Consider the following 249602-nt stretch of genomic DNA (forward strand, 5'->3'; position numbering starts at 1 on the left):
CATTGAGAAGGCCCAGAATCACCACTTTCAGGCTGGATGATCAGCCAAGACTCAGGAGTCTGGAGCTATTATGCTTACCATTATGGTTCATTACAGTGAAAGATGTAGATTAAACGTAACATGGGGCACTATGCTTAAGAACTATGCTTAAGCTCATCTTCTCCCAGTGGCGTTGCCCAGATTCCCAGGGCAGAATCCTATATGCCAAACCCAACATGCTACTCCACAACACATTCCTTTGCAACGTGCTTGGTGTTTTATTCTCCCAAAACTGATGCTGACAACTTATACAAACTCCTGTCAACCAAAAAAGCTCCTGTGAGCTTTGGTGTCCAGAGATTTTTTTTTCTCCTTCCAAATTCCAATCCCATTCCCATCTCACTCCAAACAAAAACATTCACCATAGACCATATTGTCAGCTAACCTATGTCGTAAAAACATGGCCCAGGATTCAGTGTTCCAAGGACACAACACTTGGTTCCAGGAGCATCCAAGGGCTTTGCTCACACTACTGACCACATTTTCAACAAATATATCAACACCCAACAGTGTTTACTAGGAATAAAAACATAGTGGATTAGCCAGTCAAAGTGGTGCATGCCAGCACTTAGGAGGTGGAGGCAGCACTTAGGAGGTGGAGGCAGACAGTTCTCTGTGAGTTCAAGGCCAACCTAGTCTACACAGAAAGTTTCAGGACAGCCAGCACTACATAGAGACCCTGTCTCAAAAAACAAAGAAGGAAGGAAGGAAGGAAGGAAGGAAGGAATGAAGGAGAGAAAAAAGGAAGGTAGGTAGGTAAGTGGGCAGGTAGGTAGTGGATGGTAAATATTAATTGGTCTTGGGAAGATAATCAACTATTTGTTTTATCTTAAATAAACTTAGCATTATAGACTTATGGATGATATGGCTTGCCAGAAAATGATGGGAGTGGGTGATTATACAAACAGATAATCAATGAGGTGAGAATAAGAGATCCTCCAAAATTAAAAGTATTCTTTGAGAAATTTCTCTATATATTGCTTGTAAACTTGTGTAGTTGATATATCTATAACCAAAATTCATTCTGTTGCTTGAGAATAGAATCACTTAGGGATCCATGCTGAATGATCTCAGACTTCTCCAGGAAAATGTTTTGTTTGTACCTGGTATTTGCCTGATCCCTTATTCCTTAGTCAAGCTTGTTGGTGGTAAGGAGTTAAAAATCAAGAGGGTCTGGTTTGATAATTCAACCTGAGAGGTCCAGGCAAATATCATGACAAGCCCCTAATAACTCAGTTAAAATTAGGCCTCAGTTCACAAACAAAGAGTAATCAATCATCAACACCCCTGACAGTAAAGACAAGGAGAATTGCACATATGCCTGGGCCAACTCCCCTCCCCCTTCCCCAGGTACCTCAAGGCAATAACTATATAAGGACAAGAGCAGACTTGTCCAAGAACAGAAAAGCTATAGCCTTAGCCCACCCCTGCTAGCCCTAACCAATTAGAAATGTACTAATACGATTGCCCCTTGTGTAAGCCAATCCTGGGCAGAATGATCATACTGCTTTTAGAATTCCTTTAGTTGTGTATAAAAGAGCCTTTACTTGGGGGTCACCATTTCACCCTCATGTTGGATGTGTAGCCCCAGCATGCTGGCATTTTTGCTCTAGAGATAATAAACGCTCTTGTCAATTGCATACATGGACGGTGGTCTTTTGTGGGACTTCTCTCAGACCCTAACAAACCCATTAGGTTATTAAAAAAAACCAGGGGTAGATGAGACTAATCTTGGCCTTAAGACTTGATTTATTTTAAATATGTATCAAATGGCACAAAATCAAGATAATAAGAAAACCAGGAAGACGGCTTAGTCAGTAAGATCTTACCATGCGAGCATGAGGACCTGAGTTCAGAACACTAGCACCCATAAAAAAGCCAGGCAAGGCAACATGCATATGTAACCCCTGCACTGGCTGGAACCATGAAGTTTATTGACCTACCAGGTTAACTTAATCACTGAGCTAAAGGTCAATAAAATCTGTCCCCAAACACAAAGGTGGAGAACAACTAACCTGATGTCAACCTCTGGCCTCTACACACACACACATACACATACACACACACACACACACACACACACACACACACACACACATTGAACTAATTATTAATATAACAAATTTGGAGAAGAAAGAACTTTATTTGGATAGTTTTAATAGAACAATCTAATCACATTTCCAAAGACTATTAACATCCTCTATGTAGGTTGTAATTTGTCTCCATAAATAATAGAATAAATGTGTCTAAGAAGCAAAGTAAAAGCCTTAATGATAAGCATGTGAATCTTCTTTTCTCTCCTCCTGTCTTAATTCCTTATAACTCAACTAATTCATTCACTAACTCACCCAAACCATTGGAAATAATTGGACCACTGACAGTGGCTACCATAAAAGTCAAAACTTTTGTAACCAATGAACCTGAGCCCAGAATAGTGTGTACCTACTTTCCTGATATGAGGTATATTTAAATTCTACACCAAGGGCTACATCATATCTTTGGAGTGTTGTACCCATTTTGCGACCCCCAGAGACCACCAAGGAGCCAGTTTCCGATGCAAGCACATAAAGGTCCTTTTATTGTCATGTTCAACCTGGGCCACTGCATGGCAGATGGAAGGAAATGTGGCGGTGGCCTTGAGCCCAGGTGTAGAGAGTTTTTCTAGGGAAAACCACAAGCTGGGAATTGGCAACTTGGGATTGGGTAGAAGGAATATGGGACAAGATGATTTTTTGAAACCATTGGTCCAGACTTTGGGCACAAAATCACATTTGAAACCATTGGGTTAGACTTTGGGCGGGGAACCACAACCCACTAAACAGGATTATCTGGACTACTCAGCAGGATTATCTAGATATCTTCAAGGCCTATATTGCCTTCACAAGAGAGAGTTATAAGGGATGTTAACTGTGACATGGGCTCAATTGATACTCTTAAAATTTAAATAAATATTGCCATTTTACTAAGGATAATGGGGACATACCTGCTCTGTGACTTTTTATTCAAGGAGAAAAGAAACTAACTTTTTGTTTGGTTGCTTGTTTGGGGGGTTTTTTGTTGTTGTTTTGTTTTGTTTTGTTTGTGTTTGCTTGTGGGGTTTTTGTGTTTGTTTGTTTGTTTGTTTTGAGACAGTGTCTCACTATGTAGCTCTGGTTTCCTGGAACTCAGTATGTAGACGGAGCTGGCCTTGAACTCACAAAGACCCACCTGCCTCTGCCTCTTGAGTGCTGGGATTAAAGGTGTGTGCTGCTATACCCAGCCCAAATTCACATTTTTAATGGGATCCCTAAGATGGTGAACTTAGTCTTTGCATGGTTTGTGTGGCTTAAAGAATATTAAGAATTAAAAATCTAATTAATTCCTATGAGTTCATATTTTTTAGGCTGGGTGAATAAACTGCCTTTTTAATAATACATGAAATGCATCATTCCTCTTCATTTTACCTAAGTGTGGTGGTGTGTTTGAATGCAAGGCCCATAGGAGCACTATTAGGAGGTGTGGTCTTGTTGGAGTAAGTGTGTCCATGTGGAGGTGGGCTTTGAGGTCTAATATGCTGAAGCTAGGCCTAGTGTAGCAGTTTCCTTCTGCTGCCTACAGATCAAGATGTAGAACTCTCAGCTCCTTCTCCAGCACCATGTCTCCCTGCATGCCACCATGAAGATAATGGACTAAACCTCTGAAACTGTAAGCCAGCCCCAATTAAATGCTTTCCTATATAAGAGTTGCCATGGTCATGGTGTCTTTTCACAGCAATAGAAACCCTAACTAAAACAAACATTCTTTGATATGTGATATTTGGAGACCCAGAAAAATATGGATTCTCTGACATAGGTAATAATAATATCAAATTGTTCATTTTTTCCAACACATACCTATTGTGACAGATACTTGGCTAGGATGAAACAAAACAATAGTTAACAAAATATTTAGAGGCTGCTCGGTCAGTACATTTCAGCCTGCCACACGGCATAAAGACCTGAGTTCAGATCCCTATCAGCCATTTTAAAAGATTGTAACAGCATGCTTCTTTAATCTTAGCACTGGAGAGGGAGGGAGGCCAGTGACAGACGGATCCCTTGGACTACTAACTGGACAGCTAATGAAGACAAGGCCATGAGCTCCAGGTCCAGTGAAAGACTGTGTTTCAAAAAAATGAGATGGAGAATGATCAAGGGAGACACCCAATGTCCCCTCTGGCCTACACTCACACTCCTGCACACATACACACACCACAATTTTTAGGCAGTTGAAGAACCTTCCTTCAAGGACATTAAAATTTGCCTCATTAACGGCTTATGATAAAACATCTCATACTTGGTACACCGTGTAGAAGCTTAGCCATGATTCACTACTCTCCCTAGGGTATCACACATGGACTTAGCATGGGAGAGACATTATTTCAGAATGTGCACATTGATGAAAACCTTCCAACCAACACAAGCTAAATTCAATTTATAGGCTAGAAATTAAAATATGCATTTAATTATCAGTCCTCCAGCATTTCTATTATCTTTTGGCATTTTTGAAGATTAATAAAGTGCTATGTTTCTGCAAATATAACTGGCAGTAATCCACAATTGATCGAGTTAATTAAGCGTAACAATTGTCAAGAGCTAAAAATAATGAGAAGGGAGAATTTTAATGAAATGGTGCGTAACACCAGAGAGCTGTATCAAGAAGTATGGGTAATCTGGAGACAGTCTCCAAATAGACTTGTGTGTGTGTGTGTGTGTGTGTGTGTGTGTGTGTGTGTGTGTGCATGCACATGTGAGTTTGCTTTTAATGTATCATTCTGTGAGGTATGGCATACTTATAATGCTCTGAGGAATAGAAAACAAGCTGAGAGAAATTTAATTTTTTCCACTAACTCAAAGAATACTCTAATGCTTAAACTCAGATATAATAAATGTGTCCTCACAACAGGAACACACAATTACTATCCATCAGAATCTCTAAGTTCTGGAAAGGGAACAGAGATGTGAGTATCCCAGTCACTTTATTCAAGTCAGCACATTCATGAGAGGTTTAAATAATCTTCTATTGCTTCCTTATACATGTGTTGTGGTCCAAGCAGCCTATGAGGCATTTGTTGCTTACATTGGTAAGTTCTTAATGAGTATCACACACTGGATGAGCATTCTCTAACTAACTAGTTGCCAGTTAAAATTGCCTATGAAGAGACTGAACATGCACAGGGCCTGCATGGGTCTACACCAGATGGGGTCCTGGAGCTGAAAGGACACATGCCCCCACCCCAACCCAGAAGCTATCTCCAAATGATAACCTCTTGCAAATGAAAACTTGCTTTCCTCCAAGGGAGTCTCACTGAGTAAACAAACTACCCTTAAGAGTAGGCTGCATGCCCAGCAGTAGATAGCCAACAGCAAACAAACTCAACAGCATCTTTGGAGGTTCTTTGTCTCATAATGTTGTGTCAGGGCATTTTTTTTTTTTTTTACTTATTGGTCTTTTGCATATACATCTTCCAGTTTTATGTTTTTATGGGACTTCTGTGTGTGCAAACTTGTATGTCTCTACATCTATATGTGTTTCTTGTGCTTTTTCTTGGGCTCTTTTCCTTATGTTTGTTTGTTTTTATGTTTGTTATGTTCCTCTTCTGATGAGTTGTTTTTTTGGTTTATCATATTACATGTTATTGTATTTTATCTCTTAGATGCCTATTAGTTTTCTAAAGAGAGACAGAAAGGGGGTGGATCCAGAGTGAAGGGGAGATAGGGAGGATCTTTTAGGAATAGGGGGAGAGGAAATAGTAATTAGAATATATTGCATGAAAAAAATCTATTTTCAATTTAAAAAATAAAATAATAAAAATAAAAATAAAACTGCCTGTGAAGGTTCTGGGTGTAGCATATAATCAAATATCAAAAGAAATACAAATACTGGGAATTAGGCAATGAGCTGGTATATCTCGTGTTTTGATGGCTTGGCCAAGCACTCTGATAGATTTCCAATTTCTTATATTGGTTCCTACCTCAACATATATTTTCCACATCTTTTCAAAGAATATGAATCTATGAAGATGTATTTTATGCAAACAGACCATTTCAGGAGTTACAGTATACCTACACCAAAACAGAGTAGGTCAACAGAGAGGTAATGTTGACCTAGCAGGCTATCTCCAAGTCTTGATGGGTGGGATTCAGCAGTAGACACAATAGAAGAAATATCATTGTAACGCCTGAAGGATGACATGGTATACCACTTGAGATGAGACCTCTCTGGAATACGAGACTAACATAAATGGATAGTAGAGAATTAAACCACAGCTCATGCACTCCTAGCTCCAACCACATCACCATGGAAGCATGGTGTAGCCTGTCTCCATGAAAACATGGTGTAGCCTCTCTCCATGGAAGCATGGTGTAGCCTCTCTCTGTGGAAGCATGATGTAGCCTGTCTCCATGGAAGCATGGTGTAGTCTGTCTCCATGGAAGCATAGTGCAATATTAATAGACTGGACTGTTGCTGAATGGCAGAGTACTATACCCAAACTAAAGTTTTGTCTTGCTGCCAGGATCATCTGTGGTTCTGAAATAAGATACTTAACTCAAGATTACCCGTTTCCTGTTCTTTTTAAGGAAGAAAGGAAGAAGGAAACAGAAGGAAAAATTGAGAGTATGCCTGTATTAGAAGTTAGCCATAATAATGTAATCAGTGTTCCAGGTGAGTGTGATCATTACCCTTTAGGATGCATCACCTCAACAGAAGATTGCAACCTTGTGCAATCTGTAATATTGTGATTGGGTAATAAAAGTCAACCCAAGGAGATTCTGCTTCAATCACTTTCACAATGGACGGTGATCATCGGGTTGTGAGAACAGGCCACATATTAAGGGAAGGGTTCAATTTCCATGCAATTAAGAGGTTTTTCATTTCTCGGGTTGCAGGAATTTACAACTCGAAAATCACAGTAACAGATCAGTCGAATGCACAGTACAAAGTCCACGGAATGTCAGAAACGGGGAAAAGCAGATCATCTATGAGTGTGGCATTGTGAACGCGCTGCCTGCTGGGTGGATTGTTGTAATTGCCTTTGATGACGATGCCTGAATGTGCATCTGCCAATGCAGGCTGTTCACCTAGCACTTGGCACTACTGTGTTCAAGACATAAATTAGAGGTGCCCCAGAGTCTCCCTGGAGCTTATTTGCGAAATAAATTATTCATAGAAGGTGTTTTGAAAAGTCAAACTCAATATTGCCTATAAAACTGTTTTTTTTAAATGTGAAATGTTATCTCTGGAAACAAGCTATTTGGATGACTACGATGCCACAGAGCAATGAAGGGGAAAATACAAAAGTTTCTTTCAACACAGAGTACAATTGAAGTTTAAGTTTTTGCTATTAATAACCTCTCATATATAAAACAAATTCTTAAGACTTCAGACTTTAACTTCTATAAGTGAATGCATGTGTGTCCCCACAGAACTCACATTGAAGCCCTCATCCTCAGTGCTGTGGGCTTTGGAGGGTGAACTCTCTAGAGATAAGTAGGTCATAAAGCCCTCTCATATTGGGAATTGGTGCTTATGATAAAAAAAAAATGCTTGCTCACACTCAGCAAGCCCCGCCCCTCCCTTCTGCACTTCCTATGAGGATACAGCAAGAAAGCTGCAACTGTCAAGGCAGAAGGATGCAAAACGAAGACCAAGACCATAGTCTGCTACACTGACTGAGGACTGCCATGGTGTCCCTCTTAAGTCATCCAGTCTACGGTGTTTGCAATCACAGCTCAAAGTCACTCCTCCCCACCCCATGGCCTTGTACACACAATTACTGATGCACTGCAGTGGGCCAGAAGTGCTAAAAGTTTCACACGCACTTACTTCTTACTGACCTAGGTACAGTCTAGATGCACGTGGAACATAGATGTGATTATAGCAGCACACTGTAACCACATCAGTATTCCACCCGCAGCCACCCGCATCCCGTGTGGTGTATGAGTCTGTGTGTGTGTGTGCATGCGTGTGTTTCAATGTATCTATCACAACCCAAACGTGATGTGAGACCTATGTGCACATAGCAATTTGAGTTATCTGAGGGCATCTCAGGGCTTAACATGGCATCCACAACCCAGGCACCGTGACAAGCAAAAGTCAGACTCTGACTTCCTTTAGAATAAGAATGTTGGGTTGCTTTCTTAAGCAGATACAAGGAGCTAGTTACAAGTTTGATAATTCGAATATCTTCTGGAGTTTTTAGTGTCTATACAAAAATAGAAAAACAAAGAGCAGAAAGTAGTAATACACCTGCTTGCAATTATTATTCTCCAAGGGCCATCGAGATGGCTCAGTGAGTAACGGCACTTGCTACCCATCCTGAGGACCTAAGTTCCCGTCCCCAGCACCACACAATATAAGGAGAAAACTGACTCCCATAACTTGTCCTCTGACTGACACACTTGCAGATGTAACATGTGGTGGGTGCATGGACAAACACACATCAAATAAATAAATAGATAAACAAATGTATAAAAGTTTTTTTTTTTAACACCCCCAAATAACATGCTGAAGATGAATTCTCAGTTGTCTGTGTCTGAGTCAGGACAGAAGAGAGCAGTTTTTCCTACATGTCTCAGGTAGGCAGGACCTGTTCATTTAATAAAATATTTAGACGTTTTTCCTCAGCTGATGCACTAGTAATTTGGGCAGTAAGTTCTCTCAGGGTGTTCCAATCTTTTATTTCTCACCATTCAGAGGTCTGGTATCAACACACCAAATCTGAAAGCTTGATTGTATTGCAAACCCTAGGTTCTGCTAATGCATCTGACCCAGGAAATTGACTGATAATATTTGGCTGGAAATTAGAGAATAGAGGATAGAGAACTGGGTGGTGGCACTCACCTAAGAATCCTAACCCCCAGTGGAGGTAGGAGGATCAGGAGTCTAAGGCTAGTCTCTGGGCTACATGGACTAAGTCTCAGGAAACAAAAAACAACAGCAACTGAAAAAAAAAAAAAAACCAAAGACTACAGCTAAGAGCAGGCTGGCAACACCTCCCTCACTATGCCTTGCTCTGATCACCCAGAGTGTAGATCAACTTTCTCCAGAGTAACAGCAGCTCTTCATGCAGCCAGGGCCCTGAAAGGCCCCTTGTGCAGTGTGGACACATCAGAACACCTCAGAGCTTCTGTCACGGGCATCAAAAGCCAAGAAAGGTATGTTGCTCTTCCTTGATGAGTTTTAAAGTGTTAACTTGAGCGGCAAAGGGTTTTTTTGAACTTGCATTTCTTGGAAAGCTTTTCAAATGTGCTTATCAACCACTTTCACCAGCTGCTTTTTAAGCGACCTGCTCATATCTGTTAATCAATTTTTTTGTTGTTTTGTTTTGTTTTGTTTTTCGAGACAGGGTTTCTTTGTGCTGTTTTGGTGCCTGTCCTGGATCTCGCTCTGTAGACCAGGCTGGCCTCGAACTCACAGAGATCCACCTGCCTTTCCCTCTTGAGTGCTGGGATTAAAGGTGTGTGCCACCACCACCCTGCCAAATGGCCATTTTTTAAAATAATCACAGCATGGGTACTTCCTGAATTTTGGGACATGATTACTTGGAACAGGTCTTTTCAAGTATATTTGAAGAAAAGTACCAGGAGAAAGGAAAATCTGTGTCTTCACGTGGAGATGTACATGCATGTTTTACAGGAAGTGTGTGCAGGACAGCTAAAAGATAGGAAAGTGCATATCCTGAGTCCATATGAATAAGCACACTGGGTAGATTCAATAGAATGCAACAAAAAGCAAAACAAACCTGCATATGCACACGGCAACTCAGATGAAATGCTAATCAAAAGAAATCAAGTCTGCTGGGATTGGTGGTTCACTCTGTAATCGCAGCATTTGGGATACCAAAGCAGGAGGATTGCAAGTTCAAGGACAGCTTGGGCTACAGAATGAGACCCTATCTCCTTGGCTGTGTGCCTCTCCCCTGAATCTCTCTCTCTGTCTTAGTCGTGAGACAGAGATGTTGGACATACCTTTGTTTCACATTTGTACTCTTTAACAAATTCCTACCCAAGATCCAAGAGTCAACTGATATGTGCTCTATGGATAAGACTCCATTGCTACCACATTTTGGTTATACAACTTGAGTCCTGGTTTTCTTAAGATTCAATTAGTTGTTCGGTGTCCCATAAGTTGACCAAACTACACAACTGTAACATAAACGCAGAGTGCCTAGGTCAGTCTCATGCAGGCTCCTTGGTTGATGGTTCAGTCTCTGTGAGCCCCTATGAGCCCAAGTTAGTTGATTCTGTGGGCCTTCTGTGAGTCCTTGACCCCCACACTCCTTTATCCTCCTCCTTCGAAGCATTCCCAAACTCCTCCTAATGTTTGGCTGTGGGTCTCTGCATCTGCCTCCATCAGTTGCTAGATGACCTGAAGAGGGACTATCTCTCACTCTTTTACTGGCTTTTGGAACCCAACTTCTTATACTGGATCGCCTTGCCCAGTCTTAGTACATGGGGAGGTGCTTAGCTTACTGAAACTTGATGTGCCATGTTTTATTGATACTCATAGGAGACCTGCCCTTTCCTGGATGGAGATGGAAGAAGGGGGAATTTGGGGGGTTGGGAAAGGAGGGAAAATGGGGAAGAGGAACTGGGGGGCAGAGGATGGGAGGGAGAGGCTATGGGCGAGATATAAAATAAATAAATGAAAAATAAATAAGATTTAATTAGTTGGGTTTGGGCAAGAGGTTGTTTGTCGGATTTCGTTTTTCTGAAACATGATTTCTCTGTGTAGCCCCTGGCTGTACTGGAACTCATTCTGTAGACTAGGTTGGCCTCAGACTCAGAGAGATCCTCCTGCCTCTGACTCCTAAATGCTGGGATTAAAGGCATGCACAATTACACCCAGCCAAAATTCAATTAGTTGTAACCAGAATGATTACCCTCTGATTATATCACAGTCAACTGATTAGGATAAATCACTCAAAGGGAGGGAGGGCATTGACTGAAAAGGGATATGGGCCTTTGGGAGTCATCTTAGAACTCTACCTTCACAAAACATTCTTTATTTTTATTTTATATGCATTGGTATTTTGCCTGCATGTATGTCTGTGTGAGGGTGTCAGATCCACTGGAACTGGAGCTACAGACAGTTGTGAGCTGCCATGTTGGTGCTGGGAATTGAACCTGGATCCTCTGGAAGAGCAGCCAGTGTTCTTAACCTCTGAGCCATCTCTCCAGCCCCCACCAACTATTCTTAAAAAGGCTCCCGTCCCTATACTGTGCTTATGGATGTGGTAGTATATTGATTCATGAGTGTGATTTATTCAAAATTTAAGAGCAGAATATTTTTATTATAAAAATTTTTAGATCAATAAAAGTATATATTTTGCTGCTAACAATTATAAAAAGAGATCTCAGTTTCTGGCAAATGTTAAAAATGGAAGATAATGACCATATAGCAATACTTGTAAGGTTCAAATAGACTTTAATGTTCTCAGTAATTTTGGGTGGTAGACACTATTAACTGTACAGTACAGATGATGAGACCTGACACCACGGAGCTGGTATGTAGTAACAAAAGTTTTAAAATAGCATATGTGAATGGAAAGCATGGTAAATAGATTATTTGATATATACTACAGAGAACACAGGCTGTGTCTGAAGATTTGGGTTTCCTAAGTACATGAACATGAGTGATTTCCTACCTTGGTTTTCCTGAGTTGTACTACAGCTCAAGAACAAAAAGAAAAACCTTGTTTTTCTCCCCAAAATGAAGAACAATAAACACATGTTCATCAGACAAAGGTCGGAACCTGTATTGGTGATAGTCAATACTGGAGAAAGGAGCTTAGGCATACCAGCCAACCGTCCCCACTGGGTGAGTTTAGGCACTAGGTCAGACCTCACATGGGAAAGCTCGCTCTATAGATGATCCCAGCACCAGGTAAAAAGAACAGAAGACAAGTACACCTGTGTGCTTCCATCAGAGAGCCCCACCACTTAAGAACCATGATTTATGGCTGCACCTACCAATCCAGTAACTCACTACAGTTCTAAAGACAACAAAAGGGCTGAGAACATGGGAGCAAGAGGCTAGGGTGTATACAGTGTTTATTTGTTCAAGTAGAAAAGACAAAGATAATTCAGATAAGACTGTGTATGTATGATACCTGGAGAATCTACTGAGCTTATTTCCCAATAACATATGAAGTATTGCCCTCTAATATCATGAGAATAATTACCTGACTTACTGTTAGGGATTTTATAAAGTCCAAGATAAGAACACGGCATGCCTAAACATTGAATAACACTGCAAGCATCTTAGGAATGGAAAGCTTACATCATCATGGATCACATCTGCTGCTATGTATCTTCCTGAGACCTCCTTCAAACCATACATTCTCACGCTTAATGAGAACTTGTTAAGGAAAATGATATTTACCAGGAAGTTATTCTATACCAGAGAACTCTACACACAAACTCATTGAGCCATCATGGCCGTCCTGTTAAGAATGAGATATTCTCTGGTCACACAGCAGTATGAACAGAACTAGAAAATTTCAGTGGTGCCAGGAAATTGGATTGGGATGATTCCTTCAAACGTTGGAAACTGTGGCTCTAGTAGGCTTTGTATAAAATACTCCTTTCCATGTGTGGTAGTGTGAATGTAACTGGTCCCCATAATCTCACAGGGAGTGGCACTATTAGAAGGTGTGGCTTTGCTGGAGTGGGTATGGCCTTGTTGGAGGAAGTGTGTCACTGTAGGGGCAGGCTTTGAGGATTCCTGTGCTCAGGACACCACCCAGTGTATCAGTAAACTTCCTGTTGCCTGAAAGATGAGCATTCTCAGCCCCAGTAACACATCTGCCTGCATGCCGCCATGCTCCCTGCCATGATGATAATAGACTGAACCTCTGAAACTGTAAGCAAGCCCCCTCAATTAAATATTTTCTGTGTAAGAGTTGCTGTGATTATGGTGACTTTTCACATCAATAAAAACCTTAACTAAGATACACTGGGTCTCTGAGTGAAATTTAAGGTCCAGTTTTTTATTACTAAAATATAAATGTGTTCAACTTCATTGATCTACCACTTTGACAACAGTCAATGTAGCAAATATCTTCCTAAAAAGCAGAAAGAAATTATATTTTTATAGTTGCATTTATTGTCTACAAAAGAACAAAGGGTGAATTAACTGTTAAATACTCTACTTAATGCTGTGGAAAAATCCTTTTGTACACTGTGAAGATATGTCACTGTGATTGGTTTAATAAAGAACCTGACTGGCCAATAACTCAACAGGATAAAGTTAGGCAGGAGAGCCAAACTAGGAGAATGCTTGGAGGAAGAGAGGCAGAGTCTGGAGTCGCCAGCCAGATGCAGAGGAAGAAGGAGATGAACACGCCGTGCTAATAAAGGTACCACTGTATGACAGAGCATAAATAAGGAATAGGGGTTAACTTAAAATGTAAGAGATAGTTAGCAACAAGCCAGAGCTATTGGCTGAGCATTTACAATTAATACAAGCTTCTGTGCTGTAATTTGGAAGCAGCTGCTGGGACAGAGAAACTTCTGCCTACAACTTAGTCCAATAGTCTTTTAAAAAACTGTAAATCTCTGGCCCTGGACTGAGGAGATAGCTCAGTTGAGAAAGATCTTGCCATATAAGCAATAGGACCTAAGTTCAGTCTCCAGAACCCATGTAGAAGAAAGTCATGCATGGTCATAAGACATGGCCACAGTAGGTAAATCTGGGTAAGAATGAGGATCAAAATTTGGATCCTCAGAACACACATAAAGCCTGGTGTGGAAGCATGCATCTCAAATCCCAGTGTTCCTACAGAAGGATAGGAAAGAGAGACAGGAGAAGTTCACAGGCCAGCTGGTGTATGTAGCACATGAAGAAATAGTAAAAAGATCTTGCCTCAAACAAGGTGGAAGCAGAAGACAAACATTAAATGCTGGTCTCTGGCATTCTTTGGCATACATGCATCTGCATTCATCTATACTAATGTATACATAATTGCATATATGTCAAGCACACGCACACACACACCAGCATGTTAGTGTGCACTTACATTCCCCATGCTGGGGAAGAAGAAACATGTAGATCCCTGTGACTCACTGACCAGCTAGCCTAGCCTACTTGGAAAGTTCCAGGTCAGTGACACCCAGGTTGTCCTGGTGCTTCCATACACACCCAAATACACGTGTACTCACATAAACACACGTATACACAAAAATGTAAAGTAAAAATCTAAACCTCTTGCTGCCAATAGTGTAAATATGCATAGCTCTGATTCATTTTTTTGTTTTGTTTCGTTTTGGTTTTTCGAGACAGGGTTTCTCTGTGTAGTTTTGCGCCTTTCCTGGAACTCACTCTGTAGACCAGGCTGGCCTCGAACTCACAGAGATCCGCCTGCCTCTGCCTCCCAAGTGCTGGGATTAAAGGTGTGTACCACCACCACCCGGCGTGATTCACTTTTTTGCCCCAATATACATTTCAGCATGGAATATTAGTAACATAGGTTTACTTTCCTTGAAATAAAATATTTAAGTGTCCGTCCTGACGTCAAACACGGCAATCTGCTAGGGGCTTAGCAATGGTGGCACAAACTGCAGAGTCGTGCTTGGGAAACTGGTGTGCAAAGAACACACACATCACTGGTCATCTCTGGCACCTCACTACCTCTTCAGTTACCATGCATTCTGATACACTAGGCACTAGGCTGGTCAATGAATGTATAATGTCCCCAGTTCTCACAACCACCTTGAAAGGCAGCTTTTCTTATTCCCACATCTAACACAAGTACACTGAGGCTCTGTGAGGAAAGCAACTTGCCTAAGATGCAAGCCAGGTACAAGGTCTCCTCCTTCCCTACCGTCTTAGTCTACCAAAACTGCTACCAAAAAAAAAAAAACAAAAAAAAAAAACTAGATGGCTAGAATAATTTTATTTTTCCCAATTCTAGAGGGCTGGAAAGTACAAGATCAAATTGTAGGTAGACCTAGTATCTAGTGAGGTCTGCTTCCTGGCTCACAGTATCCTTACACGGAAGAAAGGGTAGAGAGCACTCTCCGGGATCCCTTTCATAAAGACACTAATGGCATTCATGAGTACTCTCTTATGACTTAGTTATCTTCTGAAGGACTTTCTTCCTAATGCCACCATCATGCCAAGGGTGAAGACTTGGACATAAGGATTTGGCACTGGGTGGAGGCTTCTGCTGAAGGCAGTAACTGTCGGTCCTTCTGTGGTCTTGAAAGAGCGTCTCACTAGTGGGATAGGAGAGAGAGCACATGACAAAAGAAGCTGGCAGAGAGACAAAATGGATGTGGCAGACAGAGCCCATAGAGCGGTGGTTCTCAACTGTCCCAAGGCTGTGACCCTTTAACACAGTTCATGCTGTGGGGACCCCCAACCGTAATAAATACTTTCATTGCTATTTCATAACTGTAATCTTGCTGCTGTTATAAATAAAAATCTGTGTTTCCAATGGTTTTAGGCAACTCCTATGAAAGGGTCATTTGATCCAAAAGGGTCAAGACCTACAGGTTGAGAATCAATACCAAAGAGGAAGATGACAGAAACATGTGTTCATTATTATGAGGTCAAGAAATAAAATGATGTGCTGTTGAGGGGATGCTAATTTAAACAGACAATTCATATGGGGTTGTTTTTCTTCTTTTATTACTTAATTGCCTGTGTGGGTTTTGGAGGAAGTCTAAAAACAATAGCTAAAGCTCTGCCTTCTCTTGGAAATCAACTTAGGTCTTTTAAATGCATTTCTGTTGATCCGTTCATGTGGTAATGGGATATTTCAAAGGGCAGGATTTCTAAAATGGAGAGACGCTTCAGTTGATCAAGTACTTACTACGCAAGCACAAGGACCTGAGTTCAAATCCCCAGCACCATGTGAAGAGTCAGGCACAGAAAGAACATGCCCGCAATCACAGTGCTGGTGAGGCAGACCGGAGAATCCCTGGGGCTTGTGGGCTGGAGAATTTAGCTGAATTGGGGAGCTCCAGGTTCAGTGACAGATGAAGACTGTTGGAGGAAACACCTGCCGTGAGCCTCTGGATTCTTCTACTCCCACACATGCACATACACAAGAAACACACAGAGAAACTAAATCAATACACTTTTGCTCACTATAGCTTTAAAAACAGGGCTATCTGATGAAAAGCACACATTTACTAGACCCTATTTTATTTACATGTACAAAACACATTAAAAATATAATGCAGGCATTTCCATTTAAATCGAGCACTATTCTAAATTAATATGGATAATAAAATTTTCTCTCAATGTTGCTTGGTTGGTTCCCTTTGTAGTACTTTTGAAAGTTTTATATCTTTTTTTTAAAAAAGATTTATTATGTATACAGTGTTCTGCCTGCATGTGTGCCTGCAGGCCAGAAGAGGGCACCAGATCTCATTACAGAAGGTGTGAGCCACCATGTGGTTGCTGGGAATTGAACTCAGGACCTCTGGAAGAGCAGCCAGTGCTCTTAACTCCCGTAAAGTTTTATATCTTTATGGTTTACATCTTTTAAAAAATTCCTAGGATAGGTGGAGAGATGGCTTATCAGTTAGAGCACTGGTTTGAAACACAAGTTTCAGGGGATTCAATTAACTCTTCTGGTCTCAGAGGCAGGCAAACACCTTATACATAAAATAAAGAATTTCAGCCAATATTATTTAACACTCTATTATCTTGACAAACTCAATCATTACTGCCTGAAAAACACTAAAGCAAAGGCTAAGCTGTAATGGGATGGTGAAATGCCATGCTGTGACATTACCCCCATGCAGTGGGGAATTACCCATGAAGCATTCATGTATTCCTTTCAGGATTATTAATGACTAATCAGCTTAATAACTATTTAGTCATTAATGACTAAAGCATTTTACACACTGTGGAGCAGACCATGCCTCAGATACATAATGGGCACTTATTATTTGGGGGCAGAGAGGGCCTGAAGCCTCTCTGGACTGGAGAATGAAACTCAACTCACTCATGAGAACACGTCATCAGGTATACCATAGAAGAAGTACCAGGCAGGCACATGAGCACCCAGCCACCACTCAGAAGAGGGCTCTCTCTCCCTTCATCAAACCAGCACTTTATAGCACTGATCAATGCTCCCTCTCAGTTTCTCTCTCTAGTCTAAGGTCTCAGCTCATATGCACACTGACTCCTTCTGTTTCTCTCTATGAAAATCACAACAACCAAGAAATTGACTAGATTCATAGACACTGTGGTGGTTTGAATGTAATTGCCCCCCCCCCGTAATCTCATAGGGAGTGGCGCTATTAGGAGGTGTGGCTTTGTTGGAGTGGGGGTGGCCTTGTTGGAGGAAGTGTGTCACTGCGGGAGCAGGCTTTGAGGTTTCCTATCCTCTGGCCAGTGTCACAGCTGACTTCCTGTGGCCTGCAACATGTAGCCAGCACCGTATCTGCCTGCACACCGCCATGTTCTCCACCATGATGATAATGGACTGAACCTCTGAAACTAAGTGAGCCACCCCAATTAAATGTTTTCTTTGTAAGAGTTGTCGTGGTCATGGTATCTCTCCACAGCAATAAAAACCCTAAGACAGACACCATCTAATATGAGACCTTTTTATTGGACCGTCCTCAAACCAGATGGCCTCTACTGCTGTACTCTAGTATAGCTTACCTATACTGAGTTACTTTGGGCATAAAGCAGAATTGTGTCCATCAGTAATGGTCATAACATTCAGGAGACTTAACCAAACAACATGGATGTTATAGAGAAAAATTGTTCGCTGGCATTTTAATTGAAAAAAAAAAGCAAGTACATCGAGAGACTAGAGGCTCATGGCTTTGTCTCCAGTTCAACAAGAGGTGAAAAGAAATGTTAGTACATACAAAACTGAGTCAGGAAAGGCCCCTGATTAATAGAATGAATGGAAAAAAATAAATAAAAATGAAGGACATGACTGCTCCCAGGGAGGATGGAGGGGAATGTTTATTGGAGATATAAGGGAGAGGACAGCCAGAGGCAGAAACATCTGGGAGAGTCTAGAGTAAACATGACCCTGAGCCAAGTGAAAAGGAGGAGGGGAAAGGAAGAGCCATGTAACCAAAATGGCTGGATTATACAGGGAAGGGCAGCTGGGGGAAGGGCAGCCCAGGTTCTGGGCTGGAGAAGTTTAGGGTAGGAGATGGGGTATGCCAGCCATCCCCAGTAACAGGTAGGGACTGAGAGATGCTGAGAAAACCTGGCTGCCAAGTCCACTTTGATATGTTAAATAGGTACCTCAGTTGGCCATTTATCCCAGATTTGAGACCTAACATAGAGCAGACAGGGTCAAGTTATTGATAAGGAGCCTTGGGTAGAAGTACAATGAGGTGTCTTCCCCAGGGACTTGGACTGTCCTTCTATCTTAGTTGGTGACATTCCTTCTCAGAAGACATACAAGTTCCATGGGAGACCCTTGGAATTAAGCATCCAAGGTAAACCTTCCTCTGCTTTAAGTTCACAGAGAGGGATTAACAGTGACAGATAAATTCATCAAGTTCATACAATAAAATCTTGTGTATTCAAATACGTCACAGATGTAAACAACGTGCACTGTAATGCTACTCTGAGGAGACACAAAGTTTCACCAAACATGGTATTTTGTCTCTGCCCTGAAAATAACAAAGCTCTTTGTTCATATATATGCACGTCTTTCTATAACAAAAGTAGGAACTGTCAATTCTCAACCTGTAATATCTAAAAGCAATGAATGTAGCAAATATAATTATCAGAATTAAAACTTGCAAATCTGATGTATAAAGACAGGCATAGAATTTTCAAAATCATCAACTTAACTCATATCACTACATAAATTAATAGTCTTGACCACAAACAGTTTTATGGTACGCAATTTAGGTGTTCTGTGGTTCACTCAACTTGAGTAGATGCAAAACACAGCCCCAAATAACGTATCTTAGAATCACAAATATGTGGATGTCTTCCCCAGTGAATTTGCCTATCCCTGCGAACATCAAGCATGGAAAATGTTGTGGAAACCCACCCAAAATGGAAATGAAAAACAACTTGAAACTAAAGTGGCATGAAGTAAAATCTTCACTGTTCGAAGGGGAAGTTCTGTTTAGTAACCTAACTTTTCTGATACTGCCAGACAGGAAAGAGCTGCTCACACAGCATCATGTAGAATACAAGCCATGTTAATGGAAAGTGGCAGACAAACCATGTCCTGTGGCACAGACAAGAATGTGTCACCCAGAAGCTGCCATGTCTGGGTTACATTTTGCCATAGAGCTTGGATTTCTCAGCAACATCTCACCCAGCTTCTTCAGTGTCCCTTGCAACTGCTCTTGCATCCAAGGGACAAGCAAAGAGCAGTCCTCTGAAATGTGGCTAACACTTGAGGTCCCCACGTACGGTGCTTGGAGATGAAGCATGGAAAAGGCACATCTGAGCTCCTAAATGTTAATGTGACCCATGCCGAGCAATACTGGTGGAAGAAGCATTTATGGAGTATTGGGGAGCTTTCTCTTCTGCATCTGGTGATGCCTTCCCAGGGAGCACCACCTCTCAATGGTATTCCTGAGGAGGTGACAACTGCAAGATTCTGCGGGACTGTAACTGTCAGGTGATTTCCCTGAGATGAAGTGGCAAGTCCATAGCAGAGAAACTAATCAAGTTCTATATGGAAAAACTCTAAATATACCTGCCAAGTCTTGCTGTCCATCAGCTAAAGGCCACCTGATTGTGTGTGGACATTCTTGGAAATGCAAATTCAATAGCACATTTTCTCTAATTATGTTATTGTCAATTCTGACTTGTTGCAGAAAATGGCACTTCAATTAGAAGAAACTGGATTCTTTAAAAATTGATTTTAAATAGTCATGAATAAAGAGCTATCACCTCACCAGAGAAAAAAATAAAACATTCAACACAACATTTAGATATAATCTTTATAAAATCCCATCTCCAAATGGGCATTTGCTTCTGCTCAAGACAGGAACCAGACTGATTCTTCCACCTCAAAACAACAGGAGACCCCAGAAAACCACATGAGTGAGCTTATACGACAGTGACTGTCACCCAGGAAAGGACAGGATCCTTGGAAGGTGGGAAGTGTAGTCATTTGTCCCCAGCTACACTTCAGAGAGGAAAGGAATTACAGAGGAACTCTTTGTACTTCCTGGGCACAGAGACAAAGCTGAGCAATCAGACAGCTCAAGTTCACAGGAGAGAGACCTAGAGTGATGGCCAGAGGTCTGCTGGGCACCTGACTTGGCTATTCAGAGCTCTGATCATATAAGAAGTGCCCAGCTTTAGATCGCTGTGACAATTATCTGAGAAAACGATTTTGAAAGAGGGAAGGTTTTATGCATTTGAGATCTGCAAACATTTCCTCATTCTCTAGATTGCCTCTGTACTCTTGTCCCCACTTTTTTCAGTGCCGGGGACCAAACCCACAAACCCAGGCTTTGCACACGGTAGGTAGGCAAGCATTCTGCCAGCGAGTCACATCCCCAGCCTGTTTAGAGATGTAACGGTTGATGGGGGGTCACTGCTTCCCAAGATCTGCTGGCTCCATTGCTTTGGGTCTTAGACAACAAGACAGACGCCTCATGGCAGCAAGAGTGTGGCAAATGCTTCCCATGTCATGCTGGCCAGGAAGCAGAATGCAACAGAGGAAGGGCCCAGGGACAAGAGACCCTTCAAAGGCATGCCCCAGGGAACTCCTTCCTCCAGCCAGGCCCTCCACCTCCAAAGTTCCCACCACCTCCCAAAACAGTGCCACCAGCAAGAGACCCACCTTTCAACACATGAACCTATAGGATCAATCTATATTCCAATCACAGGACTGAAGAAACTAGTCGAAAGCAGATTTTAAAAAATCTGAAATGGCAGCAGGTGCTTCATGTCTGCAGATTCCACATTTGAGTGTTCAACCCATTACAGATCACACATATTAAAATGTGTTTGTATTTGCACTAAATACATACAGGTTTTTTGTTTTGTTTTTTTTTCTGCCACTGTTTACTACAAGGAAACAACCAATTACCCCGCAGTCACTTTGCCTCATGCAGTGTTAGTCCTCTCCCAGTGAGCACCATGCCATTAAGGATTCGGCCCTGCAGGCTGCTACCTGTTGGGGGTAGAGGTCTTGGAAACAACCTCAGAGGTTACCAAGGGACAACTGTAGATGCTCCTTAAATTCACATGCCTTATTCTGGCTTCATACCAGTCAGCTCTATGAACTGGAGAGGGGGAGAGAGCATTTTAGTATGGTAACAGCAATGAAGGGCAATAAATGACCCTGCTGCCCACTAAATCTAATTGAAATCAACACCCTGAAGGTAGTGGAGCTACTCCCATCACAACACACTCCACTCATTTTCACAGCCTTGGATCTACTTTTTCAATGCTATAGAGACAGCAAATAGGTAAATTATGTAGTACTTCAGAGTGTAAAAAAAACTCAGGACCACTTTCTCGGAAAAGGCTACATTTTTTAAAACAACAGCTAAACTAGCATCTGGAGTTTACACCTCAACATGAAAACGGCAATTTGTGAGAACAAACTGTTAAAGAGTAAGGACTGGGCCCAAGTGCATATGGGGGACTGGGGAACAGGCTCTTTTTGCCTAGCCCCATGGTCTACTATGGTTTCCTTTGCTCTGAAACTCCAATGTGCAGATCCCAGAATCAAGTGTTTCAGTGCCCTCTAGTGGCCACTGTCCACCTCTGCAATCTCATTTTGTTCCAAATACCCTCATCCTCCAATCCTCCGAGCAGGGACAGCTTTTATAGCAACTCCCTATGTGTCATGTAAGAGCAGACAGAGTTCTAAAGGTATAGAAAAGGGCTTCCCTTCATTGAGTGCTCTATCAAGACAACTGAAAAGGAAGAATGGGAAGGCACATACGGCCATGCCCATTAGTGACTGAAGTGCAAAACTGAAATTCTCCCATTGGAAACAGAAGGGAAGAGAATAAAGAGAAAGAAGAAAAGTAGTAGCACAGGCAGGCAAGGACTTCCTCTCACTTTGTTAGCTTCTTCGGACAGATCCAAAACACAGTAGAGTAAGCAAATTCCAGTTTATTGTAGGTCCTCTTTATTTACAGTACAAGTCTCTAAAAGGCTAGGGTAGTTATCTTTAAATAACATGTCAATCATATAAAACAGCTGGAACAAAGTTAGAGAAATATATACATTTCAATACATTAAGTACTTTTAATATTGAGTTTTTCATATTAAATCAGGAGGCTACTGTGATTTACAATGTTATTTCTTCTAGATTAAAACCTGTTGAAAGACATTATGTACATTTTTTACAAAACTGACAAAGCAGCATTAACAAAACTGCTCGTGATTGTAATTTTCATTTTTTTCTATAATACACTGCACCCATTACAAAAAACAATCAAAAAAAAAAAAAGGCATTGTACTAGATGTTTTGAATACTGCAGAAGTCACATTGAGAGCATGAATGTCCTGGTCAGGCTTCCCTAGGCTCACCGGCAACGGTTTTCACACCAGAAACTTGGCTAACTTTCTGCAGGCTGATAACTCTCCCTGGCACTTCCAAGAAGCCCACTGCTAATGGCTAATGTGCCAGGAAACCCCAGCCACAACGCTGTCGCCCAAGCCGATGCCGGTATGAATGACCCTATTATTTAGACAGAAGCCAAAGCTAGAAAACCACTGCCCAGACACTCCGTACCCAGTAGACTACACAAGGGCTCCTCACCATGGCTGAGCTCTCCTTTCTCCCCTCAGGCAGAGAGGAAAATTAAGTCTCTTCTATTTTTTAAACAAAATTTTATGTCATCAAAAAGCTTCATATTTATAAATAAGATTCATATACAAAGCAACATGTTGACATAATTCTCTCATGTTACTATCAGTTACTTTGGAATTCATATTCTGAGCATGAGATTTCTTCCTTACTCACAATTTTTCAACATTAATATTCTTTAGGCCATGAAAGGGAGTTTAAGAGGACAAGAGCCATTCAATTCAAAGCACTGGAAATACTATATATACAAACATATACACGGTAGTGGTTAAAGGCAAGCAGCCAGGAGTCACACTTGGACCTTGTAAACAGTTCACTTGTGCGTTTCCCCTTCATTAACACCAGCTTGACATGAATTTTCAAAGGACAAGTCGAGCTTTCAAAGCAATAACTCTTGTTTCAGAAAGTTTAGTTACTAAAATACCAGAGGCAACAATACTTTAAAAAGCAAAATTGCTTTTCAAGTCAGGGGCAAGAGAGAATGGTCACACCATGTTATGTCAGGGGTTACTGCCCTGGAGCTCAGCTATGAGCACTGTTCTGACACCAACAAGGAAAACAGAAACAACCCACACACAGCAGGGAAAGGCATCACTCTAGTCCCACAGGAAGTGAGGAGGACATACAGCCCTAGCTAACCGGACAGAAAGAATGAACAGACACAAAACAGCTGGCATTCCCAAGCCGACTTGAAAGCCTTTGTTTCTGGATGCACAGAACGTAAGTGTTCATGCAATCTTCCCGTCTGCACCTTTCACGTCACAACTGGACTCTTCAGCGTTTGCTCCACCTTCACAAGGCACAGATGCAAGGCTGATGGGGAGGCTGAGGCTCAACATCAGGCAGATCTAAGCCTTTGGTCAACTGGCAATGAGTTCAAAACTAGTCACCTCTCACTAAGCAACAGATAGCTAGCTACTACCTCATTCTCCACAGCACACATGCCAAACTTGTGCCGAGTTTGGGTGCAGACTCTGCAACATAGCAGAACATATCCAGCCTCTTTTTTTCTGTGAATATCGATGCGCTATTAGAGGAAGTCTGAAAAAATGGAATCTTTACAACTGTATAAACATCCAAATATCCTTATTACATAAAAGCCAAGAGGAAATGTTCAGAGATTTTGGGGTAAAAGCATCTCCTCCAGTTCAGGACTTCTGGCCACTTTTTAGATGAGATTGCTGACTAGTAAACAAAGTCCTTAGGTGGAAATAACTTTACCGCTCAGCATTTCTCAGCAGCACTGGTCAGTGTGGTAGAAACTTAGGAACAGGAATATCCACACTGACTTTACAGATCCCATTAACCTGCTAGTAGTGTTGAAAGATACTTTACCACTATAAAAAAACAGAAAACAACTGTTCCTTCTCACTCAGTTTCTTGGATTGGGTCTAATCTATCTTTTACTGTTAAAAAGTCCTTCATTATTAATTATTCACTTAGGGATTCAATGACTACCGATTCATTTACTGCTCATTTTGTTTCACCAAAATGAGAGGAAAATCCAGAATACAAATGCACATGTAGGTTAAGTGCTGTTTGGCACATTACACAGAAGTTTTCAACAAGCTCCTTAAAATGTTCTAAGGAAGGCTTGAAAGCTCATGGTTGTAGGCTCCAATCACCCACAGAAGAGAGAATGGTAAAGTCTCAAACACAGTTAAAAACTGTAAGGTAAGCTGGAGGATACTGTATGACAGGATTCCCAGTTTAAGTCAAATTCCTAATAAAGCAAGCACGAATCTGTTTAACTGGCAATTAACAGAATAAATCAGAATTTTCCTAAATGCTTCAGAAATTATACGAACGAACATAAAGTTACTACATAGGAAACATAAAATGAGCTAAGCAAGTCTGTAAGTGCCTTCTCAGGGAAAAAGTGTCAAATGTGATGTCAGGCAGTCACAGTCTACCAGACAGTCACAATCTATTAGATAGTCACAATTTACCAGTCAGTCAGTCTACCAGTCACAGTCTACCTGACAGTCACCATCTATTAGACAGTCACAATCCATTAGACAGTCAGTCTACCAGACAGTCACAGTCTACCAGACAGTCACAGTCTACCAGACAGTCACAGTCTACCAGACAGCCACAGTCTACCAGACAGCCACAATTTACCAATCAGTCACAGTCTACCAGTCACAGTCTACCAGTCATAGTCTAGCAGACAGAGCTTTACTCTTCAAGCAACTGAGTTAGTAAATATGACAACTCAATTTCTTACCCTATATACTCATCTCTAACCACAGTCCCTTGGAAAGAAGCTGTATTTAACTTGTACAGTTTCCTGGCTTACAGGCAGCTAATTTCAAGTAACAGAAGCAAAGCACAATCCATGGAGCTTTTACCCTGCAGTTATAGATAGTCACAGAACCGAAAGGCCTTTGTGTTCAGTGGTATATCAACATATAGTTTGGGTCTCTTCCTCAGATATGCTTTCCTTCATGGTCTATTTCAAATCATATGCATGATTTCAGCAATTCAGATCCAACCCTGTCCAGTGGTCTGGCACCATCAGGAAATACTTGTCCATTGCTTCACAAAATCTAGTCCTATACAACTCTGGAGAGACCACAGTTGGCATTTTACCTGAGACAATGAAAGACAAAAAGGAGAAATAAAGCTGTTTAAGTGTGTATGCATATAAAAGAAAATCAATTGGACAACTGACGTAACCAGCCATATACTGCTATATGCCAAAGCACTCTGAGGGTAGAGGCAGGGCATATGTTATGATATCTGCCATGGGTGGAGTCTTTTTGAGACATGAATTCTTCTCTTGAGGTAAGAGATATCTAAACTCAGGAATGAACTAGAGAATCTAGAAGACAGCAAATGTTAATTAAAGACAATCTTTTATTCAGAATCACTGGCCTTTTAAAAAGTTACTTTGAAAAACTCTGGCATAAACCTATTTCTCTACTTACATACTTCTTCATATTAAAGTCATTTTCAAAAATTACAGACAACCACATTGTTTTTTGTTTTGTTTTGTGTGCAGAGAGTGGGGAGTCTTGTGTACCCAAAGCTAGCCTTGAACTCATGATGCTCCTACCTCAGACCCCTAAAAACTGGAATATCTCTACTTCTACACCACGATGCCTGGTTACCATGCTTTAGTGTCAAATATCCAAGGAATATATGAGAACAGTTTAAAAAGTAAACAAAGCGACATTTTTCTCACCTTGTCCTCCTAAAATTCCTGTTGACTTCACAACCATCTCCAGCTTTTTGTCCCACGTAAATGTTCGAATATAATCTAGGGATGGGAAGAGGGTGACATGAGCAGAGAAGCCACAACGGCAGCAACGCTACTACTGTTTCCTGACACCTTCCCAAGTGCTGTTCACTGGGCTGTCTCCACACTGCTCTGGTTGATTCTTACAGCCACCACACAGTGCCCCCTTTGAAAGAGATTCTTATTACCTCTTAATTTATATATTTTTAGAAATGAAGAAACTGAATAGAATAGACTAGAATGAAAACTTGTTTGTTAACTTGAAAATCATAAATAAAAGCTTCCAAAAATATTCAGTAATTATAATACTAAACCAGTTCAACAGACTCTCTGAAATTTTACTCTAGTCTTAATCGTGAGCTATAAACGGGGTACAATTATTGACTTACCTATGATTCCAACCACCAGCTCATTGCTAGTGTCATCTCGACCAACCAGCAAAGAATAGTCTATAATGAGGTGGCTCGAAAGGAAATGGGCGTCACTATGGATGGAGGTTCTCAGCACAGATTTGGAATGGGAACGAATATACAGAGGGTTGTCACGAACCATCTTTAGGAGGTTTTCATCCAGCAGAACTACATCACAACTCTCTTTTCCAGTGTCAGTTTTTACATTTCGATTCCTAAGTGAACCTTTTAAATCAAAAACCTAGCAAAACAAAAATTCTTTATTATCTATGTGCAAAAAAATGGTTAATTAGTGCAACTAAAAGGCAAAAAGATTCCTTGTAGTTACTATCATAATATACACTTCTAAATTTTATTTCAAAATTTAACTTTTCTAACTTAAATCATAAGTATACAGTAATGTAATTATGTAATACAAAAAGTACATGGTATATGATACATTAAATTTATGATGATACAATTATATCATATAAAACAATACACTAGTACACAATTATTAAGACAGTTCACAAATATGTCAATTTAACCAATTTTAAAATACATTAACAAGTTTCAGATCGTCCAACAGTATGAAAGAAGACACAAGCCATCTTAGGAAACTTGTGAAACATTAAAACTTTATACAATCATTTAAGGCAATGTACAAATGAGAGCATAAATTTCAGACTATCTGGAGGGTGGAATGTCAAAGAACTCGATGAATGGAACCAATCCATCCTAGACTGTGTTCCACAGACCAGTGCTAGCCAGTCAGTCCTGACTCATGAAGATGTTATAGCTAGTGCCAGAATGTAAAGGCATTAAGCACACAGTGCAGCTCAGCCTCTGTTCTCATACAAAGACGTTCTCGGTGAGAAACTATTACACTGAATTACATGTAAGCACAAGGTTTGTGTCTTCACACTACAAACGGGTCAAGGAGCCGCACTTCAGAAAGCACTGTGAAGTCTAGACTATGTGCCTGGCTAGCTGCAGCACGTAGCAGTGCCATTCCCACAACATCTAGACCAACAAGAAGTCTAAAAGCAGCCAAGCGACTGACAGGTGCTCACCCTCTCTAGGACTCAGCTAATTTGATTTTAAAGTTAAGAGGTGAGAGAATATTTGCTTTCTTAGTCCACCAGGTACCTAATTCTAAAATATCAGATATATTAAATTTTAGGATAAGTTACACACCAATTTTTCTTTCTTCAAAAAATAAGTTAAATGTGCACTATTGACTAACATGTCACTCAGATTTTCTATATTCAAGAACCAAAGTACAAAGGGTTGTCATAGTGGAAAGCTTCCCACAGTCCAGTGTCCTCACCTGCGCCATTTTTCTCCCATAGAAAAGATTTTCCATGACAAGGAGATCTAACTTCTTCTCAGTGTTGTTTTGAGAGTTCTTATAACCAATTCTGTAAACTCCAAGAATTTTGGCCAAAGCAGTGGGCCTCTAATAAAAAAGAGATCAAAATAAGATTACGTCTAAGTCATAGAATATCTAATTTGTCCATCACCAAGGATGACTTTCTACTGCTATACCAGGAATAGGTACTTGAAATTCTTCAATGTCAGAGTTGCAGTTGAATATAACACATGCCAGTAACAAACGCAGATCCTTAAATTGTACAACAGCATACATAGCCCATCACAGCTGTTGAAATTCAAAAACTTCAGCATCATATGGACATTAGTTCCCCCTAATAATCTGCAATCAATTATTACTTGACAACAACAACCAAAAAAACCCTCTGCAATTCCTTCATAAAACATTCACAATCACTGTTCAAGGACAAGTGGGCAAACATAAGCACCTGGTTTCCTTGCTAGCTAAGGGAAGCACTTCCTCACTTCAACATAATTGTTATTTTTGTCTCAACAAAAATATGTTATTAAATGGACACCTAATAGTCTCAATATTTTACATTAACTTATATATGTATGTAGGTACGTATACACCAATCAAAAGCTAATTGCTTAAGGCAACATGGTTCATCAATGGCAGAGGTAGGAAAAATATCTAAAAACTCTGCATTCCTTCACATCGCAATAGAATAAGAGATCCCAGGTATCTTACCACAGAGAAAGCGTCTATCGGGACCAACTGAGGATATAAAAAGCCCAATGACCTGTGACTACAAACCAAGACTTAGGATCTCTACCTTCTGTTGAACAGCATTTGTGATATAATTGAAGTAATGTGGTGCAAAGTCAAGGAACGACTGGACTTCCAGACGAGGCATTTGCTTCAAAATGAATCTATCATCTACAAGGAAGAAATTCCACATTTATTCATCACAATACATATTGTCTGCTATAAAAAGAAAGTCAAATCATTCCAGAGAACCCAAATCAACTGTTTATTTTCTGTTTCGAGGCATTTTTTTTTTTTTAACCACCATGAAAATTTTGATCAGAAAGCAATTCTCAAGTAATTAAAATGTTAGGAGACCTAAGGATTATCTGGACAAGAACACCTATTTCTCAAATCTAAATTCATAGCATAAATTCATTCATTTACTTTTCAGAGCTCCAAAAGAAAATGTTATTAATTCCACTGTTACTTCACTAACTCTTGCAAGTTATTCAAGTTTTTATCAAGCCACAAATGTACACTTTCTTAAATGATTTCATGTTCAGTGGGTATTATGCTATTAGGTAAGCCTGTGTAGGAAAGCACTTTGTATATTCTGGGCAAACATTTCTCCTGTTACTTTTCTATCCTCAGTTCTGCAGCACCCAACTGAGTTTCCGACAGTTGTTCTGCTATGGTTTGAATTTGAAACACTCCCCTTCAGGCCCGTGTTTTCAAGCTTGTTCAGTCTGGTGACACTACTGTGGGAAGGTGTGACACATTTAGGAAGTGGGTCCTAGTAGGTAAGAGAGAAAGATGAGTTTCACTCCACTCCAGCCTCACTTTCTGCTTCCTGTCTATGATGATGTGAATGGCTACGGGCCACCACATGCTCCCAACTGCCAACTACTCAGAAGCTGAAAAATGAGCCGAAATAAATCTATTAAGCTGTTTCTGTCAGGTAGTTTGATCATAGAGATATGGAAGTAACTAATATAATTTCTATATACATTTGGAAAACTCAGAACTAGAAAGAGTTCAGTAAGCATTTGATCCATGTCTGAGCCTATATGGTCTTTAAAGATTTTATTTTATTTTATTTAAACAAAGCTCATATGAACTCACGAACTTCAGACCAACAGCTGAAGAGCCTACATGGGACCAGACTAGGCCCTCTGCATACGGGAGACAGTTGTGTAGCTTGGTCTGTTTGAGGGGCCCCTGACAGTGGGATCAGGATCTGTCCCTGGTGCATGAACTGGCTTTCTGGAGCCCATTCCCTATGGTGAGATGCCTTGCTCATTCTTGATGCAGCGGAGAGGGGCTTGGTCCTGCCTCAACTGAATGTACCAGGCTTTGCTGACTCCCCATGGGAGCCCTTATTCTTCTGGAGGAGGGGATGGGGGGAGAGCAGGAGGAGGGATAAGAGGACGACCTGTGATTGGTATGTAAAATGAATTTTAAAAATTTGTCAAATAATAAAAGGAAAAAAAAATAAAAAGCCAGGTGTGGTGGTCCACACCTTTAATACCTGCACTTGGGAGGCAGAGGCAGGTGGATCTCTGTGAAATCAAGGCCAACCTGGTCTACAGAGTGAGTTCCAGGATAGCTCCAAAGCTACACAGAGAAACCCTGTCTCGAAAAACCAAATAAATAAATAAATAAATGGAAAAATAAATTAGTAAGATTTTATTACTCTTCTCAGGAGCAGAAAGAAACTAGAGCACTTTGTTTGCCAACAGCTAAACATAGTGCCCACGTCAAGTGCTCCATGAACTTCTCAAGGGAAAGAACAGCAAGCGTTCTGCACCAGTGAGTAGAAAGAATTACCTTCCGTGGCGTAGAAAGCAGCTCCTGACTTGCCTCCCCGGGCCTGCCAGGGTGACGAGTGGGAGAGAGAGCGGATGAAATCTTCTTCACTGCTGCCCAGAACCACTTCACGCATCTTATGGAACTCTCCCGCATAGTACAGCCGACAGTAAAACTTGGCATTTGCATCTGAAAATTCTACAACGAGAAGTTGCAAAGGGGGAAGAGGGAGGGGGAAATGGTATATAAACACAAAATCTCTTCCCTCTCCAAGTACCAAACGCAACAATTTAGGTTTCTCCGTGGTGGAATCTTTCATAATAAAGTAAAAATGTGGTCAATCACAGTTGTGCTACGGTGAGCTTCACAGTATCAGGGAACACCATCTGCCCACTCTCACTTACCTTCAAATAACTCAAATATAAGACTCTGCTCTACTTTTGCACTGGCTACTGTGTTTTCTTCACTGAACTTCTAAAGCAATTTTAAATATCATCTGTTATGAGCATATGGCCATCTGGCACTGAGGATTGAAGTCAGGGCCAAAAACACGCTGGGCGAGCATGTCATCCCCACCCCCAAATGAACACCTTCATGTTTGTCAAGATCTGTGCCTCTCAATTACACAGCAAGGAAATATTTAAATTTTTAAAGTTAAAGAATAATTTATAAATAAATTATAATTTAACTAAATCAGAAAATAAATAGTACAGATTTTATAAATTGAATTATAGGTTAAATAAAACTCATGCCAATACCTAACACTCATTAAAAAAAAAACAGCACTTTTATCTAAAATAAAGTTACACATCTTATGTAACTTAGAGAAAATGTTATTGCATACTTACGAAGTTCCACATGAGGATTTGTGAGTTGTTTCTTCTGAGTATCTCCTCCATCTACCTCATCTAAAAGGTTTAATATCATTAGTCAAAGCAAAGCATTAGTTAGTTCATTTTGTCCTTTTTCCCAATACAGCAACTAAAGTTAGCAAATTAATAATACAAATATCCTAATCAAATCACTATAAAGCATGCATTAGACAGACAAATTGTGTAAATGACTACAATAAAAATGCATGCTCTTTTCTGGGATTTCAATATTTCAGGTCAGATCACTTTTCTTACATGTAAGTGACTTCTGTGACAGCAATACAGTAAGAAGAGAATTCCCATGGCTTTTCTATCCATGCTTATGATACATTTTCTCTAGGTGCATCTATAAAAAAATGCTCCTTCAATATATTAAAGTCCTACTGGAGTTTTTTTTTTTTTTTTCTTTTGGCATTTGACTCATCTTTCTGGCCAGCTCCATTGGGTTCACTATAGATGAGGAACATATCCTAATATCTAGAAGAACAAACCATCCCCTAAGTTTCACATTTCAAAACCATTTGTTAAGTATCATATAACCTTCCAAGGAACACATTATAGACATCTACAGTTCAACAGTAACATACAGAATATTAAACAGATTTTTTTTTTTTTTTTTTTGGTTTTTCGAGACAGGGTTTCTCTGTGTAGCTTTGCGCCTTTCCTGGAACTCACTTGGTAGCCCAGGCTGGCCTCAAACTCACAGAGATCCGCCTGGCTCTGCCTCCCGAGTGCTGGGATTAAAGGTGTGCGCCACCACCGCCCGGCTCCAGATTTTTTATAGACGATTAAACAGTAAAAAAAATTTATTAGTTGCTATTTTTTTGTTTCGTTTTGCTTAGTCTTGAAGTAGGATGACCAAAACTGGCCATGAACTCACAATTCTCTTGCCTTAGCCTCCTGGGTGCTAGGATTATAGCTGTATACCACCAAGCCAATCTGCAGTTCTGATTGTTTTTCTTTTTTATATATAATATATGTTGATCATAGTCTTCCCCCTCCCAATTCCTCCAAGATTCTCCACTCTTCCCTTCCCACCCAACTTCATGCTCTCATGTTCTTCCCCTCTTTTTCAAAAAGAAAAAAAAAAAGACAAAAAACAAAAACTGAAAGTCAAAACAAAAATCTAGTAAGGCAAAAAGTACTAAAACAAAACATGCACATATACAAAAACAAAACAAAACAGAGTCTGTAATCTGCTTTGTTCTGGTCAATTGCTCCTGGGCATGGGGCCTGCCCTGCAATGTGGCTGATAAACCCAGTGACACTCCATTGGCAAGAACTGACTTTCCTTCCCCAGCAGGAATCAACTACTAGCAGTTTCTTGATTAGGAATAGGACTTTTCAAAGCAGAGAAGAATCCCTGTATTAAGGAACTTACAAGTCACCAGACAGTTTCTCTAAAGATTCAAACAGTAAATACTTCACTAAGTTACAACTATCCAACTCCCAATTAAATGTGAAGCAATGAGACAACAGGAAGCGGATGCATATGCCCCTGTTCCAGTAAAATGTTACTTTTAAGCAGGTAGCAGAGTCCATCAAATTTGCCATATTCAAACATAATTAGTTAAGAGAGTTTTTAAACTATCAAAATGAAGGTGCACACAAATAGCCACAATCTAACAGGGACTGGGAAAGAAAGCAAACAACTGGAGGGGTAAGAGGGTAATGAAAAGCTGAGTACACACTATGAAGTATGTTTACATGTGTATTGCCATTGAGCCCTTAAAAGATTTTGCTTTTGCTTCTTTATAGGTATGGACACTAAGGCTTTCTGGTTCTAATACATAAAAAATAACACTGCAGACATCTGAAGCCAGATGGACTCTTTAAGCATCACGCTGTTTCTGGTCTATTACATTAAAGAGTTAAAATAGAAAGAATGCCCTGGCTTCAGCAAAGAACTGTTTACTTAAACCTATTAAAAAAACATACAAAACTGAAGAAAGTAAATTAAAGCTTAAAGTAAGCACATGTGGTCCACTTAACAAACCTTGAGGTTCCAGGCCTTGGCCCTCCGTCCCCTCTTTCCCGGTCTGCCCGACCTGGTAGTAAGCACTGTCGGCCCCACGTAAGGTCTCCCTCTTCTGAGAAGAGAGATCAGGGCTCTTCCCTGACGTTCCTCTGAAGAAGGACAACATTCCTGAAGCTTTTTTAGCTTAAAAATAAAAGGTAACATATTAATTTAGGTGCAAACCACTAAAGCTGGAAAACAAGTTTCCAACCTTTGGTTGGCAATAATCATTGTATGAAGCTAATGGTGTGCATTATGCAGATATTCTCATTTACAGATTTAATTCTACATGCTGCTGCTGTTTGTAAGTCAGTGAGCATCCTCATCAGATACAAGACAAACTTCCAGCTAGCTGAAGGTCAAATGTGCAAAATTCTCCAGAAAACAGTGCAAAACTTTTAAAAGCAGTCATATTTTAAGCAGTAGAATGAATTACCACAGTATTCTTAAAATATTGCAGTAGAGTTAAAAAACTTAACATAAAACAATTTCATAAGCTAAAAGAATTCAGAGTTAAAGGTAACACTTTTGTATCTTTTGTGTTCTATACTGTGGGAGCCCGTTCTCGGGTTCCTCGTGGCTTTACCCAGCAGGTCCACATAGAGGATGATTAGGACCACGGGCCTGAGTGCAGGTGTCTGAGATGGTCTGCACTTGGCTGTGCTGGGGGAGGAGGTCTTTTGCTCCACCCCTTGGCGTCTCTATAAAAACCCTGGGGCAGAGACAGTCGGGGCCCGTTGGAATAGGTTCCAGGCCCTCTCGAGGCTATCCTTTATTTTCTATCTGTTTATCTCCGCGATACTCTCCACGATAAATCCTTCTATCTAATATTTCCTGCTGCTCGCACTCAAGAAAACTCTGGGGAACTGTGGGGGTGGTTGGGTAAACGCCCCACACTATACTGTTTTAAGATTTATTTATTCGTGTTTTATGCATATGGGCATTTCCCCAACCAAGTGCATGAACGCCTGCAGAAGCCAGAATCTCCTGGAACTGGAGCAACAGAAGGTCATTAACCATTATGTAGGTGCTGGAAATCAAACCCAGGTTCTCTGGAAGATCAGCCAGCACTCAACCCCTGGCCAGCTGCCCAGTCCCTGTACTCTGATTTTTAACATTTTGTTCACAGCATCTCTCAAAGAGAAAAAAAAAAGTACCATATACCACAGGGGACTGGAAAGACGGCAAAGCAGCTAAGAGCCTCCTACTGCTCTAGTGGAGGACCTCAGGTCTGTCCCCAACATCCACATCAGACAGCTCTAACGGCCCGTAACTACAGCTACAGATCTGACCCCTTCTTCTGACTCAGTGGCCACCTCTACTCAAATGCACACACACAATTTAAAAGAAAGCAGAGGCTGGAGAGATGACTCAGCACTGAAAAGCACACATGGCTCTTCTAGTAGACCTGTGTTTGGTCCTCAGCACCCATGTCGGGCAGCTATAAGCTGCCTATAACTAACTCCAGCTCCAGAGATCTGACAACCTCTTCTGTCCTCCAAGGAGACACACACCGCATACAGATCCACAGACATGTACAAGAAAGAAAGAAAAAAAAAGACAGAAATAAAATATTTTTATTTTATTTTATCTGCATTGGTGTTTTATCAGGTTCCCTCGAAGGGGAATAACAGACAGTTTTGAGCTGCCATGTGGGGGCTGAGAACTGAACCTAGGTCCACTGGAAGAGCATCCTCTGGAAGAACAATCAGTGCTCTCAACCACAGAGCCATTCCTCCAGCCCCGAAAAATAAAATCTTAAAAATACTAACATATATAAATTTTTTAAAAAGTATACTCTTGCTTTTTTGTTTATAGCTTTGAGTTTCATTCATCATATTAATATGTATAATTCTAATAATCTATCACTTACAAAATCCATAGAGCATGAATCATAAAAGTGTGGTGATATTTTGTATATGCTCTAACAAATAAAGCTTGTCTGAAGATCAGAGGGCAGAGCCAGCCACAGAGTTAGCCATAGAGGTTAGGCAGTGGTGGCATATACCTTTAATCCTAGCACTCAGGAGGCAGAGGCAGATGGATCTCTGTGAGTTCAAGGCCACCCTGGATTATACTGAATTACACACTGGATTAATCCAGTCTAAAAGAGAAACAGAGCCAGGCAGTGATGGCTCACATCTTTAACCCAGTATTGGGAATTACATGTCTTTAGTCCCAGCACTAGGAAGGTTGAGACAGGACGTGATATGGCTGAGCAGAGAAAGGAATATAAGGCAGGTGGAGACAGGACTCAGGGGCTTTCATTCTGAGGATCTATGGAGACAGGATCTTCCTCTTTCAGCTGAGGAGTTGGTGAGATGAGAAGTGGCTGTGGCTTGTTTCCTCTGATCTTTGCATTTACCCTGATATCTGTCTCCGGGTTTTTATTATAAGACCAATTAGGATTTGTGCTACATAAAAGTTCTTAATATCCACTGGTGCATGTCTTTGCTAACAGAACAGCAATTTTTGTGAGGATAGCCACGTATAGAGAGCCAAAAATGGACGATGACTTGTATAAACACACCAGGACACTGCTGCTCTTACTTCTTCAGTCTTCTGTAGAGTCAGAGATGGCTGGAACTAAGACTGGGTCCTGAGGAGTAAGACTGAAGGGCACAGACACACTTGTAATAAAGAGAACAGATACGCCCTACATCACTCTTCTCTCTGCCTCAACACAAATTTAGAATATCGTGTCCTTAAAGAAAATAGAGTTGGGGATTTAGCTCAGTGGTAGAGCGCTTGCCTAGCAAGCGCAAAGCTCTGGGTTCGGTCTTCAGCTCCAGAAAAAAAAAAGAAAACGAGAAAAGTAAAAAATTCCTCTATTGCCAAAATAATACTGAGCAGATCAACATCAGCAGCTGTCTGCTTCCAGGAATGTCAGTCATTTTTGTTAAGTCTTCATGGTCAGTTGAGTTTTCCAGTTCTACCAACCCAAAGCATCAGCAGACACTGAACAGAGCCACAGCCAAGTCCCAGCTCTACTTCCATCTAGCCCTAAGCAAGTGAATTAGTTTAAACCACAGCTTCCTTCCTAAAAATACGGGTGTACCAGATAATTCTTATGGGAGTATGGTTAAGTTTAAAGGAGACAATACCAAAAAAGTTGTCAGTATGACAATAGTAACATAAAATTTAAAAATGTTGCTATTAATTTGTAGGTTGTATATTTTACGCTTAAAGCTTAAGAAAGACAGATCCTGCTGCATAAAGGGCTTCTACAACTTTTAAATTCAGTAAATTGAATCTGCATTTCAAGTAAGACTCAAAGAAGCTGCAAAACATCTATAAAAGAGGATATTTTTAAAAATGTTTATTTCTCAAAGACCAATTCTTACTAGATGGCATTTCTTATCAATTTTGTTTTCTTCCACAAATCATATATAGAACAATTATAGAAATGTCTGCATTTGCGGCTAGTGAGATGGCTCAGTGGTAATGGCCTGAGAACCTGAGTAAGATGGCTGAGACTCACACAGTGGAAGGATCAGACTGACTCTCACAAATTGTCCTCTGGTTTCCACACTCATGCTAACACACATACAGTAATAATGATAATAATAATAAATATATAATAAAAACTTGAGTCTTACGTGGCTGAGGCTCTCCGTCCGCTGTGCGGTCCGTCTGTCCCCCACTGATCTCAGGTAATCTAACTGGGCTGCCACTCTTCGGTCTGTTATCTAAAGCTCTACCATGAAAACAAAGAAAACAATATTTGAAGATACTCAGCTAGAAAAAAGCAAGTATCCTAATTCCTAAATTAATATATTTCTTATCTAACACCACCCACAATACCAGAAATCTGATTTATAATTTTGATAAACACAGGTTACAAAAACTCTTGAAATATCTACTAGGTTTAAAAAAAAATAAAATACTAGAACTAGAAAAGTATATAAAAATGTGCAAAACAATAGACTTCTATAAAATTTTCCCAAACACTGTTAGGACTATAAATCAATTACAGAAAAACATCCATTTCATTTTTCTTACTTTAGTCACAAAGATAATTCAAACTAAATTTTATTAAGTCAGTAAAACAGGAGAATTTATTTCAGTAAGGATAAGCCTATGCCAATCTCCATCTAAAACACAGAACATGCTAAGTGGATTGATTTGAGTATTTATTTTCTAAATATTAGGTGCTTTAGTACTATGGAAACTTTACAAACACTTAAAATTATAAAGCCAAGCAGTAGCACAACTAACTTTACAGGTTACTGGTTTTGTTTTTAAATAAAACAGCTGCTTCTTTCTATCATTAAAACAATTGCAAGTTTTAATCTGTAGCACACAGTGACACATCACAGCAAATGTCAGAAACTACATCCTAAGGGCTATGTAAGGTCTTTACAGGACTTGAATTCTGTTGCTCCAACGTTAGCTGAAATGAATTATGTAAATCCTAGAAGAGTCTATGCTAATATCTGCTGTCATAGAACCAAAGTCCAAGGATATAGAAAATGATGACACAGCTCCATTTAAAAAGATTGTACTCGATCATTAGTCACCTATTTGTTGGAAGCCCTTCTTCAGCACTGTTCCACAGAGTTGCTTTGGACAATTCCTCTAAGGCATTTCGGTATTCTTTACAACTTGGGGCAGAAATAGGTTGAAAAATGTTAAACATCAAGCTCTTCTTTAACAATAAATCATAAGTTTTCAAATAAGTTTTGCATTATAAAAGCATAATCATGGTAAGTGTCCATAACTAAACAAATACACTAGGAATTAACAAAAGGGATCAAACTTTATGAAGAAGATTAATGTCTTCACAAAGAATTAACTCACCAACTCATCAACTCTATCCACTAATCTTAACAATGATCCAAAGCATTGTTAAGGGCTAGGATGTAGCACAGTGAGGGAGCTCTTGCTCTAAAGGCCCTGGGGTCAATGGCCATCAGCAATCCCCACACACCTCCCCCAAAAAGGCCTAGCTACAACTATCTGGATCAAATGAACAGAAGTTAAAAGAAGAAACACTCAGACTTTGTACAACAGAGAGTAACAGAATGTGAAGTGACTTTCTATCTAAAGGAGCTACATTTTTTTTATAAACAACTTTCCAAAAGTTTAAAAACCTGATTCTTGGATTAGTAGCCTGGTATGCATTACTGTTCTAAAAGATTAAAAAATGAACCCAGAATACTTGCTTCCTAATACTATGAAGAATGGTTATATTTTTGTGCCTTTGATATCTAGTGATAGACTGTGATTAATCAATAAGGTAAGAAGCAAGTATTATCTTCATAATGCTAAAGCACAAAGGAAAAAATCATTATACAGACTCGTATAAAGTGAAAAAATGCTCATTATTGAAAGTAAACTCTAAAGTCCATGAAGGTAGAAGCACATACAACTATACTGTTTACTCTGATATATCCAATATCTGTATACCACATTTTGTTTATAACCAAATATTTTTCAATAAATGGGACACTTTGTAATCAATACATAGAAAGAATTTTTTTTATTTTTATACTTTAAAAGGAAAACTTTAGTTAAGCACCTCAGATGCTATTTAAATTAAATTCACTCACTGCCAATATAATTTTATGAATGAGATTCTGAGGTTTTTAAGATATTAGATATAAGTATTTTAAAGGTGCAATGCTTCTTTAAGATAAACAGTAACTCCATAAGTTACACATCCAAACATGTCTTTGGAACAAGGAGCAGGAATAGCATTCTCTAGGCAGAAAAATTTCGGCCACTATGTGTGTGAAGTAGGACGGAAATAATATTCAGATATTGGAAAATGGGTATGTTTCACTGTTATGTTAACATCTAAACCACAGTAAGAGTTACCAGGGGTATAAATTAGACAGCGTGGTCAGAATATTCAAGGGTTAGGAAATACCATGCCAAGTCACATTAGTTACTAAGTACTTGCTTAAAAGCCATGCCATATCCCATTATTTGAGTAAAGGTTTTCAAATACAAAAACCCCACCATGACTAAAGAACATTTATTTTTGTTTGTATTTCATCATTTTTCTTTATTCTATTAGAAAGAGCCCCTAAATAGGGTAACTGATAGACAAGACTTAAAAACACAGAGCTGTAACTACAGGAAAAGCTTATAATACCTGAGTGCAAAAGCAATGATGGAGCTGGGTTCTTTCTCACAGACAGCAATGGGCACCCGCTCATGTTCATACATTAAATAGTGTTTATCTGGATCACTGCTCAATAAGGTAGAATATAATTACAAGTCAAATATAAAATCAATTAACATAGTACAATCAAATCTCAGGACAATTTTAAGGTAACTACAGATTGAGCAAACATAAACATAATTAAGAAAGCCAAAATGCATGGAAATGCTGAGAAACTGAATCAACTAAACAACAGAAATACAAAGACTAAGTATATAAACCAACTGGAAAGCTGTCAGAACTAGGTTTGGGGCTGGAGAGACGGCGCAGCAGTTAAGAGCACTAGGACCAGCATGGCAGCTTTGCAACTGTCTGTTCCTCCAGTCTTCCAGAGGGACTCCAACGACCTCTTCTGGCCTCTCCAGGCACCAGGCACACACATGATGCACAGACATACATGCAGGCAAAACACCCATACACAGCAAATAAAAAATAAAAATAAATAGGTTTCAAATAGGGTTCTAGAATAGTTACTCCAAAGCTTTACCTACTGCCGAGATCTTGGTCATACTAGTCTAAAAAAGAATATGCAATAAATAATCTAAATACAGTGTTCTATTCTACCCCTCAGAGAAGCCTCCTAAGAGTTATGTAGAAATGGTGCTTTTAGTTCCACAGCAACAACGTAACAAAGTCACTCTACTGTTACCACACGGAAACAAAGTGTTAACTCGACTTCAACCCACTGTTCTGCTCCCCTAACTTCTGCTCTAACTCCACTGGGAACCATTAGTTGGAGTGATTGACTTAGATGTCATTTACCGACTATCCACCGTAGAGGAAAACAACAGTGAGAAAAACTTCCCTGTAAGTATTTTCCGTGTGTGTACATGATTAACAATACACTGGTGAGGACACAGTGGGCAGGCACGTTCGTAGTGGGGGGAGGGTAAAGACACAATTCTGCAAATACATACAATCACTCTCTGTGGTAAGTGCAGTAAGAGAAGAATTGTTATGAGGAATGTTTAGCTCCTGTTCCCCAAATCCTAGGTTGAAATTCTAGCCCCAGTGTAGTGCTATTAGGAGATAGTGCCTTTAGATCAGGAGTGAAAACACCATATACATGGTTAGTGTCCTTGCCAAGAGGGACAAGAGAGCTCTCTCCACCATGAGAGGGAGGCCTGGACAAGAACCCTCATCAGAATCTACCCTGTAACACAAGTTTGATCCGCTAGCCTCCAGAACTGTAAGAAATACAATTGTATTGTATATAAGCACACCAAGATATGGCAATGCATTACAGCAGCCTACACGAAGTCAAGAATCCTGACACATGGAGGCCTCGTTTGGTTAGTACTCGGGCACAGAAGGGGCATCCAGTAAAACTGTCTTCAGAAGAGAACGTGACGTCCTGAAAGAGGGGGAGAACTCAAAGGCTCTAAGAGGCATAGGCCATTGTTCCAAACAGCACTGAAGAAACAGACATTCAGGCCTCAAGGTGACGACAAAATTAGCCTTTTATACAAGATGATCATGTGATGAATCCTACACTGTCTGAGCCTCTCTACTTGTCTCTTCCCCAAGACCATGAGCTCCTAAGAGCAATGCTCTCCACCTGGGGACAAGAGAACAGGCACCAAATAAAAATTCAGTTACTACTGAATAAAAGCCTAAGTAAATGCTCATATTTTGAATGAACGTGTACTAGCATATCAAAGGTGGCATTTGATGGCCATACAGATCAACCAGTAGAAAAACAAGCTTTTACAGCCATCATGCATTCCTTTCCAGACTGAGTGAGTACAGCATTTAAAAAAAAGAAAGAAAGAAAAGAAAACATACATGTTCATTTTGTTCCTTATCAGTATCCTGTTAAAATGAATCATAGGGGCAACAATGTATTCATATACACCCAGCAATATGTCTTTTAAAGATAAATGAATGTAGTTTGAGATGGCTCAAATCCCTAGCACCCATATAAAAAGCCAGATATGACCACACATGCCTGTGACCTCTACTGCTAAGGGACAGAGACAAGAGGATCACTGGAGGTGGCAGGCCATCAGCTAGCGCTGGGTTCAGTGAAAGACCCTGTATACACACACAGGTATTTACTTGCATATACATGCATATGCATACACACACACACACACACACACACACACACACACACACACACCACCTCACATACTGCACACATACACACATAAGCGAAAATTTAAAATGAATTCTTAAGAAGATCAATAGATGTAGCAGTGTATCTTTACATAAATGTATATATGCTGTGTGTCCATTTTTATAACTAGTGCCTTTACACACTAAGCAACATTAGTTAATGTTTCTTCTTCCATTGTCTACTATATAATGATAAAACATTATGAAAATTACATGCCAAAAGCCATCTCTTTTACTAGGATGATGTGAAATTTAGAATTAAGAAACACATTTGCAGATAAACTGATCTAAATACATAGGGAATAAGCAGAGAGAGCCAGTTGGTTTTGAAATACTTACAAAGGAAATGGAATGGGGTTATAGCTGTTTCCTGGAAGCAAATTAGCAAAGATGGCTTTCATGGTTGACTTTTCCTTCACCTGGCTGTCTGTGGATCCCAGCAAATGCCCGTCAAACACATCTAGGATGAAAAATATTCTACTTATACATTAACATTCAGGAAAAATAAGAAGTAGAAGTGTCTGTTTTACTTCTTTTTCTCTTGAGAATATAGACAGACATACTGAGCATCACAGATATAAACTATGGTTTTCATTTTCTAGCTTAAGAAAGCAGCTCTTAGAAAATGAAATGGCAACAGTGAAATGTACTCAGCATTGACTCCAAGAGACATGTTTGGTTCCTTACATTTGAAACTGAGATCCTCCTGTTGTCAGTGGTCTCTTACAGCCACAGGATCCATAAGAGAACTACTGTGTGACCATGCATAAGTTGTCACAGTGCTGTTACTCCAACTCAGGAGTACGTACTCTGGTTATTACACCTGAGCTTAGTAGCAATGGTAAAGGTGAGCCAAAGTTTAAAATTAAGCAAATACTGCTTAACAAAAAACAAGAAAAGAGAGATGCAAAGCATAGGTTTTGTTATAATGTAAATATTTGTTGAAAAAAATGGCAAAAATTTCCTTCACCTTTCAAAGCAGTATTTACACACCTCAAGAAAGACGCCCCCCAAAGGTAGATAACCATGAGTAATACTGTTTTACTAGGACATTTAAAAACACAAAGTGACACAAAGTGACACATGTCAAGAAGTACAGCTAATGGAAGGAAGGACATGATGAAAGGCTGTATTTAAAAAGGTACTTTAAAATAATTTATTTTTTATGTGCATGAGTGTTTTGCCTGCATGTGTATATGTGCACCATACATTTGACTGGTGTCCAAGGACGTGTCAGAAGAGGGTGTCAAATTCCCTGGAATTGGAATTACAAACAGTTGTGAGCTGCCATGTGGGTGCTGGGAATTGAACCCGGGGTCCTCTGGAAGAGCAGCAGGTACTCTTAATCACTGAGCCATCTCTCCAGCTCCTTAAAAAAGAACTTTAAACATACACAAAATAAAAAATTCTAAAGGATAGGAAAGCTTTATATCAAAGAATTAGCCTTGTTTTTCTCTTTCAGAGACACATAAAAGCAAGAAATCATCTCAGTCTTAGATTCAATGAAGTAGGGTAAAAAGTGGCCGGAACCTTACCTTCAGAGCCACTGGCTGTATCAAGGTCAGAGGGCCCTCCCATTGACTGCTCGGCCAGGGCCTCAGGAGGAGTGGGCAACTGGAGATGGGTAGAGCTTGTGGAGCTCTGGCTGGACAGGGTTGTCAAGAAGCGATCCTCTAAAGAAACACAGAATCTTCAATGAGTTATTTAAAATAAGAAGTCCATTTCACCTAATACTCAATAATACTTTTTAAATGCCACATCATGTTTCTACTTCTTAAAACATGGAATTTTACCTTTTCAAAAATTATCTAGGTCATGTAATTCATGTCATAAAAATTGACATAAAAATCCAGAAAGATCATATGATTTGACCACAATCAAATCTTGGTGACAAAACTATATCAATGAATTCTGACCTCTACCTGATACAATATCCTTTCCTTTATGCTACATTATCTACTTACATATTACTTGCTTAACAGAGAATGGAATTAGAATGCTGTGGGGAAAATTACATGCTTATTCTGAGAGAGAAAAAAAAAACACTTATAATTATTATAGAAAAAGGTAAAAAACAGTAAGTTCTATTCAACAGACAGCCTATGTAAATTTCCCTACAGTGCAAGATGACACTAAGTCACTGAAGAAAGAAAAATTTAGAAAACAATTTAAGGACATAAAATATAGGTTAACCATGCTAAGAGAAATCCTTGTACTAGAATAAGGAGGCTGAGCAACATAAGCATAAGAGAAACTCAATGTCAAATTTTATCCTTTTTCTTCTACTGGCAGCCCTCACTACATTGCAGCATACATTTCTACAACCTAATTTATGTATATAACACACTGTATGACACTCAGACCAGTAAGAATTATAAATGTTCTATAAGAAGGAGGAAAATTACTACGGACACGTATATTAGAAAATAATGCTCACATCATCAGTTAAAAGCAACTTAGAGAGTAAAATCTCTTTAAATGCAAGAGCAAGAGGTCACCACACTGAAGACCAACCTTTTTCTCCATTGTGAAGTCCTGGAGAAATATTCCTTGGAGATGTGTCCATTGCACTTATCTAAAGAGAAAAAAATATGCTACTCTTAACGGTGCATTAAAAAAAATTACAGCCGGGCGGTGGTGGCGCACGCCTTTAATCCCAGCACTCGGGAGGCAGAGCCAGGCGGATCTCTGTGAGTTCGAGGCCAGCCTGGGCTACCAAGTGAGTTCCAGGAAAGGCGCAAAGCTACACAGAGAAACCCTGTCTCGAAAAACCGGAAAAAAAAAAAAAATTACACTTTAAAAGTAGTCGAGCCCAGTAAATATTGAAAATTTTGAACTCACGATGTGTTTCCACTAAAATATTACCTCTTGAGAATTTAACTAGCTCTTGCCATTTTAATTAATTAAGCCTGAATATATTCCTAAATGTGCATTTATTGGTTCACTTAGAAATAACACTATGACAGTGGGCTGGCGGTGTTGCACACCTTTAATCCCAGCACTCAAGAAGCAGAGCCAGGCAGATCTCTGTGAGTTCGGGGCCAGCCTGGACAACATAGTAAGTTCTAGGACAGGCACCACATACTACACAGAGAAACCCTGTCTCGAAAAACCAAAAAAAAAAAAAAAGAAAGAAAGAAAGAAAGAACACTATTATATATAAATATAAAAACTCATTGAAGAATAAAGCTATTTTCCAAAATTAAAAAAAAAAAAAAACTACTAATGAAGAGTATCACTGCTTTACATTTTCGGAAATATCTTAGATGTATGACTAAAAAGAAGACAGCTAGATTCTATAGTTACTATACTGAGATGTATTGTTACAACGTCAGTCCCGGCTTTACACAGATTTGTGGTTTATAAAGGGAAAACCTGCAGGCATGGACCCATTACTTTGAGAATGTTGCTCTAAATAGTAGCTCACACCTTGGCATGGACACACCTAGGAACGCTTAGGTTTCTCCAGTAAGCCTACTCATTTCTTACTATCCATCCACTGAATTGTCTTATGTCCTATTACCCATGGACAACATTTAGTAGGACTACAAGCCCACAGGGAATTTAGTTAAAAGTCATTTCATATATCAGTTATGACTACCATATCAGAGAAATCTTTCTGTGTAATTTACATAAAATAACCCACCACTATTAACTACTCCATCACCAAACTCTATTTTCCTTAGGGTTTTCTACAACTAAATCCTTATGGGTTCATGTGTTTTCTATCAGTCTCTTTTTAATCAGGCAAATGTTTCATGAGATATTAACTATGGCCTTTGTTCACAAGTGAATGCCATACAACCTAGAAAAACATCTAAACAAAAATAAGTACTCAAAACTATTTATCAAAAGGCAGTACAACAAAATTTCAAGTCAATTTCCAACTTTCCAAAAGCTGATCACCTCCTGAGTGGTAGTGAATTTCTTTCTTTCTCTCTTTTTAAGATTTTTTTGTTGTTTGTTTGTTTGTTTTATTTTGTTTTTCAAGAAAGGGTTTCTCTGTATAACAGTTCCGGCTGTCCTGGAACTCTCTTTGTAGACCAAGCTGGCCTCGAACTCACTGAGATTCGCCTGTCTCTGACTCCCAAGTGCTGGGATTAAAGGCATGTACCATCACCACCACCCAGCTCTTTAAGATTTTTATGTGCATTGGTGTTTTTGCCTTCATATATGTCGGTGTGAGGATATCAGATCCTCTTGAACCAGAGTTACAGACAGCTATGAGCTGCCATGTGGGTGCTGGGAATTGAACTTGGGTCCTCTGGAAGAGCAGTCAGTACTCTTAACCACTGAGCCATATCTCCGCCACTGAGCCATATTTCCAGCCATTAAATATTAAGAGTAAATACAATTCCTAAACAGTTGTTTAACAGGTAAAAAGAAATAGCCGTTCTATTTTCTAAAATGATTTAAATCATGTGGATCCATCATTCCATGACAACACTCCTCTACAACAGTATGCATGATATGAAAAAGGACCCCCGACCCTAAGACCTTGTGATGTCAGGAAACAAGGCCATTACACTAGCATCGTTTCATGTGATATCTGAGCAACATGACAGGCAGAATTCTAAAGGGCCCAAAAATGTTCAGCCCCTGGTGTATACACCCTTATTCCAATTACTCCAACACACAAAAATCTGAGTACTGCTGTGAAGGGATTTTGCAAATATAATGGTGCCAAGTCAGGTGATCACAAAATGAAGAGAAATCCAGATTTAAGTCCATTAAGTACATAAATCTTAAAGCTGTAAGTCAGAGATAAAGGAAGTGGTCTGAAGCACAAGTGAAATTGGACCAGTGTTGAAGGCTTTGAAGATGGAGCAGACTGCAGGGCAGAGAATGCAAGCATCAAGAGCCACCAACAGAAGGTCGGTCAGTCACTATAGGAACTGAGTCCTGTCAACAACCTGAAGGAGCTTGGAAGAAGATGCTGATCCTCAAAAATAAGAGAAACTCTGGCCAAGCCCTTGATTTTAGCTCTGTGGCATTCTGAATAAAGAACCCAATCATACATGCCACTATAAAATAGTAAGTCCACATTTTTGAACACTAAGTTTGTGGTACTTTGTTTTCAGCAAAAGAAAGCAATCAGTTGGGAACAGAGTCATCCAGGGCAGACACCTTAAGAAGAGCTTCTCCTTCAAGCACAGAGATCAAACACCCAAAACTACCCAGTAAGAAAAGTGGGGCTTGAGAGAAGGTTCAGCAGTTAAGGGCACCTGCTGCTCTTCCAGAAGACCTAAGTTTGGTTAGCAGCACCCACATGGTAGCTCACAACCATCTATAACTCCAATTCCAGGGGATCCAATGCCCTCTTCCTGCTCTGTGGGCTCTAGGCACACATGAGGTGCATATACATACATGCAGGCAAAATACTCAGGCAAATAAAGTAAAAGTACACAAATATATTTTTTTTTAAAGGAAAGCAAATGAAAAATGAGAACTCTGTTATACACTCTGGGAACCTACAAGTGTCCTCTGTAATATTCTCAATGGTGTATTGGGGCAGTAGCCTTTTGACAAATACTTCAAACAAATTAATCCTAACACATGATTTTAATTGGGGTTAGAATATAAAAGTAATCCAGATCCTTTCTCCTGAAAACGTTATAAATTAAACTCCCTCTCCTCGTGTTATAAATGGAGCTAACCATAGCTTTATCAGTGAGACAGTAAAGACAGTGCTCTACTTGATTACCTTGCTTTCCTCTCCTTGTCTCAGTCTCCCAGGACTGGGAGGAACCGAAGGCCTCTTTCTACCTTTTTCCTGCTGGAAAAGGTCCTGCAACCTACAGTCATAGGCAAAAAGGACATGGTTTTGTTTCCAGTACCTTAAATTATACTTATACCTTTATTTTCTTGTAATAGACTGTAAAGCTGTATGTAGCCATTACTGAATTCTTATGATAGCCAATGATGTTTCATGGCACAATGATCCAATTCAATCTCACTCAGCAGCACACACATTTGAAACAGCAAACAGGGCTGTTTCCTCTTTAGTTTTTTGTTTGTTTATTTTTATCTTAACAAACTATGTAAAGTCTACAATATATTTTAAAGGATGAAGAGAACAAAAGCCACAAAAGTCTTTATAACTAAGGAAATGAACATCTATAGTTAATAAAGATCGTTAGATTTAAACTACTGTGCCTGGGAATTTAGCGAAGCGGGAAGGCCAGAGCCAGGGGACACAGTCTGAAATAGCACGGCAGAACAGACTTGGCAGCAGAGCCGAGGAAACCCGCCACGCCAAACCTGCTGTTCCACGCTTGCAGCACTTCACAGAGGCTCTGCTTCTTGGCAATGAGAGACTCAAAGACGGACTGCAGTTGCTGAGGGGTATCCACAGAGGAGGACATGAGCCTGGCTTGCATCTTCTCAGTCCAGTTCTTGAACTCACCCTCCTCCATCTGGAAGGCAGCAGGTCCAAGTTCAGTAAGCTGAGACAGACACCACAGAGACAAAGGGGTTTCTAGGGAGTCAGCAACTTCGGAGTCTCTATAACAGAAACAAATTACCTCTTTTTGTGCAAAGATATCTTCCATTTTTTCTTCTCTTGTTTTGCTAAATGTATCCGTTTTCAAGGATGCAAGTCTTTCATCAACAGCTAGGTATACCTGTGAAACTCTAAAAATGGGGAGAGTATCACCTTAGCGGCCCTGAAATCAAACCACCTCATAGAAATGAGGGGAGAGGGCATTTTATATAAAACTATAGCTAAAACGAGATATCTTATCAAAAATCACATGGAAATTTGCAAAGCAAAACAAGGCCTCAAAGAATTTACTTCAGAATTTTAAGTTGTTAGTTATGTTTTGGAGATATTTTCCTGTATTCTTTGAACTTTTCCTTCTCACAGTGAGCACACACTACATATAATTAGAAAGGCAAAGTTACTCATATTTCAAAAGAGAGTTAAATGAGTAAACCTGGTAACTAAACCAGCAGTAGGTTACAAACACAACAGTAAGCAAACATGGATGACCAAAGACACTGCACCTACTTCTGAAAAAAGTCCTTGAGGTCCTGGAGAAGGGACACTTTCAACGGGGCGTGGCGCTTAATGAATATTTTTGGTAGTGGAACACACACTTCAAGAAGCCGAATAGGAGAATAACTGAGGCAGTAACAGGAGACAATAAAACATATTTTAGTAATTTATATAGAGCATATACATAAATATTCACATGATCAATTAAATTCTAATGAGCATAAGAGAAAAATAAAGTTTTCTATAAGACCAAGTTTCATAAAGACAAAAAAATAATAACTTTCAACCACCAGAAATCTCTTCCCCAATATTGAGAGGATTTTGTTCTATCCTTACACTATAATGTCATTATTTATTCCCTCTGCTAGGCCATCTGCTCTAAAACCAGCAATGACTTTAACGTTAACTTTCTCTGTAGATCTGAAGAGACTTACTCAAGGTTTATCACCTTCTAGCTCTTAGGGTTCCTCATGAGTCTTCACTTCCTTTCTACCCAAGGCAGTGACTAGTAAATGCTACACCCAACCTATACCCTGTGTTTATGATTCAAAGCCCTTACTTTAAAAAGGAAATAAATTCTAATTAATAAATATTTCATGAATATACTGTGTCCGAGATGCTGTTACAAGTGCCAAGAAAATAGCACCAAAATTCTTGCCCTCTTAACTCTAGAATAATGAGATGTGGGTAATAAACAAAATGTAAATATGTAGGATATTTTTCTCAGAGCACTACAGAAAAAAATAATCAACTAAGAATGAAGGAGGGAGTACTTGGCAGGTCAAACGTGACTAGAGAGCTACGGGAAGTAAGGAAACACAGGGGAGTGTCTGAGGAACACAAGCTGAGAAGGAAGGGCAAGGACAAGGCTCCCAGGCAGGCACCTACGTGACACAGCAGAGGACAGCCCTGAGCCAGTGAGGCCTCAGCAGAGCGATGGGGAGCAGCAGGAGCGGAGAACACTTGCTCTGGGCAACCAGTGGATCTTGCCTTCTACTCGGCAAAGCACACCATTTGCAATGTTAGAGCAGAGCCCTGACCAGCTGATTTTCCTTTAATAGGGTCACTTTTGATGCTGACCTTAGCTGGGAGCAGGCCACAGGAGCAAGGCTGAGGGAATCTGCCCAGAACCACTGCAATAACCTCCTGCTAAAACAAAAGGGGCTCAGCCACGGTGGCAGTGGTGAGGGTGGCGAAGTGTTCAAGGTCTTAGTAAGTTCTGACGGCAGAGCCTAAGGGCATTCTCACATTTGATACTACAACTGTTTATTCCTTGAACTTTAGCTTTGCTGAATTTTAGCTTGGTCAGAAGTATCTTAGGATTTTTATGGTAAGTAGTATCTTGGTAAAAATTCTCAGACTTTCAGATGCCAAAACAATGGTCAAGAGTGAATCAGGAAACATAATATCAAGCAGTGTTTAAACTGTGATTCCTACCATTTGTCAGCTCTATGGGTAAAATATACAAGATTATTATCCTTGCTTATAATAGGATAACAACATTGCCTAGTTCTTAGGATAAAGGGTAACTAACACTAAAAGCTCTTAGAGTACAGCCCTTTCCATTTGCAGGGTTAGAGACAAGGCCAAATTCAATCCAATAGTGGAACTGTTCCATCTATAAGGAATGTGATAAGGTAAAGATCCCTCTGCCTTCTCACCTGAAAGATGCCACCATCTGGTTATAAGAGAAATACTGGTGATAATCATGGTGAATAGAGTGACCACACGGCTCAGCATTGGCTCTGCGTGTGTACTGGTGCCCATAAAACCGAAGTTCAAGGTACTTTGCAAATGACATAGACCAGGATTCATTTGAAAGAGCAACAACTGGTGTTACCTGTTCAGAAAAAAAAATATTATTATTATATAATTAATAATAATAATAAATTACATACTGAAAATCTCATTTTTGAAAGATGTATTTTCTATTTTCCAAGACAAACAACATATTCTAAATGAGCGAGGGGGGTGGGAAGCTGGGAAAAGAACAAAATATTCAAAATAGATTTGAGCTGGGAGGGTGAGGGAGGATAGCTCTAACAATCCCTCAATGGCCATGGGGTATGGCCACATACTTAACTAGCCCCACTGACAGACATTTGAGATAGAGAGGTCTTCCTTATTTGCATGATGCTCTGCTGAACACCCTTATAAACACACTCAGAAATAGACATAATTATTCCTTTAGAATAAATCAGTAAAGGTGGGTAATGACGGATCAAAGGGCAATGGTCTTTTTGCCAAACTTCCTTCCAAATCAGATGCATTCATTTACACACTTTGAACAACAGTACTGAGATACCAATTACCTCACTTTCCTGCCAATCCTACAAATTATTCATCTTCGAAACATCATTTCTTTTTTTTAAGAAGGCATTTTACTTATTTCATTTATATTTTGCTTCATTTATGCTTCAACTAAGTTAATGAATAAAATGTATTTGCATATTTACTGGTTATTTGTATTAAATTGCTTTGTCATGCTCTTTGCCCACTTTTTCTATTACTGTGGCTTACAAAATTTAACATTAAATTTTTCCTATACTAGAAGCTCTTTTCCTTTCTAGCATAACCCCATAAGACAAAAATAAAACAAAAAAAAAAAAAAAAAAAAAAAAACACCACAACAACAAAAACTTAGATGCATAAACCAAGGCATGGAAAACGGACCAAAATTTAGTTATTGACTTAATTCAACAGTCAATCTACAGCAGTGGTTCTCAACCCATGGACTGCAACCCCTTTGGGGGTCAAACGACCCTTTTACAAGGGTTGCCTAAAACCACCGGAAAATACAGATAGTTATATTACAATTTATAACAGTAGCAAACTGTTATGAAGTAGCAACGAAAGTAACTTTACGGAGGGAGGTCATCACAACATGAGGAACTGTATTAGAGGGTTGCAGCATTAGGAAGGTTAAGAACCACGAATCTACCCGCATTTTAGACCAGGACCTAAAGGTCTATGGGTTTGAGAATGAGGCTGGGACCTAGCTTAAAGGTAAAGCACTTGTCTAGCATGTATAGCCTGATCTCCACTAACATATGCAAGAAAGTATGGAAGCCTTGATCATTACTACCAATCACTGCAGGCCAGTAGGCTCCCAGCTCATAAAGGAAACAAATGTCACCATTCTCAAGTGCTATACTAACAGACACACTACTATTTTACCTACAGTTCTCATAAATGTTTTCTAAGCACACTCCAAAATACATCAAGCTAATAATGAAGGCAATTTGCATATATATTTGCTACAATTGCAATGAATAGTATATATTTAAAATGGTATAGGGCCTGAGGAGATGGCTCAGCAGTTAAGAGGACTGGCTGCTCTTCCAGAGGATCCAGGTTTGATCCCACACAGTGTCTCACAACCATTGTAACTACAGTTTCCCATCTTCTTGGGAACTATGCACATATATGATACACAAACATGCATGCAGGCAAACACGCATGCATATAAAATAAAAGTAAATTAAAACAACAAACATACACACACAAAAAAAAATTACAACTGGGGCTGGAGAGAACACTTGCAGCTCTTGGAGAGGATCCAGGTTCAACTCCCACATTAGCACATTAGGTGGCTAACAACCATCTGTAAGTCCACTTCTAGGGGATCTGAAGCTCTCATTTAGCCTAGTCAGGTACTTGCACACACAGTACACATACACATACATCAAGTTGTGCACACACATACACACATAAAATTAAAAATAAACCTTAAACCTAAACCTATGCCGCTTCTCCAAAATGGATTGAATCCATTTAATAAAAAACAAGCAAAAAAAAAAAAAAAATCACAATATTGACATCAAATAATTCCCCCAGAGTTTGAAAAGATAGTTCAAAGAAATTAAATACACATCCAAGTCATTTTCTAAGATTATGCATAAAGCCAGTATAGGCCATTGTCAACAAAGCCTCATCTACATTTTTTAGAAGAGTTGTTAATATAGGCTCAGATTTGCTAGGGAAATAGCCTAATACACTGTAGTTACTGCTTTGTAAGTCTGTCTCTTTCTCTACAAGTCATGCCTTATTCTCTTTCTATTCCTAAGGTGCAACAGTATCTAGAACACAGATGGAATTAAGTATATGCAGAATTAACAAACAACTGAAAATTATCAAAATATATTTACTGGAAAAGGCATACATATATCATTATTTAATGACATATATTCTTCTTTTTCTGATTGTTTTTGTTGGGGGGGGGGGTGTTTGTTTTTTGTTTTTTGTTTTTCCGAGACAGGGTTCTCTGTATAGCCCTGGCTATCCTGGAACTAGCTCTGTGGACCAGGCTGGCCTCGAACTCAAAGATCCATCTGCCTCTGTCCTCAAAGTGCTGGGATTAAAGGTGTGTGCCACTACCACCTGGCTAATGACATACATTCTTTAAGTGAAGTTTTATAAACTATTAGGTTAAACATACAGCACAAGAAGGGATATAAATAAGATCGTAACGACAAATAACGAAGTTCAAAATACTATTACTTATATATCCCCCAAAGCACTATACAAATGGAAGTGTCACATGAAATATTCCACTAGCAGCACATACTTGTTTGCAGATTCTGCACCAGGAATATGTGAGAATTGTATGCTGATATCCAGGCACTGGAGAATCCAACTCCTTCAGGATTATCTGCACACAGCCTTGGCCATGAACAAAGCGTCGAATGTGATGCACCATGGGGGTATCACAGAACATGCTAGGACACTGGTAAGACGACCTGCGATAAATGAGAGAATTCTTCACATACAGCAGGAAACAGAGGGCCACACATAGCAAGTACTGAACAATCAGTGCCTTGACCAAGGAAGTGACACACCACCTCTAAGTAATGATAAACAGTGGACAATCTGAACAGGACACATGGGGCTCTGACCTGCAGCTGAACATTATGTCTTAGACTGAAGCACGGTATGGTTTCTATTTGTCAAACACCTTCTAATGTCCAGTTTCTAACAACAGTCAAATCCAGACATTTCTAAGGACTATGCTCCCTGTGGATGAGGCTGGTAACATTAAATTACTTGAGCAGTGCTGTGTACCTTAACTAGTAATAGCAACGAAACTCAAACTGATGTTGAGCTGGTCCCAAGCCTTCTCTGCTTTTCACTAGAATCACTGTAGAAGTACACATACCAAAAAACTCTTGGCATGGCAGAGTAGCTGGACAGACAAAGATACAAAAACTACCTGAGACAAGAGCTCCCAGCTGGGTCACTGTAAGATATGCTCTGGCATGTGGAGTAAAAGTGAGAACCATCAACAACACTTGATTTCAACTCACACATGTTTTAGTTTGAAATTATGGGCTTCAAAAATGCATAATAATTAATCCCAGCACTTGGGAGGCAAAGGCAGGCAGAACTCAAGGTTTCAGGCCAGCCTAGTCTACACAGTGAGTTCCAGGACAACCAGGACTATAGAAACCTTGTCTCAATTAAACAAACAAATAAACATACAAACAAAAAAGCAAATCAAAGCATAATAAATCATAAGGAATAAATAAGCTTTTACCTGAAACAGTATCTTTCTAAAAATATTCCCAGTGTGAGATCATTCTTTCCATAAAATTCCATTGTTACAATCCTAAAAGAAGAGATCAGTTCTTAGAAGAAATATGTCAACATTACCACCAAGACCATATTCTAATTATTAAATATGCGTATAATGAAGTAACAAGGCAAATCACACATGTTGTTGCTATAGAACAGGTTTTACTTCATCCTGTCAAACAAGTGTAGACTAGCCACACTATAGCATCTTTTCCACTCCCAATCCATTAGTATCTTACGCAGTCATTTCATGAGAATGCATAAACTGCATTAGGAAGGCAAAATCACCTTTCAGTCATAATCCCCGTCAACAGGAGGGGATGACAGTGCCCACCTGCCCTCTAGTTCCTATCTTCACTAAACATGGAGAAGACCAGCTCTTAGTCTTGACAAGAAGCCAACTCCTAACTCACAACTGCCCCAAATTAGACTCTGCATGTATGCTTGTTGAAACCAGTATCCCATTCAAGGATTACCTAAGGAGTCCATTAAACTCTGAGAAAAAATCCTATGGGCTTTCAAAAAGTCAGGCTTAAAGCTGTCCTGGAACTATACAAGTTTCTAGAAAAATCTTTCCATTGGAAGTAAGTTTCATCATGAAAGCAGTGCTATCAAAACAAAAACAAAAACAAAAAGGCTGTGTGTGTGCACATACAGAGGAGTGGAGGACAGGCTCCTGGGACGCCTGTGACCATGTGAGTTGCTTTGGGAAGAAGACCCTCCCACTGTGCGGCACCATTCCCTGCCCGTACTGCACGAGAGAGGCAGTGAAGCAGAGCACTAACACTTCTCAGCCTTCTCTGCTCTCTTCTCCTGACTTAATGTGATCAGTTACTTCAAGCTGCAGCTGCTATGTCCTTCTCTGCCATGAAGGGCAGCAGCCTTATACTGTGCGCCAAATAAACCCTTTCTCCTTTAAGTTGCTTTTAACACAGAAACAACCACCACCAAAACAAACAAACAACCAGAAAAAAAAAAAAAAAAAAAAAAAACCAAGTACGTAAAGTTTTTGTGACTATCTGGAAACATTACAACATTATAAAATGTATTTGTCTCTATAAATTTACTTCCAAGAAGAGTGTACTAAAGAGACAAAAGGCTGGTATGCAGTATAGCTCAGTAACAAAACCACAAACAGTAAGATAAAAGGCTGACTGTTTTTATGAAATTTATGCAAAAAAGAAAACTTGCCTAAATTGCACATGGTATAATCAAAACGCAGCTTTTGGTTTTTATAAACCAGTTTGTGTGGGTCAACTATTTAACTTTTGTAATGTAAAAATTCCTCTTTTTCTCTTTCAGACTTTTTTCACTCTTACTTAAGGTACTATTATTTACCCATGAACAAAGAAATTTCAGTTACTTCTTAAGTTTAAACATTCTATTAATTCGTATGTGAGCACCAATGTATCTAAAAGCAGGCATTATTTTTACGCTGTTGGAATTGGGTTCCTGGGGCAACAGTGAGGGAGAAGTGTCCTACCAAGGGCTGACGCAGGCACTGGGGGCGTTGCTGGACTGGGCAGAGGAGCTGCTGAAGAGTACACAGAGCCTCTGGTGGTTCGCAGGGTTCAGACAGTCCACCTGCAGGACAAGGAACAGAGGAGCACGAGTCGGAACGCAGTGCCTACCAGTTCACTGACGCAGAACACATTCCACGGTTAGTAAAGCCTCCTGTCATCACTACGGGGTGCCTGTGAAGATTTAAAACTACAAAAGACTAAATACAGCAACAGCTGGGTTTTGACCGAAGACAATTTCAAAAAACTATGGTAAACGTAAAAGCGTAAAATAACTGGGCTGGGCTGGAATTTAACATCAGTGAGGCCTCGATCAATCCCAACACTGTGTTTGAAAGAGGAAGAGGACTAAAAAGCTTGCTTCTTAAACACTGCAGTTTTTTTCAAAATTGTATTGTATTTTAGAAGAACAAATTAACTAAAATATATTCCTATGGAACAATATGACCTCACAGATGGATATGGCATCAATCAAGGGTGCCTAGAACTCAAAATCCTAAGGTATGTTTTTACCTCTGCTTTTTCCTGTCTTTAAATACTGACCTGTTCCCTGTTAAAATTCAAGGAGTAGAGGCCCATAAGGTATAGTTCCTCCTTCTTAGACGCCACCTACCTATCAAACTAGGTAGCCTGTAAAGCTAAACAGCCACTCAGACCAGCATGGTGGCACATGGTAATCCCAGCACTTGGGAGGCAGAGTCAAGAGATCAGGAGTTTAACGTCTTCCTCAACTGGATCTGGGGTTTGAGGCCAGTCTAGGCAATGAGAAATCCTATTTCAAACAAACAAACACCAAAAGAAAAACCACTCTTTTTGTTTATACACATTGTTCACATTTACATACATGTGCAATCACACATGTACATACACACACATAAATACACACAGTGATTTGTTTCCATTAAAATGAGATATGTTATAAAAATATATTAATATAACTTGCTTTTCTTTGAGGACATGCTAAAATATAACCATAGTGCTTTATTCTAATACAGCAAAAGTTTAAAGTTGCATTAAAAAAAATCATTTGTTCAAAACCCATCTTTTGATATGGGTTGAATATGAATGATGCCCCTGCCCAAGAATCCTGTATTTAAGGTTTGTTCCTCAAGTGGAGAGCTATGCTGGACATGCTAGAAACTAGAACATAGGTCCTATATGGAGGAAATAGGTCACTGGAGTTGTGTCCTTGAAGGCTGTATATCATCCCAGGTCCTTCTATTTCTCTCTGCTTCCCGTCTGTTGTGAAGTGAATAACCTCTGCCATGTACTCTAGTGATATGAATAAAAGAGTCAAGGAGTATGGACCAAAACCTATGAAATCACAAGCTAAAATAAATCCCTCAAACTGTTTAATGCCAGGTATTTGTCACATCTGCAAAACATAATGCAATCCTTTTTACTACAAAAAAAAATGAATATATTTACATATATTACAACAAGCAAGCATCCTCACACAGACGTACTTAATTTGTTCTGTGGGAATAGAGAAGTTGGAATCCTGAGTCAAGAGTGACAAACATACATTTAAAGTAGGAGAGACCTCCTTATCACTTTCTATACATTTAGACAAAGCATTCAAAAGTTCTTAACTCTCATTAGCCATGGTTCTTTTTGTGAGTCTCAAAAACAATTGTTTAGCACCACCACTTAGCACTTCCTTGACTATCAGTGAAACCAAATATCTTTTTATTACGGAATTGCATTACGTCTAATGATAGCTTTCTTCATTAATTTCACTATTAGTAATGTATCTATCCACAAGTAAATCTTCTTTAAATAGCTTTAATTTCAATTTAAACAAAAAAGATCACTGTCATAGTTAAATGACAATATAAAATTTTTATACTGTTAAATACACAATATACACACACACACACACATACACACACACACTTTGTTAAAGCAGGTCTATTTTCAATAATAAATTTCCATCTATCACAATGACTATCAAACAAAACAATAGAGCTAGCTGTGGTGGTACAGAGCTATAATCATAGCACTAAAGAGGTACAGGCAAGAGGACTATGAACTCAAAGTCAGCCAGGACCACATAATGAGACCTGTGAAGATCAGCTTTAACTGCCACCTTGACACAATTTAAAATCAACTGGGAAGAGTCTCAAGGAAGGATTATATACACTGGGTTGGAATGAGGGCACATCTGAGTGATTGTCCTAAGTTAAAATGTGGGAAGACCCCATCCACTGTGGGTGGCACCATTCCCTAGCAAAAGATCCTGAACTGTTAAGAATGGAGTAATAGAACTGAGCACAAACAAGCAAGCAGCATATATGCATTTCTTTCTCTTTGTTCCTGACTGTGGTTGTGGTATCATATCATAAGTTGCTTCAAGTCCCTGCTGCCTTGACTTTACTTTACTTATGGGATGTAACCTGGAATTACAAGCCAAATAAACTCTTCCGTAAGCTGCCTTTTTTTCAGGTATTTGATCACAGCAACAACAACAAAAAATGAAACTAAAGACCTATCTTAGAACGCTGAAAAAAGTCAAGAGCTACACCATACCATAAGCAATACAGACAGAAACTTCAAGCAATTGCCTACTTTCCCTTAACTCAGGCCCTTCCTACTTTACTACAAGTGCATATTAAAATCCAAAGTCCCAGTCTCATTACCTTATGAATCTACTTTTGTACTTCATACATAAACGTCATCAGACTCAAGAAGAAAAAAATAAACAAAAGAGTAAATACTTAATAAACATATGCAATTTATTATACTGATTTTTCAAATCTTGCCTCAGTAATTTTTCAACACATAAAAAATTCTAAACTTACACAAATACTGCAGAGTGACATCTTACCTTTGTTGACCATAAGGCATCACTTAGAATCAACCCCCTCTCTTCATCACACTCTGTTTTGTTTCCCGATTTGCCACTTGAAGTACACAATGCATCTTTTGAATGGACAAAAGGGTCCAAATGTTTTGACTGAATTCTTCCTCCTCTAGCTCGATAATCAGCCAGCATTCTACCCAAGCTCTGGCTATCACCCAGATGTTCAGCAATCCGGGTGCTCACTAGCTCATGTGAGGGTAAGACTTGAATAGATTTGGCCTGAACACTGCCATTCATGCCCTGAAGTCCAGAGAGATCTCTGAGCAGCTGTTTCTTCCTCCTCATCTCCATTTCCTTCACCTCTTTGTTGAGGAGAGGAGACCAGTAAATCTGCTCTGGAAAATAATCCCGAGTTGAGCACCTCATCCCCTTTTCAGTTAAAAGGAAGGGTTCCCGGAACGTAATAACTGGAGAGATGCAGAGGATCACATCTTTTAATTCCTGTTTAAATGTCAGAGAGTAGGTCTTTCGTGTATCTTCCGAGGAGGTGACTTCCTCAGTAACATACATTCCAGTGTCGTCCTGTAGAGGGTCTCTGAAGGCTCTCATCTGGCTCTTGGGATCCTGCTGCTCCTCTGTTTGCTGCAATGGCTCTGGCTCTTCATTTCCTACAGCATCCTGTTGATCCATATGAACAGGCAACAACGATTCAGGTACCAATGCAAAGAGAGCACACGGAATACCTGCTGGGCATGTGGGTGTCGTATAATCTTGATGCTTCAAAGAGGCAACCGCCTGGGGAACACTTTTACTGTCCTGCTCACCCTTCTCAAGCACAGTCCTTGATTCCAACAAAGTGCTATCATCAGAAGACAGAGAATCAGGAGGGCACTCTGGGTCCTGGGGAAGGGAGCTGCCACTGAACTGCTCCTGAGGCCCTCCCTCGTCCCCTCGTCCCTCAGTCAGAGAATGGAATGAAGGGCTTTGCATTAATGTTGGAGGCATAGCGAACTCATCCATGAGAAAGGAGATTTCTAGTTGAGAATGATAAGCTACACAGATCATAAATATTAGGATCTCCTTAACTCGAGCCAGCTCATAATCGGAGCCTCCTCTGAGCTTGATTGTACACCCTAGGTGCTGTGGACAGCCTTCAAAAAACATCAGTGTTTTGGTTTGTTCTACAAATAAACAAACAAAATTCAGAGACTTAGGTGACAATCTAGAGGACCAGACAGAATTTACTACCAACAAAAAAGAAAATCCTTACAGGAATTAAGACCAATGCTAACAGATATTAATACTTGCTGAGTAAACAACACTATATTTAACTAGATATTTAACTAGGAGTTGATTCATTTCTCGAGATCCCCAAGTGAATGTATGCTTAAGATGACTCACCATTAGGTAACTGAAATATCTGCATATAAAATTTGTGGCAAGTGCCCAGGTGTGGTTTAGTGAGCAGCTGGTCCATGGACACCACTAAATCACCTTGGGTCATTCGACTGATTCGTTCTAAAACTTGCTACAACACAGAAAAACATTGTATTACAGAATTAGCTATGAGTAAAAATCTTAATAAATTTAACCTAAAAAAGTACATGAAGTATTAAAACAAAAAAATGTTGACAATCAATTTCCTTAATTTTAATAATTATATGACAATTTTTTTATTCTACATTAGGCCAAATTTACTTGCTAAATAATCAAAAACAAACCATGCTCATGGTAATACCACCAAAAGACAAGCATGGCATGGTGGTACACTTGTATAACCCCAGCCTTGGGAGGCAGAGGCAGGAGGACCAGTGTAAATTTGAGGTCATTCTGATTTAATTACTGAGTTCCAGACCTGCTAGAGGTACAACCTGAGACCTTATCTTCATTTGCATTCTTAATTTTATTATCTTTTTTTTAAAGAGCATTTGGACAGCCATGTCTTAGTATAAGATTCTATGAGCAAACAAGCAAATACAAAAATCAGCTTCCATAAAAGTGGCCTCCATTTTGCAGAAGGAAGTGAAGCACCAATAAGCACTTGCTGACGGGCTAGCGTCCATTCCACCTTTGGTCTCATAAAGACCCAAGAGATCAGTTATAGGGTCACTTTCTTCTAGTGTGAGTCCACAGTCTCAATAATGAAGGAGCTACCACATCTGCGTCCCACTTTCAATGTAAGTAGTATATCAAATAAAAGGATTGCTATATACCTACCATACATGCATATTAACTTAAAAGCCATGATTTTTTTGAGTGAATAAATATGGAAAACACTCACTGACTTTACATTAATGACCAGAGTAATGCCATGTTCCAGTAACATGTCCTGAGCAATCCGAGACACTGTTTTCTCAACTAGAACCAATGTGGGTCGAACGTCAACTATCCGTTGAACATAATTCTTCAAGAATTCTCTTTCCTAAGTGAGATAAAACAGAAATAAAAAGCCTGGTACAATTCAAGATTTAGACATACTAAAATATCATGATAATCTGACTGTTGATATCAATTTCCAATCTATAATTTCTGATTCACAAATAAGTGTGTAACAAATTCAAATACAACAAAGAATTTTAGTCATAATTCTAAACTATTCATTATACTTAAAAGTTTTAGGACAAGTTTCATCCTCTAATACATTTTATTTTGAAATAAATTTTGATAATCTATAATTTGCTGAAAATGTAGCTCTGTGGGACAGTACATGCCTAACACACTCAGGGTCCTGTGGTCCAACCCTAGCAACATGTGAAGCATATGTGTATTGTGTGAATAATAAGCACTAAGAACCCAGTAAGATAAATCTCCAAAGATTTTAAACTAGACTTTTAAGCAGCAAAAAGCCTATTCCTATACCTGTCATGATAAAAGCAATTTCTAAGTTGATATGATTATGGACGTTCCTCTCCAGTCTGTAACAGGCAAACGTCTCTTTTCTACATGTCAGAACTAATAACCCTCAGACAAATGCTACTTCACCTATTTCCTAACATCATAGTCTACTTCAAACAAGCACAACTCAAGTTCTAAAACATAATGCTTAATATAATACCACAACAACAGCTGGGTGAGGTAGTGCACACCTCTAATCCCAGCACTGGGGAGGCAGAGGCATGTGGATCTCTGAGTCTGAGGCAGCAAGGGCTGTTACACCGAGAAACCCTGTCTGAAAAACCAAAAAAGACAAAGAAATTGCACCATAATAAAAGCGTCATTTCAAAACAAATGAATACTGCAAACAGTCGGAGGTAATATTACAAATCCTTAACTGTTTCCTAAGCTTCTGGTCCCCACAGAGGAGACAACTGAAAGTGAGCGTGTTTCCACTTCTACTCCATGTGCCCAATCTGTATAACCATTCTCAGCCACCTCAGTATATGAGATTTCTATCAAAATAAACTCCCCTGTTATGAGGGGCATTTCTTCTATCTTTCTCTGTTCTACTTATAGAAAGTATACATTTTTGCCTAGCATGCTGGCATACACCTTCAAGCTTAGAACTCCAGACTCTAGAGTTTGAGATGACCCTAGGATATGCAGAAAGACTATTTCTAAACAAACAAAAAGATACTGCAATTGTACATTCTCAAATTCTTCCTTTATTAGTAAAATGTTTATTTCCTGAAATATATTAATTTCCCAACCTGCTTACTAAAATTTTTGGGTTTGTTTTTTGGTTTTTGGTTTTCGTTTGTTTGTTTGTTTTGGTTTTTGTTTTTTCGAGACAGGGTTTCTCTGTGTAGCCTTTGCACCTTTCCTGGAATTCACTCTGTAGCCCAGGCTGGCCTCGAACTCACAAAGATCCTCCTGCCTCTGCCTCCTGAGTGCTGGGATTAAAGGCATGTGCCACCACCACCCAGCTATGCTTACTAAAATTTAATTCAAGAACATTTGAAATAATTTTGTTTGTAAAACTCCAATAAAATTGATAGCATTAAGTGCCTATATAAAAAATTTGGAAAAATCTCATACTAGCAACTTAACAGCACACCTGAAAGCTCTAGAACAAAAAGAATTAATCACCACACCCAAGATAGATGGTAAGAAATAATCAAACTGAGAGCTGAAATCAATAAAAGAGAAACAAAGAGTTGGTTCTTTGAGAAAAATCAGTAAGATAGTTATTCAAACTAACTAAAAGAGAGAGAATATCCAAGTTAACAAAATCCAAACCACCCAGGCTGCTGCTAATTCAAAGGGTTGCTCTCCTCAAACTGACAACAGGGCCCCATTGCTGAGGATAACATCCACACAACTCATTGAACATGAAGAGGTCGAGCTGGTACCTACATGGATCCTTCACCCCTATGTTCTAGTCTCTGGTGCGAGAAGGTACTCTGTAGGCTACTGAAAGAGAAACATGGAGACCAACCCAGCCACAAAACCTCTGACCTCTAATCTGTCCTACCTACAAAATATGCTAGGACAATGGTGGCACCAAACTTGTGGGATTGGCAAGCAATGTCAATCCACAGACCCAGAGAGGTCAGTGTCAGGCATGGGTTCCCTCTCGTGGAATGGGCCTTAAGTTATCATTTACTTAATGGCCAGTATCCACTTATAAGTTTATAAGTGAATATATACCATATTTATCTTTTTGGGTCTGGGTTATCTCACAGGAGGACTGGGGAGGGTGGGGATGGGGAGAGAGAGTAAAGGGAGACAGCTGAAACTTGGGAGGCATGGGGTTGGGGGGGAAACTAATGATATTCTGCTATACTCATAGGTAAGTGTCATATCCAGTCATAATTAGAGAGGCTCCTCCAGCAGCCAATGGGAACAGATGCAGAGATCCACAGCCAGACATTATTTGGGGAGAGTCTAAATGAAAGGTCTCCATCAAATCCCTCCCCTCAGAACTCAGGGAACCCCTCGGAAGAAGAAGTAGAAAGACTGTAAGAGCCAGAGGGGATGGAGGACACCAGGAGAACAAGGCCCTCTGAATCAACTAAGCACGGCTCATATGAGCTCACAGAAACTGAAGCAGCAAGTACAGGGCCTGCACAGGTCTGCACCAGGTCCTCCGAGTATCTATTCCAGCTATTAGCTTAGTATTTTTATGGGACGCCTAAGTGTGAGAACAAATAGGTCTCTGACTCTTGTGCCTGCTCTTGGGATTCTTTTCCTCTTGTTGGGTTGCAATGTCCAACTTCGATACAATAGGTTTTGCTTCATTTTATTGTATTTTTTTATATTATATTCATGTTTGGTTGATATCTCTTAGAAGACTGTTCCTTTCTAATGAGAGACAGAAAGAGAGCAGATCTGAAGGGGAGGTAGAGAAGAACTGGGAAGAGTAGAGGTATATAATCAGGATACATTGTATGACAAAATAATTTATTTTCATTAAAAGGAAAAAAAAATGGTTTCTTAACAGAGAGCTTAGACACCCCAGGGAGATAGTACAGCATGTGCTCCTTAAACATTCTGGAACTTTGGAAACGAGTAAAGGAGATTTGGGTGAGCTACTTCCTAAAGTCTAACAAAAACCTGCCATGTACAACTAACTTTTGAAATGTAACAAGTTTTTTTAAATTAAGGGGTGGAAAGAAACATAGAAGGTAGGCATCCATCCCATCAAATGATTTCTTCCAGAAATTCTTACCTGAAGCACAATAGGATCAATGCAAGTAAACTTAGTTTCTTCTCTATAGAGATACTCAATGGAACACTTCAACAGAAGGATTTTGGGGTTTTTAATACAAGAATTCATCTAAAAAAAGAAAAAAAGTTTGTTAAAGATTTGCACTTTATAGACTATTAATCATAATTTTAAATTCATATTGCTCTTAAGTGCTACTATTTAGCATTATCAAACTCTAATTTATTACTTTTGGGTTATTTGCTTAATTTTTTCAAAGCAAGTTCTTCAAAATCAACTTTTTCTTATCTATTCCTCTTTTCTCTTATGTTTTTGTTTACTATATACTATGTACTAACACATATAATATTATGTTTTTGTTTTTTAATTTCTCATGCTGTAAGAAGAAATAACATGCCCTAGGTGGTGATAGGTATTATAAACAGACTATTCCACACACTCTAGATTAGCAACGTTGAAAGTGTATTTCAGTCTTTCTAAACTTCGAAAGTAGAATAGAATAGAAAGAAAAGAATTTAATGGCACGTGAACATTATTCTAACACAATAAATTCCTCAACAATCTGAAATTGGCAAGCTGACCTGATAATGTGAAGTTAAAAGAGAAAACATTAGATTATTTTCAAAGCAGAAATTCATGCCAACACTTCAACCACGCAACCAAAACCACAAGCAGAACAGCCTGGGTCCTGCTGTCAAGCCTTCAGTTTGACCAGACTCTACAGCCCACACTGGCAAACGGTTCTGAGGACAGTGACTAACTGGGCAAATAGAGGCAGGCTTTAAAATTAAAGACTGTGTCTGAATGTGATCGGTGAGGAAAATAATTCATGGGTATACTTCTACCTCTCCTACATGATTTTCTTCAACTCCTGAAAGACATCACATACTTAGTCTTTTCTTTCCCCCCTTTTGATTTTTCAAAACAGGGGTTCTCTGTGTAGTCTTGACGGTTTTGCAACTCGCTCTGTAGCCCAGGTTGGCCTCAAACGCAGAGATCCATCTACCCTTGCCTCCTGAGTGCTGGGATTAAAGGCATGTGCCACCACCACCCAGCTAACATGCTTACTCTTAACTCGATAAACATCACTTATTTTGGTTTGATATTCTATCTAAAAAGGGTAATATACTGATTTATAAGATTATATATGTATTTTTGTTTTTGTTTTGTTTTGTTTTTTGTTTTTGTTTTTCGAGACAGGGTTTCTCTGTGTAGCTTTGTGCCTTTCCTGGAACTCACTTGGTAGCCCAGACTGGCCTCAAATTCACAGAGATCCGCCTGGCTCTGCCTCCCAAGTGCTGGGATTAAAGGCATGCGCCACCACTGCCCAGCAAGATTATATATGTAAACACCCAGTGATTTTTGGACCATGTCTAAGAAATAATATTGAATATCAGCATATTATTTATAAGTGATCATTAACAATTTTCTAAAGACTAAATGTCTTCTAGTCAGCACTCCATACCAATAATTTCCACATCCTGGATTTGACCCTACTATGGATAGAAAATATGTGCAAGACTAGGGGGGGAAGCTGACTGTGTGTCCTAAGCATGCACAAAGTATCTTTTTCTATCATTATAATTTATTAGGGCCTAAACACTACAGCATAACAACTATTACACAATATTTACACTGTAGTAGCCATTGTAAGTCATCTAGAGATGATTTGAAGTCTATAGGAAAGTATTCACAGCTTATATAAAGAGCTCAAGCACCCCAGATTTCAGCATCCCCTTGAGAGCCTGCACCAACACCCTGCAACAACTCAGAGACAGCACATTAATCTGTCCTTAGAAAAGAGTAAACACTGGACTGCAGTTCGGCCATCTTCATTCTCAGCCTAGACGGTCGTCTCAACACTTCCAGAAGTACTCAATTTCTCCTATGATGAGGCCAAGGTAGCCTAGTTTTAGAACGTTTCCTTGACGACCGTGAAGCAGAGCAAGATCTGAGAATGCTGCTAATGTTCCTCAAATTGTAAAGACCAGCGCGGTGAAGACATGGCTCAGCAGTTAAGAGCACTTGGTGTACAATTCCCAGCACCCATGGCAGCTCACAACCACCTGAAATTTTAGTTCCAGGGGGTCCAACGCCCTCTTCTGACCTCCCTGGACACCAGGTACACACATGGTACAGGTATACACGCAGAGAAACACACAGAGAAAATGAATCGTAAAAACGCGCTTTAATGTGACGACCCGCAGATGACACTGAAATACCCACACGGCCCACTTGCAATGCAAGACCATCTTTCCCCTCACTCATCTACCGTTTCCAACTCCCTTAAACCTACTGAGTGAGAAAGTTTAAGGGTCTACACAGTTAGGGGGAGCCCAGAAAATCCTGATAGACACTGTACTTTGAGAATCAAAAACCCTCAGAAGCTGAAGCCCTTAGTGGAACACACAGACCCTGCCTGCTTCCTTTAGTATTGTCTGACACAGCAGCATTTTACACTCTTGAATCTCGAGATTCCCAAATATTCAATATCCAACCTAACCTTCCATCTTGTGCTAGTGCTCGAAAGATGCTTTGGAGCTGAGGGTAGAGGTATAATGGGTAAGAAGCATAAGAAAATAATAATGACAATTCTGCAGGAAGACCAGTTGTAGAAAACTAAACCATTTGAAGGAATGCAGTCTTTCAGAAAAACCCTATCTGGAGGCAGGGTCTAGGAAGACATGATACCAGTGTCCTGCCCTCTGTTGGTCTGGAACCTGACTTTCCCTCTGCCACCTTCTGTCTTGTGAATCCCCATATTCAAATTCCAACTCATCAGCTCTGGGAGATCTTCCTGAAACCTCCAAACTTCCACCTCTATGAAACATGTGGCTACGTACCCCTTCAACATCTCCTTTACTTCCATAATTAAGAAATCCCAACATATGAGCTTAACACATAGCCATGGTCTGCTGAGTTTCACTGTTGAACTGAAGTTCATTACCTTTTTATGTGCAATGTTCTTGGTACAAACAAAGCCATTGACAACCACGGAATCAAATTTCTTTCCACCTGGAATCTAATAAAACAAGAAAACAATAAAAACCAGTGGTGTATCCTCAGACTTCATCAGATGGCTATTATTTATTAAGTCTTTATATCATTGAACTGTTAACATAATGAGCATAATTAAGTATGGGCAGAAAGGTGCAGAATATAGTTCATCTCATGATTAGCTCATCATGACTGTTTGTTTTCCCACCCTCTACCCTCGAACATCATAGATGCTACTCTAAAGTACTCACTGACTAAATAAGCTGGTGTCTACGGCACTAATTTAACATTAAATGTTACAAATAAAACATATATTCAGAACTTAGTATTATCTAACTGAAGCAATTACCCACTGCTTTTCCTCATGACAGTGACAGTAGTCTATGAGAACAGACTTTCTCATAAATGACTTTCCAAGAAGAAGCATTAAGAAAGGAAGAAGCTATATTTATTTTGATCCTCACCACACACTCAACTCTCTTTCCATGCACCTCTCACTTCCTGTGAGTGGCTACCAAGAGCTCTACTTGTATTGTTAACAGAGCAGACAGCCTCATGGTAACGGCTCCTTTCAGATTACCATTAAGAGATAAATGACTATTAGGCCTGCACCATCAGTTCCTAGCATCAGCAAACATTAGCAGAGCATACCTTCTTGATGTGGACAAACTGGCGGATATCCATGTCATCGTCCTGGTGCTTGACGTCAGGTCGGACTGTCTGAACAACCTGGCAGACCAGTGACACAATGATGTCCCTCCAAGACGATGACAATGACTCGTTATGAAGCAACTGCTGGAGTAGTGCCATCATGTGGTTATGATTAGCTGAACTACAGAATGTTACAAAAACAAGTTTGCACAGTTAGTACTAAAGTACTAAAGACATAAGAAGCATTCTACAAAGAAATAGACATTCCAATTATGGCTCACAGGTAAGATCTTCCATGTCAATTTTATTCTTTCAATATATCTTCACCATATGATTCTGTACATAAATGAAATCTGTGAATATCTTCCAACTAACAAAGCACCTTCAAACTGCTGAATTAAAATTTTAACACATAAATTAAAATGGAAACAATCAGTTTAGGACTCTGTTTTATGAGCTACTTCTTCAAAAGTCAGAATACACTTTATATTAGTATTTTCCACTTTATAAGGAAGAGGAATGAAAAATAAAAATCTAGTGCCTTACAGCAGCCTTTCCATGGCTTGCTTCTCCTCATTCTCCTCTCGCAAGAGCTCCAGGTTGTTATGATGCCAGCCCAAAGGGGTGAAAGGCAACTCTTTGGATTTTTCCTCTACTCGTCGATTAAATAAGGATTCTAAACACAAAATAAGAAGTTAGTACTTCACTGTCATGTTTTACATCATCAACCCATACACTTAGAAAATAAAAGTATCTTAAGTTGGCCAATATAAATTATTGCTATAAAATGGCAAAGACCTGTAATCAACACCCACTTAAAATATTAATAAAATATGCAATACATACATACGTCAAAACACTAAAATGCAGAAACAAGGCTTGAAGTATAGCACTTCTCTAACACGTACAAGACCCTGCATGATGAGCGGAACCGAGACACAACTGGCATCAGCCAAAATCTGAGCACAGCTATGAAAAGCAACTTGAAGGAACAGGACTCTCAGCTAAGAGTATCAACATAAATTCTGAAAGACAAACAGAATGGTATTTTTCCATCCTGTTTGTTTTAGAGAGTCAATAAGAATGCAGATTTTGCACATAAAATCATAACCTGAAAACCACATTCAACTGAAATCTGAAGGTGACAATGACAGAGAAAAACTCTCATGGACCTCCCCACCCCAAATGACAGTATCCTCCACTGTACTTTACAATACAGGCTTTAAAACAAAATTTTAACAAAATTAACTAAAAAAAAAAAAAAAAAAAAAAAAAAATCATGAAGAAATTATACTAAATAAAACATAGTAAATAATTTATATAAGACTTTGAAAAGTCTTTGAATTTTTAAAGAGTGAAATGATTGGGGATGATAGTACACAACTTTAATCCCAGAACTCAGAAGGCAAACAAGGGCAGATCTCTATGATCTTGAGGCCAGCTTCGTCTACATTGCTTTGGGGGCTGGGAAGATGGTTCCTAAGTTAAGAGCATTTGCTGCTCTTCCAGAAGACTAGAGTTCAGTTCCCTGCATCCACATTAGGCAGCTCACAACCATCTGTAACTCCAGCTCTGGGGGTTCTAACACCCCACATTTCCACAGATGCTTGCACTCACATGTGTAGCATGAATCTTAGAAGGTCTTATTAATACAATCAAACCTGAGACCAGTTATTGGGGTGAATGCTGGAAGATCAGAGAGACAGAACAGGCCACAGCCACCTCACCTTGCCAGTTCCTCAGCTGGTCCTGTTTCCTCAGACTAGAAGCCTCTGAGTCATCCAGAATGAATCTCAGCTGAACTGCTGCTAGAAGCCTGAAAGCTTAACCAGCCAAATGCTTCTAGTTTCTGGTCTTCACGCCTTATGTTATCTTTCTGTTTTTGCCTTCTCATTGGTTGTAAACCCAACCACATGACCTCCAGATCTTCTATGGTTGGTATTGAGATTAAAGGTGTGTGTCTCCATGCTGGTGTATCCTTGAACACACACAGATCTGCCTAGCTCTGCCTCCCAAGTGCTGGGATTAAAGGCGTGCGCCACCATGCCTGGCTGTTTCCAATGTGGCCTTAAACTCACAGAGATCCAGAGGGATTTCTACCTCTGGAATGCTAGGATTAAAGGTGTGAGTGCCACCATTTTCTGGCCTTTGTATCTAGTGGCTGTTCTGTCTCTGACCCCAGATAAGTTTATTAGGGTGGACAATATTTTGGGGAACACAATACCACCACATTTCCCCTTACTTTGTCTAAAATTAAAAAAAGCTTATAACTAATACAAGAAAAACTATCCAATAAGTATATACAATATATACAGTCAAAAATTACAATAACAATGTCTAGTCCATTAACATTTGACAGATTCAGACAAAAAATTCCATTTTATATATATTAACAATGTCCAGTCCAGTAACATTTGATAAACTCAGACAAAAAATTTTCATTACTTATCTTATTTAAAACAAGTAGTTCCTTTTTAAAACTAGATTCAAAAATTGACCTTTTTATCTTATCATATTCATATTCTCTTTTTTCTTTTCATAATAGATTCAGTAATCTTCCTTTTTGTCATTTTTATATCTTCTTTTTCTTTTCAATGTAGGTTCATGTACGCTTTTTCAGTGTAGATAAATGATTTACCCATTTATCCTATTATTTCTTTATCTTTTTTCTCAGAGCAGATTCATATCTAGATTTTTTTCTTTTTCTTTTTTTTTAAACAAAACCTCTGAATCTAATCTCCTTGTTCAAGCTTTTTTTCTGACCATTAACAATTAACAACTTGTAACCAACCATTGTAAACAATGACAATATCCAAAACTCATTAAACAACCAAAACACACACACATTTATACGTGACTTTTTTTTTTTTTTGGTTTTTCGAGACAGGGTTTCTCTGTGTAGTTTTGGTGCCTGTCCTGGATCTCGCTCTGTAGACCAGGCTGGCCTCTCGAACTCACAGAGACTCACCTGGCTCTGCCTCCCAAGTGCTGGGATTAAAGGCATGAGCCACCACTGCCCAGCTTTTCAGGAACTTTTTTTTTTTTTTTTTTTTGGTTACATGACTTAAAAAAATAAAAATATTAACTTTTAAAATGATAAAATGGATTACAAAAAGTTTAAAAAAATGTTTTACAAAACATGTGTTCATTAAATAACCATTGAATAGTATGACTGAACAAATGGAAAGAAAGATAGGAAATTCTAATGCTTTCTCTTTTAAAGCAAACCAACTTCTATAAAGCATGTGTCATGGTACATGAGGCACAAGGCTGGCACTTTTCAATTACATACATGAAGAGCCAGTCTATAAACTTCTAGTTGAACCAGATGTGAGGAGGTGAATTTAGATAGACAGTCAAGCCCGATCAGCTGCCACCAGCCTCCCTTGTTCCAACTTGCCCGACTTCTCTCTTTTACTAAAACCCCAGGAACTAAGAAGACCAAGACCAGAGAAGAATCCTTTTCTTGCCCCACTTCTCTCTTTTTCTAAAACCCCAGGAACTGAGAAGACCAGAGAAGGATCCTTTTCTCCCTTTGTCTTTCTCCCACGGGAGTTTAAGGTAAAGGTAGGAGAGGTTTGTATTCATCTACTCGTCTTTAGTCCCAATGAAACCGATCAATAGATTTAGTGCTTTATTCTGTTTGCCTGCTTCTCTTCCCAACTCCACAGGGCAAACATCAAATTCAAGTGATAAGCTCACTTGTGAGCTCTTTGGCAAAGTGGCAATCCTTGACAATATGTATATCAATATTTACTCTTAGATAATGCCTTCAAAAATATGAAATGCAAACTCTATTCAAAAATTTAAACAATCGGGCTGGAGAGATGGCTCAGTGGTTAAGAGCACTGACTGTTCTTCCAGAGGACCCAGGTTCAATTCCAAGCACCCATACAGCAACTCACAACTGTCATAACTCCTGTTCCAGGGGATCTGATGCCCTCATACAGACATACCTGCAGGCAAAACACCAATGTATATAAAATACAAAAAAAAAGTTTCGATGCTTCCCTTCCTTTAAAAAAAAAAAAAAAATTAAACAATCATTTTTAAATTAAAGGTCCCCTTCTCAAACCAAGACCAAATTTATATTCTTGACTTCTAACATACTCAAAAGTCATTCTACACATTTAAAATCATGTTCCTATGATAGTAATTAAATATATTTTCAGCGCTTTCTGTCAATGTCCTAAATCCTCAAGCACATCATCATGAAACAGACATTGTTTGTAAAATTATAACAGACAGTTGTTTGTAAAATTACCTTTGATGAAGGCATCACTTATTGAGAGCTGTTGTCCTCCAGTGTCAGAAACCAAATACTCTGCAAACCAGGAAGAGAAGAGAGAAGAGGAAGGAAAGACGTATGACTTCAATATGCCAGCATAATTATGCAGCAAAACACCCACACACAAGTGTAAATTACTCCTACAAAACTCATCACTGCCCGGCAAATTTAAGAAATATTTTCACTAAAATGTCTCTTTATACATGTTCTATATATTTTATAGTAAACTATTTTCAGTAACTTAAATTGACAACAGAACCATTAAACCATTTGCCTTGGTTCAAATGTCAGATATTTTAACAGATTTTTTTTCCAAATGATTAGTTGCCAAAACAGAACTAATTTAGAAAACTGCTTCCTTGTTGAAACTTGTAAATTGGGGTAACCTAAATCTGTACTCCTGAGCCATGGTTACTCAAAAGAGCTCCAGAATGAACTCTCCTTCCTTTAGAAAACAAAAATAAAAAAGCAAAGATTTTTAGTGATTAGCATAAGCCTTAAAATGTTCTACCACTTTCCTCATGTATTACTGCATTATTTAACAAATAATGATGATCTACATACAGAATACTTTATAAGAAGAAGCCACCGAAGAAAACAGTACAAATTTTTTAAAATCAGGTTTTGTTTTTTTAATTTCTAGTTTACTACCAAATGTTTGCCAGAAGATAACTGATGAATACACTCTGACGCTTTCAAGCATTATAATTCTAGACACTTCACAAGTGAAACTCTGCAAGTGAACTGTCCTTTAAACACACTCAGAGTTCTTTCCACTATGCAAATTAAACCACAATGCTTAACTACTTTAATGTGAATATTCTCCACAAAATGTGTTCCGAGTTCATTTCCATGCTAATACATTCACCCTTTCAGACAGGAAGCAGAGAAAAATATTCTATTTAGAAAACTGAAGTGCAAGGGCTTCATCAGTTAAGAGCACTAGCTGTTCTTCCAGAGAACCCAGGTTCTATCCCCAGCACCCACATAGTGGTTCACAACTCTCTGTAACTTCCAATTTCCTGCTGACATACATGCAGGAAAAACACCAATGTACATAAAATAAATAATTTTTAAAAAAGAAAGAAAACTGAAGTGCATCATGCAATACAATCAGGTATGTAGATACGATTTGTTTCTATACTTTATTCCTGGCAGAAATAACCAATGCCAAATCCTGTTAGTTCAACTAATGCATTGTTCTTTAAAAGCCCTACTTCTCATACTAAAACTTAAAATATCAAATTCCAGAAACCATGGTTTACCCCTCACATTGTGGAAATTTTTAAATCCATAAAAAGTCCTGTATACTGTCCACCTAGATTTGGTAATTTTTAAGACTTGTCCTATCTGTTTTCTCTATATATCTGCACATGCTTTTAAAGTTACCCCGGGGCTAGAGAAATGGCTCAGGGGTTAAGAACATCTGCTGTTTTTCCAGAGAACCTGGGTTTGATTCCCAGCACCGACATGACAGCTCACAACTGTCTGTAATTCCAGTTTCACAGCACCCTACACCCACACTCACACATACACATACACATACATGTAAATAGAAAATTTTAAATGTAAGTTATCCCAATTAATTCAAGTAGCACACAACACTTTTCAAGTAGCTTATCAGTATGTCTCTCTTTAAACAAGGGCTCTCTTCTCTATAGCCACCACATCATTTACGTGCTTATGAAAACATACAATACTGTAACAATCACAGAACTGACCCATACTCAAATTTACCTATTTGCACAGTGTCTTTCATAGACATACCCTTGGAAATTGGATCCTATCAAGTTCATACATGGAATTTGCCTGCCATGCCTCCTCCTCCTCTTCTCATCTAGAACACATCTCCTACCTTCTTTGCACGATGAGAATGAATTTTGAAAGAACCAAGCAAATGTCCTATATGACGTCTCTCATTCTAGATCTGATCCAGTGTTTCTCCGTGGTATGTTTCACCTGCTCCTCAATCCCATGTTTTCTATGCATGGGAAGTCCACTCAAAGGGCTTACAGAGCCATAGCTTTGACCTGTGTCAAGCCTAGTTACTAACTTTCTAAGAACAATTCAGAATCCTGCTTGCAACACAAATATATTTCAATAAATATATAAATATATAAAAATAAAATATATTTCAATAATACAAATCTTAAAAAAAAAAAAAGGAAAAATTACTAAACCAGAAAGGACACTAAGTGTTGAAGGTTTTGAGGCTTTCTTACATGATATAAAATTCAAGAGCAATGTTTTTAAGTATGGATATTTCAGTAGTTTTAAAAATCCAAATTTCTTCAGCCATAAGAAATAAAGGGCTAGGCTGGAGAGATGGCTCAGTAGTTAAGAGCACTCACTGGCTATTCTTCCTGAGGTGCTGAGTTCAAATCCCCCAACCATACATTGGGTTATAATCATCTAAAATGGGATCTGATGCTCTCTTCTGGCTTGCAGACATACGTGCACATAGAGCACTCATATGAATAAAATACATAAATACATGAATGAATGAATGAATGAATGAATGAATGAATGAATGAAAGAAAGAAATAAAGGTTAATCCACAAGAAAAGAACTAGTAAGGACTGGCTTCCACCTCATGAAAAGATAAAGCCAGCCATCCCTGACCACACATGCAGAAGAATAGTTCATTCACAAAACTCTAAGTTACTCTGGCAATCTTTACTTGCTAGCAATCAGTGTTCAACTTAACTACCACAGAGCAAAATGTTTCCTCATATTTCAGCTTTGTAAGACAAACAGGAATTCTCACTAGTACAATAAAGGCTAGAGAGAGGGAACTGTGAAAGCAAGTACAGGTATTCGAAGCTCTTACGTCCTCAAACTGCAAACTAAGACTACCAAGGTTGCAAACAACCAATCAGATCCACCTAATAATTGTCCTCTTTCTGGTGGTAGACCCTCTTCTTTAATAGTCTCACTGAATGAGCTAAAGGATAACTCTCACAACTTTAAAATTCTACAGCTACACTTACATTTCAGATTTGGAGCTAAAAGAAAGCCTGAAGGACATTAAATCTACCTAATCTCTCACCAGATGTCAGTATCTGTCTATAACTCTGACAAGTGGACATCCAGACTCCACTTGAACACCTCCAAAGCCAAGCGGCAGAAGCTCACTACTCCTGACTACTGAACTTGACTCTTCCACATATAAAATTCTCATCCTTCCTCTCAAATAGGGACAATGGCATTAAGCCTTCATTTCTCCATTTTAAATAGCTCAACTCCCCTTAGTCTTAATACAACAAAGATTTCAACTACTCTAAGATCCTGCCAAGCCAGCTCTATTCATCCATCAGAACAGATCCCAAAACTTACACTGGACCACAACACCAGTCGTTTTATTGCTACTAATGAAATACATTGCATTAGGACAGGAAGGGAAAGAACTTTTGCTAATGAATGAATCTTCAGATAATTAAAGTTTATAATCATCTCTTCTCATGCCCATTTACTGAATAAACCAATCCTGGCCATGTGATGTACACTGTATAAAACCTTGGTCCTGATCACATGAATCACTAAAGTGGCTTCCTCCAGAGCATTCACAGTAAACACGTTATGTGTGACTACACTGTTTTATTTGGAATGTACTGAATTTCATCTTAAGGTCAGTCTGCCGCTTCACAAAACTCTACAATTCCAATTCTGCCATTTAGTGTCAGCCATGCCTCTAGATTTGTTTGTTTGTTTGTTTGTTTGTTTGTTTGTTTCCTCAAGACAGGGTTTCTCTATGTAATATTCTTGGCTGTCCTGGTACTCGCTTTGTAGCCCAGGCTGGCCTCGAACTCACTGAGATCCAGCTGCTTCTGCCTCCCAAGTGCTGGGATTAAAGGTATGTGCTACCACCATCTGGCTTCGTGCCTTCTAGATATAAAGAAATGTTTATTTTCTCAGGTGGCAGAGGCAGGCGGATCTCTTGTGAGTTCGAGGCCAGTCTGGGCTACAGAGTGAGTTCCAGGAAAGGCACAAAGCTACACAGAGAAACCCTGTCTTGAAAAAACAAACAAAATAAAATGTGGATTTGAAATACACAAAAAATGTAGACCCAAAAAAGCTGATCATACTCTGCCCCAATATAATGAATAATTCAATACTTTTACATTTTTGTATTATATTTGTGTGTGTGTGTGTGTGTGTGTGTGTGTGTGTGTGTGTGTGTACATATGTCACAGTGCATATCTAGAGATCAGAGGACAGTTTGAGGAAACTGATTGTCTCCATGCACCATGTGGGGCCCAGAGACTGAACTTGAGTCCTCAGGCGTGGCAGGAAATGCCTTTACTCACTGAGTTAGTTCACTGGCCCATAACCAACACTTTCTTAGAACTATTTTTAGAAAATACAATCAAAATATGTTATATGCATACATGAAAATATCACAATGAAACTCATTATTCTAGACAGTTACTACACAGTTATAATAACTACTGAACAGAGGCTGAAGAGCTGGCTCAGTGGTTAAGAAAGAGCACTGGCTGCTCTTTCAAAGAACCTGGGTTCAATTCCCAGCACCCACACAGTGGTTCACAAACATCTCTAGGTCTAGTTCCAGGAAATCCACTAGCTTCTTCTGGCTTCTGCGGGCACCAGGCACACACATGGTGCACATACACACATGCAGGCAAAACACCAATATACATAAAAAATGTAAATGAAAAACGTTTATAAAGTATTGAACAGAAACTGAAGAGATAACTCAGTCTGCAAAGTGCTAGCCACACAAGCATGAGAGTGTGACCAAGCTGAGTCTGGATCCTAAGCGCTCATGTAAAAGTTTGAATGCAGCAGCACATACCTGTAATGCCAGCACTGAGGAAGTAGAGGCAGGAGGATCCCTGGGGCCTATCGGCCAGGTAGTCTAACCAAATCAGTGAGTTCCAGGTTCACCTTGTCTCAGAAACTAAGGTGAAGAGCAATACTGAGGAAGACACCCAATGCTGACATCTGGCCTCCCCCATACATGCACATACACATACATACAAGACTCTTAAAAACATGTGCCCCAAGCCCTCACACACCAAGTGCTGAGCAAACTGACTACAGACGTGACAAGCCCTATAACAAAACCTAGGAGCATCTTCTTCCTGCTGCTATCAAATTGACAATGATCATTTCAATATTTTGTCCAATCATTCAAGCAAGCTACACAACTAGTGTCAGTATTAATAAGAGCACTACTGAACTCCTACACTTACCAAACACACTATGCTTTGCGTGTTTCCATACAAAAATAAAGGTCACAGTGGGCAGAACAGTAGGCGTCAGAGGCCACGGAGTAGAGAGAATAGGGAAGTATTGGTCTAGGGTAGGAAGTTTCAGTTAGGTAGGGGAACTGAAATCTACTTTATAGCAAGAAGCCTGCAATTTAATAATGTATAGTAGATATCTCAAAATTATTAAAGTAAATTTTGAAGGTCCTTGTCATCAAAAAAATGGTTGGTTACTGAGATGCCAGATGTTAACTGGTTTTATTGACTCATTCCTTCATATACATATGTCATTGCATCACTTTGTACCATCTAACTAACACAAATATAATTTATGAATATGTGAAAAATCACAATGAAACTTATTATTCTATACTAGTAATCTGCACTAGTGAGTGCTGAATAATCTTGACTATGAGTAAGCAAAGCCCTATAGGATAACTTAGGATATCCTCTTCCTACTGGTGTCAAATTGATAATGACTATTTTAGCATTTTAAACAAGCGACAGATTGTTATAAAGCTAATCCGGACTCCATTGCCTGAGCTGTCCTAAATTGGGGGCGGGGGGGGAGACACGCATGCCTATGCCGTAACAAACATGTGGAAGCCAGAAGGTGACTTGGTTCTTGTTTTCCATCATGTGGGTGCCAGGGATGGAACTCAGGTCATCAGGCTTGGTGACAAGCACCTTTACCTGCTGAGCCATCTCCCAGATCACCACAGCACAGCCTATGCTTTTAACAAATACATATGACCAATGACTTCAACTACCTCTTTTACATATTTCATTGTGGTCTAGGACAATCAAATGCTTTATCAACATAAAGAAAACATACTATACTCCTCTAACCTACCAACTTCTTATCACCACTAAGGTGAAGATAGCTAACCAGGGCAGGTATCGAGTCAACACAAATCCTTTTCAAATATCATAGTATACTTTACTTACTAAACTTCTTACAATTTGGTATCTTCCAAAGCCATATCAAGAAACCATTAAAAAAAAAAAAAAAAAGTCATGCCATCTCGCAATACAGTCAGCTAGACACTTACTCTGTCTTCAAAGGAGTCTTCAAAGACAGTAGACTCTAGCTCCATGACCAGAAACAACTAAACTGTTACTAAGCGGGCAGTCTGCCTACATCTGGTCAGGACTAACCATGCACGCTCAGTTTCTTTCTTCCCTTATCTATGTATCATTCCTGATAAGATTAATTTTGACAGAGAAATACAGCTACTTCTCTAATAACTGAGCTGATTTTTTTTCTTTCTATGACAACTGGACTCTGTTCTCAGATATCCTTGACATTTCCTCCAACTTTTGGTACAATGTGGATGTTTGCAATCCTGTCAATTTTCTTAACAAGTATGTAACCTTCTTTCAGATTTATCACCACAACAGCTGCTTCTCACAACTTTTACAAGTTTTTAAATGATTTAAAGCCAGACAGTTTTTTCAACTGCAGGTGTTTCTCTTTTTATTCTCCAGAGTTACACTGAGGTTGGCAAAAATGTCACTTTTGAAGCCTCTAATTCTGTTCCTCACCCTATATCCTGAGTTAGGTTTCCTAAAGTAAATGTGTGCTGGCTCAGCAGTACACCCTTTGCCAGTAGGAATCCTATGATGAGAGGTTACCTTTTCCAAAATTTTCAAGACATCCTTAAAATCATCAGCAAACAGAAAGTGTACTTTACACTCTGCTTTCAGCAAAACGGAACAGCTAACATGCATGTTCAGCGGGCAGATGTCTCGTCATGACATAGTCTACTGCTGACCCACATCTCTATTAAAAGCCTAAGCTCGTGTAACTGCAGTGTACACACAAGGGTCAGATCTACCACACTGCCCTTCACACTCATCCAAATGTTCTCCATCATGTTTGAAACTTCTATACTGAGGATCCCCATCACCATGTGGACTTTATATTCACCTACAGTCAAATCTCCTTTCTCTCACTCTCTCTCAGTACCTTATTTTTTAAATAAGAATCACTTTTTATTATCATCATTACCTTAATTGACATTTTATCACATCTTTACATTGACAATTATGGAGAAATTTGTTGAGGAAATGTGCATGTTTCAAAATGTGAAATAAACCTTTAGATTCTGTATGTTCTTTATGTTATTTTTAGGTTCAAAGTAAAGGAGTAGCAAAGAATTAGGCAAGCATTTCAGAAGCAATTCAGTATTAGAGAGTTAAATGTTTAAAATTCAAACGCTGGGTAAAACCATGGAATTAAATGCTTTATTTATAATAAAGATGTTTTGGTTATTAGTATAATGAACTCCCATAATTACTTATTTTATTTTCTTTGAAAAATAATGGTCCATTAGTCTTATACTTGAAGTAAGCTTCTAGTTGCATCTAATAATATACAGCTCACCCTTTATTTTTAAAAGGAGCAATCCATCCATGTTGCGATGATGTTACACATTAGAAATGGTTCACTGCATCTTTCCTTTAACACTATGTTTTTGTTTTTTGGATTTTTTTTAATGTGGCCATTAGTATTTTTGAGTTCACAAACTAAAGCATCAAGTAAGACAGCTAAAACTACAAAAGAATTCATTTTTTACTAGAGAAGAAACTTTAAAATAAATGTAATGGAAATGAAAGAGTAACTTCCCCATCTACGCTCAGGCATCTGAACAGTCTTAAGTAACCGTGGCTGTAGAATAGCACAAGCAAAGAGGCTCTGTGATGTTAAATGAAGAAAAGACAAAAGAATAGGGCAGAACGTCCATGTTATCAATGCAAAGAATTGCCACCTTGGAAGTTGCACATTACGGGAAGAGCAGCCAGATATAGTTCCTTTTAAAGACTATACACTTTAAACTGGGCATGGTAGTGCAAAGGGAGAAAATAAGAAATAAAAAGAATCAACCAAAAAAGGTGTGGGGAGGAGTATGGGGTGGGGGAATGGGAGGGTGGGATCAGCAACAGTGGAACAAAGCCCACTCCAGATCCCCTCAGTCCTAAGGGACAGAGGAAGGCAGAGGACAGGCTATAACGAGACCCTAGGGCCCAACTCTTTGGCCTGCTTGGAATCCAGGTGGTGACTACCTCCTACCTTTTTGGTCAGCAGGGTGAGGGGGCACATGTGGGTACTTGGAGGGCTTCTTGATATGGAAGTTCACGTTGTCCAGCTCCACGTTCAGGCTGATGGAAGCGGCTGAGTCACTGTCCACTGTGGACTGGAAACTGCTGACTGAGGTACGCTTGCTAGGACTGGCAGAATCTTTTAGTGTTGGGAAGGGAAAGAAATATAGGGAGAGGGGAGTAAAAATGGGTTTTATCAGGGCGTTGGAGGAAAGGAAAAAAGTTTTAATACACAAGCCCAATGTGCAATACCAAAATGGATACAGTATTTTCATGTACTTCTGGGTAGACTTAATAAAATTGAAGCACGTTAAATTTCAAATGAATTTTAAAAAAGGAAATAAATTGGAGGTTCTGCACAGAGGAAGTCTGATACCACAGTGAAGAGATAAGAAAGCTGCCTGCTGCGATATTAGCTCAGGAGTTATTTTCAAGCTGCTGCAACTAGAGACCGTGGCAACATCCAGAAATGTCAGCTGACTAACAGGCTGGCTTACGAAAATACTGTATCTAAGCGAGGGTCACTACCATCAAATGTTGACATCCAGTGGGAACCATAAATCATAAACAGGACAATCATTTCATCACACCAGCACGGCAATAAGCCATAGACACTGAACCATTAGAAAGTCACACTTACTAGCCAAATTATCGTCACCTTCTTCGGCAATCTGCTCTGTGTCACTATCATCAAACTTGATGTCTTTAAACCAGGATGGTTCAGAGTGTCCCTCCACAGAGTTCACTGAGTCGCTGTCTGGAGAAGGTGTTTCAGAAAATTCTGTACTCTGAAAGGACCAAAGCAAACCAAGCAGCTGACCCTGAGTGACACCACCAGCATACGGCAAAGAAGTTGTGGCCTATATTTCTATAACTTTAACAATTCAATAAGTTCACATAAAAACAGCTAAGTAATAACAAAGAGGTACAAAGCAGTATCATACTGATAATCACACTCTTAAATGATAATTTTCACTAACTGCAAAGCTTAAGTAGCATTTTACAAATGAATATTTCTTTGATATGTATTTGGCAGGGTTTCACTTCATCCTTTAGTTCTCAGCGAAGATAGCATAATTTAGTCTAACCCTGGCAACTCGAGAACCCCCTAGAAAAACAATCCAATTTTAACAAATTATACCATATCACTCTATGGGGCTATTGATCATTTCTAACTATGGGGCTTCTGGTTTCAGCTTACAAAGCTTAGTCTGTAAGCTTCTTATAGTTTTATCATATGGACATATGCTTGTGTGTGTCTAAGTATATGTATGTTCGTGTGTGTGTGTGTGTGTGTGTGTGTGTGTATTCTTTTGCACAAACCAAAAATTAAAGAATTATATCTTTTTTTAAAAAGTTTTCTATAGCCAGATGGTGGTGGCACAGGCCTCTGGTCCTAGCACTCAAGAGGCAGAGGCAGGCAAATCTCTGAGCTCGAGGCCTGCCTGGTCTAGAGTGAGTTCCAAGAAAGCCAGGGCTACACAGTAGCCTGTCTCAAAAAAAACAAACAAAGCAACCAAACAAAAAAATTATCTATAAATAATTTTCATTCTTGTAAAATAAATTTTAGCATTTGGTCATTAGTGTACAATTTGTATACAAAGAGTCAAAACCTTTGATATCAAATTTTCAAATCATATTACTATGTATACTTCATTCCCTCTTAGTTCTAAAAATACAGAGAGTAAAACTGAAAAACATTAAAGTTAACTGACAAGTCTAAGTAGCAGAAGCCAAGTCTGAGCAAAGCCACAGCACACTAACAGTGCTTGATCCTGGAAGGTGGCTACTCAGTGGTGAGCACCTCCCTAGCACTGAGTCTGACAAGCATTAGTAACAGAGTCTTTAGGCAATTCAATTTTTTATTCCTACTGATAAAAACACAACTTCAAAACGAGCTACTACATTCTTATCAGCAGTAGCACTACCAAATTACCTGCAGTGGTCTATACAGCGCATACTCATCCCTGAAAAGCTGGTCATGATGACTGACACAATCCAACCAACGTCCATCAACCATTGCTTGTCCAATTGCTATAGCTTGTGCCCTAAATCGAGACCAAGAAAACTGAAATTTTAAAAGGTCATACAGAGTAATGCATGTTGGGCACATGATAAAGCATCTCTTTTTTTTTCATTTTCATTTCTAATCAAAGAGAAACTGTCAAATGGTCTGTAGATAAGTAAGGGATAAGAAAGAACTACTTGAGACAAATGAAATTCCGCTAGGTACCAAAGCAAAGGAGAACCTACTGGTAAGGTAACCCTAAAAACAAGCTTAAGCATGCACTGAGTACACAATACACTCACACCTATCCTTAACAAAGTAAAAAAAGACTGAGAATGGCATGGTTCCTACACTCAATCAGCTTACAGTCTCTATGAAAAGACAACACAAATATCATAGATACGAAATTTATGAATGAAATGGATACAACACATTACAGTATATGACATTTCACACTTATAAAGCACTTAGCCAACACTCTCTTGTCAATACCCACAGCTTATTTACAACACTAAATCATTCCCCTACATTGGAATTAAGAGGTCCAAGTCTCAAAGAGACTGAAAAATCTGACTAAAGGCACAAGAGTTACAGCCAAATTAGGAAACAGAGGTTCCCTGTTTACAGCTACTTCTTTCTTGTTCCTTCTCAGTGAGAGGAGACTCATCTGAGCAAGTATCAAACACTAAGAGATAGCTTCACTTGAAAGATGTAGTGGTTTGAATCAGAATGTTCCTGTGGTGATTTGAATAGGTATGGCCCCCACAGACTCATGTGTTTGAATGTCTGGCCCATAGGGAGTGGCGCTATTAGGAGGTGTAGCCTTGTTGAGGAAGTGTGTCACTGTGGAGGCAGGCTTAGAGGTCTCATATGTTCAAGCTACGGTACACAATCTCCTCCGGCTGCCTGCCGATCAAGATGTAGAACTCTCAGCTCCTTCTCCCTGCATGCCACCACGCTTCTTGCCATGATAATGGACTACACCTTGGAAAGTGTAAGCCAGCACCAATTAAATGTTTTTCTTTATGAGTTGCCATGATCACGGTGTCTCTTCACAGAAACAGAACAATGACTGAGACAGTCCCATGTTACACTTGGTTCCCACTTGGTGGTGGTGTTTGGTGAGACTTAAGAGATGAAGCTTTGTTGGAGGAATTACATTAATGGAGGCCACCTTTCAGAGTGAAAATCTCTCGTCCTTCTACTGGGGTTCAAGATGTGACTCAGCATCCCATTCCGGTCACCATGCCTGCTGCCTGTTGGAATGCTGTCCCAGTTGGGGTTTTGTTTTGTTTTGTTTTTGTTTTTGTCAGCTGAAACAAGCTAGAGCCATTTGAAAAGAAAGAACCTTAATTGGGAAAATGTCCCCACTAGAGTGGCCTGTAGTCAAGCCTCTGGAGCACTTTCTTGATCAATGACTGATGTGGGAAAGACCCAGCACACTGCAGGCGGTCCCACCCCTTGGAGGTGGTAGTAGGTGTGTAATAAAGGAGGCTAGAAAGCCTCAGGAGGCAGGCCAGTAAGCAGCATTCCTCCAAGGCTTCTGCTTCAGTTCCTGCCTCTACACCCTTCCTTGAGTTCCTGCACTAACTTCCCTCAGTGATAGAGTGTGGCCTGAGAGTTGTAAGCTGGAAACACACCCTTTCCTCCCAATTGCTTTTGGTCATGGTGCTATGTTTTGTTTTTAATTATTTCTTTCATTTTCTTGAGATTATATCATTTCTCCCTCCTCTTTCCTCCTCCAAGCCCTCCCATATACCCTGCTTGCTCTCTTCCAAATTCAAGACCTCTTTTTAAATTAATGTTGTTACACACATGTATGGTGTTTTATCATAGCACTAGAAACCCTAACTAAAATACCATCATTATGTACTCTAACCCTCTGTAACCTTAAGCCAAAATAAATCCTTCCTTCTGTGAATTTCCTTGGACTAGTACCATATCACAGCAACAGCAAGGTAGCTAACACAAAAAGCAGCAGATCCTGTCTGCCATTTGTTTTATATGTGATCTGTGAGACATATTAGGTCCCTCCAGACATAAGTTATGGGCTCAATTCTCAACCCAGGATGCAATGTCTAGATTACAGAAGAGACTCTAGCTACATTCTCCCATCCGCATTGCTAGGGATCCATTTGAAGAATGACTGCATGCTCAGGGTGTTTGGTTCTATGCGTTTGTATGTACAGGGGTGCTCCCATGGTGAAGGGAGTACTTAGAAGACAGAGACCAGCATGGAGTCTCTGTCTCAACTGATCACCTATCTTTTGAGACAGGTCTCTCACTGAACTTGGACGTCATCAATTCCACTTAGACCAGCTCACCAGCTGAACCTCTGGCCTCTGCCTCCCCCCATGCACTGCTACACCCAGTTTTTCCCATGGGGCTTTTCACCATGTTAGTCCTCCTTTTATAGCATGCAGGTTCAGGAAATCCAACTCAGGTCTTCAGACTTGGGAACAAGTGCCTTTACCCACAGATTCATCTCACCAGCTGCCAGTCCTCGTTTTTAGTATGGTAAATTGTGACCCCAATCAGGTTCCCTGCAACATTCTCATCAGATGCAGGAAGTTGAAGAGCTTGTTTCTCACACCATCAGATCCCTAAAACAACACCCTAACTCACAAAAAGATACCCTTACATCTTCAAATATGCATCCTAATCACTAAAAATAAACTAATGAATAATTTCAAAACATTTTAAAATTATATTACCTCGTAGCGATGTGTCCATTTCTGATTAGCCAGTTGACTAATTCCTTTCCTACGATGCAGTTGGGATGTGTTCTCAACCAGTAACGGTGATCCTGAAATTCCATCCCGCTGCTGTGATGGCAGATTTTTTTCCACAGATCTTTTAACTGAACACTATCCTGGAATCACATCAAAAGCAATTAGTTACCCCCGAAAGGGATGCAGGATACCCATTTAGATGCTTTCCTATGGTTCTGAAATCTTAAAAGGAATCTCAGTTTGGATTTTTCACAGCAGCTAAGTGTGATAAGTTATTCAACATAAATGGCACATACATGGAAACAGCTTGAATTTGACTCATTAATTCCAAGAATAATTTGTTTCTCTTCAAAACGAAGTATCTCAAGTGTTCCTTCTTTTTCAGTCAGTGGCACATATTACATGTCTCTTAGTTAAGTGCAAATACATTCTTCTTTGGAGACAAGTCAAGGTAGACGAAGATGCTACTCAATTACACTAACTTCCACTCCATAGATTCTAGGAATCCTCCCATTATTCTCAACTGCACAGTAAATGTTTCTAAAGAAGTCTTTGTTGAATAATTTCCTACACAAGAAAACTTTGAACGAAGTTCATCAGCTACAAGTTCAAAGCTAAACTTGAAAGGACAGATGTTGGAACAAGGTCTAAAAATGGAGTTGGGTGAGAATTGAGTGCTTGTGGGAAAACATCAAGAAAACAAGAGTCTTGGGACCTTAGTTTCTTAAAACACAGAATTGTTCTTGGAATGTGCTTTCACACTTCTCCCAGGTGTAGCAGATAGAAGTGAGTTTACTTCTGACTATTCATTACAACTGGCTATTGTTATTTATTTATATTCCTCTACGGAAAACCATGTTTTTGCCACATGAGGCTTGTCCTCCACATGTGGCTTGCATTTGTGATTATACACTTTACTCATGTGACTACTCTTAACCCTCAGAGTATAAACTGTCTGATGCTCTGAATAAAGTTGGCTATTACATGAGACTTCAGTCTGCCTCATTTATCAGCTCTATTCTCCCAGGTCCACCGCCAACTTGAGGGGTAAAGAGGTGGCACTGGGAACAGGGACCTGAAGTTGGCTATGAGGTAAGAGGGCAGAGATCCTCACAGAAAGAGGTGAGTGAGAATAATGGGGCAGAAACCAGGAAGGCTTCTCTAGAAGGAAAGACGGCACTGAATAGTCCTTGCATATGATCTCGAGAGGCAAGAAAAGAACTACAGCTATTTGAATCCACACTAAAAACCATTTGTACATAATGTAGATCCTTCACCGTCTTTAAACTTACTTATTTTCCCCACTAAATTGTCTCCTACAGGCATTATAGCACAAGAGGCTAAACCTTTGGAATGGATTTATTTACACCACAAGAGCCATAAAATACTAACTGCTTACCTTACTCTTCTTCCTTTCAATAATAAATCAGGGGAGAACCCGATGTCAGCAATTATATGGATTTGATCCTTGCTGTATTCTACTACCCTTAACTAACAATCAGTTTTAAGAGCATTACAGAACTCCATGGGTTTTCAACTTTCACTTGCAGATTACTATGGAGGATAGGAAATCATTATCCAGATGGTAAGCTGTGGGATTTTCTTATATAAACTAAATGTGGTTACAAAATATGCCCAACATTCTCCCAGTCCAGAGGCAAATACTTATTTTATTGATGGCTCATCTAAAGGTATAGGAGAGATTCATGGTACAGATAGTCATTAATCTATTGATACTTTTTTACTTCTTTGACTTCAGCCCAACAGGTGGAACTGACTGCTCTGATTCACCTGGCATGGTTAATTCATAAACCTTAAATATCACTTCAGATTCCGTTTTTGTTGTAGGATTATTTCCAGCAATAGAAACTGCTTTAACTTCATGTTCACATTCTGTTATGCTTCCATTACAACAAGAACTTCAACTTCTGGATAATACCCATATACATCCACTGTTTACTTCTCATACTCACGCACATTCTAACCTCCCTGCTCTTGCTGCAGAAGGAAATAGGCAGGTGATGCATTAACCTGCCCTATTTTTACTTCTCCAGAAGAAAACTGGGAAGGGGTATACATCTGTCATTGCAGACGGATACACTGAAACTTTATGGATTCCTCTCCAGTTCCTCTGCCGGGCCATCAAGGATGCCAGTGGAAGGCAAGAAGCCAGTGGAAGTCACCAGAAAGATATAGCAAACTTCCAGCTAATGGGCAAAAAAAAAGATCTCGACCATATCATCAGAGGTCAAGTCTGCCCATGTGGGTCCAAATTAAGGCCCTATGCATCATGGGAAAAGAACATAGAGTCCTATGTCACTTGACAATCTCCTTCTGGTGAAGGCTTCTGCTTTGACCTGTGTGCATCTGCAGTGTCTCTGAACACGTTACGTTCCTCATCCTCCTTTGCCACAACTCACAGATGAAGTTGATGGATCCAGAGGGATTAGACAGATTCAGCTCCTGTTATCTTTACTAATGACTCCATGCTTATGCTTGGACCTTGGGACCATCATAGACTCCTTCATTCAACTGAAGACAGGATTGCATTTAATTTTTCTTTGGAATTTAAATCACTTCCTATTTGCATAGGACATCATAATATTTACGTTCCTATTAAAGGGCAAATAAGAACTTATGTTCTTCAAAGACCCAGAACTACTAATTATATGAGTCTCTTTTCAAGCTATTCTCTAGCTTTCTCTGATCAATATAATAATGTAACCAATAGTACTGTACATAGTTTGGATCCCTGTTCTTGGTGGCAGAGTATTACACACATGCTAGATTTATCTACAACATCTCAAATCAAAACCACTCTAAATATCCTACTATTGAAAATTAAAAAGAGGGCGATGTCAGAACATGGTCATGTGTCGGCTGCATTCTCCCAGGTCCTACCGCCTCTAGAGTGGTAAACAGATTGACTGAATGTATTGCCTCCCAGTGGGTAGACCCAACAACCTTCCATTCTGACCACAGAGTCCAACTTAAACTGTCTCAGCCAACAAATTCTACTGTCCATGGACAATGCTTTGATCCTAAATCTATACTTTGTCATATCTTTAAATAAGATTCACATTCTGCCTAACCAAAGTAACTTCAGCCTTTGACATCCAGTCCAAGCCCTTTGGAGACTTCCTGACTCTCTCACTGTTACCAATCTTCCTATTTTATTTCTCTATGACATATACATTTGGCACATTTTTATCATTAAAATAGTATTTCAAAGCTGGGCAGAGTGGTTCACACATTTTAATCCTAGCACTCGGGAGGCAGAGGCAGGCTGATCTCTGTGACTTCGAGGCCAGCCTGGGCTACACAGAAAGAACCAAGGCGACACAGAGGGGTCATGTCTCAAACACAATAAAATTATTAAATATTACTTCTTTCCCTAGTAAGGATCTTCACATTGATCTCATTTCTGCCTTTCGAATTATCACTTAAAGACAAAAGACTTATTTTTCATTCCTTTGAGTTGTTCTTAGAATTAGGCATATGTTTTCCATATATATAAACTGAAGAAAGAACCAATTATTATGTCATATAAAAACAGTTGAAATTAAGTTTCTACAAATTTTCCATGTATGTAAGAATGATGTTTCAAAGTTTAAGCAAACAACAATCTAACTTCAATTCTTATATTAGATAAATGAATTCTCATTTTACTGAATGAAACGGGGAAAGAAAATAGTAATACAATGAGTATGGAAAGAGTATTTACCCAGTTTCTCAGGTGATGTTAGTAAATAAAAGGTTAAGCTAATTATTTCCCCATTTAATTAATATACCTTTTTTTTTTTTTTTAAAGAACATCCCACTTAGCTCAAGTTGGCCTCAAATTCAAGATCCTCCTGCCTCAGCCTTCCCAATACAGGTTTACAGGCATGCATTCCAAGCCCAGATGATTGTATGTGTTTCTTTAAGGGATAAAAAGTCATAAATCTTTATGCTCAAAACTAGCAAACAACAGGTTAGATACTGGACTGGTACCAGAAGAATTTTGCGTTCATCCTCAGCCGTCTCTGTCCTCACATAGGTTCGGTTAGCCTGGGGACTGACAGATGTCTCATATGAGGGAACCATAGGAGAACCAGATCGATCCAGTGACAGATTAGTAATGCTGGCTGATCTGGAAATAAAACAAAAAGTAAAATCACAATTTTAAGTTCACCTGCAAACAGAGTTAAGTGCAGCTCATACTTACATGTTTAGGTGTCATTCCTAGAGGCACAATAAAAGTAGTCACAACGGCTATGCAGACTATCACTGAAGAAAAGTAGCAAAGGACACCAGAAACCATTGTTTGAATAAAACATTTTCAACGGTTTTTAAACACTATAGAAAAACAATTATACAGCTTGCATATTAGTATTTCAAAGGAAACACATACAAACTCTGCTTGTAAAAAATACTTCAAATTCATTTTTCTAACTGAGAAAAATAAGAAACAACTATATGCAATAACCTTGCATATCTGGGTTAAAAGAAGTATGGCCTGCATGTCAAATCCAGCCTGCCCCTGCTTTTATCTAGCCCAGGAATTAAGAAGAATTGGTTTCATAATTGAACATCCTGCAATGAATCTGATGATAGGAACACTGATTGTGAACCTGAATGGTATGCCTCAAGAAAGAATTATTTTCCTTCTCATTAGTAGGCCTGTATTTAAAATACTGTGTTCAAATAGTATTATATGAGCCAAGTAATGGTAGTGCATGCCTTTAACCCCAGCACTTGGGAGGAAAAGCAGGAGGATCTCTGACTTCAAGGTCAGCCTGGTCTACAAAGTGCATTCCATGACAGCCAGGACTTCTCAGAGAAATCTTGTCTTGAAACCAAAATATATATATTTATACACCTATTTCTTCAGAAAAAAAAAGTTATAGAAAATGTGTTTCCTCTTGTTATGTAAGTATTCTCATACATATCCTTAACTTTGCCTCTGTGCAGTTATCATATGACTTATAAGTAGACTATCAATAACACCAAGCTTTTATTTATTTTTAATTTAATTCAAAGTTTAGTTATCATCTACAAGAAAGAAAATGAACTCTAACCTCAGCTTCCACAGAAAGGATGAAAAGAAACTTGACTTGACACTACATAACTCATTTCTGGGGTAATCTAGACATTTCTTCACTTACCCCTCACACATTTTTGAAGTGGGTACTACTAGCTCCATTTTACAGGTTAGGAAGAAAAAAATTCAAGAATCAGGAGCCAGTGGGGTGGGTCAGTGGGTAGGGGTTTTTGCCACCAAACCTGATGACCCAAATTCAAGCGGTGGAACCCGTGGGGTAGAATGAGAATCTCCATGCATCCTGTGGTAGGTGCACACACACACACACACACACACACACACACACACACAAAGAATAATAAATATATACATGGTAACATTTGGAGGGGGGAGGGTTTTGTTTTGTTTGAGTTTTTCAAGACAGAGTTTCTCTGTTTGCCCTAGCTGTCCTGGAACTTGCTTTGTAAATCAGACTGGTCTCGAACTCAGAGATCTGCCTCCCAAGTGCTAGGATTAAAGGTATGCACCACCACTGCCCAGCTAAATGTAAAGCAATCTTTAATTCAAGAATGAGGTATAAAGAAACTTATCTAAAGTCCACTAATACTAAGAGGTGCCATTCAAATCATAGGTCTCAAAAGAAAATTCATCCTCTGTGCAGTATAAACACAAAAACATTTTAAAATAAGAAATCATTCACAGATTTAGCAGAGAGTCAGTTAATAATTATCAATTACTCACTTCTTGACATTTTCTTTCAGGAAAACTGTCACTATATCTTACTCAATTATTTCAGTCTACTCCTCAGTGTGTGCATTCATCACGCTGCCTGATTTCTCTAACGCTGCAATAATCCCTGAACGCACTCTAATAGAGTGGCATCAAGAACAAAAGAAAATCAGTTACTTTTGCTGTCAAAAGCGCTAGTAAATATGCTGTGGCAAAGATGCTGACTAACTTTATTATGACAGCATATACAGACTCAACTCTACCTGTCCTGAAGGCCTTCATCCATCTTCGCATCAACCCAGAGCCCAGGGAGACACACAAACCAGCAATGCTGTGACTGCACTGCCGACGAGGATACCGTGACATAGCTTACCTTTAAAACTGCCTCCGCTCTACATCCCTCGGCTGCATTTCCCATCCCCAGCTCTTCCTTTTCTCTCTCTGATGACAAACAACCCACTGTGATGGTCTATTCTGGTCCCCGGGGTTGTTCTCAGTCTGATGCTCAACTTTAACACATCCTACCTAACACACCTGCTGTAGCTCCTCCCTCGCTCAACACCTTTTTTCACTTGCTGGCTTGTCTCTCACTCACTAGCCTCTCCATCTCAGTCTCTCTTCCAGTCCCTCTTCACTTCCACAATCTCAGGACTTGGTTCCATTTCCCCTCCTCTCGCTGTCCTGATGAGCTACATCACTGCTTTGAACCATTCACACGATGACAACCCTAAGATTTCTATCTCTAGCCAGCACGTCTCCTCTGAACCCTTCTATCTGACATCTCTCTTGGATAGCTATATCTAGATGGCATATCAAATTCAACAGGTCTTAAAATCAAACTGTTAACATGCTCCCACCCTCCACTGAATTTCAATAAATGGCAATACCACACTTAAACTGCTCAGGTAAAAAAAAACCTTAGTCGTCTTCGATGTCCTTTCTGGTTTAGCCTACATTCTATTGACTAAAAACTCCTATTACACATACCACCAAAATACACCTAGAATTTGTCCTTTTCTCGATTGCTCATGTCCCCTCAGCCCACTTCTCCAGCTTGGACTGCTGATACTGTACCAGCTTCTACTCTTATGCCCTCCAATGTACTCACTAGAGAGGCCAGACTCCTTTTAAAAAATCAGAACATTAACAAGAGAAAAATTTTATAGACTAAAATGTCACCTAAAAATTATAGAAAGAGTGATTGAATTAGGAAAAAAATACCACCATTTTATAACCTCAGAGCGATAGTCAGAAAGCTAAAACTACTGACTGAAACGATACAACCTCAAGGTATCCCCACGGATCTCTTCTAAATGACAAAGGAAAACCAGTAACTTAAGACAGAATCTTAGCAAAAACGTAAGTCACTGAAACCAACGAGATAAATGAAACCATACCCATTCATTCTAGTAGGACAGAATGAAAGGACACAGGATTCCTTATAGGATTCCTATCAAGGAAGGAAGGAAGGAAAGGAGAGAGGGAGGGAAGGAGGAAGGGAGGAAGGGAGGGAGGAAGGAAGGATAAAAATTACACCCTAAATCCAACCCAAGAAGCATTTGGCAAGTACAGGTCAATGGACATTCCACTAAACAATTGGCTTTCTCTTTACAAATCTAATATCAGGAAAATAAAGGAATTATTACATAGTAAAGCAGACCAAAAGAAATGACAATTAAAAGTAATGAATGAATCTAGACTAGCTCCCATCTTCTTTAATTATATCATGATCTCATATAGGATCACGTAACTGAATGTTAGGGTCCTGAAAAATCTGGCAAACATGAAAGATTTCTGAATGTGCAACAACCAAAAATTAATTCAAAATAAAACCTATAATGAATAAATCTTTTTATTCATCTTTTTAAAAAGAGAGTTCTTTAAAACACATCCAGAGTCTGTGCAATCTTGATCAAGAGCAAAGCAAGTTATATTGCAGATGCTAACTCTAAAGACTGTAAAGGACAGCAAAACAATTTTTAAAAAAATAGCAGTGAATACACTGTTATATTAAAGAAGACAAAAAGTGGAGAATTGACACTACCTGAGCTCAAGGCTTCTTACTATAAAACTACAGTCATCAAGATCGTAAGACACTGGTAAACAAAAAGACAAACACGTCAATAAAACACAACCGAGTTCAAGAACAGACCCTCAAAATATAGTCAAATGACCTCTAACAAAGGAACAAAGGCAAAAAAAAAGCAAAGATGATTTTTTTCAATAGAAGATACTGGATCAAATGGATAAACACATACAAAAAGAAATATAAACAATATTATGCCAGTCACAAATAAATAAATAAGTAAATAAGTAAATAAATAAATAAATAAATAAATAAATAAATAAATAAATAAATAAATAAATAAAATGGATCACAAACCGAAATGTAAAATGCAAGACTACAAAACACCTAGAAGATAACACAGGAACAAAGCTAGTTGGCCTTGGATACAGTGATAGCTACTTATATATAACACCAAAGGCACACTAGAATTAAAATTAAGTACCTATGCTCCGTAACAACGTCAAAAAAATGAAAAGAGAAGCCACCATGAAAGAATATTTGCAAATGACACATTTTATAAAGAGTTTGTTTGTTTGTTTTCGTTTTTCGAGACAGGGTTTCTCTATGTCTGGCTGTCCTAGAACTCACTCTGTAGACCAGGCTGGCCTGGAACTCACAGAAACCTGCCTGCCTCTGCCTCCAGAGTACTGGTATTAAAAGCATGCACCACCACCACCACCACCTAACTAATAAAGAATTCTGATTCAAAATATATATAATATTAATTTTATATATAAACTTCTTTATATATATAAAATTCTATACATATAAACTCAACAGTGAAAGAAATGACCAATGTGATCATGAAATGGACTCCTCTACAAAGAAGATACACGCATGGTAAGTAAGCAAATGAAAAGATGTTCAATTCATATCAGGAAATGGCAGCTTTAAACAATGAGACACCACTACACACCTATTACAAAGCACTGGCAACATCAATGCTGAAAATGGTGTGGAACAAGAGGAACTCTCGTGCACTGTCTGTGGAAATGCAAAATGGCAATAACAGTTTTGGAAGACAATTGGTGATCCCTTACAAAATTAATCATCTTCTTTCTATATGAACCCACAATCATGCTTCTTGGTATTTACCCAAATCAACTTAAAACTACATAGAATTGAGTACGGTGGTGTACAACTTTAATCTCAGCACTCAGTATGCATGAACAGGTGGAAATCTGTAAGTCCCAGGATAGACAGAGAAACATAATGAGATTCATAAATAAATAAATAAATAAATAAATAAATAAATAAATAAATAAATAAAATGAATGAATGAATGAGTGAATGAATAAATAAATATATAAATATTGCGCACAGATGTTCACAGCCTTCTATATAACTGCCAAAACACAGAATCCACCAAGATGTCTTTCAGAAGGTGTAGTCATATAAACTACAGCACATCTAGGAACTGGAATATTGCTTAGCAACAAAGAAAACTATGTAGTAAGCCACGAAAAGTTATTGAGGAAACTTAAGCTGGGGGATGTCTTCTGTATGCTGTGAATATATATTGTTCCCATTGGTTAATAAATAAGCTGCTTTGGCCTATGGCAAGGTAGCTCAGAGGCAGGCAGGAAATTTAAGGAGAGAGACAGAAAAGAGAAAGGCAGAGTCTGGGGAGATGCCAACCTGCCACCCAAGGAGCAACATGCCAGCAGACTGGTAAAGCCACGGAACACATGGCAAAACACAGATTAATAGGAATAGGTTAATTTAAGATATAAGAGCTAGCTAGCAAGAGGCCTGCCACAGGCCATACAGTTTGTAAATAATATTAAGCCTCTGAATGATTATTTTATAAGCGGCTACGGGACTGTGGGGCTAGGCGGGACAGGAAAAAACTTTTGACTATATAAGTACGCATTACTAACTGAAAGAAATCATTATTTGTATATATACATGATGTATGATTCCAAGTTTCTGCTCAATTTTGCTATGAAGCTAGAACTGCTATTAAAAAAAACAAAAAAGAATTCTCAGCTGGGTATAAGCAGTTCATGCCTACAATTCCAGCACTCAAAGAGCTGAGCTAGAACTGTGATTAGAAACCAGCCTGGACTACACAGTGAGTCTAAGGCCAGCAAGATCCTGTCTCAAACATAAAAAACATTTTTCAAACCTATTAACTGAAAAATTAGAAAATGATGGCACTACCTCCTGAAAGTCTAATTCCAGACGGGTCCAATGACCTGGGGTGGATGTGTGAAGTCAGCACAGTGAAGAAAACTATGACCACCTGTTTCAAAACTACTTGATTCATAGCCCTAATGTGAGAAACATAAGCAGTGTTGCAAGCAACAAAGGAAGTTTTCTAATTAGGCACACCTACAGGTAGAACAGTGTGCCCAGTTGGAAGCTTTTGCAGCTACAGTGTCATGCAGAGTGAAAGAGAGTTTTGCCTCTAGCGGTTAATATTTACCTCTAGTCAAATTTACGTTCTCACAATTAACTGATCAGTCAAGGCTGAATCAATTCATTCTTCATTCTGTACTACTCTATCCCCTATGGGGATATACCAGGTTTTCTCCTATTATCCTGTAAACTATGCAACTTAAAAGCTTACCCTTAGTGGTTGGCACTGCTTATCTCCTTTTCTCATGTTCTTTTCCTGTCAATTTCCTACAGTACTGGCACAGCTATTAGAAGTGAAGGCACTGTGGATTTCTATGATACTGCTTCACTCCCTGTTCCTAGACTGTTACCATTAATTCCTGATATTATCTATTTATTAGCATTTCTCCTAGACTCTTCTGATTAAAATCATTCTCTCCAGAACAGTTATGCAAATCTGTAATATTATCTTAAACTACTTTAACTCTTTCAGGCTAGTCACAGGGTGCTGTGGGATGTCTTTATGTATATTGTGAATATGCATTGCTATGACTGGTTAATAAAGAAGCTGCTCTCGTCGGGTGGTGGTGGTGGCGGCGGCGGCGGCAGTGCACGCCTTTAATCCCAGCACTCAGGAGGCAGAGCCAGGTGAATCTCTGTGAGTTCGAGGCCAGCCTGGGCTACCAAGTGAGTTCCAGGAAAGGCGCAAAGCTACATAGAGAAACCCTGTCTTGAAAAACAAAAACCAAAAAAAAGAAGCTGCTCTAGCCTATGGCGAATCAGGTTGTAGCCAGGCAGGAAATCCAAGAGAGAGACAAGAAGAAGAAAAGAGAGGCAAGAGAGACCCCAGCCTGCTGCCAAGGAACAACATGCCAGCAGACCAGGAAGTCACAGAACACATGACAAAACACAGATTAATAGAAATGGGTTCATTTAAGATAGAAGAGCTGGCTAGCAAAAGGCCTGCCATAGCTCATATAGTTTGTAAATAATATTAGGACTCTGAATGATTATTTTATAAGCAGCTGCAGGACTGCAGGGCCGGGAGGGACCAGAGAAACCTTCCAACTACAACAGGGTGCATTGGAAAGGCAACATCCTGTTCTAAAAAGCCTGAATTATGGTCATACTTGAAACATCAAAGGCTTTACAGGCTGAATCAGACCCACTATATATTTTTAACAAAATCGCCTCTGGCTCACCCAGAGGAGAATCATCAGGGGGAAGTTTTCCTTTTGTAATAGCTATTTTATCCATAGCTCTGAGAAAGTGAAACTAGAAACAGCCATCAATATGATTTGTATAAAGAAAGCAAGGAGAGCAAGTAGCACATATGTTCCTGGGGTCATGCTGAGAATTATGCAGCGAACTATCCACCAGTCTTGCCAGTATGGGTCAGATTCTCCAGGGCCTTGCCACAAAGAGAATTTGTCCATGCTATTCTCAGGCCTTTTCACCCCAAAAAGTCACATGACTCCCAGCAATTACTTTTGGTTTCTTTAAAAGTGTGTATTATATAAAATGTATCAAAATAAATAAAATGTAAGTATGTCTTAATGAACATTTTAATGTCTTATGGACATTTGTTTCCCTATTCTTGAAAGTCTTTTACAATTTTCAAATTTTACAAAGCAATTAAAAATTGTTTTAATTCCCATAGCTCCTGATCTGAGACTAGATTAAAAGGCCCTGGCCAATCATCCATCCTGACACACTCTACTGCAGCACACAGGCCCTCCTACACTCCTACCAGCTGTGCTCCCTCTTGAGCATCTGTCACTCCGCTTTCTTGGTGCACCCTTGCACAGAATGTCTACATGCCTCACTTTCTCATCCTTCAGGCCATCGTAGTAAACGAGAAGACAGAAAACAGGTTCCACTATCTTAACTCACTAGAGAATAGCTGAAAGAGGAATTACCAAGCAAAGAAAGGGTCGCCTAACAGAGCTCTGACGCCATCTTTACGTTTGTTCTCATTACTAGGGACAGAAATAGAAACCAGAGTAGCTTTTATTGGCGATTTACCTGTTTCGAGCAGGAGATTTCCCTGCATCCTCTTGAACAGATACAAGTCTCGTTGAAAGAGCACTATTTGAGGAGTCTGGATGAATCAAACTATAAAGAAAATGAAAATACTGGGATCATTTGGGGCTGCAATCAGGTGCTCCAAAATTTTAAAGCAAATTAATTCTTTTTCCCTACAACAATGAGATTATATACAGTTCATTTTTGTCCTTACTTTATTTGAGGTAAAAAAAAGTGCAGTTTTGCTGGACAGTGGTGGCACACACCATTAACCCAGCACTCAGGATGCAGAGGAGGCCATTCTGGTCTACAGAGCGAGTTCCAGGAAAGCCAGGGCTACACAGAGAAGTCCTGTCTCAAAAAACAAACAAAAAAGTACAGTTTCACCTCTAGTATCAAAAATTGATGTTTTAAATGTACTGAATGTCAATAAAACCCCAAATCTGGTTGAACAGGGGATTTATAAAACTCATTTACACACCACACATAGAAGATGAAAGTGATTTGTATAAAAAATCTGTGTTCCAAAATTCTATTCTCAGTCCCCACAACTCCTAAGGACAGCAGCAAAGAGTCAGATGAGCCAAGGTCCAAGTAGAGAGCCTATCTTAACTAGGTGTGTGGGCTCAGATTCACTACTCAACCTTCCGGAACTTCAGCACCCATATCCGTCAAAAAAAGAAAATCTTTCCTACGATGTGATGACAAAAGGAGAAGGACATGAAACTGTTAACACAGAGCCGAAAACTCAAGTAGTACTCTATGTCTGAGATCCAACTTCTGTCTCTCTCGATGTGTTACTAAATCATACTTGCCAATTCTGAGATCACATAACTGGACCACACACAAATAATAAGTATTGCTAACCATAAACAATATAAAGAATACATAGCTTTTTATTGTTTTAATAAATATAATCAATTAAGTTTATAAAATGTATATAAGGTATAAGGTATAGTATGACCCATCAAACAACTTACAGAGAAGACTCAATTACCGCTATTTTGAAGAGTCTGTGTTCCCCTACCCAGTACCAACCTTTCCCTAATCTTAGTGAAACCATTATTAAAAATTATATGATTATCACTGTTATGATTAGTCTTAACTGTCACCATTGAAACGCTCCCCAGACATGTCTGGGAAGGATTATCTAGATTAGGTTAACTGAGGTGGAAAGACCCACTGTAAATGTGGGCAGTAGCACCTCATACACTGGGGTCCCTTTCTGAATCACAGGGGAAATGGAACTGAGCACAGGCATTCACAGCTGTCTCTTGACTGTGGACACGAGGTGACTAGCCACCTTCCCCTCTTGCTGCCAACCTCCTCTGCCATGGTGGACCGTATTCCTTGAAACTGTAAGCCAAAATAAGCCCTTTCTTCTAGAAGTTGCTTCTGTTAGGGATTTTGTTACAGTCATGAGACAAGTAACTAATAATTACAGCATTTGTATCCCTGGGAGTTTATCTTCATTTATGTATTTCTGAACAATATATAATTAGAATCTTAGTGCATATATGATTTGTGACTTTCTTTTCTACTTATGTCCCTGGCCAGGCTCACATATGCTGAATGTAGTTGTAATTCATTTCTTTTTAAATATGCAATAGACTAATTCTTCTCTTTGTTAAGAAGTAACTAAGAAAATTACTCATCAGAACAATGTTAATTAAACTGGGTGTGGTGGCACATGCCTTTAATTCCAGCACTTGGGAGACAGAGGCAGGTGTGCATCTCTGAGCTGGAGGCCAGCCTGGTCTATAGAGTGAGTTATGGGACAGCCAGGGCTACACAGAGAAACCCTGTCTTAGTCTCAAAAACCAGAACAAAACAAAAAAAGAAAAAAGTTAGTTAAAACTCTAAGCTAGTTGACATGGAAAATTTGGGACTCATGTAAAAAGATTATTCTCCTAAAGAAAGTAAGTGATGAACCTTGGATTCCAGTGTGAATAATTCTAGGTAACTTCCAAGGAAGTTTGTTTATCTACAATCAGCCAGCAAAGCATCTCCAGATATAAACACAGCAAATACTCCTTCAGAAGAGGGAGAAAAAAACTAGCTGAATTTGGAAACAAATTCAGATCTTAGGAGTGCTCTCCTTTCTCTAAGACTACATTAGGAATTATTAGTATCAATGACTTCTGTTGCCTAATCAACAAATATTGCAAAGATCATGCACATGTCATGCATTCTGTTCTTGGTTTTAAGAGTAGAACAGTAAATATGACCAGGTATAAAAACTCTCCTCTCATGCACTTATATTTGAATGTTAATATAATCACTATCCATAAGTAAACATCTATGATCCTTCTGTACATGAACTGGAAAAAATAGCAAATTTGTAGATAACAAAAAGAAATAAATGTTAATGAAAAATACAAAGGACTAAGCTTTTCTCAAGTTTAAATCAAATTATATTCAAGTGACAGTACCTTTGCCAGGCTAAATCATCCTCTAAAAATATGTTACGACTGGCTTTTCTACTCCCAACAGGTGTCCGAGGTTCACTTGGATCAAGTATAGACACAGAGCAAGTTGAATCTGAAAGAGCATTCAAGTCTTCCCCAATGGAATTACTGTCTGTAGAATGAGCATAACTTAAGGCTATTTTTCTACAGTATGTGCATGCTCGGAGGTCACCTAGGAGGAAAAGTAATAAGGAAAGGTAATATTTTAAATCTTTGTGTTAATAGGTACTTTAATAAAAGGAAGTGTTTTCAAGTAAAGACTACCAAAAAGACATTTCAAATAAGTGAAACACTTAGCTGGGTCTGCTGTACACGTTACATTTATTATTACAGTAAATTCATCCAAGCATCCCAATTACTTCAAGTATCTATAACAGGTAAGATATTTGACCCAATAATAATAACAGAAAATTACGGCTATTAGAATATTTTTTCAAAATTGTATTCATGTAATGAGGAATCTATCAGAGGTAGGACTTTCAAAGAGAAAAGATTTCATATAGTAAATAACCAGCACAACAGAAACAACTTATTGTCTCTAGGCAACAAGTAAGGAGGAAATAACATTAAGGTCACTCTCATGAAGCCCTGAAGACTAGTCTCCACAATAGAGCACATGTTTTTAACTAAAAAAACTCTTGAGACTCTCATAGGTGAGTACTGTATTTACATCATTTCCACTCTTCCCTCTCTTCACTTCAGCTCATCCTATTTCTCCCAACCCCCTCTCAAATTCACGAGCTCTTCTGTAATTATTGTTATACACACAGGCATACAAGCACACATCCACACAGACAAAAATACAGCCTAATGTATTCGTATGTGTTAAGGGTTGACTGCTTGGGGCTGGATAACCTATCAGGGGCCAGCCCCTGGAGAAGACTGATTGTCCCTCTCAGCAGCCATGTAGTTCTTCATCTAGGCATAGGGTCTTGGAAGATTTCCTCCATCTACTAGTGCACAGTTTTTAAAACTAATGGAAAATGGTCTTACATACAGTAATTTAGGATTTAGGATTTAATTTAGGATTAAAACTAGAAGAAATATTCATAGTGAAACAGAACTGAAATGTTCTAGCTAAGAGTATGGTTTGGTTATAAGAGTGCTTGCCTAGAATGCATGAGGCCCTGAGTTCAATGTACAGCACTACAGAAATAGTTCCTAGGAGGACAAACAGCATTTCTTAATACTTTTAAACCTTTTTAGGATATAGTCCTGTCCCAAAGTCCTTCATTTCTTCTGTTTTTATAAAACACTGTTTGGTGTGATCCCATAACAATTTGGTGTACTAAGAGGCAAAATACACCAAGTACCACATGACATTTCAGTTAACAACAGGCCACATCACACGACAGTGGTTTTGTATTATAAATTATACAAAGATTACAGTGGGAATGAAAAAGTCTTATTGCCTGGTCCAACACTGATTATAATGTCATAGGGTAGCACATTATTCAATTTCTGTGGAGGCTAACTTAAATAAACTTACTGATCTGTAAGTCATGATACTCTAAAGCACATAATCTAAACAGCACTTGATGATAAACAACCAGGTCACTGGTTTCTATCTTTACTATGTTATATTTTTGATCATTTTTTTCTACTTACCAAAGTAAGAGTTTACTGTTTTGAGGAGCCATGTTGGTGTTTGGAAGACTAAGTTGGGAGGACTACATAAGCAAGCCTGGCAACACGGTGGCACCATCTTAACCAAAAGGAAAGCTGCACAGAGTGGCACACACCTTGTGCCTGGAGGCAGGGTGATAAGGCCTTCTGGTAGGTAGAGACAAGAGGATAAGGCTTTCAGAACTACCCGGGGCTCTATGGTACTGGGGCTCCAACACCAGAAGGAAGGGGCATTATCTGGTGGACGTTCTTTAGTGAATGAAAGCATTTGTGGTCAGGCTTGGCTCTGTTTCTTGACTTGATAATTTTAGTTCTAATAATGAGGAGACCATTCCCTGCCATTACAGAATTTATAGTTCACTGGAGGCAACTTACTATCTAGCTAATCCTAAGTATACTCTACGATGTTCACACAAGAAGAAAAATTCCTAAGGATACATTTCTCAGAACTTAGCCTACCACTAAGTAGCAAGACAAACAGCTGTTCACTAAATAGCATGTTATTTAATAATTATACTTCAACCATATTTTATCATTAATATTAAAAATCTGAAGTGACACAAAAAATATTTCTAATAGTTCAATGTACTATGTTTTACCATAAACCGCTACCAAGTTTACTAAACTACTTTTATTGTCTCATTTTAAGATAACTATTATAATTCTATTTTATCAGTCAGGTGGTGGTGGCACAAGCCTTTAATCCCAGCACTCGGGAGGCAGAAGCAGGCGGATCTCTGTGAGTTTGAGGCCAGCCTGGGCTACAGAGTGAGTTCTGGGAAAGGCTCCAAAGCTACACAGAGAAACCCTGTCTCAAAAAATAAAAAGATAATAATAATAATTCTATTTTATCAAATTATGTATGTATAGTAATCAAAATAAAAAGTCACTAGTTGACTAATTTCTAAAATTACACTTTAGTGGATGAAATTTATATAAAACTCAATAAAGACAAATATACCCACTTCAAATAGGACTCAGTAAACAGTAACAAAATAAAGTGTACTTCAGTCTAGGATAAATAAGAGTGCTATGATAATCACTACTACTGAAACTTAACTGCATTAAGGAAGTGAAATTATTCTTTGCAGAAAGACCTTCAATTTTTACCACAGCAAAAACTAGGTTAGACTATAAATGATAAACTACCTTAGCCAGTCAACCATTGAAACTAAAATTATCAAATCAAGAACAGAGCCAAGCCTCAAGCCTAACCACAAAAGCTTTCACTCTGTGAAGAATGTTCATTCATCAACAAAGGATGAACACATGCCTAGAGTTGTTTAATGGCAAAGATTGATGAGACATATCCCTGCCATTACAGAATTTATAGTTCACTGAAGGCAACTGACATATATGTAATTTAAAAACTGCATGATAAATGCAGGTATTACTGCTATTGCCACCAACAATTGCAGCTTAATTCTCACTGATTCTGTATAAAATTCACTGATTTTCCTGTGGTGATATTTTGTTTTACTCGTTAACAAATCAATTTGCCTGAAGATCAGAGGACAGAGCCAGCCACTAGAAACATAGAAGCCAGGCAGTGGTGGCACACACCTTTAATCCTAGCACTTCAGAGGCCAAGGCAGAGATCCATCTGGATCTCTGTGAGTTCAAGGCCACACTGGGCTACATGAGATTGATCTAGGCTAGGAGAGAAACAGAACCAGGCAGTGGTGGCACACACCTTTATTCCCAGTATTTGAGAAGCACACATGCCATAAATCCCAGCACTAGAAAGGTTGAGATAAGAAATGAAATGGCTGAGTGGATAAAGGCATATAAGGCGTAAGGAGACGGGAATTAGGCCCTTTTCATCTGAGGACTCGGAGGCATTCAGTTTGAGGATTCGTGGAGAGACAATCTCACTCCTTTTGGCCTGAGGATTCGGTAGTGGTAAGAAGTTTCTCTAGAGGCTTGTTTCCTCTAATCTTTCAGCTTTCATCCTGATATATGGCTCTGTGTTTTTATTATAAGACCATTTAGGATTTGTGTAATATTTTCCTTCTATTTTTTTTGAGACAATGTCTCACTGTATAGACAGGTTGGCTTCAAACTCAGAGAGATCCACCTATCTCTGCCTCTTGAGTGCTGGGCTTAAAGGCATGGACCACCACCAGGCCAATTCATTGATTTTTCTATCAATATTCTAGGTATTTTACATTTATTCAGAGTCTTAGCCTGTAATTGTGTCCAACATATATTTTTCACTTATAAGGACTAATCTTAAGGTTCAATTTGACTAAACAAACTTTTGTTCAAACACTAGTAGCTCGTGTGGTTTTGTTGTTTTTCCGGTGTTACTGACACTTATGGTTGACTTTAATCTGACAGCAGACAACCATCCATAGTATGATTCTCATCCTAATCAACTGAGGCCTCCTCGAGTACAAAGACTGAAGTTTCCAACAGCAAAAGGAACTCTGTCTCAGCACTGAAAGATGGAAATCCTAGTTTCCACCCTGCTGACTAACCTGGTTAACTTCAGACTTACCAGCTGCACAAGGACTTGAGCCAATTCCTTGACAATAGGTAAACCTGTTACCACACCCATTGGTTCCACTTCTATAGAGAAACCTAACTATACTGATTCAGCGCAAGAATAGTTTTATAGACACAGGATCTTAGGGATAAGTTTTCTGAATTGGCTCTGAAGTTTCTGAAATTGGTTCTCTAATTAGATTCCATTTAAAAGCATTAGTAAAAGGGCTGGAGAGATGACTTGGTGGTTAAGAGCTTTTGTTGCTCTTGAGGAGGACCCAGGTTCAATTCCCAGCACCATTCATGACTCCAATTCCAGGAGATCCAATGCCCCCTTCTGACTTCTGTGAACATTAGGCATACCCATAGTGCACATATATCATACTTGCAGGCAAAACACTCATGCACATACATACATATATACATATATACATAAATAAATAAGCAAGCAAGCAAATAAATAAATCTTTAAAAATTAAAGAAAAATAAAAACATTAGTGAGTATTTCCAACAGTAAAACGAACACTGAGGGAAGTGTTAGGGCAATAAAGACTTGCAAGACAGTAACTCTAGATCTTAATTGAATACTGACAGTGCCCAGGTTAATACTCGACAAACCTCCTATTAAAATAACAAGTATAAGATTCACTGCTCCTAAACGTACAACACAAAGTAGGAAAAGGGGTGAGCCTAAGGATTCAAATTCCCAGCTCATGAACTGTACAAATTGGCAGTAAGAACAGAGTTAAGAGAAGAGAATTGCTTATGAAGACAGACAAAAAATAAGGAAGATTGGGCTGGACAGTGGTTAAAGAGTACTGACTGTTCCTCCAGAGGACCAGGGTTCGTTTCCTAGCACCCACATGGCAGCTCTCAACTGTCCGTGACTCCAGTTCCAGGAGATCCAACACCCTCACACAGACATACATGAAGGCAAAATACCAATCCATATAAACTTTTTAAAAACTAAGAAAAATAAGGAAGATCTTTACAGAAACTAGTATAACCTGAGAAACATGTTAAGAGTGTTCTTTTAAGTTGGGGATACAACTCAGTAGCACAGTGATTATTTAACATGCAAAAGACTCTGGGTTTGATACCCAGCACCATAAACAAACAAACAAATAAATAAATAAAATTTTAAACTGCCAGGGTGGCGATGCTTCTCTGTATACCCAGCACTTGAACAGCTAAGAAAGGAAGACTGTAAGGTTAAGACTAGTAAAACAGTCTTACCTTCCATCCCCAAATCACTGCATAAATCCACTCATCGTGGTTCAATGTCCTTGATCTTTCTCCATTACTACAATTTCACTACATTCCCAATTAAATAATATGAATAAAGATACAATTTGCCAAAGTACACTATGATGTAAGTGAAGGGCAACCTTTACTTTGTCAATAAAAACTCTACAGAAATATAAACTTAAAATCGACTTATCTAATAACCTCTAATGCTGCTATAGATTTTTACATATCTATGTTTTCACTCTAGTTATTTATGAATACTCTTACCTCCTCCACTATTCAAAGTTCTTAAAGTCAAAGCTCTGTCTCTCTTTCTCACTATTATACCCTGCTACCATAGATATAAAACCCAAAATTTAAAAATGGCTTAACATTGGCCTTCCACTTAACTATTTCATAATTGACTTTTAACTAGGCCACTGCTAAGGAAATACACTTACCGGTATAGCCCATAAACTTGCCAGGGATTTCCTGGTTACAACAACGGCTGCAGAAAATCTGCCCGCACAACCTGCAGTGGTGCCTGCGTCTGAAGGTCGTAAACTTCTCACTGCAGTCATAACACTCCTTACACTGGCTGTCTGGCATCCAGTACTGCTTCAGGTCACTGTCCTACAACAACAAGAGCGTGTGACAGCTCTTCAAAATAACGAGTATGAAGTTGGAGTGACAAATGAAATCTTAGAAGGTGTCTTTTGCGGATGACAAGCTAGTTCTAAAATTCAGATGGAATGCAAAAAGGTTAAAATGACCAAGACAATCTCGAAGAAAAAAAACTGACGTACTTCTATCACCCGCTATCAGAACTTATTCTAAAGCTACAATAACTCTAGACAGAGTATTAGTACAGGACATGAAAAAAAAATGGAACCATAGTACAGGGAAGAGTGGCATGCTTGCACAGTGTATGAATTATGATGAGTTATAATGTAACCACTGAAGGAAGGAAGGAAGGGCTTTCTAAAAACAATGTACTAGGTCCAACCAGACATCTATGGGGACAAAGGAAAACTTGAACCCTATTTTTGAACAAAAATAATAAAGCTTGCTGACAAAACCACAGGTGAGCATCTTGGTCTGAAAAGCAAACACTGAAAATATAAAAAGGACCAAAAAGAAGGAATAGACAACACTAAAAAAAATTAAGAATTCATGTGTATAACTCTGGTGTTCAGAATCAGAAGTAATGACCTTTCATTTAAGTGACATGATGCCATTGTCAGTGAGTATGGCATGATCTCCATGAGTGCTTAATACAACTCTCCCAAGGCCTCTACAATACCTGGCTTTTCCCTTCCATGATTTCTTTGAGGCGCTTCAATACTGTGCTGAGGCTTCGAAGCTGAACAGCTGTACGTGGGTCATGACCTCCAAAGGCTGGTTCTGCTTTCCTTCTTGAGTCTGATTCAGGTTTTTAAAAAAAAAAATAATGATTTTTTTAAGTTTCTAGTAACCATAGCAAACATTATGTCTGTGTATGTTTGTATGTGATATAATACAAATCATCCCCTATTGTTAGCAAACATGTGTTGTCCCAGCCACTAACACTGATTGAGAATTAAAACTGATCTTTATCAAAAGTAATAAGTTGTTTCAAGAATGTCTTATTAGACACAAACTACTATTTTACATGTAGTTAAGTACTAAGAACTATCTGAAATGATTAATGGTTTTGAAGGTTGAAATGGAAGCATCACATGCCCAGAATTCATTAATGATTTCTTGCACAATTTTTTCCCAACCAAATATGTAACAAACACCTGGCAGACATTGAACAGAAGGAAAAGTAATCCCAGAGAGTTAATTTAACTTGGTCTAAAAGTCAAATAGGTAAGCAACAGGACCAAACTGATCTGTTCCATAGCAGATCATCACAAAGTTTTATAGACCAGCCCTCCAAAGATCCCAGCAGGCTTTACAGGACAACAATATATGACCAATGTCCAAGCAAATTAAAACTGCCAAAGCTTCAACCCAACTCTCCCCCAACCCACACCAACATCTGCACCCACCACCTTCTCAACCCTGCGATTCCACACTCCAAGGGATCACTTACATTTGAAATAACAATATGAAACCAAATCTACTGATAATAAAAGAAGCCCACATTCTAGCTTTGTGACCAGAATGGAGTGTAATTACCATAGCTGCACCCATTATTTTCTTATTTTAGACAAAAATCACAAATGAAGTTTCTATCTATTCTACAAGAGTTTCAAACCCTCGGGAAAATGAAAGCGGCTTGACAAAAAATGATGAACTTCCTTATTAGCTTAAGCACATTAACCTAACAACCTGTGGAGTCCCCCGCAACTTACATAACTCCTCCCTATCTCAGTTTTATTTCCCAAGGTTTCAGCTACCCTCAGTCATAGTCTGAAAATATTAACATGTCTTAGCTCAGCAGAAACAGATCACATTCAGAAGACTTTACTATATTGTTACAATTGTGCTAGTTTAGCATTACTATTATTAATCTCTCGGTCTAATTTATAAATTAAACCTTATCATAGGTTTCAATAGTGAAAAAAAATCATATATTATGGCTTTGAAAGTGCCTATGGCTCTAAGCATCTACTTGGGGATCTAAAAGGTATGCCCTACAGGGAAGGTAAATTACTATAAAATGGAAAATATCCCACCCTGAATCTATCTTATCATTTGCTAGTTTTCTACTAGTTTTTTTTTTGGGGGGGGGGGGAACAGGAGACAGAGATAGGGACTGCAAAGAACAAGAGGTTGCTGTATAAATCCAAATTCATCAAGAATTTAAGGCAGTTTAATCATTAAAATAACACCTCATCTAAACTATCTATCTTAATTGCAGCATAGCTCTCAGATGTACTGTTTACAAACATGTATTACAACAACTAAATTTGTTTTGAGTCTCAAACAACAACTAAAAACCTCTCCATGATTATAAATTCTAAAAGGAGACACAAAGCTGTAAGAATCATAATGGTGGTGCTCCCTGGCACAGCCAGTAAGGGGTGAAGTCCTTTGCATTTAGCTGCTTGGAAGAAAAAAGAGTATCAATATCCTCATGTGGGAAAGAATAAGCAGGGAGACCCTGCTTGACCTCAGAGAAAGAAAAGATCCTTGCCCTTAGACAAACACCATCAGCTGCTGCCTCTGTAAAACGGATTCTAGCAAATCACGTAACTTCCCTAAGACAGGAGAACTACCAAACTGTAGAATTAGACACGGAGTGAGGGAAAAACAGTGGACTAAACAGTCCCAAGCTTCTGAAGTTCAAGGGCCTCCAAGTAAAATCCAAGAAGCAAGTGGACTTGATGGACACTAAGGAATGTGAAAACCACAGTGAAGGAGGCCATCCAAGCTCTGCCTATGGATAAACAGTTCAAATTTACCATAACAGAAGCAAATTTTGGTAAGCTACAACTCTACAACCCCTACAAGACTATAAGAATTCTAGTCCAACTCCTCAATTTCACAAGTGAAGAAATTCAGAGACTGCTCTTTGGCCCATTTTAGCTTGGCATTATGTGAAAACTAAATGCTGAGTTTAACAAGAAGGAAATAAATGAAAGCTTTCAGAAATAATGTTTTAATTCAGCATAGAATCTGATCAGAAAAGCGTCCTCAAATAGAGCACAGTGTTGCCAAGGGTCAGTCAGGTTTTGTTCCTGTAACTTGTTTCTGCTTCTTCCCCTAAGATAGAGTCTCACCATGGAACCTACGCTGGCTGGCTTTGAATTTTCGATCCTCCTGCCTCATCCTCCTAAGCCATGGGTCCGGTTTAAGGGGATTTTAATAAGGTTAAGGTTAAACTTGGGTGATCTGGAATGAAAAGAAAATCCTCTGCCCCCATCTCCCAACTCTTCCTTTCAAAACGATGTAAGCTGGGCAGAGGTGGCTGCCCTAGGAAACCTGTGGACGTGACACAGCCAGCTTTGTTCTAGCCCTTCAGCATAAGCTCCTCTTCTACTTCTGCTTCCTCCACCTTCCAGTCTCAACAAGCAATAAAACATCCTTCTGCCAACCACTACTACACAACTATTGTTTGCCCAAGCACCTTATGGAAGTCAGTGCCCGACAGGACCGACAGGAGTTTAGGGACACTTGATTCCCAATACTACAACCTCTGCTCTCCATGGAACCACTGCCACTGCCCTTCTTCCATCGCCTCCAGTTAAGCCAACTACTTCACTGAGCTTAACAATCTAACAGAAAGCAAAAACCACCGCTAGTCCCAACAGAGACACAGATTCCCAGCCCACACCCGCCAGAAGAGCATGAAAATGAATGAGGTGGAACATGGTGGAACAAGATGGAAAACAAGCAGGCAAGAGAAGCAGTGTATCCACATTGACAGTGTGCACCCCAACAAAGACAGGCCAAGAGCAATCGGCAGCCCACCAGTGGAGTTGGCAGTGTTCTGCAGCCAGTGGCATGCACGTCACACTTCATTAGCATCCCAAGAATAGGTGCACAATCCACCTGTAAAGTTGGAACTAACCTGTGCTCTCCTGGGGATGTGGCAAAGTGTTCTCCGCTGAAACCCAAGCAAGCAATTAATCAAAATTCAGTCAGGACATCAGTGCTTGCATAATCAAAGTTTAATGACATGATGAAGAATGTTTCAGGTTAAAAAATTCTTTTGTTACCTAAGTAAGTTTTAGTTATTCTAAAGAATACTTGACTACTCCAAGTAACAGGAAAACTGTCAGTATCTGACCTAGAAACACATGATGAAGATTCACACACAGAGGATAAGACAGCTAGCTGCCTTACCTAACACTGAAGAGCGCCGCTGAAGCTCCTCATTAAGCTGCTTTTTATAAGGGACAGGCGACCTCACAGACTGTGTCCTCGAAGGAATCTGAGGGCTGGACCAACCTGCATTCGGAGATTGCTGCTCTCCTTGGCCCCCTTCTCCTCTCTCTGTGACAAAGGAAATTTGGTATTACTTGAAAAGCTAAGGCTCAGAGTTCAACAAGAAGGTGACAGATAACTGAGGGCATAGTGCTCTTGAAGCCTTTGTTCAGTTCCCAACTCCCCTGTCAGGCAGCTCATAACCACAGCCCCCTTCTCACCTCCTCAGGCGCTCAGACATATAAACAAAACTCAAGTATACACATAAAAATAAAAATAAATCTTTTTAACTTTTAAGTAAAGGTAAAAAATCAGAATGAAATTACATTCCAATCATACCTTTTGTATACATGAACTATATGCTCTGCTTTATATTTGATATTTTGCAAACATACTAAAAAAAACAGAATACAAGCCTCACACAGAACCTTGGCCTTTTTGATGAGTTTACGGAAGAGATCATTCTGTATTGCTCAAACAGTGCCCAGCTTAGTAGCTATTTCTTAAACCTTCCTAAATAAATAAAGACTATTTATTGTCTTACAACAACTAAATGTAAAATGTTATCTTGGATGGAATCTATTACACAGAATCTAAAGAAATCTGAATACATACAGTAGCTAACAAAATATACCAACAGTGGTTCATTAATTATAACAAATTACCATGCTAATGTTAAGTATCAATACTAGAAGAAACAGTATGGGGCATATAGGAACACAAATATCTTCTCAATTTTTCCATAAATCTAAACCTATTCTTAAAAAGTAAAGCTTGCTTTTTAAAATAGAAACATCACTATCTTTAAAAATGTGTTAACAGCTTTTACAGCCCGTTAAACAAAACTGTTAATAAAATTCAGGTCGTACTATTAAAATTTCTACTGAAGGCCAGGTGTGGTGGCACATACCTTTACTCGGGAAGCAGAGGCAGGCAGATCTCTGTGAGTTTGAGGCCAGCCTGGTCTACAGACCTATCTCAAAAAAAAAAGGAAGTTAAGCGGAAAAAAAAAATTCTACTGAATGAAACTATCAAACCCCACCAAATTCCTTAAAATGGGGATTACCTTCAAACACAGTGGTCTTCAACATTCACAATGCTTAATACAGTTCCTCGTGTTGTGGTGACCACCTACCATAAAATTATTCTGTTGCTACTTCAGAACTGTGATTGTGCTACTGTCATGAATTATAACATAAATATCTGATATGTAGGATATATGATATGCGAACCCAAAAAGGGGTCGCAAACCCACTATTGAGAACTGCTGCCTAACACACTTAATAAAGACAAATGAATCAGGCATGGTAACTCAGACCTGTAATTCTAGCTCTCAGGACCAAGGCTAGCCAGAGCTACATAGTGAGTTTCAGCTAGCATGAGCTAAAAACTTGTTTCAACAGAAAAAAAGGGGGGGGGGCAAATTAAGGGCAATATATGGCTATTTTTTTTTTAATTCTTCATGGTAAAAAATAAATAATATACTATTCAAGAACTCATTTTTAAATTAATTGTTCATTTGCTATCATTTACAACTTAATCCAATGAGTGTTAAATCTCAACAGGCCTGCTGACAGCTTCTAATTTGTTAAACATATAAACCATGCACTGCTGCTTAATTTTATTTCCTTAATTAAAATCTTTTTGTTATTAACACCTTCCTCAAAATAAGTTTCATTTTGTAAACTTATAAAGTTGAAGCATATTAACAGAAAAAAAAGTGGAAAAACTGCTTTCTCTTTTAAAAGGACCTCCTTCAGCCGGGTGGTGGTGGCACATACCTTTAGTCCCAGCACTCTGGGAGGCAGAGGCAGGTGGACCTCTGTGAGTTTGAGGCCAGCCTGGTCTACAGAGCGAGTTCCAGGACAGGTTCCAAAGCTACACAGAGAAACTTTGTCTCGAAAAACCAAAAAGAAGCCTTCACCATTTTAAATTCTATTCACACAAATTAATCTGATTACAATGAAATGCCACCTTTTCCTTATGAAGATTTAGTGACCTGTGGTTAAAGCTACCACCTTGTTAATATTTCACTTCCTTGTAACAACACAGCACAACACTGAATGCAGAGAATCAAAACCGCATTTTCTGATTTGTAGAACTAAACCTTACCTTTGTTAAAACGGAAAAGATTTACAAAAGAACTATATGCTGACTTGAAGGGGGGCTCATCCTGGTCAGGAGTCAAAGGTTTAAAGTGAGTGAGATGAGAAGGACTAGTGGGGGAGCGAGGCAAATCATTAGCAGAGTCCAGTGTCGGGGACCTCTTATCATCTGTGGCCATTTCATGAGTCTAGAACGAAGGAGGAAAAAACATGAAAGAAGGTCCTTAGACACCGTCCGAAGAACAGGCAAATACCCACACAGCCCAACGGTGTGATAATTCATGTCAATAAACACCAAAGAGTAATGAAATCTATTTCCACATATCCAAATTCAGGCTGAAACACACTGTGGTCTAGATGAAAACAGCCTCCACACTTAAAACTATGGCTATACGGCCAACCTAATTTCAAAGATTACCATTCTAATTATTTTTACAATTAAAGTTAATTAAAACTTTGCAGGTAAGGCATAAATGTGAGCAGACAAAAAATTTTCCCATCATTTATAGTGTGTGTGTGTGTGTGTGTGTGTGTGTGTGTGTGGTTTCTTTGGGGAGAAAAAAAAATACTTAATCGCCTTTTAAAGTTATAGGGGAAACTGACTTTATATAACATAAACTATTCAGCCTTATTTTACTTACGTATCTCAAGAAAAGAAAATCAGTCACCTATTAGGACATCTCTACGAAATCTGAGCAATCAGCTCTGGCAGTGCATATGACAAGTATTCGATCAAAAAGCTGTCCATTCTGCCCTCATAGACACATGAACTTGGGATTCCCACATCTCCCCCACTTTAAGCCTAAACTCCAAAGATATTAAGGTAATAACCTTCTTAAAGGTATTTTTGTCTCTAAATAACCAAAAAAAACCATAATTGGTCAAAGCAGTTAAGTTTAATCACCAAATGAAAGTCACAGAAAGGCACTGAGGCTTTCCCCCGCTTTAGAGTGAAAATTTAAAGATAAGTATCCTCTGGTATGTTGGCCATTGGGATGCTACAGGTTGTAATCTATACAAAGACGGACATCACACACTTCTAAAAAGGTTTTCTCCTTCAAAATCCTATCAGTTCATTTTATTTCCTCAGTACTCTGGAAGTCACATAAGTTAGCCTTATTACTGCGTTCAACAGCTGCAGCAACTAAGGTACACCAAACCGAAAGCAATTTTCTTTGGGTGGATCAGAGCCGGTTAGTAACAGGCCTGTGACTATACGCCAAGTCCTGCCACAAAATTCTCAACAGTCTGCTACTGATCAAAATTATTTTTGTAGCTCTTCACACTTCCAGTTCTAGCTGTGTCCTCTTAACATTCAAGATTTCCCCAGATTATTAATATTACTGATTAGTAAATTAAAGCAGAAATGAAACCACTCGTTTGGCTGAGATTGTGGCAACAAGCACTTTTTGGAAGGGATGGGGGAGAAAAAAGTAGAGAACCGCAATGGAGTAGGGAAAAGAGGGAGGCCAGGGAAGGAGGACCTCCAACATCATGTTCCACAGGGGAGATGACACGAGGTACTGTCTTAGTTAGGGTTACTACTGCTATGATGACACCATGACCAAAGTAACTTGGGGCACAAAGGTTCCACACCATTGTTCATCACCATCAAAGGTGGTCAGCAGGGCAGGGACCTGGAGGCAGGAACTAATGCAGAGGCCATGAGGAAGAACTGTTTACTTGTAAGCTCACCAAGGCTTGCTCAGGCTGCATGCTTTCTTATAGAAATCAGGACCACCAGCCCAGGAATGGCACCACCCACAATGGGCTGGCCCTTCCCCATCAATCACTAAAAATGCCCTACAGGCTTGCCAAAGGCCCATCTTATGGAAGCATTTTCTCAACTGAGGTTCTCTCCTTTCAGAAGACTCTAGCCAGTGTCAAGTTGATATAAGAGCAGCCAATACAACTATCATAATAATTGATGCTCCACCATAAAGGGTTAAGATGGTGACTGATCAAATAAAAACTCAAGGTTTGGTTTGGTTTTGTCTTAAAGACCACCAGAGAGAAGGATGTGATGGCACTAAAAACCCTTGTTTCTAAACACAGCCTATTCCAATTCCACTAAAGTATACCAACAAAAGCACCTCGACACATCTGGTGAAGGAGTCTTAGAATTACTTCTAGAAGTTGTCTATAGCCACAACTTTCATTAAGCTTTGGAAATATGAAGGTAAAAATTAGCATGAAAGCACAGGACCAAGTGCCATCTCCAAAACATAAATACAATCACATAGAATTAATCTTAATAATTACACGCTACCAGCATCCAAAAAAATTACAACTCTGATTTTTAGCAGCATAATAACTGTTTATGCTGTAAAGCATGGCTCTTTCTGCATACATAATTAGAAATATTAACCTACTTATCCAACGACTTCTGCAGTGTCACCAACTACTTGTCTCTTTTTTTTACTGCAAGGAGAGCATGGTATATGCAGACTTGCTACACAGTATCTTGGTGAAGCAAATCAGTAAACGCATCCACTATTAAAGTGTAGAAAATAACTTGATGCATCAGCTCATATAAAAGCTTTAGGTGAAAATCCAAGTGTCAGCCTAGTCAAACGTTATCTATTAACGCAGGACAGCTGAATACGAATGATGGTCGCTCCCATCAAGAAAAGGTTTTTGTTCATTTTTGACCCGTGCACAACAGAACCACTAAAGGAAAACCACTGTGTGATCCCTGTAACTTTCCCAGAAAAAGGAAGAAAGAGGGAGAGAAAGGGGAAAAAAAAAAAAAAAACCCTCAGGAAATTAGTCTTGCTTCTCAAAAAAGGCCTGACCTTTGTCTTTGTCACAAGTCTGAACCTAAGAGAAAAAAAAAAAAAAAAAAAACTAAGAGTCTCTCCCTCCTCCCCTCCCTGTTCCTGGGGAGTGAGAGGGGAAGTAGGAGTACAGGAGAGGCAGAAAGATTCAAATAAATGGGAAACAAGACGGGGTGATTTGCTAGGCGCCTACCTCTTCTGTCAATACCGTACCAACACAAGATGCACCGAATGAATCAACCTTTATCATTCAACACATAACACACAAGAGACACAGCAATAACCTGCTTTGTACAGAATTTGCACCTGCCCTGGATGTCTTAAGAACCTGAATAGGACAGACGACCCTAAATTCCTAAGCGCATCCATCAAAAGTTTCATTTCCATCCTTTCTTGGGAAAGGGGGATCGACTGCTGGCTGGGAAACCAAGTCTCTTCCTCAAAAAAAAAAACACAAAGTTGAAGTGAAAGAACCTCAAAAGTCAGAAACGAGCGTTCAAGCTGATGGGCACACGCCAAGTTTGGAATGGTTTCTGTGGATCTGAACTTTCTTTTCCCAGCCTGGGGCTGCACCCCCCGAGGAAAAGAAGACGGTCCACCTCCGAAACAAGTTCGGGCACTAGGGGAACAGAGGAGCAAGAGAACTCCCGGTGTGCCAAGGAAGCCTCTGCAGGAGGTGGCCCGGCCAGCTCCCACCCTGTCCCACCACACAGGGCCAGCAGGCATTCAGGAGCCCCCTGGGCGAGCCTCGGCCGCGGAGCCTCGATCGGGCCCTCGCCATCCCTCCCGCCCTGCTCGGCGACCCACGCCGGCCTTCCTCCCACTGCGGGGCCCCGCCGGCCCACGCCACGCTGCCTCCCTTACCTTCGCCTCCCGCCCCGGCCCCGCTGGCCTCCCGCCACCCCGGGCTCCGGTTCACCCCGCTCGGCCGAAGCCGCCGCCAGGAGCAGCGCCGGCTTTCCCAGGCGGCGGGCGGTTGCTCCACGAAGCCAAAGGCTTTACGCGGTAGCTGCGGCTTCTCGCTTCCGCCCACCGCCGCCAGGCTCCGCCCGATCCCCCCTCCCAGCCAATCAGAAACCTGCTCTGAGGTCCGGCTCCGCCCACTCCTCCCCGCCCTCCGGCCCTTCCGATCAGATGTTCAGGCAGAAGGAATCCAACCCGGAGAGTATCGTCCCAGACCGCCCCCCAGCCTCGGTGGACTTAAGGCTGCTTCAGCCTTCCCGAAGGAAGCGGGAGGACGACGGTGCACGTGAGCATCACGCGTGCGGGTCACAGGGTGACGCGCGGGGCACCCGACGTCAGCCGGACCGCCGTTACCGTAAGTGTTCAACACTGTGAGCACTCACGATAAGAGACCGCTACCCCTTGGACCGGCGTTCACCTGAGTAGCCTAGAGCGAAGAGGTGGATGGATGGATGGATGTGAATTTCAGGATGCTTTTGCAGGACTCCGCTAAAAGCAACCCTGTGACTTCGGACAAATTGCTTATTTCTCTAGGCCTCAGACCTCTGGTGGGTAAAGGCCGATTCATTAAAGGCAGCATTCACTCCATGGTTTTTGTTTGTTTGTTTGTTTGTTGTTGTTCTTTTGAAAGTTAGGTAAAAACAGTGCATGTAAAGCAGTCGGCACAGAGCCTGACCCAAGTCATGTTGACTCTATAGTTTTTTGTTTTTTGTTTTTTTTTTTTTTAATTCGGGTTTGTGTGGCAGATAAAGTTATCAAGCCCCGACTTGCTCAGCTTGGTATGAACATGACCCGTTATTTTTGTCCTGCCCAAAAGGGCTGTGCAATTAAAAAGTAGAAAACAAGCTAAAACCTGCTCATGTTTTCAGTGAGGGATTAGCAGGGGAGCTTTGAAAGGACTCTGGAGGGTGGTGTCATTTGACTTTGATTCTGTGGATCCTGTTCCTCAAGAATTTTGGCATATCCCACCCAGCTTTCCCCAGTTGTTCTTTTCAGCGCTGGAAAGTACCACCAAACCCTGAAGCTAGGGGCTGCTGCAACTCCCGGTCCCTATCCTTCACTGGGCTCTTGATTCTTGTCCTCAGCGCCCTCTCGCCGCGTTTGACATTCATTACAGCTTTGCCTAGTCACTCCCGGGCTGTCGTTTTTCCCCTGAGAGTTTCAACTATACCATGAGCTACCATGGGTGCATCCCTTAACCTAATCAACTCCATCACACATCTACCTGCAACCACACCTGCCTGGGCCTGCCTCCCTCCTTCATAGATCATGTCTTTTTCTTTCTCAGCTTAATCTGTCCAGCCTTATATCCCTGGGGGCTTGCAGTGTCTCATCAACCAAATCTTTCCCAATAACTTCTTCCTTGACCGTGAACATGCTCACGCATTTTCCTTTAATAAAAAAATTTTTTTAAACTTTTTTAAATGAGTCCACCAGACGCTTATATCTCACAAACCTACAATAAATTATAAAATAGACCAAGAGAACACCATAGATAATCCAGCTGACAGGATAGCAAGATATAAAAGAAACTCCAAGTCTCCTAAACAAACACTGTTTCAAGTTCTCTGTGTGTGTGTGAGTGTGTGTGTGTGTTCTGTACAGGTGACAAGGAAGGCCAGAGGAGTCAGATTCCTCTGAAGTTGGAGTTATAGGAGGTAGTGAGCCCCCAAATGTGGGTGCTAGGAATCAAACTTGGGTCCTTTGTAAAAAGCAGTAACATCAAGCCATCTCTCCAGCTCATCAACATTTTCTGAGTCATTAATTGGACCAGCAATTCATATGCTGGGTAGGTACTCCACCAAGAATAAAGCTGTGACCATAATACAGTCTGTGTTCCCCCAGAAGTTTACACTCCCCTGTCTACATTAGCATGCACTTTAATTTCTGTGGAAATTTTGATTTCTCTTTTGGGAAAGAGTTCTTTTTGGGTTCTTGCCTCATACTAGACATCAAAAAAAATTTTTTGCTGAGCTGGAATATAGAATATACCCACATGCTTCTATATGTTGTAATTACTTACACTTTACTGAAAATTCCTAGCTTTTCCTTCTCTTTTTCTTCCAGTAGTACCCTAATTCAGCACTGTCACTGTTCTGTTTAATCAAGTTGCCCCTGATTTGGCCAGTGGGAGCCCCTCATGAAAACTCCTGGGTGTATTTGACATGACTCTGAGTATTTGCTTTCTATTTTGTATTTTCCCTCTTACCTCGGCTGCCCACCCCCAACAACCACCTTTCCACTCTCTTCTTCTTTCTAAGATTAACCTTTTTAAAACTCTATACATGAGATCTTGCGGGGGGGGGGGGGGGTTCTTTCTGATGTATTTCACTTAATATAGTGTCCTCCAGGTTAGGTATGCTGCCACAAGTGACATTTCCTTCTTTGTTAATTTGTATTTATTGTATGTTCAAAGTCATGTGGGCAGGGTGCACACACATATGCCAGTCATGGAGGCCACAGGTCAGTCTCAGATGTTGTTTCTCAGTTGCCATATGCCTTGTTTTTGAGACAGGTTCTCCCAATGGCCTGGAGCTCACCAGGTTGATGATGATAGCTGGCTAGAAAGCCTCAGGGACCTGCCTGTCTTCATTTCCCAGCACTGGGACTATGAGCATGCACTACCACACCTGTGTTTGGGGGGGGGGGGTGTTTGTTTGTTTGGTTGGTTGGTTTGGTTTGGTTTGGTTTTTTCGAGACAGAGTTTCTCTGTGTAGTTTTGGTATCTGTCCTGGAACTAGCTCTGTAGACCAGGCTGGCCTTGAACTCACAGAGATCCACCTGCCTCTGCCTTCCAAGTGCTGAGATTAAAGGCATGTGCCACCACCGCCCACCTACACACCTGTGTTTTTTATGTGTGTTCTGGGAATCAACTCAGGGCCTAAACTATCACTCCAACCTATTCTCTCCCTGTCTCTCTCTCTCTCTCTCTCTCTCTCTGTCTCTCCCCCCCCCTCTCTCTCTCTCTCTCTCTCTCTCTCTCTGGATGAATAGTAGTATGCTACGCCAATATGCCACATTTTTCTTTACCCATTCCTTCAGTGATGGGTACTTGGGTTAGTTATGCCTCTTGACTGCCATGGGTCATTTGACAATGTACCTGTCTCTCCAACACACTCATCTCATTTCTTTTGTATGTATACACTAAAATGAAATCACTGAATCCATGTGGAATTTCTATTTGTTGAGGAACTTGAATTTTGTTTTCCATAATGGCTGCCCCCAATGTCTATTCCCACCAACAATATGCACGAATGCCCTTTTCTCCATTCCCTTGTCAAAACTTGTTATAATAATAGCTGCTCAGATAGATGTTAGGCTATGATATCTCTGTGTGGTTTTAATTTACATTTTTCTGATTGCTAGTGATTTTTATCTTTTTTATATGTCTGTCTTAGTTACAATTCTTATTGCTGTGAAGAGACACCATGCCTACAATAACTCATAAATAAAAACATTTAATTGAGGTGGCTTGCTTACCGTTTCAGAGGTTCAGTTTATTATCATCAGGATGGGGAGCATGGCAGCATGCAGGCAGATGTGGTGCTGGAGCTGAGAGTCCTACATCTTGACTCAGAGCCAACGGGAAGTTGACTGGCTCACTGAGCAGTATTCCAAGCATAGGAAACCTCAAAGCCCACCGCCACAGTGACACACTTCCTCCAACAAGGCCACACCTCTTCATAGTGCCTCTGCCTTTGGGGGCCATTTTATTTCAAACCATCGCAATGTCTCAGGAGTGTTTGCTTTTTCCTGCCCTTTTTCCAGTTTATAACTTGGTTAGGGTTTTTCACTACTGAGTTCCTTGAACACATTGGGTAATGGCAGCTTACCAGATGTATGGTTTGTAAATATTCTCTTCCATTCCATAGGCTGTCTCTTCAGTGTTGTTTTTCTAGCTTTTCAGAGCATTTTATTTTTATATAATCCTATTTGTCTGTTTTGCTTTTCTTGCCTAAATTTCTGGGTTATACACAATAAAAGTAAAAACCACTGCCCAGGCCAATGTCATGAGGCTTTCTGCTTGAGTTTTCTTCTACTAATTTGCATTTTCAGGTCTTACATTTAGATATTGTCTTAGGGTTTGTTTGTTTGGTTGGTTGGTTGGTTGGTTGGTTGGTTGGGTTGGGTTTTTTGTTTTGTTTTGTTTTTGTTTTTTATTGCTGTGAGGAAATATAACCACAGCAACTCTTATAAAGAAAACGTTTAGTTGGGGTGGCTCACTTACAGTTTCAGAGGTTCAGTCCATTATCATCATGATGGGGAGAATGGTGGCGTGCAGGCAGATGTGGTGCTGGAGTAGTAGCTGAGAATCCTACGTCTTGCAGGCAACACTGAGCAAAGCTTAAGCAAAACACCTCGAAGCCTGCCTCCACTGTGACACACTTCCTCCAACAAGGCCATTCCTACTTTAACAAAGCCACACCTCCAATGGTGCCACTCTCTTTGGGGGCCGTTTTCTTTAAAACTACCACAGATATTTAATCCAGTTTGAGTTGATTTTTAATACAGTATGAGATATGGATTCATTCTTGTACAAGTGGGTATTCAGTTTTTCCCATAAGATTCATAGAACAGAATATCCTTTCCCTAGGGTTTTCCAAATAATAAGTTTATCACAAGTGGATTTATTTCTGCTCTCCTTGTTCCATGGGTCTACACGTCTGTTTTTAATACTGAGATCATGCTGTTTTGATTACCATAGCTTTGTACTATGCTTTGAAGTCAGTGGTACGTGATGTGTACAGCTTCTTTTCATTCAAAATTACTTTGGCAATTTAGGGTCTTTGGGGGTTTTATTTATTTATTTATTATTTTTGGTGTGTTTGGGTTTTTTGTTTTATTTGTTTGTTTTTTGGGTTTTTTGTTGTTTGTTTGTTTGTTTGTTGGAGACAGGGTTTCACTGTGTAGCATTGGCTGTTCTGGAACTCACTCTGTAGCCCGGGCTGGCTTGGAACTGACAGAGATCCTCCTGATTCTGCCTCCGGAGCACTGGAATTAAAGGTGTGTGCCACCACCACCCAGCAATAATTTTTCAAGAGACAGCATTGGATCTGCTGGTTGTTTTACATAATACATATTTACAGCATTACCTCTTCCAATGCACACACACAGAATGCCCTTCTAGATGAAGTCAAACACTGTCTCTGTTTATTTCTTTAGAGTTTTTTTTATCTGTTTTATAATTTACAGTATCACCTTTGTAAAGTTAATTTGTATCTAAGCATTTTAATTTTTTTTTCTTTTCGTTTTTTTGAGACGGAGTTTCTCTGTGTAGTCTTTGCTGTCCTGGAACTTGATTTGTAGACCAGGCTGGACTTGAATTCATGTAGATAGATCCTCCTGCCTTTGCCTCCAAGTGCTGAACTAAAGATGTGTGCCACCACACCGGGCTAGCATTTTAACTTTGTAGCTATTACATGTGAGATTGTTTTCTTGATCTCTTTTGAAGATTTTGTCATTGGTGAATAAAAATGCTATTGACTTTTGTGTGTTGGTTGTAGGCATCCAAGGCTACTGAATTTCACTGCTTCTAACAGGCTTTTGATCCCATCTTTAAGATTTTCCATATCTAAGATAATACTACCTACCGACAGGGCATTTTAATTTCTCTTTCCTTCATCTGGATACCTGTTTGCTTGTGCCTTTCCTGATTGCTGTACTGTAAGTGTGTTGAGAAGGGACAAGAGTGGCCAAGCCTTGTCTAATTGTGCACAAGGCTTTCAATTTCCACAGTTAATTGTGATGTTAGCCACTGACCTGTGGAATACATTCCTTCTTGACATGTTGAAGACACACATTTATTTTCTGGCTCCGCAGACTCATTTCCAACATTACCTGTCCAGTGCCTATGTTAATATTCTGATCCCACCCCTTGGCGCCACCCTGTGTCCTGACAAAAGGAAAAATTCTCTCTCTCTCTCTCTCTCTCTCTCTCTCTCTCTCTCTCTCTCTCTCTCTCCCCCCCCCCTCCACTTCCCTCCCACGAGGTGCGCACCCTTGAACCCCCCTCTCTCTCTTTCTCTCTCTCTTTCCTGTCTTTTCCTATCTTTCGCTATTATAATAAACTCGACATGGATGTGGTGTCTGGATTGCTAATGTCCACCCGCCGCCCTGGCACCATGCCCACATGAAGTGGGTCGCCCACCAGCCCGTCGCTGCATCTGCCCAGCATGCCAGCCTGGTTCCGTGCACACTCGGGATACCCTCCGGTCCCCCCTCCACCCCTTACATAATAAATCATAATACCTATAACCAATCATTTGTCTAAGAAGTTCTGCTTCCCTTTGGTAGATAATACAAAGACTATTTGGATTTTTGGTTTTGTTTGTTTGTTTTTGTTTTTGTCTTATTGTATGACTCACTTCTAGATAGAATATAATGAAATTACCACTCTTTCATACTGTATGTGAAAATATAAATAGGTATATGCTTCCAGCAAAATGATTTGGTGGATCTAACAAACACCTTAAAAATGTTTGTATTCTTTGATTCAATACTTCCAGTTCCACTAATCTAGCATAAAGAAATGATACAAGCATTTTTGACACGCAAGATAAAGATGTGCTTTACATGGTTATTGATACAATAAGGAAATTAAACAGAAACAACCCACACGAATGACTCCAAAGTAACAGAATCATCCACTCTGCTCGGGACAAATGACCTGCAAGTATGCCAAATGATGAGAAAGTGTGGAATCAAGAAAAGTGTGTTCTAGCCAGGTATAGTAGGTCACACCTGTACCCCAACACTTGAGGTGTGGAGACAAGAAGATCCGGAGTTCTAGGCCAGCCTCAGCTACATAGCAAATTCAATGTTAGCCTGGACTACATGAGACGATCTTTATTAAAAAGTGTTTTCTTCACAATCATCTTTCTTGTCTCCCTTCCGATATCTCTCATTCACAAGTCAGTCTCCTGCAGCACAGCTCCTATCATAATCAATTTAGAGTCATCCTACTAAAACTGCATCCATGAGGTCCTCCTAGTTGTCAAGTTATTTCCAGGCTCTGTCTTTTTCTTATCTTTCTCAGTACTTCTTCTTTTTTGAAAACTTTCTGGACTATTGGCTACCATCATATTTGACTCTGAGATTCTCCTACCCTAGTTCCTCTTCCTCTTTGTGGTGGGAGGCTCTTATCTTCCACCTGACCCTTAAAGATTTAAGTATGCCTCAGGGTTCTTTCTTGGAGGCTTTTCTTCTGACTATACTTCTGGATGAGCTCATACACTGTCTTCAGTGCTGGTAACACACACTAAAGAAACCCAGGTTCAGATCCCCTGCCCAGCCACCTCTTCTGAGTTCCAGATGGCATGTGGCTAGCTGCCTCCTGCACATCCCCATTTTTGTGTCCCACAGCCTTTCACACTAAACAATCCTGGAGCTTCACTCATTCTCTTGACTATCCAATCCATGACCATATCCCTTCCTTGTTGAAGTGTTCTGTCACCCAAACCCCAAATACAACAGTCACCTTTGCTGTTCTCTTGCCCATAACCTTCATGGATAAGTAGTTGTGGTCGTTTGAATGTCATTGGCCCCCCATAATCTCATACAGAGTGGCACTATTAGGAGGTGTGGCTTTGTTGTAGTGGGTATGGCCTTATTGGAGGAAGTGTGTCATGGTGGGGGCAGGCTTTGAGATTGCCTATGCTCAGGATACCGCCCAGTGTGTCAATCAATTTCCTGTTCCCTGCAAACCAAGTTGTAGCCAGCACACTGCTAAGCTCCCTGCGTGATGATAATGGACTGAACCTCTGAAACTCTAAGTGAGTCACCCCAATTAAATGTTTTCCTTATAAGAGTTGTCGTGGTCTCTTCACAGATGTAAAAACCCTAAGACAGAAGTGATCAAGTCCTGTTACTGTAAGGATTATGTCCTTAATTACATCACCAGCCTGCATCCCAGCCTAAAAAGCGGGCGTGCCTTCTCTATGTTCTCTCTTTCCACACTCTCTCCTTCCGTATTCCCTCCTCTGCGTTCTCTCTCTCTCTCTCTCTCTCTCTCTCTCTCTCTCTCTCTCTCTCTCTCTCTCTGTCTCTTTCTCTCTCTCTCTCTCTCTCTCTCTCTCTCTCTCTCTCTCTCTCTCTCTCTCTCCCAATAAAGCTCTAGAAAGGTAACTATGGCTCATGACTCTTCCGTCACCAATACATCCAGCACTCTCCTCCATCGCCATGAGCACCGCCGCTTAACCAACATTTGGTGCCGTTCAGACTCGGATAGACCACCGAGGACCTGCTGTGACTGCTGCCGCTTGCCGCCTCCTCCCCCATCCAGTGAGACCGAGAGACAGCGAGCATGCGCACGTCCCTCGCCTCCGCTGTACCCCCACACAGCTACCACTACTGCTACCACCATGATTCTTCACCACAGTGAGTCTGCTGTTCTCGCGGCTGTAGTCTGAGCTATCTTCTTTGGGACGGACACCCCGGGGGTTGTCCTCAGGCTGTGCTGGCAATGGCAGGCACATTTTCACTCCTGACGAGGGGGTAAATGCTGTCTCGGGTCCACCGTGGACCAACTGCAGCACAGCCGCTATAGCCCTCATCATCCCTTGACGAAAAGGATCGGTGACTTGAGCTGACTCATAGATCCTTCTTCACTCTCAGGGACGCCCGAGATTGGAGTCTGATCCTGGTTTGTTATTTTAATTTTTTATTTTTCTCTCGGCTACAGCCATGGGACAAAGAGGCGGATACATTTACCACCTACATTGACGGATGGGGCGGGTACCGATAAATCTGGCCACATAACAGTGTCCCGGGAACTTCTGCCAACAAATGGGCAAAAGCCATAGAACAAAGGGGCAGGTACTGGTAAATCTGACCGCATAACAGCTTCGTGGTACTGATAAATCTGGCTGCATAACAGCGTCATGGGAACTTCTGCCAGCTAATGGGCAATTAAAAGAGTTACTTTATCCCCAAGCTTTCTGCTAAAGCTCTAAACCCTTCTCCCTCCCCACTTCTGCGTCTGCCACATGCAACCTTTTCTGTCTGACTTCTGCCGGCAGTGAGTGGGCCCAAATGGGCAGGATTGGGCGGCTTCTACTGATGCTCATCCTAACTCACCTTAACTCCACCCACTCATTCTCAAATGCCTTGAGAAGCACAGAAGGGTCTGGTAGCAGCTAAGATCCATACAAATAAGTTTACAGTAGTCAGGATGGCTCTTAAGCCAAAAATCAGCTTATAGCCTCAGACAAGTCTTCCAAAAGGATCGGTTTATAGTCTGCCTCCTGGCAGATCTTCCAAAAGCTGTCTTTAAGCCAACAATCATCAGGAAAAAAAAAATTCAGGACATGGGGTAAAATCCGTCTCTTGTTCCCCAGACCTCCCCGACTAAAACTTGAGCATCTGGAGAGCAAGGCTCCTGACCCCACAGGCAAAAGAGTCATCTATGGCATTTAAGGTGTGCCAGGGAAGAGATAAAAGCCTGAAAACTAAATTGCCAAGTGCTGGCACTCGCTGACTCCCAAAAGCTGTTGGGTCCCTGTTTTAAGTGAAGAAAAAGGCCACGGGCTAGCGAATGCCCTGCCAGGCCATCACCAGCCTTGTTAAAAGTGCCACCTAGAAAGACAACCAGTCAGCTGACTGCCCCCAGGCGCCAAGACACATGGATACATCAAGCTAAGACCTCCAGCAGACCTAGGCTTGGCTACAGACATGGCAGGGAACCCAGAATGCAGCAGGGAAGCAATCCGTTTCTTTCCTTCTGGACACCAAAACCACTGACTCAGTCCTGGGAGTTTTGGGATGTCACTTCTCCTTTCTCTATTGTCGGGTACAGAGGACAGCCTTACCCACCTCACCAGATTTAATTGTACTTTCAGAGTTACTTAATGGAAAAAGATTTCCAGCTAAGATAAGAGCTCATTGTCTCACTCCAGATCCACTGCCTGTGTTTCTCACGTGTATACAGACAGGGCCCTGATCTTTGCCTTGTCCCTAATTCCAAAAAAATAAATTCTCATGCACCACAAGCTTTTCTCTTCCCAGTTCCCTGGTCTAACTCACTGTTCAGCTAATGATACAGGACCACCACAGAACTGGAGTCCAGAGATCATCAAGTAAGAAACTGTAACAGCTAAAAGGTATTTACACCTCCAGACCCAAAAGCATCTGGGTGCTACAAAAAGACTTTAATGTAAACATCTATTACTGTGAGATGCTTTTAACAATTGATCGCCTGTCTCCTGGATGCCGAACTAGTAAAGGAAACAGGTGCTTTAAATTAATCTATCTCTAAGAAAATTTAACATGTTTCAAAATCCATCTGGACAGGCCAGATCTACCTCAGATAAATGCCAACATAAAATAATAATGATTCTTTTCTCTCTAAGCTTTTTTCTGTGTCACCAACATCTTGTCAAACAGAAAGTTCCCAGCCACAGCCAAGAGGGATACATGTCTCCAGAGCAAATGGATGACAGACAGCATCCCACAATGTCTGTCTACCTCGGAAGACTCCTCTTCTCCGTTTCCCCATAGCCAACCGACATCCAAAAGTCAGCTGGAAGCAGCTTTTGAGAGGAAGGACGCCCCTATTCCCATCTACCTGCTTTTTTTTAAAAAAATAAGCGAAAGTCTGGCATGTAAGGATTCTGTCCTTAATCACCTTATGTCACCAGCCTGCAACTGTGTTCCAGCTTAAAAAGTGGGCGTGCCCTCTGTGCGTTCTCTCCTTTTCCACACTCTCTCCTTCCGTATTCCCCCCCCTCTCTCCCTCTCCCTCTCCCTCTCCCAATAAAGCTCTAAAAAGGTAACTGTGGCTCGTGACTCTTCCATCACCAATACATCGAGCACTCTCCTCCATCAGCATGGTCGCTGTGGGCGGAGGCCAGCCACGAGAGACACCGCTTAACCAACAGTTACTTCCCTTCATTTTGTTTATTTGCACTTGCTTATTTTGCATATATATGTATGAATATCTACTTTGGAAGGAAATACCTTCTGAACCATCTTGCCAGCCCAATACCTTGTTTTTGTTTGTTTGTTTTCAGATGGCCAAAATGAAAATACAATAGCCTTGGAATTTTATGGGAATTCCATCATCTGGATGAGTGTCTCATAGCCAAACAGATGCTAAGAGACATTTTTGACCCAGGTTTCTATTGATGTTTACAGCAGTGTTTTTGCACCAGACAGTATTTAAATAGTTAGATTTTTTTTTGTTTTTTTGGGTTTTTTTTTGTTTTTTCAAGACAGGGTTTCTCTGTGTAGCTTTGCGCCTTTCCTGGTACTCGCTTTGGAGACCAGGCTAGCCTCAAACTCACAGAGATCCACCTGCCTCTGCCTCCTGAGTGCTGGGATTAAAGGCATGTGCCACCACCGCCCGGCCTAAATAGTTAGATTTTTTTATTGAGTAAATGAAAACAAATGATAGCAAGTCATGCTAATGGAAATGCAGTGAGCTAAGTGAATATAAGCAGTGAACTTCATATTCACATTTTTAGCGGTAATGTAATTTCAGCCAAACATCAGTTGTTAAATCTAATTGTTACTGATAATGGTAAGGTCCTGTTTTGTGATGCCAGAGCAAGGCAGTAAGGTCAAGCACTTGTCCTGTGAGCCTTTTGACCTGTTCCATCTCCAGAACCTACAACTTTAAAAAAAATTGTCCTCTGACTTCCACATCCCTGTTGTGGCATGGACATTCCCACACTCACATATTACATACAAATAATTATCGTTAAAAATGTTTTGTAATTTTCTTCCAGTCGTTTTGCCCATAAGCTTATTATTTTATGATTCTATAAGAGCTTCAGCATAAGAATATGTATGGTTTTACCCATATATTTATTTGTGGGTAGGGTATTGTTTGTTCTTGATTTTGAAACGGGGTCTGACTGACTTGGACCTCATTAGGTAGACAAGGCTTGCCTGGACCTTGTGGCAATCCTGCTTCTGTTTCCTGAGTGTAGGGAATACAAATATGCACTACTAAATCTGGTTATTTTGTAATACTTTAATGGAAGTCCATTCTAGACATCTACAAACATTCTCCTTCAGTGATATATCAGTTCATGCACTGTAGCCCTTGGAAACATGCTTTCAGATGGTGACATGTTCATAAGTGCCATATTTCCTATCTCAGTGTCTTAGAGACAGACGTTCAGCCCATGCCTAGCAAATATTTAGAACTTGATGGAAGATGTTTATGTTTAAATTGACCTTCGCTCTGATATTCTATGCATTCTTTTTACCTTTTCCATCACATATAATCAATACTTCTTATTGTGTTATATTCTATGTTTCCTGAATTTATTCTAGAATGCTTTCTAGAACAAGAATGGATATGAATACTTATTTCTAGTAATAAACAAAAGAATAACCAATATGAGCCTGATACAGTAGGAAGTAACATTTACAATCTCATGTGATTTAGGATATGAGATTAGAGGTTAAAGTATAAATAAACACACCTTCTAATCATTTCATAAAAATAAATGGAAGTGGCCACTAGTATCCGGTTAATCCATTCAAACAGGATATTAAAATAATCCATGTACTTTATTCCTTTTCCACCTGGGGAAATACTAGTGCCCTCTAGCGTCCAAAATGCATCTTGCTAACTGTCCTGTACTCATAACTTTACAATGTTGGACGTTTTAAAAGGTGAATTTGTGAACGTTAACCTTGAGCAATCAAAGATCTTTTGTTCTACAAGTCTACAAATATTCTTGTTTTCAAGACTAAGGAACACAGACAGAAAAGAAATATCTGAAGAGATAGGAATATTTTTAATCCACTCTTAGAATTCTAAGATCCTGTATCCTGTATCTCCGGTGCAGCTTCATCGGAACCTAGAAAATAAACTTTATTGTCTTCCATGGCAATTGGTGAGTGGGGCTTATTTGTAAGTAGTAACAGTTGGGAATACAGATCTTTGGTAGTGGAGGGAATTACTGAGGTGGTATGGCGGCCTGTTCAGCCTTTGCATTCTAGCAGCGTCTATAGTCGCCCCACACACACACACCTTTGAGACCCCCAAATGCATCGTCTTCAAAAGGTCCTTTCCAGCTTTAAGAGGCATCCAGAAACGCCAGGAAGGGAACCCTGCCAAAATCCAGTCTAAGGAGCCCTCCGGGAGTGAGAACCAGGACACTGACTCCGGGAGGGAGCCTGCCAGTAGGTGGCACTCTCGTTCCTCGGCGGCAGGGTGTTCCCGAGGAATCCCGGCGGCGTGGCAGCCCCATCCCCCCTCCTGGAACACCCGGGAGGGAGGCTTGCATCCTAGCACGGCTCTCACCCTGCGGCCCCGCCCACCCCAGAAAGGCAGCGCGCGCGGCCAATGGCGTCGCAGAGGGGGCGGGGCGGCGGGAGGTGGGCTGAGGGGGTGGGGCCTGGGAGGAGACAAAGCCGGGAAGAGTTAAAAAGCCTTGACCCTGCCCCCCAGGTCGTCGGTGCGAAGGTGGTGGCGGATGCTGAGGCAGCAGCGGCTGGGTTGGGACAGTCTGTGTGTGCACGGGGTGAGAGCCGGTGAGTAGCTGGGGCGCCCCGGGCTGCCAGCGGGCGCTCCTTCTCCTCCCTGCTGGGGCTCCCAGGCTAGGAGCGGCAGCCGCCGCGCCCTCTCTGTTAGGCTATTCCGTAGTAGGCTTGGAGTGAGAAGAAAAGGAAGAAAACTCAGATCTTGGCTGTGCAGAGATGAACTCAAGTGGAAAGGCCCTGGTGCACCGAGGGACACTTCCAGAGTTTGGGTTTGGGGAAGGGAAGTGGGGGTAGCGGAGTTCTGCGTAGAAGGGCGCTCCCGAGGGTGGGTGGGATCGTAAGATCTGGGCGGCGAGGACGTTACGTGCATGCAGTGACAAGTGCCAAAGCAGATCTGCAGCCGCGGAGGAGAATCTTAACTGAGAGGAGGACGCACAGAACTCTGAGTCTTGGGTGTAAGAGGAAGAAAATACGCGACCGCAGGGAACCGGTTGCAGAAAGGGTGTGAGCCGGGAACTATAGGCGTGTGCTGAGCACTCCTTCAAGGTTGAGGGTGGGACCTGCCTTGAGGCCGGTGTAGTGAATTCGAGAGGGTAGGTGAGGGAGGGGGTGAGGGGGGGTGGGCGGGCCTCCAGCTTCAATCTGGAGCCACTTGGGGGCGCCGTGAGGACTGGGAGAAGGACCCTTCCCACCTTCTTGCCTGCTCCTTCTAGATTCGAGTTCTGGAGGAGTTTTTCTGCAGCCAGCTGGGTGGACCTGGTATTAAAGGTCCTGTCACCGCTGAGCGATGGGACCGGCGTGGGGATCTGGAAGGAGGAACAGAGTCAATTTCAGTTTTAGACCTCTTGCACAATGCCCACAAGGATATCTGCTGGCTCATAGTGTCACCCGAGATCGGTCGAGCAAAACAAGAGATCCGCAAAAAGCCAAGAGCAAGGCACTCGCCCTGGGACTCACCCTCCTTCGTGTGCACGCACGGATATTTGTAGTCTTTTGACCTTTATTTGGAAGGCTCCTGTGCAAATAAACTGCCCTTTGCCCCTCCAGATACACTCAGCACTGTACTTTAAACCAGATAAACTGGGCTGTCAGGCTGGTATTAAAACCAACTAAATCCTCCTGGCAGGGTGTTCGTATGTTAAGACTTTTCTATTCCCGGTTTTGTTTTGTTTTAGGAGATAAATTGAAACTACAGTTGTTTGAGTCAGCAAAATTGAGAGGCCTTGTTATAACTGGAAGTCCATTCACCATCAAGGTGAGAATTAGCAATTTAGCCGTTCATCCTGCTTTCTTCAGTGTGGCCACACTGTACAGTTAATTGGGCGTGGGTGCAAGTGTAAGTACTGCAAAAGAGGGAAGCAGGAATTTTCCAACAATATACTGCAACTGCTTCCTTAGTGTCCTCGAGTGTTTTGCAACTTGAACTGAGCTGGAAAAAAAAAAAAATTGGCTCAAGATAGAAGCTTGAGATTTATGGAAATAAAATTAGGTATGGCAAAGGGCTCCTGTTGCTTCAACTAGTCTGTTATTATTATGTTTATTTTTGGGGGAGTTGCACAAGCATGTCAAGAGACTGGAATTCATCTATCTATGTATATGTAATTCATCTATCAGACTATGTAAATGAGCTGGTGGCTGATGGGCTTTGGATCACACTCTCCTTCGAAAGTTGGGGTTGGGTGAATTCAGAAAATGTGAGACCCAAGGATGCAGGGAATCCAAGGATACCTAAAGCCCATGTCCCATGGAAAGCAAATCCCAAAGTGCAATAATAGTCATGGTACAGCTTCACTTTTTTAGTTAACAGGTGCAAAAATAAAAAAATGAACAAAGTGAGGGAAATCTGAAATATATCATTAGTGCATTCTGAGATACAGGAAGATTACGGCAGAGTGCATATTCACCAAGAAGGAAATAACAAACCAAAACAAAAATTACAGACATTCCAGGCATTGTGATCTTTTATTAGCTGTATTTGCCATCACAGGAAAATAGCCTGGTCATAACTGTTGTGTAATGCTGTGTTAGGAACATGGCCATGAAGATGTGGTATCAAAACTGAGATAAGTGTGCTATCTCATCTTGACTTTGGCTTTAAAGCATGATCATGGTGAAAATAGAGTTAATTATGGGCTTTACACTCTACTGTAAGTTAATCTTTATGTTATATCTGATGGGTAGTATTGGTTCTCCCACACCAGTTTGTTGATTGCTTCTAATTGCCTTCCAGACACTTTTCGGGTAATGGACTAAGGGTGCCATCTAATAGGATTCTAGAAATTGGATTCTAGAATTGCAAATCTAAGAAGTAAAAATGGGACTGGAGAATTGGGAAAATATTCCTTGTGAGGAGTTGAGACCCAGTGTCTAGTAATCATTACTTTTTTTTTTCTTAATCTTAAGGGTCCAATTAGTCTAGCTATACTTTTAAAGACAGTTTTAGGTTGTTATCTAGCAATTGCTTTAAAGTCTTCTGACTTTCCTGGTTCTTAGCTATAAATGAGGGAAATCTACAATTGTATTTCTGGAAAGAAAGATCCCATTATAGTGTCTGTTGTGTGACAACCCCTGAGGAGGTGCAACGCAGGTCTACACAGCCCAGATAGAGACCCCACGCAGACCGAGTAGGGATACCCCAAAGCCCAACTTGGTGAACCAGTGGGGTTACAGGAGTATGTGTGAGGGGTTATATACAGGACCAGAAATGACCCAAGGACAGCTGCATCACCAAAGCCCACCCCAGCATGGGTGACCGCTCACAACAGCTGGGAACCTGGAGCACACTGCACAGCCGGCAGGCAGCTCAACAGGTTGGAGAGTGAGTGTCCTTTCCAAGTGGCTCGGTTGGTCTAACCCTTTTCCTAGGAAACTGTTCTGATCTCTGAGAGTCTTCTTCAAAGCCTGGCTTCCCCAGTTTGAGAGTCTCAGCTTTTACTGAGAGACGGACGTAGTGAGTCTTGTCAGTTTCAGGGACATCTCGAAGCTCGTTTGAGTTGTTTACCTGCCTGTTTAAAGAGCTTGGTGCAGGATGGGATGTTTCAATCTCAGAGGAAACTGTTATACAACCGTGTTGTTACAAGGAACAGATACTTTCAGAGGGCTCGGGGACCCATTTGCCTCCTGAGCAGCAAGAGCAGTTTTCTCTAAAGCCTCGAAGTTTCTCTTTTTCCAAACAGTCCACTTTTGCCCTTTATTGGAATCAGATAATACTTTTTGAAGTGATCTGTCTTCTAAGAGCAATATGGTGTCCCATCCTACAGACAGCTGCTCTTCCCCTGAAGAGCCAGAGGAGCAGTACAGGATTTGAGATACTAAGGAACATGACTCAGATAAGCCTGAGCGCTAGGCAGGGATCTTTCTGTATCCTGATGTTTCTATGTGAGAAATCACTTTTGTAATATAGCCCCACATTGCCAATATCTGCAGTATCTATAGGAAAGCCCAATTCTACAAAGAATTCATCATTGTCCACTATTGGAGTTCCCCCTGAATATGGGTCCTAAGAACCATTGGATCGTCTGTACAATAACAGATCTGCTCTTGTGGGACAACCAATGGTTGAGAATAATGATTATATTATTAAGGGCATATTTCAGGGTCAGGTTCCCCCACACTCTAGCCAGATGGCCTTGGCAAAGCTATTTGTCCCTCAAGTTAGAAAATAATTTCTTAACAGTGTTGTCTTACAGTGCTCACTCAGAAACCACACATAAGCATTGTAGCGTGGTGTCCTACACAGAGAAGTTCTCAGTTCTACCAGTGCTAAATGTAATTGTTATCTGTAGAACTGTGCTATTATAAATCGTTCTTTTTAAATAGTCACCAAATCATTGATACTTCATTTCTACTTTATGACATGACAAGGCACATATCTTTTTTTTTTTTAAGAGTTATTGAAATAAAAATGTCCAAAAAAATCCGCGGCGGTTCTGTGGTGGAGATGCAAGGAGATGAAATGACACGGATCATTTGGGAGTTGATTAAAGAGAAACTCATTCTTCCCTATGTGGAACTGGACCTGCACAGGTAAACGAAGTGCTCTTCTGTGTAGCTAGCAAACTCAGAAACATAATTCTTTCAAAGTGTACCTGACATTTTTTTACATGCATAATAGCTGTGCTTTGTGATTAAAGCTTTTAAGATTTTTTTATTGTTGGTGGTTGGTTTGGATGTTTTGGTTTTCTTTAAGACATAGAGACTTGCTACAGAGCCCAGATTGAACTCAACAGCAGTCCTCCTGCCTCAGTTTGCCAAATGCTAGGGGAAAAGTCATATACCACAATACCTCGCCCATGCTTACATTTTAGCTTAAATATATAACAAGTGAATCTTACTTTGAGGGATCTTTGTTTACAATTTTTTGTGTGTATGTGTACGTGTCACAGCATGCATGTGTTACAGCATGCATGTGCACACAGCATGCATGTGGAGGTCAGGACAGAGTGGATTCTCTCCTACCGTGTGCGCTCCCAGTATCAAACTCAGATTGTCAGGCTTAGAAGCGAGAACCTTTACCAATGAGCCGTCTCTCGCCAGCCCTCGGGGAATCCTCTGTTTCAACATGCCGTTAGAAAAAGTGGGCTTGCCATGAGTTCACAGTTAAGAATGATAAAGGAAAAGTGGTGAGTTTTGAGGCATTTCTAACTCTTTTTCCTGTTGAAAGTCTTATTAAATCGGCAGTTTAGAGTAGCACAATGTATTATTTGTGAAAAGAAAAAAAAAGAGAGGACAATAAATAAGAAAGAGTGAACTAAATGTAGAGAACTCACTTTTGTCCTTTCCAGCTGGGTCTTCCGTCCGTCTACTGAGTCAGTGGCTGGGGCTTTCCTCTCCATGCAGGTACTCACCAGAGTGCCAACCCCCCTTCCAGAGCGTCCCTAAGTCTCAGTGACCGTCTGGCCCTGTGTTTGTTGTGTTGAGAGACAGATAGATTTAGAAATTAGGAAGCATGTTATTTATTCTCTCCTTTTTTTCCTGGTGTTTTCTCTCTCCCGCTCCCACTTTGGTTGGTTGGTTGGTTGGTTGCTTTGTGTTTGTTTTTGTTGAGACAGGGTTTCTCCGTGTAGCCCTGGCTGTCCTGGAGCTCGTTCTGTAGACCAGGCTGGCTTCCATCTCAGAGATCCACTTGCCTCTGCCTCAGAGTGCTGGGATTAAAGGCGTGTGCCACCACCTCCTGCTCCACTTGCTCTTTGCCCTTTTGTACATTTGAACTACATAGAGACCATTTTTTTAAAGGGTGAAGTGGTCAAAGGCTGGCGTGGTATAATGTTGAGCAATACTTCCAAAGCAAATCGTTGGTGTCTGTCTTCGCCTTGATCCAGAATCACTCAGTACATGTCCTGTTGCTCAGTTGGGTGCAGATGTTTAGTTCACATTATGTCATTAGCTACCTTTTGATTGTGTAAGCCAAAGCTGCAGGTACTGTCTCTATTGCAACCAAAATAAGATCAGCATTGCAGTTGCTGAAGTTCTCCAAACATATAAAAAAGGATACACACACACACACACACACACACACACACACACAGAGAGAGAGAGAGAGAGAGAGAGAGAGAGAGAGAGAGAGAGAGAGAGCGAGCGGCTTCCAAGTAAGTTAAAAGAAACATTTTAGGAACTTTCCCATTCAGAACTTTGCATGGCAATAGGTAAACTTATGTGTAGCTAGAGTTTTCCTGCCTGGCCCACAGTCAGGACAAATCTCTCTCACCCGCCAGTCCCACAGCCACTCAGACCCAACCAAATAAACACAGAGGCTTATATTGCTTACAAACTGTATGGCCGTGGCAGGCTTCTTGCTAACTGTTCTTATATCTTAAATTAATCCATTTCCATTAATCTATACCTTGCCACATGGCTCATGGCTTACCGGGATCTTCCCATGCGGCTTGTCATGGTGGCGGCTGGCAGTGTCTCCCTCCCCCAGCTTCCTGTTCTCTCAATTCTCCTCTCTGTTAGTCCCGCCTATACTTCCTGCCTGGCCACTGACCAATCAGTGATTTATTTATTGACCAAATCAACAACACATTTGACATACAGACCATCCCACAGCACTTATGGGCTTTTTTTTTCTTTTGTTTGTGTGAGTGGGGGGTTGTTGTTGTTGTTGTTTTCAAAGTTTAGGTGTATGACTATTTGGCCTGCATGTGTGTATGTGTACCATGTGCATGCCTGGTGCCTGCAGAGGCCAGAAGGCATCAGCTTGCCTGAACTGGAGTCCTGGGTTCTGACACCAAAGCCACTCAGGTCCTCTGGAAGAGCAGCAAGTGCTCTTAACTGTTGAGCCATCTCCCCAGACCTTCTTTTTGTTTTTGTTTTGTTTTGCTAGTTATTGTTGTTTTGAGACAGAGTCTTACCATGTAACCCTGGTTAGCTTAGAAATTACTATGTAGACCAAGTAGACCTGGAGCCCATGAGCCAACACACCCAGCTAAATGCTTAGAGACTTAGTCTGGGGCAAAATTTACTTATGCATCTCTGTCTCTTTCTGTGTGTGTGTGTGTGTGTGTGTGTGTGTGTGTACATGCACACACATATGCACATAGCTGTACGTATAGGCCAAAGGACAACCTTGGGTATCTTTTTCACGTAAACTCAAGTAAACTGGGCTGAGCAGCCAGCAAACCCCAGGGATACCCCTTGCTCTGAGATCACAAATGCATTATCGTGTCTTGACTTTTTTCATGCCTATCCCTTTTTTGTCTTTGAAGGTGGATTCCAGGGATTGAACCTGGGTCCCCATGCTTGCAAGACAAGCACTTTAGTGACTGAACTCTCCCCTAGCCTGCATCCGGCATGTTAAAGAGGAGTCCTTGTGGCTCAGGCCTGTAATCCCAGCTCCTGGAAGGCTGACACCGAAGGGCTGCCGTGAGTTCCAAGTTAGCCTAGGCTACAGTGTGAGAGCTTGTCTCAGGAAAAGTCGTGGGGAAGCAGGGCACTTGTGCCTATAAAGAAAGGAGTCCATGACTACAGGCTATTAAAGACTCCAACAGATTTTAAATAGTTCTCCAGTTATTATGATCAACTGGTAATTATGGTGGGAAAGGGGTATGGGGTAATTAGGGTTTTATTGTTGTTTTTCATTTTTTAATAGAGACAACACAGTGGTCTAGGCCATTTATTCTTTCTTTTCTCCTGGAAATATTAAAACAAGGCAGAAAAAGGAAAAAAAACCTACCCATTTGTGGATAGATTCTCCTGAGAAATGGCTCCTATAATATGAAAAATATTGTCCACATTTTCTGAGAGTTGGGGTTGGGTATTTGTAGATATTCAGCATTTCCTAGGTTGTGTTATGTGTATATGAATTGGCTAAGGCCTAAGCAGAAAATAGTTTTGTTTGGAAGCATATCTGTGTTTGCACCAGCAGTTGGACTAGCTTGAGAAAGGAAAATACAAGCACTGGGAAGAGAAAAGCAGCTTGCTTACTAGCTGGTTTTGAGAAACGAAACTTTTTCTGTAAGGCCATAGAAAACAAAATAAATCACTTAATGATTTTGTTTGTTTGCTTTTGTTTTGTTTTTTGGCTTTTTCAAGACAAGGGCTTTCTCCATGTAACAGCCCTGGCTGTCCTGGAACTGATTCTGTAGACCAGGCTGTCCTCAAACCCAGAGATTCCCCCAACTCTGCTTCCCGAGTGCTGGGATTAAAGGCGTGCGCCATCACTGCCCAGCTTGCATTACTTTCAATAAACCATTACATACTTAAGCTTTATGATTATTTTCTGTGCTCCGTGGACAGCCAGCCTTCATTCCTCTGTGAATGGTCTGCACTGTGGGAGCTAGTACTAAATACAGTGTAGACAAGCTGGTTGGTGGATTCCATTGCTTATCCAATAAACCCCAGGCTTGTTTCCAGAACAAAGAGACTTTCTCAAGAAGTAGGGGAAGGTTCACCTATGATTAACTGGCTTCAACAAAAAGAGTTCTCAGCTCTTTTGGCACTGATCCACAGAGCTAACCTTCTCACCACTTCGATGCCAAAAATACACACACACACACACACACACACACACACACACACAAATCCTTTTACCTCTCCACCTCTTTATTGATAAAGTGTAAAGCTTACTATGGGAAAATAAGGTTGTACTTGGGTTTAGCTTGTATAATAATTGTATGGAGAGAAACCAGGCCAAGGGTTGTCTGTGTGCTATTGCTGCCCTTAAATGGTGAAAAGCAGGAGGCAGAGTTTGTTGCTTTCCTGATAGACAACTTCCCATTGCAGTCCCGGGAAGCAGGGCCCAGCCTCTTCGTGTGTCTTCACCCCATTTTTTTGTAGCCAGGCACCCATCTTTTGTTTAGGCTGTATTGATGCTAAAATGTGACCTATGTAGATGTGTTTGGGGGCAGGGGGGTGTGTCTTCACTTTGGCCCAGCGAGCTCTGCAGGCAGGTTACAGCCTATCAGTTTTGCCTACGAAGCTAAGCTGACATCTCTCCCTCTCCAAGCTATGACCTAGGCATAGAGAATCGTGACGCCACCAATGACCAGGTCACCAAGGATGCTGCTGAAGCCATCAAGAAGTACAATGTTGGTGTCAAGTGTGCCACCATCACCCCTGATGAGAAGAGGGTTGAGGAGTTCAAGTTGAAACAAATGTGGAAATCGCCGAATGGCACCATCCGGAACATTCTTGGTGGCACTGTCTTCAGGGAAGCCATTATCTGCAAAAATATCCCCCGACTGGTGACAGGTTGGGTAAAACCCATCATCATTGGTCGTCATGCTTATGGAGACCAAGTAAGTCGTTTGAGCATAATTTGATTTTTTTTTTTTTCATGTTTATTTTTGGTGGATCTGTAGCTCCAATTTCTCTGTTTTGTGCTTTGGGTTTCTCTGCCCTTAGGAGGGGACGAACATATATTATGCATAAGCTGTATACACATATGCTTAGGAAAGGGTAAAAATACAGATAAACTTTCAAATAAGCACTCATCTTAACACTTTTTCCCCCAAACATATCTTTATCCTTTTGTTGCATTATTCCATATGATACTATCATTTTTGCATTGGTAATACCATGGGCTCAGATCAGTGTTTTTCAGTACTGGCTGCACAGTGGGATCCCTTCATGAGATTTTGCTGTTGATGGTGGTAGCTCCGATGGTTTTACTTCATTGCTTCTTTGTTTTGTTTGTTTCACTTCCAGTATCTGAGTCCCATCCTGGAGCAGTTGGAATCTGAATTTTGTGAGGATTGGGTTTTTTGTTTTTTTTTAAAACCCAGCCAATCCTAATGAGCAGCCACAGTAAGAACTACCAAACGGTGCTGGGTAGTGGTGTCTAGTACCTTTAATCCGGACTTGGGAGGCAGAGGCAGATAGATCTCCGTGTTCGAGGCCAGCCTGGTCTACATAGTGAGTTCCAGGACAGCCAGAGCTACACAGAGAAACCCTGTCTTGGAAAACCAAAGGCAAAAAAACAAACAAACAAATGAACAAAAAACAAAACAAACAAACAAAAAAAAAACTACCAAACATATTAAAACTGATCACTTTGTGGATAAAGGGAAAATCACCCAATAGTTGAAATCAGTCTTGTCAGGGCGTTCTGGACTGCTTGGAAAACAAATGTCATTTCTGTACTTGTATAAATAGTCCCATTGGTGAATTAAGCAGAAAAGTTGACAATGACACAAATTCCAAAGTCTGTTAAAATTGAAGTTTTGGGTCTGAATAGAAATATATATCAAAATGCACCTTAACAAATGGAAATCTGTAATGCCGGCATCTAGAGGCTTCCATGGAGTCAATCCTGAAAATAGTGTGGCCACAGCTGTCCCTGTGCTCCTGGGACAGGGTCACCAGCTTGGTCCTTGACATGTCATGTGGCTTTGGTTTCACACTGTGGCTCCTGATATTTCTTCATCCTGGCCAGCCCTTCACAGATGTCTCCCGGAGGCCTGAGGAAGGGAATCTAAATGGCAGAAGTACAGATTCCCTATCATGAACACTACCCTGTTTAGCATACTGCCTAGTCAGTATTTTTCTTTTGTTTGGTCTTTTGATTGCTTAGTATTTGTGGTATCCGGTCATTTTGAAGAATAGATTATTTTTTTTTTCTTTCTTCTTTTTTTTTTTTTTTTTGAAACAGCATGTTGACTCACTGTTAAATGTTCATAGATCTGAACAACGTATTTCAGGGCACATTAGTGCCTCGATTATCGTAGTAAAGTACTTTCTACGACAGAAGTGTTTAATCTTCTCTGTTATCTGACTGCTCTTTTACACACTGTGGCTAAGATTACTATAAAGCAGCAGGTGTGGCTGGCACCCACTGGTGCCCGATGCTAGTCACTGGATAAAACAGATCACTGAAAAAGACCCCACGCAGCAATGACTTGTGGGTGCCTGGTATGTGCTGGGTACCTGTCAGGGAAGTACCTGGCCTTTGAACAGCCTTAACCTGGGGCCGTCAGTCTGCCATGGCTGCTTCCAGAATGAATGCTTTTTGTGGCTGTAGGTCTGTTAGTAATAATGATCACCGTGGAGAGCGACAAGGCCCTGAAAATCTGACAGCGGGTCACCTGCTGGGCCATTTGACCTGGTGTTTTCTTTCCCCAGTCCCTTCTTGAAACACCGGTGTCAGAATGAGATTTGCTCAGCATTGGACTTCTAGCTTAGAATCAGGACACAGCACCAGAGCTGGTGATGTTGGCGTCTCCCTCCAGCCTTCCCTCCAGACCCTGGCCAAGATCATCTTCATTTCCCCGACTTGTGACACTCAAAACGTCTTCAGTTGCTCTCTCCTGTATTTGTCTTTATGTGGCTGTGAGCTCCGTGAACGAAAATGTCTGTGAGGGATAGTGTGATAGTCAGTTTAACACAGTCTAGAATCGCTTGAGAAAGGAGTTGCAGTAAGGAAATGTCTAGAGCTTGTCAGTGAGGGATTTTTTTCTTTCAACCCAGTTAGTTTAAGTGGGAAGGTCCTCCCTGAATGTGGGTGGCACCATTTTCCCACACTGAGCCTTGGACTGAATGAGAGAGCAAGTTGAGCATAAGCATGCATTCATTACTCTCCCTTCCTGATTATGTGTGATATGGCCGGCTTCTGTTGTGTGATTTCCCCACTGTGGGGGACTATACCCTGGGACTGAGCTGAAATAAACCCTTTCTCCCTAAATTGCTTTTATCGGGGTATTTGATCGCAGCAACAGACACAAAGCTAAGACAGAACTTTATGTTAGTCTCTGGCCTCTGAATTGATGCTCATAAAATCACCATATATGTGGTGGGCTCCTGGTGAAGATTTGCTGCTCTTCAACATGCACTATTACTAACTAGTGGGACTCCCTGGACCCCTCGTAACCCTTTCTCTTGAAACCAAAGAGCGTCAAGTTACACTGCTGTGTTTGACTATGTAATCTATTTTTCCAACTCCTTAACAATTCCTGATGGGGCACTTTTCCTAATATGCATTTCCCTCTTCACAGTACAGAGCAACTGATTTTGTTGTCCCCGGGCCTGGAAAAGTAGAGATAACCTACACACCAAAAGATGGAACTCAGAAGGTCACGTACATGGTGCACAACTTCGAAGGTATGTGCAGTCCCTCCAAGCTGCATTTCATCTTAACAGGGGCCTTCAGCAACCTGGTTACTGTTTTGCAAAAACTCCCTTAAAAGGCCACCCGAATCTACAGCATTTCTGAGGACCATCAGAGTCTAAAATAGAAAAGTGATTAGGTCCATATTTTCCCATGGCACAGCTAGACACAAGGGGGCGAGCCTGACCGAGTAGGTGAAAATGCAGGAAGCCAAGGGTATAAGTATGCATTTTCCTTGGAGGGAACAATGTCAGCCATCTGTTGTTTGGGAATTGTGGAAGTTGAGTGCTCAGATCTCCTGCCCTGTACCCTGTGCTTGCTCTGTCAGGCTTAGAATTCTACCTAGAATTGATTCCGTTATTTGCTAAATTATTTTCTTTTTGCCTTTTTGGGAATCCGTAATGACAACAAAAATAGCTTTGTAAATACTTCAAGTCTCTTTTGAAATTGAGAGCTGAGTGTAAAGCCCCCCCCCCAAAAAAAAATGTTCATTAAGGGACGGGAGGATGGTTTTGTGGGTAAAGCACCGGCCACACAAATGTTAGGACCTGAGCTTGAATCCCCAGAACGCACATCAAAGCCAAGGACAGTTATCAAAGCCAAGGACAGTTATATGTCTGTAACCCCAGGGCTCTGGGACAAGAAGTGAGACAGGGACAGGAGAAAGAACCCCTGGAAGTTCACAGGCTGCCTACCCGGGCTCTGCAGCAGTTAGCAACAAGAGACCCCGCCTTAAGCAAGGTGGAAGACCAACAACCCTGAGTTGTCCTGATCTCCACACATAGTGGTGTGCACAGACATGAACACACATGTGCACACAGTCACACACACACACACACACACACACACACACACACACACACACACATCTCAAAGGTTCATTGGGGAAACTGTCCACGAATGAAAGCATTCACATGGCGCTCCCATCCTTCTGTTTACCTTGCCTCCTCTAAGCAATACTGTTCTGAGAGAATCGAGTTCTGCGGGTTTTAGTGTTTTTCACAGTCTCAGCCAAGTCAGCCTGGGGTCTTGGCATGGATTCAGGTTCTGACTTTCAGTAATAACAGAGGCCAGTTAATAAGAGTCGTGAAGCTCCAGTGATGACACATAGCCTAAGTATTTCCATACACACACACACAAACATAGATATCATATATGCACAGTTAAAAAATAAAGTACATGTTGGAAATTGTTAAAATGTGTAAGGAGTTCCAATTTACTTGCCCTCTTCCCGCGCCCGCCCCCCCCCCCCCCCACGCCCTTTTTTTTGAGACAGAGTCTCACTGTGTAGCCCTGGCTGTCCTGGAATTCACTCTGTAGCCCACGCTGGCCTCAAACTCACAGAGATCCGCCTGCCTCTGACTCCCAGGAGCTGGGATTAAAGATGTGGGCCTCCATGCCTACCATCTTCAGGGTCTTAAAGACCATATGATTTTCTTACTGCTGTTGCCCTTCCCAAAAATGCCTTAGAACATCCTTATCCAGCACAAATGCTTCCCCTCTGTGCCTGTGCCATAGCCTGCCTGTTCAGGTTGGAAGTTCACCGGGAATTTCACAGTGCTGGCCCAGTCGCGGCTGCTGAGAAGTTGATCCTTGGGTATTGTGCGTCGTTTTAGCCCTGCTACAGATAGCACTACCCTTACCTTTCTTCTCTTTGTTCTTGGCGGTTTCCTCTCCACAGAAGGTGGCGGTGTTGCCATGGGCATGTACAACCAGGACAAGTCAATTGAAGACTTTGCACACAGTTCCTTCCAAATGGCTCTGTCCAAGGGCTGGCCTTTGTATCTGAGCACCAAAAACACTATTCTGAAGAAGTATGATGGACGTTTCAAAGACATCTTTCAGGAGATCTATGACAAGTAACTACAACTCTTCTGTTCCTTTTTCTGTTTTTCAAGTGGGCTGGCATCTAGGGTGTGGCCCCTGGAACAAACTGAGAGAGCGTCATCACCGATCCTTACCTTAGGCAAGGGCAAATCTGAGTTTAGCGGGACTGGAAGGAAACCCCTCTGAGGTGCCCTTAGGGGATAAATGTGCTCTTAAATCAGGGGTACACATTTCTTTTTTGGTAGGGGAAAGGTTGTTTAATGTTTAAACAAAGTAGCCCACTTATGTTATAAAGTACTGATGTTTCAAAAGTGTGAGTTTCTGAGGCAGACCCAGTTTGTTTCTTTTCTAAAGACCTTTGCTGACTGAAAGGTCTGCTTTAAGCTGTCATTGTCTTCAGATATAACAGTTTTCATCTCATCCACACAAAAGGCATGCATGTGTCAACTCATAACATGGCATAACTCCCTGTTAGAGCAAGTGTTGGGGGGGGGGGGGGCGCGTGTTTACTGCCTGTCTGTTCCAGGCCTGGGCACTATCCACAGTATGTCCTAGTCCTGAAATGTATCAAGCAGTGAAACAGTCTGTTCCCCCTTTATTATATTTTTAAAATAAGTTAAATCTCAGAATCTGATCATTATATTAAAAATGATAGGGCATAAAGAAGTACTTGGGAGAATCAGTTTTTCTCACCTAATTCTTAGACCGTTCATAAGACAGAGCGTTGTTCTTAGAGATGACCAGTTTGAGGCTTCACCATCAGAAGGTGATTGGTAGGAATCTAAGCACATGTCTGTCAGTCCCAAGTTTGTGTGTCTACACAAACAGTCCCAAGACTACAGTCCCGAGACTGTGTCTACTAAAATAACCCTTTGGGGAATTGCAAATGGCATCCCTAATAAAACTAGTTCTGTTTTATGTTTGCTTTCTTTCGTTTGTTTGTTTGTTTGTTTTAGGCAGTACAAATCCCAGTTTGAAGCTCAGAAGATCTGGTATGAGCATAGGCTCATTGATGATATGGTGGCCCAAGCTATGAAGTCAGAGGGAGGCTTCATCTGGGCCTGTAAGAACTATGACGGCGACGTGCAGTCGGACTCAGTAGCCCAAGGTAAACAGCCAGAGACTCAGGTAGAGGAAGCACATGGCTGCTGTCAGTGAGGTCATTCCACAGAGTTCTCAGGTGTGGTAAGGGAATTTCTTAATCCTCCACTGGCAAGTGATGAAGTGTTAGCACGTTGGGGTGCCTGGAGGCACTCTTCTCAGGTAAGGGAATCCAGCTCCTCCTGGGAAAGTGGCTTTGTGTAAGGTCACACAGGAAGTTCCAAAGTGGTTTGACATTCCTGGCTCCGGCCTTACACGGGTAACGCACTGCAGCCTTCTACCCTACTAGAAGTTTCGAAGCTTCCAGTCGGTCTGAGTTTCCCTACCTTCTCACGGTGAGAAAGTGAAAAGAGGCCAGGCGTGGTGGTGAACACCCCCTAATCTCAGGAGGCAGAGACAAGTGGATTTCTTTTGAGTTCCAAAGCCAGAATGGTCTACACGGCGAGTTCAAGGACGGCCAGGAATACAGAGAGAAGCTCTGTCTCAAAGAAACAACCAGAAGAATGTAGAGAGAAAACCAAGAAGGAGCAGTAAAGTGAGGGACCCCGGCACCGAGGAGTCTCCAAGAGCTTATTTGTCTGGCAGCGAGTCCTAAGCATGCCCCTGCTGCCAGCCTTGAAGGCTGTCCTGATGCTCTGTAAAACAGTTGTGTGGTGTTTAGCTTCTAACACAGAGGAAGTGAGCGAAGCCCATGCTGTTCACAGCAATTCCAAGAACCAGGGTGGTTGTGCCAAGTGTGAGGGCCAAATCAATCCACATCAATTCCCTGACTTCCTCCGGCACCAAATTTGCTCTTTGGTTTGAGGTTTGCACAAGAGAACTCCATGAACCTGAATCTCCCCAGAGGAATGTTTGTGTTCTCGTCAATTATGTTTGCTTTTCCTGGGGAGGTACTGCTTTTGCTCTTGTGAAAGCTGAGTCTCTTTCATCGGTTTGAAAACCAGTAGACCGGCCCAACGGAAGAGAGCCTTAGTATCAGATATGTGAGCTTTAGTATCAGATATGTGGGTTATACAACTTTCTGTACCCTCTTTCTGGCTGTCTAAAATCTCAAACATTTACGCTGAGTGAACAGAGGAAAGAGCAGTCTTTGCCGCGACTCCATGGTAGATAAGGGAAACCATTCCTTGTCCTCAGAGATCTGGGAAAGATGCACACAGTCATCCCAAGACCTTGTCTGTGTTAGGCAAGTACAGTACTGTGAGCTAAGTCCCTACATCCATTGTTTTGTCATAGGAAGAAGCATCTAGAGAAAGTGTGATTAGCCGTGATAACAAGACCCTGTGTTTGCCTAGAGCAGTAGTTTTCAGCACCCCAAAGGAGTCGCACATCAGATATTTACATTATGATCCATAACAGTAGCAAAATTACAGTTATGAAATATCAAAAAAAAAGAGATAATTTTATGTTTGGGGGTCAGCACAACATGAAGAACTGTATTCAAGTGTCAAGCTTTGGGAAGGTTGAGAACTACTGCCTCGAGCCTATAAATCAGGGGATCTCAGAGAGCCAGTCAGATTACAAGGCAACAGAGCTGGCTTCCCTTTTGTTCTTGAGAGGTACAGCTGCTGATGTGCTCGGTGTGACAGTGGCACCAGCTCGTGTCTGAGTAGACACACAGGGTAGGAGCCGTGAGGCCACAGTTGGGTGGAACACAGGTCAGTGAGTTCTGACCTCTCCAGTCCTGTGCATCTGAAGCCCCAGGGCAGCACAGTGACTGGAGACAGCTACTGATCCCACACAGAGGCATCTTTCTTTCCTTCTACCTTTGCTCGCCAATTTCAAAATAAAGATTTCTTATTAGATCAGCGTGAATAGATTTAGATTGGTACAGATAGGCAGTGGGAAGAGAAATTGCAATTCCTCAGGAGCATGCTTAGGACCTATTAACAGATAATGAGCTCTCGGGGATCCGTCCTTTAGTGGTTAGAGGTCCCTCACTTTACTCCTTGCTAGCACCTTGGTTCTCTTTTTACATTCTCACTGTGAGGTATGACAATAGAGAAATTGAGTGACTCTCAAATTTGGTTTGAGTTTTGGTTTGTTTTTTTTTTTAAAATCACCAAATGCATGAGATAACAAGTTAAAAAGAGAAAAGACTGATTTCACTGAAGTCAAAGATGACCACAACAATAGGGGCTGGTAACTGTGGCTCAGCTTGCAAAGGCATCTGCCACCAAGCCTGATGATGCACTTCAGTTCCCAGGATCCACACAGTAGAAGGCGACTCTAAAAAGTTGTCCTCTGACCTCCACATGTACATGTGTGAGCATGCATGCACAAACACACACCCCAAGTAAATAATTAAAAAAAATTAGTATGACCAAAGAGTAAAATAAAAAAAAGACATCTTCTTGGTGTCAGACCAAAAAAAAAGTGGCCTGCTTGCAACCTGTTTATTATGTTTGTATCATCAGCTTCATTAGGTGCTCATGAGAGAACAGAGAAAATGACAGAGGTACTTTGTAAGCAAGTAAAGAATGCATGAAAAGAAAAGGCAGTTGCATGGACTTAAACGTTGGAGTCAGGTTCTCTGAGTAGGACACTACAGAAATGTCAAGAGTATTGAACAGAGAAAGCAAGTGGGATGTCCCTGCATCCAACCCATCCTCCTCTTAATCTGCCTTTTCTTCCCCGGCCCAGCAAGGGTGAGCCATGTGGGGGCAGGAGATAACTCACTTTCATTCTCCAGAAAAGAACGTGTTCTACACATGAGAACAATAGAGTGAGCTCTTACTTGATAGGAAGTTCTGTTCTAAGGAGTATAGGTATGCAGCCACATAGTCATGATTATGTGTATATTCCTCTAATCCCACAACAGCTCAGTGAAGTAGGTGTTTTTATTCTCCAATTTTATAGGCAGAAAAAGCATGAAGCCACAGAAGTATAGGTGGTCCCCTATCACAGAGCAGATGCTCCTAAGAGAATAGAGTTGCCTTTCCAGACAGGTTGATTCAGACTTGAAGCTGGGATCCTGTTTTCTGAAGGGCAGAAGCATTCTTGATGGTTGTACATTCGCGTGCCAGGTTTATCATAATCTGTCATCGTCAAGCCCCTTACTCTAGATCAGTGCTGTTCATGCAGTTGGACCCAACACTTCATGCTCTACCACATACAGGTTATGGTTCCCTTGGCATGATGACCAGTGTGCTGATTTGCCCAGATGGTAAGACGGTAGAAGCCGAGGCTGCCCACGGCACCGTCACACGTCACTACCGCATGTACCAGAAGGGACAGGAGACGTCCACCAACCCCATTGGTAAGATGCTCTACTTGACTGATTTCCAGCCAGGGAAGACTTCAAAGGCAATCTCACATACCTTTGATACTTAGAGTCTCCTGTGTGAAATCATCACCAAGTTGCTGATTCATTAGTGTTAGGAGTTGTGGTTTGTTTCACTTTGTTTTATTTGGGTGGTGGGTGATGAGACAGGCTCTCACTGTGTACCCCAGGCTAGCCTAGAACTTCTCTATATAGCATAGGCTAGCCTTGAACTTTTAGCAATCCTCCTGCCTCTACTTCCCAAAGGCTGGGGATTATTGGTGTGTGCCACCATGGCCAGCTATTAGGAGCTGTTTTAATGTTCTTTAAAATGCATAAGGTCGATCTTCTGTTTTGTTGGAGAGTAGACATTACAGAGAGGAGTGTTTTCAAAAGCCTTTGCCTTTACCCCTGGAACAGTGAAGTGTCACTTAAGGTCAAAGGGATAAATCTCTCTAACGGGGCTTCAGATAAAATATTTCCAACTATCCTAAAACTCGTCTCTAATTCATAGTATCTAATGATGCCCATCACCTAGACAAAAACTTGCGCCGTCTCTGGAAAGAGTGAAATACTTCGAATCTCCATAACTGGAGTGAAAAAAATATAGACTTCTCCTTTTCTTTTTGTAGCTTCCATTTTTGCCTGGTCCCGGGGCTTAGCCCACAGAGCAAAACTTGACAACAACACCGAGCTCAGCTTCTTTGCAAAGGCTTTGGAAGAAGTCTGCATTGAGACCATCGAGGCCGGCTTTATGACCAAGGACTTGGCTGCTTGCATTAAAGGCTTACCCAAGTAAGTGTGAGATGCCCTGAACTCTGTGGTCAAATCACCCCTCTTTGGAATTATGTGAGTTGTCCCTCTTTTCTGGGGTCAGCACGATACCTGTGTGTTTTGCGGTAGCAGGTAGAGAACCTACTGAACTTTGCGAGATGTCCAGTCTTTCTACAGCCACTCACTTTCACATTTGTCCCTGTAGCAGGAGAGTAGTCATAGATCACAGAGAAAAACATAGGCACAGTGGCATGCCAGTCAAACTCCTGTGTATAAGACTAATTTTTTTAAAGAAAATGAGGCTGGAGTGATGGCTCAGTGCTTAAGAACACGTACTGCTCATGCAGAGAATGTGAGTCGGGTTCCCAGCACCCAGGTGAGGTGGCTCACAACTGCCTGTGAGTGCAACTCCAGGGATTCCAACATAGGCACCTACACTGACATGTGCATGTGTGCGCACGCACACACACACACACACACACACACACACACACACACACACACACACCTTAAAATTAACAGAAAGAAATCTTTAGGGAAAGGGTAGACAATGAAGGGAACTTGCTGACTAGGTTATTCCACTCTTTTGTTTTCTTTAACTTACCAATGAGTAAAGGAAACAGCATAAGTATAAAGATAAGCGATCCGGACAGCATAATCCCTTCTTGAAGTATCTGCAACCAATAGTCCAGTGTCCCTGTGGTGCCAGGGTTTTCCTGAGGACCTGTGAGCCAGTGTCCTAGCTAAATTAGCTGTTTTAGTCAGAATCTTCTCTCAAAGTCAAAGCTAGTTACTATATCTCATCTCAAATTCTGGAGTCAGCCCTAAAACCATATACACACAAACAACAAAAACAGACCTTAAAACCATATACCCACAAACAATAAAAATGGACCCTAGAACCATATACACACAAAGAACAACAGTGGACTCATCGGGTTGTATTTATATATTTGTGCATACATGTACATATAGGTAACAATAATAATTGGGGACTCTATCAATCAGAGAGTGAGGGGACTTGGGAGTGTCTGAAGGGAAGAAAGGGAAGGAGGAAAGTGATACAATTATATTTTACCTAAAAGTGTAAAAAAATAAAATTTTAAATAAAAAGGAAATTCTACTAAACTATAAACTAATACCACATCCTACCAGTGTAGCCTCAGAGATCTGTCACCATGAGTGTAGCCCAGGAAAGGGGTAGACTCCTTCAGTACATGTTCCTTAACTTAAATCTCAAAGATCCACTGGAAACGTTCTTACCAGTGTAGAGGTCTTATAACCTGTTCTTCAGGCATTTATTAGCCATCTTCTCCCAGACAATCCATTGCCTTCTGTTTTTATTAAGACACAGATGGAAATAAGAGCATTAAAGCTTGTGTATGGGAATGTAGGTAAACACATGGCTGTGCCCTGGATGGGCTTTGTGGTTCCTAAGAATAAAAAATAAGAAGTGGGATGCTTTCGGTCGCATTGACATTATCTGGAATTGAAGCCCTGTGGATGTATATACCTGTGGCTTGCTGCAGGCTGCCCTGAGCATGGTCAGCCCAGGAACCTCAATCATTGCCCACAGATTTGTAGCTGGTTAACATTAATCACTCTTCTTCTAGAAGTGTGAGTAGCGTGGCTAGGATTTGTTTTTAATTACCTCCTCGCATACCAGAGGAAAAAAAACTAAATGTCCTTCTTTTTTTGTTTCTCCCACCAGCGTACAACGTTCTGACTACTTGAATACATTTGAGTTCATGGACAAACTTGGAGAAAACTTGAAGGCCAAACTAGCCCAGGCCAAACTTTAAGGTCAAACCTGGGCTTAGCGGGGCTAGTCCTTATGGTAACTAAGTCCACAGGTTTACTTTTTTTTTTTTTTAAATAACACTCAAGGATAAAAACAAAAATCATTTTGTAATTTGTTTAGAAGACAGAGTTGAACTTTTCTATATGTTTACAGGCTTTTTCCTTTTCATACAGTTACTGCCGCCTCAATGGACATGGTGGGGACTTTTTTTTAAAAAACTGTGTTTTATTGGTTAGTAGCGGTCTAGGAATTACGTTAGTACCTTTCACCTCAAGTGTCACTTTTTCTCTTGCTCTAATGTAAATGACCAAAATCAGGAGTACTCCAAAAGGTGATCAATAGCTACAGTGTCCTTCCCTATAAAGGTGAGAAAAGAAACACACTCACTTCCGCTGTTGTCTGTGAGTGTGAGCTCTGGGGGCGTTTGTGTGCAAATGTTGCACTGTGTGTGGGAGAGCTGTACAGTGAGCTCACACAAGACTGGAACAAACAGAATGTATGTAGCCAAAATGCGTGGCAGCCACATTTATAAAGAGCATCTACATGTCCGATATACTAAATACATTTTAAGGCCACTGGGGAATTCCAACTCGAGAATAAATGCAGACTGGGGGTCTGCCCTCTTTGGTTTCTCCTCCTCCTCTGGCCTAGCCTAAGTATTATCCTACCCCAGGTAGCACATTTCATCCACGTGCAATAACGGAAGCCGCACCTTTTTTTTTTTTGGATTTCTGCTGGCCTGTCTCATTTCTTTTATATAAATGTGATTTTTCAGAAGTTGATGTTAAACACTATTCCAGTCCTTCTAAACTGTTAATTTTAATTAAAATTAAGTACTAATGACCCTTCTCCGTGTTCGTTCATTATGTGTACTTAGATGCCGCCTTCATTTCTTTCCCTATTACTGTAATACAATATCTTGACAAAGGCCACTTAGAGGAGCAAAGGTTAGTGCTGTGTCACTGTTCAGGGTACAGTCCCGTCATGGCAGGGAGGTTAAGGGAGCAGAAGCTTGAAGCAGCTGGTCGCGTGTCTATAGTCACAAAGCAGAGAGCATTTGAATGCCTGCTAGTGTTTAGCAAGCTTCCTGTGTTTCACATAGTCCAAGACCCCCTGCCCTGGAAGTGAAGCCATCTACAGCCAAGGTGTGTGTCTTCCTATACCATTTAACAGAAGTCAAGATAATCCCTTCCGTGCATGCCCAGAGGCCATATCCCAGTGAGTCTAGACTCTATCAAGTTGAAAAGTCACACTAACCGGTACAAACACTAGATTATATCCTCGCCCTAGGAGTTAGATTTGAAGATATTTTTTTCTCTTAAATAGTTTACCGTGGTGGGGGAAGGGTGTAAGTGAACAGACAATGAGAGAGGAATCTCCAGTGTGAGGAAAGAGGACTATTAAGGAACTATCAAGAGCAGACACTGCATTAACTGAAGATTATAGGCACTGCCTTGTAAGTTAATAGGGAAGAATCTTAAGAAGGAAGAGACACGATCATATTTTCAGTCTTAAAAATAGCACTCTTGTAAAGAATCTATGGTGGAGGGTAAGATGGCAGATGTTGAGGGAGGAAGAGCACTTTAGAGGCAACTGTAAAATCCATTAACTGGAAAGCATTGAAGGATGGCACTGAGAAGAGCCTGGGGTGGGATTCTGAGATCACGGAAGGGGGTGCGCAGGGCTGGAAAGATCGCTCATTAGCGAAGTGCTTTGAGGAAGGCCTGGAGTCAATCCCCACATACACCTAAAAATACAGAGTGAGTGCGCTGGTCCGTGTTTGTAACCCCAGCACTGGGGAGGTGAGAGCAGGTGCCAGGCCAGCCAGTCTAGCCTGCTTGGCAAGTTACAGGCCAGTGAGAGAACCTTTCTCAAAAAAATAAGGTGAATGGTGCCTGAGGAATAGCAGTCATTCAAGGTTACCATCTGGCCTAGCGCGCGCGCACACACACACACACACACACACACACACACACACACACACACACACAGAAATTAGATGAGTGGATTTTTCTATAACCAGATATGTGGGGATTAAGGGAAAAGTCAAAATCTCAACACCAAGGAAGGCTATGCACACCCCACTGTCTTTGGTTCAGGAGGCTCTGTGAATCGGCACTCTTCCCACCTCAGAAGTCCGTGAGGACCAATGAGATGACTCAACCAAAAGCATCTGCCACCAAGCTTGAGATTGCTCTCTGGTACCCACATGGTGGAAGGAGAGATCAAAATCATTAAAGTTGTCCTCTGTAACACATGCCTGTGTGCCCCCCGCCCCCTGCAACCCCCCAAAAAGGATTAAAATTGTAAAAAAAAAAAAAAAAAATCCATGAATAGGATGGCTATCTCTTGGTTATTTTCCAGTCTGCCCTCCTGGCAAAACTTGAGCTCAGGTTATAGACACTGCCTATACACGGGGCCTTTCAGAATACAAGTAGGTGGTGACGAAATACCCACATTTGGCCCTGTTCCCCAGTACCACCCTCATGGTGAACCCCAATCATTGACCCACTCTCTTGCGAGGAAAGCCTCACAAAGTGGAAGAGGCCCATGTGGCATCTCATCCCAGACAAAACAAGTTATAAACATGCCACATGAACTCTTCTGAAGAGTGGGAAGATTCTAGTATTCATCAGCTTTCCCAAATTTCAATCAGGTCTCTAGAGCAACAAGAAAAAAAAAATTGTTTCTAGCTAAAACTACTAGGAAAACATGGAGACAAAAGGAATAAATACTTTTATCTACATAAAAACTTAAGATATCTGGGGGTAGGGGGTAATGTTTCAAGACATGGTTTCAGACTGACCTCGAATTCACAGAGTTCCACCTGCCTCTGCCTCCCAAGTGCTGGAATCGAAGGTGTACACCACCACTGCCCAGCAAATTTAAGATACTTTCACCAAATATTATATAACTCATAACCTACACTTGAGGGTGGCTTCAAACTTGTTACCCCCCTGCCTCAGTCTCACATATAGCTAAGATTACAGATGCATATCACCATATCTGCTCTCAAATGTTTTAGAATTAAAATTTACATTCACAAAATATGTGTCATCTTGGGTGATAGTGGTCTTAGCTACTTGGAAATCTGAAGTTTGGAAGACTGCTTGAGACTCAAAGTTGAAGATCATTCTGGGCAACGTAAGTCGAACTCTTAACATACAATTGTTGAGGTGTTTGTATTCACCTTGCCTTATCTAAACTTACCTACTGCTCTTTAGACTTTGAACTGGTAATACTTCCATAATTATGGTAACACCCATTTCCCCCTTTATTGATTGACAAGGTGATAATTTGTGAAGCATTGCATCTAGGGTAGAACTCAGGTGGTAGAGTATTTGCCTAATAGGCACTAAGCCCAGTTCAGTACTCAGCACTGCATAAACTCACATACTGGGATAGCCTGTGCTCCCAGCACAGGGGGAGATGGAGGCAGGAGCATCCGAAGATTAAGGTTATCCTCTGCTACAGAGCAAGTTCAAGGCTAGGTGTTACATGAGAACCTGTTCTGAAGGGAGGACAGACCATGTGTCCACTCTCCATTAGTTTCATAGACCCTTCAGGGCAGGTGGTAATTATCACGATGTGTTGTTAGGAAGGGAATAAGAGAACCGGCGGGAGCTTTGGCTGAGATGACAGAAATATCAATGGCCATTTGCGACTGGACTTCAGGAGTCCTAAAACTGAGCAAGGCCTTGTTCTGCTGTACCTGAGCACTTCAGGTTTGGAAGTTTGGGAGGAAGAAAGCATGGCGTGGAACAGACAATGACTTTGGACTGGGTGATCTCTCGGGCCCTCCTGCTCTCAGAGATTCTGGGAGTTGCTCAAATAAGTGCCACTCCAATGCCCGGGCGCAGCATCCGGCCAAGAACCAGTTAATGTCTAACGCAACTAGCAGATGGGCAGCTGCTGACTAATGTGTCCACAGGCTAATGGTTGAGTTTGTAACCACTAGAGGGTCAGCGCTGCTGACCTGGAAAATGGCTCCTCAGCAAAACCTTGACAGCAGCAGGATTCAGGGACGCAGAAGGAGAATTCCAAACTTTGGAATTCTTACGTTTCCACAGATACTCTTTCCTAGGGGAATTTTAAACTGTTAAATTTTAACCTTAACAACTAGAATCATATTTCTCCTATTCTTAATATATAAAATCCATTAAGAAACGTTTATGTAATATAGATTTTCCCACAGATGAAGGCTCTTGCTCTCCCAGCGAATCAGGAGATGAGCTCAAAACCTAATATAACAACAACAACAACAAAACCCCACAGCAATGAAGTCTTGGAACACTTATGTCAACACTACCAAAAGTGTTCTACTACTTATATCTCATCCATGATCCCTTATTCTATATTGGGGGCATGGAATTTTCAAACTGCTAATCTACATAGCTGTAAATCAGGGGTGCACATAAGACAGTAAAACTGGGAGCCTCTGTGGCCAGGCAATGCTGTTTTATTGCAAAATGGTAAAAATTCTCTTTTAGGGGTGGAGAGGGTGATTGAGACAAGGTTTCCTTGTGTAGCCCTGGCTGTCCTAGAACTCACTATGTAGACCAGGCTGTCCATGAACCCAGAGATCCACCTGCCTATGCCTCCCAAGTGCTGGGATTAAAAGGGCTAAAAATTCTTACATGGGAAATTTCTTTTGAATATTGGTGCAGCATGATGGATAGAAAAAAAGTTTAGACAAGAGACTAACAACCTTGTGATATCTTAAGTCTGTGGACTTTCTAGATTGCTGGATTCCAAGGATAAAAGCAACTAACGTTCACATTTCCAAATTCCCAGTGTGGGGCAAAGGAATATTTCTCCTATACCCTCTGAAGAAGGGTCACAGCAATAAACTGACCAAGACTGACTAAACAAACAAAAAGCATAGGAATGTATTAGTGTGTAAAAGGAAAAAATCACAGCCCAGTGTGATTCAGAAACTCAACTGTCCCTCTCCTACAGCATAGGACAGAGTGTCGGATAGTGGACGATTTAAGGAGAACTTCATGGGTTTCCAAAACAAACACTAGCCCAGGGCAAAGTCCATAGAGCCCAACAGACAATGGATTGTGGGTGATTCTCTAGGAGACCTAAATAACAGACAACAGTGTGGGGCAGACCATAAAAAAAAATGATCCTTTGAGTTTGGTTTTCTTTGATTAAAGAAATTTTGGGCATAGGGGGAGACTAAAGGTAATTTATTGTGTTCCTTTCTTAGAGGATCAGGTCAGGTTGATAGAGGAAAAATTTGCAGGGTGTTTCTCTTCACTCTGGAGGGAGAGGAGCAAGAGGAGACTAGAGGGACCTCATTCTGGTATGTTCTGTGATCCCTCAGCATCGAAGAAACAGTATTTGAGATCCCACTTTCTGAGCCACAACACTAGTTATTTTATAGAAAGTTCCCAACTAGGGTTTGGCTGATGTTTCCTTGCAATCTAATTCAAATTAAACACTTCAGGCAAAACAAAATACTACAGAAGTGATATAGTACTCACCTAAGTAAGGCTTCCTCCGAGAGCTGCTTTCTACATGGGCTCCTTTTCCCACTAGCCAACATTTTGATCTTTACCCACCTTCTAGACTTCACGCCACCCTGTCCACATACTCCCACTAGCTCAACAGCAAGTATTCATGGAAGACTATGCTTTTCAAGACAGGACCTCTAGAGATCATAGACTGACTTAAAACCTGAATGCCACCACAAAAAGACAGATGTGGGCAAAAAGAAAAGGAGGAGTGTAGGACACCTGACCCATTGGAGACAAGTGGATACCTACATTTTTACATTTTAAATTATAAAGTTAATGGGGTGTGTATTCAGATGATAATCAGTGGGTGTAGTGGGTAACTGTTCCAGCTTTGACCTGGAAATACTACCCCTAGTGAGGCTTCTGGTAACTGCCATGCCTACCTATGACCTGCCCCTGGGTTGGGGCCAAGACAAGAGCCCTTAAGACTTGATATCTGGATGTGGCTGGTCTCTTGGTTCCTTGTGATCCTGGATGCTGGATGGCAGACCAAGTCAGAGTTCTCCAGAGAACCCTGCTGGACTGTACCTCACCTCTCACAGATTCCATAACCAACCCCTTTACTGGCTGTAAGTTACCCCAAAATTAGCCTCCTTTTTTAACTACATGAAGTTGCCTTGTTAAATCCCCACATTAAGTGAGGGTGAGAATTATTGGAAGAGGCAGTGGAGGACTTCAAGGAGGTTGACAGTGTTCAATCCCTTGAGAAGGGTCATGAGTAGAGTGCCTTGTAATAATTTGTTAAGCCATATCTTTGTTGTGCATGTTTGCTATATCTATTTTTTTTTTTTTTTTTTTTTTTTTTTTTTTTTTTTTTTGGTTTTTCAAGACAGGGTTTCTCTGTGTAGCTTTGCGCCTTTCCTGGAACTCACTTGGTAGCCCAGGCTGGCCTCGAACTCACAAAGATCCGCCTGCCTCTGCCTCCCGAGTGCTGGGATTAAAGGCGTGCGCCACCACCGCCTGGCCTATTTTTTTTTTAACAATAAAAGGTTCCTAAATGCACTGGGAAATGTGGAGCACTGTTTTCCCACCATGCTTGAAATTGGAGCATCTATGATAACCTGCATGAATCCTTCACAAGATCAGGGCTATTGATATTCCCTCATGGAAAGAGTGGGAAGAGGGTTGTCAGGCCCTCACCTGAGACTCCAGCCTCCCTTGTACCTTCTGCCTCTCTCCCAAAGCTACATGTGTACTCGGGAAGATGCTAGGATATATGGGTATATATCCTATATATAGTGTGGAGTGTTCACTGAAACAGTCTTAGTTAGGGTTCCTGTGAAGGGACACCATGACCATGGCAACTGTTATAAAGGAAAACATTTAATGGGCTGGCTTACGGTTTCAGAGGTTTAGATCATTATTGTGATGGTAGGAAACAAGGCAGCATGCAGGCAGCCATGATGCTGGAGCTGAGATTTCTTACATCTCGATCCTACAGACAACAGGAAGTGGTCTGAGACACTGGGCTGGCTTGAGCATATATGAGACCTCAAAACCTGTGAGACCAAAATGAGCCATGTTAGAAATAAGACCAAAATGCCTTCACCCAAAAACTAAGGCCTAAGATTTCTCCTTCTAGGAATAGGCCAATAGTTACTGAAACAAGTCAGTTCAGATTCCAGAAACCAGGAAGTGTAAAAGTACAGAGTCACAAGATAGTCACAAGGTAATGCCTGCCGGACTATGGAATGTCCTCTCCCTGGTTTCCAGGGTAACTGACCATAAAAATGAGGGCAGCCAATGAGAAATGGTGGCGGGCAACCACTCCCTTAGAAGTAAGATTAAGCCATGATTTCTAGAAAGCCCCTAGAAGCGAGCCAATCAGAATTGTACCCATACTAGCACCCCTAGCTTGTGATTTTTTCCCTTTAAAAACTGAGCTTGCGGACAGGCGGGCACTTCCTCCAGCCTCCACTGTGTTGGATGTATTAGGCGAAGTCCCTGCCTAGGCTTGTATATCCAGAATTAAACCTTGCTTTTGCATTCCGGCATGCTCGTCTTTGATGGTCTCTCTGGGGGTCACGATCTGGGCACAACAAACCCACCTCCAGAAAGACACACTTCCTCCATCAAGGCCACACCTTCTAATAGTGCCAGTCCCTGTGAGCTTATGGAGGCCAATTACATTCAGACTACCATACCATCTATTAACTTTTGGGAGGTCATCATCCATGCTGTGGTGAGACTTTGTGGTGGTGCAGATGTTTTGGGGTCATCCCTACTGCTGTAAGTAGGCCTTCTCTTACACTTCTATAACTAGGCCCAACAAACTCATATTGGTTCACCAAGCTATACTTGGGTGGAATCCTTTCTTTGGTCTGTCCTTGGTGCTCTGTCTAGAGTGAATAGACTATTGCTCACATTTCTCCAGAAAAAGTCACACAACAGGAAACCTCTCCCAAATCTCCCGGGGTAGACAGTACAGACCCACATTCTCCTGGTCCAAGAACTTTCTCTGCAGCATTGGTTTTGCTTTACCTTGCCTGATAGAATGACACAATTCCAGTCACATCATCTTTCACCTTTTCAAACATACACTAGAACGTTTCTCTTAGGAGATGTCTTTATCTGAAATCTGCCAGTAACTTCAGGGGGACAAGACAGTAAGTGTTATATGAAAGACTCAGGAATCCTTAGCTGGATTTTTGGAGTTCCAGTCTCTTGCCTTGATGAAGTCATGACACCTCCCTGTCACTAATATTTGGGGTTAAAGCTTTGCTTTGAGTTCTTTGTTGTGGTGGTTTGAAAGAAAATGGCCCCCCAAAAGGGAATGGCACTATTAAGGGGTGTGGCCTTGTTGGAAGAAATGTGTCACTGTGGGGGCGGGCTTTGAGGTTTCGTATGTTCAGGATACCACCCAGTGAGTCAGTCAACTTCCTGTTGCCTGCAAGATGTAGGACTCTCGGCTCCAGCACCACATCTACATGCACGTTGTCATGCTCCCCTTCATGATCATAATGGGCTGAACCTCTGAAACTGTAAGGGAGCCTCCTCAATTCAGTGTTTTCATTATAAGAGTCGCCATGGTCATGGTGTCACTTCACAGCAATGAAAACCCTAAGATAATGTGTGAGAATGATGTCCTACACATAGTTTAGCTCTTCAGGGAACTAAGCTTCAATATACACAACCAAATCACATTTTCCTATTTTGGGGGGGGGGTCACTAAATTTGGGTCAATTTCAAAATTTTCTCCTACATGTTTCCTGGTTCAAGAATTTTTTCATTTCTTAAATAATATTTGGGCACTATGAATTTTCCAGATAACCTCCCAAATCTTTAAATAACGCATTGGAGACCTGACTTTGACTCTGTGTTTTGATTCAAATATTTTAAAGCTAGCCTCACCTATTTAGAGGTTCACGGAGTCTCTATTTGCAGTTACTGTTTTGGCTGGGACTGCTCAGTGAGTTTCCACCCCTCCGATCCTGCTCTTAGTTCTAATTTTTGAGATAAGCCTGGATGTTGGTCACCTGTTTATTTGTGCAAAAGCTGCCACACCCTGTACTATTCCATGAAGACTCACAGCTTGGATCGCAGCCAGAACTGTGAGCCTGGTTTTCCCATCTTTGAAGAAGAGCGATTTTTTTTTTCCTCCCTTGCTTGTGTCTTTGAACCCAATTCGTGCAACAAGTAGATTTGAGCGTGTCCTTTACTCCTGATACACTCTGAAAAGCAGTGTTGCACAGAACCCCCAACCTTCTAGAAGGGACTTCTTCTGGGTCAGACTATTCCAATGACTCCATCTGCACAGCTGGGGTTTGAGTCACTGTTTGTTCCAGTGCTTTCTCGTGGCTTATTACGACAGGAATGCCTTTCAGATTTTATCTGGAGTTCACGTGGGCCTTGATTTTTTTAAAAGAACATATTATTTAATGTCCTAAAGCTGTGTCAAGATAAGCACCGTCCTTATCTGTGCAATGAGTAGCTTTGTGTTTAACCTTTCCCACAGTTGTGATGAATTCTTGGGATTTGGTGGCACCAACACCACATGGTTAATGCAATCCATTTCCTCAGATGGTTCCAGGGAAAGTATCAGGCTTTGCAGTGTCTGCCTCACAAACCCATAGTTCAGAGCCCAGGGTAAGGAGGTAAGGCCCACAGCATCTTTGGACTGATAGTATTATCAATGACCTCATTGTCTATTCTACAATCAGATTATGTTGTTTATAAATAAAAAGAAGAAAACATCCACCCCATGCAACCAGTATAGGCAGCCAGCTCTATGGTAACGCTGTGGCCAAAAGGCCATGAACAAAACTGCGAACATTTTGGAAGAGACACATCAGAGCGTGGTATAGCATTGGGGACATACATAGCAAAAATGTCCATGTCATTTCGACAAGAAGTTGGACAAGCAGAGCAGTCCACCTAGTCCTCCAGAAGTGATGCAACACCTACAACCAAGCACTCCATCTACCTCTACCTGGACTAATTGGTCATTTTTCTCAAATTTGGTTAAGAGCATGGACTGTGCTATATGTTGAGGCTACCAGAAACAAGGGCTGCAGCCTAAATTCCAAATGCCAGAGAAGGGCATCTTTAGAAACATCCAAAGAACACCTAAAATCTTTGGAATTTTAACATGTTTCATACAAGGTGTCTTAGTTAGAGTTTCTGTTTCTGGATGAAACACCATGACCCAAAGCAACCTGGGCAGGAAAGGGTTTATTTCTGCCTATGTCACAGTCTGTCACTGAGAGAAGTCAGGTCAGGAACTCAAACAGGGCAGAAACCTGGAGGAAGGAGCTGATGATGCAGAGGCCTGATGCAGAGGCCGTGGAGGGGTGCTGCTTACTCGCTTGCTCCTCATGGCTTGCTCAACCTGTTTTCTTACAGCACCAGGACTACCAGCCTAGGGATGGCACCCCCTACAATATGCTGGGCCTGGCTGCGTCAACATAAATCAAGGAACTGCAGCCCAGCCTACCCACCCACAGACTAATTTGGTGGGGGCATTTTCTCAATTTATGTTCTTCTTCTCATATAACTCTAACTTATGTCAAGTTGACCAAAAAAAAAAAAACAAAAACAAAAACAAACAAACAAGCCGGGCGGTGGTGGCGCACGCTTTTAATCCCAGCACTCGGGAGGCAGAGCCAGGCAGATCTCTGTGAGTTCGAGGCCAGCCTGGGCTACCAAGTGAGTCCCAGGAAAGGCGCAAAGCTACACAGAGAAACCCTGCCTCAAAAACAAAACAAAAAAAAAAACAAAACAAAAAAACAAAAAAAAACGAAAACCTAATCAAAACACAAAGCTTTTGTTTCTAACCACAACAAACCACTTTGTTGTGGTTAGAAAAATATTAGCCAGTTTGCAGAGCTTCTCCATTACCTTAACTGCAGAGGATTCATCCAAGACAGCCTGGAGATGTCTGAAAGCACATATGCATTAAACCTCATATAAATTATCTTTATTCCTATACACAAGTATTTCTATGAATGAAGTTAAATTTATAGATTAGACACACAAAGATGTTAACAATAACTAATAATAAGAAGGAAAAATTATGACAGCCTACTATAAAAAATTGCCATTTAAAACTCCTAGGTTGAAAAAAATAAAACCTTCCAAGTTGTTCATTTTTGGAATTCTCTATTTACTATTTTCAGATTGAAATTGGCCACAGATGACTGATGGACCTGTGGAAAAGAGGAACTACTGGGCAAGACATCTGCACTCATTTCTTTTGTTGTTGTTTGATATTTGTTTTCAAGACAGGGTTTTTCTGCGTAGCCTTGGCTGTGCTGGAACTCACTCTGGAGACCAGGCTGGCCTCGAACTCACAGAGTTCTGCCTGCCTCTGCCTCCCGAGTGGTGGGATGAAAGTCCTGCGCCACGCCCACCCACCCCACCCTACCCCATTCCACTCCCAGCTTTTGTACTCACTTTATATTCCGTAATTCTTTGACCAATGTCTTTTTTTTTTTCTGGTCTTTTTTTCACTTAAAATAGGTTTCTTTAAAAAGTCAATCTTTGGCACTAAGAGTTCACTGAGCAATTAGAGCATTTGCTGCTGCTCTTCCGGAGGACCTGGGTTCGGTCCCTAGCACCTACATCAGGTGGCTCACAACTGCCTGATTACTGTTTCTGATGCACACAACGCAAGGCAGACTGGTGAGTTCTCTCACTTGCTTGACCTGTGGACTAAGCAGTCTTTGGTTTCTGGAAGACCTCCTCGGAGGCCCACCGTTCCAAGCTGCTGCTTTCAGCTCCCTTTTCCTCACCTCTGAACCCAAAGTGGTTAGGCTGGGTTGGGTGTCGGGCATTCATCTGAGCTCCCACGAGTGAGGTCAGGAGGCTGGCAGGGCTTGCGTGGTGCCCTTCAAGCAGGATCACTTGTTAGGCCAGGAGTTCCTGATTCTGCAGCTGCCAGGTATATGTGCCCTAGTTTTCAAGCGGATATGCGATATTTCCCCCAGAATCTCTCAGGCAAAATGCACATTGGCATCAAAAGCCTCATTACACATGAAAACCGTAACCACAAGGCCACTAATCACAGACGAATCAGGAATCATCCGTCACATGTCAGAGCTGCGGTAGAAAGACCTGTGAGCCCAAATTACCATCTAATGCCGTTTTATCGACTCAGATAAATACTTCAAACTGATGTTCTATTGTGTGGAGAACTCTGCTTTCCCAAGAATTTTTCTCCAGCTCCTGTATACACACACACACACACACACACACACACACACACACACACACACAAGAGAGAGAGAGAGAGAGAGAGAGAGAGAGAGAGAGAGAGAGAGAGAAGAGAGAAGAGAGAAATACATACACACCAATCTTTTTTCTCTTGTTTCTTCCCATCTAAAGATTAAGTATCACAGACCAGATTGACTTGGCTGAGTCAGCCATGGTCAACCCAAACTTCAAGGTAACCTCCATAAAACATATCAGATCAGGGTCAAGGACCAGACCCTGCGGGCAAATGATCTGGCATCTTCCAAAGTTTGAAATTCTAGGTAGTATTCCAAATGCTGCCCGAGGGTTTCTATTGCTACAGTGTGTACCTGTCATGCCAGAGAGTTATTGTCAGCATCTGTGGGTGAAATGGACACCTCTAATCAGGCCTTCAGGGAAATTCAGACTCCCTGAGGGTGTTCTCAGGTCCCTGAGCATGTTCTAATCAGTTCTATCTATTTGTCTGCTATTCTTGCAAAGGTTATTAGCTGGCTTGACCCATAGAAACTTGGAAGATGATAATGTTTTTAAGAGGAAAGTGTATGGTTGTAATTACGGGGTAATTATTCATTAATGTGCATATATATGAAGTAGTAAACAGGGAACCTTAAAATAACTTGATTTTAGTCTTCCTATGGAAGACTGTCCTTTGACACCAAGAGGCCAGTTAGTACCCACAAATACCTTTGGCAGTGAAGGATTTTAGGCATGAAGAAGAAAATGGTTCAACCTATGGAGTTAGGAGGGACACTTAATAGAACCATAATTTACATTTAGACTGTACATTCACAAGTGGAAAAGAGTGAAGTGGGGCCTAGTGGGATGGGAAGTTCTCTCTCTCTCTCTCTCTCTCTCTCTCTCTCTCTCTCTCTCTCTCTCTCACACACACACACACACACACACACACACACACACACACATTCTAATTCTCTGAAATATAAGCTCTTACACACACACATTCCCACCATAACTTGCTGTCACCTCGCACACATACCAAAGGCTAAACCCATGGTCTCTCCTTGCCCAATCCTCGGCTTTAAGCCTCCAAAGCTGTGAACTAAATAAACCTCATTTTCTTTTAAGTATCTCACGTCAGCTATTTCATCATCATGGTGCAAAGCTGACTAATGATTAACAACAAGAATATCTAAAGGAGGACATTGCAGTGAGCAAGTCACCTGGAGAGGCCGTGAGCTTTCCTGTTGCACATGTTGATGCAAATTCTTATACAACTTCCTCTGGAGCTGGCAGATGAACCTCTCCTACATCTTCAGGGTGAAAACTAATTTAATGCAGAACTTAGTTCCACCTTTGACTGTTTCCTGAACTAATGATAGGGGTAGGAGGGCTCGCCAGCCATACAGTTTTCGGACTGCTGGCAGGCTCAGCACATCTGTCCAGTGTTCACTCCTGCGTTAACCCCAATAGCTAAGATACAGAAACAAACTAAAGGTCTGTCAATGAATAAAGAAATAAAATGTGATTCTGTATATAAGTGAAATGTATTATAAACGTATATATAATTTATTCAGCCTTGAAAGAGAAGGGAATTCTGTCATTTGTCACAATATAGATAACTATAAATCCATAATAAATAGTAATAATCTGGGCATAGAAAGACAAATACGACATCATCTCACTTAAACGTTAATCCTTCTGATGAGGAATTCGTAGAAACAGCAGGGAGAACAGTAGTTACCAGAGATGGAGAGTGAGAGAAAACAAGAAGTCTTAGTCAAAAGGCACGGGCCAGGAGTGGTGGCCCAAGCATTTAATTCCAGAGACAGTGGCTCTCTGTATATCTAAACAATTTTGAAAGGATATACATTTTATATTCAGATTTGTAAAATGTCATATGGAAAACACGCAGATAAGTGACACACAACAGTCCTAACACCAGACCAAATGATGACCATTGTAGATCACACCTATGACCCTTCTGTGTTAGAACGAATCCAAAGGTCCCAGAACACTCACAAAAACAGAATAGTCATGCGGGGAGTTATCTTATTAATGACTCAAATATATTCGAAGTTTCACAGCAGAAACGAAAGCACCGTAGTGTGCCATTGCCTGCTGTCACTATCGAAACATCGTTCTAAACTCTGCCCCAGCCTCGTATGGCTGGGACAGGAAGCCAGCCTTAGTGCCTTTCTGGAATCTTTGATCTGGTCCACTTTGATCTGGTAATGATTAAACTAGATCTTGAGCAGGGAGGAAGGAGAGAAGAGACTGATGACCGGTGCCCTAACTAATGTGAGAAGAAAAATGTAAATTCTTCCCCCTTCCCGGCTAAAGTTTCCTGATGCTGGAGGAGCTGTGCCTTCTGTTTGCAGGGTCCAATATACAACTAGTAATTGGGTTTGTGACTTGAAGTCTAAGGCTACAGGAGGAGGACAGCAGCAGCAGGGAGGGAGGGGGAAACTGCCTATAAAACTCTGTCGTAGTCATGGGGAGAGTTGACCGTAGCCAGCCCTGTGAGGACCTTCATATTTGCAGAACATAAATACTTGAGGAAGACGTTTTAATTTACCAGAATATGGGATGAGCCAAAACACTAGAACAAAGGTCAATTTTACTGATTTAATTTCTCAGGGTGTTTGAAGCCTTTGCTGGGAACAGTGTGCTAAGGCTGGTTATTTACTTTTGTCTGGATTGAGGGACTCGAGAATAAAATCTAATTTCTCTTTGCCCAAATTTGGAATCATTGAGAGATAGAAACAGAATCCAGGCAAACAATGTTAATTTGATGACCAATAAAGCTGGTGTTGAAGGGATAGTGTGGACTCCTGAGCCTCAGGGATGCCAACATCATGGTGCTGTTCTGTGAACTGGGTTCATTTGTGTATGCAAATGGACACAAAAGTATCGTCAGGCACCCTAACAGTGCCCATTTAATGTTGACTGTGATATGTACTTTAGCCAAATATATCATGCTACTATGTGGTACCCTCACAGAGGCCAATTTACTATCTAAATTTAGCGTTACTATGTGCCACAGGACTCCCTGGCAGGACCTGATCCTGTCATGGGGGAGCTAGGAGGCATGGCCTAGTGTACCAGCCAGCTAAACCAGGGGCTGTGTTCTCCAGCACGCACACACAGGTGTGAAAAGGAGACTGTCAACAAGAAAGCGTGTGACTATTTAGTGTGATGTTGCCTAAGAGAATGACTTTGGAAAGAGAAAATGACCATAATCAAAGCATGAGCTGAATCGGGTGCATCAATGTTTCTCAGACAGTTGTCACTGAGAATATACCAGTTGGGTCCATTTCCCCCTGATTGGGATTGACATAGAAGACTTCCCTGCAGAGATTCGAACCTGTATTTACTTCTCTCGTTTCTCTTTCTCCTCTTACATGCCTCTCCTTTGCATACATGTATTAAAGCAAAGCATTTGGGGAGCAGTAAGATCACTGAGAATTTTTTTCCTTTCTCTCTCCATGGGCTACAGAAGGATTTATTTTCCAAACGTGGCACCAAACAAATATTTAAAACAAACCAATCCTTGTTTAGTAGCTCACTATGGAGCTGGCTTCATGCTTCTAAATGTAGCTCTAGCAATAGGTCTCTAAAAGTAGAGATAATAATAGCCATGCTCCTAAGTGCTATTTCCCCAGCCCTCAGTCAGGAGGCCTCTGGCATCTGCCTCACTTGTGGACTTGGGGACTTCTCTTATCTGTCTGAGTCAAGGGAAATATAGTCCAAATCCCTTCTGATGCTCATAACCTATGATTCCATGATTCCAACTCAGGTGCTATGAATACCTGTCTCCCTGAATAGCCCAAGTTCCCCTCCCTGGCCTGTGTTCCCCCTACAGCCAGACCAGCTGGTAGAGAAAGAAAAGCCCCAGTCTTCAGTTAGAGGTGATAAGACTAGGCTAAATTTCATTTGCTGTATCTGCAAGTGCATTTGTATTTAAATGCAGTAGGTGATATTTTGGAGCATGCTGTTTCTACAACATCGCATTTCTATCACTGGTGATTAAATAGCTGGTATATCTAATAAGCTAAATCTATCTTGCAGTGGAGAGGAGGGAGAAGGAACAGGGAAGTGGGCCCACTGGCCCCCACTTATGTTCACCCCACACTTGACATCCTTTCTATCTGCACCAGAGCTGAAGCAATCAGTCAAGCCAATAATTCCAGATCATATTTTTCTGCCTTTCACTATTTTGTAAACAGACTATTTAGATGAAATTAAGACTTACACACTTTCTGTATTAACTTCAAGGCTTAAAATAGTCTCTAACTTTTAGAAACCAATTTTGACTTTATGATCTTTTTCCTCCCTCTTCCCAACATAGATCAAGTCTATAAAGGCAGACATGTCACCAGCAGGAAGCCAAGAGACTGGTCGATGGTTTTCATGAAGGATGGGGCTGGTGGGAATGTTGCAGTGCTGCTCAGTGGGAGAGCACTTGACTGTCATGGGTCAGACTCTGAGTGTGACTTACAGAACTGTAGGAAAAGAAATAAGACAAGGGGTGTGTCTTCAAGAGGCATGCAGAGAAGAGAAGATGGCTAACATGTCTCTGCTGTGGAATGTCTTCCGGTATGCCGCGAATATGTGTTGCTCTGATTGGTTGATAAATAAAGCTGCATTGGCCTATGGCAAGGCAGCTTAGAGGCAGATGGGAAATCCAAACAGATATACAGAGAGAAGAAAAGAGAGCAGGTAGAGATTCAAGCTGTCACAGAAGGAGCAGTAAGATGCCAGCAGACTGGTAATGCCACAGCCACGGAGCAACTTATAGATTAATAGAAATGGGTTAAGTTATAAGAGCTAGCTAGCAAGAAGCCTGCCATAGGCCATACAATTGGTAGTTAATATTAAGCCTCTGAATTATTATTTTATAAGCGGCCGAGGGACCATGGGGCTGGGTGGGACTTAAAAAACCTTCCGGCTACATGTCTCTTTATGGTCATTGATGTTCTGGAAACAGCCAAGGCAGATTTCATTTCTCAGCCAACCTAGGAGGACAACCATCCATTGTAAATACCTTCCATAAAGAAACAACAAAATGAGAAAAGGACTTTAGAAAACCATTTACTAATCCTGATGGAGGAGTTGAAAGACCCTGATTCAACAGTTACCGTTGTTCTCTTGTCTAAAGAGCAAGTTATTTTATTTATTTGTGTGTCTATGAATGTGATCATGTATGTACACACATGTGTGGATGAGTGTAAGTCCAGAGGTTGGCCTCAATTGAGGTGTTTTTTTTTTTCCCTCAATTGCTCTCCATCTTATTTTAAAATTTGTATTTATTATATTTTTGTGTGTGGTGCACACACACAAAAATATAAGTGTGGACAGGTGCCACAGTGTGAGTGTGGAACCCAGGGGACAACTTTTGAGAGTTAATTCTCTCCTATTGTGGAGTGTAGAGATTGAACTCATGACATCAGAATCAGTGGCAAGCTCTCTTCCTTACTGAGTCATCTTACCGTCCCCCACCTTGTTTTTTGACACAAGGTCTCCCAAGGAATGCAGATTTCACCAATTTGGCTAGCCTGGCTACCAGGCGAGCCGCAGAGGGACCTTGTCTCTGCCTCCCCAGTGCTGGGATTACAGGCTGGCACACTCAGTGTTTTCTGCAGATGCTGAAGATCAAACTCACATGCTTGAACAATGAACACTTAACTGACTGAGACATCTCTGTAGCCTGAAGTTTTTTACTTTAAAAATAAAATGAAAATCCTACTTTTAAGAACTTAGTATGTGAGCTGCCCCCACTTGGGAGGCAGAGGCAGATGGATCTCTGTGAGTTCAAGGCCAGCCTGGTCTACAGAGAGAGTTCCAGGACAGCCAGAGCTACACAGAGAAACTCTGTCCTGAAAAAAACAAAACAAAACAAAACAAACAGAACTTAGTATATGGGGGAAAATGAGAAAAAAAAAAGGGGGTAGCTTTAATTGTGGAAGAAAAGGGGAAAATTTGCAAAAGAAAAGGGAGGGAAGAGAGAAAAATAACACTAAGGATATCTGAAAAGGCAGACATAAGGAATTATATTATTTTTTATTTGTCTAAAATTACATATAACACATATCAGTGTGTGTGTGTGTGTGTGTGTGTGTGTGTGTGTGTGTACATGTACAGTTTAAATGAAGTTATCCCACTTGGATTGACAATGCTCCCCTCCAAGAACCTTAGACTATCTAACAGAAACCCCAGTATCAGGCATGAGACCCTCCCTTTCAAATTGTAGGTCAGGGTTGTCCAGGAGACTCCCAGAACAACATAGGCTACTGCTGCTGCCCTTGGTTTTCTGCCAGAGATTGGAAGTAAACCTCTGTTGATGAAGACACCATGCACTTTAGCCCAGGACTCAGGATTCCACCTGGATCCGGCTGAAAAGCTTCTTCCCTGAGGACCAGCTTTCACATTACCAGATGGTTCTGTGCCAGCTGCTGATGGAGGGAGGCAGCCAATAGTCCTACCCAGCTGTGTCACCTATGACCCACAAAAATAGCCAGCATGGAGAGATACTCTAAGGGTGTAATAGTGACGCTCATATCTTGATGGCAATCAACAACTGTCTAATTGGACTTAAGGCTCACTCAACAGGAGAGAAATCATGCCTGGTACTAGGAATCTAGCCAACTACCTAGGACGAGTGTAGTTGTTGGTTTTTTGTTTTTGTTTTATTTTTTCTCTTTTGGGAGCCTGCCACCCAGCTCCCAAATAAATACGTGGAAACTTACTCTTTCTTATAAATGCCCAGCCTTAGGTTGGCTTGTTTCTAGCCAGCTTTTCTTAATTTAAATTATCCCATCTACCTCTTGCCTCTGGGCTTTTACATTTCTCTGTTCTATATACCTTTTTTTACTTCTTACTGTGTGGCTGGCAGTGTAACTAGGTGGCTGGCCCCTGATGCCCACCTCTCCTCTTTCTTGCTCCTTTCTTCTCTCCCTCTCTCTATATATATTCTCTCTGCCTGGCAGCTCCTCCTATCCTTTCTCCTGCCTTGCTATTGGCCATGCAGCTCTTTATTAGACCAATCAGGTGTTTTAGGCAGACAAAGTAACACAGCTTCGCAGAGTTAAACAAATGAAACATAAAATAATGCAACACAGAAAAAAGGCTTTGCATGTACAGAGAAGCTCCTTTCAGGTACCAAGGCACTAACAATGGACACCCAGAAAGATGTTCAACCCCCAAAGCAGCAGCCAATGATATATATTTGTGGAGAGTGTCACACGGAAAATGAAATAAAGTCCAGGAATCCAGTCAGATGCAGAGAATGTGGATACAGAATACTGTGCAAGAAAAGGACTAAAATATTGGTAGTTTTTGATGCTCGATGCAAAGTGGGAATTCAAGAGTGTCTTCATTCATACTTTTGCCCCATTGATGTTTCTCTCTCTCTCTCTCTCTCTCTCTCTCTCTCTCTCTCTCTCTCTCTCTCTCTCTCTCTAAGATTTATTTATTTATCATAGTACAGTGTTCAGTCTGCATGTACAACTGCATGCCAGAAGAGGGCATCAGATCTCATTACAGATGGTTGTGAGCCACCATGTGGTTGCTGGGAATTGAACTCAGGACCTCTGGAAGAGCAGCCAGCGCTCTTAACCTCTGAGCTATCTCTCCAGCCCCTGATGTTTCTCTTTATAGCTTTTGAGTTAACTTACTTATGAGTTTTTAGAAATGTGATTGTATTTTAATACTTTGTATAAAGGAAATGTTGGTTTAACATATAACTTTTAATTTATTGTGCCTGTAACCTCTCACACAGTGAAGATTAAAATTGTTTCCCCAAACTACACTTTTATTCAGTCTTGTTAAAAAGTCAGGTTTCAGGCCATCAAGCCGGTGCTCGCCACCTCGATTAGGTGACCTGAGTTCAGGACTTGGAACCCACATGATGTAAAGAGAACTAACTTTTGAAACTTGTCTGTCCTCTGACCTCCACATGCACACCAAGACTTGAGCATATATGTATGTGCCTACACAGATAGAAAATAAATAAAATGCATTTAAAAATTAAAAAAAAAGAATGCAACACATCTTTGCATCATTAAACAAATGCTCCACAGCATAAATGAATTTAACACATCTTCAGCTATTACTCCACAACAGACTAGTGAGTTCATGGACCTTCGAAGAGAACTTACTACCAATACTAAACCCACATAATTCCTAGACGCATTCTAAATACTTATTCTTATACTCACAGATAAGTGTAGGTCAGACACACACACACACACACACACACACACACACACACACACACACATTCTCCAGCACAAAAACAAGCAAACAAAAACCTTCTCTTTGCAACAGATGGAGACCATTACAGGAAACCAAAACTGATGAAAATGCAGAGAAGAATTGATCATAGAGTGCCCAGCTCCAGTGTATACATCTACAACACAACTCCTGCACATTAAGGTTCAGGGAACATCGTGGAAAAGGAGGCAGAAAGACTATCTAAGAGCCAGAGGACCAGAAACTAGGCTGTGGGATTGTGTCTCCTAGAAATGACAGGGTAGCTTCAGCCATGATACCTCAATAATATGGCTGCAGAAATGAAGCAGTTCAATATCAACAGACATGCCAATGTGGAAGGGGGAAGACCTCACAGAGCCCCACCCCTAAACGAAGAACTACAGGCAACTGAGGAATACAGAGAGCAGGAGAAATAATCTTCCCTTAGGAGCCCTCTCACTGGTAAATTGGTTATCCAATACCAAGTGGTCAGCCCTGAAATCAGATACATACAAGTAACACTAAATAGAGCATGTGTGTGTGTGTGTGTGTGTGTGTGTGTGTGTGTGTGTAAAACAAAGAAAAAGGGGCCATGAATTTATGAGGGAGGGGCCATGGGAGAGGTAGGAAGGGGAGAAATGATACAATTATATTTTAACTTTTAAAAAAGGAACTTAGTATAAGCACGGGGGAGGGGTCACCTCTAAAATGTTTCACTGACAGCCTTGTTTCCACCATTCATCATCTTTTTTTGTTTGTTTGTTTGTTTTGAAACGAAGAGAACTTTCCCTCAGCTAAAGTATGGTGCAGCTGTGTGGTGATGAAGCACCTCCCACCCAGATGTTCCTCCGTCTCCGACATGCATTCATGACCACCAACCTTCCTTGTGTATCAGAGCCCTTGTGGAAATGTAAGGAAAACGATGGCTTGATCTCACTCTCGGAGATTCAAAGGTAATGGTTCTGGGAGTTTTAAAAATTCCTCAGGTGGAACACACAGCCAAAGTCAGAAGCACTGATCCAAACGGAATCTGGATGCTCCCACACTCACTAATCCTCCAGACTTGTCTGGATGTGCCCAGACTTGTCTAAATCCTAGAGTAGGCTTATTTCTCCTCGTCACCCTGGAATGTTTGGTCTCTTCTTTCCACAGAGAAGTTTATACAATTGCATCCCTTTATGAAGAAAATACTCCATTCATATATAATGGTTGGTCATATGCTGTGGGCATGTACACATGGGTGTGTGGTGCCCCATTACCACACACACCAAATCCAAATGCTAAAAACACAACCATCTGGTTATAGGAGAGATTATCTGTTCTCTACCAATCCTAGGCCCCTCTCATAAAATGTAGAGACGAAAGCCAACGGTTTTGTGACATGAGACCCTTCAGGGAAATGAGGACCCTGGCATGTTGGCTTTGAGGAAGCAATCGCAACAGGAAGGTCGCTGTTACCTTCTCCCCGAAGCAAGCAATAGCTGCCGGTTCTCACTTGAAGTGGAGCCTAACTTCTCAAGTGACAGGTGGCTTCCTGCTCTGGAGGGGAGCCAATGACACAGGAGCAGAGAAGCACCTGAGCAAGCCGGCTTGGTTTGAGTCTCCCAGGGTATCACCGCAAGATCACTGAATCTCTGTCACTCATATTTCACAGTGGCTGTCTGTTATAAAATGGCAGGAGGCGCAGACAGACACACCATGCATGCACACCAGGGCTCACGTGGAGGATTTTATTACGGGGAAGGGAGAGAAGCGGGGAGGAAGGAGGCACAGGGAGACCAGAAGCTGCAGGAAGAGAAGAGAGAGGAAGAGAAAGAGAGATGGGACCGGATGGAGCGAGAGAAGGGCGTGCAGAAGCAGATAAAGAAGCTGTGGAAGAGAGAGAGATGGGGATGGGTTTGCCTTTAATGAGGGAATTTAGCACATGTGCATAGAGACTACGCAGCCACGCAGCACATGCGCGGATTGGACTAAGCATTTGCCTGAATACTGACAGCGCATGTGCGGCCATAGGGCCCTGGGGCTGGCGTGGTGGTGCCAGAAATGCTAACACTGTCCACTATTCCAAAACTCAGTATGTAAACACTCAGACTACCTGTTTCTTTGTGTCTTCGTTTGATTATGAAATATCTTATGTCATATAAAACATATTAGCTGTATTAATGCCTTTCTCTTATTGTTATTTCTCAGTCTATTATTAGGAAGTCCTCAGCCAGGAAATTTGGTATTCATGAGGAAAGATATTTTTCCTCCACAACATAACCAAGAGAGAGGAAAATGATGACTAATAGAAATGTTTACAGTCTGTGGCTATAATGTTCATGGGTACAGTGTTTACCTAGAATGAACAGGCCCTAGGTTCCATCCTTAGTACCAGAAACACAAAGAAAGGAGTGTTGATAACATGTCCCTAGCCTAGGGGCAGAATATCCAACTAGACATTTAGATGTCATCATAAGAGCAAAGAGAAGTCTTCTACTTGGACAAGGAGAGTGTGTCAGCAGGGGTACAATTCATCAGGGGAGCGGTGGTACTATGTCCTAGTTTGGTTTTCTGTTGCTGTGATAAAATAATGATCACCAATGATCCTGGGGAGGAAAGAGTTTTTCACATCTTATAGACTAGAGTCCATTATGGAGGGAAGCCGGGGAAGGAGCTCAAGGCTGGAACCCGGAGGCAAAAACTGAAGCAGAAACCATGAGGGGCATTGCTTATTGGTTTCCTCCTCATGGCTTGCTCAACCTACTTACTTAGACAACCCAGGACCACTTGACCAGGGGTGGCACCGCCCACAGTGAGCTGGACCCTCATCCATTAATCATTAATCAAGAAAATGCCCTTACACGCTTGCCTCAGGCCATCTGATTAAGAAAGGTTCCTTCTTTCCGAATGACTCTCGTTGGTGTCAAGTTGGCCCAAAACTAACCAGCCATGATGGTTTGTTCCCAGGAGGCTGTTTCCCAGGATTTCCACCACTCTATATTCATATTCATTGAGTAGAATCACCCCAAGAGATTTCTTGGGGTGCTCTAAGTGTGAAGGAGCTGGAGTTCCACTGGCTTCTCTAGCAAAATCCTCTGACCCCTCCATCTGTAGCCAAATGCTGTTTTAGAAAAGAAGAAAGGAAAGAAGCAAGCAAGGAAGGAAGGAAGGAAGGAAGTCAAGAAGGAAGGAAGAATTCAAGGAAGGAAGGAAGTCAGGAAGGAAGTGAGGAAGGAAAGAAGGAAGGAAGCAAGGAAGGAAGGATGCAAGGAAGGAAGGAAGGAAGGAAGCAAGGGAGGGTGGGAGGAAGCAAGCAAGGAAGGAAGGAAGGAAAGAGAGAGAAAAAAAAAAAACCTGGGGAAGTGACCTCCTCTTCTCATCTCGGTTTCCTGATTAATCATTTAGCTGGTACACCTGTGCCTACTCAGGTGAAAAGATATGTGAACTAAAGGCCAGGGTCACAATCTGTCTCAAATATACGACACCCCCCTCATATGTGCGTGGGAGGAGACAGGAGGATGTTTATAAAACTATTTTCATCCAGTCACCGTTTCCTAGCAACCAGGCAAAAGCATCTGCGTTCGGGATGACTTTGAGCAGCAGCTCAAGCCTTCCAATGCTCAAGCCGGCCTGCAGGTACCAAGAAGAACAGAAGGGCTACAATTAGCCTCCAGTTGGTGAGACGTTCTGGGGAGTGGGGGAGGAGGTTGGTAAGAGCCTGCAACTAGTCTAATGTAGTAGACATCTATATATCACTGAGACAGGATTGTGGAGAGGGGATCTGCTTGGAAGGTGCAGACAGTCCACAGTGCCCAGGATTCCTTAAACTATGGGGATTGTGACTTGGAGTAGGGGGACTTGATGTCTATAAAGAAGCTAGAGCTTGAGGCAGCTGACATCTTAGCAGTGTCCCTTTTGGGTGTATTTCAAGGTAATGATCTTGGTTCCTTAAGAGCTCTATAGACAGAAAAGAGTGACCGGCAAAAATCAAGTCTAACTGAATAGTCTATGCAAATGGCTGACAACCGTAGGAGAATTTCCAGTTAACCTCACCAGACAAGAAAAAAGGCAAAACACCAGAAAGTTAATTTGCATAAGGTGACATAGCTAGTTGCTGGTCTTTCAAAGTCTCCTGACCCCCTGCCTAGTGATTTAGAGGTGGTAGGCACTCGTATTGTTAATATTTAAAATATTATATACATGATACAACTTCAGATATTATACCATGTTGGGATGGGGGTGCTAAGAGAAAGCTGTGGCAGCAAAGACACAAATTTGTAATTCATAAATATGAAATCAAAGGGATTGCTCAGAGCTGTAAGACAAGAATTGGTTAAAGAAAATGCTAAGACCTTCATTATGCAGACTTCAAAGCTAATGAGCCTGCTTTCTGCCAAGGTATTGAGCCACTTCCTGCTAAGAGACTGAGCCCACTTCCTGCCAAGAAATTGAGCCCACTTTCTATTAAGGAATGTGTGGGAGCCCACAAAAGCTTCCTAGTGAGATCTGAGCTTGCTTTACCCAGCAGGGCTGCATTAGAAGATGGCTTGACCACATGCATGGTCACCAGGCATTTGGGATGGTCTGTACTTGGCTGTGCTGCGGGGGAGGTCTTTTGCTTTAAAAAGCCCTTTAATAGAGACAGAAGGGGCCGGTGGGTTTTGACCCAGGCTCTCCCAAGGCTATCCTGTGTTTCTAACTGTCTCTTTCCTCTATATTTCTATCTACGTATTCCTCATTTCTCCCTGCTCAAGAGTACCCTGGGGGAAAAAGTGGGGACAGGCCCCACACAGGAATGAAATAGGACAAAATCCTATGAGCTTATGCTTTTATAAATTGTTGAATTAAAAGAATTTTAACACATTTCAGCCATAATGGAATGATAGAATGTCAGGGTAAAGTCTGGCAAGAAGTTAACTAGACCCAATTTTTTTTGTGTATTTGATTTTTTTTTCTTGTTTGTTTTGTTTTGTTGCTTTTTGTTTTTGTTTCTTGTAACATCAGAGAGCCAAGCAGCTTGACCATGGTCACATCGATCACTTGTAGAGGGGATGCCCCATCCTGGTGCCTGGCTTCTCCTAGACCATGAGGCCTCCTTTCTAACTTGCGACATTCTCTCCCATTTTCTCCTGATCAGAGCAATAGCTGTATCTTCTATGCAAGGCTCCTTCACCTCTTCATAGTCATGTGCTTCTTCTCACAGGCTGAAGCAGATGCAGCAGCAGGAAGAGCAAGTTATCTCTTCGATTATTTTTAAAGGAGGGACTTTAAATCACATGTACAATTTAAATAGTCTGTCAACATTTTTGTTGCATCTCTAATCAGTCGTCTTCTCCAGAGAAACAAAATCAGGAGGTGTGTGTGTGTGTGTGTGTGTGTGTGTGTGTGTGTGTGTGTGTGTATACACTTGCAGTCTGTACTGAAGACAGCTAAGGAACTACCACAAGTAAGCAGAGAGAAGGGGGGTGGGGAGGGAGACTGATTTTAAAGAAACTGATTCCCATGATTGGGAGGCTTGATCAGTTGGAATTTGATGAAAAGGATCAGCAGTCTGGAGACCCCAGAAAGAGCTACAGTTAGAGTCTAAGCTCTCTGCTGGCAGATTTCCTTCTTGCTAGGAGAGGTTAATCCTTGTTCCTTCAAGGCTTTCAACCAATTAGGAAAGGCTCACTCACATTATGGAGGGAAATATACTTTAAAGTCTCTCAATTTAAATGTTTATCTCATCCAGAAAACAATTTTATGAAAACATCCAGAATAATGTTTTTGTTTGTTTGTTTGGTATGGTTTGTTTTTTTTTCAAGACAAGGTTTCTCTGTGTAGCCCTGGCTGTCCTGGAACTCACTCTGTAGACCAGGCTGGCCTCGAACTCACAGAGATCCACTTGCCTCTGCCTCCCAAGTGCTGGGATTAAATGCGGTTAACCAAATATCTAATAATGGTGATTCAGTCACGATGATTCATCAAACTAGTCATCACAAGGTGCTTCAGATCTTTTTAAATTAATACAGATGGAGCTGGTAGGTTGGAGTACTAGTTATACTTGTTGCTGAGTTCTCCCATTCAGTAGTAATGATTTTTTTTTCACAAACATATGTGTGTGTGTGTGTGTATGTGTGTGTGTATGTGTGTGTGTGTGTGTGTGTGTGTGTGTGTGTGTGACTTCAGAGCCCCTTTGATCCCATTACCCTTCCAGTTCAAAGTCAAGGCGGGCACTGAAGACACATCTGCCACATTGTGTCGCCTGTCAAATGACTGTCCATGACAGCTCTGGAAAGTCACGGACAGTTCCATCACTAGCTGTCACTCCAGCATGAGCACCCTGAGAGTCCCAGTGTTGACCGTACACAGGACACTTCCAATACATCCAGACCACAAGTCAGCCTGTATGAGTGGTTCTGCCCAAAGAGCCTCCTCAACTGCTACCTGAACCATCCCTGTCTCAGAACCCAGATGAGTGTGAGAATGAGCGCACAGTGAATGTGAGGAAAACTTGAAAGAGGGCAAGCAAGATGGCTCAGCAGGTCAAAATGCTTACACACACTTAAGCAAAATACCTAACCTCAGGTCTGAGGACCTGAGTTCCCTCCCTGGGTGACATCACAAGAGAACCAACTCCTGAGAGTTGTGCTCTGACCTCCACCCTTATGCATGGCACATGGGCACCTGCCCTCAAAGGCACACACAAATTAAGTGACTTACTAAATTTATATCTTGGAATTAAAACTTAAGGAATAAGCTGTTAGATGGGCACAAGATTTAGGGCTAGCCTCCAGGTCACTTTCTGACTTGGCACTTGCTGGATAGGAGAAGGCCTGAATTCTGGATGTTCTTGGATCCCTTCCACAGCCTCGGATTCCATGACTGGTATTAGTAGCAACAGCATCCCTAATTCATATTCTCTCTGATTTGCTGCTGTAGTTTCTAGGTTTTGCAGAAATTGCTCTTCCTAAAGCCTATCAGGTGGAGCGCAAGCTACCAGTACCTGCTCAGCCCCAGCCTCCCGTCATGGAAAAGAGGCTTGTAAAGCAGGAGGTGAAAAGGCTGCTGTGAGTATGGCTGAAATAACTTTCGTTTCTGACCCTTGCGTTTGGAACGCTGCCACAGATGGTCTGGATATTGGCGGGTGGACAAAAAGCTAAGGAGGGATCTCTCTGTTCAGTGGGAGAAAGCCGGTAGACGCTCTGGCCTCTGTCTCTGCCAGGCGGGCACATGTGGTGCAGGGCAGGACGCAGAGTCTCTTGGGAAAATGCTTCTGCAGCAGCATGCCTGAGCAAGGCACCTCCAAAGCCTAGGGGGACAGGATGCATCACTGAAAGGGGTAGCACTTACTGGTAAAGCTATAGATGCTAGATGTGCCCTAGGGCCCAGCGTTCAAACCAGAGTCTCTGCCACTTCTATTACCAAGCTTAACAACCAAACAGCCCATTTCCTTTTTCTTGACTTCTGAACTTTCTTGACTGATAAAGACCAAGTTTCCCATACATTTTCCCCCGATCCCATTCAGTCTTTCTTCAACCTGGTACTTCAAAAATGTTGATTTAAAAAAAAAATCACAGATCATACGAGAAGTCATATTTTATTTTGTATGTATTGTTGGCACAACACTAATAAGTTTCTTTTTTCATCAAAGACCTTATCATAGATTCCATCAAATGTCATTTGTCTGCCTATAAAGATGATTGTCTTCTACTAAACCTTTAAGAGATACTGGAATAAGCACGTGTGGAATTCACTCGTGTTTACACATACGTGTTTGGAAGCCAGTATGACAAGAAAAAACAAACGGTAGTTAAGAACACCAGCTCTGACAGGTGTAGTGGCGCACGCCTTTAATCCTGGCACTCCGGGAGGCAGAGGCAAGTGGATCTCCGAATTCAAGGCTGGCTTTCTCTACAGAGTTCTGGGACAGCCATGACTACACAGAGACCCTGTCTCAGATAGATAGATAGATAGATAGATAGATAGATAGATAGATAGATAGATAGATAGATAGATATTTCCTTGCTGACCATGTTAACTCCAGGCAGAATGCCCAATGCTAGTGTGTTCTGTGGGAAATATTTTTAAAAACACATTTTTTTATGTTATAGCCTCTCTTGGAGTATAAACACCCCTAGGTGGTGTGTCTGTTTCTATTTCCTGCTGGGATTAAAGGCATGTAATACCATACCCAGCAGGAAATCTTTATTTTTTACAATGGAGCTTAGCCCTCCTCTTGCAATATATATATATATATATATATACTGTATGTTGACATTTTGCATTCTTCCTGCTCTCTAATGATGAATTTAATGTTAAGATAAATGTGATTTAAGTTCATTGTGATTAGATGTTTCAAACCTGTAGCCTTTGGAGATCACTATGCAAGCCAAAATTGAATATTAACAGCTACTAAATCATCATTGACTTCTGTGGCATTTGTGTCGGGGTGGGGGGAGGGATTGGGAAAAAAAGCCTCTTTCTGAAGACGGAACCCTATATTGTTCCCCATAGTTCAATGCTGCTCTCTTGCTTTTAAGGGGAGAGTATATTGGCATCAGACTTCGGGAAAATGAATTTGATCCAAAAGGAAGAGGTCACCTCACCTTTCTAGATGAGATGGTAAAGAATGTCATGTTGGTGCAACTCCCATTGCCTTCTGTATGTAATAAGGGGACAGAACAAGGATCAAATGTATATGTGACACACCACACACACACACACACACACACACTCACATCCGCATGCACACAGGCACCCCATCCTCGTCCTTAAGTTTTCCTCATCTTGAGGCTGACCCTGTGATCGTCTTCATCCACTAAGTAGAAAGCAGAAAGAGAATATGAAAATAAACATAGGTGAGAAAAGATTAAAAATAAATGACTGCAAGCTAAAATGTTAACCCACAATGTTAAAGACCTTGACAAAATTAGCAATAGCGCAGTTCTCAACTAATCACCTGTCATCGTTTGCATTAGCGCAGAGAAGGCAAAGTGACACATGACCCTAGAATCCTTTTCGTTACTCATACTGAGCCCGGCTCATGTGAAGTTCTGCTAGCTCTCTCCACAGAAATTAGAGAAGAAACTATAGAAAGATTTAATCCAAAAGAAATCAGTAAACTCAGTTTAACCCTGCCCACAAGCTATCCTTGCGCTAAGAAGGAATGTGTCTCTTTTCCTCAGTTTCCCTCTGTGTGAAGCCAGGGTTTATAGTTAGGCCTGCCTCTGTGTGTGCACACACCACGCAGGAAGTTAAACCGATCAGAGCTGTACTTCTCAAACTTTAATGAGGTATTATTACAGAGCTATTTTGATTCTGGAGGTTGTGGGTAGGGCTGGGTGCTTGTATTTCGAATGAGCATGACCAGTGTGACTGGTCCCGATATCAGACTCCAGATGAGGTTTCAACAGATGACCGTGGTCCAAACCCCTTATTTATTATTTAGGTCAACATTTTACTTTAGTCAAGTCCCTGGAGGGCATCATCGCATTATTTAGAAATTCTTAGAACCGTAACCAAACCCAGACAACTTCAATTTTCTGGATATAAGGATGAAAAGGAAATGTTGATAGTAAGTGGTAAACATGTTTATTAAGTAAGAGCTTACAGATGACCTGGGGAAGGGTCACCACCGTGATAAGCATCAACACAAAAATTGACCCTGTTTTGTACTGGATGTGAGGCTGTCTACCTGTCACTCAGTCAGGTCTATCTGGCCCGTTGCTCATGCAATGTCCCCCTGGAATGACCTTCTCCATCTGCAGAAATCCCCCTTTCCCACAAGCCCTAGCTCTGAGGATGCTTCCTCAGTGAACTCTTCCAAGATTGTTTCTGTCTCCCCAGGTGAGCGCCACAGTACCTCCCTCCACGTTCCCACACCTCCCCTGTCCCTGGGAGTGCATTTCTAACACCAAACAGGATCCGAAAATGTTCTCTGTAGCCTTCTTTCTCCAAGGGAGGCCCAATGCTCATCCTTACCCAAGAATAAACCCTTAACAATCCCAGTGTGAGGCCACATTCCCTCATTCCCAGTTGAGGGTTCTTTCTTTCCTGGACCACACACAGCAAGTGACTATTTAGTGGGAGATAAAGTAAATGCCCAATGATCCTGAAATAGCTCTAACTGAGCATCAGACTATTTATAAATAAGAATCCTCCCCAGTTGGAACATGGCTTAGTGATGCCATTGTCCAGGGAAGTGCTTTGCTGGGATCTGAACCCACGCCCTCTGCTCTCTATTTCCTGCTTCCAGGCCCACTACGACTTGGCCATCAGTGTCGCTTGCCAATGGCTAGATCCCTCAGAAGACTTAACTTGGCTCCAGTGGGAGAAAGTGTAAGTTGAAATATGTTCGATGTTTTTCTTCTTAATCTATTTATTCAATGTGGGTAGGGAGACAAGCATGTACGCGCACTCCTGTGTAGGGATGTGGGTGTATGCAGAAGTCGGAGGTCAGTGTCAGTGTCTTCCTCTGTCACTCTTCATCTTAGTTTTTGAGAGAGCTCCCACTGGATCTGGAGCTCGCCATCAGCAAGCCTAGCCGGCCAGCAAACTCCAGGGAGCCTGTCCTCACGGCCATCTCCCCAGCACTAGGATTGCAGGATGTGCCACCATGCCCAGATTTTGACGTGGATGATGGGGAGGGCCCCAAACTCAGGTCCTCATGCTTACACAGGACAAGCACTCTGCCTACAGAGACAGCTCCTCAGCCCTTGCGGTTTTCCCTTGTAAAACATGACTCTCGTTGACGGAGGACGTTCCAGCCCTATCTGGCATCTTCTTATGAGGTACTCTGACATACAAACACAAGGCAAACTTCCCCTCCAGCCGGAAGCTGAAGACAGCTGCAGCTTGAGGTCGTCATAGGTATGCTCACACAGTTAGTATTTCTAATCATTGGTTTCTGTCAAGTACATTAAAAAAAAAAAAAAAATCTTGCATGGGCTGCTCTTCCTGAGAAGCATGATTTCAAGCTATTATTCTTAGCCAGTTCTGTAGGTAAAGCCTGAAATTGCTTCCCAAGGGCGATCTTACAGTTTCTGGAGCCTGTGAGCAGCGAAGTGCTGGAGTCTGTCCGATCATTTCCTCCCCAGGGTTATCAGCGTTTTCCTTCAAGTGTAGTGACTCAGCAGGTGCATTCGACTGGTCAGACAGGGAACTGAGAGGCCACGAGGAACAGCTCATTCCAAAGTCCAGACACTTTCTACCCCATGGTCCTGGCTCAAGGTCACGGTTAGGAACGGACAGCAATAAGCAGAAAATCCAGTTTGAACAAGCTTAGGGAAGGAACTAGAGCGAGGGGGAGAGGAGAGACAAGACATCAAGAGGATGGGAGAAGGTGGGGGAGGCGAGTTGAATTGCTCCTGTAGCTGAAAAGTTTGTGAACTGGACTGTTAGGCACAGTAATTCTGAGTGCAGACTGACGAGACGTCTCGGTGGGCTTGCCAACAAGCCTGACTGTCGGAATTCAACCACTGGAGCTCACGGGGTGGAAAGAGAGAGCAAGTTCCCTCCAAGTGTCTTCTAACCTTCACAGGTGTTCCACAGTGAGGCAAGCTCTCTCTCTCCCTCTCTTGCTCTCCTCTCGCTCCCTCTCTGTCTCTCTCTGTCTCTGTCTCTTTGTCTCTCTGTCTCTTTGTCTCTCTCTCTCTCTCTCTCTCTCTCTCTCACACACACACACACACACACACACACACGCACACACACAAAATGTGATCTCTCTTCCCCGTCTCTCTGTCTGTCTTCTCTCCCTCCCACCACACTAAATAAATGTGATATATTTTTTTAAACTTCCCCTGATGCTACCAGCTCCTACCTCTAGTCTCTTTCTCCCAGGTGGACACCATTAGAGCCAGCTCACTTCATAACAAGGTTCAGTCCAAACCAGGACCGATTTAAACAAACAACAAGCAGACCCGGCACGTGTCTCAATGTCTCTGTTTCCTGACTCGTCAGGATGTGGGACACACCATTCTCAGGAGCTGGGGGTATTTCCAGCCTCCCTAAAGGTGTGCAAGCTTGCAGTAAAGTCAGGCAGGTTCCTCCAAGCAGCTGACGGGAAGCGGGGTGGATACCTGCTAGCAAAGCCGTAACCAGCCATCATGGGGCCTGTCACCATTTGTGACAGCTTTAGTAAAAAAAAAAAACAGACAAAAAATAAAAATTCGTCACTTTGTTGGAAGATTAACAATTCAAAGTAGGTGTTTCAGAGACAGAAAATCAATCATATTAATCCTGTTTAAAAAGTGGATAATGCACAGCCATTGCTGGCTACTTATGGATTAGCATCACAACCTTAGCAGGTATCAAAAAGAACAAGTGTAGGAGCCGGGAAGATAGATAGCTCAGCCAGCGCTTACCATGTGAGTAAGGGAACCGAGTGTGGTCCCCAGAACCCATGTAAAATACTGGGCATGGTGGCATGCATTTGTAATCACAGCACTGAAGAGGCAAAGATGTGGATCCCTGGTGTTTGATGGCAGCCCTAGTCTACTTGCTGAGCCCCAGGTCCAGAGGGAGACCCTGACTCAAAAACCAAGGTGGGTGACCTCTCCATCCTCCATACACACAAGCGCCACCCCCAACCCCCAACTCTTCTCTATCCATATTTCCCCTTAGGAAAACGCCACTTCATGGCAGACCTCTGTATCCAAACCGAAAAGAGCGAGAAGCGGTGATCTTATCCTCTTACGCTGGAGTCTTAATGGTGAGGGGAAGAACACTGTGTATGCATACATCCCATATGTCTTTTTCTTTTTCTTTATTTTATTTTATTTTTATTTTTATTTTTTGCCCTTTCAGGACAGGGTTTCTCTGTGTAGCCCTCCCTGACTATCCTGGAACTGACTTTGTAGCCCAGGCTGGCCTCAAACTCACAGAGCTCTACCTATCTCTGCCTCCCAAGTGCTCAGATCAAAGGCGTGTGTGTCCCCCACACCCAGCTTCATTATATGACTTCTAAGCCCATTTTGGTACTAACGCATAGTTACATATTTTCAATATTGCTTCTAAATGCCTAGGATTTATTAATAGTAAAATTTATGATTTTTAAATGCATAATAGAAAAATTTGGCTTCCATACTGTATTGCAAAAAAGTATTTGTGGGAGACAAGAAAAAAAAAGATGAGAGATGTTAGTGTCTAGAAAACTTGTCTACCCATTCATCTAGAAATTATTATTTAGTTGCTGTGCTACTTTACACTGTACTACACCCACTGGAGGGGCAGGAATTCTGTTTTTTAATCAAGAAAAAAACCACAATATGACAACACATTGTTTTTATTTCACAGAACAGTATCCCAGTTGAGGAAGTCCTTAGAATCTACGGGGCTCATTCTTCTGCCAGTCCTGATTCTACCAAGGTAAGGGTGATATGGGACTATTAATACCAGGCATATATACATGCTAGGGATTGAACTTGGGGCCTGTTTATGGGTATATGCTAAGCAAATGCTCTACCACTGACATACATTTTCAGAACTTAGCTCATAGCTCTTTATGTGTATGTCTGTGTCTGTGTGTGTGTGTGCATGTGCGTGTGCATGTGTGCGTGTGTGTGTGTGTGTGTGTGTGTGTGTGTGTGTGTGTGTGTGTTGCTGGGGACTCTACTCAGAGTCTTCTACATGCTAAGCATCCACTCTACCATTGAGTTACATTCCCAGCCCCTGAATGCGATTATTTAGCGTATACATTCACAATGATATATTTTCAGGCATCAGATTAAATAACAATTTTAGGTCCAAAAGTAAAAACTGAGATATTCGGATTACTCATCAAATAAAGGCTCCTGTAGTCAATCTCGACCCCCTGGTTCAATTCCCAAAATCTATGTAGTAGAAGGAGAGAACACACTCCTGCAAGCTGACCTCTGACCTCCACATGAACGATTATGGCACACAAGTGCCCACTCCTCCAAATAAATAATTGTATTGTTTTTGTTTTTCGAGACAGGGTTTCTCGGTGCAGCCCTGGCTGTCCTGGAACTGGCTCTGTAGACCAGGCTGGCCTCTAACTCAGAGATCCGCCTCCCTCCTGAGTGCTGGGATTAAAGGCGTGCGGCACCACTGCCTGGCAATAATTCTAATTTTAATAAAGGTAAAAACCAGGAGCAGCCCCATCTTGAGTCACACATGCTTGTAAAACACCCCCTTTTATGTGGAGCAGCACACAGGAACTGCCGGTGAGTTTTGTGGGTGGCTGAGTCGGCAGCAGGGAGAGCACTGGGTTAGGAGTCCAGCTCCTTGTTTCTGCCCACTGTAACTTCTCACGAATGCTCTCAGTGACGTGCACTGAGCAAGCCACACTCTGCCGTTTGTTTGATGCATTCGATCATCCAGAATGAGGGGCAGGTCCATGAGGCTTCCGCTCAAGATAAAAAGCCCAGCTAATGGTGGCCACCTGCCCCTTTCTCACGAGCTTCTTGGGCGTTATCAGGAGAGCTCTGCTTTTTCCCTCTCCAGAGCCCTCGATGGGTTCTTTTATTACTTTATTTTAAAAAGTGTTCTGTTGCCGGATGTGGTGGCACATACCTGAAATCCCAGCACTTAGGTGATGGAGACAGGAGATCAGGACTTTAAGATCATCCTTGGCTACATAGGGAATTCAGGCCAAGGCTAGAAGGTGGGGTTGTTGTGGCCATTAAGTGAGTCAGTCCCATGAAGCCCTAGTGTTTGGCACATGAAAACCTCAAAACAATAGCTAGAATTAAGGTATTGGAACTCAAGACTGGGCAATTAAGTTAATCTATGTTCTACATCAGGGTTTAATTTATTTCTTTTTCTTTTCTTTTCCCCTCCTCCGAGACAGGGTTTCTCTGTGTAGCCCTGGCTGTCTTGGAACTCAGTCTGTAGAATAAGCTGGTCTCAAACTCAGAGATCTACTTGCCTCTGCTTTCCTAGTGCTGGGACTAAAGGTGTGCGCCGTCATGGCTGGTTTATTTTTCCTTTCCTTTCCTTTCCTTTCCTTTCCTTTCCTTTCCTTTCCTTTCCTTTCCTTTCCTTTCCTTTCCTTTCCTTTCCTTTCCTTTTCTTTTCTTTCTTCCTTTCTTGTGAAGTAGTCCAGGCTGGCCTTGACCTTGTTAAGTAGCCCAGTCGGCCCTGAACTTGAAGCAATTCCTATCTCAGTATCTGTCGCACTGGCATATACCACCATACCTAGCTTTGTATCAGGAGTTCTTAACACCTCGAGCCAGACGATTCTGTATTGTATGTGTTGGAAGCTGGATCTGGGAACTGCCATGTGCAGTGAGGTATGTAGCACTACCCCTAACATCTAGCTAGCTGAGGCAAGAAGCTTCTCTCCACTTGTGACTGTCAAAAATGCTTCCCAACTGTCAAATGTGTCCTTGGGACAAAAATCACATCTGACTGAGACTCACAGCTCTAAGTATCCAAACATTAAACGGCTAATCAAATGTGTGTGTTATTAACACAATGCAAACTTGGCCTGTCTGAGGCAACCAATTCCCCAGCCGATTGCGGTTTGAGGAAGCAACCCTAGCAGCCCCTCTGTGGCCAGGAGCTCCCACCCACCCCTTTACAGAACTGCAGGCTCAACTCTACCCAGGGAACTTTCCTTCAACTTGGATGGGGAACCGGCAGGATCTCTCAGTGGCAATGTAGCATTTCAAAAATGAAACTGCAGGGCGACCTTAAAATAGTCTTTTGGGGGTTAACAAAACTTCAAATGTAATGGTTTTAATTAGAAGCCAGAGTGCTTTAAAACAGTAGGTGTGGTCAAAGGTTCTGTAATTACCGCTGATATCGGAATGACCTTTGACTCCTTTGGATAAAACGTCTCCTACGCAACAGCTGAAATAGTTTCTAAACTAGAGTTTAAAACCCAGTAGGATACAAACCAGATTAGGATGAATTTCCGGCAACTGGAAAGGATTTATGGGACTGTGCGCCGCCTAGTGGCTTTCTCTGGGGCTCTCTGCTGCCCCCTGGTGATAGAAAGGCGAACAGGCAAGTCCTGTTCACTATCAGCCACAGGCTCCTGATAAATGGCGTTTTTTGTTAACAAGGGATTTGGTTTTCTGTTTGTTTTATTTTGTTTTTTTGATGAGGAGTCTGGACCCAGAAAAGGTTCCATTAAGGGCTTTCCATAAGTGTGGGACATTTACAACTGTCTCCAGATAAATATAAAATGCCCAACGTGAATTAAACTGAAGAAGAAGCATACCTCTTCCGTAAGCCTATAAAGCAACTGATCAAAACATTCTTCAGCCTCGTTCGATGGAAGAAAAGGGGACAAAAGAAAGGAAAGGCAGAGAGAATAAAAGTAATGGAAGGAAACAAGGGTACTGAACAAAGAACCCCGGGGCCTCAGCTTTCCTCTGTCTTCCCAAAGATCGTCCCATCTGAGCTAGCATTCAAACGCATCCTAAGCAACACTCAGACATCAAAATTCCCGAGGCAAAGCTGATGGGACCCAGACACAGACCCATCCCTTCCTAGCTGCGTGCCTCACATAAGTTATTTTTCCCTGACCTCAAGCTTTCTATGTGTAAGTAGGTCTGAGGTCCCATCCCCAACCACACCAGGCTGTTCTGAGGATTAGGTGGGACCATGCATATCAATTACATGATGGCCCAAGGGGAGCCTTCCAGAGGACTGCCTTTACTACAAAGTCCACCCTGCTGGGGACACCAGCCTCCTCCTTCGGGCCAGCAACACTTCTCTCAGTACCAAGCTTCCTCTACCCTCTCTCATTTACTTCAGGTACCTCCTTGAAGGATTTTCCCTCAAATTAATTTGTACAGACATGAAGATGTGGCCCTGTTGTAAACAGAGGAACCTACATTTTCTTTTTCTTTCTTTCTTCCTTCCTTCCTTCCCTTCTTTCTTTCTTTCCTTCCTTCCTTCCTTCTCTTTCTTCCTTCCTTTTCTTTCTTTCTTTCTTTCTTTCTTTCTTTCTTTCTTTCTTTCTTTCTTTCTTTCTTTCTTTTTTTCTTCCAAGACAGTGTTTCTCTGTGTAACCACCCTGGCTGTCCAGCAACTCACTCTGCAGACCAGGCTGGCCTTGAACTCATAGAGATCCACCTGTGAACCTACATTTTCAACAAAAGCTGGAGATTAACACATTGGAGTAACCGGGGATCCAAAAACATGCCTTTGATAACAGCTATGTCCACCCAGACTCCAGGTCCTAGAGGGCTTAGAATACCATCCATGTTAATTATGTCCTAATTGACACCATATATGATAAAGTATAATGACTAAACAGACAAGCCTATGGAGTACGTGAGACGTGCCGGTCTCCAGAGCTTACCGTTCTCGCCTGCCGATCATGCTTTCACCACATACGCGACTGTTCTGTCAGCAGTGTATGCTATCTACACTGCTGTTTCCAAAGTAGAGAGAATGCGTAAATTAGGAGTTCACCCTGGACTTTGTTGGTAGCGGTTGTTATGGATTTGTGTTTGTTTGTTTGTTTGTTTGTGTGTTTGTTTGAGAGGAAGTCTCGTAGCACAGGCTGACCTTAAACTCACCACATAGGAAAGGACGACTTTGAACTTGTAATCCTCGTGCCTCCGTCATCTGTGGCTTTAAATCATATTCTGATCACCTATCAACAATTATATATATTTCCTCTCTGGGAAAGTGCACATTAAGGTCATTGGTCCATCTTTCTGATGAATTGTTCTGTCTCTTTCCATCTCCCCATTTCTGCATCCCTCTCTCCCCAAGACTGAGTCATAACTTTTGGAAAAACTACTATAGGAAAGCATCAGCCAAGGCATAGGCTTTCCCAATAATTTGTCAGTTTTTTCACCAACATTAAAGTGTTCTGAAATATATTTTTGCAATATCCCAGCTACGTTTTCAGCACTCCCGGGGGTTGTGCGAGCTATCTTTCCAAACAATATGCCTGGTTTCATCTCTGATAAGCCTGAGAGCTGTAAGAGTCCAGTTGTTTTGACACCAAGGGTCAGAGCCCACCCACCCCCACTTCCTGTCTTGATGAGGTCATAACAATATTTTTATTTATCTATTTAAAATATATTTGTATCATTTCACCTCTCCCTTGCCTCCTTTTTGCCCTCCTCCCCCCACTCCTCCTCCCCTTTACTGTTGCCATAGCAATGTTTTAATAAATTACCACTTCAGTTTGAAAGACGGGAGATAAAGACATAATCCTTACCTCCCTTGTGTTTCTCCATGACTTCTTTGGATCAGTTCCTGCATGCCTTAACACATCCTCATCTCGAAGGAACTTCTGCTGACTGTGCTGTGGCATTTACCAGGCTCATGGGCTAAGATGTGACTAATACAATCCTTTAGCACGGAGATGATGAAAACAGGTTCGGAATTAGAGAAAACACGATTAACTCCAGATTAGGATCCAAGCGTCACCCCGCTTTTATAATAATCCTTTATATAAACCACACAGGAAGCTAAGTGAATGGCTGGTGTGAGTCATAGAGTATCAGGACTCGGGAAACCTCATCAGATAGTCAGGTTGGCAGTGACCTCTGCAAATCTCAGGTTTACCTCCTCTCAGGCAAGAACACCGGAGCCCAATAAATACCTGCTTTTTTGGTTTTGTTTTTATCAAGGATGGCACACGATCCTGCTTCCCTTCCCTTATGCCTGACACACAGCAGCCGTAGCTACCCTTTCTGACCTAAGGCCTCTTTTCTCATAGTTTTTGTGCCGTAAGGACACCTTCCTAAACAGGCATTTCAGTTTGTTTCCTGATGCTGTCATAAAGAACCTGACACTTTGGGAGATAAAGGGTTCGTGAGACTCACAGTTCCAGGGTCTAGTCCATCATGGTGGGGAGGTCAAGGGGCAGGAACTTGGAGCACTCGAAGGTCACAATACATCCACAGTCAAGGCAGAGCGCAGTGAGTTAGTGCATGCTCGCTAGAGTTTGGCTTGCTTCTTCACTGTTAACACAATCCACTGTCCCCCGCTAGGGATTAGTGCCACCCACAGTGGGGAGGATCTTCCCCATGGCCGTGCCCACAGGCCAACCTAATCTGAACAATTGCTGACTGAGATTCCCCCTCCCAGGTGTGAAGTTGACGTTCAAAACACATCACAGTGAGAGCAATGTATATTTGCAGTGTATGAAGATTGTTCCACAGCGTGATACAGTATGTAAAAGTAGCCTTACCACCCCACGTGTCCTGCTGCAAGGCCACGTGTGCTATAATGATGCAGCTCACATTCAAACACGGCCAAACTGGAAATAACATCCATGTTGTTAACTGCTAGTGCCTCAACTAAAACCGTAGTTATTCAGCTACTTAAGAACTTTGGGGAGGGGCTATTATCTGTTAGGTACGCTCCAAGGCTCTGAAATTAAATGGCCTCTCTGCTTCCACCTTCCCATGTATTCCTCCACAAAGAAGCCAAGGGGATCTTTTTGTTTGATTTATTTTTTTTTTCTTTGCTGGGAGTGAATCAAGGGCCTTTGCATGGCAGACAAGCGTTCTTCCACTGAGCCCCCAGATGATCTTAAAAAATTTAAATCAGACTCTGTTGTTCTGGTGTTTTAAAACATTCCAGGGGGAAATAAGCCTCCCCCAGGCCGAATCTCTTCATTGGTTATCTAACACAAAGTAGTCAGTCCTGGATCATAGACACACAGCCTCACTAAATGGACCCATCAGGTTGTATTGGTATATTTATGCATTTATATACACGTGACAATAATAAATTAGGCCACCAGTTAGAGATGGAAGGGCATGGGAGGAGTTGGGGAGAAGAGAGAATGGAGGAAGTTATGTAAATATATATATATATATATATATATATATATATATATATATATATATATATATATTAAAAGATTACTGATAAAGTTAAGAGCACGCTAAAAACATTCCAGGGGCGTAAGTAGCAGTGCCCAGCCTATATTGTGCATCCGTTTGTGGGGGCAGGAGACAGCAGATGAGGGCATGATGTCGGGGCAAGTTCCTCCCTCAGACAAGGGAATACTTGAGCACCACAGCAAAGAAAAGGCAGGACCCTGGGGCAGGAAAGGGACTCTTGCCCGGAGAGGGAACCGTGAGGAATGTCCGGTGCAAAGGGGACTTCTGTGTTACGGGAACAAGCATGAAGCAGAGGCTGTAAATGAAGACCATGGTCACCCTCCTGTCAGGTGCCTCAGCGACACAGTTCACCAGGACTCGGGTGCTGTAAGTAGCAGGTGCTCCCCAGATGAGGCTCACACAGCTGTGAAACAGAACTGTCTTCTTTCAGGTCTCCCAGGCTCTGTTACCCCGCCGCTCCCTGCACCCCTTTGCCATGTTGACAGCACCCAACGCAGCCGAGTGCAACCGCAGACAGAGTAAGTCTGCTTCCTTCCTTCCTTCCTTCCTTCCTTCCTTCCTTCCTTCCTTCCTTCCGGCAATGGAGAGCGTTAAGTAGGGGGCGGGCCCACTGAGTGAGGTTAAATGATGACACTGATTAGATTTCTATCTGATGAGATTTAAAAAAAAAAAAGCCCCTTCAGAACTTGAGTTCCCCTCCCCTACATTACCCTACCCAGAAAGGTTTATTTCTTAGATCCTTTGGGTGGGGGTGGGGGTTGGGGGGGCAATGCAGTCCAGAAAGGTGGTGGTGGACACATTTTTCTACAATTTTTTTGTTTTGTATTGTTTTTTTTGGGGGGGGGGTTGTTTTTTTCTAGACAGGGTTTCTCCGTGTAGTTTTGGTGCCTGTCCTGGATCTAGCCCTGTAGACCAGGCTGGCCTCAGACTCATAGAGATCGGCCTGGCTCTGCCTCCCGAGTGCTGCTGGGATTAAAGGCATGTGTCACCACCTCCACCCAACTTTTTTTTACAGTTTTATACTCTGATGTGGTTACTCTCGGTATCTGCAGGTGTCAAGTTGAGGAGAGGAGCAATGGCTAAAAAAACCTCCAGCAGCAATACAAAGAGAGCAATGGTGCCAAATGGGAATCCCGGAAAAGGTGCTCGTACACACAGCTCAAGAACAGAGTATGTCTAAACATGAGTGTTGTGGAGTGACTTTGTCTACATTGTGATGAACATTGGTGCTCATACACACAGCTCAAGAACAGAATATGTCTAAACATGAGCGTTGTGGGGTGACTTTGTCTATACTGTGATGAACGTTGGTGCTCATACACACAGCTCAAGAACAGAGTATGTCTAAACGTGAGTGTTGTGGGGTGACTTTGTCTATACTATGATGAATGTTGGTGTTTATACACACAGCTCAAAAACAGAGTCTGTCTAAACATGAGCGTTGTGGGGTGACTTTGTCTATACTGTGATGAACGTTGAGTATTTGGAGTTCAAGGTTCTGGATGTGAATACAGAGCCATTACTTATCAGCTGTATGGTTCTGAACAGACTGTTTAACCATTTCATGCCTACACTCCTTTCCCATGATTTATAACTAACAACTGTTAACATGTCTTATTCCAATATTTGCTATATATACGTATACATATGCATATGTAACAGTGGTCTTTTTTACAATTCTTGTTATAATTAAATAAGTAAATGTTTCATAAAATATAGAAAATAAGATTTTATCTTTTCTTTCTTTCTTTCTTTCTTTCTTTTTTTTTTTTTTTTTGGTTTTTCAAGACAAGTTTTTTCTGGGTAGCCTTGGCTGCCCGGGAACTTGCTCTGTAGACCAGGCTGGCCTTGAAACCACAAAGATCTGCCTGCTTCTGCCTCCCGAGTGCTAGATTTAAAGGCATGCACCACCACTGCCCGGCTTTTTCTGAGGAATTTTTTTTTAAATCTTACATATTTAGTATTCACTATTTTCCCTTATGACTTATGGCTATAATGTCATATCTTTGAGCTGAAAAAAAAGACCCACTTTTTAAACATCAGTGTAAAACAATTCTTTCTTCTTATTTTCATTTCCAGCCACTAGATTTCTTCATAAACTAAAAGAAAGGTGAAAACTGTCTTTACAGCTCCCAGCTATTCTGGGAAACTTCTAAGGATTTCTTTTTATTGCATTGGTAGCTTGTTTTAACCAAAATGAACATGAGCAACATTTCCCAGGAAAGCTAATCTCTCTGTGCCTTACTTTCTTTGCTATAAAAGAAAGTATATTATGATCTCACCAGGTTGTTTCAAGATCTAAATGAGTTAATGTATGTATAAAAGCTCAGGGACTCACCAAGACCATACCAAGCAGAAAGACACCTGTTCCTTCTCTTCCCATTCCCGGAGAACCCATGGCATTGTGGAAGGAAGCCAAACAGAGGAAGGAGAATTTAAACTTAAATCCAAAGCAATATATGCAAAACTTAAAATAATACGCTACCAGTTCAGAGCTGGTGACTGATGTTGGGTAATGCTAGTCCAAAGAAGTTTGACTTTTATGATTTTTAAATTTAGTAATTCTAAGCCTTAGTACAAAGGACACAGATTCACTATCTATCATTGCTTTTGTGACACTAGCTTTATGCCTCTCTCTTTGTCTCTTTTCCCTTTTGTCTTTCTGTTTGTGTGTATGGATATTGATAATCTTTTCTGAACTATTAAAACTTGCACATACCCTATCAACTTACCCTGTACATTTTACTTTGTAGATCCCAAAAGCAAAGTCATTCTCTTAAGTAACCAATTATTAACCTCAGAATCTAAAACTTTGCTACTTTTATCTAATCTATTACCCACATAGCATTCTTTTTTCACTCGCCCGAATAATGTCCCCTTTAAGGAGCCAACGTGAGATCACATACTGCTGTCAGTTGAGAAACAGAATTCATTTTCAGGTATTTCAGAAGTGTTCCATAGAAATTCTTTTCCATCTACGTGGATCTAACGCATCTCTGTTGGTACCCGATGTTTGACTTTAACCCCCTATCGATAGAAAGCTGGTGTATGTGTCTGTGTTCTACTGATGTGCTTGGTACCAAAACCATCCTTTCATTCTGCAGGTCACTTAGAAGTGAGAACTAGTACCATGGATGCATAGCAGAGCCTCTGGAAGCAGACAGGAAGCTTCACCTTAAAGCTGCAGTTGTCAACCACACTCTCCCTCTGCAGTTCGCTGTTGCTGTCAGCTGCATTGGCTCTCAGGCTTGCTCTTGAGTTTTCTTCTCTTGGAAGCACAGCGCACACCTCTATCTTGGTAAAAGGAAAAAATGTGTATATCCCATGCTGCTTCGTTATATGCTTGGAAGACTGATGGAGCATTCAGAGAGCGTTCACCGTTTCTGGATGAGTTTAGACAATCTGGTTTTGATACACGTTTTAGCAAATGTGTAGCATTAAATATTGCATAGAATGCTGGAGAAGGAGGCGGTTTTCCAAAGTTTCAACCCCACATAAAATTAATTTCTCATTAGCATACTTTCAGATAGAGAAAATGTAAACTCATTCAATTTCAATAAAGTTTGAAAAGAGAAATGGATGCTGGCTTTCTCTGGGTGGAACCCGATGACTGCCAGGGAAAGAAAATGGCCTGCTCTTTTGGGGCCTTTCCAGTTTGCAGTAACAACTTCATCAGATGAATGTCACCACATTATACCCCTCCTTTCTTAAGGACTGGGCCAGCTATCTTTCTGTGGACTAGTCTTAGTGCCACATGCAAAGTCAGGTGAGTTTGTTGACCTCTTCTGAAAACAGTAGTGTACTCCCATGTGAGATTGTGGCTGGGGAGGTCAGTGTGGGCCTTTCTACGAGGTGCTTGACCACAGCTGTACTTGAGGCTTACCAGGATCCTTGGAACACCAGGATGGACTCAGAGGAGGATTATCAGTGGCCTGTAATTCCCCGCCAAGCCTCCAGCTGCCGGGGACTTGGCCCGGTTTGCTTCTGTACAGCCTTGTTAGCTGTGAGAAGACGCCTCTTGCAGTCTGTGCTTTTACCATCCATACAGGTCACGTGAGTGATGGCTGAGGATTTTTCATGCGGGCATTGCGCCTGCACTGCTAACTCTAGTTGGGTGTCTTTTGAGAGCCTCCTCATGGGCAGGAAGCCAAATTAGGTATGACGTCACCTCCTCCATAGGCATGGACTGGGATAACAGAAGATAATCTGAGGTTGGGTGATCCTTCATCCCTGCCATGGAGAAGCACTCTGCATCAGCTGGCAACAAAGAAAGTTCGCATGGTGGCCATCCTGGCTCAGGGAAACCGACACTTCAGTGAGGGAAAATGCAGACAAACCGTAGCACTAAAAATAACGCTGGGAAAAGGATAGTGGCAGGGAGAATGGAAAAGCCCTTTGCTTGTATATGTGTGTGTGAGTGTGTGTGTGAGTGTATGTTTTTAAGCATTAACTCAAAAAAAATCACACATTTAAAATTTGACTTTACTACTTTCACCCACTGAATTTGCAATATATATTTATAATAGAAAGTTAAAGAAATTTTAAAATCAAAAGGAAAAAAAATAATAGGAGAACCTATATATAAGCGTACCATTCCTTGATGACCAAGGTCGATCGACATTTTAGTCTTTACACAGTTCTAATCTTTTCATCTTAAACACTTGCAAGTTTAAAAAGAAAATCAAATCTGTATTATACAGATAAAGATGTGCAACTGCTTTCCAATTAGAGATTTGTTGTTTGTTTGCTTTTCTGCTGTCTCTTGGTGCCTCAGAGTGCTGCTGGAACTCATGATTCTCCTGAGCTCCCCACCAGTGGAGGCACTGACCTCCACCTCAGCACTTTCTATAGGCAAACATTGCAAAATGCTGGGTACGTCATGGATTTCTAGAGAGCTGCATAGGATGAGAAGCGCGCCCTTTGTCTCCAAGGCCATAATGGCTCTGCTGACTTCAATTCCTTTCACTGGAGTTAGTGAGGACAACTCGAAAATGCCAGAGAGAATGAGAGCCCCCTACCCCATGATCCCCAGTGAAAAAGCGAGAGAACACAGAAATCCCCTTACGCATTCCCCCCAGGTCCCTTTTGTGTGGTTCCTGCCAGCACAGCAGCCATCCTGCTATATATACCAGCTGCCACCCCTGTCCCCATCACGCTCAACACTGATCACTTGCTATCAACAACGATGGGAAAGGTGAGCCCAGAGAGAACCTGCCAGGTTTGCTGAGTGTTTCCTCCGTGTCGGGAATGTGCCTTCCAGTTGACCATGTTCTGTCACCTGTTCTTCCCTTACAGATCACCTTCTACGAGGACCGCAGCTTCCAGGGCCGCTGCTATGAATGCAGCAGCGACTGCCCCAACCTGCAGACCTACTTCAGCCGCTGCAACTCCATCAGAGTGGACAGTGGCTGCTGGATGCTCTATGAGCGCCCCAACTACCAGGGCTACCAGTACTTCCTGAGGCGTGGGGACTACCCTGACTATCAGCAGTGGATGGGATTCAGTGACTCCATCCGCTCCTGCCGCTCCATCCCTTACGTGAGTATTGCTTCAGCCTGGCTGATGTGAGAACATTGGATGTTCCTGTTTGTCAGTTTGTGTCCACTGTGTTCTAGTGTTCTCAGCAGGGGTAGGAATGCTGGACAAGTGCTCACACTAAGTATATCAAGGCTTGACTCTCAAACCTAGATAGAAGGATATATATATATATAATATATATATATTATATATATGTGTGTGTGTGTGTGTGTATGTATATGCTATATATATTTATATTTACAGCAATATATTATTTCTTACTTAAGGACATCAATGTTGTTTTAGGACATAAAAGCCATAGCACAACCTTTAAAATCAAACCCGACTGACTAATCACATACCCTCCAGCCATAAAAGAAGGAAAGCCAGTCGTTTGCAATGACATGGGTGAACCTAGAGGGCACTGTGCTAGAAGAAATAAGCCAGGCAGGTCCCAATAAAGGTCATCTGTTCTATAAAGCAGCAGGTGTACGGAAGGAGAGAAGATCGGGGGTTGGAGACTTAGCTCAGTGGTTGGTCATGCACTTGCCCAGCAAGCATGCAGCCCTGACTTCTGTCCCAAGCAACAGTTCTGTCCTTAACAGAGAAGAGAACAGTGCTTACTGGAGGCTAGAGCGGCAGAGCAGGGGACCAGAGGTTTGGAGTGATGATCATTCTAGAGATCTATTGTATAGCACATTGATGACAGTTCATGCTATGTCTCAGAGCCATTAAAAATTGCTAAAGATGAGGCTGGAAAGATGGCTCAGTGGTTAGGAGCACTGGCTACCTTTCTAGGGGACCTGGGTTCAGATCCCAGCACCCACAAATGGCTCACAACTGTCTGTAACTCCAGTTCCAGGGAATCCCATTCCCTCTTTTGGTCTCCGTGACCACCAAGTACAACTCATGTAGTATACTTACATACACACAGGCAAACACTCATCCATATAAAATAAAAATAGATACATCTTAAACACACAGTAAAAATGCTGAAAGAATAGATTCTTTGTGTCCTCACCAGAAACTGATAATGATGTAAATATATTATATATTTACCCCTATGTATAATTAGGTAGATTTAACCATGGTGCTTACTTTAAAAGTACCATAATATATCTAATAAATACACACATACTATTTGTCAATTTTAAAATAGCTAAGTACATCTGAAACTCCATTAATTAAGTTTGGTTAGTTCTAGTGTATTCTGACTGTATTGGTGAGATTTATCTTTGCTACACTCTCCCATACCCACCTAGAACCATGGGTCTCACCTCGTGTGGCTTTGTGATTAGTTTTTTGTTTGTTTGTTTGTTTTGAGACAGGGTTTCTCTGTGTAGCTTTGGTGCCTGTCCTGGAACTCACTCTGTAGACCAGGCTGGCCTCGAACTCACAGAGATCCGCCTGCCTCTGCCTCCCGAGTGCTGGGATTAAAGGTGTGCGCCAAGACCACTCAGCTACAGGTAACTAGGATTTCATGAGATACAGTCCGCATTTCCTGCTTGCTTTTTGTTTTGTTTTGTTTTGTTTTGTTTTGTTTTGTTTTGTTTTGTTTTGAGACAGGTTTTCTCTGTGTAGCTTTTTTAAGAAATAAAAGAAAAAGGAAGGTATGTGGACTCAAAGCAAATTCGAATCATTGCACATCATGTGTACACAAGGCGGCTTCAAAGCGAGCTCGGTAGGATTCGGTTACATGGGCCGTAAATGCTTTCACTCCCTGCCTTTTCAGAGTTAGTCACCTCCACACGGGCTCCAGTTCACTGGTCAGGTTGCTTTATGTGGGTGCATTTCCTAATTTGCTAGAACAACAGCACAAGGAGTAGGATTAGGGAAGAAGCGTACTCGACAGATGCACCCGAAACCCGTGTTTTGCGAAGGAGCAAGCAGGCTGCAACACCAGGCGTATAAATCGTTGCTTTTCCTCTTTTGTTTACCGTCACAACAGACCAGCTCTCACAGGATAAGGCTGTATGAGAGAGATGACTACCGGGGCCTTGTGTCTGAGCTCACAGAAGACTGCTCCTGCATCCATGATCGTTTCCGCCTCAATGAGATCTACTCTATGCACGTGCTGGAGGGCTGCTGGGTCCTCTACGAGATGCCCAACTACCGAGGCCGGCAGTACCTGCTCAGACCCGGAGACTACAGGCGCTACCATGACTGGGGCGCCATGGATGCCAAAGTCGGCTCCCTGAGACGGGTCATGGATTTGTACTAAGCCTTATTTTGATTGTTTCAATCCACACACATGCAATAAATATACAACTTGTGTTCCTGGCATTAAGTGGCTCTTGTTTCTCTTTCATGTCTAAATTCTATTAAATGGCGCCTTAGGGAACTTTCCCAACCCCGAAAATGTTTTGAATGCTCACCCTACTTTCTTCCACTCAGGAAACAGTGCTTATTGGAAGGTCCACACCTTGGTGACCTCTGAGTCTGCAGGAGAGAGGAAGGATGAACATAAGCAACCATCAGAACCCAGAGAAAGGAGAAAATGTAAAGCCTGCCTGGGGCTACACCACGAAAGACAAGGGATTCCTAAGGGATGGGGTAGCTGATATCTCACAAGGCAGTACTCAGGAAAAGACGCTGGAGGGGCTGGGGAGATGCTCAATAAATAAAGCCCTTGCTGCACAAACTTGAGGACCAGAGTTCTGACACCCGAAACATACACAAAGCCAGAAGCCGTGGTGCACAAAGGAGAAGCCTGATTAGTCAACTGCAGTAGGGAAATATAAACTGTAATCCCGATGTGCCTACATAGGATGCGAGACAGGCAGGAGAATCCCCAGAAGCCATGGTGCACATCTGTAATCCTGATGTGCCTACATAGGATGGAGACAGGCAGGAGAATCCCCAGAAGCCATGGTGCACATCTGTAATCCTGATGTGCCTACATAGGATGGAGACAGGCAGGAGAATCCCCAGAAGCCATGGTGTACATCTGTAATCCTGATGTGCCTACACAGGATGGGAGACAGGCAGGAGAATCCCCGGAAGCCATGGTGCACATCTGTAATCCTGATGTGCCTGCATAGAATGAGAGACAGGCAGGAGAATCCCCAGAAGTTTTCAGGCCAGATAGCCTTGTATGAGCAACAGTGAACATGAGACTCTTCAGACAACGGGGAAGGCACACAGCTATTCCCAAAGCTGCCTTCTGACCTCTGCACATACCTATACTCACAGACACACAAACACACCCATGCAGACATGCACATGCCTCAGATACACGTATGCACATATTTTTGAAAAGTACAGAAAAGATGTACAAAGAAAGAGGTTTAAGCAGAATTTTCCAAAGGAGAATCCTGATTGGTCAACCTCAGTAGTGAAAATGCTAAATATACAGCCGGATCGCTTGCCCTGCCTCTGTTACTCAGTACAGTAACCAGCTCAGTCCAGTTCTCTTAAGACATCTACGGTTCTAGCATGAACAGTTTTCCACGCAGGGAAACCAGGACAGTTGCTATACTTTCTGCCTTATCTCTCTGAACAAGTCACTTTTTAATCTTCTCTGTGTCTGAATTATTTTACTGAAAACCACATGTGACAACAAATCCATGCCTCTCCAAATCTCAGAGAAGTTATGATGAAAAGGTGAGAAAAATTATGAACACATTTTGATATCTTCAAGTGATCATACAAGCATGGAGGAAGAAATGCACATACCCTTAGCCCCTTTACACACACACACACACACACACACACACACACACAACACACACACACACACACACACACACACACACACACACACTACTGGACCCTCATTTATATTACATATAAAAATTCACTCAAAATGGCATAAAGACCTGAAGTTAAGAAGTGGAGCTATAAAACTTTTAAGAAGAATTATATTTATAAGCATTTATGACCTTTTATGAAACAATGATTTTTTTAAAAAGTATGTAGCATTAAAATCACATGGAATGTGGGCTGCTGGGATGGCTCAGCAGGTAAAAGCACCTGCTGCTAAGCCTAAAGACCCGAGTTCAATCCCTAGAACCCACCTGGAAGAAGGAGAGAGCCTAAATTAAATTTTAAAAATTTAAGATCATGAAGCTAAAGAAAGATTAGTAAATTGAACTTTAACCCAAGCAGTGGTGGTGCATGCCTTTAATTCCAGCATTGGGGAGGCAGAGGCAGGCAGATCTCTGTGAATTTGAGGCCAGCCTGGTCTACAGAAAGAGTTCCAGGACAGCCACAGCTACACAGAGAAACCCTGTCTTGAAAAACAAAAACGAGACAAAACAAAAAGTTGAACTTTATAAAATTAAATATTTTACGCACCAAAAAAGCTTAATAAAATAAAATGACAGCTCACAGAATTGAGAAGAAATGTTTTAAAATCATGGATCTGTTAGGGTCTTAGAATCTAGAATATATAAAGAACTTTCCAACCAAACAATAGCAACAACAACAAAAAAAAGATGAAAAGGGACAAGGATTGAAATGCATGTTTTTCAAAAGAAGACATAAATAACCAGCAAACAATTGGGGAAAATCTCAGCACCATTAGATATTAGAAAAATTCAAATTATACCCAAGGCAGGATGCCACTAATGTCTATTCTCATGGATACAATAATATTTTAAAATCAAATTAAAATTTAATTTTAATTAAATCCCACCAAACAGAAAATAATTTGTGTTGGTGAGGATGTGGAAAGGTTGGAACTCTCTTAAACTTTTTATGGGAATGTAAAATGATGCCCCTTCTGTAGGAAATGACTTGGCAGTTCCTCAAAAACAGAGTCATCTTATGACCCAGCAATTCCACTCATAGGTAAATAATCAAAGGAACTGAAAATAAATGTTCAAATAGAAACTTATACATGAATTTTCACAGCAATACACTTTATGGTGGCTAAAAGTGGACCCAGCCCAGTGTCCGGATGTCAACGGAGTATTGGATAAACCCAGTGATAATCTGTCAATACAATGGGATGATGTCTGGCCATAAAAAGGAATGATACATGCTATGACAGTATATAACGTTAAAGAAGCCAGTCACACAGGCTGCAGACCACACAGTAGTGCAGCCAGTTATATGAACTACCCAGGACAGACAAAACTATAGGGACAGCAAGTATACTAGTGGCTGCTTAAGGCTGAGGGGGTGGCTACATAAGGATGCAATCCGTAGACTATAGCTTCTCGTTGTGATGAGGAGCTTATCTATAAACACACTAAAAACACCGAGTTAACGAACATGAAATGGTATGGTCAAAGCTGCCTTAAGAAACACTCGCCATCTAATTCACAAAGTTTCTTTATTAAGAATATTCTTTGCGGGCTGGAGAGATGGCGCAGAGGTTAAGAGCACTGACTGCTCTTCCAGAGGTCCTGAGTTCAATTCCCAGCACCCACATGGTGACTCACAACCATCTGTAATGAAATCTGGCGCCCTCTTCTGTGTACATAATAAATAAAAAAAAAAAAAAATTCTTTGCTACTGAAAGAACACACAGGGCAAATCAGAAAGAGGAAACACATACATCAAAAAAAAAATCCTGCAACTCTTATCAAGATAGAATGTGCAGAAATCTGTGGTTTGCTGGTAGTTCAGCTAGTTCACTGGGTTATCCCACTGTCTTAGGTGACTAATGACGTACAAGTTCGTGTCTTCGTGTTTGTTTTCTAACAAAAAAAAAAAAAAAAAAAAAAGGAAAAGGTATGTGTCGTGTCTCACAACGGAAAACAGTTTTGATAACTTGAAATCTCACTTTAGTCTAGATGAACTGAACAACACAGAAAACTGCATTTTAATTGATAAAACTTAATGCTAAAACACACTTTTCCCTTTCCAAAATAAGGGGTGTGGGCAAGGTGAGGCCCATGTTTCTTCAAGCTCAGACATGTTAAGACTCTATTGGGTTTCTGGGTGAGGCACGGCTGTGGTTCAGTGCAGCGTCTGGAGCCCGTGAATGTGGTTTCTGGCGGTGTGAACTTGAGCAAGGTCTCTGTTCTGTCTAGCTTCAGTTCTGCAGTGTCATGCTCTCATGAGGGGTACATGGAACTCTGGCGGTGCTAGCAGACAGTAGAGGCTCAATAAAGAGGGGTCGTCACTTCTTTGATTTGCTATCATTACACGTTCATACAGTCGTGTGCTGTCTCCTGGGATGTTATAGGAGAAAAGAACAGAGAGGATGAGCTATTTTCCAGAAAGTTCCTCTAATTCAAGTGAATGTGAATGGCCTCTTTTAGTTTTCCCAATTTGCCTCAAAATCACAATTGTCCTGCCTCAACCTCCCAGGTAGCTGGAATAACAGGCATGTGCTACCTTGCCTAGATCTCTATGCTGTTTTAAGCATCACTTATTACTGATATACCATGTGTACCAATATTTAGAGAGCCTCTTATGGTTAGCTAGATACTGAAATATTACAAAAAAAAATGAAGAAATCAATTGATCAACCCACCAGAACACACCAGAACTCCTTTTATGGCCAAAGATGCCCAGGGCTGGCAGAGGTTGAACAGACTATTTGGGTGATAGGGTTTGTGGCTTTGTTTTTGAAGTGAGACCTTGGACCTCGTATAGGAAGTGTATAATTTAGAGAAGTGTAAGATCTGCACACCTGAAAAGACGGCATCGAAAACAAGTCACTGGCATAAGGAAAGGCCAGTAGCTTAAGTCTTGGGGGGTAAACAGACGAGTTCAACTCCCACTTCCTCTACCAGCCAAGTATGCCTCTCTATAACATAAGTAAACGTGTAGATACTATGATACCAAAACCTGGAAACAGATTATCAACTGATATATCAAAGATGTTAATAATATTATCTTTGACAAGTATTAAGATGTTGACAGCCTGTCCCTCCGGTAAAACCTTGACTGGGATCTTCTGATTGCTCAGCTTGGCTTTGACTTCAGATTCCCCTTTGTACTCTTGTCCAGTCAGATTGGAGCAACAATCCTGCCCCAGCAGTTTACTGACTCTCATCCACCCATGACCACCCTGGCCCACCTTCCTCATTTATCTTACCAATCAGTTTAGCTGGAAACTCCTCATCTCTGATACGGCCTTTTAGTAGTTTTCCATCTACTGACACCAGGCCCCATCCTGCTCATTGGTTACAAACCTCCACCCGTCCATTTCATTTTTGCATTGGTGCTCGAGTCAAGCTACTCTGCTCATTACAAACTCCCACACAATTATTCCTCTACCTACTTTTATATCTTGTTCTGAATAAAGTCAGCCTTGCCACCTCTAGCAAACACTATGACTCATTTTTCTTTCATAATAATTCTTTCTTTCAAAATGATGCAACTCTTTGCCACTGGTATTGTTTTTTGAAGGTACTTTTAAATTAATTCTATCTTTGATTTTCATTGTCATTCTTACCTTATAAATGGAGAAATGAGGACTGGGTGGTTAAGTGATTTTCCAGGGATTAAGGAAGCATTGCCAGAAACTGCAAAATATGAATGGATATGTACAACCATGGCTTCCCTGAACATGTTCTTCATGGAGAGTGACTATTCAGAAGCTCCACTGTGTTAAGAAGATGAAGAAGAAGAAGAAGAAGAAGAAGAAGAAGAAGAAGAAGAAGAAGAAGAAGAAGAAGAAGAAGAAGAAGAAGAAGAAGGAGAAGAAGAAGAAGTAGTTCTAAAGGAATTACCGTTAAAACAAAGAATGGGACAGGAGGGCAGGTCATTCAAGGTGGTGGTGTTTGCAAGTGTTGGATCTTTCAAGCCCCAAGAATATCACTTGTGCCCAGGTCTCTGATGCTCCAACTTTAGAAACTGCAAGCACGGGCCACTGATTCACAGCCTAGATGTTGCTATAACTCATTTATCTAAAGAGGCCAACTTTCATCATTGAGTCAACATTTTATTTCTAGGTATCTTATTTGATCTTCAACATGTTGTGATACAGTTGTTTGCTTCATGGATCCTTTGGAACTGCCACTGTTTGGGTGAGCTGTTGGAGCAAATTCTACAGTATCACATTGTATAAGCTAAGGACTTGGCAGGAGGCAGAAATAGAACCATCCCATACCTTTTCATCTGTGATGAATTACCTGATAGAAACACCCCAAGGAAGGAAGTATTTATTTTGGCTCACAGTCATAACCAGAAGGTTATAATCTGTCTTGGTGAGGAAAGCATACTGACCAGAGAAAGCAAGCCATGACTGCTGATTCTCATATGGTAGCCCACTAGGAGGCAGAGAAGTGAGATTAGAAAGAGATGGAGATGATACATCCCCCACTGGCATACTTCCTTCCATTAGGTCCCATTTGCTAGAGGTTCCACAGCCCTAATAAACAAAACACCACATGAGAACAAAGTTCTCAAAACAGGAGGCATGGAGAACATGTCACAATCAATATGTCCATAACCCCACAGAGAGTGATGACAGGACCAGGGGATAAACTTCCTGCTTATTAAGACCTACTATCAACTTCCCTTTTTATTGGGGTGGCATGAGTCACCACACAAGCTGCTTGGATCAGGAGCTGACAGCTGTGACAGGGGTTTTATCTGGAGACACCCTGCACCTGGGAACTTTGGAGCGGCCTGGATCCTTGGGGCCCACAGGATATTAGATTCCCAAACCCCTGCCAGGAACACAAACCTTCAATCTCCTATGAAGTGGAGAGCCAACAGCCACTTTTTCTAGATCATGATAAAAAAAAAAACCCAGGATTATTACAGGAAATCCTACTTCTTCCATTATAAGGGGCAGCCACGTGCCTATTCTAAGATCAACTCTTTGATTTGTGTGCTCTGGCCCCCCAACAAATACGACTTTCGTTTTTCTTTACAAGTTGTTACAGATCCTCTAATGCCATAGAACCAAGAGAGTGCATTACTTTCTTCCTGTTCTAATCTTCATCACAGCTGGCCAGCTCTAGGGATAAAGCTGTACCAGATAGCTTCATCCATGTTGGAGCTCTCTGAAGACTGCTTCTTCATTCAGGATCACGCCTCCTCTCAAGGATATCATTTTCCTATCCCCAGACCACGAAAGTCTTGGACTTGCTATGAGATGCCCATCTGCAGGGGAGAAAATAGATCCCAATGCTCAAAAGGAAACAGCACCTATTACTAGGAGAAGGCAAATGCCAAATCCAGTCCTTCACAAGGAGGTACAGTTGATGCTAAGACATGTTCAAGGTTCGAGTTCTATTAGAGTTCCTTAGTCTTGATTCATTTTTCTTTTTGGAATTTTATACCACATTTATTCATTTTGCGTGTGTGTGTGTGTGTGTGTGTGTGTGTGTGTGTGTGTGTGTGTGTTTGTATGTACAAGTGCAAGCCTGAAAATCTGAGTTTGATCCCTGGGACCCATGTGGTGGGAAGAGAGGACTGACTCCCTAAAATTGTCCTCTGACCAACTGCAGCACTTGGGAGAGCAGGCCCTGCACCTTGTGTGGGCAGCATAACAGAGTCAACCTTATTGGAGGAGGTGTGGGTGAGCCAACCCCAAAGTTGTAAACATGGGAGAGCTATCCCTACTATTCATCGGTCATATAGAAGCATGGGTTGTGGAGAGATGTACACACACACACACACACACACACACACACACACACACACACACACATCAATGCCTTGAGGCAGGTGGGAAAGCTGGATCTGAGGTCCTAAGAGTGTGAGAGCTGATTTTGTCGCTCATCAGCTGCAGCACTCAGGAGATTAGCCCCTATGCCACACCTGGGCAACACAATAGAGCTGGCCCTGAAGGTGTAGGTGTGGGAGATCCAACCCTGAGGATGTGAAAGCAGGAGAACTGGCCCCACCCCTTGCTCATCGATACAAGGGATAGACTCTCCAAGGCAATACAGGAGAGCTCACCCTAGTGGTGAGGCAAGGGAAAGCTGGCAGGCTGACTAATCCTGAAACTACCCAGGCCCAGAACCAGGGTTATTGGTTGGACCACCGCAGCATCCACTCCATGTTATCTGCTGGAGCACATGAAGGGACCTGTCCTGCAGACCCAAAGCTGCAGGATCTCCATGACACAGGACAACAGCAGGATATCCAAGAGAAGTCCCTGTGAGGGCCCAGCATTGATAGTGTAGCAGAAACCAGAGACCTCAAACCAGACCAGTGATTCTTTGCAATGCACACTTGCAAGTAAAGATATATGGATAAAAGGGTTTACCGTGACATACGACAGCTTCCATGACGAGATTGATTTTTCCTTCTGTTTTTTCTTTTATCTCTTAAATTTTACTTTATTTTATTTTGGGAAGGAGGAGGTTGCAAGGGCAGAGGGTGGATACGAAGGGACAGGACAATGAATGGCATGAAGATACACCATTCAAAAGACACAAAGAATAAATTTTAAAAAATTTTGTAATAATTTTAGTTTTATAGAGAAGTGGCAAAGGGTAGAAAAATTCTGGTGTTCTCTTCACCCAGTGTCCCCTAATCTTACATTACTGTGACACATTTGCAGAGTTAGAAATCCAACACTCATACATTATTACTGTACTGGCTGACTGACACAAGCTGGAGTCATGAGAAAGGAGGGAGCCTCAGTTGAGAAAATGCCTCCATAGGATCCAGCTGCAAGGCATTTTTTCAACTAGTGACCAGTGGGGGAGGGCCTAGCCCATGGTGGGCTGGTGGTCCTGGGTTCTGTAAGAAAGCAGGCTGAGCAAGCCATGGAGAACAAGTCAGCAAGCAGCACCCCTCCATGGCCTCTGCATCAGCTCCTGACTCCAGGTTCCTGCCCTGCTTGAGTTTATGTTCCTGATTTCCTTTGGTGTGGAAGTATAAGCCTTATAAACCCTTTCTCCACATCCCCCACCACCCTGAACAAAAAAGAGTCCAGTGTGATCATCAGCTTTTCTTCACCAAAAAATAACCTTCCATTAAGAGGCTAAATATTACTGATCGCCTCAGTTATGTTACTATTCACTTTATTTAAAAGAGGGACCAGGAGAAAAGAGAGGTGTGCTCCATAGTATAAATATTACAACCATAATACAATAATATGAAATGGACTTTACATGCCTCGAACCCTGAAAGCTAGATGCCACTGTGCTGCCTATGGTTACCTTAGCTAGTGGGATGAAGATAAATCCTTATTTTCTTCTTGGAGTGAGCACTGTGGTACACTGTCCAGACCATCACTCAGGCCAAGGCACTGTTTCCCATAGACATAGATGGCTCAAAGCTGAATGTACCTCCAGGACTTCCTTCAGCTACAGGAAGCTGCTGAGCCTAAGTTATCCGACATTATAACCCCTTCCCCCCCCCATGGTGGCAGCCTACATCAATTTGCTGAGCAATAAAGGGGCACAACGTCCCAGCCCCTTGTTCAGTTCATGGTGGCTCTAGAGTTCCTTGTGGGATTGGCTAAGCCAGTGCCGTTGTATTATCTCACAATTCTAACTGCATACAGGAACCCCCCATGGTCAGCTGACTGGAAGAAAGGGGACAGGTGGGCTCAGTTCACCAATGACTTGGCTTTATGTAGGGGTTCAAGCCAAAAATCACGCTATTGCATGATGACAGCTCACTCAGGTGGTCTCCAAACAGCAATGAGGGAAACTTTCCCAAAGGACAACCTTAAAGAAGGGAGCCTTGGGCTAGAGAGGTGGCTCAGCAGTTAGAAGTGCTTGCTGCTCTTGCAGAGGACTTGGGTTTGACTCCCAGTACTCACACGGCAGCTCACAGCCATCTATAACTGCAGTCCCAGAGGATCAAAGCCCTCTTCTGAACCTCTGTGGGCACCAGGCATACATGTGGTGTGCATACATTGCTGCAGGCAAACAATTTATATTTATTAATAACTTATTTATTATGCTATTATATTTACATCAATTTATTAATAATTTGTTTACTATGTTATTATATTTACATACATCTATTATTTATTAGTAATTTATTATGTTATTATATTTACGTCAATTTATTATTTATTAATAAAATAAGTAATGAAAACTTTTAAAATTTTTCTTAAAACAAACAGACGACAAAACAGCTAGCCTGGTCATCCACCTGCTTTGTGTGTGGAGGAAAATAGCCTGAGGTCACGGCCTTCATGGACTCATTGGGCAGTGGTGAGTCACCTGCTAGTTGGTTCAGGGTCAAGAAAGGGAGAGGCTGGGGTAAGAAGGTCTAGGATAGAGATATGTGCATGGAGATGCGGCTACACAGTATGAAGATGATCCTATCATATACCGATGTCTATTATAGGGCACCCACCATGAAAGCATGTGACAGACTGATTGGAAAAAATGGCCTCACAAATACCATGTCCATGGCAGCTTAGGGGAAGTCTGTGCCTAACTGCTCCTGGCCAACATTCATTCAGCCATTACCGCTGTGCAGTGTCCAGTCTGAATGACAGAACAACCATAGGCCTTACTATGTTCTCAGCCTTTGAGGAAGTCTATCAGTCACTTGATGTTAATCAGATCCTTTCCAATCATCCTTGTTGGAACCCACACATATTCCAGGTTTTCGTGGCCCTGAAGGGTCTTGAATAGTGAACTTCTTCTGTCTTACATAAATATTATATGTCTATGAATAATCACCGTATTTCCCCACACAAAGACAATGAAAAGATGCATTGCTTTATAGTTTTGCAAATCCTTAATGCCATGCAGTGGGAAAATGTCAGTACTCATTTGTGAAAAAAGAAGATTAGGAGGGGGAAAAAAGCAAATATATTCTAAGTATCTGAAAATTGCCCTGACAAGACATCATTTTGAAGTCATCTAGGAGACCCCAGGGTTCCCATAATACATGTATGATGCACATGGTGTCCAGTATCTCTAATCTGAGAAAGTTGGTGATGGGATGCTAGGACCATTTCTGCCTGGCTGCTTATACTACTTTGATGAGATCACCTCATCAAAGAAGTGAAGGCTTTGTGAACAAAGAAAGAAAAAGCCTTTGGGCATTTGAAGAAGGGACAGATACTGGGTAGCCATCAGCAGACGGAAGACTTAGATTCTCTAAGGAGATGAGAAATGCGGGAAGCACAGAGTACCTGCTCTCCTCCTTCTAGTCAGAGCCACAGCGAGGACCTAGTCTGCATCAAACCTCTGTTCTAGGGTGTGAGGATGGAGACCACAAACTGCAGTTACCCATTCCAGTCAAGACAGTGCCCCAGCTAACCTTAATGATCACAGAGTCTTGAATTTGAAATAAGCTCTATGCTTTTCAGAATGCTTCCTCAGATCATATCACTTAGATCTCTCTTACTCAAGATGCCTTATTGTTTAAATTCTTGTCTTTAAAAAGTGTAAAGCAAACAAACAAAAATCCGAAGCACGCACTTGCCTTGCTAAGTTGGATTCGCTTTGAGAAGTCGTTTAAGCCGAGTAAGCTATAAAATAAACGCATAGAGTTACAGCTTCGCTCAGTCTTTTGAAAAACAAGAGCAAAGACTTTTCTCGTTGGTGGCGGCAACAGGACAGCTTTAGTGAATCAGAGCAACCCGAACCTACCAGAAAGAATGAGAATAAACCATTCAGCCAACCCCAACCGAGCAGGGGGAGGGAGGGAGCTCTCGGAGCTTGCAAATCCCCTTACTCACCGGAATGGGCCCTTTTGTGTGATTTCCTGTGGAGACAGCAATCGGGATAGCTATATATACCAGGGGCACTCCCCTGGAGCCTCACAGCATCGAGGGCATCCCTGACCTCCTCTCGGCGAGATGGGAAAGGTAAGTCCTGGGACCCTGACCTTTACCCTCACGAAGCATTCTTGCCTGGGAGAAATCACTATTTTTTTGTCTGGTCCCTTGACAGATCACCTTCTACGAGGACCGCAGCTTCCAGGGCCGCTGCTATGAATGCAGCAGCGACTGCCCCAACCTGCAGACCTACTTCAGCCGCTGCAACTCCATCAGAGTGGACAGTGGCTGCTGGATGCTCTATGAGCGCCCCAACTACCAGGGCCACCAGTACTTCCTGAGGCGTGGGGACTACCCTGACTACCAGCAGTGGATGGGATTCAGTGACTCCATCCGCTCCTGCCGCCTCATCCCCCACGTGAGTGTAGCTCTGTCTTTATAACTGGCCTCCGGAAACACAAATTATCTTAAACCCAGCCGTTACAACTAGAGATCAGAGAGTGGGTGTGACACCTAGTGTGTGTGTGTGTGTGTGTGTGTGTGTGTGTGTGTGTGTGTGTGTCCCAGTAGGGTACCTGAGAGAGGAATCTCATGTCTCAGGAACTTGGTGGTGAGTTTTTCAAAAACTCTCGTCCCCACTTTTACATTGCGTATGCCGTTGAGAATTCAAACATTAGAGAGTAATTAAGAAAAAATAGAATATGGAAGACAATGCATTTACTACTTGTTCAAAATATAATTCCCCTCCATATAAGTTCTTAGTCCATTCCAAACCACTTCAAATCAAAAATCCAGAGCTTCTTACTCTATAAATACCATGTACTACTGTTTGGGTGACTAAAAGTGCGTTGGGTAGGTAGGATATGCTGATGAGGCAGTGGCAAGAGTTCAAGACCAGCCTGGGCTGCACCTTTGTCTAGGACTGTACCACGCTGAATGCCCCCAGTCTCATCTAAACATGTTTCAGCTTGCTTGGCCTTGGATTTCTACTTGATTATTTTCCCCATCTTCTGGTTTTTGTTCGTATGGAGTGAGCCGTGTGTATTAGCTTGTTTTGAGGAAGACACCAGCAAAAAGGCCAGATTTATAACTAAAGCTCAAGATTCATGCTTTCTGGAGAATGACCACAGCATTCCTAGGGCAGGTGGAGTGTGAGAGATGTGAGACATGGTGCCTCGGAAATGCAGCTTCACCAAGGCTGGAAGGATTCCTTTGCAAGCAGGAGGCTGGAGAGTCGGATGAGGTCTGCTTTGGGCTGAAACTGAGGCTTGGAAAGGGAAACAAGGGAACACAGAGCCTTGTCACTGGAGCTCGCTCTTCTGATCTGTAGATACGTGAACACGAATGTACAAGTTTTGCAGAGAGTAGCTGAAGGTTAATACCTTCCCAACAAGAGAAATATATCAAATTGCAACCTCTCCAGTAACTCGATTTCCTCCCTTGCAAAGGGCTGTCTCACCAACAGGCACCGAGATAACATGATAAGTTTTATTTTCAACCATTTTTTTTTAATTAAGTGTGATAAGCTTTATTTTAAGCAACTTTTAATTGCCAGGGACCACAGACTGGTAGACAAGTGTGGGGAAGCTTGGGCTTTGTTTCTCGATTGGCCACTGAGCCCTGGATTCTCCAGTGACAGGCTTTCGGAGTAGAGGCTTCTGGACTCTGCAACAGGCTTCTGAATGCAAACTTAGACTCGGGGTTTTGAGGCTGGAGATGCTGGGCCTGGAAATTTAGCTTCTACCCGTGTTCATTCACTTTTCCTCTTCTGTCTGTCATCCCCAGCACTCTGGCACTTACAGAATGAGGATCTACGAGAGAGATGAGTTCAGAGGACAAATGTCGGAGATCACAGATGACTGTCTGTCTCTTCAGGACCGCTTCCACCTCAGTGAAATCCACTCCCTCAATGTAATGGAAGGCTGCTGGGTCCTCTACGAGATGCCCAGCTACAGGGGACGACAGTACCTGTTAAGGCCCGGGGAATACAGGAGATATCTTGACTGGGGAGCTACAAATGCCAAAGTTGGCTCTTTTAGACGAGTCATGGATTTTTACTGAAAGCATATTTATCCTCCATTTTTCTTCTTTAGAACCTAATAAAATATGTAGCTTATGATTCTGGCACTACAGGAGTCCTGCCTTTCTTTCATGATTTCTTAAGCCTTCCTAAGCAAAATGGCACTAAACCAAATATGATCGTCTTTTCAAGATGGAAAGCAACCTCCTATAAGGGAGAAGAACATTCTTGGTATAACTACATTCTCTAGTGACTAAATATGCAGGATTAAAGAAAACTTTAAATTATCAAGAAAAATCATACTGGGCTGGTGCTGTGGTTTGGCAGGTAAAGATGCCTGCTCCCAAACCTCGTATCCTGGGCTTGATCCCCAAGATCCATTTATCAGAAGGAGAGTATCGGTTTTCCCAAGAGTTGTTCTTTGACCCACACGCCCCCCCCCTACACATACACACATACACACACACACACACACACACACACACACACATACACACACAATGTAACAAAGGGGAGATGGCTCCGTGGTTAAAAGCATTTGTTGTTCCACAGGACCTGAGTTTGAATCCCAGTGCCTTTGTGAAGACTCACAGGAGTCTGTTACTCCAGTTCCAAGAGACCTGATGCCCTCTTCTGGCCTCTACCAGTACCACACACGCATGGTGCTCTGGCATACATGTGGGCAAAACACCCATACGTACAAAAAATATAAAATAAAAATAATGTAATGGAAAATTTTTAAATATAAGTTAATTATTCCCAGTACTAAAACTTGGTTTTTCTTTTTTTTTGAGGGGGGGAGTTTGTTTGGTTTTTGTTTTTCTTTTTGTTTTTCAAGGCAGAGTTTCTCTGTATAACAGCTCTGGCTGTCCTATAACTTGCTTTGTAGACCAGGGTGGCCTCAAACAGAGATCCACCCTCCCGAGTGCTGGGATTAAAGGTATGTGCCACCACCACCCAGCTAAAACCTGGTTTTTCTTATGGGTCCTGGAAAAGAGTTTACTGAGTAAAAATCATTTTTAAAAAATAGCCTCCAGTTATTAAATGAGGTTATGAGGGTGTTTCTTGTAAAGTTCATAAATAAATCTGATGAGTTCACGTAAAAGTTCATCAGACTACCCCGACTTTTGAGAGGCTAGTAAATTGGCTCAAACGTTGTCTTGCCTGGGGTGGAACTTTATGTATCCACATCTCCCCACACAGGCATAACCAATGTGTCCTAAGGAAGGGATGAGTGGGCTACGGCTTTCCCAGGAGCCCCTAGTCTGTACTCCTGCCTCATCACTGGTGGGTCACCACACTCACCCAGTGAGCCCTGATTTTTCCCATGCGCCACACTGACCCAGATGGAGAACTCAGTTTCCACTAATCCCTGACGTATCTCTCACATACAGCTTTGATGCACCACACAGCTGTCTTTGTTGTTGAGGTTCTGGGGGCATGGGTGTAAGTTTATTTCAGAGCAGAACAGTTGTAGACATTTAATACTAGGTGATCTCTGTTTTTACGGATGTAGCTCAATGTGGAGAATTTGTCTAACATGTAAGGCCATGGATTTAATCCCCGAGATTAGAAAAAAAAACAAAAAGCATTAGATGGCACTACTTTAGACAGTCTGTACATATCAGCAGATGTGCCTCATGGCCCTTCCTTGCTCCCCTCTTCTTGGTAGTTATCCACATACACATGGCTATTTATCTCTTTTGGGGTCTCCTTTCGTTCCTTGTCTTTAGGGCCATGGTGATGTCTGGGCCAGACTGCTGCCAAGGGCCATGTCTGGGTCTGTAGTAGAATATTATTTTAAGGTGTGTTACTTTTGTTTATGTTGCATTTGTTTAACTCTGTGAAGCTGTGTTACTGCACCTGTCTAAAACACCTGATGGTCTAATAAAGAACCGGCCAATAGCAAGGCAGGAGAAAGGATAGGTGGGGCTGGCAGGCAGAGAGAATATCTAGAGGAAGAAATCTAGGAGGGAAAAGAGAGATGGAGGAGTGAAAAGAGCTAGTGAGGAACCAGAGAAGGTGCAGGACTCCAGGGGCCAGCCACACAGCTACACAACCAGCAATGGAGTAAGAGTAAGATTTACAGAAGTAAGAGAACGGGAAAAGCCCAGAGGCAAAAGGTAGATGGGATAATTTAAGTTAAGGAAAGCTAACTAGAAACTAAGCTGAGCTAAGGCCAGGAATTCATAATTAAGGGTAAGCCTCCGTGTGGAATTTATTTGGGAGCTGGGTGGCAGGTCCCCCAAAAAAGAGTAAAAAAACAACAGCATGGGTCCCTGGTCCTACAGCAGCCGGGGTCTGTGTTGATAGCCATGGCTCCTGTTGCCATCAAGGACCATGCTGATTCCAGTAGTCTGGGCCACCACCTGGGGCTGTGTTGGGATCCAGGGGCCACACTGCTGCAGGGCCGTGCCCATCTGGGTGGCCTTTGCTGCCACCTGGAGCCATGGTGACAACCAGATCCAGGCTGCTGCTGAGGACCATGCCTGGGTCTGTGGTCCTATTGCAGCCGAGATCTGTGCTGATGTCCATGGCCTATGTTGCTGCCAAAGGCCAGATGAAGCCTTGGGTCTGGTCCTCAACCTGTGGCCTTGTTGGTGTCCAGGGGCCATGATGCTGCCAGAGCCATCCGGATCTGAGTGTCTGGGCCTACTACCTGGAGCTAGGATGTCGACTTGGCCGAGCCGCTGCCTGGGTCCATGTCTGGGTCCATGGCCTAGCTGTAGCTGGGGTCTGTATTGAAGTCTGTGGCCCAGGTTGCCACCAGGGCCCACACCAAAGCCCAGGATCTGGGGCACAGATTTCAGCCTTGTTGGAGTCTGAGGGCCATGCCACAGCAGGGCCCATACAGATCCAGGTGGCCTGTGTTGCCACTGGGGCCATAGTGTTATCCAGGGCCCAGGCTGCTGCTGAGGGTCATGTCTGATCCCATGCCCCTATAGTGGCCAGGGTCTGGATTGACGTATGTGGCTCCTGTTGTCACCAAGGGCCATGAGGATGCCCAGGGTCAGGTCAGCTACCAGAGTCCTGGTTGGTGTCCGAGGACCATGATGCATGCAGATCTGAGTGGCTTGTGCTGCTGTCCAATGCCATAGTGACATCCAGGTCAGAGCTGCAGCTGAGGTGGGACCCATTTCTGGGTCTGTGGCCCGACTGCAGCCAGGATCTGTGCTGATGTCCGAGGCTCCTGTTATCATCCAAGGCCGTGCAAACGCCCGAGGCCTAGGGCCATGTTGGTGTCTGAGGGCTATCCTGCCAAGTCCCATATTGCCACCAAAGGTCACATAGAAGCCCAGGGTTGGGGCCGCAACCTGAGGCCTTGGTGGTGTCCAGGGGCCATGGTGCTGCTAGAACCATCCCTACCTGAGTGGCCCGTGTTTCTATCCAGAGCCAGGATGTCATCCGGGCTCAAGCTGTTGCCGAGGGCCATGTCTGGGTCCACGGTCCAGCTGTAGCTGGGGTCTGTGTTGATGTCTATGGCCCGTGTCACCTCAGGAGGCTTAGGACCCATGAGAGATGGAATCAGAGGGCCATGCTGAGCTGGCCCCACCCTTCACTGGCCCAGAGAGGGCTGTCTTGCCTTTTGCTGGACTCTGCAGCAAGAGAGCTGGCTCCGACCCTCAGGAGAGAGCTGCTCCCCACGCTGTATTGTTCTTGTTCTTGAAAATTCTCGGCTCTCATCTGAGAAATGCAGAAGACGAAGGTGCTGTTCCCCCAGCATAAAGATAAAGTCCCCAATGGAGAGTGGCTTGGGAAAGGTCCTATACCCAAACCAGCTTCTAATAACACCAGTTATTCACTCCCTCTTTCCTGTGTTTAAAATGAAGACCTCAGGAGTCCTCCTCCCCTTTTTTGATTAAGATAAAGCAGACATCTTGAGACAATCCTGGTGCCAACCTATGTATTCTATACTCTAGATGCCTGACATACACTAGTATTCCTGCATGCCCTGGTTTCTAACACCAAGTCCTACTTCAAATCCTTTTGTAGGGGCATGTGAGGGTTCAAGACAGGGTTTCTCATTGTAACAGTCAGTCTTGTCTCTCCTGGAACTAGTTCTGTAGACCAGGCTGGCTTCAATCTCACAGAGATCCACCTGCCTCTGTCTCCTGAGTGCTGGGATTAAAGGCATGCACCACCACTGCCCCGATTTACTTTAAATCTTTTTCTTCCTTCTTTGACTCTAAGCTTTCTTGGATTAATAATCTTCTAAAAAAAGGCCCACCAAATAATGAAACCAGAGGTCTATTACATTAAGCAGTATCAGCAGCTGTTGTATCGGAAAGCATTCTCACAAGATGTCTCCCCAGTGTGCCTGCCCTGCCACTACGGGGTTAGGTCCTGATGTAAGCACATGTCCTTTTCTCTCCCCTCCAGACTTGAGTCAAAGCAAAAGTAACAGCCATGATCACCTGTGATGAATTGCTGTTGTGTGACCAGGGGAATGCTCTTAGAGACTGCTCCCCTCTTCAGTCTCTTTGTTTGGGTGGTTTCGTCTTTGTGGTCACCATACACATAACTCCTGCTCATCCCACCAAGCACACATGTAATACAAAGGCTACATTACTGGCTAAGAAACAGGAAGGCGGGTGGTAGAACCAACTTCCGGCTGGACTCCAGACCCCAGCAAAACTCAGCTTTGGATTGCTTGATGCTGCTGAAACATTAACTCGCCATTTCAGATGGCATTAAAAATAGACAATTAAAATTACTAAGGGACAGAGGGTGGGGCTTGGGGGGGCATGCAACATTCCTGCTTTCTCCCCTTGGATTATTCATCTATACTGTTCTACTAGCCCATTAAGTGTATGAAGCCCAAGGTGTGGTCAGCCCATAGACTGAGGTTCACATACAATGGACTTTGATGTGAGTACACATGCCCGTGCAGCCTGGGTATTTGAAATAGGTCCTGAAAATGATCACCACACTGAATTCCAGAATAAATAGCCATCCTTCATTTATTGCCATTTATGTTCCAATCCATTCAGCCAATTAATGAGAATAAGGTGAGAAAAAAAAATGGAAGAGTCCTGATCCTGTAAGACCCTCCGTATCTGCTTTTGAGGAACTAGGGTCTAAACAACACAATGGAAACATGATCATTGCTGTGGAACATGACACTTGGGTAGCCAAAGAACAATGTTCAGTTCAGTCCAGGCCAGGCGTGGTAGTACCTGTAATCCCAATACTTGGGGAGCAGAGGCAGGCAGATCTTTGAGTTTGAGGCCAGCCTGATCTACACAGCAAGTTCCATCTCAAAACAAAAGCAAGTAAAAAAAAAAAAAAAAAAAACATGGCAAGCCAGAAAATTAGGAAAAACTCTAAAAAGTTTTTTTTACAAGGAAATTACTTAAGCTGAGCCTTGAAGAAGAGAAAACTTGTTTGGATGAACAATAAGAGAGCTGGTGTCTAGTGAGAAATATTAAGTCAATGTGAAAATGGGAATGACAGGTGCTCAGTGTGATTAGACAGGCAATGTGGCAAAAGAGAGGAGGTCAGGCCTGGCGTGCCACAGTGAGGAGCCAGTGGAGTGTTTCCAGGGCGTGAGCACACGGCTTGCTTTGTGTCCAATATCATTAGCCTAGCATGCTGACATATGACAGTGTGGAATGGAGAAAGGCAACACTGGGCAGAATCAGGAGACTACTAAGGCCTAGCTAGAGCATGGTAAGACCTCCAAGCAAGGCAGTGAAGGGCCTGTAGGGGCAGGAAAGAGAAAGAGCTGAAGAGGGAGAAAGTCAAGACTATGCTCTTCAGAGATAACACTGAAGTTCGGGGGCGGGGGGGGGGCACTTTTCTGGTTCCTTTATAAAGTATAAGTACTGCACTTTATGTGATGACATTTCCACCCTAGTCCTCCCGTTACGTGAACAAGAACTTTATAGAATAAAGGAAAGGACTATATAGAGAATAGTGTTTCTACTTAAGGAGTTAAAAAGACTCTTAGTGGTAAGATCTTATTGCCGAAGACACCATGGGCTCTACTCCCAAGAAATAGAGAAGTCAAACTAGAGTTGTGCTGAAAGCTTCCTCCCTGATGACTAGCCCTCATCTCTAAAAGGTATAAGGCTTCTAGGGGAGAGTAGTCATCAACAGTTTTATCCAGCTGTGGGCCCTGGGTGCAACACTACCAGCAGGCCAAGCAAGAAGTCCCCACTGCTATAATAGTGGCACACCTCTTGGGGTAACCAACCACTCTCTGATTGGATTTGAATTTACTCCATACGAAAGAACCCTACAAACCCAGTAGGAAGCCTGTGGCTGAGGCTGATAGAGGTCTTAGTGGGGAGTGCTTGCTCTTATTTTGCTAAATGTGCCCATCAAATGGCCTTCTAAATAACTATATATACACATTGATTATTGCTATCTGCTTTGGTCGAGAAGTGGTTTTGGTTTTTCAGTAGGCTGTGGAAATTGTAGCAATTCACACCCCGTCATTGTGATGAGATTAAGAGATAGTCTAATGTTTAGCCACTAACTGAACAGCTACATCGCCCCCATTCACTCAAGGCTCAGGAAACATGAAAGCATTAGGGAGACAAGGAAGGGGAAGGGGAGGATGCTGTGGATATCACACTGTATAAATAAAATTCTGATTGGCCAGTAGCCAGGCAGGAAGTATAGGCAGGACAAGCAGAGAAGAGAATTCTGGGAACAGGAAGGCTGAGTTGAGACACCAGCCTACTGTCCAGGTAGCAGCATGTAACAGGTACACAGGTAAAGCCACAGAACATGTGGCGACATTTAGATTAACAGAAATGGGCTGAGTTTAAGTGTGAGAGCTAGTCAGTGGTAGGCCTGAGCTAATGGCCAAGCAGTTTTAAATAATATTAGCCTGTGTGTGTTTATTTGGGTCTGAGTGGCTGCAGGCCCAGGTGGGACTGGAGATAACTCCAGCTACAGAAGGAAGAGGATTAGGAGTGGGAGGGAGATAAGAGAGGGTAATGGGGGGGTGAATATGATCAAAATACAATATATACATGTATGAAAAGTCATAATGAAACCCATGATGTATAATTAGCATATACTAGTAAAAATAGTAAAGGGAATCTTAGTAAGTTGCTAGTAAGACCTTATCTGGGGATTTTCTTAAGAAAAAAAAATAGAGAAATGGGCCAGGCTGGGTGGTGCAGCCTATAATTCCAATACTTTGGAGGGTGAGATAGGAAGATCACGAGTCCAAGGCCATTTCACACTACATACAGAGTGTAAATCCAGCTTGGATTGTATAGAAAGACTATGCATTAAAAGAATGTTTTAGTCAAAAAAATTTAAGTAAAAAATTTAAGCAAAAAGAAGGCTTATGAAAAACGAATGTTTGATTTTTATTACTATTTATTGCTTTATTATTTACTTATTGTTAATACTTTTAGTTAGCATACCACAGAATGGATTTCATTGTGACATTTTTTCACACCTGTATATCATTGTACCATTGTACTTAGTTCATATTTATCCCTGACCTTCCCTATATCCCTTCTACCCACCCCCATTGATCCCAAGCCATCTCTTTTTTTTTTTTTTTTTTAAATAAAGTTTCTACATTTGAGAGAAAAGCATGTGATTTTCATTTTTGTGAGTCTGGCTGATTTTACTTCATATGATGATCTCTGGTTCCATCCATTTCTTTGCAAGCAACATCATTTCATCCTTCCTTCTGAATAAATTCCCTTAGAGTAGATGTACTGTGTTTTCTTCATCCACTCATCTGCTGAAGGGCATTTAAGCTGCTTCCATACCGTGGCTACTCTGAATAGTGATAAAATACACATTTATGTATAAAATCTTTCTTCTTCTCTTCACATAGCCCTGGTGTCCTGGAACTCACTATGTAGACCAGACTGGCCTTGAACTCACAGAGATCTACCTGCCTCTGCCAAGTTCTGAGATTAAAGGCATGCACCACCACTCTCAGACCCGCTGACAAGGTTTCTTTTCTTTTCTTTTTTTTTTTTTAATGATTGTGGTGATTTGAAAGAAAATGGTCCTCAAAGGGAGTGACACTATTAGGAGGTGTGGCCTTGTTGGAGGAAGTGTGTCACTGTGGGGGCGGGCTTTGAGGTTTCTTGCTCAAGCTTCCCTCAGTATGACAGTCAGTTGACTTCCTGTTGCCCCTGAGTCAAGATGTAAGGACTCTCAGCTCAGTACCATGTCTGCCTCCATGCCACCATGCTCCCTACCATGATGATAAATGGACTGAACCTCTGAAACAGGAAGTGAGCCCCCTTAAGGAAATGTTTTTATTGCTGTGAAGGGACGTCATGGTCATGACGTCTCATGACGTCCCTTCACAGTAATAAAAAAACCCTAACTAAGACAACGATGATTCCTCTTGATTTTTTGCATTAGCATTTTGCTTGCATGTATGTCTGTGTACTGGTGTCGGATCCCCTGGAACTGGAGTTGCAGACAGTTGTGAGCTGCCATGTGAGTGCTGGGAATTAAACCTGGGTCCTCTGGAAGAGCAGTGCTCTTAACAGCTGAGCCATCTCTCCAGCCCCCCCCCCCCCCCGCCCGCCCCCCACCACACCCAAATGCACATGAGATTTCTAATGTCTTTTCCAAGTCTCATCTTTTTCAGCCACAAAATGGCTCTGTGGAAGTAAAGATTTCAGGAACCTTCGAGAACACTGAATATCTGGTCAGAGAACAGGCTGGCATCCTTAATGATGTCACTCCAACACTGTTATCCATGTCACTAGTATTACCAAGTAGTGTTCCCAAAACACTATACACACAATCTCCTTTATGAATGCTAATGTCTGTTAGCTAAACATCTCAATTGCCTGCCTGGAAACCAGTTAAGCTTATGACTTGTTGCTTCCAGAGAGAGCAACCTGAGGAAATAGGGTAGTTTTCAGAGAGCTAACACTAGAAGAGCTGTGTCAAAGAGGTGTACCTTGGTTGTGTGGTTTGTGGAAGGTCTGGATGGAGAATCTCAGTGGGACGGCACTTGCCTGGCCTGAATAAGGCCTTCAGTCCAATTCCCACCACTGTCACTCACAGAAAGAGACAGAGTGGAGTGGAGTGGAAAGGAATAGGCAAGGAAAGGGGGGGAAAAAGCTCAGAAATTTGCCAGGTTTGGCAGGGCACACCTATAATCATAGTACCAAAATGGCTGAGGCAGGAGGATTGCAGTATGTTCAAGGCTTGCTTAGGCTACGTAGTGAGATCCTGTCGGGGGGGGGGGGGGAGAGAGAGAGAGAGAGAGAGAGAGAGAGAGAGAGAGAGAGAGATTCTAGACCCAATGTTGTCAGAAATCAGAGTGGATTCATATCACTGGTCTTATTATTAACCCTTTGCCATGCTGGAGGGATGCTAGAACAAGACAAAGCTGGAAATAAAGAAGTAATAGTTAGTGCTGGGGCACAGAGGTAGTGTGTGTGTGTGTGTGTGTGTGTGTGTGAGAGAGAGAGAGAGAGAGAGAGAGAGAGAGAGAGAGAGAGAGAGAGAGAGAAGTTCATTAGCAGATCTCTGCCTAGCATCTCTGAGATATTATATTTGATTCACAAAACTGCTAAAAAGTCTTTTAAAGTAGTGGTTAGTCATTTGGACTGAGAAGGGTGATGTTCAGCATGCTATGGGTGGTATGTTGGCTTTGGCTTTGGATTTGTTTAGACAAAATCACTCTGAGTAACTTTGTCTGAGGGTACTTACTAAGACTGTGTCTATCTAGTAGGTGAATCACATGTCCTGGGTAGAGGTGCCCCATCACCTGCCAAATGGCAGAGGGTGCCCTTTCTTCCTCCTCCTTTGTTTCTTGGCTTTGTTCTTTTCTTTCCTTCTCATCATTCAATTTCCCACAAGATAACTCCTGCTCTAAGAGGTCATTTACGGTGTCCCCACAGCCTGGGTTCAAATCTCACTCTTACACCCTGCAGCCTGGGTTCAAATCTCACTCTTACACCGGAAATTCTCGGGCTTTCCCTGACCTTGGAAATGAGGACACAGTTCATACATACTTGCCAGTCTTGAATCTCATGACTATGGGAACCTCTCCCTTTGTACTTAACACAAGCTAATTATCAGAGGTTGATTTGGGGTCACCTAGTGTGCCCCCACCAAAGGGGAAGCTAGTAGTTAGTTCGGTCCTGAGCATCGGTTCAGCACAGAAGAATCAAGATCAGAATCTAGATTGGTGTCCTGTACGAACCAGCAAATCCTGAAAAGAAAATAAGTGGGAAGGAGGAATAACATCGACCAGCCTCTGTGGTACTAGGAGACTAGTCAACATTTGCAATACTCACAGAATTCCATCCCTCTCATCTCAGGCGGGGATCGGGGGTGGGGTGGGGGGATGAAGCACTTCTACAAATGCACAGATTTCTCCCAGACTTACCAAGTATAATGGACTCAAAATGTAGGGACATGGACTTCAGGTCAAAAGTTCAGGCTGATGTGCTGATAAATTTAAAAAACAGTAAGAATCCAAATAAAACAACACCGAGCAGCTCATCCAGGGCAGCGTTGGAACACACCAGAGAACCAGGCGAATCTACAATCACCGCCACTGAATGCAGCATGTAAAAGCGATCCATAAAATCCCCTCAGCCCCGAGGGCCCCTTTTGTGCAGTTCCGCTAACGCAGCAGCCTTCCTGCTATATAGACCCGCCGCTCTCCGGCTGGACACTGAACTCACCACGGTCAGCCAGCCATGGGGAAGGTGAGCAGAACGCAAACCAAACAAAAATGTCCGAGGGACCGGCCTTAACACACGGAGAAAATGATCTCATCCAGAATTGCTCTTCCCTTACAGATCACCTTCTACGAGGACCGCAGCTTCCAGGGCCGCTGCTATGAATGCAGCAGCGACTGCCCCAACCTGCAGACCTACTTCAGCCGCTGCAACTCCATCAGAGTGGACAGTGGCTGCTGGATGCTCTATGAGCGCCCCAACTACCAGGGCCACCAGTACTTCCTGAGGCGTGGGGACTACCCTGACTACCAGCAGTGGATGGGATTCAGTGACTCCATCCGCTCCTGCCGCCTCATCCCCCACGTGAGTCCTGTTTGGCTTCATTTCTTGTTACCCAAGGGCCCTCACTGTTTTACTGATGTGGGGTTCAGAGACTAAGTTTTGTTTTTGTTTTTTTGTACAAGTACCTAAGGATTAAGTGGGCTTTAAATGCTTGCCTAAGTTCACAGGGAAACAGGCAGGAAGATAGAATTATAAGGAAGAATCAACTTAGAAAAAAATCCACTTTATCGTTGCTACCATTAGGTTAATCCAAAGCTGTCTCAATGAATGTACTGTTATGCTAGGATAAACAACAAAATTTATAAATGGGAAGCTGGTTGGTCATAAGAAGGCATTATGCCTATCGGATTGATTTTTATCTATAAAGGAATTTCTGATAAGAGAGTTAATTATACCTTACTGTGGAGGAGGAAACATGGAAAAGTATGGAGGTCAAAAACTGTGTAAAGGCAGAGACCAATTTTGGAAATGATAATTTTCCTTAATTTTGAAAATCAGCTAAATTCTAGTTTAACTGGTTGTTTAAGTTAACTTTCCACAGAAGTATGCGATTTTTCTGAACTCTATTTTAGCCAGGCGTAGGGATACCCTATAATCCTAGCATCCAGGAAGCTGAGGCGGAAGGATCTTGGGTTTGAAGCCCGTCTAGGGAATTACAAAATAAGGAGAATGGGACTGTTGGGAACGATGTAAATTCAGTACTAGTGTATGAAATTCTCAAAAGTCAAAAAATGTAAGTAAAAAAAATCCTATTTTAGTGATGGACTTATATGTAGATAAAACATATATAAAACTAAAAAATACTAATCAACACACATCATTTATATTTCCTCCAATATACAGCTTAGAATTAACACAGGGAATTGGGAATTAAAATATTTGATTTTTTGGCTCAAATTCGGTTTTAACACCTTAAAAATTCCACCTCCTAGATGAAAAACAGAAACTAGGCATGTAGGAGTTTGTAATGCTAGCAGGGGATCCGTCTCCAAAATCTCAGAGGCTCCGACTTTTACACCAACAGCCTCTGTCCCAGCCAGCCACACTCTCCCGTTGTTTGCTCGGCTGAGTTCTGGAAGAGACTCAACCGCTTTTTTCTGATCTTTCTGTGACCCAAGCAGACAGGTTCCCACAGGATGCGGCTGTATGAGAGAGAAGACCACAAAGGCCTCATGATGGAGCTGAGTGAAGATTGCTCCTGCATCCAGGACCGCTTCCACCTCAGTGAGGTGCGCTCTCTGCACGTGCTGGAGGGCTGCTGGGTCCTCTACGAGATGCCCAACTACCGGGGGCGGCAGTACCTGCTGAGGCCTCAGGAGTACCGGCGCTACCACGACTGGGGTGCCGTGGACGCTAAGGCGGGCTCTTTGCGGAGGGTGGTGGATTTATACTAAAACAGGTTAACACTACCATTTTCTCATTTTGGAACCTAATAAAGTATTTAGTCTGTATTGTTGGCAAACCCTGACTTCAGCTCTTCCTTCATTGTGTGCGAATCCACCCACCTGTACATGCTCCCCGTTTGAAGAGTGGGATGAGAGGGGGGAAGTTCAGGTGTTCGAGAAGTTTTAAACTGTGTACGTTTGAACAAGTCTTCGATGGCTGGGGATGTAGGTATATACCTCAGTGACAGAACTTTATACCTACCTGGTGGGGGGAGGGTATATCTGGTGGAGGAGGGTTATCTGGTGGGTAGAGGGTATACATGGTGGTGGTGGTGGTGGTGGTATCATGCCTGCCTGATAAAGAAAATGCAGATCAAGCCAAAGAAACGCAACAGGGTGACTACTAGAGAGGGGACTGTTAGTTGACGCCCTTGAAGAACAATACTGTCAAAGTTTTCTTCTAATCTCGGAAGTGATTGGAGTCCAATTGGACAAACAGCCTTTCCAGACTCTTTAGGGAATTTTGTTTACTGTAGAGCACAGTATTACCTAACTAAGGCTCGGGCTAGTTAGCAATGTTTAACCCCCTTCCTCCTGAAACCACTCCCAGTGAGAAAGATTCTTAGCCAGTGTCACCCAAGCTAAACAACCCTCCATTAAGACTGTCTTCCCTGCTGGGTGGTGGTGGTGGTGCATTCCTTTAATCCAGCAGGTAGAGGCAGGTGGATCTTTGAGTTCCAGGCCAGCGTGGTCTACAGAGTGAGTTCTAGAACAGCCAGGGCTACACAGAAAAACTCTGGTGTGTGTGTGTGTGTGTGTGTGTGTGTGTGTGTGTGTGTGTGTGTGTGTAAGAGAGAGAGACAGAGAGACAGAGACAGAGACTCTTCACAAGTCATTCTAGGTCAAGCTGTTGGCTGTATTAGTTACTTTGCTGTTGCTGTAATAAGACAGCATGACCAAAAGCAATTTATGAAAAAATAACTTATTTAAGCTTATAGTTCCAGAGGGGGAGTCTATAATGACAGGGGAGCCATGGCAGCAGGCCAGAGCAGAACATTGAAAGATCATATCTTCAACTGCAAACTATTGGTTAAAATATTAAGGCAACTCCACGTAGTTAAAAGGGAGGTTTATTTTGTGGGGTAACTTACAAGTGAAGGGATTGGTTACAGGGTCTGGGAAAAGTGTAGTGCAGTCTGGCAGTGTTCCCTGGAGAACTCTGCTCAGTCTACCTCCAGCGTCCAGGGTCCAGGAACCAAGAGATCCGGATCTCGGGTCTTCAGGGGTCCTCTCTCAGCTCTGCCTTGTAGGCATGACAGTTAGTGAAGCCTCAGAGAGGGTGGTATTTCCAGGTCAAAGCTGGAACGGCTACCCACTACAGCAAACGCATGCAATGTGAGCGAACTGGAAGTGGGCCAAGTCTGTACACTCTCAAAGCCCAGCCCAGTGACAGACGTCCTCCAGCAAGGCCACACCTCCCAACCCCTTTCCTAAGCTGTTCTACCAACTAGAGACCACGTGTTCACACTCATGAGACTATGGAGATTTCTCATTCAAACCGCAACAATTAGAGCTAACCATCACGGCCACTCACAAATTTACCACTTCACAAACTCTATCAATAGAGAAGGAGAAACATCCTTCTAATTCCTCTCACCGATGATCCCTGTTTGCACTTGGTGGGCACCCTTCTGGGGAATTCTTCCCTTGGTTACAGAGCTGAAATAATGCATATTAATGTGCAATGTTTGTTTGTTTACAAGATAGGGTCTCACGATGTTGCTCATGCTAGCCTCGAACTCCTAATCTTTCTACTTCAGCTTCATGAGTGATGGGATTGCAGGTGTGTATCACTGTGTAGGGCTGGATGCTGCGTTGAAAATGCAACACAATATGGAGTTGTATTTAGGTCAATATCTTATTCTGTTTCACAGAGTAGTGGTGTGCATTGTTTGGTGGTCCCTACGTCACTACATCTTTTCTCTGTTGGTTTTGGGGCTTTTATACACAAAGGTACAAACAGCATCATACATGGACTCTGACGTTGACATGCCATAACTTCAGGAGAGTCCAGATCCAGAAAGAAGACTCACTGCTCACGGTGAAAGTTGTTTGGTTGCTTTTTAATTTTATTCCTATGGACTGCCCAGTGATTAGCTATTGAGATAGAATCTTTACTGTTTATTGATCACCTATCATGGGATTGCTATATGCAGTGTTGGGGATGAAAAACCCCTAAAAAGCCTCTCTACTACCAGAGTTAGATATAGAAATACTGCTAAATACTGATTCAAATGATATGATCACTGTTTTAAGTCTATTACTAGATCTGGGTATGGTGGCACAATTATACTCTGCAATCTGAGACAAAAAGATCACAGCAGCCGGGCGGTGGTGGCATACGCCTTTAATCCCAGCACTCGGGAGGCAGAGCCAGGCGGATCTCTGTGAGTTCGAGGCCAGCCTGGGCTACCAAGTGAGTTCCAGAAAAAGGCGCAAAGCTACACAGAGAAACCCTGTCTCGAAAAACCAAAAAAAAAAAAAAAAAAAAAAAAGATCACAGCAAGCTTGAAGCCAGCCTGGGCTGCATAGTGAGTTCCAGGCAAGCCTAGGCTATACCTTGAGACCCTCACAACAAACAAACAAATAAATATAAAATACTAAGTAATACAGACTTTTGTTTGGATACTTTTAATTCCAGTGTACTTTCAGAATCGTCCCATGACAAACTTCTGTGGGAAACAGAGTCATAGCTATTTGCATATTTCTCCTGCTATACGTTTTTATTATCCTTGACATTTTTGAGGTGGAAAGTGTTTGCTGAGCACAAAATACTCATGTAACACTTCTTCATCCATTTCTTTGGCACTTTTTTGTTTTCTAGTCTGGAGAGACATCCCCAATGAGTATAGTTTCCACGGAGTATGAAATTCTGTCCTGGCTACAGGGACCAGACAGAAACTAGAAGATCACACTGTAGACACACCATTTCCTGCTTTCAGCCTCTGGCTGGAGGACAGGGGACCAGAAGGCAGAGCCATTCTCTCTCCCACTGCTTCCTCCCTGCTCTTCCCTGCTCCTTCATTGTCCCTCCAATCCCTATACCCCTCTCTTCCCATCTCCAACCACTGGGGTGTGACAAAAGAAATGGTCCAGTATTCCCTTATTGTTCAGAAATAAATTTTATCAATGACTCAGCATAGACTGGGCTCCTTATGCTAATGGTATTTAAGGTTCACATATCACTCTTCTAAGGAATAAACTTCAGAAGCGATCCAAGAGCTTTTTAAATGTCCCATTTTCTGCCTTTCTCTCACACAAGTACAATGAGCTTGCTACTACTTTCAAATTCCCCCTCTTATAAACAGCTTATAAACAGCTGATTTTGTGGCTTTGCGTGCCATTTCACCTTAAAGGCTCCTAAAGAAACACCGTGTGTGTGTGTGTGTGTGTGTGTGTGTGTGTGTGTGTGTGTGTGTGTCCCTTAGCCCTGGATGGCTTTAAATTCAGCAATCCCCACTGTCTCTATTTCCCAAGTGCTGGGAGTATTGGCATAAGGAAGAACATAATTTTGAAAGCATTTTTTAAACTGTATCCTATAAGAAGCCTCTATTCTAGACAAATTAAGTCTGTAGGGGAAAATAAAACACTGTTTTTGTTAAATTAAGTAACACATCAGGGTCTCACAGCTAGTCAAAAGAAACAATGACACCCCAGTTCAGGCGGGACAAAGATCCGTAACTTTGTATTATTCCTAACATGGAGGAATGAATTTCTGAAATGATTCTAGGGTTGGATTTGGAAACATTACAATGAGATGAACTACCCTAAATGTTCACCCTATTTTAATTTACGTTCTTAAAACTAAGCAGTTCTCAACATTTTAGGTTTACCAAACCAATTTTCTTTAAACGGAGCCAACATAATAGTGCCATTTTGTTTTGTTTTGTTTGTCTTTGGCTAAGCAAAGACATTTAAAACAAAAGCAAAATTAAAATAATCATTCTCTATTCTTACACTGTTTTGTGAACCATTTACAAAGGGACATTTAAACCTCCATAAATATAAAAGTCCCTAATAAAGCTTGCTTCTGTCCACATGCCCACACTGGACAGCTGTACTTGATTTATAGTTTCCTCAATGAGTCAAAGCAACAGAGTTTGAGACAGGATCTCTCTATGTAGTCCTGATTGGCCTGGAACTCACTTTGTAGGCCAGGCTGACCTCAAACTCACAGAGATCTGCCTGTCTCTGCCTCCCAAGTGCTCAGATACCATTATGACCAGCTGAGTTTAAAAACTCTTGTATGGAGTTGCAAGTTGGTGACTTGAGGTGCCAAGCAGATGGCATAATATATGAGGGAAAAAAAGTTTTTAGAACAACAGGGAATGATTGGGAATAAATATTAAAAAAAAAACTATAAAAATATTAAATGAGCCTGCTCAAGTGCAGGCCATTCCAGCCAAAAGAAGAGATCCGTGCCTCACCCAGTCGATGTCAGAGGCTTCATCCAGAAATTATGGAAGCAGATGCAGAGACCCACAGCCAAACATTAGGCAGAACCCCATAAATGTGGGTGAGGAAGGACTGTAGGAGCCAGAGGGGTCGAGGACACCAGGAGAACACGGACCACAGAATCAACTAGTCAGGGCTCATGGGGGTTCACAGACACTGAAGTGACAACCACAGAGCCTGAATGGGTCTGACCTAGGTCCTCTGCACATACGTTATTGTTTTGTAGCTTGGTGTTTTTGTGGGATTCTTAACTGTGGGAATGGGAGTATCTCTGACTCTTGTGGGACCCTTTTCCTTCTACTGTGTTGCCTCCTCCAGCCTTGATGTGATGGTTTGCCTAGTTTTATTGTAACTTGTTATACTGTGTTTGGTTGATATCCCTAGGAGGCCTGCTCTTTTCTGAAGGGAAATGGAGGACAAGGGGATGGGGGGTGGTAGTAGGGGGACTGGGAGGAATGAAGAGAGGGAAAACTACTGTCAGGATGTATTGTATGAGAGAAGAATAAATTAAATAAATGAGAGAAACTCCTGACTCAAAACAAAACAACAACAACAATGACAAAAAGAATGAGTAAAAAAAAAATTAAAATATACAAAAAGTATAAGCTGAGCGGTGGTGGTGCACAGGCCCTTAATCCCTGCACTCAGGAGGCAGAGGCAGGTGGATCTCTGTGAGTTCGAGGCCAGCCTGGTCTACAGAGTGAGCTCCAGGACAGCTAGGGCTCCACAGAGAAACCCTGTCTTGGAAAACAAAACAAAAAGTAGGGACCAATCCAAAACATTGTAACATTCCTCCAAAAACCACACGAAAGCACATGGGCTCCCACAGCCCTCAAGGTACTAGTTCTCACCTCCAGGCTAATGTGAACACTGGGGAGACACCCAATCCACAGACTCCACAGTAATCCTCTATGTGTCCCGTCTCTCCTCAGGAAAATACCTTAGCATCATGGAGCCTGGAAAAATGAGAGAAAGAAACCCTCAAAAGGATGGACATCACATTTTTCTCTTTACCCCAGTGAACAAGATTTAGATTCATAGAATATGTTAAGCTCTCAGAAATCAGAAAAACTGTTTTCACATACCTCATTTTACCTGTGGACTGGCATTTACATGAACTACATAGATGATTGACAGCACATATAGAAAGCCCTAGCTTGAGATGGTCTCTTGTGACATCATTTTTTTAAAGTCACTTAAATGACTAGGGGCTGACCATGGGTCACTTCCTGGACTAGACAATACATGTTCATCTCCAGTTCCCCGTCAGTGACAGCCCCAGTCACCCCAGACAGCTTGTGAAGAGCTCTGTGTTTGAAGGATCTCACACCTGACACACATTCACCTCACATTCTATGTTCAACGTGTGGGCACTGAGTCTTATATAACCTTGTCACTCACGGAACTTTCTGCCAGCATTTCAAACAGAGCCACATTTTGGCCCAACCATTAGCTTTTCTGCTCTATAAGAAGTCCGGGGTGTTATTCTTATTTGTTCAGTCCTAGGCTGAAATAAAGCCTTCTTCTTCTTCTTCTTTTCTTCTTCTTCTTCTTCTTCTTCTTCTTCTTCTTCTTCTTCTTCTTCTTCTTCTTCTTCTTCTTCTTCTTCTTCTTCTTCTTCTTCTTTTTTCTTGAGACAGGGTTTCTCTGTGTAGCTTTGTGCCTTTCCTGGAACTCACTCTGAGCCCAGGTTGGCCTCGAACTCACAGAGATCCGCCTGGCTCTGCCTCCTGAGTGCTGGGATTAAAGGCACCACCGTCCGGCAAGCCTTCTCATTGATCAAGAAAATCCCCTTGTTTGGGCTCTGCAGATTCATTCTCAATATAATTTTTTTTTTTTAAAGATTTATTTATTTATTATGTATACAATGTTCTGCCTGCATATATGTCTGCAGGCCAGAAGAGGGCGCCAGATCTCATTACAGATGGTTGTGAGCCACCATGTGGTTGCTGGGAATTGAACTCAGGACCTCTGGAAGAGCAGTCAGTGCTCTTAACCTCTGAGCCATCTCTCCAGCCCTCATTCTCAATATAATTTTATATCAACAAAGGCAGTGATTTTCCCCTCCCCCATGTGCACACATGTCTCCTTATGTTCTTTTCTCTCTGATCCATCCCATCCGAACTTTTTGGTGCTCTGATGAATAGTTTTCTCTTTCTTTACAGTTTTTGCCAGTCAACATCTCCCCCTCTCCCCTGAACCCTGGACTCAGAAACAACTCTGACCAATGTAATGTTGCTCTCAACTTACATTTTGTTATTGAAAATGTTCCGATTATAATGGTTATCTGTGTGAGATATCCTGTCTGCTTGCTCTCCGCTTTCATAAGTGAATTTGTAACATGTGTCTATACGTGGTCAAAGAGCCAGAAGCCAGAAAATAATAACTGAAAGCATCATATTGTACATAGCCGGGGCTTTAGTTCATAAGCACCAACTTAGAAAGACGGCTGAGTCAAAGGCAAGGCCCTTCTGTGGGGTGAGAGAAGTGTGAGTAATTCTTTGAACATGAAAAGAGCTAGGCTCGGCGGTCATCTTCCACTCTAGTGCTCTTTCCGCCCCGTCAGATTTCCCCAACCAATAACTCCCTGTGAAGTCTTCCTAGAGTCTGGCTTCTAGACACGTATCTCTTCCTTTCCCGCAGCATCCCAGCCCTGGCTCCTCTAAGCCATTTCCTGTGTCAAAAAGCTCTGTTGACCCTCGTCCACCACAGAACAAAGGCGTAGCCCAGACCCCATCAGAGCGCAGTGTACCTCGGGACTTGGTTTTCTTTTGTAGTCTAAGGCCTGATGAGTTTTTGTGTTTCAGTGGGCTGGGTTTTCCCACTTCCTCGGATTCAGACTTTCCCTTTTAGTTCTAAGGGTCTTAAAACTATTTTCCCTTTTAGCTGCAGAGCCACACATTGCTAAGAGGAAGTCTACTTTGCCTCCAGCGTGCAACAAAGTCACAAACAATGCCGAAGTTTGTGTTTGCTTGTTTGGAATTTTGGTTTCCTTTGGTTTTTTTTCACAGTGGAAGTGTGAAATTCTGGCAGCTCCCGTGGTAAAATTACTCCCAATTTCTTATAACCTTTAATTTTAAAAGTCTCCAAAGGGTTTGAAATTTTCAGAATTCAGTTGAGTCTGTTCCTTTCCTGTTAATCCATGTTCATGGGTGGGGCATCCACAAGAAATATAGCCGGCCTTACAGTCAACTTATATTTACCACATCAAGACTCTCTCTGCTCCCCACTTACATGTTTTTGTTTTGACCAACGGTACAAAGAAGAGTGTGGTTTATCTATGAAATGGCTGAAACCTTGCTTCTATTATTAAATAAACAATGCGCCAAATTACTTTTTTTTCAAACAATCTCAGTAGCATCAGCTAGTGATAGCAACCTGAATGCTCCAGAGTGAATAGGACCGAAACCCACAATGAGTCCCGTGGGCTATGACAGCAAAGAGAAAAGAGGAGAACGTGAACGCGCCCTGCCCCCCGCGGGGCCCTTTTGTGCTGATCCTGCTAACGCAGCAGACCTCCTGCTATATAGACCCTGCTCCCGGCCCTACACACCCAACAGCACCATCCCATCTGAACCGCCAACACCAGCCATGGGGAAGGTGAGCCCAGGGCTCCCAGGGCCTGGGGGAGGGAGCTGCCCTCGGGTCCAGGCCCCATCAGGCCTCTCTCTGAGCCTTGCCTTGCCTTCCAGATCACCTTCTATGAGGACCGCGGCTTCCAGGGCCGCCACTATGAGTGCAGCAGCGACCACTCCAATCTGCAGCCCTACTTCAGCCGCTGCAACTCTGTGCGCGTGGACAGTGGCTGCTGGATGCTCTATGAGCAGCCCAACTTCGGAGGCTGCCAGTACTTCCTGAGGCGTGGGGACTACCCCGACTACCAGCAGTGGATGGGATTCAGCGACTCCATCCGCTCCTGCCGCCTCATCCCCCATGTGAGTCCATATTCTGATCAAGACTGAGCACCCTGAGTGCAGTTGCCAGTAAAGGGTTAAATGCTAGACACAGGGCTGAGCCTGTTGGTAAAGAAAAAAAAAAGATCCATAAAAGCTAGAACTGATTAGTTGGTAAAGAAAAAAAAAAAGATCCATAAAAGCTAGAACTGATTAGTTCATAGCCACACACCCCCAACACACACACACACACACACACACACACACACACACACACACACACACACACACCAAAAAGCAAAGTGTTACCCTGTTACAAATTGGCGGGTAAGCATTTGTAGAGTAGGAACGCATTGGCAGCATGGGGGAATGTATAAAATCTGTGTCCTGTCTTGTGATCGTTTAGCATGGAACAGTAGAAAGATTAAATGTGCTATACTGTATGGTGACTACTGAACACAGAAGTGATATGTTTAAGCCCTCTTTCCTCTCTTCATCCCCTCCTCGCATATCTGGGATTTCCTCCATCTAGTCTAGACAAAGCACTGTCCCCCAACCCGGAGCGATACAGATGTTTTTCACAGCTGTGCCGCTTCTATTCCACAAGTGTGCTTTAAAATGCCAGCGTTTGTGGAAAGAATGGGCCCTCGGGCTTACTGATTTTATCTCCCCGTCTTTTCTTCGTTGTGTTTATAAATTATAAACTGAGCAGCCCACGTTGTCTGAGACCCTAGCTATTTAATATCTTAATGTATTTTAATATAAGAACACGTGCCCCAAAGGGCAAACCTCAACAACAAGCTGTTACAGGACAGGATTCCGCTGTGATGCTCACTTCACAGTGCGCCGCACAGAAGGCGGTTTCCACCCTGGTGGTATCCGAACGCCTTCCCTTTTCTTCTTTTCCTTCCCTTTGCTCCTACTTTCCGATCTTAGAAAAGCGCTGAATCTGCCCGCATTGTGACGCGTTAATTAATGTGTTTATCATCTATTCCAAACGGCTTGAAGCAAGGGGCGGGGGCGGGGGGGGGCACATCCTAAGGCTTTTGAATCGTTTCATCCTTGCTTTTTCTCTGTTTCCGGGCCTGCCAGGCTGGCTCCCACAGGATCCGACTGTACGAGAGGGAAGACTACAGAGGCCAGATGGTAGAGTTCACTGAGGACTGCCCCTCTCTCCAGGACCGATTCCACTTCAACGAGATCTACTCCCTCAATGTGCTGGAGGGCTGCTGGGTCCTCTACGAGATGCCCAACTACCGGGGGCGGCAGTACCTGCTGAGGCCGGGCGAATACAGGCGCTACCATGACTGGGGCGCCATGAACGCCAGGGTGGGCTCCCTGAGGAGAGTCATGGATTTCTATTGAATTGGTTTTTTACTCTACCCTTTCTCCATCTGGAAGCTAATAAAATATTTTCTGTGTGTTCCCGCACTGATTTGCTTCTGGTATTTCTTTTTCTTTCCTGTTTATATTTATTGGCTCAAAACAGGCTCTCGGAGCCATATAGCCCATGCTGGCCTCAAACTTGTGATCCTTTGTGTGTGTGTGTGTGTGTGTGTGTGTGTGTGTGTGTGTGTGCATGCATGTGTGTGTGAGGTGTGTGTGCAAGTGTGTGCATGCGTATGTGTTTGTGTGATGTATGTGCATGTGTACAGCCCATATATATATAGAACCTGGAGGTTAACCTGGTTGTTATTTGGGAGCCCTCTACTTTGGGTCCCTTTGAAACAGGCCTCTTGCTGGCCTGGCCTAATGAATAGGCCAGAATGACTGGCCAGAAGGGCCCAGAGAGATTCCTCTCTGACATCATGATGCTCAGATTACCAGCGTCAGCCACCAGGCCAGGATTTTCACATGGGTTTGGGCATCAAGCTAAGATCCTCATGACCTCGAAGCAAGTACTATATGGACTGATCCATCTCTCTAGTTCAAACTTAAGATGCTTTTGACTCAGCCTCCCTGCTATGGAATTACAGATTTGCACCACCCTGCCCAGCTCATTATTTTGCTTAAATGTGAATGCACACATGCAAACACACACACACACACACACACACACACACACACAGAGTGTAAGTCGCAACTGAAATGTGTGATCCATGAGTAACAAAGAAAATTCTCACAATAGAAGTACACCTTCATATGAAGACAACTTTACAGTTTACAAAACATCTTTATGGGTTGGAGAGCTGCCTCAGAGGTTAAGGGCACTTCTGAGGATCCAGGTGAAGTTCCCAGCACCAATATGGTGGCTCACAGCTCTCTGTAACTCCAGTTCCAGAGGATGCAACACCCTCATCTGACATAGGCAGGCACATGTTATACACACACATGCAGGCAAAACACTCATCTAAAAGAGAAGCATTTAAAATCTTTTAAAAAGTAAAAACAAAATACCTTTATACCATTATTTCATGAGTCTTCAGCCTCTGAAAAACATGGTGCTTCACTGATGGGGGCAGAAGCAGATGCACAGGCAACCCTTAGGAAGTGCTCGGGGGTCCTGCAGAGGAGGGGGAGGAAGGACTGCAGGAACCAGAGGGGTCAGGGACACCAATAGAACACAACTCAGAGAATCAACCCATCAGGACTCATGGGGGCTTGCAGAGATCAGGGAGTCTGTAGGGGGTCTGACCTAGGTCCTCTGCATATATGTTATGGCTGACTAGCTTGATGTTCTTATGGGATTCCTAACAGTGGGAGCAGGCGCTGTCTCTGATTCTTTTGCCTGCTTTTGGGACCCTTTCCTTACTACTGGGCTACCTCGTCCAGTTCTGATGTGACGGTATGTGCCTGGTCTCACTGTAGCTTTTTATGCCGTGTTTGGTTGATGTTGTCCCTGGGAGGCCTGCTCTTGTCTGAGGGGAGGTGGAGGAGAGGTGGATCTGGGGGAAAGGGGAATATGGGGTGGGGGAGGGGGGAGACTGGGTGGAGGGAAGAAAGGGAAAACTTCGGTGGAGATGTAATATATGAGAGAAGAATTAAAAATGAAACATAACAAAAAAACTTGTTGCTTCAAACTAGATGGTTAGAAATCTCCTCTATATTCAGTTTCTTTGAGGAGTGACCACCTGGAAGCCAAGATCCAAAGAAGGTGTCCCGATTTTGAAATCCGGTTTCTAAGACTGGGGACCATAAGGGACTTCAGAGTCTCTCTCTCTCTCTCTCTCTCTCTCTCTCTCTCTCTCTCTCTCTCTCTGTCTCTCTCTCTCTCTCTCTCTCTCTCTCTCTCTCTCTCTCTCTCTCTCGGTGGATATTTTGCCTATATGTACGTCTGTGCACCACTTGCAAGGCTGGTGCCCACAGAGGCTGCGGGGCCCCTGGAACTTGAGTTACAGATGGTTGTGAGCCTCCATGTGGGTACCGGAAATAGAACCCGACTCCTAGGGAAGAGCCCCAGAGGAGCCTTAACCACTCAGTACTCTTAACCACTGAGCCATTTCTCCAGCATACACAAGAGATGACTCCACGACTCTTTGCCCTTCCTCAATTCTTGCCCTCCCCGGGATTACTCTTCCTCACATGCCTGATGAGCTGCTTTGAGAGAGACAAAGACAGAGACACAGAGAGAGACAGAGACAGACACACAGAGACAGAGACACAGAGAGAGACAGAGACAGACAGACAGACAGACACATACACACACACACACACACACACACACACACACACAGACAGAGAGAACGAGCAGTGGGTATCATATGAGTCTTCTGAAACCTCAAAGTCAACACACAGTGACATACTTTCTCCAACAAGGCCACACCTCCTAGTCCTTCCCAAACAGTTCCACCAACTGGGGACCAAGTATTCAAATATATGAGCCTATGAGAGCCATTCTCATTCAAACCACCACACATGGCACTTTTGAACTCATAGTAATGGTAAATTCCCTGCATGAGACCTGCATGAGATCAATATGCTGTCCAGGAACTGGGAGGGGTCCAGGAGGGTCACTAATGGCTGCTGGGAGTTAGAGAAATTCTTTTAGTGGTGTAGCCACTAGTAAGGTGCATATGTTCCTTTAAAAAGCCTTTCACTCAACCTTAATGAAACCTTGATGACTCACTGGTTTGTTAAGAGAGATATGAAAATAGAAGGACTAGTTGGGAAGAAGATGCATTATATACATCTACAAAAATATAATGAATCCATTATTATGTATAATTCATATGCACTAATTAAAAAGACAAATACTTTAAGTGTTAAAAAAAAGGCCCAAGAAACCTAAAAACAACAACAACAACAAAAACCTTATGCTGTTTCTCCACTACCCATAAGAAAAATTCTTATTTCTTTGAGAAACTAGCCTCAACCCATCAGTTTACCCTTTCTTATATAACTGCATCACCCTTTGCTCTCACCTCCATACACAAGAGATGACTCCACGACTCTTTGCCCTTCCTCAATTCTTGCCCTCCCCTGGATTACTCTTCCTCATGTGCCTGACTGATGAGCTGCTGGCCCTCTACCTAGTCTTCAAACCAGCTCAAAATACCCTAATCCCACATCCAGAATGAGATCGGAGTTGACTGGGCTGTTGTAGACTCAAGAGTAACAAAAAGTCCATGTTAAATAGACAAGCAAGGTGGAAGCCTGTTACTTCAGAGACTAGAAGTCCTGAGGTAGCACCAGAGTTAGGGGTAGTTGATCCATCAGGCTGACAATAACAGCAAGGCCTCGGGTGTTGTGTCCTGTGTTACCCACCATCTGTATCATCCTGAAGCTAGTATTCCTGGTAACTAAGGGTAGTTGTAAGATGCAATCGAGTTAATATACTAGAAAGGACAAGTGAAGGAAAACACCAAGACAGTCTTTATCCACAGTTACAGCTGTGCCTAGAGCACTCTTTCCCAAGTTTAAAGAGGACCTTGAAATATTATCAGATTCTTGAGAGTAGTATAAGGAAACCAGAAAAGAGTGAATAAATGGAGATTGAGGGAGGAAATGCAAGGTGAGAAAGATACTAACAGAAAAGAAAATTGTAAGTACTGATGTTATCATTTTATATAATATTAAACACATAGAGGAAATTTAATTCCTAACACTTTTTAATCCCCTTATAATCCTTGGAATTCACAACCTACTAAGGGAGGACAATGGAGATGGAATCTACAGTTGGCCCTTTCACACTTCCTTAGTTGTGCTAATAAAGAGATGTCATGAGGGACTAGAGACATTGTTCACCAGTTAAGAACACTTCCTGCTCCAGCCTGGTCTACAGAGTGAGTTCCAGGACAGCCAAAAGCTACACAGAAAAACTCTGTCTTGAAAACAAAACAAAACAAAACAACAATAATGAAAAGAACACTTACTGCTCTTCTAGAGGACATGGGTTCAGTTCCCAGCACCCATACAGTGGTTCACAACTCTCTGTAACTCCCGTTCCAGGGGATTCAATGCCCTCTTCTGACATCCACTGTCACTGAACACGGATGTTGCATATACATGCACTCAGACACATACATACACACGAAATAAATATTTTTCAAAACAGAATGTACACAGGTACACTACAAGCATGTAGTCCCAGCACTAAGGGGGCCAGCATCCTCCAGGCCAGCCAGGGCAATCTAACAAAAGAGTGTCTCAAAAACAAAGTAACAACAAAAATACATCAGGAGAGATAAAAAAAAAAAAAAAAAAAAAAAGAGAGAGAGAGAGAACTAATTTTAGATGCAGTGAGTCTTCTACTAGGATTCTGTCCTAAGGAAAAAATTCTAAAAATAGAAAGTGTTATATGCAAGCAGCTTATTTGGGCAATAGCCATAGTAATAAAGAGTTAAAAATGGGCATTCTTCCACAGCATAGAATAGTAAACTATGGCACTTTTATAATGAACATGAGTGTTTTTCAGAGGATACTTAGGAAATCATAGTCTGGAAGGTGTTTGATACAGTTGTAGCTAACAGTTAAAATTTCAAAATTATATTTGTGATATAATTGCCACCTAAACATTTTATATATTTTTGCTAAAATGCAATAGTGTTTTTCTTTTTTGTTAGTGTGCACTGTATAAAGTAACTGGTTTCATTATAACATTTTCTTGCATGCATGCGATGTATTTAGATCACATTCATACACACTCCCTTTATCTGCTCTTGTTCCTATGTTTCCCTCCAACTGGTCTTCTTCCTCTATCCAAACACTCTCCCTGTGCTTTTATATCTTAAAAAAAAAAAAAAAAAAAAAAAAAAAAAACCTAGACTCTGCACATGAGGAAAAATATGCAACATTTGTCTTTCTGAGACTAAACGATTTTACTTACCATGATAACTGCCAGTTCTATCCATTTCCTTGCAGGTGACATGATATCATTCTTCCTTATAGCTAGATTAAACTTCCTATGACACTTTATTTAGCCATTCATTCATTAATGGGCACTAGGCTGATTTCATAGAAGGGCTACAATAATAGTTCCATGATAAACAAGGATATGAAACACAACAAAATTGTAATATAATTTATGGCATGTGTGAGTGTGGTATATGTGCATGTGTGTGAAAGCATATTTAAAGTCCAGAGGAGGACACTGGTGTGTTCTCCTTATCACTCTCTGCCTTATTCCTTTGAGGCAGGGTCCCTCCCAGAACCTGGAGCTCTTGTTTTTTTAGCAAGGCTACCACCCAGCCCCCACAATCATCCTGCCTCCTCCCACACACAGCACTGGGTTTACAGGTTCACATGAGACCACAGCTTATTATCATATAATAAGACCACAGTTTATTATCATATAAGACCACAGTTTATTATCATATAAGACCACAGCTTATTATCATATAATAAGACCACAGCTTAATATCACACAATAAGACCACAGCTTATTATATAGGTGCTGGTATCTGAATTCAGATCCTCATGGTTGTGCAACAAGCACTCTTACCCACTGAACCATCTCCCTAGTCCTCTAGTGACAGTCATTTTCAAATGAAGCACCTCTTACTCTGTTTTGATTTTTGAAGTAAAATATTTCCATCACCCAAAATGTTGGTACATAAAGAAAAAACTTAAAAATAAACAATAAGTTACTCTTAATTGGACTTCCCATGGAAGTTAGTGCTGTGTAAGCATGGTTGACATTTTGATTCATATGATTTTAAGTGTATCTTATCCATCATAATGTTGGATATCACCACTGTGTACCTCTAGAAATTTGCATCATTCCAGACTGCAATTCTGCCCTCATTAAACATCAGCTCCCCATTTCCCACACCCCAATACCTGAAAAGCATCATTCATGTTATTTTTTTATCTCTGTATCCAACCATCCTAGGTGTCTCAAATAAATGGAATCATAGCGTACTTGTTCTGTCTTGTGTGGCTTCTTCCATTTAGTTTAATGTATTTTCTCTGCTGAGTGACCTTAACATTCTTACTAAAGTCCTTTTGAAGACACATACAAGGCCCCCCCTTTTTTTTCAGAATTCCTGACTCCATTCCATCATTCTACATGTCTGGGTTTACTCTGGTACCACACAGTTTTTATTACCATCGCTTTGTAATGAATTTTAGAATCAGGATCTATGAGCTTTCCAAATTTGTTCTTTGCCATGTTTGTTTTGGCTGTTCAGGTCCCTTGAGATGTCAGGTGAATCTCAGGGTACAGTTTTCTATTACTGGATAAAAGGTTGCTGGGGTCTTGATAGAGCTGACTTGACCCTGTGGATTGCTTTGGGTAGTTGTGACATCTAAATGATATTAAATATTCCGATCCCCAAGTACAAGATTCCTTTCTACGTGTTTATAACTTCTTTACTGTTATCTTCAGAAGTGTTTTTGCAGTTTTATCTTTGATAAATTTACTTCCCCTCCCCCTTAATATATGATGAACATTTTCTATATCATTACATAAATCCTCAGGTTTTGGAGATGATTTTGATGGCCACAGAGCAACTCATCAAACAGATGTTTCATAATTTACTTAATTAACATACTATGTCTCTTGTATTTAATTTTTAGATAACTACCACTGTCTTTGTATACTATTTCCTTCAGACAGATTCTAGAGATGTACATATTAGTTCAAAAGAATAAGGATTGAACTATATATATATATATATATATATATATATATATATATATATATATATATATATATATATCAACAGTCAGGCAGGGGTGGAGCACTCCTTTAATCTCAACACTCAGGAGGCAGAGGCAGGTATATCTCTGTGAGTTCAAGCCAAGCCTGGTCTACAGAGTGAGCTCCAGGACACCCAGGGCTACACAGAGAAACCCTGTCTCAAAAAACAAACAAATACACAAGCGCGCGCGCACACACACACACACACACACACACACACACACACACATCATCAGGGGCTGGAGAAATAGAGTAATTATGAACCTCAGCTGCTCTTCCAAAAGACTCAAGACCCAGTACATGCAGAGTGATTCACAACCTCATTTTCTGACTACTGTAAGCATTGGGGTGCATGTGGTGCATATACATACATGCAGGCAAAATGCTCATACACATAAAATAAATCTTTTTAAAATTATAAATAAATAAGAAGAATGTACATCAGTGGTGCTTTGTTTTGGTACAAGACTGTGATTTTTAATTTTCTTCTCCTTCTGCTTATTTATAGTTCCCAAATTAATAATTTTTAAAAGAGAAATATGTGACCAGGCTTATTAAATGTCTGTGAATTAATCCAGTGAATTTTGTTCAAGGAAAAACAATTTTGAGTATGGAACCCAGGTACTCAGAGAGCAGCTTCCTCAGAGGCAATGGGTCCCAAGAACAAGGGCAAAGGAGATTTTTGTTTTTCAGTAACAACAGGAAGAGTAATCTTGGCTGTCACAATTAGATGAGTGGGTCAGCTGACACCCGCTGGTAGAGACAGGATGCTGAGAAGCATCTTGCATTGCTCAGGACAACCCCACACAACAGAATGTTTCAGCCCCAAATGTCAGCATTGCACCAAGGTTGAAAAGCCTTGCTTTAAAGAGAATGAGGTACCCGTTGCTGTTGGGAGTCTTGGGGACAGGAGGAGAGAGTCCAGTCCCTTATAGACAGTGCGTTCACTACAGGGCCGTCAGAGTTTGCTCCAGGGTGATGAAGACAGAATCTTTGCAAGGCTATGTGATTTCAAACGTCCTCCTTACAAATTCCCTTGCATTTACTGGCAGCTGAAACGAACTGGGTTGACTTCCCAGCAAAACATTAAATAGGAACTAACCAGTGAAATAATGATGAGTCACTCTGTGTGCCCCAAGGCTGAGAGTCTCACGGACTGTGCTGTGAGAAGCATGTGATGAGACCCAAGAAGATGGAGCTGGTCACACTCACACTCCAAGGAACAGAACTGAGGTATCTAAACAGCGTTTCTTTAGGCACACCTTCCTGTAACTTTTATCGTTAGTTTTCTGGTTCCTAGCTGATCAGCACAGAGCTTATAAGAAAACTGGCTGTACTGGAACTCTCTTTGTAGACCAGACTGGCCCCGAACTCACATAGATCCTTCTGGCTCTGCCTCCAGAGTGCTCCACCGTGCCCTGCTGTAAGAAAGTTCTTAAGGGCACAGCAAAACCCCGTTCGACCCCCTACTATCCTGTGGAGAAGATACATTCACACCCACTTTCCACTTTTTCTTAGGAAGTATTAGCAGGCCGGGTAACTATCCTGTATTGTTATTCAAATACACATTGTTTGAATTTGTAAAAGGTCGCTAAAACATTTCGTTACAAATGTTAACGAGTTAAGCACCTTTGCTCCGTTTCAGTTTCCCAAATCAGCTTCACGTGAAGGCCAGAGCGGCATCAAGTGACCCTTTTAACGAGGTCAATGATTCGTCATCCATTCGAAAGCTCTGGAGAGACCAAGAGAAAACATACAATAACCCACACCTCCCCCACAGTCATTATATAGAAAAGAGAGAAAGTGCCCAGTCCCACCGCGTGCCCCTTTTGTGCTGATCCTGCTAACGCAGCAGACCTCCTGCTATATAGACCCTGCTCCCGGCCCTACACACCCAACAGCACCATCCCATCTGAACCGCCAACACCAGCCATGGGGAAGGTGAGCCCAGGGCTCCCAGGGCCTGGGGGAGGGAGCTGCCCTCGGGTCCAGGCCCCATCAGGCCTCTCTCTGAGCCTTGCCTTGCCTTCCAGATCACCTTCTATGAGGACCGCGGCTTCCAGGGCCGCCACTATGAGTGCAGCAGCGACCACTCCAATCTGCAGCCCTACTTCAGCCGCTGCAACTCTGTGCGCGTGGACAGTGGCTGCTGGATGCTCTATGAGCAGCCCAACTTCGGAGGCTGCCAGTACTTCCTGAGGCGTGGGGACTACCCCGACTACCAGCAGTGGATGGGATTCAGCGACTCCATCCGCTCCTGCCGCCTCATCCCCCACGTGAGTCCCTTCCTAAGCTGGAAACATCTGTGGTGGGCTAAAACTGGGGCGGTGGTCACCTTCCTTCTGGCTCCATGCTCAGGAAGGTCTCCAAGGTTCCCTTGAAAACCTATCTGAAGTAAAGTTTTCCACTGGTCATTTTCATTTACTTGGCTGAAAGCGAATTCGCCAGTGCTGGGGATAAGCAGAGCATGGTTTGGTTCTGAGCCTCCTGGCCATGGGCACGAATATAGAAACAGGCTGCCTGATGGATGGAGACTGTTCACCAGTTTCTGACTTCATGTATTTATCAGGCCTGGTCAAACAGGGCTGAGCTGACAGACACAGCTGAGTTACTAACACTTGCCGAGGGATGGGGGAATGGGATTTCAAGGCTTCGGGGACATCCCAACCGATTGGATCCCATCTATTGTCTAATATGGGGACCGCGCCACCTCTGTGAGGTTGATACCTCCTTTCAGATATTAGCCATCGCCTCCCCTTCCCTCCTTCCCTGTCCTCTACCTAGCCACCCCACCCCCTTCCTCCTGCTTCTTTCTGCATACTCAGAGCACTGGCCTTTAGTTTTCTCATAAAAGAACATCTTGTCGTAAGGGCTGCTCTGTGTATGACAGGGTATGCTGAGGATCAAATTTGTCTGCACACATGTGAGTCCTTTGTGAAGAGCCGAACACGGGCACAGCAGAAGGGGTCTCATGAGCAGCTGCTCATCCCTGTAACGAGTTGCTAGGAGACCCCTTCCTACAGCAGGTTTCCAGGATGGGAGGAGAAGGACCCTGAGACGAGAGCTCTTGCTGGGAAGGAGCAGGGACAGCAAAAGCAGACAGAAGAGAGGGTTTGCCCAGGCCAAGCTGCCCGACCTTCCATTGTTGTGAAGGATTCCTCTCTTGATCCACTTCTTCGTTGTTGGTGTGCCCCAAAACTGATTTACCAGAGCCTAGGTCGGAGCTGAGAGCTGAACCTCAATCTAAGATGTCCTTCCTTTTCAGCCTTTGAGGGAGCCAGCGCCTGGGGTAACAAAGAAAGATGGAGGGATATCTGGGTGGAGCTTTCTTCCTGAATTGTTCCATCCTCTTCATGTGGAAGAGGCAACGTAACTTCCTCTCCCTCCACTTCTCCTAATGCTACTGGGGTTCAAGATGGTGGCTTTTGCTAAGGATACATTTGGTTTATCGTTGTAATGCCAAATTATTTTTATACCTTCCAAAGAGAGCCTCAGACCACCATGAACCTGGCGGGGGGCGGGGAGGGGGGGAGACTAAAACAAACAGAAAAATAGTTGGTTAAAAAGGGCACTGAGCAGAGCCAGTTTATGTGTGGTGAGTGGTGGTGACCTCTCGGGTTTCACTGTGCACAACCTCCTGAACCATATGCACAGTGGTCCGAGTATTAGTGGTCTTTCTTCCAACTCAGTCATCCCTGGTATAGCAAAGGTAAGGAGCCCATCCCCCAGGCAGCACGTGCTGGATTACCAGGCTCAGGTCAGGTTTTCTCACACTCTCTTGTCTACTCTGTGTGTCTCCCACAGTCCAGCTCTCACAGGATCAGGATCTACGAGCGAGAGGACTACAGAGGCCAGATGGTGGAGATCACCGACGACTGCTCCCACCTCCAGGACCGCTTCCACTTCAGTGACTTCCACTCCTTCCACGTGCTGGAGGGCTACTGGGTCCTCTATGAGATGCCCAACTACCGGGGGCGTCAGTACCTGCTGAGGCCCGGGGAATACAGGCGCTACCACGACTGGGGCGCCATGAATGCCAGGGTGGGCTCCCTGAGGAGAATCATGGATTTCTATTGAAACATTTTTACTCTACCATTTTCTCCATCTGGACATTAATAAAATATTTCCTGTGTGTTCCATGCAATAATGGAGTCCCTCTGTTCCTTTCAGCCTCTGGGGGGCGGGCGGGGCAGGGGCCGGCAAAACTACAGCCGGAAATGATGTGGATGGCCTCATGCGTATCCGTGGGTGGGGAAGGAAAGGCAGATGAGGAAACTTGCATCTTAAGCCTGCACAGATCTTTCGGGGAAACCGGAAGTGGAGGATCTGTAAGCATCAGATCCTACCTTCTGTTTACCAGCTGGGGTGGTTTTAGGGTCAGGGAGAGGGGCTTAAAAAGTTTCTCTTTGAGGCCCATTGTTGGCCAATACTAAAGCAACCAGTGAGGAGTCAGTTCAAGAACCTTCAGAGAGCCATGCCCATCTTTCCCGTCTGGCCATTACTATGGGTCCATGGGGCAGGGCGGTCAAGAATCTAGAGGGAAAAGTGACTATCTATCTAGAAGCCAAATCACTGCAGTTACAGAAATGGTCATCCAGAATGGAGGAGGTTTCACAAAATGCCACAGTCCTGGCTTACACCTGCGTCCTGCCCACTCACTAGCTTCAAGTGGTGGGTTATGTCACTTCGCATTTCTGTGCCTTAGTCTCCTGTTTGTGAAGACAAGGGGCAATGATCCTGGCCTGATGAAGATCAAATGTGGATTTTGTGATGATTCTTTTGTAGTGGGTCCAGGTACAAAGTGACTGCTGCCTGTATATAAGGATTTGTAACATAAAGGTATAATAAAATACTTCTTATGGAGTATTTGGACCAAAGTCAGTACTTATCGAAGTATCGATAATGAATCGAAGGTCGGCCATGTCACAGTCTCTTGGAATACTTAACCAAAACGTTTAGACTCTAGACTCCTCCGTTAGATGGTTTACCATGGGTACCTACGACTCCAGGATTAAAATCACACAGAAGCCAGGAGAGAACTACGGAGCAAGCAAAAACTATTTCGAACCCATGTAAGCAAGAACCATGAAAGGAGGAGCTTCTGTACCAAATATCAGCCCTGATGCCTTCACCCACGAAGTGCACACGCCTTCTCTCCCAGGAGGCTGCAGTACATGACCACAAAGAGCAGCAGTACGAAAATGTACAAGAATTGACTCCGGCTACGTGAAACCCTTCCATTCTGCGGCTCTTCTCCTTCATTTCCGTCAGAACTGCCCCTCAAACAAACTCGATATCTACACCCAGGCCCTGCCAGGTTTTTTGTTTGTTTGTTTTTGGTTTTTTGAAAACTTTTTTTTTCTCAAAAAGCAAAATTGAAATATTGAATGCAGTATTTTGTGATTTAGCTTGTCTTCACTACTGTGAACTGTTAAAGTTATTTGAAGATGTTTTAGGGCCTAGAAAGATGGCTTAGTGATTAAGAGTGAGCACAGACCCGGGGAGAACTCACATTAAGGAACGGAGCATTTTGCTCCTCTCTCAGAATCAATGGGAACCAGAAACTGGATGCTCGTAACCAAAAAAGGCAGGATTTCATCCAGCACTTCTCCCAGATCTCATCCTGCACTTCTCCAAGACGGTCAAGGCCACCCAGAGACAGGCGATGCCAAGGAGGACATAGAGCACAATGCCGTGGGAGGCGAGTGTAATCGGGGTTTGACTGTGCTCCAAGCATTCCAGGAGCCGGTAGAGCCGAGGAAACAGGATGCCGAGAGTCTTCCGCAGGCCCTGACCATGGGCTGGTGTGTAGGACTGCTCCGGGCTTTTTTGCTTATGTCAGATGACATCGTGGATTCTTCCCTCACTTGCCGCGAACAGATCTGCTGGTATCAGAAGCCAGGCATAGACTTGGATGCCATCAACATTGCTCTGCTTCTGGAAGCGTGCACCTATCGCCTACTGAAATTCTGCTGCAGGGAGCAGCCCTGCTACCTGAACCTGCTGGAGCTCTTTCTGCCGAGTTCCGATCAGACGGAGATCGCGCAGACTCTCGACCTCATCACAGCACCCCAGGGCCACGTGGATGTTGGTAGACCCACTGAAAGGAGGTACAAATCTATTGTCCAGTACAAGACAGCGTTCTGTTCTTTCTACCCGCCTGCCGCAGCTGCCACAGTACATGCCAGGCATTGATGCCATGAAGATCCTGATGGAGATGGGCGAGTTCTTTCAGATCCAGGATGGCTACCCTGTTCTCTTTGGTGACCCCAGTGTGGCTGGAAAGATCGGCACTGACATCCAGGGCAACAAACGCAGCTGGCTGGTGGCTCAGTGTCTGCAACGTGCCACTCCGCGACAGCGCCAGATCTTAGAGGAGAATCATGGGCAGAAGGACCCAGAGAGGGTGGCGTAGGTGAAAGCAATGTATGAAGCGCTGGATTCACCAGCTGTGTGCTTCAAGTACGAGGAAGGCAGTTACGGCCGCCTCAAGAGCGAAAGGCAGTTACAGCCGCCTCAAGAGCCTCGTAGAACAGTACTCTGCGCCCCTGCCCCCAGCCATCTTGTTGGAACTAGCAAAAAAGACCTACAAGTAGAGAAAACGACCTCGAGATTGCAAAGGCTTGGAGGGAGGGATCTCAATAAATTATTGTACCCGAAAAAAAAAAAAAGTGAGCATGGCTCTTAGAGGACTTGAGTTCGGTTCCCACACCTGTATGAAGCAGCTAAAAACTGCCTATAACTTCAGCTCCAGGGAGATCTCCTGCCTCTGGGCTCGGAAGGCACCTGTACTCATATGCACACACACACACACACACACACACACACACACACACAGACAGAGACAGAGAGACAGAGACAGAGAGAGACAGAGACAGAGAGACTGAGAGAGGGAATTCAAAATAAAATAAATCTCTTAAAAAATTAGAAGGAACTTTAAAACTTTAAGAGAACATGAGGTGATTAAGAAATCGGAGACCCGTGTACTGTTTTACCTACTTAGGCATCCATGTATTCCCCACGCCCCTTTTTTCCCTAGTATTGTCTGATATCAAATTAAAGGTCTCACCTACGCTGGACAATTCCTACCACTAACGTGGTTAAAGCCTGGCTGGAAAATGAGATCTGGTACCAAGGTGAAGATGGGCACCCACCCACCTCTTCTCCTTTTCACATGGTTCTAACCATCAGGTCCGGCAGAACAGCTGTAGGGAACCCTTCCTCCCTGGGGCAAGGCCTGGCTGATGACTGAGCGGGTGACTTTGGTAGAAGTCGGGAGAAGGCCAGTGACAAGTAGACCACGGACATATCCCACCTGCACTTTTGATTGAGTACAGTGAAACTACTACACGAGAATCAAGAGGACATTGACAGCTTAGGAGAAAATCTGTTTGAATACAAAGACTTTAGAGCCGAAGTATGATTAAATCCACTGTCAGTGGAGCTCATTGTGACAAGCTAATGTCCTCCCACATGTCATGAGCATGCTCCGGGCACCCGGCTTCTCACATGTCACTGTGGTTTATGGCTTTCTTCCTTTCTTTTTTCTTTCTTCCTTTCTCTCCTTTTCTAAAAATTCATTGTGTGTGTGTGTGTGTGTGTGTGTGTGTGTGTGTGTGTGTGTGTGTGATAGTGAATACAGCGTTTTGTAATGTGGGTGTCGGAGATGGCTCATGCTACAGTGTATATGTGGAAGCCACCTTTACATGGCTTCTGGAGCTTGAACTCAGGTCACCAGGTAAGGGCTTTTACACACTGAGCCATGTTGATGGCTCCCTCCCTCCCTCCCTTCTTACTTCCTTCTTTAAAACTAAAATCTGGAAGCCTTTGTGACATACAGAGATTTAAATTCCTTTGACATCAACTTTTTCAAGCGTTGGCCTTGTCTTCGTCCATTGAGGAAGCCTTTAGTCTAGAGAAGAGCGCCACCTCGTGCTCACTAGAAGAAAGGCAACTGCCGGAAAGTCCTTTTCAGAATCGGGAAGGCAGAGCTTTATTTTGCACCTTTTGAATATACTGTAAAAGCAGTGTCTGTGTGCAGGGGAAACACAACTTAATTTATTAAATGAATATAAATTGTATTTAAAAATAGCTTTGAACATGGTGGTTCATGAGAGGCCCGGCAATTGCAGGGGAAGTCTCTCTAATGGAGCAGTCAGCATTTACATAGTGTTCAGTAGCACCCTCCCACCTCTCAGTGTCCGGCAGATACCCATCTGACGTGTGAAACTTCAAGTTCATGAGGAAAGAGATCCCATGTCCTCCAAATAGTCCCTCCTCTCACCGTCAAGCCCAATCTCTACTTTTCTTACAGTTTCTCACAACTGCTTTTATAGTCTTCCTATTCTTAACCACTGCAGGCGATGTTCTATATCTTGTTGCCTGACTTCTTCTGTTTTTCTGTCCCTCCATCACTGTCTAAACATGTACTTGGAAATCCTTATCCCGCACGTCGGGAGCCACCTCAAATGGACCCGAGCGCCTTCCAAGGGCAGGGCATAGCGCTCTTCCCCTTCCAGTGCTCCTCACCTCAGAGAGCCGTGCTCCTCACCTTGGAGAGCCGGGGAGCCGTGCTCCTCACCTTGGAGAGCCGGAGAGCCGTGCTCCTCACCTTGGAGAGCCGGAGAGCCGTGCTCCTCACCTTGGAGAGCCGGAGAGCCGTGCTCCTCACCTTGGAGAGCCGTGCTCCTCACCTTGGAGAGCCGTGCTCCTCACCTTGGAGAGCCGTGATCCTCACCTTGGAGAGCCGTGCTCCTGCGCCTAAGCTCCGAATCCCCAGGCCGCTCCGCTCCGAGAGCATCTCTCCAGCGCTGGTCATCTTCTGCTGGGATTCTGCACCCATTCATTGTCACGCGCATCGAGAAGCACAGATGCAGTTCTCAAGTCCGTCCCAGATGCTCACACCTTTGGGCTTTCGTACATACTCCAGAAACCTCTAGATGTGGAACTGTGCCACAAAAACCGGATCCCAGAGCCCTTTGTGGAACAACCGGATTCTAGCTTTGAAGTTCCCCCTCTTTCACTTACCTTCTATTTTTTAATCACATTTATTATGTATGTATGTATGTATGTATGTATGTATGTATGTATGTATGTATTTATAGTGTTGTGGAGGGCGGGGGGAGCAGGTAGGCACCTGTATGTCCCGGTACTTGTGTGGAGGCTGAAGGACAGACAAATCGTAGAAGTTGGTCAGGGATCAAACTCAAGTTGCCAAACTTGGCAGCTAGGTCCCTTATCTACTGAACCATCCTACCAGCCCTCCTTGTGCCTCTTTATGCCACCTGCCTCCGACTCTACTGGGTCATCTTCTCTCCCCATGAACTTCAGCCAGTTCCTTCCTCAGCTAAGTCTCCCCTTCAGACTTTTCCTGGACACCCCACTGCCTCCCACTTTTCAGGGTTTTTGCCCTGACTTCTTGATCTTTCGTTCACTTTTCCCACTGACTTTGTGGTGGCCCTGTTCTTCACAGTTCTTTTGTTTTGTTTTGTTTTGTTTGTTTGTTTGTTTGTTTGTTTGTTTTGAGACAGGGTTTCTCTATGTAGCCCTGGCTGTCCTGAAACTCGCTCTGTAGACCAGGCTGGCCTCAAAATCACAGAGATCCATCTGCCTCTGCCTCCCGAGTGCTGGGATTAAAGGTATGCACCACCACCGTGCGGCTGACAGCTCTTTCGTATTAGCTGTAGGCGTTATTTGTTTTCCATCCCCTACTCCTTTTCACTCCCATTTAATATTCATGGTTCATACTTCTTCATCTAAAGAACAGCAGTCAAACCAGGCTTTCCATCCCTGCCTGGTAGCCAAGGTATATGATCACAAAGTCAAGATCTGCCAGGTCCACAAAGAGAGTTCAAAGCCAGCCTGAGCAACTTGGTGAAACCCTGCCTCATATGAATAGCTGTGACAAAAACATGTAAAGGTTAACACACACGAGTAAGGGCCCTAGCTTCAGTCCTTAGCACCAGGTAGCAGGGGTGGAGGATATAAACAGCCACAAAAGCAAACGTCTGCATTTGTGATACCACAGCCTTTAAGACGTCATTTACCATG

General features: G+C 42.0%; 10 protein-coding genes and 1 pseudogene across 19 annotated transcripts; 10 read left to right on the forward strand and 1 right to left on the reverse strand.

Moving 5' to 3' along the window:
- Window positions 1-23762: 23762 nt before the first annotated feature.
- Window positions 23763-115657, reverse strand: Pikfyve (phosphoinositide kinase, FYVE-type zinc finger containing). 3 transcript variants are annotated; one of them, XM_059278895.1, is made up of 42 exons: window positions 115592-115657; window positions 111958-112138; window positions 109765-109914; window positions 106292-106410; window positions 105450-105621; window positions 99613-99820; window positions 97181-97270; window positions 88989-89127; window positions 84978-85135; window positions 82192-82303; window positions 80896-81043; window positions 80227-80394; window positions 71899-71958; window positions 68181-68310; window positions 67635-67815; window positions 66934-67008; window positions 63990-64097; window positions 60663-60803; window positions 59783-59909; window positions 58406-59562; window positions 55542-55642; window positions 54021-54092; window positions 53055-53226; window positions 50149-50327; window positions 48500-48613; window positions 48015-48123; window positions 47752-47906; window positions 47195-47285; window positions 44005-44065; window positions 43026-43163; window positions 41830-41950; window positions 39304-39399; window positions 37724-37807; window positions 36803-36900; window positions 33183-33347; window positions 31163-31222; window positions 30336-30512; window positions 28594-28697; window positions 27756-27884; window positions 26426-26687; window positions 25983-26057; window positions 23763-25387 (listed from the first exon to the last, which is right to left on the reverse strand). In XM_059278895.1, the coding sequence occupies exons 2-42, from the start codon at window positions 112127-112129 to the stop codon at window positions 25272-25274; spliced, it is 6294 nt and encodes a 2097-aa protein (XP_059134878.1). In that variant the 5' UTR covers window positions 112130-112138; window positions 115592-115657; the 3' UTR covers window positions 23763-25271. The 3 variants fall into 3 exon arrangements, with proteins under 3 accessions (XP_059134878.1, XP_059134876.1, XP_059134877.1); XM_059278893.1 differs by lacking the exons at window positions 23763-25387; window positions 25983-26057; window positions 26426-26687; ... (4 more) ...; window positions 33183-33347; window positions 36803-36900 and adding an exon at window positions 109490-109525 and having other exon boundaries at window positions 37677-37807; XM_059278894.1 differs by lacking the exons at window positions 23763-25387; window positions 25983-26057; window positions 26426-26687; ... (25 more) ...; window positions 68181-68310; window positions 71899-71958 and adding an exon at window positions 109490-109525 and having other exon boundaries at window positions 80216-80394.
- On the forward strand, window positions 115232-116065 carry LOC131923182 (uncharacterized). Its single transcript, XM_059278121.1, has one exon. It carries the CDS (start codon window positions 115232-115234, stop codon window positions 116063-116065), a length of 834 nt encoding a protein of 277 aa, XP_059134104.1.
- Window positions 116066-129064: 12999 nt separating this feature from the next.
- Idh1 (isocitrate dehydrogenase (NADP(+)) 1) lies at window positions 129065-150279 on the forward strand. The gene is made up of 10 exons (XM_059278397.1): window positions 129065-129175; window positions 130300-130379; window positions 133013-133150; window positions 137571-137862; window positions 140554-140659; window positions 142348-142525; window positions 143450-143601; window positions 146713-146853; window positions 147489-147651; window positions 149342-150279. Exons 3-10 carry the CDS (start codon window positions 133029-133031, stop codon window positions 149430-149432), a joined length of 1245 nt encoding a protein of 414 aa, XP_059134380.1. The 5' UTR covers window positions 129065-129175; window positions 130300-130379; window positions 133013-133028; the 3' UTR covers window positions 149433-150279.
- An 18497-nt stretch (window positions 150280-168776) lies between these two features.
- On the forward strand, window positions 168777-175093 carry LOC131923183 (DNA-directed RNA polymerases I, II, and III subunit RPABC4-like). Its single transcript, XM_059278122.1, has 3 exons — window positions 168777-168956; window positions 173395-173472; window positions 175040-175093. The coding sequence occupies exons 1-3, from the start codon at window positions 168777-168779 to the stop codon at window positions 175091-175093; spliced, it is 312 nt and encodes a 103-aa protein (XP_059134105.1).
- A 1751-nt stretch (window positions 175094-176844) lies between these two features.
- Window positions 176845-193093, forward strand: C13H2orf80 (chromosome 13 C2orf80 homolog). Its single transcript, XM_059278536.1, has 8 exons — window positions 176845-176885; window positions 178359-178440; window positions 180074-180156; window positions 182440-182527; window positions 183112-183183; window positions 190036-190123; window positions 190658-190955; window positions 192710-193093. Exons 1-7 carry the CDS (start codon window positions 176845-176847, stop codon window positions 190783-190785), a joined length of 582 nt encoding a protein of 193 aa, XP_059134519.1. The 3' UTR covers window positions 190786-190955; window positions 192710-193093.
- A 1697-nt stretch (window positions 193094-194790) lies between these two features.
- Window positions 194791-197343, forward strand: LOC131923312 (gamma-crystallin A). Of its 2 annotated transcripts, XM_059278306.1 has the most exons (4): window positions 194791-194799; window positions 194901-195143; window positions 195607-195609; window positions 197071-197343. In XM_059278306.1, exons 1-4 carry the CDS (start codon window positions 194791-194793, stop codon window positions 197341-197343), a joined length of 528 nt encoding a protein of 175 aa, XP_059134289.1. The 2 variants fall into 2 exon arrangements, with proteins under 2 accessions (XP_059134289.1, XP_059134290.1); XM_059278307.1 differs by lacking the exon at window positions 195607-195609.
- Window positions 197344-208758: 11415 nt separating this feature from the next.
- LOC131923300 (gamma-crystallin B) lies at window positions 208759-210738 on the forward strand. 3 transcript variants are annotated; one of them, XM_059278292.1, is made up of 3 exons: window positions 208759-208767; window positions 208853-209109; window positions 210480-210738. In XM_059278292.1, exons 1-3 carry the CDS (start codon window positions 208759-208761, stop codon window positions 210736-210738), a joined length of 525 nt encoding a protein of 174 aa, XP_059134275.1. The 3 variants fall into 3 exon arrangements, with proteins under 3 accessions (XP_059134275.1, XP_059134272.1, XP_059134273.1); XM_059278289.1 differs by having other exon boundaries at window positions 208853-209101; window positions 210463-210738; XM_059278290.1 differs by having other exon boundaries at window positions 208853-209095; window positions 210463-210738.
- Window positions 210739-221355: 10617 nt separating this feature from the next.
- LOC131923126 (gamma-crystallin C) lies at window positions 221356-223073 on the forward strand. 3 transcript variants are annotated; one of them, XM_059278039.1, is made up of 3 exons: window positions 221356-221364; window positions 221458-221704; window positions 222805-223073. In XM_059278039.1, the coding sequence occupies exons 1-3, from the start codon at window positions 221356-221358 to the stop codon at window positions 223071-223073; spliced, it is 525 nt and encodes a 174-aa protein (XP_059134022.1). The 3 variants fall into 3 exon arrangements, with proteins under 3 accessions (XP_059134022.1, XP_059134020.1, XP_059134021.1); XM_059278037.1 differs by having other exon boundaries at window positions 221458-221700; window positions 222798-223073; XM_059278038.1 differs by having other exon boundaries at window positions 221458-221700; window positions 222801-223073.
- Window positions 223074-230993: 7920 nt separating this feature from the next.
- Window positions 230994-232903, forward strand: LOC131923184 (gamma-crystallin D). The gene is made up of 3 exons (XM_059278123.1): window positions 230994-231179; window positions 231272-231514; window positions 232565-232903. Exons 1-3 carry the CDS (start codon window positions 230994-230996, stop codon window positions 232835-232837), a joined length of 702 nt encoding a protein of 233 aa, XP_059134106.1. The 3' UTR covers window positions 232838-232903.
- Window positions 232904-241484: 8581 nt separating this feature from the next.
- Window positions 241485-243629, forward strand: LOC131923325 (gamma-crystallin E). Of its 3 annotated transcripts, XM_059278318.1 has the most exons (4): window positions 241485-241493; window positions 241586-241828; window positions 242511-242518; window positions 243362-243629. In XM_059278318.1, the coding sequence occupies exons 1-4, from the start codon at window positions 241485-241487 to the stop codon at window positions 243627-243629; spliced, it is 528 nt and encodes a 175-aa protein (XP_059134301.1). The 3 variants fall into 3 exon arrangements, with proteins under 3 accessions (XP_059134301.1, XP_059134304.1, XP_059134305.1); XM_059278321.1 differs by lacking the exon at window positions 242511-242518 and having other exon boundaries at window positions 243357-243629; XM_059278322.1 differs by lacking the exon at window positions 242511-242518 and having other exon boundaries at window positions 243371-243463.
- Window positions 243630-244541: 912 nt separating this feature from the next.
- LOC131923186 (farnesyl pyrophosphate synthase-like) lies at window positions 244542-248491 on the forward strand (annotated as a pseudogene).
- Window positions 248492-249602: the final 1111 nt, after the last annotated feature.

Source organism: Peromyscus eremicus, chromosome 13 (genome assembly GCF_949786415.1).
Source record: "Peromyscus eremicus chromosome 13, PerEre_H2_v1, whole genome shotgun sequence".
Lineage (NCBI taxonomy): Eukaryota > Metazoa > Chordata > Mammalia > Rodentia > Cricetidae > Peromyscus > Peromyscus eremicus.

Excerpts from the sequence above, each read along its gene's own strand:
- LOC131923126 (XM_059278037.1), top strand. Across the intron at positions 221,701-222,797 it reads CCTGCCGCCTCATCCCCCAC|CAGACAGGTTCCCACAGGAT; the intron begins GTGAGTCCTGTT and ends CTGTGACCCAAG.
- LOC131923184 (XM_059278123.1), top strand. The coding sequence starts at position 230,994 with ATGAGTCCCGTGGGCTATGACAGCAAAGAGAAAAGAGGAGAACGTGAA. Across the intron at positions 231,180-231,271 it reads CAACACCAGCCATGGGGAAG|ATCACCTTCTATGAGGACCG; the intron begins GTGAGCCCAGGG and ends CTTGCCTTCCAG. Across the intron at positions 231,515-232,564 it reads CCTGCCGCCTCATCCCCCAT|GCTGGCTCCCACAGGATCCG; the intron begins GTGAGTCCATAT and ends CGGGCCTGCCAG.
- C13H2orf80 (XM_059278536.1), top strand. The coding sequence starts at position 176,845 with ATGGAAAAGAGGCTTGTAAAGCAGGAGGTGAAAAGGCTGCT. Across the intron at positions 178,441-180,073 it reads TCACCTTTCTAGATGAGATG|GCCCACTACGACTTGGCCAT; the intron begins GTAAAGAATGTC and ends TCCTGCTTCCAG. Across the intron at positions 190,124-190,657 it reads CGAGTGCAACCGCAGACAGA|GTGTCAAGTTGAGGAGAGGA; the intron begins GTAAGTCTGCTT and ends CGGTATCTGCAG.
- LOC131923300 (XM_059278289.1), top strand. Across the intron at positions 209,102-210,462 it reads GCCTCATCCCCCACGTGAGT|CACTCTGGCACTTACAGAAT; the intron begins GTAGCTCTGTCT and ends TGTCATCCCCAG.
- LOC131923182 (XM_059278121.1), top strand. The coding sequence starts at position 115,232 with ATGGGCACACGCCAAGTTTGGAATGGTTTCTGTGGATCTGAACTTTCT.
- Idh1 (XM_059278397.1), top strand. The coding sequence starts at position 133,029 with ATGTCCAAAAAAATCCGCGGCGGTTCTGTGGTGGAGATGCAAGGAGAT. Across the intron at positions 142,526-143,449 it reads TTTCAGGAGATCTATGACAA|GCAGTACAAATCCCAGTTTG; the intron begins GTAACTACAACT and ends TGTTTGTTTTAG. Across the intron at positions 146,854-147,488 it reads GACGTCCACCAACCCCATTG|CTTCCATTTTTGCCTGGTCC; the intron begins GTAAGATGCTCT and ends TTCTTTTTGTAG.
- LOC131923183 (XM_059278122.1), top strand. The coding sequence starts at position 168,777 with ATGGACACCCAGAAAGATGTTCAACCCCCAAAGCAGCAGCCAATGATA. Across the intron at positions 168,957-173,394 it reads TTTTTGATGCTCGATGCAAA|CAACCAGGCAAAAGCATCTG; the intron begins GTGGGAATTCAA and ends ACCGTTTCCTAG. Across the intron at positions 173,473-175,039 it reads ATGCTCAAGCCGGCCTGCAG|GCTGAAGCAGATGCAGCAGC; the intron begins GTACCAAGAAGA and ends TTCTTCTCACAG.
- Pikfyve (XM_059278895.1), bottom strand. The coding sequence starts at position 112,129 with ATGGCCACAGATGATAAGAGGTCCCCGACACTGGACTCTGCTAATGAT. Across the intron at positions 82,304-84,977 it reads AATGGACACATCGCTACGAG|GGCACAAGCTATAGCAATTG; the intron begins GTAATATAATTT and ends GTCTCGATTTAG. Across the intron at positions 25,388-25,982 it reads AGGAATTTTAGGAGGACAAG|GTAAAATGCCAACTGTGGTC; the intron begins GTGAGAAAAATG and ends TCATTGTCTCAG.